Here is a 288,358-nt window from a genome sequence, read left to right on the forward strand (position 1 = left end):
TCATGGTTGACTACATTTTTGTGTGGTTGTGTGTGTGTGAGTGCACATCAGAATCCATACGCGTACATCCACATGCATGTAACATGTGAAGGATGATGCACCTTAAGCGAAACACTCATGTAGGTCAGTCTCTGTGCTTTACTGCCACTTCCTTTCCTTCAACATACAGTGTGTGTGTGTGTGTGTGTGTGTGTGTGTGTGTGTGTGTGTGTGTGTGTGTGTGTGTGTGTGTGTGTGTGTGTGTGTGTGTGTGTGTGTGTGTGTAGCCTCTGGTCATCCCTCAGTGTGTAGTGACATTGGCCTTGGAACTATTATCTGTATGCTGTTGGGCAAAGAAAAGGGAGGCTGATGTCAGGTGGGGTTCCCATTCGTGTCATCAGATATGTCGGACTGTCGGCCGTGCCTCTGGCCAGCATCACTCAAATACATGTGTGTGTGTGTGTGTGTGTGTGTGTGTGTGTGTGTGTGTGTGTGTGTGTGTGTGTGTGTGTGTGTGTGTGTGTGACTGTGTATACTCTGTGCAGCACTTAATTCATTTGATCTCATGTTGTTTCTCTTCCAGGGAGTGGTGGGAAGGAAGTCTGATTGAAGTCTAATGACACATGCTCACACACTCTCTCTCTCTCTTTCTCTCTTTCTCTCTTTCTCTCTCTCTCTCTCTCTCTCTCTCTCTCTCTCTCTCTCTCTCTCTCTCTCTCTCTCTCTCTCTCTCTCTCTCTCTCTCCCGACAAGTGCTGTAGGCTCTGATGTATTGATCCCAGCAGGGACCTTCACAACTTGTGTTAGCTCTGGCAAGTAAAGAGACCTGTCTGCCTCACAAACAATCACAGTGGAATAGAATAAACTTTTCCAGACACACACACTGCACACAAAAGAGCTTAGACACACATTTAGTACAAACCTCAGTATCTATCCAGATGCATAAGATCCATCATCTATCATTTTCTTTTGCATCAGGTGGGTCTTTCTCTCAGTACAAACATTGCATAATTTGATTTGTAGAATTATCACAACCAGTGACCGATCTCTGACTAAACTCTCTATTAACCTTAAATTAAAGCTTGTGACCATTAGTATACAGTCTGCAGGTAAGCCCTGATAGAGAACACTAGCAAGCAACTTTAATTGTCTTATGTCCTTCCATTCCCATTAAAGATCAAACACAGGGAAAGGTTGTGCACATAAAATAACTATCAAATGTCTTTAAACAGCTCCTGCAGTACAATTTCAATATTTTTCTTTAATTATAGATTATAGATATTTCCCTCATTGTGTTGGATTTTTCTGAGAGAAAAACGACTTTGAGTGCCTTTGACCCTCTAATAAGGAGCAAAGCCTTCTTTTTTGGAGTTCACACCTTTTCTCTCCTCTCTGTATGCTTTCCTCAGAACCTTTTTCTATTTTTTGTTCTATTTCACCTGTGTCTTTCCATCTCCACATATATCTCTCTTACCATTCCCCTCCTAATGCCTGTATCGATGGCTTGGCGCATCAGTGGAAGTGTATGGACGATTGCCCCCTGATTGATTTCTGTCATACAGCCTCTCAGCACTGGGAGGCTGTTCCCTGGAGATAAATGATTTCAGCACAGCAAAAGCAAATAAACCTCTTCTATCCATCACTCAGTTGTTTTCTGTATCACACCTCGACTCTGCCTTCTGCACCTCTCTGACACTGTCTGACTCCCTGCATCCTCTCTTCTCACCTTCCTATCTCTTCTTCAGTCCTTCCCATCTTCTTCAGTCCTTCCCATCTTCTTCTGTCTTCCCTGCTCAGATTTTCTTCCATCCACAAGTCCCTTTATTTGCTCCACTTGTGTGTCAGACTTCAACCTCTCTAAGGAAGCAGTTTATTCCAGTGTTATAGTTGAATTTGTAATCAACAGACAAGAAATCATGTCATTTATGATTTTTGGAAAAAACGCAAATGAATTTGAATATATGGCTGAAACCTTCAAGAGCGATGAAATCAGGGAACAAAAACTGATGAGCTCACGGATTGGAAATAATTAAAATAAATCATTACAGCTTGAGTTTTGACAATCATTTGATTTAAGCAGCATAAATTAAACACTATGTCCACTCAAATACTTTTCACAAAACATCAAAACTTATTCATGATGAGTTGTTTTGATTAATCTACTTTTTTATATATACAGTATATCGGGTGCTTTTCGGAAATCAAAACTAAATTAAGCATTTGGAATATGAAATCCCAAATGATCATTTGTTTTACCCTCTAAACATCTATGACTCTAGCTTAACATTAATCTTAATCAGGCACTGCACAATAAGACAAAAACATTCCTAAAATGTTAGCTTATTGTCTGTGCTTACCTGAAATGTAGTTTCCTGTCTACAGCTGATTTCAATACCAAAGTTTACCCAAATTTGAGGACTGCAGTTCTTATTTTGACTGGTCCTGCTTTGTTGCTTCATATCAATAATGATGTAGGTCCATGTTTTTATTTCTCTTAGACCATCCACTGGGTAAGATTGGATCACACTAAAGCACATGACGTCTTTGACAAACAAAATAAAGGGATGAAATATTAAGAACAAGCTTTTTCTAAAAAGCCTGAAACCATACATACACAGATTGTGACTATGATATTTCATACATAATAAACTGAATACATTTTAGACTCAATAATTAATGGACTCACCCCCTCTGATGCTATTACTACAATACCAAGGAATGTTGAGATTGTATGAGTGAGTGTTCAATCTACGCGGCCAAAAACAAAGTGGAAGAATTTGTTCCTCCCTTGAGCATCAGACTGATGTGTAGCACCATAGAGAATCAATCAAAGAAGAAAGAAAATGAGACGCTGGCTGTACCCTGTGTGATTTTCTGGGCATATGAGTCTATTTTCTGGTTGGGAGCTGATGAAAAATGGATTTTATTATCGTTCAAAAGCTCAGAGAAATGCTCTTTGGTCTGCAAAGTCAGTCTTATTTTATTGTCTGTGGAGCAGCTCCTGCAGCACTTTAGCACAACCTGTTAATTGTAATAAATAATGTGATAATGTGTTTATCAATAAAGAGATTATACTTTATTTTATTATATCTTCCAGGGCAAAGAGAGGTTGAAAGAATAGCCACTTAAGTTGACTAATTTAGAGTCTTGCCCAAGGACGTTCAGCGTGACAGATGTTGGTTTAGTCAGGAGTGTGGACCTGCAACAGCCGGCTGTACATCTCAGCTGTCGGACCTCAGCTGTGGGAAGAAGCTTGGTCGGTCAGATATTGATTGAACTGTCCCTGGCCTAGGAAGGAATTCTGGACAAAGATTTCAGCTGCCAAATGAGAATTCAGCATATTAAGAATGCAAGGGGCGTGTGTTCCCAAGCAGATTGTTGGTTTCGAGCTATATTTGCAAGGTTGGCATAATAGATAACGAGAATAAAGCATTTTCTTATCCCTCTCCCTATTTGCCCCTCTCTTCTCCCCCCTTTCTTTCTCTTTATGGAGCGTAATTAGTCCCTCACAAGGCAGCATGAAATTATGTGATTGACTGTTCATCCTAAACCAGCCACTGCTTTTATGCTAACATGTTCTCACCATTGTATATAAGGGAGGAACGTGTAAGATAGAGTCTGAATTTTAATGCAAACCTTTAAAAAATGGACTTACATTATCAACATAATGTGAATAGGTTACAGTGTTGTTATACTGTGTCCTGACGTCTTTGTTGCAAAGATATGAACTGTAATTAGCATGCTAACTGACTAGCTGTTTCTTGATAGATAAAATACTGCCCCCTTTTTCTTTTGAGCAGGCGACTCGGTATAACACGTTGCACATTTAGGGGTAAGTGTGCTTCTTCACTCACGCTTGTTTTGTTTTGTGTCCCTGTGGAGTGGAAATGCCTCTCATCCCTTCAAGCAGGTGTTACATTTTGCTTCTGAGAGTGACACTGTTTGGTGAAAGGAGTTTCCATTTCTAGCAGCACATGCATTTCCCTCTTGCTGTTCCTCATTCTTTCCGTCGATCGATTTTCTCCACTCATCCATCCCTAGAGTCATTAATGTGAATCTTAGTGTGTGTCTCTTATAAAGTCACGGTAATCCAAAACAGTACATCTAAAAATGTATGTAACACATGCCAAATCATGCATAATTCACCATATGTTTTAGAAGCACACTGGCAAGTTTTTTTCGTAAGGGATTACAAGTGGTGCTATGGCAAATTGGCGCAAGTCCCGAAAACAAAATGTGATACAATTCCCACTTGCTTTTATTCTCAGTACGAGTTGAATGTGTAAAAAAAGACATTTGTGGTATGGGAGGTGGATAAAAGAATGAAAGTTTTCGATGGTTCCAACATGAAAGAAAATTGGCCATTAATATCTGACATAGACCAGCAGTCCCCTGATTGTAACAAGGGGTATTTTGAACAACTTCCGAGTGGCTGTGCTGATGCAGGCTCAGTGACATTTTCCTCTTCATGTCCAATCCTCCTGATTACTAATCAAGATTCCTCTCCACATTTAAAAAAAAGTCTCCATTTCAAAGTTCTTTTAGCATTAGCCTCTGATGTCATTCATTAGTAATACTTGCAAATGATTTCCAACCCACCATAACCAGACTGCTCTCTTAAAATTCATCATCATGCAAATTAATGATCCTTCTTAAAATAAAACAGCAACTCTGGTCCATCTCTGCAGCACTCACTGACTGCAACAGGCTTATTATAAAATATACTGCAGATAAAGGCAAAAACTATCATTTTTCCCATAAGTTGTAGAGATGAATTAGTAGATTTCTCCCATAGACCTAATACTAATCTAACACAACCATCCATCCACTATTTTCCAACCCTCCTAATAGTTCTCCATTGGTAAATTGCCCATGATCCATCATCATGTATTAAACATCTGTGCATGTCTTCTTACATCTTGATCCTTAAGTGCACTTGTTTGCTAGTAGATAAAAATATATTCACCTTTTTAATGTGAATGTGAATGTCGCCTTTGGGCAAAAAATGGTTGATTTAATAGTAGCCTCTGACCAGGTGTTTTTTTTACGGGGAGAAATATAAAGTGTTTTTTAATCTGAATGCATCCAAGTGAGGAAGCAGCACAAAATGGTGCAGTCGAAGGGAATACAGACCACACATACAGTAGAGTGCTGCGTTAACAATACAAAAAACAGCTTTACTCTTCCACTGAGGGCTGGATGGTGATGAGAGAGGAACATATGGTCAATTCTGAAAGGTGGATTTAGACAAATTTACCCCACTTTAGGATAAGCATTGGTGTGACTTGAAATAGAAAAAACTGAAAAAAAAACTGACTGAGCATTTGTGCAATAGGGGAATACTTAAGCACACAGTTTGCCACAGTCCCGGTAATAAAAGCACACACTACCAGAGCATTTGTGTCTGCCATGAAAAATATACACAGTGTCCAGTGATAATTTATCTGTGATGTCAGCATCAACAAATAGACTGTTATCGGCAAACAATCACACAGGCATTATCACTTCACAGCAGAGCTCTCACTATCCCCTATCTCTGTTCCTCTGTCACACACATTCAGTCGTTATTCATCTGTGAAACACACACACACACACACACACACACACACACACACACACACACACACACACACACACACACACACACACACACACACACACACACACACACACACACACACACACACACACATGGTTGGGAAGGTTACTTTCAAACCTGCAATTGCTTACAGATTACTGAATGTGTCCTCATGACAGTAATAGTCTTGACTCTGGTGGTTTCAGTCATGTTCATGCGATTATGCTGAGGTTAAATGGTGCTTTCTTTCATTTTGAGTCCACCATTATCATCATCTGCAAGAGTGATCATGCATTTAGATACATCTTCATTCATTATGTATTTGCTTCATCATTAGCAGGATTGGTCCTTATCATCTCTTATTTATTTTCCTTTTCACTTGGCTCACTATCAGTGTCATTTTTTTCAGTTTCTATCATCAAATCTCTATCAATCCTGACCCTTTGTCTCCCGATCTCTCATCTGACCCCCTCTTACTCAGCTCTGCCAACATAATGGAGTGCGATTGCAGACTTTTCTCTTTCTCTGTGTCTCTTTTTCTTTCTTCAATCTGAGTCTCACTTTTTAGTTCTTATTCTCTCCCAGTAACTCGCTCCAAGTCTGTCCTTTGTAGCTATATCCGTGATGGAAAATGATGAGGGTACTACAGTACTTTTCTTCTGATGCTGGTTGAAGCAGTAAGTAAGGCAGCCTTTTTGGATGTTCATAGTAAAAAGTGTCTGCAATGACCTGCCCCTTAGATCCACAAACCAAAGTAGTCTGTAAATAACTTTAGATACAAGAAATTCAGGAAATCTAATGAGTCAAACAAGTTTTGACTTTCAAGAACAGTGCCAAATATTAAAAAAATACCTTTTTCTGTGCTGCTAATATCATCTTTGTCCTGTCTGTACACATCACATAAAGGCAAGTTGTGTATGAACATGAGAAATGTACTATAGCTATGCTGTGTTTTGGTTCATCCAGCTCCACGGGAGTTCATAAACAGTCAACCACAGCCCCAAGTGACCATTTCATTTTAACAATTCATGGGACTGACATTACATTCCTCGAAGAATCTGCAGCCAGACATCTCAAGTGCCTTGGCAGCGAACGCATTGTCCATTTTGTGACCTGGCTGCTGACATGTTACTGTCAGAAATAGTCCTTAGACATCTTAAATATTAAGGATAAAGAAATAATAACTGCCAACAGACTTCTGACAGCATCAATGCTGCATCGAAGATGGATGGTTGGAGTGATGAAAAGATTGACTGAAAGATGAAGAATCAAAAGATTGAGAAAGGCTGTTGTTGTCTTTGAAAGCTCTACAGCCTGAAAGGCTTCTAATCAATACAACCTTATCATGGTGTTATATCCTCTCACGTACTGGCAGGACTCTCTGTACTTGGCCTCTTTATCTCTGATTCCATCATGCTCTCTTTTTTACTTGATTTGTCTTCCTCTTTCTAAGTACCACATGCTCCAGAATTGTTTTTCTTTATTGAGAGGAAAAGCTAGGCAGAAACAGATCCAAACAGATCTGGAGAAATTTGGTCTGAGACAAGCAAGGATCATTTTACATTTGTGCGTATTTGCAGGGTTTAACCACAACACTGTCTTCTAGTGTTGTGCATCTTTCTCTTTAATGCTTTCTCTCTGAGCAGGTGGCTGTGAGAGTGCATGCTTATGAGAGTTTAAAATTGTATCCCCATGAACTCCACAAAAACAGAACACTACTTGAACTTGAGAGATGCTTTTCCCGTTTTACACTCGCCTCCAAGCCTCTACTCTATGTTAAGTGTCTCAGTCTGGAGCATCATCTGCAAAAGGCTCTTCGCAGTTGTTCCATTTTACCTGGAGTATTCCCAGCAGGCAGGGTTTAATGAAAACAGCATAGGACAGTATGTGCAGGAAAAAAAGCATGGTTGGTGAACCAAAAGGAATAGAATATTCCCTGAGAGGGAAGTGACATTCTTTAACTAAACGTTAAAAACGATGTTAATCTCTACATGTTGATGATTTTTGTTCTCTGTCTTTCTTTAGCGAGTAGTTTTAGCCTCCCCAAACCTCCTTTTTATTTTGGAGATTTTTACTTCTGCTTCCCTGCATGTCATCTATTATGTTGCCCATTTGCAGATATTTTGTTAAAACTAGAGACATAATTTTTCTCTGTGTGTGGTCACTCTGTTTTAAGTCACCATTGATTCTTCTCAAGTGTTTCCCACGATGAGAGGAAAAATGTAAAAGAAATGATGGAATGTTTAGTACAGCTTGGGCAAACACAATCCACATCATGCAAGGGGCTCTAAGTAATTTGTGCGTGAGTGTTCTCTGTGCAGTTTATTAGTTTGTGCAAATTGTGACCAAATGGGTGTTCAGCACTATTTAAAAAATGTTCATATAGACCAGATCTGATGGTGATAATGTCAGTAAACGGAAGGACAAATCTGGACTGCTGGTTACCAAACATGGCAGTTCAAATGCTGCACGGCCTTGAAGGGGACAGCTTTGAAATAGAGCTGGAACAGGAACACTTTTCGAGAACTACAAGCTCTGGACAGCGTCCCAGGGGCCTCATTAAGGACTGAATGGAGGAAGTGGGGCACTGCGACCAAACACACAGACACAACACACACATGCCATGTCTCTCTCTCTCTCTCTCTCTCTCTCTCTCTCTCTCTCTCTCTCTCTCTCTCTCTCTCTCTCTCTCTCTCTCTCTCTCTCTCTCTCTCTCTTGCCCACACACACTCATACAGACATGTAATAGGGGAGAGCCTTTGAGCATGACTGAGTGCAAAAGTAATTGGCAGTAAAGTGATGTGTCAGGACTGCTGTACACACCAAGTGCCACACAAACAAGTGCAGACAGATAAAAAGTAAAACAGTTTGATTGTGACACTTTAGAATTTTTTCACAGTAAATGTCAGAGACCTTAATCGAAACCCCATTTTTTTTGGTATGCTATGCTGCATCTTTGTTAATTCAGTCAATTCATTTTGTGTGTGTGTGTGTGTGTGTGTGTGTGTGTGTGTGTGTGTGTGTGTGTGTGTGTGTGTGTGTGTGTGTGTGTGTGTGTGTGTGTGTGTGTGTGTGTGTGTGTGTGTGTGTGTGTGTGTGTGTGTGTGTGTGTGTGTGTGTGTGTGTGTGTGTGTGTGTGTGTGTGTCTGTCTGTTTTGGGTCATTAGCTACAGCAGCTTTGGCTCATTGTGACTTTCAGAGCATCTCAAAAGTTGATCTCACGCTAAGTGTCATCAAGCCTCTCGTCTTTTCACACAGCTGGTGAGCATGAGTGTGTACTTTTCAATGTGTGTGTGCATATACTGAGAGAAGCCTGCCTTCCGACACACTACATTTAACTCTTCTACAGCTCAGTGACAGAGCTCCATATGGTGGCTCTCAGTTTCTACCTGACACACCCTTCACAATGTGTGATTTATCTCTCTTTAATAGGCAGGTCACCATACATACACACTCAAGAAAGACACACAACTAATTCATAATGCAGTAAAAAGGAAAAGTCACCATTTTCTATTCAGGTGCCGGCGATGGTGACTTTAAATAAAAAGACAAAAGACCTTGTGTATTGTATATCCATGACTGAAGTACACACCTGCTTTCTTGTGTTCTGTCAAAAGAGTAAAGTGATTAAATAAATGACACAGAGTTCTTTTGGCTCAGCAAGCTAAAGCATGAGTGTTCAGTACCATTTGCTCACCATGTCAAAGATTCAATCCAACCCACATATTCATCTGTTCTCCGTTGCATATAATCCCTCTCCTCTAATTTTTGTTTAGATACTTGCTGAAAAACAGATACTGTGGGCATGTCACTTGTTATTCTATTACATAAACTGTCACTAGAAACATGGTTCAAATATGTTTTAAAACATATTTTTATCATTAAATTATATTTAATTTTGTGATTAAAAAATGTGTTTGTTTAAACATGGTTACATGGATCATAGTCATTGTCACAAGAAATGTCCCATATTATCAAATAGTACATAGTTGTTAGGTATCTAAATACTGGATAAGTATATTTTTATATATTTTTTATGTTTTTAAGCAGGTATCAATGAAGGTAATTTAAAAGAATCCATTCAATAAAGTCAGAATGAAAATGATATATACGTTTCTTCACTGTGGCTTAATAGGTTAGCTGACATTTGACAGTTCAGTGCTGTTTTGTAATTTAATGGTGGAAGAGTGTAAGCTTAACAGTGTTTATTTTCAGTCTCTTAATTGATTTATCCAGCTTTACCGTAGATGGAGACTGACTGCAGAGACTTAGCTGCAACTGAGGAAAAAGCAGCTCAGAGGTACTTCATGCCTTGAAGCTCCTCTTATAGCATCCACTCATGTGGCATCCAATCAAATTTACTGTAAATCCAAATGCATGCTAATGTACATAATCGAGTTATTCCTGGCATACAGATCCAGTATGCACACTTTCCCACAGGTAAACTCCCAACTGTTTATAACATACAGCCGTTGTCTTGTAATGAGGCCAGATGGCGCAGTAGGAGGGTTTGTATTTTTCTCCTCCTCACCAGGGGTAAAAGCATTTACAGTACATCGTACTACCCCCTCGCAGGAGCAGCAGCAGCAGCAGCGTACTGTCAGATAGGCAGACAAGCAAAACAGCTTTTATGATCTTATCAAATGTACATATTATTCATAAAGTGCTCTAAGACATTCTCAATTGGCTGAAATATATAGACCTTTCTTCAAGGAAGACATTTTGACTTAAACCTTAAAATGTATAAAAACAACAAAGAACAACTACTCCTACACCCATTTCTATACTTGACCATTAAGCTTCCTTGATGTGCAGAAAGGAAAGTTGAAGCTTGTTATAACCCATTTTTAAAAATGCAGCGTGAAAGTTGATTGCAGGAGGCAGGTGTTGAATGCTTTGTTTCCATGTGTGCTATAAGGTTTTCATGTGCCAGATATCAGTTCCCTTAAGCTGTACTTGTGAATCAGCAGGACAACAGAGGGAATGAAAATTGCTCTGAATTGCTCCTTTTTTTTTCTTTTATTGGTATTCTCCGTTAAACCATATGGTGCGCTTGATGTTCGATTGAATTCTGTGGACTTTTACTGGCCTCGATTCCAAACTTAACTCTCCTTTTATCCTTCCACTCTACAGCCATCCTGCTGTCCCTTAGTGATAAACCACATCCCTAGTCTTCTAATTGGTAGGTATTCTCGGCCATTACCTGAGCGATGGTGGGGTGGAATCGATAAGAGGCACAATGCTAAATGATGCGTCCTGCTGCTTCACTCTCTCTTTAATTCTCGCCGTCTATTTCAGTCTTTGCCCATTTTACTCTCTCAATCACCCTCTCTGTTAAAAATCTCAGTATCCAAGGCAACAGCAATTCAATCTCAACAAGGAGTTGAAGGGAACTGTCTTTTAATTTGTCTTTATTACTGCAACGTTGTTCTTTTCTTCGTCATCTTTCCATATTTTCCACGCAAGCCATGTGAAACTGCAAGCAAGGTGTGCATGTCTCTCCGTGCTCCATCAGCTTCGTAATCAATGGAAATCTGTTTCTCAATCAATGATTGTAATTTACCCCCAGCACCCCCCACGTATTTAATTATGCATTATTCACTGTGTGTCACCGGATGACATAGTAGGGCCTGTTTGATGAACAGTCCTTTAATGGACTTTGATGACAGATGTGAATGAAGGGGACATCATGCCGCAGAAATAGAGAGAAGAAGCAAATGGAAATGAGAGAGCGTGGGGTCAGATAGCACATGGCTATTTAAAAAAATGAGGGTATTAATCTTCTAGTCAACTGAGATAAAAAAAAAACGGACAAAGAGGAAGAAACAAAGAAGGGAAAATTATGTCTGTGCCAGTTTCAGAGTTGCTCATCACTTCCAGTTTCTGATGAACCTTTTTTCGGTTTAAAATAAGCAAATGAATATCATAATCATCATAAAGATCATCTTCATCACCCTACATTCACTTAGAGGCAAATGCAAACACTCAGCGTAGCACCTCATTGTGGGTAAACATTTATCTGTCTTTCTTTGCAATGCAGCACTTTGCGTATACCATTTGAATAGGGGCACCTTCATTCCAAGCTGTGTGAATAGACTGCACTACTTGGACCATTGTCACGTCTGAGCTTCTGGAATATGCGCTTGCATACAGAGAAGAAAATGAATAAATTCCCTCGGGTAGAATTATGTAGGGGTAAAAATCTTATTTGACGCCTGCAGTGAGCAGTCCCGCCAGATTATTCTCCTAAGCGACGGCAGAAAAAGGTGACAATCAGTGATTTCTAGCGCGGGGCAGAACTGTATAAAGCTCTGTCATGGTCTAACAAATACCAATAAACAAACAATAGATGATGAATGAGAGCGAGGGAAAAGCAGATAAAGGGTATTTAAATTTAATTTTCTTTATGGTCAAAATATTTCAATGTGAAAAGATTCAACATCTTGAGACAACAGTTTGTAGTCTAAAAACATTATGTAATATAACATACCCTTTTGCTTTTTTTTAATCAATTCCCCCAAAAACATTTGAATGTCAGAAGAAAATAAATAGATGTGGACTCAATGTTGTGGACTGGAATAAGAAACGAAATGTAGTTATTCTGCTTTCTATTTACTTAACATGAGATTTTGTCAATCAATTTCCTGCTATGAAACCGCACCAATCTTTCATTACAGATTGTACTCCATATGCTGACAAAATAAACAAACCAGAGGTGAAAGAATATACATGTTCCCATGCTTTCCAAACAGCATGATAAATAGAGACCTTAATAGAACACAAGGAGGACTGTAAATTAAGCAGATGTATCCAATATGGGTATTGACTTTTTCCTACTAGCAGAATTACGTTTCAACCTTGCATAATATAAAATCTCTGCAAGCTAAGAATAGTTTCTCCTTCATTTGAAGCAGTTCAGCTGAAATTTCCGCTTGCATGTTGTTTTTTAATTAGGACATTCTCTGAATTTCAGCGGGTAATCTGTGAGTTTTCCTGAAAAGCTCTTACTGTTCTCCAGACCAATTAAAATGCTGCGTGCGAAATGGCCTCGAAGGGCCCGTAAGGTAGTCTAGCCTTGTGGTCGAAAGGCTTTCTGTCAAAACGTATCCGGCGAAGCTGAAGATATTTGCATATTATGCACGGAAACAGATTTAGTTATACTGATACTGAGCCTGTACTTCTGTGTTTAAGAGGGAGTGGGGGTGGTTAATCACAGCAGCAGGATTAACCGGCAATCACTCTATAGCACTTGTAACCTAGAAAAGCCCTTACCGTAATTTCAAAGCAATGTCACTTTTAGACAGAGGTACGCAGGGGATTTCTGTAGCAGAAGCCCTTCAGACTTTTTATTAGCATCAGTGTTGGGAACATGCTGACAGACTGTAATATTCAGTCATTAAAGCCTGTGTTAATTGAGCTCTAATCACCTTGTCAAAACTTAACAGTGGATACATGTGGAGCTGGGTGGTCAGTTGATGTAAACTAAATATTCTGCTCGAAACAGACAGCTGTATTTAGTCTATTAGGATTAAGATGTCATATTCAATTATTTAATATCGCATTACACTTCACATAACCTGATCAAAAAGGGTGCGCATCATGCAGTAGAGAAATTCTAATATTGAATTTCTAGTCTTATAAAGGATAGCTCACCATTTTGGCAAACTTACATATTTGCAGTATTTCCAAGAGTATGATCACATGGATGTCTTGTATCTACACCTTCAGTACAGAACTCCAGTTAGGGCATTTCTAGTTTAGCCTAGCAACACATTAAATATTTATAGTTCAAGAAACCATTCAGCATTTGCAGGACTACCAACGCCTTCAAAACTTGCTATATTAATGCTGTAATTGTTTTAGTTCAACTCGTACAGATAAGAGATGACAAATTGTGCATTCAGGGAGAGATATGCATTAGAGTGTTTTCCTGTTGGCCAAAAGTGAGGCACAGTGACATAGTCAGGTTAGCAGGTTTAGTACCATTGTGCATGTACAAACACCAATTACCCGTGCACACCAACATACATCTAAACATGCTTTATAGCTTGACATGCTGCACAGAGGTACTCGAAAACTCTTAACACTACACGTTTAGTTTCCCTTATTTCAAAAGTATTCTAATGTTGGATTTGTCTTCAATACCTTATCAGTTATTGCATCCTTAGCTTGATTTTAGAAATCCATAATCTAGAGTATTAGTGAAATAGATTTGAGTGTGTATGTGTAGAAAAGGTAAACAGGCGGGGACTGCCGTCTACACACAGCCAGGCTGATGGATGAAATGGCTTACAGAGGACACAAGCGCTGTGACATTGATGGACAGTCTGATATTGCCTCCCTAATCTTGCCTCCGCTCATTCTCACACACACACACACGCACACGCATATGCACACGCACACACACATAGCACACACACACACACACACACACACACACACACACACCTCTGTACCTTTTTTTTTTCTGTACCCTCTTATTTCTCCTTTCTTCCTTTATTTCTTTATATCTCTCGTCACGTCCTTATGGGTTCTATGATGTCTAATTTTCTGTGTGTTCTGACTGTTTTGCTTCTTCCTCACACTCTTTGCTCTGCCGCACCCTTCAACACTGCTTCTGCGCTCTCTGTCCTTCTTTGCCCTCACCAACATGCTCACAAACACACAAATTCCTATAATCATTTCACAAGATCAAACAGCCATTACTTTGAGTGAAGGACACATTTTCTAAAAAGAGCTAAATAACGTTAGCTGTTACTATATGATGCCTTTTCAACTCTATTCATTAAACATTATTGGAGAAATTGAGGGCGATATGTAATCTTGTCAAATATAATTTTTGGCGTGACACTTGAGTAATATCCTAGTTTTTGCAGTGATAGATAATCCATATTAGAGAGGGAAATATGACCTGTTTATCTAACAACCAAAAACAGTTTCCAAAACAATAATAATAAAGGAGTGGATGTTTATGTTCAGGGGATCTATTGTTTTTTGCTAGACCACACAACCTATTGAACAATGCCTCTACCTGCACCTCTTTTCTAGCCCTGTATGCAGTAAATTATGGCATGCCATCGGCGCTTCCCATCTGTTACCTTTTATTAATTACTGCAGTTTGTTTCATCTGTCTGTATGTAACATGAGGTTACCATCTGCTGCTATTTTTGTCTTTAGACTTCCTTTTATTAATGGACTCGCCCACTCCCATGTATTTGTTTCTCTCTAATTTTCATGGGACTTTGCATTGAGTTGTGTGTACAAATTAAGAGAGGGGAATGAAAGCAGTTGGATAGGAAACCCCCTCAGGGATTACTTCGTCAAGTGAGAAGAGAACAACGACTGAGTTATGTTAATTTGACTCATATGCTGTTTACCTTCGTCCTTGTATTAGATACAGGTTGCATAAGTCACCGATTTACAAAACCTCAGCCAAGAGTGCGAATCTAACCTGAGTCTGAAGGTCTAATGGCTGAATGAAGCCTCTGTCTGTCTCTCCTGCAGAGGGCCCAGTTTGCTCCAGCTTCCTATCTGCTGCCTGTCTGCCAGCTTGTCGCTATGCCAGCCGATTAACCTGCATGCTCTTACTGTCACTTGTCTCTTCATGCCAGGAAGGAATGCTTTCTCTCTTCCGAAGAAGAAGCATTATGTGATGGAATAGAATTAACACACAGCAAGGCCTAATCATTTTCACAGTTTACCTTTTCTCTCCTATCTTCTATACCACCCACACACAGTCTCTCACAACCTATTGTCCCTACTCTCTTACTACCTGGAATAGTGTTCTTTTTACCACAGTGATGTTTTTGTGTTTGTCTTTAGTTTCCCCTCTTACCTGCGACCTCATTCACTCTGACCTGGTTGTGCAGAAAAATGGAGTATTCTACCCAGCATGGGTTGTAGAAGTGGAAAATAGGAGGCACTCTGCGACCTAGCTACAGCCCGCTGTTTGATTACAGCAATCAATCGAGAGGCACAGAGAGATAGATCTAGAGAGTGTGTGTCCACGTGTACACAAGGGTAGTTGTGGGTCAGACAAGGCAGAACAGACAATCACAGAGGGCTCTCAAACACACTCTTCACTCCACTCTGGTGCTCATCTGAAGAACATGTGGGACGAATATCAAAGAGAACACCAGATTCTCTTGAAGAGGAAGTAAAAGACCAACAAGAACACATTGTATCCCTACAGGACCACAGTTAGATCCCCTGGCTTTGAAATGGGTCAGCCAGTGTGGGAGGTTTCAGTTTGAGGTTAACACGCTCACATGCTCCCTGCCGACCAATCATTGGTTCCCTCTGATGCATTACTTCCTCACTCCAATAACAGCTTAAATGTGGAACACAGGTCAGCCTTTCCATTCTTGAATTTAAATCATATCCACGTTTTGGTGGCCACTGGTTGTGAGATTTCATAGTGTACTGTGTGTATTTGTGCAAGTTTTTTTTGAAGAAAAAAGCATGAATAAATGAATGACTGATGTACACTTCAAAATGCTTTTTGAATAAAAAAATCCCAAATCATATCCTCCTCTCACATCTCTGCAACCACTGTTGCCAAAGTCCAGTTCACAGATCTGCATATCAATCCGGGTGTTACACAACACTCTCTTCAAGGGCTATCCTTAGATGTTTTGCATGAACGAACTCATTTGAATTGCACCAATCTGACCAAATGACTTTCTGAGGTGTAAAGATGCTTCTGAAGTTACAGAGGTGAGATGAGTTACGATTGTCCGTTAGCAATAGTTAGTCGAACTGGAAGCAGTAGCACAATCAAAATGACTCGATAATGATCTCGGGGACAGAGAGATTTATCCTGCCTTCCGTCACTGTAATGAGAAACTATAAGAACCACTCTGATTGGGCCCCCGGAAGAAGTGGCAGCAAATGTTGGACAATTGTTCCTAGAGACATTAAAATTCCCAGCGGGCACTTTGATAATGGCGGCACCGCTATATTAAACAGTAAGCACTTCCATAATTCCTGCACATTCCATCAGAAAGGTGTATACAGTTGCTAATGAGACAGGGGATTGGTTCTTCACATCAAACAGCTGGATCCACAGGGACACAGATTCAGACTCTAACCAGAAATGCAGATAGATGTGCCGGATTACCAATGATAATAAGCTTATTTAGCTGGATTATAAAGATAACTTCATCTGATTATATCTGTCAGTTTTTTTTGCAATGGACGATCATCTGCAAACTGAAGGAAAATGTGAACAGCCTTGTGTTTGTGCAGCTTGACAGGCAAATGGTGGAACACCTGCTTGTGATTATTCACATACCTCGAAACACTCTTGTAAGTTTTTTTGGAACAATATATTGATAAAATAACTTCAAAACTTTTAACTTGATTACCTAACCCAGAAAAGGTAATCGGCGTCAAACTGGACAATTGTGAGGCTGTGGTGGAGGGGAGGACCCTGAACAAACTGTTGTCCATCATGGATAACCCCACCCACCCTCTCCACCTGCAGCTGGACAGCCAGCGGAGCTCCTTCTCCAACAGATTGCTCAATCTCCGCTGTCACAAGGACAGGTACAGGAGAACATTCCTGCCCACTGCAATAACTCTGTACAATAATACCCCTCTGGCTGGCAGACAACTCACTGCTCCATAGCCTCTCTGTAAACTGGACTTAACATGCAGTCCTTCACACTGAACATTGTACATTTACACTATATTATTATTGCCTTTTTGTACATTTGTATATTTCATTTTCATCCATCCATCCATCCATCCATCCATCCATCCATCCATCTTCTCCCGCTTTTCCATCAGGGTTGTGGAGGTAACAGCTCCAGCAGAGAGCCCCAAACTTTCCTTTCCTTTGCCACATCAACCTAGCTCTGACTGGGGGATTCCAAGGTGCTCCCAGGCCAGCGAATAGATATAATCCCTCCACCTGGTCCTAGGTCTACCCCTCGGTCTCTTCCCAGCTGGACGTGCCTGGAACACCTCCCTAGGGAGGCGCCCTCCTCACTAGGTGCCCGAACCACCTCAACTGGCTCCTTTCAACGCAAAGGAGCAGCGGTTGTACTCCGAGTCCCTCCCGGATTACTGAACTTCTTGCCTTATCCCTAAGGGAGATGCCAGCCACCCTGCGGACAAATCCCATTTCGGCCGCTTGTATCCGCGATCTTGTTCTTTCGGTCATGACCCATCCTTCATGACCGTAGGTGAGGGTAGGAACGAAGATGGCCCGGTAGACAGAGAGCTTTGCCTTCTGGCTCAGCTCTCTTTTCGTCACAACGGTGCGGTAAAGCGACTGCAGTACCGCTCCCGCTGCCCCGACTCTCCGGCCCATCTCACGCTCCATTGTTCCCTCACTCGAGAACAAGACCCCGAGATACTTGAACTCCTTCACTTGGGGTAAGGCCTCATTCCCGAACTGGAGTGGACAGTCCATCGGTTTCCTGCTGAGAACCATGGCCTCAGATTTGGAGGTGCTGATCCGCATCCCAGCCGCTTCACACTCGGCTGCGAACTGATCCAGTGAGTACTGAAGGTCACAGACCGATGAAGCCATTAGGACCACATCATCTGCAAAAACAAGTGATACAATCCTTAGCCCACCCAACTGCAGACCCCCTCCCCCACGACTACGCCTCGAAATCCTGTCCATGAATATCGTAAACAGGATTGGTGACAAAGCACAGCCCTGGCGGAGGCCAACCCTCACTGGAAATCGGTCCGACGTGCTACCGAGGACCCGGACACAGCTCTCGCTTTGGGAGTACAGAGATCGGAGGGCCCTGAGTAGAGACCCCCTCACCCCATACTCCCGCAGCACCTCCCACAGTATCTCCCTGGGAACCCGGTCTTACGCCTTCTCCAAATCTACAAAGCACATGTAGACCGGATGAGCGTTCTCCCAGGCCCCCTCCAGGATCCTTGCGAGACTAAAAAGCTGGTCCGTCGTTCCACGACCAGGACGAAAACCGCATTGTTCCTCCTCAATCTGAGGTTTGACAATCGGCTGGACCCTCCTTTCCAGCACCTTAGAGTAAACTTTCCCGGGGAGGCTGAGTAATGTGATGCATCTGTAATTGGCACACACCCTCTGATCCCCCTTTTTTAAAAAGTCTGCCACTCCTTCAGTACTGTTTCCGACTTCCACGCAATGTTGATGAAACGTGTCAACTATGACAGTCCCTCAACACCCAGAGCCTTCAGCATTTCTGGGCGGATCTCATCCACACCCGGGGCTTTGCCACTGTGGAGCTGTTTAACTACCTCAGTGACTTCCCCCCCGTGAGATTGGAGTTGATCCCGCTTCATACTCCAGCTCAGCCTCTGACATAGAGGGCGGAGTTGTCAAGTTCAGGAGTTCCTCAAACTGTTCCTTCCACCGCCCTAACACCCTATCAGTTGAGGTCAACAGCGCCCCATCCTTACTGTACACAGCTCGGATGGTTTCCCTGCTTCCCCCTCCTGAGGTGTTGGACGGTTTTCCAGAACAACTTTGGTGCTGACCGAAAGTCCTTCTCCATGGCTTCTCCGAACTTCTCCCACACCCGCTGCTTTGCCCCGGCCACGGCTCAGGCTGCTGCCCTTCGAGCCTGTCGATACCTTGCAACTACGTCAGGAGTACCCAGGGATAACATATCCCGAAAGGCCTCCTTCTTCAGTCGGACGGCTTCCCTGACCACCGATGTCCACCAGGCACCTAAGACCTTGAGACCACAGCTCCCCACCGCAGCTTCGGCAATGGAGGCTTTGAACACCGCCCCCTCTGGTTCAATGTCCCCAGCCTCCTCAGGGATGCATGAAAAGCTCCACCGGAGGTGTGAGTTGAAGGCCTCCTGGACTTGGGATTCCTCCAGACGTTCCCAGTTCACCCGCACTACACATTTGGGCTTACCAGGTCTGTCCAGAGGCTTCCCCCGCCACTCGACCCAACTCACCGCCAGATGGTGATCTGTTGACAACTCCGCCCCTCTCTTCACCCGAGTGTCCAAAACATGCGGCCTCAGGTCCGATGATACGATAACAAAATCGATCATGGACCTTCTGCCTAGGGTGCTCTGGTACCACGTACACATATGAGCATCAATATGTTCGAACATGGTGTTTGTTATGGCCAATCCATGACTAGCACAGAAGTCCAGTAACAAACCACCACTCCGGTTCAGATCAGGGGGGCTGTTCCTCCCAATCATGCCCCTCCAAGTGTCTTCATCATTGCCCACGTGTGCGTTGAAGTCTCCCAGCAAGACTAAGGAGTCCCCTTCAGGAGCCCCATACAGGACTTCTTTCAGGGTCTCCAAGAAGGCCGAATACTCTGAACTGCTGTTTGGTGCATAAGCACACACAACAGTCAGAGTTTCCCCCCCATAACCCGCAGGCATAGGGAGGCGACCCTCTCGTCCACTGGGGTAAACTCCAACAAAGCAGCACTCAACCGGGGGCTTGTGAGTATCCCCACACCCACTCGGCGCATCACACCTTGGGCAACTCCGGAGAAGAATAGAGTCCAACACCTATCAAGAAGTAAGGTTCCAGAGCCGACGCTGTGCGTAGAAGTGAGCCCCACCAGATCCAACTAGCAACGCTCCAGCTCCCGCACGAGCTCCTGCTCCTTCCCACCCAGAGAGGTGATGTTCCATGTCCCCAAAGCCAGCTTCTGCTGCCCGGGTCTGGACCGTCGAGACACTCTGCTTTCACTGCCATCCTTCTGGCAGCGCACCCGACCCCATCGCTGTTTCCTGTAGGTGGTGGGCCCGCGGGACGGGAAAGCGGAGGTGTTGCCCATGTTGCTTTTTCGGGCTGTGCCCGGCCGGGCTCCATGGCAAGCCCAGCCACCAGACGCTTGCCGACGAGTCCTCCTTCTGGGCTTGGCTCCAGAAGGGGACCCCGGGCTTCCTCCGGGCTGGGTATCCTCACTTTCAAGTGTGTTTTTCATGAGTCCTTTTGAACCAATCTTAGTCAGGCCCCTTACCTGAGACCAATTTGTCATGGGAGACCCTACCAGGAGCACAAGGTTCCAGACAACACAGCCCCCGGTTTCATCTGGGCACACAAACCTCTCCACCACGATAACGTGCTGGTTCTCGGAAAGGATTTCATTTTCATTTATTTGTATTTTTACTTTATTTTTTAGTTCTAATTATTTGTATTTGTTTTGCTTCTCTTTGTATTTCACTGCTGCAATGCAAAACATTTTTCCCAGCTTGGGATAAATAAAGTACTTCTGATTCTGAAGTTTCTTAATTATGCCTAATATCAGTAAAAATGAAAGGTCCGTTCATATTTATAAAGTTGTTAGAAATGTTAGATTGCAGTTATTTTGAAACTATTTTGCTAGGGAATATATCGTCTTGTATCAAAGTCTGTTTATTTTATTTCTGCCATCGTCAGGTTACTGCTTGTCTATAAGGAGAAGTTACTAGTTCCAACCAAAACGAAATATACTGTATGGTATAGCATGTGAATCTTTGATACTTTACTTATACCCGATTAGTAAACTCAGTATTCATCGTATTCATATTATATTTAATTCATCATTCATTTTCTGTTTGCTTGAAGTCTTCTTTTGACACAATTATTAGTTGCATTCCCACACACATCCAGCATATGTGGTCGTGGTTGGGGTTGTCAGTGTGAACAAAGGAATTGATTTACATAAAAACCTTTGTGTCAATGTCTCTTGATCAGCAATCCGAAAGGGTGTCACAAAATGTAAATAATGTTGTTATTTATTAGATGTTTTTTCTACCATGAGCTGAGAGTTGGCACCAAAATACTCTGCACCAATAAATAGTTCTGTTCAGATCAATGGTGATATTGCCTCTGGACATTTCTTTGTAGCTGAGGCAGGAAATGCTTCACAGTTTTTTGCATGAATCCTATCTAGCATTGTGCAAATTCCAGAAAAGTTCAAGGTCTCAATTTAACATCAAAGACATCACCATTGTGCTCGTTTCAGACAAACATGAAAAGGCATTTGGCAGTTTAGCATTTCTTTCTTTCATTCCTAATCATATACTTTATTAGATACTTAGCGTCAACGAAAGTAAGTGGCCCTCATCACTCTGCTGTACCATCACCTCCACCATAGCTACCTTTGAACTAGCCAGATGCTCACATGAGACTCATTTGCATAAATGATTTTCAAACACCATAATAATATGCATAATTGATGCTCAAAGCCCCAACAACTGCAGCTTCCCAATGGAAGCAAGTGTAATAACACTGTATGCAAACATAAGAAGTACTTTTTATATATTTATGTATAGCTAAAAATAACTTGTGTACGTGGTTAAGTGCTTCATGACATACTCATTGTATATTGTGTTCTGTTCTACCTCCACCCTTCCTACTGTTTGTTTTGTTACCGCCACACACTTCCTTCCTACCAGTAGTTTGTTAGTTTCAGCTTCATGGACTAGATTTTATTTAGCAGAAGAAAATTGATTTAGATTCAGAGCAAGATGGCGCCGAGGATGGCTGCCGTGTCTCGAGCTCCTCAACAACTCCACATCTTAGTGTTTTTATTGTTTTACTTTGTTGGTTGTTTTTAACTTTTTTTGCAACATGCAAACCGCCCAAGCGAGCCCTATCATCCAATATGATAGAGAACAACTTTTACACATCAGGTCGCTGGTGGACAGCAATAATCCACGACGACCTGCAAACAATGGAGAGTCTCCGTGTTTACCTGCTGGAGCTCTACCTGTGGAGCGCAGGAGGAAGAGACCACGAGGTTCCCGGGCCGGGGTCCTGGTCAGGCTGAGGAAACGTGAAAACAGGCCTCCTCTACCGAGTTTACTTCTGGCAAATGTCCAATCCCTGGATAATAAGCTGGACGAACTCCGTAGCAGGGTGGCATTTCAACGGGACATTAAGACCTGTAATGTTTGTGTTCTGTTCTACCTCCACCCTTCCTACTGTTTGTTTTGTTACCGCCACACACTTCCTTCCTACCAGTAGTTTGTTAGTTTCAGCTTCATGGACTAGATTTTATTTAGCAGAAGAAAATTGATTTAGATTCAGAGCAAGATGGCGCCGAGGATGGCTGCCGTGTCTCGAGCTCCTCAACAACTCCACATCTTAGTGTTTTTATTGTTTTACTTTGTTGGTTGTTTTTAACTTTTTTTGCAACATGCAAACCGCCCAAGCGAGCCCTATCATCCAATATGATAGAGAACAACTTTTACACATCAGGTCGCTGGTGGACAGCAATAATCCACGACGACCTGCAAACAATGGAGAGTCTCCGTGTTTACCTGCTGGAGCTCTACCTGTGGAGCGCAGGAGGAAGAGACCACGAGGTTCCCGGGCCGGGGTCCTGGTCAGGCTGAGGAAACGTGAAAACAGGCCTCCTCTACCGAGTTTACTTCTGGCAAATGTCCAATCCCTGGATAATAAGCTGGACGAACTCCGTAGCAGGGTGGCATTTCAACGGGACATTAAGACCTGTAATGTTTTGGTTTTCACGGAGACTTGGCTCGACCCCACGATACCGGACGCCGCCATTGCTCCACACGGATTCTCCATTCATCGCCAGGACCGGACAATAAACTCAGGGAAGAGCAAGGGAGGAGGTGTCTGCTTCATGATCAACAACAACTGGTGCTCAGATGTGGAGATCATTTCTTCGGACTGTTCTCCCAGCCTAGAGCACATCATGATCGGATGCCGGCCTTTTTATCTGCCGAGGGAGTTCACATCTGTTGTTCTAACAGCAGTGTATGTTCCGCCGCACGCTGACAACAACACAGCGCTGGAGGAGCTGTATGGGATTATCGACAGGACAGAGACTTCTCGGCCAGAGGCCGCATTTATTGTGGCCGGGGATTTTAACAGAGCCAACATGAAGAAAGTCCTGCCGAAATACTATCAGCACGTCAGCTGCCCCACGCGCGGTGGAAATACACTGGACCATGTTTACACTCCTTTCCGGCATGGATATAAAGCCCTCCCCCGCCCCCCCTTCGGCAAGTCAGACCACATATCTCTTCTTCTGCTCCCTGTTTACCGGCAGAGACTGAAGAGGGACCGACCTGTGACAAGGACAGTGCAGCGTTGGTCCGAGCAGTCTGACTCTGCTCTCCGCCACTGCTTTGGCATCACGGAGTGGTGTGTGTTTGAGGAGGACGATATAAACACACACACTGACGCGGTCATTTGCTACATCGGCAAATGCATCGATGACGTCGTGCCGCGGATTACTGTACGGACATTCCCAAATGAGAAGCCCTGGATAAACGGCGAGGTCCGAGCTAAACTTAAAGCACGGGCCATCGCGCACAGCGGCGGTGATTTGGATGAGTACAGGAATTCCAGGTATGCACTCCGGAGAGCTATTAGCAGTGCGAAAAGACAATACAGGGACAAGGTGGAGTCGAACTACAAGGGCTCCAACGCCAGAAATATGTGGTCTGGACTAAAAACAATAACAGACTACAAAAGGACAACGAGTGGTGCTGAGGAAGTGTCTGCATCTCTCCCAGATGAACTGAACACATTTTATGCACGCTTTGAGAAGCCCCCGGCTGTGGAGGCACCAAAGGCCCAGGATCCCTGCTCACTGGTTTTAACCAGTGCAGATGTGTGTAGATCTCTGAAAAGAATCAACGCACACAGGGCTCCAGGACCTGATGGCATCCCTGGCCGTGCTCTCAAGGTGTGTGCAGTTCAGCTGGCAGATGTGTTCACAGACATTTTCAATAGGTCACTGCTCCAGTCTGTAGTCCCCACATGTTTTAAAGAGTCCATCATTGTCCCTGTCCCCAAAAAGACAAAACCCATCTGCCTCAATGACTACCGCCCAGTTGCACTCACCTCCATCATCATGAAGTGCTTTGAGCGGTTAGTCAAAACTTTTATCACCTCCTCCCTCCCTGACTCACTGGACCCCCTGCAGTTTGCCTACAGAGCAAACAGGTCCACGGATGATGCCATCTCCCTCACCCTCCACACTGCCCTCTCCCACCTGGACCAGAGGAACACTTATGTGAGAATGCTGTTCATTGACTACAGTTCAGCATTCAACACCATTGTGCCCTCCAAGCTCATCATTAAGCTCAGGGACCTTGGGCTCAACAGCGCCCTCTGTGACTGGATCATGAGCTTCCTGACGGGCAGATCCCAGGCAGTGCGGATGGGGAACATCACATCCTCCACCTTGACCCTCAACACCGGAGCCCCTCAGGGTTGTGTGCTCAGCCCTCTCCTCTACTCCCTGTTCACGCACGACTGCGTGGCCACACACAGCTCCAACACCATCATCAAGTTTGCTGACGACACGACCGTCATCGGCCTGATCACAGACGGCGACGAGACGGCGTACAGAGAGGAGGTCAGAGCCCTGACATCTTGGTGCCAGGACAACAACCTCCATCTCAACGTCAGCAAAACAAAGGAGCTGATTGTGGACTACAGGAAGAGGCAGAGAGAAGCACACACACCCATCACCATCGACGGGACTCCTGTGGAGAGAGTCAGCAGCTTCAGGTTCCTCGGGGTTAACATCAGTGAGGACCTGACATGGACACATCACACCAGGGTCATATCCAAGACGGCTCGACAGCGGCTCTTCTTCCTCCGCAGGCTGCGGAAGTTCAACATGGACTCCAGGATACTCTGCAACTTCTACAGGTGCACCATCGAGAGTATCCTGACTGGCTGCATCACAGCCTGGTATGGCAGTTGCACCGCCCTCAACCGTAAGACTCTACAGAGGGTGGTGAAAACTGCTCAGCACATCACCAGGACGGAGCTGCCATCCATGGAGGACCTCTACACCCAGCGGTGTAGGAAGAAGGCCGGTAGGATATTAAAGGACCCCCATCACCCCAGCAACAATCTGTTCTGTCTGCTGCCGTCTGGCAGACGGTACCGCAGCATCCGGACCAAGACCACCAGACTCAGAGACAGTTTTATACCACAGGCTATAAGACTACTGAACTCCTGAGCTGTGTGAATGTCTACTCACATCTGTTTATAGTACACACATACATATATATATATATATTATACACATCTGCCATACATATCTGTTTATAGTACACATATCTATATATTATACATATCTGTTTATAGTACACATATCTATATATTATACATATCTGCCATATACATCTGTTATACATAATATATGCATCTGTCCATACCTCCTCATTCAACAGTGTAAAGTGTTAAATACTCTCAATGTATTCCACATATGTATATATTTCACATCCTCAAATCTTTATTGTTGTTATTGTAAATATTCTTCTCTCTTTTTCACTATTTTATTTATCTTTTGCACCATGTATGTTGAGTTGTTGGAGGAGCACGCGACATAAGATTTTCATTGCCAACATATACGCTGTATCTGCTGTGCATATGACCAATAAAACCTTGAAACCTTGAAACCTTGAAACCTTGAAACATGTGAATAACATAACGTGAATAATATAATGTGAATAACATAATGTGAATACCATAATGTTTCCTTCTCAATATATCTCAAATTGGCACATGGCATCACTCTATTTATTACACTTCTCTCTGCTCATCATACTGCTTTCAACACTCTGTGCATTGTTACTTACTGCTTCATATCACATGTTCATTTTTTATCATGCTGTATTTGTGCGGGAGCTTTTTTATCCCTTTCACGTTCATGTAGTTTGTTTTTGTATACCGGCATGAATGACAGGCAGAAAAGAGGTCAGAATTCCTGACTATACTTAAAATTTTACTTTGTTTGATGATGTTTTAAAAGTTGCTGCAATGCAGGCCAGGAACTTATTCAAGGTTTCAAGGTTTTATTGGTCATATGAACAGCATATACAACGTATATGTTGGCAATGAAAATCTTATGTCCCATGCTCCTCCAACAACTCAACATACATGGTGCAAATAAGATAAATAAAATAGTGCAAAAAGAGAGAAGAATATTTACAATAACAACACTAAAGATTTGAGGATGTGAAATATATACACATGTGGAATACATTGAGAGTATTTAAATACTTTACACTGTTGAATGAGGAGGTATGGACAGATGCATATATTATGTATAACAGATGTATATGGCAGATATGTATAATATATAGATATGTGTACTATAAACAGATATGTATGGCAGATGTGTATAATATATATACTGTTTATATATATATTTGTGTGTACTATAAACAGATGTGAGTAGACATTCACAGAGCTCAGGAGTTCAGCAGTCTTATAGCCTGTGGTATAAAACTGTCTCTGAGTCTGGTGGTCTTGGTCCGGATGCTGCGGTACCGTCTGCCAGACGGCAGCAGACAGAACAGATTGTTGCTGGGGTGATGGGGGTCCTTTGATATCCTACCGGCCTTCTTCCTACACCGCTGGGTGTAGAGGTCCTCCATGGATGGCAGCTCCGTCCTGGTGATGTGCTGAGCAGTTTTCACCGCCCTCTGTAGAGTCTTACGGTTGAGGGCGGTGCAACTGCCATACCAGGCGGTGATGCAGCCAGTCAGGATACTCTCAATGGTGCACCTGTAGAAGTTGCAGAGTATCCTGGAGTCCATGTTGAACTTCCGCAGCCTGCGGAGGAAGAAGAGCCACTGTCGAGCTGTCTTGGATATGACCCTGGTGTGATGTGTCCATGTCAGGTCCTCACTGATGTTAACCCCGAGGAACCTGAAGCTGCTGACTCTCTCCACAGGAGTCCCGTCGATGGTGATGGGTGTGTGTGCCTCTCTCTGCCTCTTCCTGTAGTCCACAATCAGCTCCTTTGTTTTGTTGACGTTGAGATGGAGGTTGTTGTCCTGGCACCAAGATGTCAGGGCTCTGACCTCCTCTCTGGACGCCATCTCGTCGCCGTCTGTGATCAGGCCGATGACGGTCGTGTCGTCAGCAAACTTGATGATGGTGTTGGAGCTGTGTGTGGCCACGCAGTCGTGCGTGAACAGGGAGTAGAGGAGAGGGCTGAGCACACAACCCTGAGGGGCTCCGGTGTTGAGGGTCAAGGTGGAGGATGTGATGTTCCCCATCCGCACTGCCTGGGATCTGCCCATCAGGAAGCTCAGGATCCAGTCACAGAGGGCGCTGTTGAGCCCAAGGTCCCTGAGCTTAATGATGAGCTTGGAGGGCACAATGGTGTTGAATGCTGAACTGTAGTCAATGAACAGCATTCTCACATAAGTGTTCCTCTGGTCCAGGTGGGAGAGGGCAGTGTGGAGGGTGAGGGAGATGGCATCATCCGTGGACCTGTTTGCTCTGTAGGCAAACTGCAGGGGGTCCAGTGAGTCAGGGAGGGAGGAGGTGATAAAAGTTTTGACTAACCGCTCAAAGCACTCTTTAAAACATGTGGGGACTACAGACTGGAGCAGTGACCTATTGAAAATGTCTGTGAACACATCTGCCAGCTGAACTGCACACACCTTGAGAGCACGGCCAGGGATGCCATCAGGTCCAGGAGCCCTGTGTGTGTTGATCCTTTTCAGAGATCTACACACATCTGCACTGGTTAAAACCAGTGAGCAGGGATCCTGGGCCTTCTGTGCCTCCACAGCCGGGAGCCTCTCAAAGCGTGCATAAAATGTGTTCAGTTCATCTGGGAGAGACGCAGACACTTCCTCAGCAGCACTCGTTGTCCTTTTGTAGTCTGTTATTGTTTTTAGTCCAGACCACATGTTTCTGGCGTTGGAGCCCTTGTAGTTCGACTCCATCTTGTCCCTGTATTGTCTTTTCGCACTGCTAATAGCTCTCCGGAGTGCATACCTGGAATTCCTGTACTCATCCAAATCACCGCCGCTGTGCGCGATCGCCCGTGCTTTAAGTTTAGCTCGGACCTCGCCGTTTATCCAGGGCTTCTCATTTGGGAATGTCCGTACAGTAATCCGCGGCACGACGCCATCGATGCATTTGCCGATGTAGCAAATGACCGCGTCAGTGTGTATGTTGTGTAATGTCTTCATCCAAATGTGGATCCAAACAACATTACGCAGAAGTTAAAACAATTCCCTTCAGCTTGGCATGAGATATATTTGGATAGAAGCAGGTCTAGTAACATTGAAAAGCAGATCTAGGGGCTTCTCATAATAATTTAACATAATGTTCCAAGGGTTGTGAAGGAAACCCAATCCCAAACCTACTGAAACGTATCTAATAGCATGCAAGCTTGTGTTGTTGATTCAGTAGACTGTAATACTGTGTGTGTGTGTGTGTGTGTGTGTGTGTGTGTGTGTGTGTGTGTGTGTGTGTGTGTGTGTGTGTGTGTGTGTGTGTGTGTGTGTGTGTGTGTGTGTGTGTGTGTGTGTGTGTGTGTGTGTGTGTGTGTGTATGGTGCGGAGAGAAATTGCTTCAATTGGACCGCGCTTTTAGTGTCAGTGTTGAGCTAACGTCTTCCTCTAGAGATAAACCTGAATGTAGAAACACATAAGGAGCCTGAGCATACAAGTTTCATAGTTTGAACTGCATATTCATAAAACTTGCCAAACGTAAAGGGCACATGCAGTATTATGAGACCATAATGAGTGCAGAGGTGTACTAGAAGGTATGAGAGTTTAAAATATTAACTACACATGAATAATTACTTTAATGAAGAGGAAGTTAGGAAAGGTAGAAGAAGGAGAGCTATGATTCAGAAATCAGAAATAGATACTTTTTTTTAAAGGGACAATATCGCAGAGAATATAAAATTAAACATGTGGGACAAATATCAAACAATCAAAGATGTATTTGGAACAAAGCATTTGCCTACTGCTGTTAAGTCAATCATTTTCCCACTTATAACTTCAATTTCCTCTTTTCATTTCCAGACAGATTTGGGAAATGTATGGCATTAGACTTAGGGTAGATGGTGTCTTTATAACATGTCAATTTAGCATCGTTTTGACTCCTCCTAAACTTTTAAAACTTTTCCTAAACTTGCTGTGAAAATGTTTGAGTCTCCTGAGAGTGGTTTTTTAAACTTTGGAACAAGCGCACTTAAAATGTGAGCCGGGTGACGGCTGATGGAAGTGCCGCATCCTTCTGATTGGTGTCACACACTCAGGGTTTTTGTCTTTCCAACGGCAGTGTCACTGTGGCTATAGATAGGTTATTAGAAGTGAGACGCCTTACAGCCCTCTCTCCTCACCTGTCAGCACAGACACGCATGGCAAAACAGACTAAGAGTGATTTAGAGAAAGTGAGAAATGGAAAAATGGGGTTGCGGCAGATCAGGTGGCTGTCTCTCAAAGGTAAAGATAAAGGCAGATAGGCAGCAGGGACAGAGATGGAAAAGGGAGTAACTTTAAGCCAAATGAGAACACTGCCATATAATTGTGGCCATTACCGTCATTAGTCTTGTACTCGCTCACACTCGGCCTACACTCTTGCCAGCCTGCACAATGCCCCTAAAATAGCCTTGTGTTTTAAATTATTCATGGAGATAGAAATAGACAAATTGCAGCAGGACATTTCCCTTCCTTTTCACGAGCATATTGCTGCTTTATAACGTTGGAAAACATTGAAAAAGGAGCAGCCTTTTCCCAGGAACAATCACTTTATCAACACAAAATGTGCATTTAAAAGAAAGAAATGTTTTTATTTCACGTGTTGGGCTTTTATGAGAACCTCATTAGAATGCATACAATGTTTGAGAGGATACCCTCTACAGTGCCCACTCTTGATTTATTACAGGTTGCGGAGGTCAAGGCTCCCTACCTGGTTGGATGGTCTCTGGGAAATGGAGTGAAAAATGAATATGTGCTGGAGAGTGATGATAAAATGTAGGACTGTTGATACCCCACATTTTCCCAGTACTATTTAAATGTTTTATGCTTGTTTATTTCCTATAGATAGCCTCTCAACGGGGTCTTTAACACAGATGAGTATACCGCTACATGCAGTTCGCTGTCATTCAGTTTCCAAATAAGATAATTCAAGGCGAAAAATCCAGCTGTGATATCAAAGGTAACTCATTCAGGACATATTTCTTTATCACTGCAACAGCTGCCTAATGTAATCCTTACCCTTGCAACTGAACAAGTTCAAAAGGTTTGCTAGAAGTTCAATGAATGATTAAGTGAAGTTAAATTGGCTTAACAGGTTACTTCCGCCAATATAACAAGATAATGTGAAACAGTACTTTATATAGCTTATTTTCATGACTCAAGTCTTTTATAGCAAAATAATTGTCGAACTAATCATAGTTTTTTGTAATCTAGGTGAGTCTCTGTAAAATCCCCTTCAAATTGTTTATAAACTGTATAAATAAAATGTAGGACATCTTTAAAATCCTTCTGGCTAGTTTAACAGAACATATAAAGGAGTATAATGAAGGAAACAGGGCATAACATTCACTAAATCTGAAACAGTTCTGTGAAACTAGCTCAGAAGGGAGCTGATACAAAACTGAAATCTTAGATTGTTGTTTATAACTCAGTGTGGAGTATGTGATCTCCTGTTGCGAATGACTCAATGTTTTCTTTGCTGAAAACTGATTCCCTCCAGGACAATGCGAACATTTTGCATCTTCTTTTTTTTGTGTTAGTCGTATCATTCCTCAGGCTTCTGCAGCTCTTTGTCACAGACGTCTGAATTCACAAAGAATGGATCGCAGTTGCTGAAAGTACCATGAATTATGCATTACGTGCAATTTCTATTCACCAAAGACCTTCCACTAATGATATTAAAGCACCAACGTATAAGTGTTGCCGTTCTGCCAAAAAATACATTCTAAGGCAAGAGCTTGGGGCTTTAGCACCGATCCTTGTGAATTGGACTGTTTTTTCAATGAGGATTTTTTGCATAAAAAGGAGCCAATGTTGCACCAAATGTATGCATAAACACTAATTGAAATATGTGGAAATAGCAAAGGAGCACTGAGACGTTACTTGGTTGGCAACGCAGTTAGGGTTGCAGCTTATCCTCTGAGGGTGCTTTGAGAATTACACTTTTTCTTCAGGTTGAGCACCTCCAAAAGCCGTGCGCTCCTTTTGTGATTTTGCTGCTGGGTATTTTAATGCAAATTAGGGGTTTGGAGGCTCTAATTCAGGCAGGTTAGGCAGAAGATGAACCAATATTATCCTCTGTGCGCTTATTTCTGTACTAAGTGTTTGTTAGAAAATAGCATACGCTGCCCTTCCCCCAAGTGAGTCATTACAGCAGACCTTTTTAAAAGAGCAGGCTATGTATGTTTTTGTTTCTATTGTATTTTATTTATTGCCCCGGCTTGTGCTGTTACCGCAGAGTGCCTTTCAAAGAGCGCTCATTAAGAATGCAAATAATGCTTGCTTCACTTCAGCAGGAAGAGGCTGAGAGCATGATGAAGGGGAGGAAGAGAAGCGCCATATTCATTCGAAATAGAATGACGAGAGAGGAGAACGGAAGAGGAAAATTTGAAACAGACAAAGAAGAATCAAAATCATCCAGCATTGGAGAGGAGGCAAAACATTTAAATAAAGGGGAAATGGAGAAAAACGACAAAAAAAGAGAGTGGGGCAGAGATCCCCAAACAGACTTTAACACACCCTTGAAATTGTTCATTTGCAGACAAAATGTCTCTGAGGCAGAGCCCAGATATTGTGTTTGTGACAGTAGCACAAGTTTAAATGTGTGGTGTATTGGCCCATTTGTGAGTTGTTCGATAAGAGCTGCGGTTCACTCTTCTGCGTGGTACAGTATTTTCTCTTATACGTGCACTCTTATGATATTTACAGTGTTTATTAGTGTTGCGGCAGATGGCGATTCAATCCTCAGATACTGACTTCCTCATATCTTACCACATCAACCAGATCAAACTGACTGTGCATAGCAACACAGCAATTTGGGAGGCTATGAGTGTCACTGCAGTATTCAGTTTTTTCTTTTTAGATAATGGAGTAATGACAATTCTGCATACTTATTAAATCCCCTCTGCAAAAAATCCTTGTTATATAATGCATTCTCATGTGTGATTTAGTCGAAAATGGCCTCAGTCTTTTAAGGTATGATAAATATTGATAGAACTTCCTCTTGTAATTCTACACCTCTTCTGTGTACACTTTACCTCCTCCACTACTTAGACCCTTACCGTACATAGAGGGTTATTTACATGAAAGTGTTTCGATACCCAATCGACAATGTCAACCAATAGTTAAATGCTCTCAAACTTCCTTTTGTCTTATGTCAAGGAAGTGTATTCCAGTAGATTATTTTCTGACTGATTTTTTGTTTCTATTACATGTCAGCATTGTAGCATTATACGTTATATTATGTTTGCCAGTCTTTATCGGCCTATACACTGTTTTTCATCATGCTACTGAATTTGACAGGAAATCTGCTGGATTGGTTCACAGAAAAGGACCTTGTACTTGCACTTAACATTTCTCACAAGACAAGATAGTGGAATATGTAAAAGGCTAATGTAAAAACCCCTTGCAGCAGGTTTACATGATAGCAAAATAGAAAACCTTTGATAGAAAAGTCAACTTTGCAGCCGGTTTAATGGGACAGTGTGTGAATTAAAGAAAAAACAAAGCCAGTGCTGTTTACCATTAACCCTAATTATTTCATGGCATTGTTGTTAATCTCATCAGTCATAATACATTCCCTATGCTCCACCCTGTATGGACTATTTCATCTTCCTTTTTGAATGAGTACAAATGCAACATTTACTTTCACTGCCTTGTCATGCTAAATACATGGTAAATATAGGACCTCCATCTGTGCTGGAGTATTTGTGTGTATGTGCGTGCAGCTTACAGACTTAGGCAATTTATCAGAATGTCGTCAAGTACCAGATCAATGATGAGAACATTTAGAAAATGGAATGAGCTATTCCTTCAATGGGCTTCAACATGAAAATTGATTTTTTTTTTGTAGGCAACTACTGCTGATGATAATGATGTGTTCACTGCTTTTAAGAAGTACAGGGAGAGTGTGTGCATGGGTGTGTGCATGGTGTGTGTGTTTGTAGTGTGAGGGAGTCCATCGACTGCCTGCATAAGACTAAGTAAACCTGCCACTGGGATTCTCTGTCCTCTGAGTCATCTTCTTGCTTTCCTCTCCACAGCCCTGCAGAGAGCCGGGCCCTGAGTTCATCTCTAGTCCTGCACACCTGCTCGTATAACATCCTCCTTGACCCCAATATGCTGCCCTGAAGAAGCTATCAGTCGACCTGGGGAAGCGAGGTTGCAGTGATAATGGTAAGCTTTCGGATGTCACACCTGCAGGTTTGCTCGGGGCGACTTGATGAGCCATGCTGTTCTTGTTTCCATTTGTGTATTTCTCTTTTTTCCCTTTGTGTTTGTCTCCTTGCTTTTTCCTCATATTCCTTTTTCCTTCCAATATCCTTTCTTATTTCCTGCCTCTGTCTCTTACTTACTCTTTGCCACAACTTACCAATGAGGGAGAGGTGGAATCTTAGTGGTTATTTTCAGAGGCCCTTGAACTTCTTCATTTTCCTTTTCTGGGGTAGGCAATTAGTGAGGAGAGAAATGAAGCAACAGCTAAGCGTAACAGGAACACCATTCAACCAGCTGCCACTGCAGAGCTAGATATCAGTGTTTATGTAATTGGAACACCGTGCCTTTGTAATTGCCTTTCACAGAATAATACAAGGAAATTGGAAAACTGACTAAAATACATAGAGAAAGTAATAGCACTGTTTGGAATGATTATATGTGTGTGTTATGTACAGTGGAAAAAAAGTAGATGCATTTAGATGCCTCTGCCTGTTTGTTTATGCAGATGCAAAACACAGCGGGGCTCCATTTGGGCGCTCATAGCTTACAAGCATACTTCAAGCTTAGCTTTGCAGCGTACAAGCGAATATATAAATGGGTCAAAGAGCAGAGGATAGATGTGTAGAAATAAACAATACCACCTGAAGTTCTTGCCCTGTGATGTATCAGCCGCCTGTGCTTCGTCTCTGCTCTCCATAGCTGAAAGAGTTGCTGACTCCTTTGGCGTGCATTAGCATTCAGACACCCACCTCCTTATCTGCTGTCAAAAACAGCCACCTCTAACTTCCCCAGAGAAACACTTTGACCACACATCAATGATAAACCTCCTTATCATTGGCCTAAACAAGCTTGGCGCATGTCAAAACCATGGACAGCCGGAGCGGAAGCGGGAAAAAGGAGTGTGGCTTCTGCAGGGAGAGCGAAACCAACAAGCAGAGAAAAAGAGAGCTGGAGCACTGAGTGTGTCCGACATTTCTAGCACCGTATTTTGCTATGAGCAGAGACCTAGAGGGAATGGAATTGAAGAAGCCTCCGTTCCTGCTCTCAACACCCACACATTCCTCTAGCATTTGTTTGGGGCATCTTTGCATCGGCTTGCCTGAACCAATAAGGCACGCAGGGGGTTGAGGACTTGTCATCGAGTGGCTCTGAAACACGAAGCAAGAAAGGGAGACATAGAAACAGTGCGATACAAAGGGAAGAGAGTGAGAGAAGGAATAAGACAGAGACAGCTCAAGTGATGGCAGAACAATTGCAAGGGTCTAAGGGCTTTTCATGATGAAGCCCACATCTTGTGTCGCTGCAGGGGGCAGTATTTGGGCACCTTGTTACCACAGTGGAACACAATGCCTTTATGTGAGAGTAAACGCTCTTTTAATATCCCCTGTGTGACCACTGCAGTTTCACAGTATTTTCCTTCTTTCTTTGAGGACTACTATTTTAAAACTCTCTTTAAATGTTGCACCCATGCTTATAATCCAACAGTTTCAACTAAAATGCTCTATGTTAGCAATATACTGGTATCATTAGTCATCATCATTAGTATTGTATGAACTTGAGTACGAAGAAGACAGAAGAAGAAGACATACTTTTATTAATCCCTTACAGGGAAATTGCTTTTCTCTACTCTGTTGTGTTGACACACATTAAACACACAGAGGATATACATGCACAAACACAGAGGAAATACATGCACACACAACCACATGCAGAGGAGAGGTGGCAGAGCAGAGAGGCAGCCAGGTACCCGACACCAAGGGAGCAGATAGAGGTTAGGTGCCTTGCTCAAGGGCACCTCGGCAGTGGCCTAGGAGGAGAACTGGCACCTCTCCAGCTACCAGCTCACTCCATATTTTTTTTGGTCCGATCGGGACGTGAACCGGCGAACCTTCGGTCCCAAGACCAAGTCCCTACTGACTGAGCCACTGCCACCCCAATTGTTAAGAGAGAGATTTTCAAAAGGTTGACACTAACATATCCTATCTTTTAGTCTCTAGTGTAAGTCAAGCTTTGAAAAAACTGGATACTAAAGTTCCCATAATGCATGGCAAACACAAATACTATTTTTTAAAGGTGTTAAAGTTCCCCTCTTTCAAACTTCACACCCGCAGTTTGTAGCTGACTTCCTCTTATTCATGTGTAACTTGCCTAGACAACCCTGGTAATAGTCAGAAAAAAAAACTAAAACCATTATTAAACAGACTTAACATGCTGAGTAGTACAAACTGTGATGAGTAAACACATTTTGATGTGTACAATCAGCAGAATCCCCCTCCATGAACCAGACATTTTGTCCAAAAAAGATAAAGGAGCCATTCTCAGCCCTGGTCCTCTTGTTTCATTGCTGCAGAATTTTTTCGGTTTTGACCATACCATTAATAACTGCAAGCATACGCTGCATTTTCTGCATCGACCATAGGCTGATTAAACAGGATATGCTCAAACAACACTTCTGTGAGTCCCCAAGATCATTCATCAAAGCTGGACAACAAATTGGGTGGCTAGTGCTGTATGACCACAGCCATCTAAGATTTCAGCTTACAGTCGAAATTGAGTTAATGAATAATAACCTTGGAAGCTAGACTAATGAAGACAGAACAGAGCTTTCAGGACGCTTTGACTTACTAAATATAAATCCAATAATAAAGATATTGAGAAAGCTGAATTTATGTTGATGCTCCTTTACTTGTTTTTATTTCAGATGATGCTCAGTTGTCTGACTGTTAACATCCCAGCAAACTGCTGACCATGATCAATAGATGTAGCATGGGTTTGCCCCAGCTAATAAACCCTTAGCCTTTAAAGTTACAACCCTCTCTTCCTTTCATGTTTTGCCCTCCCTCCAGCTCTGCCTTTATATGTGTTGTATCAGCAAAGTAAATATGCTGGCGGTGATTGAGAGTTTAAAGGTCATCCACAGACCTTGCAAAGACGTGCTAGGGGTGTGGATAGAGGGCTAAATGTCATTCGCAGTACGGGCAGTGTAGCCAGTGCTTGGCCAGAGGCGAGGTCACAAGGTCTGATGAAAACAAATCCATCACTTTGCTGTCTGGGTAACAGGCCAGAGAGCTGAAGGGCTACAGGGGTGCAACGGGCTTTAGATTTTGGATGCAGAGAGAGATGGGAAGGGATAAAAGGAAGTTGTGTGTGTGTGTTTGGTGGAATGCTGAGCAAGGCTGTGCTGGCCAGTGAAGGCAGCAGACTGAGGATGTTTAAAGTCAGGGATGAAGAGGGATGGAGATTATCACAGCCTGGCCACACTCTTCTTCTTGTGATCAGGGTTGTCTTTGATCTATAATCTGGGATAACAAGGGAAAACACGACCAGAAAGCCTCTGTAACTCTGTTCCAACACACAACAAATTCACAAAAAACGTTGTGTTTGCACATTATAACTTCAAAACAGAGCATAAACAGCCAGAGATGCTGTAAGAATAATAACCAAATGTTTTTTTTCCACATTCTGTAATTCCACACACTTTTCACAATGGTCATTATCTTAAAATATGAGAACTGTTTTCTGGTCTGGGTCGAAAAGCCCTTTAAGAAACCTTTTACATAAACTAGGGTACTCACTGTTTAATTTGCACCTGAAAGCTGTTTAGATCTACTTGGACACGACAATGAACTCTAAATAATAACTCTAAAATAGTCTAAAAGCATCTCTAACACCTTGCTGAAGGGTGACAAAGAGAACTTCCCAATAGTGATCATCAAGGTATCACATTATCATTATTGAAGGAATATGGCTCATTCAATTTACATCTCTATGACCATTCCACCAGCTCCTTCGCCACTCTACATATTGCTAGATGAAGCAGAAATGCTCTGGAAATCATAATTACGAGATGTGTGTTGGTGTCAAATGAAGGCGAAAAGTGTTGTACAGCTCTTACAGGAAGCACATAAAGGAATATAATAAAAACGCTATCAAACGGGCATATAAAACATTGATTATGTTTAGCTCCTAACCTTTTCTTCCTTTAGTTTTACACCAGTACATTTGTGAATTAGATTAAGGGTCGATAAACCAAACTCATTTCTACCAATGAATAAAGAGTTTCTTAGATGTGACCTATAGACTTGCAAACACGGTATTACCACTAAATGCTTAGTCATTCTGGATAGAAAACAGCCTCTGTCTGATATCTGATTGGTCAAGAGTGCTGACTCCATCAAGTCCCAAGAAGTTTAGCCAGACAGTGTAATTGCTAATCGTTCGTGCTTGAGACACACCTAACAAGGCGTGCCAGGCCCTGCGCCTTGAGAACACGCCATTTTCTGAGGCTCTCTGACTACAGCGAAAGTGATATGCTGTCCCCTGATACCAGAATAATGTACATCATGCTGCAGCGTCTAATGGGCTAATGGGGTGAGTGTGGAAAAGAATGAAGAATAGCCTCCACTCAGACGGATAAAGAAAAAAGCCAGAGAGACTGAGGTAGTGCTGGTGAAAAAAAGATGAAAGTGAGTTGGAGAAAATTCGAAAGAAATAAATGGAGTGAGAGAGAAAGACAATGTGAGCGAGATGAAGTGACAAGGGTAAGAAAGAAGAAAAAAGGGATGTGAGATGTAATGCAGTAGTATGGACAGTGGTAACAAAGTGAGAGGGATGAGAAGAGGGATGGATAGCCAAACGTTAATTATAAAGATAGAAGTCGGGTGATGGAGACACAGAAAAAGAGAGATGGTGAAAGGGACTGAGATAGGGTGTGAGGAGAGATAGAAAATTCTGAAAGCGCTAAGAGGTTGAGCGGAAAAGCCATTTAGAGCTCTAATCAGATTGCTATTGAATGTGCAGGAATTAGACTTTGGCCCTGAAGCCATCTTGGCCACTACCAGACATACTCAGCATCCAACAACCGAGTACATTTGGATCGTTGTCAGCCAGACAACACAGTGGCTAAAAACACCCAAGAAACCAGTCGTGATTGTACGTCTTTATACATGTATGTGTGTGTGTGTGTGTGTGTGTGTGTGTGTGAGCAACTTCGTGAATTTAGAGGAACACACGTGGGGTTTTCAATCAAACCGATGCTGTATCTGTGTGTGCATGCCTGTCGGGCTCTATGTTTTTCTATGTGTGTGTGTGTTGTGCGATGACAACACTGCAGGGGAGATTAGCAGATTATTGAAATTAGTTTAGCGTATTTGTAATGCTTGTGTTGCAATAGAGATAAGATGTTAGCTGTGGAGTGCATTGTCATTAAATATGCAGGAAATAGCTGGAGTAACATGGAATTCAATTTGTTCCTTGCTCAGTGGTATTAATATAACAAAAGGAAATCTTGTACAGTAGCATTTTTGTAGTAGACTGAATAAAAGCAATTGGAATGAAGCCAAGCACACATCAATTAATTATGCATTCTGTAGTTATTTTAAATTAACAGATATGATGTTGCTAATGTTTTGTAACAGTAACTGTAAGTACTATTATTTGCTAGTACTTTGTCCTGTACTGACTTTGTGTTTTCTGTGGCCGACAATTTGTCTTTTCCCTCCCATCATGTCCTGTCTGTCTGAATCCCAGCCCAGGACAGGCCGCTCAGAAATGGGAATAGTTTTGGACACAAATCACTGTCAAGGCGAATTGCTGCAGTGCGCTGGATGAGCATCGTGGGTGATGAAGAAAGACAGAGGATAATGAGGAGATGGACACAGTGGGGAAGAAGGATGGACAGAGAGGATTATAGAGAACTGGGAAAGGGGTGCTGGCAACTGGGCTAGTAAGGAAAGGAAATGAACAGACATTAAGGAAAAAATGGACGAAAGATGGGAGTAGTGGCTGAGAAGAAAGAGAAAAAAAGAGAACATTTAACAGAAGGGAAAACAACAAATGACAAATATGCACAAGTGAGTAAGCAGATTTGTTGATTCTTGCTGGCAGAATCAACTTGTAGATTGACAGATAGACAGTTGGAGATGTTGACTCCCAGCTATACGCTTCTTTGTCTTCTCACTATTGCCATTGGATATTGACTGACTCTGTGTGTGTGTGTGTGTGTGTGTGTGTGTGTGTGTGTGTGTGTGTGTGTGTGTGTGTGTGTGTGTGTGTGTGTGTGTGTGTGTGTGTGTGTGTGTGTGTGTGTGTGTGTGTGTGTGTGTGTGTGTGTGTGTGTGTGTGTGTGTGTGTGTGTGTGTGTGTGTGACAGTGGAGGAGTGGATAGTGTGGAATGAGGAGGCGGTGTGCCGTTCCTCAGCATGTGAGTGAATGTGGGAACAGAAATACATCCAACTGATGAGATCTGCAGTACGTTCTCTCTCTTCCTCTCCTTCTCTCTTCCTCTATCTGTCTATAACCTGACTACTTTGATGTGCGAGGAACAAACTTCAGCTCCTTCCAAAGGCCCCAAACAGGGGAAGAAACCTTTTGAAGAGCGAAGGCAAACTTGCCTAATGGTGTGTGGGTGAGAGGAAAGCACAGATCTTGGCGATAAAAGCAAAATGATTTATATTCTGTAATAGAAATTCGTTGAAATCCATGTCATAATTGTCTAGCCCATCTGAAACCATTTCTAGTTTTATCATTATGCTTGAATGCAACAGTAAATGCCTCATAATGTATGTATGTGTGCTCTTACACCTCGCCACTCACACATTCTGACGCACAAAGATGCAGAAGGTTTGAACGAAGAGAGACAGCATTTGAATGTTTCAGCACTACACAGAAACAGTGTGAATATTTCAGCACATTGGTGAGAGAGATGGAGAAGAGACGATAAAGGAGCCGTGCCCCAATTTCAGAATACAAATAATTTTCAAATGGAGTTCAGCGTATGTAGTGCATTCACGTGGGTGAAAAATTATAATGGGATGTCAGTGATGTCATCCATGACATACTGTAACACCCTTCCCTGCAGATTCAACATTATAATCACATTGTGAGAAAAAATGTAAATATAGCATTGAACTCAAATGTGGAGAAATAATTATGCAGCACAATAACCTAAACTAAAAGTCAATGGCTTTAATGATTGGATGCGCCGAAATAAAATGAAATATCAGTCTTTATGAAATCTGCTGTCTTGTTTTTTCATCCAGTGTACTCTGTTAGTATCTTGGCTGTGAGTGACTCGTATAAAAAGGGCTATTTGTCTGAGACAGTGAAAGCAATTTACTTGATATTCATTGTCTCATTTCAAATCAAATGTTCTGGAATATAAATCCTGAACAAAAAAAACGTCACTATTCCTTCGGGAAATGTCATTGGATAAAACACAGCATTCGACATTCCCCCAAATGTGTTCTTATTATCAACAATGACTATACCTTCAAGGCTACCAAAATAAGAGATGTATTTTATTGATCTAATAAAGCTTTTTGGTATTTATGGAAACTTCGGTAACACTTTACTTGAATGGGTGTTCATAAGACTGACATAACATTGTCATAACCATGACTTGACACCTGTCTTAAACATTAATGAATACTTATGACAGTTGTCGTTAAGTGTCATTCGGTAAGTTATGTCACTTTTGATGCAAGGGTGACATTGCTTGAGATGTCAAACTTAAGAAAAACTTTTAGCTTAGATATCTTAACATTAAACCGTCATATATGGATGGTTTTGACACTCACTGTCACAAAACCATTACAATTGTGTCATAAATGTTGTCCTTTTCATTAAGATGTCGTTAATGTTGCGCTAAAATATCAAACTAAACATTTCTCTTAAGTTTGACTGTTACGTCTGCTATGACATGTTTATGGTTTATGGTTTTGTTGTTTTGGTTTATGTCAAGTTGTCATAACAAAGAAATCTCAAACAATGTCACCTTTGCATCAAAAGTGACATAACTTACCGAATGACACTTAATGACAACTGTCGTAAGTATTCATTAATGTTTATGACAGGTGTCAAGTCATGGTTATGACAATGTTATGTCAGTCTTACGAACACCCATTCAAGTAAAGTGTTACCGAAACTTCTATCTCATTGTTTAATACTATGACTCAGAAATAAACAATAGCTGCAACCACTAACCCGAATGCATCGAAGCTTCATGCAATCACAGACACAACTTCATAAACTTGACATTGATTTCCATCTGAAATTTAAAAAAAAACTGTTGTCTAAAGGATGGGAAAAACTTTTTGTGGACTGATTGCCAAACGGCGAGCTATAGAGCTGCCGATCACAGCTAATAAACTAGAAGGATGGCAGGGATGTCTCTCACTGGATGCCTCCTCTCCACATGGCTGGTTGTTAAATCTTTCCGTGATTTAGGTCAGTGTTCGGATCTCTCCCTCTGCAGTTTACATAAGATGATAACTTAAAGTTTCATGTAATGCAAGGTCACATATGTCCAAGTTCATTATATCATCATCCTGCACAGAGAACAAGTAAAGGTGCTTGTCCCTGCAGGGAGTGAGTGAACTCACCTCTAGTTCAGGTCAACTTTGAATGTTCTGTGTCCTTCTCCTGTCCCCTTTACCTCACCGGACATCTGCTTGGGGGCAGCAAGCCAAATAACACTGTACTGTCACTGAAGGTCCCTGGGCATTTGCAACTGACTCGTTTAGCTCACATTGTTCAAATCCATTGGCGTTACATTGACTGAAGATCCATAAACATTAAAGAGGGAGCATGAAAGAAATTCCTGAAAGGGCTTTCTCCATTGTATTCGTTTCGTTTCTACACATTTTCTTTTGATTGTGTAGATTGGTGCGTACTATAGGGGTATACAAAAATGTGTCAAATGAATTAACATATTTCTCTGGGAGCCTGATTTTGTCATTATACATTTGCTTGAATTCCTGAAGGGACTTTATTCATAAGCAAATACAGTCCAAATGTACTGGTACTTTACTGGAGTAAAGAGTACTAGAACCACCTGTACTGGTTATCTGTCAACTGAAATTATTTTTGCTTTATAGTTTTACGTCAATATCAATCCTAAGGACTTTTGCGTAAGATTTCTATTTCTTCTTTAACCACTGATTAAAACATATTCGTAGCCAATGCAGCAAGACAGGTGTCAGATTTTTTCTTCAGGACGTGGCTCATTAGCAAATGGGTTGTCAGCACCACACAGTTTGTCGACTCGAGTAAACTCTCTCAGTACAGCGAGGAAAGGATAAGTTCATTCATCTACATTCAAACATTGCATTTCAAAAGTTACCTTCTGTGCATTGAACTTATTCAAGAAATGTTATATATCTACAAAGCCCGAAACAAGTCTTTCAAGTCTAAGCCTTTGAAGTTTCATAAATAGGAGTCAAAACAAAAAAAGCTTCAACGTTTTTTGAATTAAAATAGAGGAGACCGGTCATGGAGACAGACTCTCAGTTATCAATGAACCAGCAAGGAACAAAGTTATTCCTTACTGTATATCTGACTTTAAAATATCTCTCTGCTCCATTTTTAAACTTCTCCTTGATTATAATCACACCCACTCGGTTATTATTTCTGGTTTGATTTTTCCTGCAGGTGTAGCCTAAAGGTTAGATGGGTGGTTGCACTTAGTGTGCCCATGAGCAAGGCATAGAGACACACATTTGCTCCAGAGATGCTGCTAGTAATGAGTTGTTGTTTTTGGAAACTCCCTGAGGTGATGATATGAATATAAAGTGTTGCTGTAAAGAGTACGCTTGAGGAGAAAAATTAAGATGAATTTCCTGGAAGAAAATGAATGTTGCTGATTATAAAGGGACAACACTTTCGCAGCTCTTCGCTGTTCTAGAGGGAGAGTTCACCCTCCAGTCTCAGGCTATCACTGGTGATTTGCGTACAATAATTTTAAACTCTCTCCGTCTTTTTTGCCTCTCTCTCCTTCTTGTTGAGAGCAGTGTCTAATTAATTAATAGCACGCGACTGTAAAATTGCTTCCACCCAGAGTTCTCTATTGTGTGTAATGCCAAGTCTCCGTAGCAATTATATTTTCTGGCGTATTTGTAGAGAAATGATTGAGCATTAGCCACATAGTTAACACATTCCTTTATGCTTTCTAATTCTCGCTGAAATTCATCTTCAGGCGTTTAATGTTGTGTATTATGTGAAGGGCTTATGTGCACATGTCAAGATTAAACCTCCAGTAATTGATTTTTTGCCAACACAACAATAAACAGATTATCACATTAAAAAGTTAATATTGTAAACATGTTGCCAATTGCAGAAGACAAGGCAGGCGTTACTATTCATTAGAAGACTTTGTGCACCTGATGATTGGGTTTAATTAGTGTCCTTCTTTTAGCTGTTTCAGTCCTACTCCTGGGACACATTTTTAGCTCTCTGCTAAACGTTACACTCTATTCGCCAGCTGAATGTGTGTCTTTGCTCTTGGTGCTGTAAATTGCAGTAGGTTAATCAGAGCATTTTGCTGAAAACAGCTGCTTGCTGTGGAAAGCTGAGATGAGAGCCATGGGGGTGAACCAAAACACTGCAGTTGCAGGTTGTAAAACAAAATCAATGAGTAGAAAAGACACTTGAGCTTTTTATACCTGAAGGGAACTGCAAATTCAGATAATCATTTTTGTGGGTTTCTCCCTATGAGCAACACCTTCAAATTACACTTAGTATTTGACACATGGTTTATAGAGTATATAATACTTAACACTGTCTTGACATATTTTTTGACTTCTTTAGCAATGATTGTCTTCCATGGGTTGATTATGCATTGTTACTGAAAGTACAAGTAATAATTACTTAAAGTTAGAGGCAATGAAGTATTAAAGTATCACATTTAATCATATCATATCATGTAGTAATCACTTTACACATATATGCATATCTCTTGTGTTTTACCAGACTATTTTGTCAGAGCAGAACCCTCCCCCTAAGCAGATCAGTGGATCTAGTTCACTGAGTGAAATGCTAATGTTATGGAAATGTATATTGGCCTTTGCCCGGGAGAAAATTAACCCCTATTGCCCAGGTGGTCAAAGACATATTCCTTTAGAGTGCTCAAAATTGACTAATGGAAAATACATTTTTGATGTATGATCATTGATTCATGTGAAAGGCCGACAACAAAGAGGCACTGCAAGTGATCTTGTCAACGCTCACCATGATTGAGTAAAAGCCACATAAAGGAAAGGAAAAGGGAATCAATCAGTGCATAAAGTTTATTCCAAATGTAGGTATGTATTTACATTGAGTCTGTAAAAATCTAGTACAGACGTTGAACTGGTGTGAGACATTTTCTACTTTTCCCCTAATCGTGGTGACATCTCGTCAGACAGCCATTTGGGAAGAATCCTCACATTTTTGAAACTAACCCTTATCCAGTGTCACTAAAATAAACTTTCTCTTGAGAGAATACTCTGGAAAAGATCGTCTCCCAAAAATGTCTCAATTGTGTGTTTTTGTGGCACTACAGTCTTAAAGTGTGCACTTAGATTTTGTTAATGGTCGTCCAGTCCCTCACTGACTTCAGACAGGCAGGCAGTGTTCAAACATAGACTTAAATGCAAATGAGTTTGTCCGTTAGTGGCACTGGCTTGTAATTGTGTGCTTTTATTCAAATCTACATCTCGGGAAAATCATTAGCTGAACAGTTTAGTTCTACCCACAATTACTAAATGCAGAGGTGAACAAGACACATGCAGTAATTACAGCTTGCATGTTTCTTGATGGCATGGATTGACTGAGGCAAAAGGCTAACTGCATTAACATAACAGCATCACTACACTCGGTTCACAGTAAGACAAAAAACAGGATCAGAACAAACTCATTAATTCATGAGACTAGCAGGGAATTTAATGGCCTACTTAATCAGTTTCCAACTCCATTTGAAGAAATATGTTGAAAAATGGAAATATTTGAGAGCAGTCAGAGTGAATAATAGTTCTCCATTTTACCTTAATAATTTACTGAGTACAGGTGTATGTTTAAGGACAAAGTATTGCAGTGTTTCTACAGGGATATCTAATCCAATATCTACTCTCAATCCAATATCTTCCTCTGTCCCGGAATCTCTCTTCTGCTCTCCTTCTTTACAGAGCACCTTGCATTAATTATAGAAAACCACAAGTCAAAGCGGCTCTCTGAATGAAAGAGAGCAGAACATACTTCCCTATTCAGATAAATAATAAAGCACCAGGCAACGTGTTTTATTGCTACAGACATCCTGTATTTTGCTATAAATCTTAATTTTGTGAACTAATAAATGCCAGTATTCAACCTTTAGTGAGCTTGGAAATATCACTGCTAATATAAATCTCAATATACAGTATGTAAAGACTGATAACCAGGTACAACACTGGTACTTAGAAAAGCTTAACACAATGAAGGCACTTTCTGTGTTTAAAACACATCTGCAGCTTTCCTGACACTTGATTTATCAACGATCAGCATAAATCCCTGCTGTTAACTTCCTGCAGCAGATGTTCACATTCAGCTCAGCAATTAGCTAACTTTGAACATGTGCATGTGTGAATGTCGCTCGTTTTGAGTGCTTTTATGACATAATACCATGGTTCTTTTGAATTCACTGAAGCTTAATATAATGAGGGACTGGTAGTATTAAAGAAGAGTGAGGTCAAATGTAAGCTTTTATTGTGTAATGATGTGTGAATGAAAAAAAACATTAGATTATGGTGCAATCATGTAAAATTAACACATTAACATGCAGGGGATTTATATTTTAAAAAAGCACGACCTGAAGTCTTGCTTACGTACCAGGAAATCATCATTTCTATTCAGTTTAATTCTCTGCCCCAAGATGGATGCTGCAAAATCAGGGTGAAACATCCATACTTTATATCTCTGTCACTGTATGCTATGAAGCTAAAGGTTCCCAGAGTGCACGGAGACACACATAAAATGTAACTCAATGGAGAATTCCATTTGGGACAAGACATTTCCTGGAGCCATAACCACTTGTTTCCCTAATGCAAAAAAGACACAGAGTACCTTTCAGCCAGGACAATCGCCCCCCACTGAAAAGCCACTGTGAAAATATAATTTTCAGGCAAACCTCAAGGTCATGCCTCTCACAGATGTCTGATATTCAAGCTTTTCTTATGAGTGCTTTCAGCTTGCCTTAAAATGCACACTGGTAAGAGCAAGACTAATCATTTACTCTTTATATATTCTCTTTTTCACAATGTCCTTCTGGATCCCTGATCATGCGGCAAACCCTGTGAAAATAAGAAGTGGAGGTACATTTAAAATCTTCCAGCAACCTTAGGGCAGTGCATTGATTAAGCTATACTTTTCCTACTTTGTGGCTCTCTCTCAACTGTGAGTGTACGAGTTTCAGATGAGATGTCACATGTGTAAAGGTCATGTCTCTCAGGTTACCTGACAGTTTGACAACAATCTTAGTTACATGCAAGTCCCTGCTGGGTCCTTTGCCTCTCATTCCCAATTTTATTCTTACACACTAATGGCTGTGTACCCACCGTGCAAAGTGCTGACCTAATCATCAGAAGCAATTTGGGGTTTATTGTCTTGCTCTTCACGATGTAGATTGGCCAGTATAGATCGACAAACCATGTGATAAATACACCGCTCTACCTCCTGAGCCTTAACCCAACACCTATGACTCCATTATATAGAATATAATATATCATCATAACATAGCATTCTGTGTCCGTCTTTCTGTTTTTGTGTATATGCATGGCTGTCTGTCTCTCTGCAATCTACAGCAGAGTTCCTATATATATCTTTTTGTGCATGTGTGTCTGCATAGTGTGAGTGGCAATGAGAGCCGTAGTGTCTCCAGAGGCCCTGCCAGCCAATAGCTTCCCTGTCAATGTGCTGCCTTATCTGATGATCCATGAGCGTGTGAAGCAGCAGTGAAAAAGAACCCATGGAGGGGAAATATCGCTTGATAATACCAGATCAGATGCTCTCTTTCATAACACATGACCTTGCAATTAATGGGTCATATAATGCTTGGAATGCATGAGGGAAACTTCAAGGAGAGACAGAGATTATATAAATTGGCTTGGCCAGATGTTTGTGTGAACTCGAAAGAAGAAAAAACTAAAGGGTAGAAGTGAATGATTAATTCTCTCACCGACTGCTGCGATTCCTTTGAGAATTGCTTGTACCTCATCATTACAGCCCCAGTGGAGTGTCTTTGATGCAAATGGCAGAAATGTGTTTGCACCCAGCAGCTAATAAAATGAAAAATACAGAGAAAGATAGTTGTAGCTGCTTTTGGTGTTAAATATTTAATTGAAACTGTGCACAACTTTCTTTCTAATAGCCATCTAGCAGAATCATGAAACACAAAGAACCTCTAACTAGACAGCAACATCCCATCATGCACTATGAGCAGCTGAATGAGATACTGACCAATAGGCTTTAGCTGTCAAGGGGCCTGTTAAGTCAATGATAGACTGACAGCAATTTAAACTAACAACACAGCTGAGCAACCAACGAAATATGTACAAAATATACATTTTGGAAATAAACTTAATTTCAAATGTTTTCAACACTTTTCACCTAAATTAACTTAGTGATTTCTCAAAAAGGTCAGCACCGGAAAACAGCGTATCATGATCGAATTGTTATTTGCTTTGAAAAAACGAATGCTTTTATGTGACAAAGAATTTAACTGAACAGGCACCAGATAAATGGAGCAGTCTGAATAAAATACAGTCCAGCAATACAGAGCTTGGCTTCTACCTGAACCATTTGTCATGATCCTGGTTTCGTGTCTGTCATGTCTTTGTGTTGTGTGTTTTATTTTGAAAGGTTTTCCCCTCTTGTGTCAGGTTAAGTTTCACTCCCTGTCTTTAGTTTCCCTCCTTCCCCTGATTGTGTCATTGTGTTCACCTGTTGCCCCTTGTTTGGTGATTAGCCTTGTGTGTTTAGTCTTGGTTCCCCTTTTGTCTCTTGTTCAGTCGTCGTCATTTCTTCCCTGATGTTGTACATGTTACCAGCCTGTGCCTGCCCGTCCGTCTGTCTGCTCCTGTTTCCAGTGTCCCTGCATCCCCTGGTTAGTGTTGGTGTGGTTATTTTTTGATTGAACATACAGCTTTATTTTAAATAAAGCTCACCTTTTGTTTGGACCCATACCTGCCTCCCGTTCATTTTACTGCACTTGGGTCCTGTTTTCTCAAACCCTGACACCATAATACTAATGGAAGATATAATAAGAACAAATTCATATGTTATACTCCAGCCCTGACATAATCAAATATGCATCCATACAGGTGAAACAAAATGAGAACCTGCTGCCCGTGAGTTTCAAAGTTGTTCTCAACTAAGCCATCATACCCTGCCACAGAGACGTCAAGCACCTCGCCTCGCAGTAATGAAATCATACTCACTAGCATTTATCACAACGTAACTAAGTTGATCACAGGAAGTCTTCGGATCAGCGTCAATGCACAAAGTCATCAGTTCAGTTGGCTGGTAGCTGTGTGCAGTATATTAGAGACATCCATTCACATTAGTACCCCACCCACTCATACCACATCACTCACACCCTCTCTGGGCTACTTCATATAGATAATGGATTCCTGTCTTACCGTGTGTGTGTGTGTGTGTTTGTCCACTGGAGAACAGGTTGTTCCCAAATGTCCTGCCTCTTTTTCTGGTTATTTAGATTGCTGTGTTAAGTGTTTTGATTTCATTTTCTGCATGTCCCTATAACTCCTCCTGTGGTCATGCAGTGTCTGACTCGCATGAACACACACACACACGCACACACACACAAATTCATGCAAGCACAGAAGCTACCATGAACAAAACATTTAATAAATATAGACATGCCTGAAAAATGACTGGCACAGTCTCCAGTCAGTTATATATGTATTTGATTTTACATAAGGAAACACAAGAGAAAACGATCTAAAGCAAAAACTGAAATGACCAGGGCCGTTGCTTTGAGCCAACCATGGCATTTTAGAGTACAGATTTGTCTGGATTTATTTCTATTAAGTCAAGTTCATTCTCAAAGGTAATGGGGTCCAACAAAGGATATAGCTGTGGAAGAGCTACAGTATATCAAGGAACCTTGATAAAGCAATCAATTGGAGTTCCAACTCTTAGTGATTACGGGCATCTGGTTAGCTTTGCATTTGTAATTCTTACACATTGTCTGACTTTTATACCATAATGCAACTTGATCGGTCTAAAATCGGATATTCTGGGTTGGTATGCTTGATGCGGCTAATGTAGCTTAATTTGAAAGAAGGTTTAGTAATCTCCCCACAGCTACACTAGACCTAATTTAATTGGCCAGCAAAGGCACACACTCACTTTCTAGGAATATGAAACAGTTATTTCAGGGTCTATAAAAACAAGATAAGGCTTGATGATGTTCAACACATTGTGTGGTGCAATGCTATTGAAATCCAACACTCAACTAAAAATCAATTCCTATACCAGAGGCATCTATTGTTGGACGGTGATACTCTGTGACACACAAATATAATTGAGTTTACTTCACAGGATGCCGGGGTTTACCCTTCAGGAGAGGCTGAAGAGCTCAGATATCTGTAAGTAGCTCGGTAGAGCTCCTGCTCCTTCGCATTAAAAGTAACCAGTTAAAGTGGTTGAGCACCTGATTGGGATGCCAGTAAGATGCCTCCATGTGAAGATATTCTGGGCACATCCAACTGATAGGAGACTGTGTGGCAGCCCTGGAACATGTTGGTGTGAATATGTATCCAATATGGCCTGGAAACACTTTAGGATCCCCTTTGAAGAGCAGTAGAATGTGGGTGGGGAATAGGGCATTAAGGATAAATTCATAGATTGATTTCAGTGCCACTTGATGTATTTATGTATGGATTTTCAAGGTGCTACAGTAGGTCTTCTTGTCCTGTATCAATTCTACAAGGTGTTGGTGTGTGGTGGTGAGACAATAAAATGTATAAACGTGAATCTATGCTTGCATGTTGAAGGCCTTTCTTACATGACAACACAAGCCAATAGGGACTCAACATGCCTTAGGTAATCATTACCTCTGCCATGTTAAATGTTATAGGTCAGAAGAAGGCAAGGGTCACTTTCCTGCATGGGGAATCGTACACAAATTGCTTCCTGTTGCATAAATAGTTTTCCCCTGTGTTTTCATGTATTGGACAATAGAGACTTATAGATCACATTAGGGACACCAGACTCGATTCCTATTTCTATCTTCCAAAATAACGTGTAGGAGAAAAAAAGGAGAAATCAAAGATGATGAAGTAGTTTTCGTGTGGAAAGTGCCTCAGGGTGCAAATGAGCTAAAATTCAATAACATAAGCTTTTACAGGCACCACAGGGGCTGGAGAAATTGTTCAGAATGTGACCTTTTTACACTTGGGCAGCGGTGCCTCCTAATTGAGTATAGAATATACCTAACAAGGCACCCAGCTCACTTAAAAATGACTCCCATTCCAACTGATCCTTCTGCTGCTGACCTTTTAGAGGTTTATTTTACGGTCCTGTGGACCACCAACATGTACGGTCGGTTAGGCAGAGTATTTATGTTGCATATAAGAGCAGCAAACGGCCTTGAGGGGCATCTTATGTGCTGAGAGTGACTCTTTTTCTTTTGCTCTTGCTTGTTGTGAGCTTTTGCTTCACTGGCTTTGGTAGTAAGCAATAGACAAGATATGAGGATCTTGTCAGAAAACAACAGAATAAAATGGATCCAATATTGTAGATTGAGAGAGGAGCAGAAAACAGAATGCTACAAAATGAAAAGGACCAGCTGCACTGTTGTTTTGGCTGCTGTTGATTTTACTCCTCAGGTGCTTGAAGCAAGAATGAGAGAGAGACACAAACCAAATAAAGAGAAACAGGACGATAAAGACGTTGAAAGAAATGGTAACAACGGTTTCAGAAAATGAGTTCCAAATCACAGCAAACTCAATCTTTTGCAGGAAGAAAAAAGCAGAGAAGTCGCAGATACAGAAAGAAGGGCAGAGGAAAGATACTAAGGGCCTGGATCTTTCAAAGGAGCACTGACCAAACACTCCACTCCAGCTGCCAGACAGAGACAACAAGGAAAGAAAGAAAGGTATAAAGTGGGGTTAATAAGCAAAAGGGCTAAAGAGTAAAACAGTTAGGGCTGTAAGAGCTGCGAAACACAACAACATTCAATCACCACTTTGTGCACTTCTTGAGAGATGTTTGAGATCAGCCAGAGATGGTACTCAGAAAACAGCCTGAGCTCCCTGCACAACAACTTGATGCTTTAAATGCTCCAGGGTAACCCGAAAAAGTATTTGATCTCCAAAACTGGCAGATATTCAAATGCTCAAAGCAACGTTGGATACAGAACAAAAAGGTTGGAACCCCAAAAACTAACATTTTGGCATTCGCTCTTGACGCCCACTTGTAGATTTCAATCCAAAACATATTTCAAGGTGGCCACTGAGACAAATCTAGGTGTATATTTTTCATATTTATTTTGCAAACCTGTTTGTTATCCATGGATTCTTCAAGTAATCTTTCAAAACTGATAACTATGCAACACCGACAGGCATAAGATACACTGATATCACCACACATTGAGCTATGCCATGCTAATTCTCCTGTGAATGCGTGGTGAGAAAGGTGTTTCTTGCTTCTACCCTTCCTTCCCCAATCCTTTCCTGTTCTCCGTTCTGCTCTTTTAAATGTCTTCTCTCTCATAGCTCGTACTGCATTGTGGCATTTGGTGTCAAATAAAAGATTACATACTGGACACTTTCCTACCGAATACCCAGAAGGCCCATGTGGTGTCTCTAACAGCACAGCATTGTGATACTCTTAGTGTGACAGCAGTAACCAAAACCACCTGATCAGTAAAATGAGCTGGGATCAAAAACAAGGCTAAGCCATCTAATGCCCTTGAGGAGTTATGGTATTAACAGATGAGGATTTTTGAAGTAATCTTCAAACCACGCACCCTGAATATTTATTCATAACTTTCAGTTTTGGCTCATTGGTTGACTCACTGAATATGCATATTTTCTTTGACTTTGTCTGTACTTGAGCCTATTTTTGGTTTGTTTGCCTGCACAATCTAGCACATCTCTCCGACTGTATGTTAAACTCTAAAAAATAAAACAAGGCATAGCTAATTGAGTATTCATGAGGCTAATTTAAACTGCATGGACATGCCTGAAAGAGAAGTGAGGCTGGGTGATGTAGAGGGAAGAGAAGGATCTCTCCAAAGGGTGAGTGATGACTAAAGGTGGAAAGCAAAGTGACATTTGTTTTCAGGTGTGTCATGCAAACAGGAGAGTGGGATCCGGAAAGGTCAGTGTCCTCTATTTTACCTCACATACAATTAAGAAAATGCACATACAACACACACAAGTGCTAATCAAGATGAATGAGATTTGCTCTTCAACAAGGACATGTCATTACACTAGAAAACATTTACATTATTGCTCCCACTGTTTAAACAGTGTAAAGTCACCATCATTTGTGTGTGTCTATGTGTGTGTTCTGCATGTGCTTGAAAGACACAATCTCAATGATTAAAAGGGATCATTGCACCTAAATGTCAACCAGTAACGGCTTTAATTGGCTAAATGAGTTTCTGAGGTGATGGATGTTGATAATTGTCTTGCTCCATTTGCTTGTTTCTCGTTCCAGCACACACGAGCATGTACAAATGAGGCGTACCGCACTCCAGAGATCAGATCTTTACTCTCAGGGGCAAACTTTACAAAGCATGAATTGTGGCCGTTGATAGCAACTTGAATTTGCACATCACTTGCAACTGCTGTGTAAAGACAAATGAAAATAAAAATGTTTAGCTACAGTTCATGACTAACCATGTACAGAAGCATTTTATAACTTGAGTCAAGAGAATCAACAGGACAGGGAGAAAGAAACCCTTTGTGGGATTAAATATGTCAGTCCTGTAAAATTAGCTTCAGTGATCACCTATCTCTATACATGTAAAGATGCTGATAGTGTAACAGTAACTGTGATTATATGCTCTGATCTTCTTTATTCAGATTGTTTTTCTAATGATGCTCATTTGCATAGAAAGTGGCCAATTTTGCGCCAAATGAATGCATATTACCTTCTTTAAATATGTGCAATTAGCACAGTAGCCTGGAGGGGCTTTTTTAGCTTGGCAGGACAGTTAGGAGTGCATTTAGGGGACCTTATTTTTGTCTTATGTGTGCAGGTTAAGCGGCAACAAAACCAATGCAATCCTTGTTTGAGTGTTTGGTATGGCTGGAGCCTTAAGGCAGACATAAACATGGATCTGAAGATGGAAAACTGTTTGTTTGTGTTGGTAAATTGGTTGTGATGTCAAAGAGAGACACACAATACTTGCTAATCCCTCTAAAGCGTTGTACAGGTTAATCTCATGTTGAACAATGTTTCTCTAGACAAGACGGTGTTGTCTTATCCTATCTGCATAATGTGTACGAGTGTGTGTGTTTCGGTATACGTCCTATTGTTTGTTTACACCTTGATGCGTTTGATGTTGTCCTGCAAAACCAATTTACTAACAGACCTCCTGTCTGCAGACCATAATCACACATGTTTACAGCCAGCAAATCATTATCTACACACCGCTAATACAGGCGTCTGTAGTTAGGAGACCATAACACAGGTAGTGTATGTACAGAGGACCCCAGGCGGCAACCCATTACCTTTGCAAACAAACAGCCGGGCCCTCTGTGTGGCTGCCTTAGACTGTGCAGTCCTCTGTGAAAAGCGTTCTATTATTCATTACAGCATGAATAATAAACAGGAATGTTGGCTAGATGGGACGATAGCGGAACTCTAATTTTATATAAATCATTGTTGTGAATTATTATTTGAATCCAATAGTAAAATTGACATGATTATATTGTTTAGTTTAAAAACAGTTAAGAGAAAAGTATTTACATTATTTACAGTAGATATTTGGAGAATGTTACTTCCTGATGGTAAAATTATTAGTTTGAATGTGATAATGTGAGACCTTTATTTTGATGAACAGGAAGTAATGTGTAATGCGTATTCGTTGTATGAAGGATTCCAGAGATGAAGTCGCAAGTCGCAACCTGCCTTAGTTTAAATAAATACTACTTCTTTGTAATACTGTAATAGTGCATTTGGAAGTAAAGTTCCGTTCAAAGAAAACGTTTGATCATCATTAGAAGCTTAAAACTACACAACAATCATAGCTATGAGACAAAAAAACACAAAGTCATTAAACAAAAACTCTTCAGATGCACTAGATTTCTGAAAAAGCAGGACACCAACCCTCATGATGCTGGTGTCCCCTCATTTATTAGTTGCAGCCCAGCTTAATTTCATATGTACGGCGACTTTCTTCACTATTTCTTATGTGTGTAATGCTTTCTTTGCCTTGCACCCGTCTAACGAATTGCACTTGCTGTATGCACATTAGACTCAACTCCGAATTTTCATGGTGTGAAAATCTATTATGCAATGTAACCATGTCTGAATAATAATGATTAACTTCCAATATTATCCAAGTTTTGGTGCAGCCAATGAGTGATGGCATGGCTTGAAGATTTAAAGTGTTAAGTAAAACAACTGTTCAAATGTGAGGCGGTTAAAGCAAAAATTCAATCCATAATTATCTGTTCAAATTCTAATTTAGTGAATATAACAGGTCATGCCGTGTTCAAAAGTGGGGGAGTTCCTAGAATGCATTATTCACCTGACTCGTTGCATGCCCTGCCTAATTGCAAATTATAATATTGTTTTCGTTGCTTACGCCAAAGGAAGAAAATTGGTGAGTCATACTGAATGGCAAATCATTTTAGTGTTGGTGGAAAATCTTTGATAAATGTGAGGTTATTTCTAACTTTCTGAAATGCAACTGTCTTACACTGCGTCATGTATAAACCTAGTGTGTGCCAGGAAGGCTTACGTATGCCTACAATATATGTATAATGTGTTTTAGTGGACAGGGAGCTTCACAGCCACTTAGGAATGAAATGGTGATGACAGTATGCTCTGGCAAGCAGCCTAGTACTCTGAAATGACACCAAGGGATTACTAATGAGACAAAGTATTAGAGTTTTGAATAATCCTCTCCAGTAGAATAACTTTAGCATCGTTTTGTGGTAAAGACTTTAACTTTTAAAACATGTAATACAATCCATTTGGATTGTTGAAATGTGTGTGCATCCTCACTGTTCTATGTAGGAAAACTTTTCATGACCAATAATCAATCTGATCAAAGTCTGAATCCTGCAAAAAGATTCAAAAATTGTAAAAAAATGTAATCCTGCTGGAGTTGTATCTCTTTATATGCCCTTATTTGGTAATCAACCTTTTCCAATAATGGAAATTAATACATATAAAGCAAACTGCCCCCTCTTCTTTACTACAAAGGAGAATAAAATAATATTTTTTTATGAAACGTAAAAACACATTAGGCTCCTATCACAAGTTACCGCTGGTGGTTTCAGTAATTTCCTCCGGAGTTAATTTCCTCTGGATTTGCTATATTAGTGCCTCAAGCTTTCTTAATGGACATTAAGACTTCATTGCCGCTTACAAATGAAATGCCATTGACATTCTGCCCTGGGAAGCTATAAAGCACTGTGGGATGAAAAAACTGCGGTATGACCATATGCTCGATCAAGCTGTGGACCACTGCTGTGTGACTGACAATGTGTGATTCTAATGAGGCACAGAGGAATACAAAGTGATCCAGAACACGATCAAACACTGAAGTTTTGTCATGAAGTTTAAGTGCTAATAGTCTGAATATTGACTGACTGTTTCATCAGTCTACCTATAGCTCCAGACTAAAGATGATGGGTGAAGGGTCTAGTATAGATAACTGAGAACCTGAGTAAAACAGTAAAAGTAAAAAACACCAGTAAAGCAAAGACCCGTCCAAAGCACCCTTATAAAAAAAAACACTGCAAAAAGACTTTTCTTGCCTTGGTTTGATATTTCAGAACACGGCAATTCCACTTGTATATATTGTAATAAATATATTATATATATTTATGGTTGCATATATTGAAATACAATGTGTACATTTTTACTGACAGATATCAAAACTTCAGAACATTATTCTGGAAATGTCTCCAATAGGATGTTTTTCCTATTTGGCATCAGATCCTCTATTTGGGAAACATTACCAAATGGCAGCAGGCATTTATCTGAACGGTGACATGCATTAGGCGAAGCAATTACTGATGCCATGGGAATTTTGTGCATCTTTAACATGGTGTTTCCAGCCAATCTGGGTTTGCGCGTAGCGGGGCTTTTAGCGCATTGATGCATTGCAGCTGCCAGCCGGTGGGTTGTGCGCGTGAAGAGGCTCTCTACCTGCAGTTTCTGTCATTATGGCGACACTCCACACCTCGTAGCACCGCAGAGCACTTTACCAACACAACAGGGTAAGAGCATCAGCATTATATAAACTGTGCCTACCACAGCAGAGAGAATAGAGTGTCAAGAGTCACAAAGGAGGAGAAAATGGGCTGATATACGGCAAGGAGAGAAGGGAGTCACAGAGGGCTTATGGTGACTTGTTGTTGATGCTCCATTGTTCACTCTCTCTCTCTCTGTCTCTCTCTCTCCCCCCACCCCCCTCTGTTTTTCTCTCTTAGAGATCTGTAGTTTCCCATATCATCCAGAGGCATGGGATTATGGGAGTCTACGCTACGTAGATACACTAAGCTACCAGGGGATAAGGTCAACGGGAGGCTAGACAAAAAAGAAAGTCTATCTTCCTTCCATACGACCTATTTAACCTTTATCCATTATTTTTTCTATATTTTACAACCTTTTGCTTTCATACAACCTTACCTGCACTCCCAACTGTGATATATAATATTTAAAAAAAGAAAAATATAAATGCAAACATAAATTGTTTCAGGATAGTGTAACTATTCAAAATCACTTAACATTTACTGTTACTAATATTATATCATCTTGAAACAGTTTAACTTATCTTCTCTCATCTTGCAAAGGTGAGTAACTGAATAATTACTTTTCAATTTGGAAAAGCTACATTCAGGGTTATACTTTAAGTTGAATGCTGCTGAAAAATAGGTGTCTTTTTTGAAAAACATTATTCAACAGTTGCAAGAATTTAATTTCCTTACAACACTGTATTCTTGTCCTTGTCTAGAACTTGTACAACATTTAGAAGCTTTGATTTTTACTAGAAAAAAAAAGGGCAAGTTCACATCTGCTTTATGTAGCTATAGTAACTCTCGTAAGCAATATGTCACGAGACAGCAAAAATAATTTGTAAAGAGGGACAACCAGTTAGATAGCATAACAAAGTACCGGGTCGGCACACACTTAAAAGGCCTGTTAGCTGGCCTTCGATTAACACAGAGTAGCTGGCTGATGTAGTAGGGAGGTGGACACTTCAAATGTCTTATTAAAGAAGGGGTTCACATTTAAGTTTTATTCTTGAAGATAGGTCTTGTGGCAAATTGTTTGAGGAAAGCCAGGGAAATGTTGAATACGTTTAGGGAGTTTTTAAATTTGAAAAGTTATGTCAACTGATTGAAATAATGTTATCACAGAAATGCAAACATGGCAAAAGGTTACATTTACTCATTCTAAATAAATAATATTTACTTTTTACTTTCTACCTTTTTTAGTATTTCTAGTATTTGTGTTCATTTTGTTTCAAATATTAAACGTGAAAAGTAACATAACGTCAATAGTGTTTGACATAACTTTTACTTGGTTTGTAGGATTACTATATTTTGTTTTAGAAATGTGAAAATGTTTTTGATTTAATATACATGAATCTTAATACTCCCTTCCTAATGTTCTAGTGGTCTATCACTATAGTAGTAACAGCCCTGGTATGTTTGTAATAGTATTTCTTGGTCAAAGAAGTAGCCTCACTAGTAGTCATAGGAACAGAAAAGCAGCACTTTACTCTTCTTTCATCCAGTGTTATCCACCTGCTCCTCTCCGCTTCCTTTTTGTCTCAGGCTGAATAATGCCGGGTGGAGGTGTGTGGTGGTGGTCTTCCCTGTGGAGCCGAGGCCGGGGTAGCAGCTGTCCCTATCAAGACTCTCCTCAGAGCTGTCATGGCCTGTCTGCTCCTCGGCTAATCACTTACTACAGGCCTGCAGCATGGGACCGCCGCTGCCAATACCGTCACCGACTGGGCCCAGAGACGCTTGCAGGATGAGCGTGATGTAGTTTCCTATGGTGATGAGTGTGTGTACAAGGTGGTGTATGTGGGGTTGGTTGTTGTGCAGGTGTGTTTTGCCAGCGGCTCAACGGGTGTGCAAATGCCTCTAGTAGTGCAACATGGGTCACGCATTAACACACACACACACAAACACCATCACCATTACCATGGCCCCTTTTTCCCACCTGCCAAAACACATTTGCGACACAAGGAGCTGTCCAACTGTGTGTAACAAGCAAATGGCACAGTGTGTCACATGCTCATATGAAAATGGCTATTTGCAATGACACACACTTCACTCTGGCATGTTCAGCTCAGATAGAAATACCCAAAAAAAAGCCTGGGGAAGTACATCCAGAGCCACAAAATTCAATTTCCATCCCCTCAGCAAACTTTCAAAATGCTTCCTATTTTTTGTCACTCTGACGATGTTCTGTTAGATGGTTATGTTGGCTCAGTCAAGCCCTGCGGTGAATATCACAACCAACTGTCAACAATGATGATTAATTATCAGTCACTCCAGCCATGCAACAAATTGGTAAATACATTTGCCTTCTGGGGTTGCAGAGGCCACTCAGAATTTGAATAGCCACAATCAGAAAAGAGATTGATAGGTCCAATCAGAGGAGTGTAGAATCCAGGGCAAAAGATAACAAACAAACAGAGGATTTAAAGAGAAGCTTCTAGCAAGAAAAACATAAAACCTGTTGGTGGAAGTTGGTAAAATTGTGTCAGTCAAATTGGAAACAGAGAGTACATTACTGTTGATGGGCCCTGAAACAATTGACCTATATATGGTTTCATTAAAGGAGCTATGTTAAAAAAATGGATACGTCTCAAATATAGAATAATATGATCCCTGAAACAAAGATGTTTTATGAATGCTTAAGACTGCTCCAAAATTAAGCTTTCTTTAAAACATTTCTCACAATATCTGACTCAACCGAGTCTGCTCAGTTGATCTTTACACTCAGCAAAGTTTGGCTATGTTAGCTTAGCTTACTCAAAAAAGGCAACAAAGCATGGTTTGGGGTCATAGCATTTCTTTAGTAAATGAACTTCCTTTCAGCCAAGACAGAATTATTAAAGTTGAATTCTGATGTTGTGATAAGGCCTGGGTCGCAGCCGACGAGCTCCAGGTCAGGGCAAGATAGAAAAATAATTTCTCGAAGATCCACTCATTGTGAACAGGGCATTGTCAAGTTTGAATATGAAAATCCTTCCCTGTAAGTTCAAGGTTGTCTGGCCAAGAGCTTAAGACATCCAATACAAGACCAAAAAATAAGTTAAACTCTTTGCATGTATAATAATGAGTGACATAAACACAAAGGCAGACAAAATGCTTAACATGTATAAAGAGACAGCCTGAATGAAGTCAAATAAACAATCATGGAGATGGACAGGCAAACAGGCTGAGATATGACTAAGAATCGAGACAGGAGGCGTGACGGAGCAGTGAGGCATGTAAAGGCAACTGGTGCCGCCGCGCTGCTCCTTGCCCCTGCGGCGCATGAAGCAAAATAAAGCTGGAAGGGGGGAGGGTGAGAACCGAGACGAGAGAAAGCTGGGTGTGATTGACTAGAGCAAACTAAGAAGACATGAAAGGAGAAGAGGAAGAGAAAAGACAAAGAAGAAGAGGGTGGATGGGGAGAAGAGAAAAACAAGCCCGCCAAAAATGTGAGAAATAAACAAAAGACTGTCAGTGACTTCATTTAATCCACTGGGTATGCTGTGTGTGTGTGTGTGTGTGTGTGTGTGTGTGTGTGTGTGTGTGTGTGTGTGTGTGTGTGTGTGTGTGTGTGTGTGTGTGTGTGTGTGTGTGTGTGTGTGTGTGTGTGTGTGTGTGTGTGTGTGTGTGTGTGTGTGTGTGTGTGTGTGTGTGTGTGTGTGTGTGTGCGCGCGCCTGCCTACCTGTATCTGTGATTGTTCCTGGTTAGTTTAAATGCGAGCCTTGCATCTGCGTGAGTGTGCGTGGGCTTTTATGCGACTGGTGTGTTGAGATATAGGCCCAACACATCTGCCACTGTGCCCTTGCCTTTCGTGTGCACCCTCTAACAAGCTGAACATTGATTAACAAAACCAGGAAGCACTTGTTGTCTGCAGTAAGAAGGCAGACACACTGCCATATATTGATAGTGTTTGCGTGTGTGCGTGTGTTAGTGTGTGCCAATAGCCCCTACCACCACTTGCTTTGGCTAGTTAGCACTACATCTTGGGAATATAAAAGCCAAGTGCTATCCAGTCATTGTAGCTGCTTTATTCAAGCCATTCAAGCAAGGCTCTTTTGGCATGGAGCTCAACCAGCAAATCCCTGTCATCCGTGTCTTTTAAACTCCTTTTAGCTCTATCACCATGTGATCATTTGACCTGTGTGATTTATGTGGCTGGTGCTGGTGTTCCCTGGTGGTGAAGCCATGGCTTAGTTATTTCTAACCAGCGGTCCTGGCACCTATCCCAAGCCTTCCGAGGAAGATTAATATGTAAAACATATTTACGACACAAATCTTACTGATGTGATAAAATACAACTCATCTTGGAGTTACACGACAAACTACAAACCGTCATGTTTTCATCCCATCACTGTGGCAAAACATCAGGACACTTAGGCACTGAAATTAAAAGCCAGTTAGTGGGTAAGATGTCCCTCTCGTTGATCTGAAAGGTTTTGCCTATAAATATAAAGCAGTGTTCACCGATTCAACTTCCAAAAGTTACAAAATGATCTGATAAGATTTGAGGAGAAAAGGGTTTAGGATCACAATGTTTGTTACAGTGACTACATACATACTTCAAATGAAGCCCTTACCTGATAAGTGTTGAGTGTCATTTTTCTAAAGAGATTCTTAAGGGCAATTAATCATATATCTTAAAACCACTGTGCAAGAATTGTTTGCTCTGTGTCATGAGCAAATATCATGGCCGCTGCTTTGACACATTGATCTCAGTGCTGGCAGCCTCTCCAGGATTGTTCACCGAAATATTCAGAATGTTGTGCACCGCTGTAATGTATCTCACTGACTGTACTGTGTGTAACAAGACAGGATTTAAAGTTGATGGACACAAACATCTCTTGAAAGTAAAGAGTTGTATAGTTTTACATTTTTTCACAATATTTTATGACATCTCAAAATGATCACTGCTTCTCATTCAGTCTTTAATCCAAGGAAAAGTTCACCTGATCACATCCTAACAATACCTAAACTCATTTACAGGTCCACTCATGCTCTCTTTTATGGTGGCTATCATAGAGTTCCTGATAGATAACATATGGTCAGATCACAGAATATAGATTTTTGAGTTGCATCATAAAATCCAATTGGAAGCTAATTGAAAGTCACCATTGCAAGACTCCTACGAGCTAGTAAGCTAAGATGGAGAAATGGAAGAAATAGAAAAGCCAGAAGGAATTTCAAGAAGTTGAAAGGATGGGATGGATGAAAGCAGACAGGAGGTGGAGTAGAAAATTGCACCTTGATGAGAATTGGCAAGCATTGGCAAATCATTGCTCTGAAGATTGCGCTAGCTCAGATGGGAGTAAAATTATTATAAATCTGCTTTAATCTTGTGAAATGTAGAAAAGCCTGCAAGAGCGTTTCGAAAGCTGCAATATGCAGCAATAGGTTTAAACAGACTGCACATGAAGTAGCCTGTTAGTTATGTGTTTGCTAGGGATGGTTTCATTGCTTCAAGGGAGAAATAGCAACACCTTGACTTCCCTCCAAAAGCAAGACTGATCTTTTATTGTCTTTCCCATTAGGGCCAGACAAAACTTCAAACAATGACAAAGACGAAGTTGACTGTGTTTGCATTTCAACCTGTGCACTGTTGTTGTTGTTTTTACAGTATTTTAGCCCAGTTCAACAACAAAAAAGTGCATAAATTAAGTAACTATAGGTCATGGAAACAGGTGGAAGCTGCTCTCATCACAATGTTCAGTACATCCACATCATTCAGAAAAGGGGTTGTCCTTTGCTAGGACTGCCCATCCTCCCCAAAAACCACATGTCTCTCCCACACAGCACCAGTAAAACAAGTGCGCCTCCTAGCGGTCAGTCCAACTTCCAAGTGACAGTTGACCTGCTGTTATAAAATCAAAGGTGTCACTTACGGTAGAAGACGTATTCTGTGTAGCTGGACCAGATCTTGTCCTCTGTGTGCTGGTTGACAAACGAGGCTGTGACTGACGAGTTGCAGGCCACCATTTGGAAACCACACTCCGACAGCATGTCAAAAGACCTCTCCAGGTGCTTGAACTTGAGGTAAAACCGGGATGTGTACCGTTCCGGTGTCCTGTCCGGGTCCCGGCTCTCGTTCAGGGTCTCCCCGAAAACTTCTTTGGCAAGGGCCACCCTCCCGCATATCATTATCCGAGGCACCCTCCGGAACTTAGCGTCAGTTTGACTCTCCCGTCCCATGGTGCAGGACCCCCGGTAACCCACCGTGATGAAACCGCTTTTTCTGTCCGCGGGGACGAGAGAGGGCGGCGGGCACTGCCTGTGGTCACTGCCCTGGGACCCGTCTTCATAGTCACTGTGGAAGTAGTCGTCCGGGCTTTGCTTTATATCTTCAGGGGTCAGGAGCTTCACTAAGTCGGGCAGCTGGAAGTACTCCGCTTCTTTCCTGAGCCTCCCTTTCTCCGGGAAGTGGTCCGGGAGGACGACTTGCTTATCACGGAGGTAGTCCAACACATAGCGGAATAAAAATCCGTCTCTGTCGATGAAATACCGGCCTTTAGGATCTCTCGCTAAGTCGTTACATGCATCTTTTTTGGAGGAGAAAAGCTTTCCGAGTAAAGAATTTGGGGTGCCCACCAAAGTTGAGTGACGTGTGTAATAAACCTGCCCCCCTACGTTTAATTCAACAACATCTGGGAAACTGTTCTGAACTGAAGCGGGCTCTTTAGGGTTAGTCCTACAGTTTCCACTCAGCGCCATCGTTTCCGTCATGAACAGAGCTGGCTACACCTAATTCTACAGCAAAAAAGCGACTGATCGAGATTGTAAAAGTTGCAAAACGGTGTCCTCGGTAATTCTGCGTTGATGCAGGCCCTCCAACTTCATCCCACTACAAACTGAATAAGCATTTTTCATCGATCCATGGTCATTATCACCTACCAGTCTCTAGCAGTTTTCGAAAATGGGGGGAAGATTGCAGTCCGGGGCGTTCCTCTGTGAATGTGAAATTAAAGGCTGAGATGGGTGACTTGGAGGAGGGAGGAATCAGTGCAGCGAGAGAGGAGAAATGTTACTGGGCAAATCAAAGCCTTGAACCAGTGGCTAATGTTAGACAATTACACGGGGTTGGGGGCCGGAGCAAGCTGTAAGAAGCTTGCCTTTTTGATAGTATTAGTATTTTCCAACAAAAGGATATCGTTCTGCACACATACAACCAGAAAAAATGCAGAGTAAACTGGGAAAACGAAAGTAAAAGTCCAAAAACTTATTTATGATATAGTCCAAACAGGAGAAGGTGGCGTCACTTTCTCCTCAACTTCCCTTGAACACCGGCAGTTCTTTCCGGGCTGTCGGAGGAAGCAGGATGCCTTTCAGTGGCTAGAAACTTCGCAGAGATTGCATGCAACCTTCGGGAGTCCTGTTGTTGTTTTCTGTAGCCTGTCACTGGAAATATGTCGCCCGATCCGAAGTCCCTTCCTCCAAAAAATAATATTCTAGATTTCTCTCCTTTTACGGTGCAGGGGAGAGGACCGACCCGCCGCCTCTCGCTGCTTTTACCGGGAGCTGTCCTCGGTGCTGAAACGAGCATCTCACCCCCCTCCTACTCACCCTCCCTCCCTTCCACACTCCCCTCCCCTACAGAGCTGGGTGGTGTCTTCATGGCTGCTCTCCCTTCTTGCACACACTCACACAAACACAAATGTGCACGTACAAACACACACATAGGCTACTAAAAGCGTATGGGGCAAATCCTGGCATCTGGGTGGGAAAAACGAATATGTTTGGAACCACTGAAATCAGTCATATTGTGCTATTCTCAGAAAAGCCCAATAATCATATGCAGCACCTCACACATTTGTTATCTATAAATGTGTATAATGTTACCTCCTTCTTCATTCAAAGGTTAAATGCATCTGTTTAAAACATCAGTTTTAGTCTTTCACAGCAATTCCAGTCCTCAGTTGTGGAACTGCTGAATCCATTATTGTGCCATTATTATAATAAACTAAACACTCACAATGCTGCAATTTGACCCATAGCTTGAATTCATTTGCATGATATTTAGTTTGCATATGTAAATACAGGACATTATTTGTTTGGCCACTGTAGAGATAGAGCGTATTTATCATAGTCAATCATTTTGATTGCAGCATGTTTATAGTTGTATTTCTAGGTTAAGACTTTTTAAATATTAAATCATCTTTAAAAAAAAAATACTGCCTTCAAGACCCAGATAGAGGGCTGTGTCTGGTAGTAAACTGTGACTGAATGTGACATTTCTAAAAAGATACGCAACAGCGCCTCCCTCTGTTTGCAACATGCCCACATTTAATGTTTCAGCACCATGGACAGATCCTCACACAGAGTCACATTGTTAACCAAATATACTTGTATGAAGATGTATATGAATTTTCTATTTACATTTTCAAAACAGTGAATAAAATTGATCTTTTCTGGATCTGGTTAAAGATCTTAGCCACAATTTGAGTTTATGAAAGTGGCCAGATGATCTTGATTTACAGGATTTGTGATAAATCAAAAACAAGACCGCTAGCAAAGTAAAAGTATAATCCGTAGTCACAAACACACACTACCTGCACCAGTGGCAGGGCCAAATCAGGGCTTGTATTAACTGTGCATAAGCAGAACCACTAAGGCAGTCATTGCATTATATAGGTACATGAATTGGTAGGAGTTAGTTGTTCTTTCTCAGAGACACTTGTGTAATATTGGACATCAGTTAAATCAACAAGCACTTCAACTCCTGTATATCCTCTCGAGCTGACCTGTCTGTATGCAGCCTAAATTATTAACAATTCTTAATCTCTGTCCCAACTTTCCAAGCCTTTTTTCACTTTATTCTCGCACTGTTCATTTGAAAAATCAAAATCCAATGCAATTCATAATAGTAAATGGTGAAGATACTAACGCCTGTATCTGTGTACAGTGTTATGCTTATTAACAGCTCAGTATGACACGGATACATAAACTATACAGCGTATTTTCAGAAGATATTAATAAATGGTGGTAAATATAGGCTGTCAGCCAGTATATTGATTGTATTTCTTAAATCAAATGTCAGTACAACTTGAGACACTTAACCTCTGAACTCCAAAGTCAATCCCTCCCATAACTATTTACATTTTCAGACAAATACAAAGATAAATGGAACAGGAGAGTGAGTTGTATGAAAGAAATTGAATGACAGAGAGAGAGAGTGAAAAAGAGGAAGTGAGCCTGACTAGGACCTGAGCAGTCACCTGGAAGTAGGCCATGCTTGTAGATGCCTCATAAATAAATGTAGCCACTGCACCGCTCCCTGCTGCTCTGCTATTTAAAGACCAGATAATTGACCACCTGTAAAGACCTAAACCTGTTTGGGTCAACACAATATTTATTTAAACTCCGATTTTTCCATCCCTAAAGAGCAGTTTAAATGGCATGAAAGCTTTAAAATACAAAACAAACAGCAAAACGCCCAACAGTCCCATCACCATAGCAGACAACACATTCCTCGATGGTTCCTGCATGCATTTTGAAATATATTAACATAGACTGAAAATATTCGCTGTTAAAATGTTATTTAAAAGGACATTTTGGATATCAGATTCCCATTTACTCAGTCAGTGAGACAAATCCCAGAGTTTAAAGCACATTTTTACATCAAACAGGCTGTTTTTTGTTTCTGTGCTGTATCAGATCTTTAAAAAACTAATTTCAATCCCATACTAGTCATTACCAAATAGATTATGAAATATTTACTCCACAAGCACATCGTCAACATTAATAATTTTAATATTTCCGAAAAGAAATGCAATATTTGAGACGTTTCTATTTTTTACATGAAAATAAATCCACCTCTTAATGCAAATAAAATCTTAAGCATTTCTCTTCCTTCACGAAGATCAACTCGCAAGGACATTCGTTTTCTTCTTGTGCAGTGCCGACAAAATTGTTAAAGGGAATTTTCGGGCCAGTCACAGATGGTTGAAATACACAGCATACAACTCCTACTTCTATCTTTGATTACAGCCACACTGAATGATGCCAGGCCTTGGATGGGAAATCTGCTCGTACAGCAGGCAGACATTCAAGGCATAAAATTGGTAGAGAGTGTTTACCAAAATTAGTTTCTATGTAAGTCTCAGCACTTCCCCAAACGTGGACATTTATTATTTAAGCTTAGTCAGCTATTTATAATTTTTTTAAAAGTTTCATCAGTGCTGCAACTTTGATGTCAGTTTTGAATTTTGTCGGTTTAAAATCAGTGAGAAACCACTCAACCAATCAGTGGAGAAAGGAGCACAGTGTACTGTTTTGTTTTGAACTTATAAGAACCTATTATATCACCTATTAAAAATCAAGATAGGACGTAGGAAGTCGCAAAAACCTCTGAAAAAGAAAGCACACAAAAAAACTATGTTACGGCAAGAAGGGACATTGCTCTGAATGAACCTGCCTTAAGAAAAAATACATACTGAACAGCATCAACACAATAATGCAAAATGATCAATTTAGAACAAGAATAAAAGCCTAATCACTGTGTCAGGAAATTATCTATTTGTTATGTTTACATAGGAAGCAGACGTTTTTCTTCAAAAGTACATTTGTCTTTTGAATAATTTATGTTGATATTTCATTTTCATGTGAGACAAAAATACCCTGCTGATGTTCAGCCCCCCTACTCTTAGCAGGCTGGTGACTAGACTTAAATGTTCTTAACAGGTATGCTCCAACATCCTCAGCTAATAATGCAATGAGTCATCCACCTAAATATGTCTTCAAAGACTGCTCTGCAAGGATTTCCGCTTATTTTAGAAGTCTGCTGATGAACTCATAATCATTAAGAAGCTCCTTTTCTCTGCAGTATTGATCTTCACACAGAAACTCCAAGTCCTTCTGGGTATTAGCAACAAGTCCAAATGTCCCAGATTTTGTATCAAAACAAGATATATTTAGCTGATTCAAGCAAACATAGAGCCTCTTACCAATTTCACCCAGATGTGCTACATGAGTCAGTCAGTTAAACTGAGGAAGAAGCTTTAGTTGGTACATTGTAATCCCAACAACTCAAATGTTTGCATCAGTTTATGATCTACACACATTTATTTTCAAAGATATTTCAAAACAGACAACATTTCATCAGACTGACCAATTATAGGAGTATTTGTTGTGAATGTGACTCTGATATTCTCTTGGGTACCGAGAAATCAAATTACAATATATCAGGATTTCTGCCGATTCAGCAGGTCAAAAAAATTGCTTTCTTTGTGCTTTGTGTCGCTTTGCTGGCCCTCAATCCTTTCCTCATCCACTCTACAGTATGCACAGGCCAAAGCAGCTTTCCATGCTAATCTAGGTCCACTGCTCTCCCCGGAGACAAGGCTATTTTACAGGAAGCCCACTAAACATTAAGGGCTTTGGCAGCGCGGCTGCAGGAGCCAGGAAAGTATGAGCCTGTAAGAAACCACAGAGAGACAGGAAGTTGGACGCCCTAGCTTGTCTTTTGGCCAGCAACACAGCAGCAAAGCTGTCAACCCACTCACTTGCACTGACTTGTCAGGTGTGTGTGTTGAACTGTGTACTGGTGAAAACATCAAGACAGAGGGTGTCTAATTGGAGCCAGGTCTGAGCAGAGCAGGGAAATGTTGAATGTATTTTGGATGACGCCAGCTGAGCTAGAAGTTTCTCCTGTGTTTATGTTTCACTTATAGTTTGTGGAGCTGACAGCAGATGCTTAATGTTGGTGCTAAATTAAGCTCTGTCCTTTTCAGTTATGTTTAATTGTTTGTGGCTGAGACAGAATTTATAACTTTAGATTTTCAGTGTTTGCTTTTAGGGCAGTAGCATGACAAGTTATACTTTTGCAACTTAGTTTTAAACAGTTTTGCATGTACAATGATGTTGTTCTTTAGACATACTGTGCATGCACAAGTTTCCCTTCCTTCCCTGTGAGACATTCACTTCAAACATAAACAAGGGTGTATGTCTTTTTTAGTTCTTAGCATGAATAATGTTACATCATTCATCATTCAACTAAGTAGATGTGTTAAATGAAAGACTATTTTATTCACTACTTGATACCAAAAAGAAACAATGAATCCATTAAACCTCTAAACCTTTTATTCTGACCAAGGCATGCAAAGGATGAATATGTTCAAGTCACTCCTCTGTCACAGGCACGACTGAAAGAGCAGAGAAAATTCTATTTAAAAGTATTTTTACACCATGCTTTTTTTCAGGAAAATAGCTGTGATATCAGTCTTGTGTGGGGGCATACAATACAAAGAGGGAGAAACAAGAAAATCATTATCTTCTTTGCAAATACATTTCATGACAACCAGCATTTATGTCTAAATGTCCAGCTCCAGCTTTTAAAAATGTCTGGGACTTTTAATGATAATATACATGAAAGGATTGTGTTAAAATGATTAAAATGCCCCTGGCAAATGGATGCAGCAATCAGTTGTTTTTTGTTGGTTTGATTTTTTGGCAAACAACTCCTCCTTTCTGCAAAATGTTTGTTAAAAGATATTGTGGGATTTAGAAATAGAAATCCCACAATTGAGGAGAATAGAAATCGTGCTGAAAAGTGATAATATCATACCCAACTTAATATTCCTCTGCACTGTTACTGTTACTGTTACAAGGGAAATAGTACATCTGCATTCAAAGAGATGATCAAACGTATACACAGTGTTAAAACCAGGAGGTTTTTTTTTCTATCTTACAGTACAGTAGCTGGAATTTGATTCAATTTGAACCATGTGGGATTTAGAAAGCAGTTGGCCAGGATCAAGTTGTGGGAGTAGTGGAAAGATGGGAGGGGGCGGATGATCTGACAGCTCCTCAGTAAGGGAAATAATCTCTGTTCTATTGCTTTAGAAAAATGCAATCCATTGAGTGAGAGTGTGTGTAAGTACTGACTCATCTCTCTCTCTCTCTCTGGATTGCATCAGACGCAGATGAGCTGTGATGAGCATGTATATAGTCATTCAGTCAGATACATGTTAGATCGGTTTACATTTGCAGTACTGTATTGTGGTGCATTCTTCAGTAAAATGTTGCATAACTTAATTAAAATATAACAAAGTGTACATACTTTTTAGTGTAGTTCTTTAGGATTCATTATACAGTTTGAAAACACATTCAAAATCAACTTGTTGGTGTGCTTCTTGCATTTAAGGTAACAATTGTTATAAAATTGTGTTTTGATTTGCTCATGGCTGATTCTTGATGTTCTGAGGTGCTGCATATTTTTCAATAGACCACATGAGCTGGAAGGATGTTGAAGTATCTGTTGTGTAAATTAAAGATATAAAGGGCGATGTGCTTTCAGTTTATCTCCCTTTCAATCCCAATTGTGGAAATGTGATTAATCTGTTTCTTTGTCTGGCAGTGACAGCTCTCTGTTTGTACTTGAAAATGAAAGGTCTAGACTACTTTATACTTATTATACATACATTTAGTTTCAAACCTTTTTTTTCAAATATCTAGTAGCCTCTCAGTTTGAAAGAAATGACACTCGATGCAGAATGATACCTGCCTTACAAAAGAAATTGACATTAAAAATCCTAGCACAAACCGATCACCTCACATTGACAGCCTCTTTCCAAGTAAAATAATAAATACTGAAAGCTAAACACTGACTAAGCAACTTCAGAAGAAATGTCTTTGCCAAGAAGAAAGTCAGACCATATCCGAACAGTCTCTCCATTGCTGAGGCCACTCCTTGACGGAGAACAACAAAGGTGAGTTCTCTGAGCCTAAAGGGATCTTAACCCTGTTGATTTGGAGAACCATGCAGATGAGATGTTGCTAAGCAGCGGGTCTCCCTTTGCCAGCCTAAAGGCCATGTGGGAACACTGTGGAGGGGCAGATAGCTGAGCTAGTTTACTGCCATAGTCAGCTCTCTTGTGGTGTGAGTTTCTGCCTTTGTGTGTGTGTGTGTGTGTGTGTGTGTGTGTGTGTGTGTGTGTGTGTGTGTGTGTGTGTGTGTGTGTGTGTGTGTGTGTGTGTGTGTGTGTGTGTGTGTGTGTGTGTGTGTGTGTGTGTGTGTGTGTGTGTGTGTGTGTGTGTGTGTCTGTGTCTCTGTGTCTCTGTGTCTGTGTCTCTCTCCCTCTGTCTCTCTTGCTCTCTTTCCCTCCCTCCAACATTTCCATGCTTTCCTCTGTGGGCTCTTGGGATGAAAGGGTTGTTTCCACAGGTCTTAAATGTGTGAAATATCTCTTGATGCATAAGGCCAAATCTCCAAAATCCCTTAGTACTGTAAACCCATTTAACGGTGTAGTATCCAGTTTGACCCTTCAGCTAATATCATCAGCAACTTACTGTAAAAGGTTCAACGGATCTTCTGAACTTTATAAAATTCAAATGTATCGCACAAGTAAAATGTATATTTGCTTTCACAATATCAGATTTTCACTACATGATTACCATGGCTAAAAAAATATTGTATTAATCCCAAATTCAATTATTCTTTAACCTTGTTTTTTTGTGTGTTTAATCTCTTATTTTCACAAATGAAATATACTATGTGGGGCATTTGGGAGAAAGAAAAAAGCAAGAAAGGCACTGGATTATTTGCACAATATTATTATAGGTGTATTTTGAACAGGATTTCAATACTTTATGTTTTAAGTATTAGGGTTTTCATCAGTTATCATAACTACCAGTTGAATTCAACACCCCTATACTCATTTTACATTTATACTCATAGAGTTTCTAAGCATAACCTTCCAGGTGGCGCATCCTTCTTCTACAGAATTGTCAAACTTACATACAATACATTGTAAAGTGAGCAATCTAATTGCATGAAGCTCTGCACAGAGTGAAATTAAAACATGTTGTCAGTATGAGAAAGTGACGGCGACAGATAGTGACTGGAGGATGTATAATTGAACGTTTGGTGGGTCTCTCTTCACTCCTGTCATCAGTCATTTCATCAGGAAAGCAACACTTCCTGAGGGGAGTCGCTCCAAACAAAGTTCGACATGGATTACAATTCTTGGCTACAGCTGTATTTGCATTTTGAAATAGTCCTCGCGTAATATGCATGTCAGGAGATGCTGTATAGTTACAGTTCTTGTCAACTTGAAATGACTGACAATCTCATTTATTGGGATAAATGGTTATTTTCACAGTTCTTCAGGTTTGTGGGGCTCAAGTCCTTTTTTTAAAAAATACATGCAGTTATTGGTGAGTCTTTCAAAATGGAAATTGCCAGTTCAGCGGGTTTGCAGAAAAAATAAAATTCAGGATTTGTGTTATCCTCACAGAACCAGACGGGCTACATGTTAAGATTCATCTTTTTGCCGTGATTTTAAACAGTAATACAATAAGAAATCAATCATCAAAGGATATTTTTTGATAATGCAAACATGCAACTGATCCTCGTGAAACTCTGTGAAATAAACGCATGGCTGTCATTTTCTCTCAACTCACGTCCATTTTAGAGAAGAACTCAGCTGAAGGCTATACCTGTTCTCAAAAGATTGTCAAATGGCATTCTGGGAAATATAATGCTAAATTGAAATAAAAGAGGCAGTTTGAGGGGAAGTGGGTTGGCTGACAAAAAAATAAAAATAAATTGCAACACTTCAGAAGTTCTAAGTTAAACTTCATAAACTAGTGATACAATACTGTTTGAGAGCATCAGAGGGAGGATTTTCTGGCACTCAGGGGCCGGACTGATGATCAGATTATGTAAATTGGCAATTCCTCCAAGAGTCCCAAAAGAGAGCCTGCCTCTTACTCTTGGACCCGCTCTTACCCCTGTCAAGTCATTAGTTTCAGTTAGACAAAGAGAGGAACGGATCAGATGGGGAGCTTTACAGTTAGATTGATGAAAGTGGCCTTTTGTCAGCCGTGTCGGATTGGATATTAATTTATATAATTAAGTCTGCATGAAAATGTGTTATTTATTTTCCAATAATAATAAGATGTATAGCAGTACTGAAGATGCACTTGTGGATTTCAATATGTTCTATCATTATTAGAAATCAATATGACACACTGACACCTTGTGAATATTGTTAGTTTAAAGATACAACATTGGCAACGTTTTTTATCCAAACAAATTGATCTTGATACCATCCTTGGTGCTTACATCAATCTTAATAGATAACTGCATCAACAACTTAAGATCTTAAATGAGATTTTAATTGTAAAATGTTGATTCTGCACTCTTGATGTGGTCTAAACAACAACCCCCAAGATGATGTCAAGGCAGAGAGAATATTGATTTTCTTTCATTTGATCTGCAATAACAAAATACTGCAGCATTGACTCACTGGGCCAAAGCCAATTTATGTCCAGCATGACATATCATGCAGGGAATATAATCAGCAAGGCCAAAACTTTAACAAAAGTTAAGGGAACTCGGAAGTGAAACTTGGCAGGGTGGCTGTTAGATTGGGAGAGCCAAGGCCATGCCACTGTTTTTAATATGAGACTTATTTTAGAAGCTTCTAAATCTGTTTTGACATGTAGAGCACTCGTGGGTTGACTTGTGCTGTCCCTGATGCCAGCCACAGGCTGATGAGAAAAAGAATGTCATAACTCCACAACACAGTCCGTCATAAGGCATCAATCTTGGATCAGGGCTTGCATTTCTGGATCAAAGCTTTAAACAAAATGACACATATATTGGTTCATGTATTCATTTGGTGAAAATATAAATTGTCTCCCATATTGAATCTAGTCAGCACTGATTGCGCATTTTCAATAAAGTTTTTTTTAACCTAATTTCTGTTTCAGTTTACAAAAGAGGCATGTCTCGTTAATAGTTTACGCTTGGACGCTTTGGTATTATAAGTATCACTTCAAGAATGACATGTATTTTCATATTGAGTTTTGTTATGTCAGTAACGCAAGTGGGTGGAAATTTCGTGTTGGAACAAACATACTTCATAAAGTCTTCAGCTGCTTATTAATATTTTAGTTCTCTTGTAGCTCTCTGAGAGAGTGAAAAGCTGCTTCAGAGATACTCTGCAAGTGTCAGATGCCTACTGATTCATGTGCTGCAGTCATATCGATAAAGGGGCAGGAAATTCAATTTGATGAAGTAATGTTCTGAGGAAATGTTTGCAATTATCTTTCTTACAAATAGAGATTTGTGGGTGTTCTGTATTGAATCACATGTTCAATATGTTGTGTCCAGAAGGGGAAAAAAAAAACATTGGCAGTTTTTCTTCAGAAGAACATAAAATAAGATAGTTTCCTTTTTCCTGAGAGGTTGAGAGAGAAATCTTAATTGAGGGTACAGTAGGTGGTTCGAGATGAGAGCTTGCTGCAGTAGAGGTAATTCAGTAGTTTTAATCCACTCATCCAGCCTGCCAGTGACACTAGGATTACAGCATGAGCCCCTTAAAAAAGAAACCAATTATGACAGCATATGGTAATACACTGCCCTTAATTCCATTACCCTCTCAGCACTTTTCAATTTTCTTTTATTAACTGGATTAATAAGAAAGACTTGTTCTTCAGTCAGTGTGGGGGGGGGGGGGGGAGACACCTTTCTGCTTCAAAAGTCATGGCTGTTTTCTTGTAGGAATTCCTGTTTTGTGCATTAAATTTATTTTGTTCATCATGTGGCAGAGAAATGATCCATGTCGGGCCTGTACAGCTTAAAGGCTTGTTAATAACATTTCTTTCTTCATTAGGTTGGTTGGTTTTGTTGTTATTTTTCACCATTCCCCACTTTTCTTGTGTCACAAGTTGCATTTGTCTGTCTTTCAGCATAATAAACCGTCTTAGAGCTATTTCAGAGCAAGTCATTTAACATAGAGAGTGGAATCTAGTTGCCAGCATTGCATTCCTCAGGAATCAACATTTGACAGATGCTCACAAAGTTTTTTGGCAAGAAAATGTCCATGACAACTGCTTTGTGTAGCACTGTCACAAAATACTTTTTTTTAAATATTGTTGCCCTGAGACCCATACTCAATCAAAATTTCTCTCAAATACGGAGGGGGCACACTATGTCTCTGTTGAATAATGACAAAATTTCCCTCCATGCGTTTACCTCTGCATTATTTTTCCCATTTCTCATTCTGTAAAACATTTTGTAACTCCAGGCTAGGAGCAGAGCCAAGTCTGTATAATTGTGTTCCTTTTCACACTGCACCAGTTAATCTATAGCTAAAAGTCAAACCTTTTATTGTTATGGATGCCAGAGGTGTTTTGGTTTCAATACTGAGGCAGAAACAATCTAGTTTTAATAAGCCATGGGTAAAGGACCCCAGGATTGTAGTATTCACAGAATTGACAGAAGGACATTGATATGAATTTCCTTTTACCGTATTACAAAAAATGAGTTTGGTCATTTTAAATTTACCATTTGTGTTTTCCATACGTAATCAAATGTATTTCTCTTTTAAAATATTAGGTTGATTACTTTTCCGTGGATCTAAGGACAAACCCACATCTGTGACTACTTGCATCTCATTCCCTCCTTTCCTTATTTCCCCTTAGCAGAGGTCATTAGCCTATTATTCAGCCTATTATTTCACATTATCTTTCATCATCGGAGGATTGAACCACCTCTGCAGCATGAGTGATTGTTCTGCTCCTCTGCATCCTGATGAAAGGGACTACCTTTGTTTTTGCCGGGAGCCCACAGCTTGTCCTGTTAAATCATCTCCTACTCGCTGTCTCTTTTTCTTACCATTATACTCTGGTTTTCTCGAACTATGGATCTGAACTCAATAGGGTATAATGTCTACCTATGCTTTGCAAAACAGGCAGTAATTAAACCAGATATCTTTGGGAATCTAACTTGTTTTTCTTCTCCTAAATTTGGATGTGCTTTGCATTCATTCTCTGCTTCAATTTTTCTAATTGTATGTATTGTTTTTTATAGATGCATAGCACAGCTAAACGTATACCACTGGTGCCGACTGAGAAGTACTCACCATTTAGTCCAGAATAAGGCAGCAATGTACTCACCACGTGTAAGGCCATAACATTCAAAAAGAAGAAGCATCTTTAATGAAACAACAAAATTTAACAAAATGAATGAAACCCTAAAGACAGTTGGGATGTAGGCTGTTTTATTTCTTAAAGCATTTTCAAGTATCTCGCACTATTGACCTTTTGATTTGTTTTGCTAACTTCTAACTTAACGTTTGAGGCAATATTCACCTCTATAAGTGACCCAGCTCTCCGTATATTTGTCTGTATGTGGCCCTTGGTGAAAAAAATTTGGAAATCCCTGATCTAGAATATAGCATTTCGTTTTATTTTCCTTCATTTCATAATTGAAAGAATTTCAGTCATGACGTTACACGCCCCGGTACAGTAGGTGGCGGCATGCATCTTTAAACATTAGTGTGCAGTCCGCCTTACAACCAAAAGAAGAAGAACCGTCTTCCTGTTGACGCTTGTCTTCCCGGAAGATTTACCTTTCTCCTGACACGTAGCAGCCTCAACCAAGTTGGCAGGGCTCTGTGTAGATTGGTCAAACAACAGAGGTACGTGTAATTGCATTGCTTTATAGCTTAAGAATGATGGATATGAACAAATAGTTGAACTGATTGTTTAAGGCTCCGCTTGACATTATGCACCAGATCTGCATACTTGGTCTCCGAAACTGTTGTGGCTAACACTAGCTTACCAACTAGCAGCAGAGTTAACGGTACGTTAGCCACCCAGAGTTATTGTTTATTTGGACATGGTTGTTGTAGTGGTTGTGATTGTTAAACCATGTGATAATGTAAACAGTCAATAGTAAAAAAAAAAAATGGTTTCATCATAGACTAAAACATACATTACATACATTTTTATATTGGGTTTGAGCGTGAAGTTGACTACGTAAGCTATTTACTCACAGTGGTATTTAATTAATACGGATATTACGTTACCGTTAACGCTATTCTAACTAACTGTCCTTTAGTAGTTAGCTTAATATGTGTATGTATAAATAGTGTTTGAAACTTTGTAAGAATCAACATCTTGTGTCACCTAAGTTAACCTAACATTTGTAAACGAAAGTTAAGCTAATAATTCTGGGAAGCATACGTTAAGCCAGGTTACATTTTCCTTTCTTACTGCTGTGTTGTCTTAGGTCATTTAACTCTTATATCGACACCATCGGTTTTTAGCATCTCACTGTAGAACAGCATACGTGACCTAGTTGATAATCTGTGTTCCTGTTTCTTCCCTTGTGTTTGCAACAAGGTGAGAGATGTCGGGGTTTGACAATTTCAACACAGACTTTTATCAGTCCAGCTACAGTGTAGATGACCAAAACCAGGCAGCCCATGGCTATAACAATGCTGAAGACCCATACAAGTAAGTGAAGAAAACCGCCATTACCTGATACTCCCTCAGCTGTTCACATCACATCCACAAGGGCAACGCAGTCTAATAGTTGATGTTCCATTTAACATGTTTTTGTGTGGCTGAATACCTCTCTGACATCTTTTGAATGTATTTGTGAATTGGATTTAAGATAAGTGCACATTTTCAGTGTTTGCTGGGATAAAATGTGTTTATACTGCCTTAGTAAAACCACATGTGTAAATAAGTTGCAAGGCATTTAATGTTATTTATGTCAAAGAGTACTGTTGATCATAATCATTCTGTTTTTCCCCAGGCCATACGCTGGTCAGTACGACTACTCCCAGCCCATGGGCTACGCTCCCCCAGGGGTGATGCAACCCCAGCAGCCTTATACAGGACAAATCTTCCAGCCCACACAGACCTACACTCCATCCCCGTCACAATCCATGTATAGTAGCAGCTTCGATGATGAGCCGCCACTGCTAGAAGGTTGGAAAACCATAATGTGTAGTGTCAATGACAGCAACCTGCCTTGGCTCTTTTATCTTGGATTTAGATAAGCAAAGTTTAGACCAGTGAACACTACACATATTACACTGTATGTTTTGTTAAATGTTCTTAAATGATGTGTTTGTTATTCTCACAGTTGATTGCTAGGTTTTTTTTTTGTGTTTATATTTAAGTGTCATTCAACAGTTGCAGAGTGATAATCTAGTAGCTGCAAGGGAGCTTTGATTGGAAGGAAGTGCTGACAAATCCAAGGCTGGCTATCTGACAAAGTGACTGCAAATTAGCAGAACTGACTTTTCCCAAATGTTGCATCATTATCCCTTGAGTAAAAACAAAAGTAAATACTTTTTATAGGCAGACATGTTGGTACTGAGTAACACTGACCTAGTGGCACCTCTCCAGCTGGCATCTCACTCCATTTGTTTTTTGGTCCAGTCGCAACTTTGGGCCCCAGTCCAAGCCCTTACAGACTAAGCAAATGCCACCCACAAGAGCTAAGATTGAAAAGGTTTTATTGTGCTTTGTGCAATAGCTACAGTGTAGTTGTTTTGCACTGAATATCTTAGGTCCCAGGCCCCCGCTAACAGTGCAGCTCACCATACAACAAGACATAAAATAAATAAGGGAGTAAAATAGTACAAGTGAAACAATGGTGCAATGAAAAATGCAGAAATAGTTCAACTACCTACATAACTCTTGTAAACTTATGTGGTTCCTACCTCCTATGTGTGATCATAGGTCCAGTCTCCAAAATGCCTGATGTGTGTTTCCTCCATCTTAGAATTAGGGATCAACTTTGACCATATCTGGCAGAAGACTCTGACGGTCCTCCATCCAATGAAGGTAGCAGATGGCAGCATCATGAACGAGACAGACCTGGCTGGCCCGATGGTCTTCTGTTTGGCTTTCGGAGCTACTCTTCTTCTGGTAAATAATTTGGTTAATGTTGGTGCATATACGTATACAGGGCTCGACAGTAACGGTTGCCAGTATTGGCTTTCAGAATATGAAACTTTTATTGCCAAATTCACACGATAAATACATTTTTGAAGCTTGTAAAGTGAAAATGACAAGCACCTGTTAACTCGCACTCCGCTACTATTCAGCGCCGCTATAATTTGCCGCTACACCCCGTTGCCGAGCAGCACTTATTGTTTAGGTGTCCTTTGATAAGCATGCAGTCGTACCATTAGCTATAACTAGCTAGATCTGATCGATATGGACATAAACGAGAGTGAAGTATAATCTGACGCGAGAGAGAGGGATCAGTGATTAGGATCAGCTGCTGCTGACGGAGAACATGCAGCTCCGCCCGATCACCTGCAGCTCTGCCGCAGTACGGACTGGTGAGCGGAGCAAAACACAGACACTTCAAGTTAGACCATACACATGTAGATATTTTATCTACTGCTCCAACAAAAGGAACTAGTTATGAATACATTTATTCTTTGTTGTCTGTCGGGTCACTCAGTACTGGATTAGCCAGCTGCATGACCGAGAGTTATTTATCAGCAAAGGCTAATTTATGGTTGTCCGTCAAAGGCTACGGAGAGCCACTGAGAGCCCTCTCCGTAGTCAGAAACCCTCCCGGAGACACTCTCCGTAGCGTTGCGTGCGCCGGCCAAAATTCCTAACTATACGTGTAGGAGACGGAGACTCGTGGAGACCGCAAGGGTTGTGATTAGTCGGTAGACGATAAGGTAACTGGTTGTTAACATTGTGAAGGCGAGCTTCCACGCTAGCAGTAAGCTGTGATCAGAGAGGGACAACTCATTCATTTTGCAAACAACATACGAGATAATTGACGATAAATATACCTGCATTTTAGATGTGATAAATACAATTGCCCGTTTCTTATGTCATTAACTGTAGGCTTTTTACACATCGCCAGTGCTGTAACAGAGATACCTGGCCATTGTTCACTGTGTGAAACGGAGCCGGAAAGTAAACAATCAACGACTTTAACTATAGACGTCGTGAGATTAGGTCATCTTGCGTAGCGAGGCCTACTGATCGGGCAGTGAATTGCATTGCGTATCCAACATTCCCGCAGAGAACTTCGAAAGGTTCATGAGCCTCTGCGTGACCACTGAGTCGGATTGACGGATAGCTACGGAGTAGTATAATGAGGCCTTAACGGCGCACTACATTACACCCGACTGCCACTGGAACATGCAAAGCAACGTCCTGCAAACCCCCATTTATGAACAGCACGCAAGCATACATCTGGCAGGTACTGAAGGAGGTAGTGTCAGAATGGAAAATGGAGAGGCCAGGAAACAAAATTCCAGTCACAACAGATATCTGCCCTTCCTGGAAGCAATGTGGACAAGTTCATTTTTCTGAAAATACAATGAATGTACAAGCTGACAGGCAAGTCCTAATGTCAAGCAGCTTATGTGATCAGTACCAAACCGTGACCTTAAAACCGAGGTACGTACCAAACCGAAATGTTTGTGAACCGGTACACCCTTGGCTACAACGTAGCGTTTCTTGAGGCAGATGTGATAGTCGATGAAGTGTAGACCCTGTCTGCTCCGCAGCAGGGTGCACCACAAGCAGGCTCCTGCGTGCTCCAGCTCCCGCAAGCAGGCTCCTGCACACTCCCGCTACTGCGCATGTTTACTACTGACGCTGCACCCATCATAACATGTTTTTAGAAACCGCCGGTAATGGGCCAAGTGCCGGGCAAAAACGAGTTTCAAATAAGAAAAAGTCACCGGAAGAGTTCAAGGAAAATAGTATGAGAAAAAGAGTGAGAGAAAGGAAAGGGAGCTAGCTTCAGAGGTGGGAGAAGCACTAAAGCGCCAGAGTGTAGGAATACTCTGTTACAAGTAAAGGTCCTGCAATCCAAATGTTACTAAAGTAAAAAGGTATGAGCATCAAAATGTACTTAAAGAAGCAAAAGTAAAAGTAGGCCTGGTATTTTGTATACCGGCAATTGAGGGTGGACAAGTTTGCTGATACCACTTAAGTTTCAAATAATTGTGTTAATTTCTGATTCTAATAAAGCATTTGAACATTCTTGTGTTACATTTCCATTATTAAGTTGATATAACTGTATAGTGTCTTAATTATTCAAAATATAAGGTGACTCAAAATGGCAACCGTTTTTTCAGTTTTGGCAACCAAAAGCCACTTTTAAAAGTTAGCGTTGAGCCCTGGTATCATCAGATATTGACATCCTGCACCTTTTGTTACAGCCACATACCTTTACACCTGTACAGCTGTCATCATGTCAGTGGGTGCATATCTATATCTGACTGTGTGATCTTTGTTTTCTTCAGACGGGTAAGATCCAGTTTGGCTACGTGTATGGTATCAGTGCAATCGGCTGCCTCGCCATGTACTGCCTACTGAACCTCATGAGTATGACGGGCGTCTCCTTCGGGTGTGTGGCCAGCGTGCTGGGTTACTGCCTCCTCCCCATGATCCTCCTCTCCACCTTTGGAGTCCTCCTCTCTTTACAGTGAGTACACAGGAAAAAAAAGTGTTTAAAACCTGTAAAATAAGCAAAGGCTTTTATTCGTCTATAGACCGCACTGCTAGACTTCATCTATTACCTGACACCAGGGATGTAACCGTACAAAGGAGTCTCTGTTTGGTGTGAGTTTTGAACAGTACAAAAAAAACAAATGCTTAAGAATGCGCTGCTCTCAATTTATTTTCCACAGAAAGGATGGCCGAAGTGTGGCAGTATTAGAGAAAGACACAATTGTGGTGTACTGTATTCATAATAAAAATAAGCAAACATGAAAGACATGTCTTACACTTTAGGATGAACAAGCTCAAAGTCAAAGTCCACTTTATTGTCAAAGTTTCCACACGTGTTATACATACAGAACATTGAAATACCATTTATAAACAAATATAAACAAGAACATATAACATAAAGAGATAAGAGCCTAGAAAGAAAAGGGGGGAGTAAAAGGGGGTGTACAAAGAAAACTAAGTAATATATACATATGTTAGACACAGTTTGACGGTAGTGCAAGTAGTTCTTTAGTGCAAAAAATACTTTGTGCAAAGTACATTTTCAGTAGCAGCGGAGAATAGAAAGTGACTGGTGCTGGATGAGGGACGGGTGTGTGACCGAGGGGGATTAATGTCCTGGTACATTTCCAACTTAAGAAAAAGGCAACAATTCTCAGTAGTTTATAAAACTAAAAAGAATCTCTCGATACAATAAAACAGTAAATACAAAATACTGTTAATTAATTCCTTTGGCTCGTCTCGGCAGATTTTGGTTAGGCCATCAAATGTACAATAGCGTGTTTGCTGTGGATGCTTCTATTCCCACACCCTACAACGGTGGAGCAACTCGGTCCACAGCTCTCTCTCTCTGTTGTAGCTGACTTGCAACCTGCAGGAGGGTCGTCCAGCTCTGCTTATCGTTCACACTGACCATAATGTGTGTGACTCCGCACACCAAACAACTTGTTATGCTAATCTCCGAACATGTTGCTAACGCCGACCGGCTACAGTTTCTGGACGGTAGTGTGCTGCATGCACCAGACTGAGACCTAGAATATCGCACAATTACAAAAACCTTTACAGCCCTGAAGACGTTTTAAGTTAGTATTGTAGGACTTCCAAGAAAGCTCAGCTTGACTATGTAACATATGTTGCATGTTTAATGGGATGTGTCTGAATTTAATCAAAAGAGCTTCATTTAAAACAGTACAAGGTAACTTTTTCCTTCTTGTCCTCTATAGGGGCATGCTGGGAATTATACTAACGGCAGCAATCATCGGCTGGTGCAGTCTCTCAGCTTCAAAGATCTTCATCTCGGCGTTGGCCATGGATGGGCAGCAGCTGCTGGTTGCTTACCCGTGTGCTCTCCTATACGGGGTCTTTGCACTCATTTCCGTGTTCTAAAAAAATCCATAAAATAACTGCTCCACACTTTCTGTAATTTCAGTCTAATTAGCGCCAGCGTAATTAGTGTAATTATTGGCCAATTACACTGTCATTGTAGAAAAGTGGGCGCCCCTTTCTAAAAACGGCACCAAGGTTTTTTTCCTTTAATAAGCCTCCACCTCTCACTACATTCCGACTTGACCATACGCGGGCTGTCCACTTTGTTCCATCACACGTCTTAAAGAAGAGGACTGTGAAATAAACCTGGTGAAGAATTGAAAAATAACTCTCCGATGGACCTTGGTAAGCCTTGAGTGGCTGCACAGTCCTATGATTCTAAGGACATGAATGGGAAGAAAGTGAGCAATTACTTCACACAATACAAACCCGAAGAGGACATTTCATTTCGACAAACGGGACAATTTTCACAAATTTTCTAGAACTGATAACTCTCCTGAAGAAAAACGATTTCTGTAAAAGCCGTTGTGAGCTGTTTCTGTAAAACCCCTTTTAGATTCTAAACCTGCAAGACAACGGGAACCAAATTTTCCTTCTGCATAAGGCTTCAGTAGCTCACTCTGCTTCTTCTGGAGGAAACGGGGGATATCTTCCTCTGTATCTTCTTTCCTCCATGATCGAGGATTCCATGTCATCATTCACTCATCACAGCATTGGTCTGATCATTGATGTTAAAACAGCAGATTTATTGGTTTATTATATTCTCTTGAGATTCATTCTAGTTCTGATGCTTTTCAACAAGACAGCTGTTTCAACAAAAGCATTCATTTCCAAGCAAACTGATTTGATTTAGATATTCAGACAAATACAATTCTGAGATACTGCACATTTCTAGGACCAGACATCTATAATTTTTTTAGTCACTTCACTTTGTATGCTTTGATGTGTCAGCTGTTGTTCATGTCTTGCACATTAAAGTTGTCTTTGAAAGTTATCTGCCTTGTGATTTTAAAAGATGCATTGTATTGTCAACTCAATAATTTAAGTAGTATAACCTTTATATCTTTTAAAGCTATTGGCTGAGTGGCAGGAGAATTGCAGGTTTGCACTGGAAAGCGTGGGTGTATTATAAATAATAACAGTTTTCAACAACCTGGGGAGAGTTTATTACAGCAGGCTTGTAGATCAAAGGGAGAAACCTGCACACTTTGATCCACTTTATTCGTCAATTTTTTCTTGCTTCTTAGGCTTGGACCTTATACAAGGTTTGAAACGAGGTTTGTAATAACATGAAAAGTGAGTACAGGCATTCTCCTTGGACATGTTGACTCCAGTGATGACTCACAATAACCACGCATCATCTCTCATGCTTCACCCCTAAGAACATTTCCGCTTTTTAGTCATCATCTTAAAGTCCTCCACCCCTCACACGTTTAGGTGATTAAGTGATTTTCTTAAGTATTGGCTCAGCTATTAGTGCCTAGTCATGTGTTTTTTTTTAACTTTCATTACTTTGTCAGTAGTTGTTATACAATTCCTTTACACCCAGTTGCATGTTGCACACTATATAGTCTATGTGTGCATATTGCAGGAGGTACATATTGGCAAGGGCACCTACAAAATTCTGAAACTTGGCAGCAAATCGATGGCAGGATTCCTCCTAATATGATAAAATAACACATAATTGTGGTCATTTGAAATGACAAGTTCATCAGTGAGACTACATGGCCTGAAGATCACTTAGATCAGGCAGAATATAAAACTATATGAGCTGGTGTGTGGAGGAGCTTGGCTAGCCTGCAGGAAAAGCAGCACATGACTTTGACTTGACTAAGGCTTCAGAATGCAGGCTCTCGCATAATCTAAACAGAAGGTTGACAAGAAGAAATATTGATGGTTATTGTTGGAACGCAGACCTCCTTTTTTTTTTTTCCTCTTTCTGGGTTTTCTTTGAACTAAAATACACAAGACCTATACACAGAAGGGCTCCTTAAATGGATGATAACCCACTTAGGAGGAATGAATAATTCAAAAATGAAAATGAAGTGCTTTTCCTATTCCAACAAACTCGACATCGATGATATGCACTTCGAGCAAATCTAATGGGAGCAGTCTGCTCTCACCGGCCGCTCTCTTATATGGCAAGTGTTTGAATATGCATCTACTGTATAATCTATCTTCTAAAACAATTCAAAAGGGAGGTAAAATCAACCTTGCATTGAGTAATCTTATGTATAAAAATGGTAATTTTCCAACTTGAATATGGATTTATTTGGTATTCCTCTAATAAGAACAATCCTTGTCTTCCAACTTCTTCTGCAACTTCTGCACACACACTGGAGTGTTTTCACGCTTTCATTTGTTCAGTTCTGTGTCTATTCAATGCTGAGTATCTCAGGAAAAACATAAGATGTTTTGGGTACGATAGAAGGGAGCAGGATGTTGACATTAACACATTTTTGTGTATGTACAGTATCCGGTTTCATCCAGTTTGCAGTTGAGTTTCAATATCTTGCATCTGGATTCCTTCAACAGTATCTCACATTTTCCCTTATGGGTCTAAAAAATTTAGGATGCAGTCATATTTTGTCCATTGCTCTGGTTATGTGCGTGTGTGGTAAAGTGCGATTCATTCCTTGTATATAAATAGTTTAAAGTTAGCAAAATTATTTAATTTATGATAAATGTTTAAATCATAATACACTGAAATTGTGATTGTGAAAGCATTTATTTCAGAGATTGTAGTTTTTGTTTGTTTTTTGTTTGTTTGTGTTTCTTTGTTTATTTCAGAGACTGTAGTTTATTATTAGCTGACAGGGTTCAGCATTACAAACGCACACATTTTGGGTAAACAATCTGTTATTTAAGCAGGTTTTTACATTACTGTTCAGGATCGGCTTCTTTTGTACCAACAAAAAATGTTTACCAGCAGAAAAGTTGTTTGACAGACAACAGTAAATGGTCCATGTAAATGTATGGGTTGTCCTTGGAGGACATTCTTTAGAACATAATGAGCAGGAAATGACTTACAGGAACTGTTTGTGTGCAGAGACATGATTTACATTTTTTCCCAAGAGTCAGTCCTTTTTTAGTCATTTTTAGTACATTCACATATATTTTAGACTAATATAGATGCACTGACTTGACCTAAGCACAATTTACAGATAACAAGAAATAGCATATTGCTACTTATTTGAAAAAAGATCCAATAAATAAGATTAGCAAACGTTTTAGCCTGTCAACCTGTCAATTTTATTAAATATTTTACTGTTTTATGATTTAAATTGGGCCAATATTGTTTCATAAATTGCTGAATATATTGCTGTGAGCCAGGCTTTAACAGCTGCAGCACCTCCTATCCACAATATTTGGGCAATATTACCACTGAAACTTGCTTTTTTTGGTTTTGTCACATATACTTCCATTTCTAACAGTCATTGACCAATTACATGCACTTTAATCAGCTTGAAGCCAAAAACATTAACTTCAAAATAGTTGACCATTTAAGATATTAAGTCCTTTTCCCATGTGGAGCATTTACTGAACTAAGAGTTATGGAAACCATGATGTGAGCCAGATGGCTGTTGAAATGGCAAATTGAGCACCAAGAGAGGAGTTGTGTCTTCTTGTTATTCATCACCTCCTGAAAAGTGTACACCCAAGCGCCTCCAGGTGTCAATGTTGAGTTACATACCGTCTCTCTTGGCCGACTGAAAATTGTTTATAGCTGTGTTCATTGGCTACAGTCTGACATTTACCCTGGAGGAATGACTACATCCCCAGGTCTTTTTAGAAACTTCCTCACAGTTATTTTCAGGAAATGTACAGCCCTCTATGGATCTGTGAGGAACTCCTGTCTACCAAAAGCAGCCCGTTATTCTTTTAACGGTTTTATGTCTATATTTCTTTGTTTGGTTGGCTCTTTTTTTATTGCTTGGTTTGTAGATCATGTTAATTTAATAATAACAAAGAATGACATTTAGTGGAACTATCGTACGTGCCTCAAGTATCCTGAATTTTAACGTGGCTGACCCGAATCAGTCCCTGATGTTGTCACTGTAAACACAGATTATTGGCAACATGAAACCTTTATTTTAACTAAGTAATGGAAACATTTAAATTACATTAATTGAAGATGTGCAATAAAAATTAAAACAAAACATTGCTTAATAGTTAAACTTATTTTTTTCAGTTTTACCGTAACTCCTGGTGAAAAAGTTCAATTAATATTACTCATCAGAGAATGTGATAAACATCCTCATCATCGCTACCAGCGGTTTAAGGAACATCTGACTGTTTGACTGCGCTAGTTGTCTCTGCGGAATATGGGCGCCCATACCATTGTTATCTAATGGAGGATAATCTTGCCTCCATCTGTCCGGCCTGAGCCACGGTCTGTTCTGCCCAGCAAGCTGGTCGGCTGACTGGTTAGTAGCAGCTAATGATGAGAGTGTCTCCTGCTCTGCTGGAAAGAAATGCATGGAGCGGCACAAGCTGTAGGGATGAAGGTGGAGAGAAGGGAAACAGACGGAAGTGGTACAAAATGCTAAATGATGAACAACGCAATCTAAATTCAAAGCTTCAAAACAGCGTGAAAAGAGATTTGCACAAATCTGCCATAAGCAGGTTATGACACTGCACTATTAGAAATGCAATTTCAAAACGTCATTATGCATTTATCACAATATAAATTGATGCCTAATGTGATAAGACTACGTCTGGTATGCAATTAAATTGGAAGTTGTATGATTAATATTTTACAACATTTGACATGTATTTTTAATGTGAGCTCATACAGCAGTCATGAAGTTAACATAATATAAAGTGACATCAATCTCTTGTTTAAGACAAGATACAACAAAATGCATTTACATTTACAGTGAAACAAAATGATGGTGCAGTATGGCACAGTTTTCTTTCCAGTTTTCCTATACCATCTTACTTCCCTTTTTTATTTACAAGATTCTCTGATCTTTAGATGAGTTAAAAATGTAAGTGCATGCATACTGTATAAGACTACTACCGATGGCATAAATAATATAAGCTGCACAAATCAATATTTGTTCAAGACAATTTATAGAATTTTTCCAGCAAGTTGTTTCATTTTTAAGCCTGATCATCTCCCTCCAAGAAGTCAAGAACAACATTAATGTGGCACTTAGTTTGAACAAAATTGGAAAACTGTTTGTCCTCATCATCTTGCTTTACTGCAATATTCTGTACGGATAAAAATGTACCACCCAAATGTGCAAAAATAAACTTAACCTTTTTGCAAAATGATTTCTGAGCATTAATGCATTTACTCAAATTCCACTATAATACAGTATGTGTGACTTTGATAACAATTTCATAAGATTGTCAGATTAGTTTTTTTAAGTGGTTAACGTAGAATCATTGTATTATTTTGTCAATTCAAGACAGGTTTTCTGTTTTTAAATGGTGGACAGAAGCTAATGTAGCTGGATAGCATAATCAATGTGGCCTATGTACGTGATGCGCTCCAAAAAGCCTCACAGCAATCTGACTGATTAGAATGTTATCTCCACTGAGAGAGCAGACGAACGACAGGTGGAAATGTAACGATTGGTATTCAGCAACGCAGCGCCGCCTTTTAATGCATCTGCAAATCCAACAGCACATGAATATTCACAGAGCAACTGTTAGCACAGCACTGAGTGTGATTTGCTCCTGCACTTCATTAGACTAATTGTCCCCGCTCATTGCACTGCGGCCTCTTCTAACAGTTGATTCAGAACTCAGTGAACCAACACAAACACTGCAAGGGACGATCAGCAGAGTCCAGCTGAAGAAACTTGTGTTTGTGTGTGTTAGTGTGTGTGAATGCATGCTCATGTGTATTCATGAGCAGGTATGTATGTAGTACTGTGCAAGCATTACATTTTATGTATGCACTTCTGTGTACATACAGTATGTTTGTGTGTCGTGGGAGGGATGCTCATAATAATAATGCTCATTGTGACAGGTCATTTATAAGATGAGATCATATCGCAGTGTGCAAAAACACATAGGCGTATAACCTAAACATGTTCATGGACATATACACACAAAGACGCACAAATGCACATATATTACATGTTAGCTCAGTGCTTTACCACATGCATACAAACCGAGCAATGTACACTGTGCAGACCCACAGTGAAGGATCTAAAATAAGCAGAGCAATTATGGTTGAGCCAACTTTGATTTTAGATCAGTATTGTCCAGTTGCCTGCATACTGCCATTTACTGTAGCCTGCCATCATGTTTCTCTAACTGCAGCTGTACTCTACATCCTTTCCACAGCTGGAAGTTTGAGAACAAAACCTTCCGTATGTATTGAGAAGAAAATGTCATGGCAATTAAACTTGTGAAATGGTAGTCAAGAAATGGTGCTCATCTTTAGTGTGAATGAATCACACTTTAGAACAAATAGTACCAGTATAGTCAGTGGATGTTGCTGTCTGAGGCCCAGGCAGTGTGACGTTTCATTACGGGAAAAACAAGGTGTGACTCATCATTTTATTAATGGCTGCATTTCGTTTAAGTGTTCCACGGCCCTGACAGTATGCATGACAACTCGACATGTAAAGATACGTTTTCAACAGAAGGAAACATTACTCAGCACTTCTTTTTTTTTTTTACCACGGTGGAGATAGAGTTAAGAAAGATAGTTACATTCAGGCCACAGCTTAAAGAATGCAGACCCCCGCCAAGGCTGTTACCAAAAATGAAAATGAATGTCTATCCGCCCCATGATTCAGATCTGCTCCAAAATGCTATGCGTGATTCCTTGGTGCATGATACACCCTTTCCCATACTATTTTTATTTTTAAATACAGGCCTGTGGATATTCCATTATTCAGAGGACTATGTTAAAAATAATTGGTGCAGGTAGCATTAAATATTGATTGAATTATTGCTGAATTTACCATAACTAATCAAACTAAACCACACCAGTGGTTGTTTAACATGTAATACTTTTTATTATTCTTTCAAATACATTGATTTAAAACCTCTATTTAGGATGTATTGCAGGGAAATAAATGTAACTAAATCTGAAATTATTCTCTGAAGAAAACCAAACTGAAAAGGCTTTTGCAAAATGACATATGACTAACATTACAGGTCTGGCTTAATAGAAATGATAAATAAACCGGGACAGATTTTGTGGTGGTTTTACACAATCCAAGGGACAACAGAAATGATATGACATTCTTATATCTGAGAAACCATTCACCTTGAAAGAAAAAAAATGAATTAGAAAACTTCCGCTATGCTGCCTAGAAGCATCTACTCCAACACAGATGCTCACTGAGCCAAACAGTGCCTGGTGGATGACAATGGAATATTTTAAGCACCATATTACATCACAACATTTTTCATAATATGTATTGTGTATGTAGTATTATGTTCTAGTTCAAGCCATAACAATTAAGCTTTTACATGATCCAAAAACAACAGTAGTTCTCCCATCATAACAGACCTTTTTTAGTTTTCTCTGTTCAGCCTCTCTGCCTGAACTAAATAATTACACTGTATACTTTGGTAGGGAAATGATGTTGACCTTCAGACGCGGCTACAAATAATAAAACACACATCTGTTCTTTCTGGGGGCGTTCTTATTCAGTATGCATGACATACGCATAATAATTCAAAGCATCAGCATACCGAAGCATTAGCGTCTGAGATGACATCATTCCATGTTTGTGCTTTCATTAGTAGAAATGTGACTCATCATTCATGTTCCATTCATGTGGTTTCCCCTAACTTTTATGCTACTTATGAGTCTTAATAATCAGAATTTGTGCTTTACAGAAAAATGCATATGTATATGTTGTGGTTAACCAAGCTTTACTTTATTTTTATACACCAACTGTTGGCCTTATTTATGCTGGTGTCTCTTTTTGCTTGTAGGACCTAACACAATAAAATATGAATTTATTTAATCATTTAGCCTATTTCTTAATTAATGAGAGCTTATTAATCTATTAATTGCATAGCTATTGCATCCTATATATAGTCCTTATAGTCAGGGCTGTGTTGCTCTATGCCTTATGTAACAGCCTGATCAGAATCTCTGATGTATGCACAAAGAGAATGAACAGGCTAAATAAATGTTCATGCTGAACTGAGTAATTACTGGTGCATACACACTCATACCTCTGACTTGTTTAAAAAGCATTCTTGAATATATTTTGAACATGCAATGCATCATAACAGAGGTATGACCCTGATATGAAATGCTGTATCTTGCATAGCACAAATCTAGCCTTAATAAAATGTGTTCCTCTATGTTTAATACGTAAGCATGCAAATGTTATGTTGCTCTGTAGAAAATGGAAACCACAATGTTCTGTTTTTTCCCTTGCATAAATGACTTTTGCCTTGGGGGAAGAGATTTTACCGTATTTTTTTTTTTGTCACAGCCTGCCCATCATATAGCAGGCAGTTTTATACTGCTCAGTGGGGTAAGGATAACATCATGATTATTTCAGGAGTCATCAGCTCAGCACTTAAAAGTAGCACATGCAGCAGCAGTAGTTGAAAACACTCCCTCTTTCCCTCCAGGATCCTGGAAGTAATTGGCAGCGTGTCGGAGAGCTGCAGAGGGATCTATGGACCTTATTGCAACTCAAAGGGAAGAGCTCAAGCAGAAGAAAGGAATCATGACAGGGCCTTGTATAACCTCGTGGCTTTAACTATTTATAAAATGGCCAGCTAAAAACATAGTGCTGGGTTTGACACTCTGGACCATGACAGGCTAGGACAAACCAGAGAGAAAAAAAACTGAAAATCAAGCATCTGCAGCAAAATGCACGAAAAAGGAAGATGGTTTAAAGTCAGCTGTTGTTGCAATGTCGAGCTTTCAACTGTTTAGAATCCAAATCATTTCTCTATTTTGTGTGCTACAATATTTACTTCCTGTTACCTTTGCTGGCACAAAGATTTATTTAGGTCATCAAAAGGGCAAGGAACAGGGTCTCCTAAGGGGAAGGGGGTAACATCTGCTGCAACTCCATTGTGTCCTTAGCCTGATAATACACTGACTATACAGTATTACGATTTAGCCTTATCTTTTTAGTCATTGAACAAGGGTCCTAAGTCCAGAGGGGTTGTTGGCATTTTATGTATTATGGGCCCCTGTGCACCTGGCAGTAACATGTCTCATATCCATACTGTTGTTTATTCCGTACATCCAAAATACCTGCACATCTACATTGGTTCCGCACAACAATCAAATAAACCACTGTTTCCTTAGTTTAATTCCAGATAGCTGTTAGTGAAACGCAAATAGCCTGTGTGGCCTATTTTTTTCTCTGTGGCAAGGTGGCATTAGGCATTTCAATATGAGAACCAATCAAAGTATGTTCTCTGACTGTAGTGGAAAAAGCTCGCTGTGACAGGAAGTTGGCATCCATATTTAGCAAAAGAGTTTGTAAATGGACCTTTTTTTTCCCATCTTTTTTTCTGACATATTACCGATGGTCAATTCTAGGATATCTAGGATATCTGCTCTCCATGTAATTATATTGAATGTAAGCTCATCACCACCTAATGGTTCCCTAATGATACAAATAAAAGCGTTCCAATCCGTGAGATTGAGACTGTGCAAGGTCACTTGGTCATATATTCATATAACCAGATAGTCAAGTTAATGTATACTACAACCAAATGATGCCTTATCCAACACACATTTCTGTGTGTTTAGTTTGAATGACATAGTAACATTTATAAATGAAATCCATAAATTCTGTACTTTCATCTTGAAGGGACGATCGTTTTATTTAGCTTTCTTCAAAATATGATCTATTCAGGAAGCTTACAATACACTTTAGTTATACATCAATACTTAACCACACCTCGAACATGTTACCCCCTAGAGACACACAATGTAAAGAATGCATGTGTTATGTGTGATTGTATTTACTTTCCAAATTGCAAACTAGCAAAACCTGCAAGCACAGACAAGTAGTATCCACAACGTTTAAGGTAATAATATATTTTATAGGGGAGCTCACATTTTAGTTGCACAACATAAGCATTAGCTTCAGAAAACAATGAGCATTGTGATGCTTCTAGGCTCACTATTGACATAATAAATGAACTAACAAGCAGTTCAGTTGTAAAGTAGATTTTGATTATCATAATACGTAAATGTAATTATCATAATCATTTGACTGTTTCTCTTGTTATCGCTGTCTCTCTCCTCACAGTACTGCACAGGCAGTGCCTCTCTCTGTCTTCAGCCATGCATGCATGATGCACAGCTTAATATCAGATGAGAGAATTTTGCTCTGATTGTTTGGGCGCTATTTACGCAGAGCAGGGAGCTACTGCCTCAAGAGGAGAGTAGGCTTTTACATGTGTCATGGCAGCAGGGTGACGGATAGAAAGCCCCATGATGTATTGTCACTGCACCATTGAAACATTGAGTGAACAGTGTATGTAGCACTCTTTTATAGGCTCGTTAATTGGGATTTCATAATGAAGTGAACATTTATGGAGCAAAGCCAGGGGTTGGGGTTCAGGGGCCTCATTACAAAAATAACTGTGAAAGTGGGAAATCCTATTTTAGCTCAGTAGAGCAGAATAACTTTGTGTATGATCGAGACATGTTTCCCGGATTAATTAAGGACAGATATTATTTTAGGATAGGGATTAAGCTTTTATATTGATTTTTCAAGGTAGGATTCTTGAATTAGGATACTATATAACCCCTCCTCAATTATAAAAACATGTATGTTCATTTTTACATGGCAATTAGAATAAAGATGGCGAACAATTGAACGATCGAAAGGCAATTAACCATTATGAAGACACTTTATTTGCCAAAACATGCTAAGGATGGCTTCTAAGCTGGAGTGTACATTGTAAATAGGTAAGACGTTAAAAAGTGCAAGGCCATTGGAAGTGAAGCTTAAACATTACAGTTAGAATTTTTTTAATTATGGTTAGCAGGAGGTCTAACATAGGATAAGCGAAGTCATGCTTTTAGAAATGTTTTTTGGTAATGGACTGATAAAAATTTTTCCAACTTAGGTTTACATAAGACAAACAGGATATTTTCTTTTTTGTAATGAGGCCCCTAGAGGTTATCTTAAGTGCATTGCTGCTACACTGATACATGATATACTCTGCTCTGGTATGCTAGTTCAGCTATAACACTGCTTCTGCTGCTGCTGCTGCTACTGAATACTTGTTGCATTTCAAAAGCAAGCTGGCCTGCCTGAAGATGTCACCTCAGAAAGGCTTTGTGAAGGAGATAGTCTAGCTCCTCCTCCCTCAACTTAGTTTGTCATTTCAGCTGTCAGCATCAAATCCCTTTTAAAGCAATGCTCTCCGGTTCTGTTGTAAGAAGTTTAGGGCCGCAGGGACAAAGGGGTTTATTCTTCAATGTGTATCAAAGGACGAAGGCTTTAATTCACCACGATGCTGTCAGGTTATTATTCTGATTGATATCTTGGCTTTGTGTCGCAGGTGCTTGTATAGGTGTCTTGGCAAAGTCTTGATGTCTTTGGCTCTAGTGCTGCTGCTATCCACCCATGTGCTGTGTTTATATTGGTATCAGTTATATAAATCATTCATTTGTTATATTTAATCAGGCAGTCTCATCCAGATTAAGGTCTCATTTCCAAAAGAGACACAAGAACAAGAAATACTTACAAAAACATGCATTAAAAAAAAGTGGGTTAGCTTATTCTTGTCATAGGTGAATTGTGAATACTGTTTTTTTTAATATTATGTGAATATAGGATTGTGTTGATGTCTGTTGAAGTTATTAGCTCATTAGCTTATTCCCTTTTTTGAAACTCTAAATTTCCAAACTTTTAATATATTAATATTATTTCTTTATATTATTTATTATTCACTTCTTATTCTGTTATTGTGACACTGTTTTCATCCTGTTTTGTAATTTGACAGTACAATTTTATGTATGTCAAACGTACACGCCACTCTTGATCGGCACGAAGTCCAGTGATACACTGTCATTTTGCAATCATTGGAAACCATAATGGCATTTCTAACATAGAAAATAATAGATAATCCAATTCACACTCCATGTGACATAACAATTCATAATAAGAGACTGTCCACTACACTGTGGTCTTGCCATACTGTGTTTTTGCCATACTGTATAGCAAATGGATTGTTTGCTGATATTATTCAGCCATTTTGTATAATGGCTTGAGTTAGGCAATGTATTTAATGTGTTGATTAAAACACAATTGTATTATGTGTGTGAATGTTTGCCGAGACTGACAAGGTCAGAGCCAAGGCAGCAAATATCAAGTCTATATATATTATTTTCTGAATTCAGATAATACATTCAAAACCTTCTCTCTGTTAATATTTGGACTAAGCACTACAATATCTTCTCTGTGCACTTAACTCTCAGATTAGAAGCACTCATCCTTTTATCTTGGGGCCAATTGTGCAACACATCCTTCATAATAACTGTGTACAACCTGGAGTAGGCATAGGAACATTCTCTCTCGCTGCATCCTAATGGCAGATTAAAACACTATGGGTCTAATTGATGCTAATCAACACAACTAATTACTCCCCCTAGATAAACAAGCTCCCCATTAGTGCAGAAATTGGTCAGGTAATGAAACCCTTGTTTTTTGGATGACTTATCAATGTCTTAAATGATAAAAGCGAAGAGACAGATCAAGATATAATAGACATTTAGCTTGGAGAAGGGATTTTTACTTGCATATGGGGTTCTATGCGTCTCCCAAATAGTTAGCTTTACAAAGAGCTTACTCACAATATAATCCATCATCAAAAATATTTCACATAAAGAAACTGTAAAATGCCTTCTCAAATCTGGGTGAATTGTCAATAGAGGATCTCAGATACCTCTTACACAAATATAGCAAAGTCCACTGTCATATCAGAAACATCGTTTTTTGTTTGTTGATATTGTGCAAAAATGACCTGACTTCTGGTGATGTGTGCTTAGGCAGGATGTATGATATAAAAGACTGTACCGTTAGCTGCTCATTTATAGTGTTGTCATTCAGGCAGGAAAGATTGCAGTGCTTCCATGGACATCACAATGAATGCCTACACAGTTATTTTATGGACAGAATGCATTTGTATGGAGAAAAAAAGAGTTAGGGGAGTAAATAATAGAAAGTACAAGTGTTTGATTTTTGAGGATGTTGTCAACATACACAAACACACTTACAACCGTTATTAGGTAAAGTCCTAGCTATTACATTGACTAATGGTGGTGAATACAAAACAAATACAATACAGCAGCCACATTTCCTCAACTTACAAAAACACAGACACACTGAACCAACAAAAGTATTTTAGGGACCATTTAGAAAGTCAAAGACCAATTTCAAAATGTGCACAGTAAAGTTAGGTCGAAATATATCTGATCATTTCATTTAATAAACAGCATCAGAGGAAAACAGTGTATAGGAAGTGGTGGTGTTAGTAGAAGAAGCAGTTGGTTCAATGATGGAAATTGTTGTGTAAAGTTTCAGTTGGGTGACTCACATCACATCATATCACCGTCAACCCAGAATAATGTTTTCGCATCTGGGTGCGGGTGCATGTGTGGGTCTCTTGCCTATTTATGTCACTCCCACAATCACCACCAACCCCTCCCTCCAGCATCAATCTCACTCACTCTTTGATGAATAATATATGAGATCTACACATTTATAATGAATCAGATCGAAAGAGAAGCAAGAAAAAAAGTGAAATACCCCAAAACCTAATTGACCTTTTATCATTACAAAAAAATGTAGTTGATTCATTAAGTTGCCTATCAAGTAATGCATAGCAATAAGTCCTTTTGCAACCCATTCCAATAAACATTGAATTAAAAAAATGTGACAAGAAGAGAAGGTGCTCATATTTAATGCATAAAAATGACACAAGGCTTCTCAAGGCTTTTCTCTCCCAACATTTGAATCGACTTCTGGCATGAAGGCTGACTCATTATTACCTCTTTAGATCCATACCCTGCATGACAACACCCACCTAATTTATTTCAATGAATCCTTAAAATGCACTGAACTCTTTCAACTGCCTCTCATTGATATCCTCAAATGTAACCATAGATAAGATGATTGTTATCGGTTGTCGAGGGGAGCATAGATTTTCTGTCCTACTCTAAACCCGGTTTAGCATTTTAGGCCATTATCATTTATTGTTAAGATGGATCACTGCAGGGATGGTAAAAAGAAATGTTAGCCTGTGATTATGGCCATAGAAATCATAATGGGAGCAAAGGAGAAAGTTGCACCAACGTAGTTTAAAGAGTGATAAAGTCCAAGAAGGGAGGAGGTCAGGCTAGAATAATTGATATTCAGAAAGGACTTTGACTCTGGGGAACACTATCTTTGCCCCATGTGAAATTAAAGGAAACTTGTTTTGACACATTCAAGGTAATTTACACAATTTAATGAAGTAACATTCCTCACTTATGTACGTACCTTAAGTTACATAACACATGTACTTATTTTCACCTAAAAATAATCTATTCCTAAGCCTAACCAAGTAGTTTTGTTTGTGTTCACAGCGTAAACCACATGTTAAAACTGTGACCATTTCACACAAACTGGTACGTAGCTGCCATTTTACGACTGATAATGGCAATTTTCAAACAAACTAAATAGTATTACAAACTGGGTCTGTCATTCTCATAACTTTTAGATGTAGGCAGTGGTAAAGTGGAGAATACACAAACTGTTAATACAAACCAACACAATTGCAGTAGAATGCAACTGAAGTTTGAAGTAAATTGATATTTTGATAAAAAAGATCAATATTTAAAGTACAATGATACTGCAGAGAAGAGCAGAAAACCTCACATTTAAGAAGTGTGTTGCCTCTGCCACCAGTAAATGTGTTTGTGAATGCTGGCTTGGTGTGTAGAGCGTTTGGAGTTTTTGCTAAGACTAGACAAGCGCCTCCAAATGCACACTATTTAACATTTAATTATTTCAGCATTATATTATAGAGCAAATTACTGCACATCAGTCTGATTCTGCTTACCATTTGTTAAATGTGTAATTTGTATCAAACTGGGTGCAGACGGGTTCGTACTCAGGTCCATTCACGTTTGTGTCCACATCAGCAAATGACTCCATTATGAGTATTTAAAAAAGAAGCCTCTCTCTTTCAGGGTTTTTGCTAACAGCCAGTGAGTGAGCTCTTGTGCATACACCTCTCCCTATCTTTATCTCAATGAACCATTCTGTTTCTGGTTCTTTTAAAGAGGTGGGCCGCATTTGGCAGCCAGGGCTTAATGATTCAGAGAGCGGAGACAAGCAACTCTGGCAAATGCAGTCGCTCAGATCCTCTGGTTGGAAACTGTTGTGATATTTTTGTCATTTCGCTGTGAAATCTATGAACTAGGTTGGTGATTCAATGACATCTGCCGGCTCTTCAGACAAAATCCTGTCGTTTCCAAATGTAACTATAAAAAATATTGAATACAATGATGGCGGTTTAAACCCGGGATACTGCTGCAGTTTCATCACTTGATTTGAAAACCCGGCTGAAACATCACATCGGCTAAAGCCTGGCCTGTGCATGTGTGTGTAGTACTGTGGGTGTGTGAGCCAGTGTGTGTTCCTTTGTGTGAACACAACTCTACACTAAGCCGTGTCCTCAGCGTTCAGTGTACACCAACCACTTAGCACATGATAGGTCGACCCCTAAAGGTCACAGCATGTATCCATGGTGACTGCTTTTCCAGTAGAAAACAAGCTGAGAGCAGAGCAGCAAACTGAACTAAATCAGTGCATGAAGCTTTGTGAGCAACGAAATAAACACAAACATATGCTCACACACTGCTCTCAGGTGGGCGTTGGAAACCAAGATGGAGAATGAGTCAAGGTAGAGAACAAGATGGAAGAAGTAAGGATGAGGGAAAGTGCTGTTTAACCTGCACATCCTGCTGGGATCCTCTATATTTTCTTCTCCTTTATCTTCACTAAGCTGCACAGAGTGGAGGGACTAGCAGATGTGTTCGCTTTATATCCACATGGTCTTTTATAGACTTTGGTAATTGAAAAGACATGTCAACTGGTCTCCAAAACACTCTCTTCAAAAATGAATTTACGACATCAGACCCTTTTATCAGACGGATAAATACTTTAAGACAACGAGACAAAGGAAGTGACACATTTTTAAGCTTGCTTTTGCAAAAAAAAGCACATTTTGTTGTCATGGTTACCCCAGTTATCACCAGTTATCAACATGTTAACACAAGACCCTGATCGCCTCACTGAATCTGGAACCCAATCAATCCCTTCTTATTCCCTGGAGGACTCTGTTTGTGCCATAATAAAAAAACGATATACAAGCTCACGCAGGAAACACTTTATCTTATGCCAACAAAATCATCCAACCACCAGGGCAAAACATTGCAGATTACTGTAGGTGATGGCCACAGTGTTTGGACAGACATTTTAGCAGATTGGATTCAACATTTGTATTCCTCCTCCTCCGTTAAACTACAGAATATGTAAACTGGTGCATCTGCTTCCAAAGGGCTCTCTAATAAAGATGTTCTTTTTAGCATCATTTTTTTTGGGAGCTGTTTTAAAAGGTTTGTCTTTATTTAGATGCAGTGGCTGTAGGACCTTTATAATCCACTTACATCGAACTGAGGATTTGTCACCCGATCCTGTTTCACTCTTTTTTCTCTTGCATAAAAGAAAAGGAGAGTGGGATCATTCTCTCTCTCAACCTCTCTGATTGCCAGGTGAATGAGCCATGCTGTTAAATAGAACATCCGTGAGCCATGGATCTGCTGTGAAAACAACAGCTGGCTTAACCCTAAAAACAAAATTATCAAATAACTAATGACGGCTGCACAAATGAGACAGCGTTGCCAAGACGTTCAACAGACCCACCTGCGTCGTATTCACAAGTGGGTATTTGAACTGATGAATGCAGCTCTTGTAATACAAAACTTGGCTTATTTAAGAACATCTCACATGCATGTTCATGGCTCCTTTATGTGCTGTTCTGACAGACATCTAATTATTCTCTACTAAATTTGATCTATTTTGAATGCCAGCTTGTTTATCATCAAACAGCCTCAGCTGGAATTACTTGTGCAATGCAAATAAGTTTGTTAAACTGAAAAAACAGAAAGATATTCTTTGTATGTACTTACTGTACTTCTATATTCGTTTTAATTTATGTTGTCCAAAAGGCTTAAACTTTTTTTCAAAACTGTAACCAAAAACTTAAACTTATACATTTTAAGTTTTTTCAAATACAATTTCCTAGGAAATATTCATCTAAATAACTTTGTAAAAAGGTCTTGAAAGCACATTAAAGAAAATGTATACAGTGGAGGAAATAAGTATCTGATTCCCTGCCAGTTTAGTTAGTTTACCCACTTAAAAAGAAATGAACAGTGTGTAATTTTTATGGTAGGTTTATTTTAACAGTGAGAGACAGAATATCAACAAAAATCCAGAAATGTACAAAAAAAAGATATAAATTGATATGCATTTAATTGGGGGAAATAAGTATTTGATCCCCTTGTGAAACATGCCTTTGGGGAAGGAGGTTATCAGCTGATATTTTACAATACATGGCCCCCTCCATCATCCCCTCGATGCGGTGAATCGCCCTGTCCCCTTAGCAGAGAAACCCCCCCAAAGCATAATGTTTCCACCTCCATGCTTGACGCTGGGGATGGTGTTCTTGGGGTCATGGGCAGCATTTCTCTTCCTTCAAACACAACATTTGGAATTGATGCCAAAGATCTTGATTTTGGTCTCATCTGACCACATCACCTTCTCATAAGCCTTCTCTGAATCATTCAGAGGATCATTGGCAGACTTCAGACGGCCTGTCCATGGGCCTTCTTGAGCAGGGGCGCTGCAGGATTTTAATCCATTACAGCATAGTGTGTTACCACTAGTTTTCTTGGTGACTGTGGTCCCAGCTGACTTGAGATCATTAAGTCCCTCCTGTGTAGTTCTTAGCTGACCCTTCACCTTTTTCATGATCATTGATGCCCCAAGAGGTGAGATCTTAGATCGTGGAGCCCCAGATTGGGGGCGATTGATGGCCATTTTGTGCCTCTTCCATTTTCTAATAATCAAACCAGTTGTCACTTTCTCACCAAGCTACTTGCTGGTTGTCTTGTAGCCTATTCCAACCTTGTGCTGGTCTACAATATTGTCCCTGATGTCCTTAGACATTAGTTCCACCATGATCACAAGACCTGTCTATAGTCTTGCCCTCGGTGGAGAGGTTGCAATCTGATTTATTGACTGTGGACAGGTGTCTTTTATCCAGGTAAAGAGTTGACATCAGGAGTACTTTCTTAAAACGAGAGGACTTATTTAACCGGTCCGTGGGAGCCATAATTCTTGTCGGTTATAAGGGGATCAAATACTTATTTCCCACAATTAAATGCAAATCAATTTATATGTTTTTGTAATGTACATTTCTGGATTTTCTTTTTTTATATTCTGTCTCTCACTGTTAAAAAAAACCTACCATTAAAATTACAGACTGTTCATTTCTTTGTGAACAGAGAAAGTGGGAAAACTAACTAAATTGACAGGGGATCAAATACTTACATGTACAGGCTGCACATGTACAGGCCATCTGAAGTCTGCCAATGATCCTCTGAATGATTCAGAGAAGGCTTATGAGAAGGTGATGTGGTCAGATGAGACAAAATCAAGATCTTTGGCATCAATTCCAAATGTTGTGTTTGAAGGAAGAGAAATGCTGCCCATGACCCCAAGAACACCATCCCCAGCGTCAAGCATGGAGGTGGAAACATTATGCTTTGGGGGGGTTTCTCTGTTAAGGGGACAGGGCGATTCACCGCATCGAGGGGATGATGGAGGGGGCCATGTATCGTAAAATATCGGCTGATAACCTCCTTCCCCAAAGGCATGTTTTGCAAAGGGATCAAATACTTATTTCCCACAATTAAATGCAAATCATTTTATATCTATTTTTTGTACATTTCTGGATTTTTGTTGATATTCTGTCTCTCACTGTTAAAATAAACCTACCATAAAAATTACACACTGTTCATTTCTTTGTAAGTGGGAAAACTAACTAAATTGGCAGGGGATCAAATACTTATTTCCTCCACTATATGTAATACAAAGTAATGAATATAGTGGCACCTCAGTGGCTTAGCCTCTATAATGAGACAATCCGATTACAAATCTAGAAAAAACGTAACTTTTCATGTGAGAGGGCAACCAGCAGATGTAGCTTTGGCTTGAGTTTCAAAGTGACAACGTGCAAAGTAATTAAAACGGACTATTGACACATCAAACATGATTTGTTTTGGTTTAGTGAACTGTCTAATGGGCCATTTGCCACATTGTCAAAGCCCAACTGTTTGCTTCAGTACAACACTCACTGATAAGCATGTTGAGACTGGTGAAAAAGACAGTAAACCTGAATGTCTTGAAGCAAAACCGGAAATCACTTACAGTAACTGTCTGCAAATTGAGATGCTTTTTTTCTCCACTGAACACATGAAAACACAAGCTGTGGTTGCGATTTGTGAAACAACTGCACGGCAGGTTTTTTTTGGTTTTTTTCACAATCCTGTTTCAGCTCAGCATACCTGTTCTCAGGAGCTTCTTTGGACAAAAAATATAAATAATTATGTTTTTTATGCTATACATGATTAGCTTGACTCTTTCTTATTTTTTTACTGTCTGAACAAAATGACAAGAACAAACAGTCTGCTACTTTCATCATGTATTCAAAACCAAGCCTTCTTCTATTTATCTTCAGTTTGTTATTGACTGTTATTAGTTTAGGCCTGAATGAAGGTCATATAGTCATAATATCTAGCCAAACTGTGAGAAGATTAGAATTAGCGCTTTCATCAGTATTTCAGTGAAATATCTAAAAACACGTGGTTGTTTTTATGTCAATGATGTCAGCTTATTGCAAAACCAGTTTATAATTTGGGACATCTACTTTAAAATAGATTGGAAGTTCATTAAATATGTGGGAGATCTCTGCATTTCATTTTATTCTCCAAGTCCATTAGAAAAAGACACGTTTAAAGTGCATTTTAGTATTTTATTGCTCTTTTAGACAGTTCACAGCTTAAAGAACAAAGAAGACGGAAAAGTATAACAACAGTTCCTGTATGATTAAAGTGGCTTTATTATTAGGGCTGTCCAGGGTTGGCTTGCCCTGATTATGTTGGAGTAAATACAGGCAAGTTTTCAGAGTTCACTAGAAGGACTACAGTGTTAAATAGGAACTCCACTAACTTTAAACATCAAAGTGTGTTTAATGGTCTTGGAGAGTATAGCTGCATATTTGAACAATTATGTTGTAAAGCCTTTGGGTCTCCAGAGGGAGTAGAGGAATCTAATGAATTACCCAAAGTTATTTCACCTGATGCAACATTTAAAAGGTTAAAAAAAGATTAAAGTATTTTTGAAGCTATAGCAGCTTTAGGCTACGTTAGCTGCTACTAGAATAATACACCTCAATCCCTGTCTGAATTTTGCATTGTGGGTATTTCAAAGTATGGACAAGGAAAGAATATGCTTGGACAAATAAACATTTCTGGTTTTGCTGCAACAATTTTGAACCTTTTTATTTTAACTCTCCAATGCGAGTCTAACAAAGGTTTTGGGGTGAAGTGCTTTTATAATTTGCCATTTTAATCATCTCAATAGAGTTTAACTGCTGAAGTGAATGTATTGCATTTTTTTCCTGAATTTACCACAACAACATCCTTTGGGGAAGCTACAGCCGCTGACTCAACACAACTCTTTTGAATGTACAGCAGCAAAAGCAGTCGACTGTTTTTCCCCTCCAGATGTTTATAATAGTACAGTAAGCATACCAGACTCATTCCTATCTTTTATGTGTTTACCTGCTCGCACAGTTACTGTCTCCTCCTCCAGTGGGTGGTTTTTTTCTAGGTGGCTTCAGGCTGCCAGAATTTACTGTTTCGTGTATGAAGAATACACAGATACTAACTTGTACAAGCACTTAAACATATGCCATTTCAGATTTAACATCAGATATACAGTAATACAAATTCAGTTTTCTGGAATAGATTCAGAAGAACTGTCTAATAGTCCATTTAATGAAACCCTTGAAAAGCTGGCTTCTTGCTATGATGAGTAGAAGGAGGGATTTTTCTAGTGTGAACGTCAGTAGAAATAGAATTCCCCTCTCTGTCACTAACCATGGCAAGCAGAGGGAAAACAATTTCATATTAATGGGACTGTCCCTCTGTTGAACCGTCAGTCTATTTGTTTCTTTTTGGTTGTACAGTATATCTGATTAAGAGTTACACCATCAGTGAATTCAATGGCCTGTTCAGAATGTATAGAGCACTTCCACTTCAGCCAACCTCAATCCAACTGGACGTCCCGATAAAAATGTGAAGAGCAACTTAACACCTCTTTTCAGTTATTTCTTATGAAAGAAGAACTATTAACAACCTACAAGTTTGATCAACTCATTTAACTTAATTTTCCTATTTTCTAATGATGTCAAGAGTACAATTAAAAAGGAAAATAGTAAATACGCGATAAATAATTGACAGGAAATACAACAATTTAACAGCGTATAATCCGTGGCTAACACATTTGAAACAGTACATAATTGTTAGACATTATTGCATATTTTAAATACCACTTAGACAAAGCACTATGTGTCCCACATACACTGTAGGTCAATCAGTTTCTGCGCAACATAACGCTGGCCCGGATACTCTCACACAGCAAGCACAAAATTTGTGATGATCGTCTTATACAAATCTTTATTGTGAGGAACTAAGAAAAGCAGATGACAATTTTTTTCACCGAGTTTTGGAGGAAAAAACTAAAAACTAAAAGTTGACAAATTCTGGCTGCAATGGTAAACCTGTTCACTCTGCAGCCACTTTGTTGTCAGCTAATGGGTGTTTTTAAGGCTGATCTCTTCTAAAACCCTATTTTGCCGCTATGAGATCAGATTTCCTTGTCATATATTGAATTCAAAGGTCACTATGATCAGTTGTCTTGTGTGTAGCTTTGCGCCTCGCTCTCTATGCAAAGCAGATACTAAGACTAAGATCTGAATCTTTTGACATAACTTTTATTGCAGGGAGACAAACATATACACATTACTAGAACATCTGTATTTTAGATATGAGTAGAGTTGTGCTGTCATATGACCATTGTTTTGGGCAAGAAACAACTTAATGCTCGCAAGGGATGTTAGACAAATTACCACTAAGATTGTGTTTAAAATAGTGTACTGCATGTAAAGTGAAGTTGGGTTATGTATTCATACATATCATTAATAAATATGTGTGATGCTTGATCTGTTTTAGGCATTTATAAGATTATATGAATATTCACAGTACCACTTAATGCTATGTAATAACACAGGGTGTGTTACCATTGTTGCACTCTGAGCTTTTGTGCCATAAAACTCTGTTCATAAGAGTTTTTCATATACAGTATGGTTCACGGTAGTTCCAGAGCTGTAGATTGACATGATGCAAAATGGCCACCAAAAACATAGTCCTTTGCTTTAAACTGCTATCTACACAACTGTGGGCCTGTCTGATGGTGATGGATGGCTTCTAAAAGAATGTGCTTTTGGCTCAAATAGACACTATAAATAAAACTGATTTATGGTAGTTGAAATCCTCAAAAGTACAAGTGAGCGTACAAAATTAAAGTAGATATCTGAATTGATATATGAAATGTGAAATAAGTGACAGTGCAAAAATAGTAAATGTCATAAAGTGACAGAGTGGCAATACAAATGGTTTCCTCCTGCTTTTATTATTGTATTGTTTTTACTTTCCCTACACTGCATGTTTTATAATAATTAAACAATATGCCCTGCATGAACAAAAGAAAATGAAACTGCTTGGGTGTTTTGGAAGAACAAGTGTGTGCTTTATCATGTATTCTAAGCCTTACTAAAGGTATCAATACCATTTTAATTCTGGAAAACTACCATGGGATACATTCATTCTGAAAAGCTTGATTAAAATTGAGTCAAATTATTATACTGTATGTCAAGGTGGAACTCTCTGTAGTTGCTCTCGACTTAATGTTTTTTGTGCAATTTGTACACAACTCCAGATCTACAAAGAGCAATAACTTGTTTTTGTTCTGTCTAGAAATCCTTCCTCACTGTGTCATCTTCATCCTTCCTCCTGTACATGTTTCCGACTCATTGTCTTACCCAGCTTTCCTCTGTTTCAGAGAAGAAATACCAAAGGGTGTGAACTGCCTGTTCTACTTTATAAAAAAAATAATTTCTTCCCGTCTGTACTTCCTTCCTTCCTCACCAAGCTTCCTCCTCCATCTCTGACATAACTCAGATGTGTTAGATAAGTTGTGCTCTGCAAATATTATTGATCCTTTTTTTAGGAGAAGAGTGTAACTGCTGAGACATGGTCTAGTTGCTTTTTACACGTTCTTTCTTTGACTACAGCCTTGACCTGGAAGTGGACATTAGTTACCCTGTTACATTTGGATTGTGTAGGTTAATGCACTGATATGTTATGGTGCTGTCACAACACTTGATAGCACTCAATACAATGTAGAATGCCAAATGTGAGGTTTTATTCAAAATGCTGCTTAAACCTTTTTTAAACCAAAGTTTAAACAAATTAAGGTCAAAAACAAATCACAAAATACATACTTCATAAACTCTACACAGATTAAGAAAGAAATAATAATACAAAAAACATGAATCTTAATCTTAAATGATATGAAAATCCCCAACTGTGTGTGATGATAGAGGGCAGTCGAATCAGCAAGTGTAAATGTTTGCAAAAATAAAGAAAAACAGTAATGTTAAGGGAGTAACCAAACTCAGCAAGTGAATGTAATGAATGTCAACACTGAAGACATAATCTTCACAATAATAATCTAGAATAACGACAGCAGCAACAACAGCTATAACGCTGCATAATATGATTTTAATTTGCTCTAGAGTGTCAAAATCAGACAAATTGACAATAGCTTGAGCCTTAATACTCATGCTGCATCCCAATTACAAAGCAGGGGGAAAGGCCTGTAGGCTCACCACTCTCCAGTCATTAGACTCGGTTTGTTACCCTGCAAGGATAGAGATTTTAGCAGAGAAGGGAGTGAAAACAAATCAGTTTCCAGACACTTTCACAATGGAAATGTCTGCTTTGTTTTACTCAAACTACCTTTATTGATATTTCAGTAAAAACACAAAAAATGTGGAAATGTGCCTCTTTGGATTAAGTTGAGGACCCTGGTTGCCTACACAGTATCAAAAGTTAGAATCCTACAGACCGACAAGAAAGATTTGAACATTTGTTACCCATGTGTCTCAATCCTATTTTACGTTAATAATATGATAAAAGACAGAAAATATCCAAGAAATAGTTTTAATCAATGCACATTCACACGAAGTTGTCTTTACAGCAGCATATTCAATGGAATAGTGTAATTTACTATGCATACAGAGTAAGGTGTATTACACAACCACGTTAACATACTTATCCATGAATTCCCAGTTGCACATACATGCAAAAGAAGCACAACGTATCCAGTGTTTTGTATCAGTTAATAGGATCAACTATTGCCACCCAGCATAAAAAACTCACAGTGTTCCCTGAGATGTTTTGAGAACAGTTTGGATTTCTCAGGCCCTTGGGAGCTCCTGCCTCTCTCTAGCCACACTAGCTCTTAATGAGACATCGACATGCACAGGACACACTCTGCTCCTTCTAATTAAATGACTTGCATGGAAGGCCACACCTGCCAACCCCCCCTCTTTCCTTTTCCTTCTTTTATTTTTTTGACCTGTTGGTTTGCATCTTCCCATCTTTGTTTCTGTTCTTGCGGCCGTCTGCACCGCCTGGACTGTCCACTTCCGTTACTCCCCTATTTTCTTCCTCTTTATCCTAAGATGACTCACTCTTTACTTAAATTACTTTTTGTTTTGGGTCACTGAGGTGTCATGAGGAATATGTATTTCCAATTGAAGACTTCTGGTGAAGGTGTTGTAATCAAGTAAGCACTTCACATGCATTAAAGGGATTTGGACTGTCCTAAAATATATATATTTTTAATTAATAACTTTTTTATTTGATTTTTAATAGGCTAACCATAACTAGAAAACAGTTGTAGGCTTGACGTTTCAGCACAGCTACTGTCTGTCAGCCTGCCCTTTGACTTATCACTGTAAAAATACTGCGCCTTGTTGAGAGTTGATAAACATCTGACCCTAGATATGAGAATCTGAAAGTGCTGAAGGTGGTTTTGTTTCAGGGTTTTTCTTGCCATGACAAGACAGTTTCACTCTGTCTGAGCTTCCTATTTTTGTTCAACAGCTCCCTGTTTTCTTATTGTCTCAGTTCAATGTCATTGTTATTCACGTTTCAAATTCGACCTAGAAAGAACTCTGGATGAATGACAATTACTGTATAATACAAGATGTCAAAACAAACCGGTTTAATATGACTCTGCTATCAACAATATACCTTCTGTGTCTAAGCATTGTCAGCAGTCTGGTAGATTGAGACTTTGCAGGCCCAAAAAAGGTTAAATTGTAATGAAATCAGGACTTCTTAGTTTTTATTATTATTTTTTTTAAAGAGTTACATTTACAGCTGAGGGAGTAACAATGAAATATGAAACCTTGGATTCTAATCGCCTAATAATTCACGCTCTCAAATGGAGAAAATAGACTGCCCTCTTCTTAGAATAGAACCTTATCTGATCCTTATCGCATATCTAAATAGGATATGTACCTTGGGAGCTAAAACTTAGTTTTTTATAATCAAAACATAAGTTACCACCCATTGCAGGGACCTAAGTCGCACCGTGCCTTGAGGTTAGCGGTGGGTTATACGCAGACACGTTTTGACAGATTCCCAAGCAGAGAGTTTCAGTGGGGATAGGGGCGTTCACCGGCAAGTGTCAAACCAACAGATGTGTCAAGCTACCACATACACACAGAAGCTGACAGGAAACTCAGCTAATCTACTTTATAATAAAAGCAAGAGCTCGCTTTTAAAAAGACAGAAACAAAAACAACAAAAACCAAGTTACACGGTAGGGTTTGAGAAAACTGATCAATGTCTCTTTAAGACATTTTCGACGGTGAATGTTAGCAGATACATGTGTATTTATCGTGTTAACCGTCGTGACAGTTAAAATGACACAGCTTTTATTTTGAAAGAATAATACGGAATTAACGTTTGTTTTCCCTTTAGCTTGACACGTTTCACTAACTGTCCGCCCTGCCCTGCCTGAGTTTGCAGTTGAGTGCGCCAGAGCAACACGACTGTATTATATAACTTTAATGTAGGCTACAGGGGTTTAATGGCGCAAGAGCAGAATATCGCGCCGCAGATCTGTGGATTCATTGCGGAAATATCCTGAAATCGAGTGCAAGTGAGCGATTGATCACTTTTTCCCTCCTACTGGCGACGTGCGTTAAAAGTTATCGACAGATCGGCGAAACGGCGCACTCGGTGGATCCCGTCAGCTCCAGCCAGGTCGGCGTCGTTGTGGACTTTATTTTAAAAATAGTTGGTATTGCGGACGATGTTTTCCTTCCGTGCGAGGAGAGGGGTGACAATGAATCCATTTGACATTTCACCACGCAACATTACTGCAAGGAAGGTGTTTTATTTGAGTGTGTGACTCTGGGGACATTGCGTTATTTCTCACATTTTTCCCAACTTGGACTGACAGGAGATGACCTAACTGGCGGAACACATCGTTCTTTCACAACAGGTACGGTCTGTTTATAATGCAACCACTTGGTTTACCTTTGGACAAATATCGAGAGAGGCAAAAGCTGGTTGTTTCCACTAACGTAGGCCGACGATGAGCGTCCCCACCGCTGCGTGGTAGGCGCACTGACAGCCCTGCACCGTGCGACCCACTGATATCACCACCATCGCTCGGAGCAAGCCTCTTATTTATGTGTAAGGAAGATAAATTGTTTCAAATTTTGGAGCTTATTTGGGTCTCCGGTTGTAGGGGTTCGATCAGTGCAATATCCTATCGCAGCCAACAGGTTGCAGTAATGCCGTAATGATGTGTTGTGCTCTTCGGTGGGAAAAGTACAGTAAGCTAAGCAAGTCAGGAAACTCCAAACTTTTTAAAAACTTTGAATTACCAAGGATTTTTTTTTACCTTCTTAAAAATGCGATACAACAACAATCTGAATTGAATCTCAAAATGATTTGATGTTAATGCAGTGGTGAAACATATGACGAAAACAACCTGTTTAATTCTCCACCATGGGAAATAGATACAAAATAAGAAATCATGTCACGTTTTTGTACAGATACCATTGAGAGTCCTACATGACCCTGCATGTCGTTGTACCTCACTTTAAACAACACAGAGCAGCAGTAGCTACTAGATTTTCCAAGGAAGAGCTGTAAACCGCGGCTCATATAGTACCATATAGGCTATCTTACAGTATGTGCTGTATGCAATCATGTCTTCTTGGAAGAATGTCACGACCGCTGCTAAAGCTGACAATCTGCTGCAATGCATGGATCTTAAACTCACAGGAAATGATCCAGTTGTTTTTATTGATTATGTAATTAAAAGGTAACAGTTTTTTATTTGACATCTATACTGCTTAGAAATGGCAGGCGAAGTTCAGAATGCTTTGAGCGATGAAGGACTGTTTGGTAATTTAGTCAGAGGCTTTGACTGTGAAAAACAGTGACTGCTTGCCTGGTTACTTCTTTTCTGCCCCTGCCGATATGGCAGCTATCGCTGTTAATGATCAACAGATAAAATAGTGAGCTTCAGAACTCTTTCATACAGGCTTCCATTGAAGAGGTTTCTACCACATTATTTGACTTAGATTAATTTAATTTGTATTACATTTTCAATTTTGTAAATTGGAGATTTGACTGAATGGTTGATTTACTCCCTTTTGCAAATTGAGATAGGCAGTCATTGGTGACACTGCAAATGCCCACAGGCCCATTGTGGGTTAATCCCTCTCGACAGATGTATGTTGTTGCACACATGCTTGGCTGTATCTGGGACTGTCAGTGGCACTGCCTGTTACACAACTTATGCCTGGGCATGTCTCCCACTACTTGATGCTTAAGTTGAGTGGAGGGCACAGTTCAAAGGAATAACATGACCATATAGTCCGTTATGTTATGCAATTGCCGTGGTATTCATTTTTTTTCTATACTGATTTTGCACAGTAAGGTTTATGCCATGTTTGCCTCTGCACTATTGCTACCGTGTGGGTGTCAGAAGAGGAGATGGCCTATTTGATATGGCTGCTTTCATTTTTGAGAACAATAAATAAGACTAGTGCTTTTAAATGCACTGCATTTTAAAAGCAGATGTTGTAATACATTACTGTCACAGACCCAGAAAAAATTGCTACTGGTTATGTATCATCTTATCTGCATCAACTCTGGTTTTATAGCCTAACCTTGCCTCTCATCTCTCTCACTCTGTGTGTGTTGTGCTCTCTTTCACTTTCCCTCACTATCTTGTCAGGATAAAGAAATGGATCAGGGTGGACTGAAGCGCAACGGTAATCAAGACGACAGCCTGACATTTGGGGAGACAGGAGCCGGAGTAAGCAGGGAAACGGGTGACACAGCTGGTTTACTGCTCCAGTCTGCAGGGCACCTGCTCGGCCCCAGGTCTATGCCCCAGCCCACAGTGGCCCCAAATGGACAAGGTGGAACCAAAGACCAAGGGGAACTTGGAGGCCTCTTTGATTCTCCTCAGCATCACATCCAGTGTGAGGGCTCAGACATGAAGGAGGGTAAGATCATCAGAATGCAGAAACAACAACAGGATAGCGATGTATTTAACATTGAGGACAACCTGCCGTCGTTGAAACAGAGTATATCCAATCTCAACAGTCCGGCCACCTCTGTCATCAGCACCTCAGTCTCCTCTATCCTGGGGAATCTCCCTCTGCCTGATCTTTTTCCCCAACACATCAAGCAGGAGGAACATTTTTCTATGGATAAAAACTTGGAAAATTACAGCTGTCACACAGGTGCTAGGCCTTGTGATTTGGATGGGAAAGGCAATCGCCTAATTGAGGATACTGAAATTTGGCAAGACCTGGACCTTCCTAATTCTCTGCCAGAAATTAGCGATTTTGAGTTGGATTCAGAAGTGGCACACTTGGATAACATCCTATATGACAGCAGGGCTGGAGGTGGTCCTGTCAGCGAGTTGCTAAAGGAAACAAAGCCTCTGGTGGGTAACAGAGTAAACTGCAACAATGTGAACGGCACGGTCCAGCAGCACCAGCCCATCCACCATCAGCAGCAACAGCAGCAGCAGCATCACCTTCTACAGCACCAGCAACACCAGCTCCACCATCAGCAGCAGCCTGCATCATTGCTCTCCAGCGTTATGATCAAGGAAGAGAAGGATCCTGACGGCTCTTTCATTCACATCCGTACTCCTGGTGTTGTGAAACAGGAGAAGCAGGATAATTCAGGGTTTTGCCAGTCGCAGTGTCTGCAGAGCAGCCTGAGCTCTCTCCATGGAGGAAGCTCCGTGTCTTCGCCTATGGGCGTGGGCGCAGGACATTCCTACCTCTACAGAGCCAACCCATCCTCCACACTGGGCCTACAAGACCAGGAGCCTTTTGGCATGTACCCAAACCTGCCTCTGGTGGGGGAGACCTGGGCCAGGGGGAACCGGTTTGGAGAATCGTCCGGGTTGCAGAGGGGTGAAGATGGACTCCCCTCCGCCGCAGCCTTGGCAAGTTTTTCTGTCAACTTCTCAAGGTAGGTCTCCCTGAATAACTTTATCCTTCTCTGTTTACTTTTGCATCTGTGGAGGTTTTGGTGTTTGCTCTCATTCAGGGAATGTTTGACTTTGTTTTTGTGTTCTCAGAAGTTATTTACTTGTCTGTAAAATTTGTTTAAGAATTTCAGTTGATGGTTATTCATACTGTACTGCAGTCATAGACTCAGACATTTCGGGTCTAGTCCCAGCTACTTTCTTTTCAGCACAGGTTTGGCACCTATTCTGACTCAAACATTATGTCAGAAAAATCTAAATGTCATAAGTTAATAAAAGAAGCTTTCGCAGTATTACTGTAAAGGCCAAACACATTGTATTGGACTATTAATGTCCATTTTTTGATGAAACTGGTTTGTTGATCACAGGCATTTGATTATCATATACAGGAATCATAAGCCGTTTAAGGTGGATCCCAGTTAAGAGACAAAGTGCGGATTATGTTCTCCTCAAAATCCCCCCAAATAATCTGTCTTCAGCAACCGCAGAAAATATCTGGTCCGTGTTCATGCTCCTGAAAATCAGATCAAGGTGGTGTATCAGTGCCCTTCAGTTCCCTGCAGGAAACCTTCAGTGTGCATTTGGGAAATGAAAGCAGTCGGTTCATTTCACAGCTTTTAGGCTGACTCCACTGGGATTCTAGCACAAAAGAAACATCACTTCAATAACCCCCGAAAAAGAGTACTCAAGTGTTGTTGTATGTTTGTCTGTGACATTTTATTTGTAAGGTAAGTGCTAACACCCCTGGGGTGGAAGGGCATCTGGCACTTATTGCCTCCAATAGGCAGACACAGCAGGGCACACATTCCTCCAATTCTCCACATCACATCATTTTAGGAATGCCGTGAAAATTAAAATACATTTGTCATGGTATTAGGAATACATGCTTTTATATTTACATACATATTGCCAGCAGATGCAGATAAGAGACAAGGGGATGAACTAGTTGCCAGGTTACAAGGAGGAAGGAGGGAAAATAAAGACTCTTGACTCAGGAAGAGTATAAATGTTTTATAATCTGTGGTGATTTCACAATATTGAGTTTCTTGCGGTTGCTTAAGATTTAATGTTGAAAAAATATATCTTTGCAAACAATTGTGAAATTGTTCACACACACACACAGCCACTCGTTGTTACTTGACCATGCTCCGCCTTCTTGGACTTTTCTAAATTGTGTTGTAAGACAGTGCTTGTTAAAGATGATATCACAGTTACGTAAATATGTCCTTCCTTAAGTAAATCGTTTATTGAGAAATTAGTTCTATGAGAAAATCATGTATACGCAGCAGTATTACAAAGAGAATTGTCTGATGGACACACTTCACTTCAGTTTGGATCTGATAACTGGCTGTGAGTAGCACTTTGAAAGTGAGAGATTCATTTATGAGCTTTGTGACCATGTCTTGAATGGGCATATCACAAGATCTGTTTGATTAATGCGAGGTAATACTGTGAAATAGCTATTTAGGTGTTTGGCTTAGGCTGATATGTAAACAAGTCAAAATGACCATGGGTGTGAGTTTCTGTTATCTCCCTGCTGTCACACTGAAGTGCTCCTGTGTTCCTCAGCTATTTATTAAAACTGTAGAAAAGTCTCCTTGCCATTGTTTATAGGTGTAAACTGTTTGGTTCTCTTGTATTTTTTTAATACATATAATAGATAAAAGTAGACTTGAGGGTGGCCACGAACACTGATGAAAAATCTTGTAGACACCCAAAGATGGCATCCTTATAAGCTCCTGTTTTTCTTTTGTCAGAAAGGAGAGTATTGTATTTTATGGCCCCTTTCTTTGGGCACTGAGCACTGACACACTGCAAGGGTAAAACTTTTTTTTTCAAGAAATATATACATATATAACAATATGGTAACACTGAAGTCTGGTTGAGGAATGATTTAAGGATATGATCACTTCTATTTAGTTGAATTGTGGCTTGAAAAACACTCTAATTGTCTGTTTGTTTCAAATGCAAGCTGTTTGGTTTGCTACACACACACTGCTGTTGTGCTTCACACTCTAAGTACATGGGGCATTAGTATTGTGCAAATGATTGATTAAAGCACAGGGGTTTAATACAATTCAACACAACAAACTAACACCAGAATACACTGCTGTGTTCCATATACTGTGTATTATAAGCTGAGAGAGTTATCATGTTGTGCAGTTCTGTTGCATTCCTATATGTAGGATGTTGAGTATATCCCAAAGATGGAATGAAAACCAAAAAAATGACTGACTCCCTGGATACCACGTGAGCATAGCAGTAGACTCTATGTACTGTATATTATTACTGTATGCTCTATGGGAATTCTCAGCGCAGTTGGAACATAATTTGGCTCGTTCCCGTTGCTTGGCTCAAGCCTCCCCTTATGTAAGTGATAATCAACTGGTCTAATGTTGTTGCCTCATGCCCAGGGTGAAATGAGGCCCTGAAAACATTGTTTATTTATGCCTCTTTCTGCTTGTGCTTCATTTCATTTTTCTTAGATGCTTCATCACATTTTTCTTATATAATAGTGCATTAACCTTTAACTGGACAGTACTTATCATTCTGTATATTGTAAGTATTCATATTTTCGTGTTAAAATATGTGAGTCATACTGACGCAAACTTCAAAGGGGTTAAAAAGTTTAATGAAACTCTGTTGCTATGCTGCATGCGTCACTGGGTGACAGAGCAAGACTGACTGGGTTTGTCTGTATGTCTGATTGTGCGTGTGTGCGTGCGTGTATGTGCACAGGGATGTTGGAAGGCCACGTGTACAAATCGCCTCTGGTGTGCTGGTGCCTCTCTCTGCTTGAACTGTCACTCAGTCTTTTCTTTTTTTTTTTTACCAACTCACCCCTGATGGCCCCTCTTGAGCTCTCCATATTTCACAGAGGCATGAAAAAACTGTATGTACACAAAGATGTCATGCAAATACACACACACACACACACACACACACACACACACACACACACACACACACACACACACACACACACACACACACACACACACACACACACACACACACACACACATACACACACACACAGTCTCTCACACAAACACACACTGAACTATCCTGTTTATTTTTGAAGTATGGAGACACTCTCCCATGTGTGTACCCATTTTACAGAAAATTGTGATTTTGTGTAAAATTAAATGTCAACTGCCATATGATAATTTGTTCTAATGCATAAAAATTACACCTATTGTGTTCTGCCTCTCCTCGATTTAGCTTAAAGACTTTTTGCTCCTCTTCAAATAAATATTCAGCTTTGTTCATGTCCACTTTGCAGTTATGTACACTGTTGCCCATAAAGTTGGAATAAAATATTCTTTACCTTTTCTCACAAATTGACTGTGACAATGTGAATAATTATTTATAGATAAAGTGTATACCTTCTCAACTTTATTGGCCAGTCTCTTCCAATCACATAACGGTGAAAATTAAACCACAATTAAAAGAGGGTGCCTGAAAACTAAATGATTCCAACTTTATGGGCTACAGTGTAGATGGTTAACACAGTCTGCCTGATGTTTCTTCTTCTGGTGTTTTGCATATTTAAAAAAAGCTCTGAGCATGTGAGTTACTTTAACATCAGCATAAACACAGCATATTAAAGAGGACAAAATAAGACTTAAAAAACCCTCCACAATATGCAATGTTCTAAAGTGTAAAAAATGTGCTCATAATTTACATTTGCTGGCCCCGACCGTGGTGCAACTGGCTGGGGCACCTGCGCCGTACGCCGGCGACCCGGGTTTGATTCCTGACCCGTGGTCCTTTCCGGATCCCACCCCGACTCTCTCTCCCACTTCCCCACTCTCCACTGTTCTATCTGATTAAAGGCAAAAAGCCCCCAAAAAATTACATTTGCTAAAAATAACGTATTTGAAAGACATTTTTATGGAAATGTTTACCAGTTGAGGTCACTGAGAAAAGCAACACAACTTGACTTGTAATACTGTATTTAGCTGCAACACATGGTCTTCCTGGATAGAAGCCTTCAACGAAGTAGACAATCTATTCACAGTTGTATAGACGGATCGGAGAGATCAAAAGAAGGGAGATGTTATGCAGCAAAAACAAAATTATGGGTCGCAGTGAGGTATTTCAGCACTTGTTAGGCATGTACCATAAATGAGAATAAGTGGTTTGATGATGATGGTAATTATTATGTTGCATTGGCTGATGATAATTGCCCCTTAGCTACATACATATCTTGGTTTTGAATGTTTTAGGCTGTCCATCTGCCTTAATTTATTACAGTTGCACTTTCTTTACCCGTCATAGCTTAAAACTGTGGTTGACAGATATTATTTAGGTTTTCACAGGATGTCTGCATTGTATGTTTTTGTTTCCAACTGCAGGTATTAATTGACTGAGGTAATAATGCCCTGAAGCAAAATTGGCTGAATGTATTAAATCAGTGTTACAGCATTTGAGAATATATAATTTCTGGAAATCAGAAAACGACATTCAAGGTCTGACAATTCAACATTAATGTTTTACATAGTTGTTTTGACCATCGATTTAAAAAAAACAAAACAAAAAACATACATGAGTTGCTATTAAATGTATTGTGATACTGTTGGTAAGACGAAACCCAAACATTATATATAAATTAAAAAATTAAAAAATGTTTTGTCTGCGATCAGAACAGTGAGACCTGCATTTGCATCTATCACAGTCCCTTTAGCGTTCAACCTCATAGCAGGTCTTTGTTGCAATCTAAATGTTTGCATGCAAAATATTGATTAAGTATCCATTCAGTGTTTAACAGAAATTAAACAGTATCACAAAATAATATTGTTATATTCTATATTTTCTTACACTCATAAGTGTTAACTGTCCTTGATCATTTCAAAACAGGCAGGTCAAATAAACTTAAGCCAATCTAGGTCAGACTCATGTCTGTTGACTCAATTTCCTGCATTTGTAATCTCCAAGATTATGCCCATCAACATTGTTTGTTTGAGTTCCTGTTGCTTAATAGGCTTACTGATAACCTTTGCTGTATAAGGCCACATTTCACTGCTCTTTGCTTTTCACTGTATCTTGCTGTTAAATTGCTTTCTGGATCACCCCCCCACCTAGTTTGTTCTCAAGCATTACATTCACGTGGAATACAAACATGTTGTTAATTGTTTGGATCGGTACTCTGTACTCGTTGTGGAAAGGTACCGTAATGCTATTACTGTATATCCTATAGGGAAGAAATCTTACTTTCAAGACTGCCTTTTCATGCTTTTTTCCCCCGAAGGTGTGTAACATCAGATTTTGACAGACATTGTCTCTGACTTGGTTGTCATTGTGGAACCGAGAAGTCAAAATGATTCCATATTAGTAATATATTTTTGCAGTCCGTATAAACCGCAGTTATATTTGCTTTGATCTTCAGCCAAGACTCGTTGTTCAACAAGATGCTCTTTCGTACAATCTATTTCGTCACTCTTATTCTTTCTGTCTGCCTTGGTCACCACGCCTGCTTCAGATCACTACTATAATGAGTCTTTATGATGTAGGCTTTGGTTGGGGTCATTTTAGTGCAGAGGGCCAAAGAAGGTTTAGGCCTCTTAGCTGCCAAGCTCCTTCTTTATGAAGGCTGTTTTGGTGGTTGCTGGTATGTTCACTCTGGTGTCAGGTGCCGGGAAAATATCCAAGGCCTATATAACAGACCACATGATGGTTTTAAACTCTGTCTGCAGTACACAGGTAGTCTTTTTATTCACTGATACAAAATGTAGTATTATGCACACAAAAGTCCTACGATATTAACTATGTTTTGCAAAGCTTTACAGAGAGGTGTTGAACCATATCAGGTACATTCTGAAGCTGGCTCATACAAGGTTGATTATACATACTGTCTACGTCAGGTCATCACTCAAGTCTATTCGTTGAATTGTCATTTATTTTTGTCATACTTTACCTTTTCTCTCAGCCTAGGGTCAACATACTAGATTTCTTTATCTTTAACTTTAAACCACATTCCTAGATCCTAAGCATATGGAATTTGCTCAGTTGTCATAGAGATAGTTCATCAAGTATGGAATTTAGGTCACATGATAGGTGGTTGGATGTGTTATCATACAGTATGCTTATTTCAAAAACACACGTTAAACAATGTTGGAACTTAAACATACTTTATTGATTTGGTGCAACATATTCCTTTCAGATCAACAGAGGAGACACTCTAAAGCTTTCAGTTCGGCCTGCATTATTTTTCTATTCCAATTGTTTAGTGTTCTTCAAAGTATCACTTTTTTTTCCCCTCTTTAAAGTGACCACAGTTGTCAGTTAGGGACATTAATGCTTAGATTCACTTAAATTCCATTTTGTTTCCACTCACACATCTGCTGTATGTAATGTATACACATTACACCCACATACTGTGCACTATGAACACACCAAATATGCAATCACATATATCTCATTGCCTATCATGTGAGGGCTGTGGATGGTTGGCGAAGTTAGCTCAAGGCGTTTCTTGGTGTAGATTATCAGTACTCAGAATAGTATGAGAGCCTTGGTAGATGACTCCAGCAGGATTCTTTCTAGAACCCATCCTTGTCCAATGAATTATTATGATGTCCATCGGCATTATGCTTTCAATGTTCATGGGAATGCATATCTGTCATAAACTTGATGGCCTGTGTACCAGTGTAACGTAAGCGTGCAACAATGGGACCATTAATGGAGCACATGATGAAGGCAAAAATAATGCTTGCTTGTGATGGTAGTTTATTACTTTTTCCACATGTGCTTTCTCAGCTATGTTTACGCAAATTGCAGTGAGCACACTTTCCTTGGATATTTCAGGAGTGAACATATAGCCCTACTGAACTAACTCACTGTACTTCATAAACAGAGGATTGTGCTTGTTATGTTTGGCAACAACTCTATCAGGAAACAGGAAGTGTGGTGTCTAGCAGCTAGATTGGCTCAGTCTGCTGACCCCTTTGCCCTGTTTGGATGAAGTGCCAATCCCGGTAAAATAATAAGTCATGATTTTTATTACGGATACTGTATTTGTATTATTATTTTGGTGATTTTTCTTGGAAATTGTGTCTGATTTGCTGGTCAAAAAAATCACAGACATATTTCGGTAACACTTTACTTGAATGGGTGTTCATAAGACTGACATAACATTGTCATAACCATGACATGACACCTGTCATAAACATTAATGAATACTTACGACAGTTGTCGTTAAGTGTCATTCAGTAAGTTATGTCACTTTTGATGCAAGGGTGACATTGTTTGAGTTGTCCTTGTTATGACAACTTGACATAAACCAAGACAACAAAACCATCAACATGTCATAGCAGACATCCAAATATGACGGTTTAATGTCGCGCTAAGATATCAAGTTTTTCTTAAGTTTGACTGTTACGTCTGCTATGACATGTTTATGACAGGTTTTGTTGTCTTGGTTTTTGTCAACTTGTCATAACAAGAACATCTCGAACAATGTCACCTTTGCATCAAAAGTGACATAACTTACCGAATGACACTTAACGACAACTGTCGTAAGTATTCATTAATGTTTAAGACAGGTGTCTTGTCATGGTTATGACAATGTTATGTCAGTCTTATGAACACCCATTCAAGTAAAGTGTTACCCATATTTCTCATGTGTTGTCATTTATCCCTTTTAGAAAGGATATTTTCTTTTGCTTTGAGGTCAGTGTGTTGTTAGCGTCACCTTTCCTTACAAATATTAATATTTAATACTGGAAACACGTGACATGTCGTTTTTGTTTTTTAAGGAAAGTTGGTGATCGGCAGAAATATAATTATTTTTTTGACATTTAAATAAATCAAAAAATAAATCACCAGACTAGACACCAGAATGAACGCTAAAAACTTAAAGAACACAAAAACAGTGTAACACCGCTCAGGGTTTTCCCCAGGAAATTGGTTAGTGTAAGTGGTTATATGCAGTTTGCCTCCACCACCAATCTCCACCCTCGTATCTTGCAAGCACAACATTTCCCCACATTCAAAGATACATTTGAGCATGAACTTAGAGCTTATCTTGTTATAAAAACATTTATAACAGGATTTCTTTGGTGCCTTGTTTTATTGCAAGTCCTGTAAAGTCTGATGTGTCATGACTGGTTTTCCGATCAATGAATAATGTTGGCGGAATTTTTCCACCTCCCTTGCTTTGTAGTGATTACTTGTTACTGTAAATACCCTCAGAGGAGTCGGTCAATGACCCATTCAGTGTTTTGCTGCACTTAAAGTACAGTGTCTGTGTCTTGTGTACTTCTAGAGTGTGAGAAATGTTGTTGTGTGCTTTCTGTCCTTTTTCCTTCCGAAGATTCTTGATTGGACCTGATAAAGGAACTGTTGTCTGTGTGGGACTGTGTTGATTTCCGAGGTTCAGGGATCACTGTTAGTAACTCTGTTGTGAGGATACTTTTAAAGGGAGTTCAATTCTCAGTTGCGGAACATTGTTTCTTGCTGCTACATAATGGTATAACTGGTAAAAATCCAGTGCGAATTTCCATCCAAACTTATATTTTAGGATCTCTCAGAAAAACAATTTCATGTAAATGTAAAGATTATATGAAGTATACATTGAATATAAGTCTGTACTAAAAGTGGCGTGAATATGTAAGATTTACTACTGGGTTATTTTTCTAGAGACAAGGGTTTGGAGTTTTCCTTTTACCTGATCAGTGTCAGCAGGGGGGCAGAGTAACCAGGGAGACTGTCAGCAGGAGGCCACAGGTTCAGACCCCTCTGGCAGTGAGCATCTGACCTGTTGGAAGTGTGAGCAACTCAATGTATCCCTCCAGTGCCAGAGCTTCTTCCCCTTTGATTTGCTAAGGGTAATTCAGTTATAGCTCATATACAATAACTCTGACCTGCCAGCTTTTGAAGCCTAGCAATTTTATTTGAGGATAAAGTTGCTTGTATTTGGAATTATAGATGCGCCTGAAATTGCCAGAAATACTCCCTCAATGACATTTAATCAAGGCTGTGGTAAGAAAGTGTTTTGTCCTTACAGAGTAAAAGAAAACCCAATAAAAACTGACCTGTGATCTTTAGTCCTTCATTGAAGAAAGAGTGGAAGATGAACCCGCCAATTTTCTTCACAACTTTGGCTATTGAATATAGGTATTTATTGCTCTAAAACTCCTTGTGGAGCACATAAAGTACTCATTTTAAGTTGTCACTTAATGATTATTTGACAGATTATTTGTTGATTTATTTAATCATATAGTTATTGAGCTGCTTATAAGAGCTTTTTCAGCTAGTGTAAGACGACACTTCACGTCCTTGAAGACTCAGGCAGTGTAGGCTGTCTTTTTCAGTTGTGAATGCTAATGTGAGTGTGGGTGGATTGGCATGATGCCAAGGTTATCTCAATAAAAAATGCTGGAGGAAAATAACACAAGTAATGTTTTATTTTGATTTGTATAATGTTTGACGGCAATGGATTTGATTGCATCAGAGGAGAGTTGCATCAGGTTTTTATTTTATTGCCATAGCATAGATATGCACCCACGTACTCACACAGGAAAAAAAATCCTCCATGTGCATTTGCAGTCCTGATTGCTGGCTATGTCATATTGTAGGTTGTCACCAGACAACGCAGAGGACCTTGTGCCATAGACTGGTCAATGATTTACTTGACCAAGGTTACTGTACATGTGGAGGCAAACATTCCCCCCCCCGAATCTGTTGTTCAGCACCCAAACCTTGTTTAGTCTTATGATCCCTGCTAGCCTGTTTGAGGTTAAACCTTCTTAATGGCCTCATTTTGCCTTGGTCAGACCACTTTTAATGAGATTCAGTGCAGGTCCAGTCTTTATAGCCCTAGGTGACCCACTTTTTGTTGAATGTTTGCTAAGCTACTGCTGCACACCTAAATCAAGCTCCATGCAAATACACTGCTATTTAAAGCTGATCGCTGGGTCTCTTCAGCTTTGTGGACCAGATAGTAAACTGTCAGAGTTGTCAACAATGCTAACAGCAGCTAAATATTACACAATGGCTTTACCAGACATTTTATTTCAATGTATAATACACTGAATTTTAAAGGAACATTAAGCATTTTAGGGCTGCTTACTCTTATTCAAACAGTGGTGGAAATGTACAATAATGTTTCCGTCAATCCTTTTGTTCAACTTAAAAGTAATCATATCTCAGGTCACCACTAAGGACTTGATTTATACAACTAAATGGCATTGCCCAGGCCATTGCTATAAACCCAGTAAGCATTTTGTAAAAGATTTAACAATGATTGTGACCAACATATAGGCTACATTTTATTTCATAGGAAAGATCTTTAGATGTTGTTTGCTGTCGAAGAAAATTCAAATTTCCCCCTGCTTTTAATACATCATGCTCCTAGACTATTGTACAGAACCATGTCCACTTGATCCTGCAGAATAGCAACAAAAAAACAAACAAATTAACACATTACAAGATCACAAAATGAAGACTGTATTTGATTGAAGAAGAACTAAACTGATTTCCTGGCAAATAAAGTATTCAAAGTTAAGTAAAGTAAGTAATGTACACAAGTCATGAGTCCATTGGAAGTTTTATCGTGGACATTTTGATGCTCCATTTGTCCAAATTGGTGATGTCATGCTGGTCTAGCAGTATCAACAGTGACTGAGGGAGAACAGGCGTAGACTGTGTTTATCATTCTGACAAAGCAAGCAGCTGCTTGACAGGCTGGTTTGTGGCCGTGTTTATTACTGACTGGTGTCTGTGCAGGACTCATGGGTCGAGCTGGAGGGGGTGATAAGGTGGAATTTGAACCATTTCTCTTTCTGTCCCTTTTTCTTCTGCCATTAGAGTTTTGGATCAGTTCAGTTTGAGCTGAATCCCAATGAGTCAGTTAAAGATACAGCAACAGTAGAGCTCTTATTATGGGCAATCTAATTTATTGATGTCATAACTCCTGAAAGATTTTCTTTTCCTTGAAATCTCTTGTGAAAAGTAGAAGGAAATCAACCCTGGCTCTTCTTTAAAACCTAGGGTCATTCATTTGTGTGGGAATATTGACCCACCTCTCAGCTACCATGCGCTAATTCTTTCAAATAGAATCCCCTCTATGTCTGGAGATGATCTATTTTCAGTGCGACTGCTGCTAAAGCAACATTTTTAAAGGCGCTTTAGCTTGTAATGATTATGCGTTGCTGTGAGTCACCGTGTGCCAATATCTGTCTTGCCACAGCAATTTTGGAACATTGAATATTTATATTGATGAATAAGTCACTGTTCAATAGTAATCTTCAAAACCTTTTGACGATGAATAGATAAGTCAAACCAAGTAGATAGATCGCTGTTAAAGTTAAAGTCCGTAGTTTGGTTGGTCCTACCAGTAGGTCTAAGTTTTCCCTTCCAGTGAAGTAAGCACAGTTCACGGTTCCAATGACTATAAAACCTGAATATATTTGGTAATGCCACAACATCATCTATTTGCCAACAGCAGGTTGAAATTTGCAAGGATCAGAAATTCAATATCTGGACGCATTGTTAAAGTAATAGTTTTGTTTATGATCAATTATCTGCCTTTCCAATTAGCCTGTACTTTTTGCTTTGTGTGTATTAGCACATATTAGCATGCTAACACTCTTAACTAAGATGATGAGCATTGTAATCATTATTACTGTTGAAAGTTAGCCTTGTTGACGTTCACATTTAGCTCACAAGCAAAGACTCTTAGTCTTGTTTATTGGTTGTCCGATATAAATATGGATTGTATCAATGTGTCAAATCCCCTGCTCCCAGCGTAGACTGAAGACTATTTAGCTTCTGTGCTTGTTAGTTTTTGTTTGTCACTAAGGGTTTCTTAGTGACAAACAAAAGTCTAAGACTGTGGCTGTTTCTTCCCTTTCCTTTAGACTCTCTTCCTTCTTTGATGCCTCCTTTCTAAATGTCTCTTCAAATATCTCTCTGCTTCATTGCCTTCATTCTCTCTGTCTCTCTCAGCTCAGCCCAGACGTTGCACTATAAATCCTCCATTGCTTGAGTCAACACTAGAAAGAAAGCACCCATCTCCCTGTCTTTATCAGTCTACCTTTCTTTGTTTAAAAAGTGGTCCAAACAGATTTAGTAACAAGAGTTTTAAGCTCTGCAGGTAGCCAGGACAGCAGCACTTCATTCACCACTCATACTTTTATTTCTGTCAAACACGCTGAACAGGCTCACTGATTGCAGGCATTAAATCAGTCGTTTGACATTTACTGCAGCAGTAAGGTTTGGAGAATTTACCTTCCTCACCCCCTTTGCTTTCTTCCGTTAATCATTTCACATGGAAATTCTGCACATGAGATATATACAGTGGGGCAAAAAAGTATTTAGTCAGCCACCAATTGTGCAAGTTCTCCCATTTAAAAAGATGAGAAAGGCCTGTAATTTTTGTCATAGGTACACTTCAACTATGAGAGACAGAATGAGAAAAAAAAATCCAGGAAATCACATTGTCTGATTTTTAATGAATTTATTGGTAAATTCCTCGGTAAAATAAGTATTTGGTCACCTACAAACAAGCAAGATTTCTGGCTCTCACAGACCTGTAACTTCTTCTTTAAGAGGCTCCTCTGCCCTCCACTTGTTACCTGTATTAATGGCACCTTTTTGAACTCGTTATCAGTATAAAAGACACCTGTCCACAACCTCAAACAGTCATACTCCAAACTCCACTATGGCCAAGACCAAAGAGCTGTCAAAGGAGACCAGAGACAAAATTGTAGACCTGCACCAGGCTGGGAAAACTGAATCTGCAATAGGTAAGCAGCTTGGTGTGAAGAAATCAACTGTGGGAGCAATTATTAGAAAATGGAAGACAAACAAGACCACTGCTAATCTCCCTCCATCTGGGGCTCCACGCAAGATCTCACCCCGTGGGGTCAAAATGATCACAAGAACGGTGAGCAAAAATCCCAGAACCACACGGGGGGACCTAGTGAATGACCTGCAGAGAGCTGGGACCAAAGTAACAGAGGCTACCATCAGTAACACACTACGCCGCCAGGGACTTAAATCCTGCAGTTCCAGACGTGTCCCCCTGCTTAAGCCAGTACATGTCCAGGCCCGTCTGAAGTTTGCTAGAGGGCATTTGGATGATCCAGAAGAGGATTGGGAGAATGTCATATGGTCAGATGAAACCAAAATAGAACTTTTTGGTAAAAACTCAGCTCGTCGTGTTTGGAGGAGAAATAATGCAGAGTTGCATCCAAAGAACACCATACCTACTGTGAAGCATGGGGGTGGAAACATCATGCTTTGGGGCTGTTTTTCTGCAAAGGGACCAGGACGACTGATCCGTGTAAAGGAAAGAATGAATGGGGCCATGTATCGTGAGATTTTGAGTGAAAACCTCCTTCCATCAGCAAGGGCACTAAAGATGAAGCGTGGCTGGGTCTTTCAGCATGACAATGATCCCAAACACACCGCCAGGGCAACGAAGGAGTGGCTTCGTAAGAAGCATTTCAAGGTCCTGGAGTGGCCTAGCCAGTCTCCAGATCTCAACCCCATAGAAAATCTTGGGAGGGAGTTGAAAGTCCGTGTTGCCCAGCGACAGCCCCAAAACATCACTGCTTTAGAGGAGATCTGCATGGAGGAATGGGCCAAAATACCAGCAACAGTGTGTGGAAACCTTGTGAAGACTTACAGAAAACGTTTGACCTCTGTCATTGCCAACAAAGGGTATATAACAAAGTATTGAGATGAACTTTTGTTATTGACCAAATACTTATTTTCCACAAAAATTTGAAAATTAATTCATTACAAATCCTACAACGTGATTTTCTGGATTTTTTTTCTCATTCTGTCTCTCATAGTTGAGGTATACCTATGATAAAAATTACAGGCCTCTCTCATCTTTTTAAATGGGAGAACTTGCACAATAGGTGGCTGACTAAATACTTTTTTGCCCCACTGTATATAAATACATAAATAAATACTGTATATATACGTATATAGTGTTCTTTATGATGATACACATCACATTATGGCATGTTTTATTGTAATTAAATGAATAATATGAAGTACTTTATCAAGAACTCAAGTGCACACATAACACAACGGGTTCAAGTAAAAATGATAGAGGAAGTGAATGACACAATTTTCCTGCTATAATCTCTAACTATATTAACATGCAGGCACACAAATACAGAGTAATTAGATTAGGCTGTAAGATAACCAGAATGGATCTGCCAAATTGTGTTCATGTGATTTTTAAAAACGTTACCAAAATCTAATATTTCATATTTATTGGTCCGATTTTGCTCCCAACACTGTAACTGTGAAAAAGAAGCTGTTATGTGATTATTAGGAATAAAAACAAACATAAGCTTGTTTGAAGTTGTGCCAGTCTACTGAAACAGGAAGAACACACATCATCGTGGCCTGCACTCATCCCGTTAGATCCTTCAATAGTGATTCACATTATTCAACACAGCAGTAGTGCGTGCATTTCTGTGTTTTTCTGAAATTCTCTCTCTCTCTCTCTCTCTCTCTCTCTCTCTCTCTCTCTCTCTCTCTCTCTCTCTCTCTCTCTCTCTCTCTCTCGCTCTCTCTCTTCTTTGCTCTCTTGCTACCTCTCCTTAGAATATCCTAGTTTGGACTGCAGCCCAGCACTGCCTTGTGTTGTTAAATCCTGGCACATTTCAGGCATTCAGCTGCTATACTGGCTCTGGTTATCTGGATAACCCATAGTTAGTAACCCCTTAGGAGTTCATATTCCCTAAGCTACAATGGGATACGTATAGAATGAGCATAATTTTGATTAACATGAACCGGGTAATTTTTTGATCTATAGTTTGGACAGAGCTGCTAATTTTATCCAGTGTTAAGGGGTTAGGTTCTACTTGAACTTGATTGCTTATAAAATGTTGCTGTGCATGCCAATATGATCTGCAAAAAGTGTACTGGACTCATGTGATTGTAATTCTGCGCAGATGCATGTCTGTTTACAGTGAACCTTAAGCTTACTGTTCAAGCAGCTTCCTGAACTCATAGGCTTATGTCTGATTTCCTCCCATCTTACTGCTTACATTATCCCATGTGGAAATTTGTAACGTGCAGAAAAAACAACTGGAGAAAATGTTTGGACATGGGTACACATTCACATAAAAGAGCATTCATAATCTGTATTTAATAATCTGTCATGACTGAAACAAATGTACAGAAAGCCCCTGTAACCATGGCTGGATCTCTTTGCTAAGAATCTGGTCACAGGCAATTTGCAGCTCCTCCATATCTGGTTTTTCATGTGCTTTTGCTTTGGCTTGAAAGCCAGCCAGAAGTGTTATGTCACAACTTTCACAGCTGTATTCCAGTAGACTGCAGCAGCAGCAAATGTTTTGAGGTCTGGCATGGGCCTGTCAAGAATACCTTGAATGCACCACACTCATTATCAAACAGCTCGGGGTCATTGGTGGCGCCCTTAGGCACAAAAGGTTACTTAAAAAATAAACCATAAGACCATAAATAAACACAAGTGGTAGTAGTTTCATTATGTAAAACATCCTGTAATGACTTATAGGCTGTCATCACAGTAACTCCTGTATACATGTCACTGGTTGTAGGTTAAGAGTTTGCCACCTAAAGATTACTCAGCTTATTTAATTGACATGTATGTTTTGGTTTTTGAATATTTAATCACATTTTATTGGACAAGGGGAGACTATAGGTTAACGACTCAAGTTGGTCAATGTGATGAAAGTGTAATTACCAAGTGCGTAACATACATACACAACATACATTTTATAGTCAGACATAAATAACCCAAGCTCACCATAACATCTCTTGCAGTGGGCTTCTTCACACAACTCCTGTTTTTCACACTGATAAGTTTTGGGATTTTTTTTAACTAAAGAAGAGTCCTCAGCAGAGCCTACAGGTGTTTATGTGAATGAGATCAGTGGGAAGAAGAAGGAGAAGGAGAAGGAGAAGGAGAAGAGAAGGAGAAATGCAGGTGCTCACTCAGTTGTAACACACAGTACAATACACACATGCATTGAGTTTTGGTGTTACATCGGTTTTACTGTAGCTGTTTCAAGAGAACAGATACTTCGGTACCAAGGGAAATGTGTTTTGATATTGTCCCTGCTATTAAACATTAGGTTTTAGCTGTTGTTTTATAATTCATGTACTTAAAAGATTCTTAGTTTCTGCTAAAGCATGCAATCCTCATTTACTCTGTAATGTGGCTTGCAAAACAATGTTTAAGTACGCTTAGGTCAGCTGTTTGAATCTCTTCCATGGTAAATAAAACAATGCTATGCTACTTAATTTCCTTCTCATGCTTACTGAAGCAATGCTTTAACGCCTTGCTTATATTGAGCCAGTTGTTTTTTAGCGCATGAGAAAAATACCGTTTGGCTGTTCTTTTCAGCATAGTACTTAACTTTATCACGGTTGGATATTGGAAACGAATCAATAACATAAAGAAACTACATTTTCCTATTTTATAACTCATGTGATTGTGAGTGTGGGATCATGGGACCTGTGTAGAAAACTGAGCTAATTAGATTGATGAAATATGCACAGTGATTTATGATGCTATCAAAGAATACAAACATATCTATAAAGTGGTTTTGACCTCTTGAAACGTGTATTTGGCCATGAAACAAGAATTCGTAAGTTAATATAGACTGTTTCAAACATACTATGTCTAACAGTATGACTTCCTGAAGTGATGACATTTTGGACAGAGGTGGATTTAAACTTCAACCTGATTGGTTAGTAACCCAAAAAACCATGAAGCGGTATTTGTAGATTTGGTTCAAAGACCCCTCGTCACAGAAAATGACAGACTTTTTGTTTAAAGAAATCTTTAGGGACCTAAATCTACGTTAGACAAGGTCCTACCATAAATATCATATGTATAATGATATGCATTTTCATATATCATTTGTACAGTATGTATAATCATTTCTATACATAGACAGAGAAGATTATATATTGTCTATATATACATACTTTATACATTCAGTGACCTGCCAGTGGTCACAGTTTGGTGACCTTTCTGAGTCCAACAAAGACAAATTCTTCCTTGCTCATTCTGTGACCAGTCTGGACGTAGATGAAAAAAAAAGATGAGCCAGACAAGTTTCACTGGAAATGGGCCGCGACCCATCTGGCCAAAGCCTCTCTCTTTATGTCTCTCAGTCTGCAGCTTTCTCTCTCTCCTCTCTCTCACTCTTTCCCTACCAAAATATTCCTGCATTTCCTGCTGCTGTCCAACTTTTCTCCTCTAATTTCAGTTTATTGGAGCCTGCATACGTTTATGAGAAACTACTGTGACCTTTTTGTTGGACTTTGTTCCGTGTTCCCTCAGTAGCAGATAGTCAACCAATATCTACTTATGCCAGGCTACGCTTTGTTTGTGTACCGTGCGTTCATGTTGTTTCAGAGCCCGCAATAATTGTTTTTCTGAAGTTGCAGACATAAGCTGCTCTCGCTGAAATTCCTGACACACTTACCATTTGCAACAGTGAGGTCACCAATTTCTTCTCAGAGTTTTTGACCACAAAGGAATGAAGGCGCACTTTCTCATGTGGTTGATTTCTACCGGTTAAAAGAAAACCAGTTGAAAGAAGAGTCAAGAAAGAGCAGTAGTGGTCAAGGAGGAGCAGTAAAAAAAAGAAAAAAGTATTTATTGTTGACATTGATGTTAAACTTAAAATGCTGAAAACGTTAAGTGTTCTGCAGACATCAACAGCAAATAATTATCATTTATTAACACTTATTATATAACATAGAGATATTCAATCATCAATTATACTAAACAAAATGTTTTACATCTTGAATGTTGCCAACAGTGTTTTGGAATTTTGCCTGATAAAGGATAAGTTGATCATCCAAATGGTGCTTTACATCACTTGAAGTCAATGCAATCATGATTCCAACTCCCCTCAGCAGAGTTTCACTTTTACAGATGTAGGCTTTGCTGCATTGTGTTTGAACATTAATGCTGCGCCTACTGAGCTGCTGCGTTCTCCACTCTTTTATTGCACATGAAATTAGTTAAACTCCTTCTGTAACAGTCAAAGTCTTCATTCAAAGGCCTGCTGTTCCCTCTCCTTCACATTTCCCTCCTCACTGGTAGATCAGCCTTTTATCCATTAATTACAGCTGACACTTTCCCTTTTTCTCAATCCGCTCTCCGCTTTACTCTCTTTATCTGTGCTCGCTGTTTTGTTGCTCTTTCTTCTCTCTCCCTCTCTCCTCTTCTTGCAACAAAATTGAAAATGTTGTTCGTCAGAATACATTAGCCTTCAGTCAGCTCTATTCTCTATGATTTTTTAAATAATTTAATCGGTTGAATATGTTTTATTATCCTTTTTCTGAAACCTCAACACAAGTTGTCAATAAAAGCAGTTGACTTTTAAAGCTGTTTATGATTGCGGATGTTACAGTTTAACCTCAGTTTTGGTATTTCTGTTTTGCAAAGTCAATAAGTCCACTTGAACATTTTATACATAATCCAAGCTTATCTGCTAAAAACGTGTAGTCAACAGTTATTTATCAAGATGCATACAAGCTTCTGGGTGTCTGCCGGCTGATGCTGGTGTAAAACATAACACCGGGAGTGAGACGGCTTCACCACACTTAGTCATGCTGTTCTCTCACTGCTGTTGCTATGGAGCTGAACTCCAGGGTTAAGTTTTTTACTATCATTATGAAAACATGCATTTTAAATTGAAGTGAGCAGTGAACCGCCCAATATAGAATAGCCTAGGGCTGAACGATTAATTGCATTTGCGATAATATCGCGATATGACAAAACGAGATTTTCCAACCGCAAGGCTGCGATTTAACTGGTCACGTGGTCTGGTCACGTGACTTGCGAGCCGAGCGGAGCCGAGCGAAGCCGATCAGGCATGGAAAGAAGCCAACGCTGCGCTTGAACCTGTTGCACAATGGCCTCAGGCTCGTCAGAAGAGTGCACGGCTGGAAGTTTGGTACCAAAGGGGCGGCACCTCAGTTGTGTGGAATTATTTTGGCTTTAAAAAGCAAGATGCTGCGTCAGGTATTGTGTAGAACGTGCCTCCACTGTTGCTACCTCACGAGGTTCACGATTGTAATCACGATTGATTTATTGCTTGTGTTTGTTGAAAAATACATGAGAGGAGGACCTTGAAAAAATAATCGCATATTAAATCGCAATTGCAATTTTGAGGAAAAAAATCGCAATTACATTATTTTCCAAAATCGTTGAGCCCTAAAATGGCCTATTGGATATTTTTTATATATGAGGAAAAGTTTTTGGCTACTTGTTGAGGCACCCTTATTGCTGTGGTTGGCTTCACATTGTGTTGTTACTGTAGTTTTTATCCACACAGGTTTGCAACTTTCCCCTATTTATTTTTATGCAGTTGCTTGTCTTTGCACTTATGATTCTGGACATTTTCTTTTATCCATTCATCCATTGGAATCCTCAAGGATTGTCTATTTAAATAAATAAAACTGAAATGCATTAAGTTTTTTGTGTAATAGTTGACTCGCCCTTAACATGTTGCTGTGTAAAAGTAGCTGATGATTGGATGACATGGCATCTTGCAGAGGCAACTACTTTTCAGAAATGTAGTTTTTCACTTTTGAGTTTTGATAGACAGGATTAATGGCATGGGACATATGTTAGGGTGGAGATAAGAGGAAATATTGATTTTTCAATCTCATTAACACGGATACTTGTAAATTGATCTGCACAGACTGATTACTAACTAAATATCAGAAGCCTGATCCAAACACCTCCATTTTATCAAAGGCAGCTCTGTATCAGACACTCGCAGTAACTCTTGAGTTATCGCAGTCTGTATAAGCTGAATTTTATAGGCTTTTATTTTTTAAATGAAAGGAAACATTTCATATAATTGTTTTATCTTAATGCTTTGCGACATATGACCTGATCTGACACACTTGATCAAGTTGGTAGTCAAAATCTCTGTGAGCGCAAATATTCAATGCAGCATTAAGATTATCTGATATTTAAAAAATATGTATCATATACCAAAATAAATAGTGCAATTTAAGAGAAGAGAAATGATTTGAACCTCCATCCTTCCTGTCAATTAAAGTACACTCAAATGGAAAATGAAATCAACCTCGTAATAACCTTGTCCAAACATTTCCTGGTTATAGGCAGAAAAGTGTAGTGTCTGTGTGTGGGTGTGTGTGTGTGTTCGGTTATGTGGAGAGAAATAATACAAACACGCTCCCAGTACCTCACCTCAGATTCACTGCTTTGTGGAGTCTATGCTTTATGTGTGGCTGCTCCATTAATGTTGATCCTTTGTGAAAAACACGTCTTTTACCACTAATTGTAGTGTTTACCTCCATTAAATCAATGTTGCAGATGACAATTTCACTGGTACCATGCAAGAAGGAGAACAATTGTGATTCACATGTAGCTTATTTTTCAACATTTTTTAACACTTCCTGTCCCAATTGTTTGTTTCTGAAAAATGTTGACATTGGCTCCAATTACGTTCTCAAAAAACCTCTCTTCACTGGCTTCTTCAAGTGAACCAACCTTTGAGAATCTAATAACAAACCAATAATGTTGTTATACCCTTCCAGCAAATATGCACTATTGTTCGCACTGTTTGCAAAGGCAGAAGTAATTTCCCCTTACATGCTGCAAGCTTGTTGTTAGTGCCATATATGTGGCTTTTTTGGATTACAATAATAGGAGCAGCGCCATCTGAACAACCTCTCCAGAGCTCTTATCTCGCTCTTAATCCCGCCCTGTTCTTTTTATATCAGTCAATGAGTTCACCTGAGTGAAAGTTAACATCAGGAGGATCCCGCTTTCCACCAAGCTTGGTGAAAGATCAGTGTTTAACTCAAGATCCACTGGTTACTTCTATCTCCGTGAATATGCCGCAGGTTCTTGTCTTGAGAGACGCGATCTCTATTGAGATTTACATTTTGATTGATGTTGTCATCACTCTTTTTTTCCTCTTCCTTTTCTTCTCCTTTCACTTGCTGCCTTTGACCAAGGTTGTAAAAGGAAGGGCTGTCTATGAAATCTTCAGTTGCGAAATCTTGGAGAAAATGTGTGCAATGTTATATCCCCCTCCTTTTGGAGTGATTTCTCTCACCTCACGTTGGCTTTTCACCTCTTATCCTCCTTTACTTCTTCTCCTCTCCATTCATTAAAATGCACAGATCACACCACATCTCTTTGCCTCGTATTTCACCTGAGGGAGGAATGGATAAAAGGCTTCATGTACAACGCACTCCTCTGGGTTAATGATTGGCCTCTTTCATCATATGCTTCTCCGTGTGTGTGTGTGTGTGTGTGTGTGTGTGTGTGTGTGTGTGTGTGTGTGTGTGTGTGTGTGTGTGTGTGTGTGTGTGTGTGTGTGTGTGTGTGTGTGTGTGTACATTTAAACTAGGAGAGCCAAAGTTTTGTGCCCTTATGGACTCGGGGTAAAAGTCTGCTTTGACTCTTTGATGTCTCCAACTGAAATGATGGCAGAAGAGTAAAGTTACATAGCTGCAATAGAACACATACCATTTTTATAAGTTTGCTGTTTTGAGAATAATTTATATAAGACTATTGGATTTGTGTGTATCTTAATTTTCTTTCTTTCTTCCTGTCAGGACTGTACAAAACATTTGGTTTGATTCTGGCCTCAAAAATCTCACTTAGGCCCCACTTTAACTTCCACAGCTGCTATAAACAAACATTGCTTCAGTTTTTACTGCTCAATATTTAACTGAGCTTGGTTGAAGTGCACATTTTAGCCAGGCTGGAGTGAAATCAAATACACATGCATGAATCGTTTGTATGCGTTGTTGTCCAAAACATTTTATAAGAGATCGGCAATTAATAGGTATGTGTTATTTGTTTTTTTGTGTATGCGCCACCCCGGACATGTCTCTGTTTCATTAGTGGTTTTATTTCTTCCACACAGCGTTGCCTGCAGGCTGGATGAGCTGCACTGTTTTGTTTTCACTTTGTTATGGTGCAACTGCTTAGCCACTCTGGCCCATATTACTGTCTGCTATAAATAAGTCTGTTAAAGATGAGACAACGGTAAAGAAAATTATCATGATTAGCCATGAAGACATTGAGTTGCCTGAAGGAAAGTAGACTCCTTCACAAGGATTCAATCAGTTCAGGATGTAGTTTTTCTTCTGAAAAGGAACAGAAATGAATAAATGAAAATGTAATGCTGTTTTTTTTATCTCGTACCAACCCAGTATTTTTAAATGGGTCTGGGTGAAAAAACTATCTCCACATTATTAGCACAGAGTTATTGTTTTTGATTTCAGTGATATTTTGTCTCTTACCTTTTTTCTTAATTTCTAAAATACAGTTCTTCACAATTGCTTTTGCTGGAGCCCAAATCACAGTAGTACATCTTATCACACTGATACGAAAAATATACACATACACTTTGATCTAGAATGCTCAAGAGACAGTACACCATGGAGTAGTGTCAGGGCAGCTACTCGCATGAACTAACAAGCCAAATATGTCCTGTATACCTTCCATGAATATACTGTATAAATACAGTGAGCCAGCACTTGAGAGCTGCCTGCATGAGCAGAACTGCATTTCAATTCCTTTAAAAAAACTATCAGAAAAGAAGTCTAGCTGAAAGGACGTACATTTTGCAAACTACAGTGCCACATGAGTGCTTTATTTTGGATAGCTGTCTATAAGCCTGTACTTTCAAGAAAAGAAGAATACATACATAGTCTAGACTTTGGTTTTGGAGAACACAATTTTATTTGTATTCTTCTCATTATGTGATAGCAGTTGAGTCATGGTTCTGATTCCATATCATCAGCTTTCTTAAAAGAAACAGAAATAAGAAACAAATTATATAAGGATAAAAGGGTTAGTCTGCCATAAACACAAGTCAGGGTTATTAAGTGTCATGGATTTTTGTTAGGTTTAAATAATGAAGCAATGTTAAGAACATTTCATGCATACCTTATTAAGCTGGATCTGCTTGATTACTGTACTTAACTCTAGGATATTCTAATGCATGTGATACTGCATTCTTATTCCACTCTGTGTAAATGCTTTGCCATCTTAGACAGACTTCTCCATTACAGGAAACTAGTTTGGCAATGTGATTACATTGCACATAGCATACAGTTCACCACTGCGATCCATTTCTAAGTGATACCACCGCTCTATGGTATTGCTCTGATGCAGGTATCATTAGCAAGTGGCTTAACACATCTTTGGTTGTTATTAATTTGGTACCTCTCATTTCAAGTCTGTTTAGGGATCACATGTACCGTATTTTCCGGACTACAAGGCGCACCTGAATATTAGCCGCACAAGCTAAAATTAGGGGAAAATCCTGTTTTGTTCATACATTAGCCGCACCGGACTATAAGCCGCAGGGTTCAAAGCTTGTGCAAAAAGTAGCGGCTTATAGTCCGGAAATTAAGGTACTCGTCTTGCTCTTGCTAATCTAGTCTCTTTTTCGCGCTAATTCGTACGGCACTACTTTGCCTGGCGGACGGACGTCCAACATACCACTCTATTCCCCCGTGACTGTGTGTCTGATCACATGCCCTTCCGCCAGGCAAAGTAGTGCCGTACAACAGCGGAACAAACCAAAACAAAACCTCTTACGATATCACAAAAATCATGAAAAATCCATAGAAAAGCCGCACCGGACTATAAAACGCAGGGTTCAAAGCTTGTGCAAAAAGTAGCGGCTTATAGTCCGGAAATTACGGTAAATGTAGCACATCATTAGTCAGCATAAGATGTCATTTCTCTCCTGTGCTAATGTTGCTGCTGTTGCTGTGGACATTTTCTCTGCATTCCTGCCTACTAGCTCAGCCTGCATGCCTTTCTTCCTGTAAGTGTGACCCATTTTCCATCATCACTCAGCCTGCTGGCAGCAGACCAACTAAACACAATGACTACAGTAGGGTTGGGCTTAGAGACACCTCTTTAAACGAAACCTGAACTCATCAAAATAATTAAGGCTACAGGCCTGTCCTCACATTGACCCCAATGGAAATATCATGAAGACCATTACCAGAACATAACTCAGCAGAGAGACAGTACAGGGGGAAAAGATCCATTTTAAAGCTACCACGCTGTAGTTGATGTTAGTGCCAGCTCTGCTCAGTGGTTGCTAGCGGGCAGTCATATAATGTCAATAGAATGAAAGAAGTCAATGGCGTCCATTCACTTGATGCTAGCAGGCAGAAATGTTAGCTAGTTGTCGCCTGTTTTTTCTCAGACACCAACACTGATTTTAATTAGCTTTATCAGGCCAGCTTTTACTGTATTTACGGTAAAGTGGGCTGACAACACAGCCCTCTTTCTCTGCTTTGTGAATTGTTAAAAGCTTCTATGTGTTTTTTGTCAAGTAAATGAACGCCTAACTGTGGAATGAGTTTTTGATGTTTTTCTTATCACCACTCTACAGCAAAACCACTCCTTTCCACTCCCTTTTTTTCTTTCTTAGCCTTGATGACAGAGCATTTTAAAACTGCTGTCTGTTTTGTTGTACTTCTTTGTCTTATGTGAGGATATATTTTTTAGCCCAACACTAGGCATTACGCTATTTACGTATGTATGGCCTTGAAAAATATTTATACAGCTGTGCTTAGTTTTCTCTTATGTAATTGCTGTCGGCTCACATGCCGCATGTCACTGCTGCTCGCAACACAAATAAAAGTGGCATTACAATAAAGCTGTATAACATTTGCTAACACAGCATTATTATTTTATTAGTAGATGCCTTTGTGGTAATACATTATGAATTGTTGAGAGAAGAAAGTGGCCTTTAAGTCATGCTGATGTGGGTGGGAAAAAGAAGGAATGAAGAAGAGTCGGCAAAAGAGTGGGTGAAAGGGGGAGGGAAGAGACTTTCTTGTGGGTAATTTGTGTGTGTGTCTGGGGGAGGGGGGGCAAACATTAAGGTGCTAAGTGAAAGCTAATTACGTAAGGGCACCAGGGGAAATGGGTGCTCTGTGCCCTCAGGCCCCGGCCATCTATCTGATTTAAGACGCACAATGTGTCAGCAGCAAATCGAATCTACAGGGAGCAATTGAAGGTTCCCTACACACACACACACACACACACACACACACACACACACACACACACACACACACACACACACACACACACACACACACACACACACACACACACACACACACACACACACACACACACACACACACACACACACACAGGCTTTTACTTTGGCAGCAACCAAAGCCTGGCAGAACCATCCTCCTAGGTTGTCGCAAATGTTGATCAGCTGTTTCTTTAAAGAAACACAGAAGTATACTATGCTTTCAATCAATAGTAAATACACCAGACCTTTTTTCTTGTTCAACAAAACATATTTTACATTTGATTCTTAGTAAGTAACACAACAGTTTTTTTATTCAGATTGCATTTGGATTTACCTGGACAGCAATTACACTGTCCTTACTGGGACATGAATACACTTACAATGACCCGTTTAATTGCGTGGATCATTTATATCTTGCTAATCTCCTGGATGAACACAATCTTATGGTGTTGTAGAACAGAGCTTAAATTGATATAACAAGGAAAGATTGTGCCATTACCCTTCATTTAGATCCCTGCGGTCCACACCATGTGGCCCAATTTCCTGTTAAGCTTCACATTCCAGTACAGCGTAGCTACGCTCCAGGGATTTAACATGTGACCTCATCTAGCCTAACCCGTACCCTTCTCAGAGAGAAACAGTAGAAGTTGTGTCCATCATGTATCTACTTTACACTGTCTTGCTGTACATCCTGTACATCAACGTTTTTTGAAAAGGCCCAACTGTCTGTTTTGTTAACACACTTTTCAGTTATCTCTTTTCTCTTATCTGTTCTGTAATGGGCTGCCCTGCTCTGTGCATACACACACACACACACACACACACACACACACACACACACACACACACACACACACACACACACACACACACACACACACACACACACACACACACACACACACCCCTGATGTCCTCAGCTCCCTCCATAAAGCTGCAGATTTGTGAAGAGATAAGCCTCCTGCTGGACTTTGCTGGGTGATGCTGCATCTGACAAAACAATAATAATGATTTCAAATCATAATTTATTGAATAATCACATTCACCTCTGTCATATTAAACTGGAAGATAACATCAGGCATGGTGTTGAACAATCCTCAAATATTCCCTACTGCTTTTCATAACCTTGTTTTATCACTTTTTAAAAACAATACACTTGTTATCATCTGTTTTGACAATGTAATCATGTATCACAATATCCTCAATATCCCCTGAACCTCACAACATGATTCTGCTGAAAGAAAATAAGCAGAGATATTGAATTATTGTGCAGCCTTGAGGCCAGGTCACTCACAGTACTGAAGCTTCATTTTCTCTTGTTCTTGTCTGCTTGCAGAAAGAGGCACATATTCGATCGTTTCAGCGGTTTATATACCTCTGTTATTTATTCATATGTTGAGTGGGACTCTTTTTCTAAAAGCATAGAGAATTGTCAATGGAAATGTGGCTAATGTTAGTAGGTAGAATTTAATCCATTTTCAAGGAATTTATTATTTTACTTTTGAACACAATACATCTTTATGTTCAAGCCTGATGACAAGAAGAGGCCAGAGCAGACTTGTTTTATTCAGAAGATAAATTAAATGTTCTCTGATTTACTGCCTGTCACAGTGGAAATTAATGTTAATGAGATGTCAAAATGACTGCTTCGCTAGTGATTCTTTATGAACATCTGTGGCTCTGTGTTATACAACTCAATAAGAAACAGACAGAGGGTTAGGGAGAATAAAATACCTTTATTGGGATGGCATAAAACTTAAATAACTGTCACTCTGTTCGTAACAGGAAGTTAAAGTGCTTGGCTGAACAAAAAACATGTTTTTATCCGATATGAGCTTTCACTTCTCCTGATTCACCTCACGCACTAACGTTCTCTTATCAAACAGCTGCTGGAAGAAAAGCAATAGACGCATTTGCAGCTTGTGATGAAAACCTTCCTTTCCATGTTGGCGTTTGGATTACAGGACTTTATTTCTATTTGTTTTTTAGGCAATTCTGTGCAACTTTGGATTGAATTTCAGCGGGCATAGTCGCATATAATTGAAGGCATTATTTTACTATTAAAAAAACATCAATTAACAATAAATTGTTGATAGCTTGAAAAGACACATATGAGTGTTAGAGCTGGGTGGTATGAAGAAAATCATCAATCCCAGTATTTTTTGGACCCAATTCATCGATCTCGAAATTGTGTTGTAGGATTGAGCAGTGATGCTTCGAAAGTGGCGAATAAAAGAACAGGTCAATTCAGAAAATTCCCAAGAGAAAATACATGTGTCTAGTTGAAAACAACTGAAACTGTCCAGGAAATGTTGGGGGTGGGAAGATTAAGCTGATGCAGTGCAATTATGTTAGAAGTGACAGCACTATGTAGGAGATGTAGACTCTCAGATGTGGGGATGGGTGGCTGGGTGAGTGGAGTTTAGTGGGAGAGAGAGAAAGAAGAAAAGAGGGAGCCATCACACAATCACATGATGATTTCTGAAACAAGGGTGGCTTTATAACTGTGCTTCTCTCTAGCAACCAAAGGCTCCACTCCAATTCTAAAACCAAATTAACACACACACACACACACGCATGCACGCACGCACACACACTCACACACACACACTCACACACACACACACACACACACACACACACACACATAACACGCACGCACGCACGCACGCACGCACACACACACAACGGACCACAAATGCACACATACAAGCTTCCTATTAGTGACGGACACAGAAAACACACACATACGCTTGTCTCTGGGTAGGTGAGTTGGATAATCCCATGACTCGCCTGACCTCCTCCGTACTTCCTGCCAGTAGTGGCACTGGATTGGCTGAGAGGCTCAGTGCGGGGAGGAGGCTGCAACAGCAGTAATACGAATATTATATAACCTTGGCAGATGAGGCGGGGTGAGGGAAAGAGGAAGAGGGGGAATGAGCAATGAGAGAGGATGAGAGAGAGGAAGCAAGTGTGGAAAGGCAGGAAGGTAATGTACAGTAATATTACACAATAAAGATGAAAAAGTCAGAGAACATTCTTTTTTTACATAATGGGTTGATGATGCATGCATTAGGGCTGAACAGGATTAACATATATTGCATTTATTTTGTACATTTACAATGGTGATTACAGACCGGCTTTAATCCTTGTTTGAATCACGTTATTAGCATCACAGCATATAACGTGTTTTTGTTAATTAGATATTTTGTGTTACATTTACAATCTTGTTTTAATAATGTTAATAATAATGGTTTTGAGATATTGTACTTAACCACAAAGGCTAGTGTTTGTGTTTTGTTTTGTCCTAGGACCACAACATTTGCTTTTACATTACAGTCCATCTATATAGGTCTCTAATTACTATACTATATGGCCATCGAAGAAACCCATTCATTATCAGAGAGTAGGCAGAGCATAGAGGATGTTCATCATGTGCCATTAAAAAAATGTAAGTATATATTTTGCAGAGACTAACATGACTTCATAACTATTCAGCTGACATGTTTAGATTTTACAATAAATTCTTATTTATATATTTAAAATCATCTAATGGTTTCAGATATAGTTCTGGGAACAGATACAATATTTGTTTACCAAAGTGATGTGTATATAAACATTTTTAAACAAGTTGCAAACCATGCTTATGCATATATTTGTTTTGCCTAATGTCTTCGCTAATGTTTGTTCTGTCAGTTTCCATGTTCCTGTCAAGTTTCAGCATTGGTAATAGTTTTATATTTTACATTGCGCTCCCACCAACCATCTCATACTTTCTGCTCCCACACATTGGCCCTAAAACGTTGATCAAACGGAAAAAACAATCTTCTCATTGGTTCCCACTGTAGTTACTGGTATACGGTTCCCCAGTGACACAGCAGTTCATCTCAGTTCACTTTTTGTCCATACTGCTTCAGGCCCTTTGTTTGTTGTGGGCTGTCATTAGCGCTTTTCCACTGCCTCGTCTAATTAACAAAATGTAATGCACGTGCGTAACTCGTCAAATGCTACAATTTTATTTTATTTTGATGTCAATTAAATTAAACCGTTGGCATGTTCATGTGATTTATTAAAAATCAACATCCTGGTTATTGAATTATCATAACACAACAATGGAGGTATTGTTTGATTCTGAACTGAGTCCTTGGCAAGAGCTGTTGACCTTTTTTTGTCAGATGTACAGATGTATCTATAAATATATGCATAGAGAGAGGATTGTGCATTCTTAACGAAGTCCTACAGGTACATGCTGTCTGTCACAGCAGGATTCACTTTCTTTTTTTCATTTTGCATTCTTATTGACATCTAATATTTCTGCATTGGCTTTCATTTTTGACACATACCATATGTACAGTAAGTACACAAGAGACGGGGAGTGATTGGTGGCCTCCCTCAGGGTAAACAGTTTCAAGCCTGCTCAGATTTTGTGACAACTTTACCTGGTGCTTCACTTGCAATTGACATCTAATTTTGTATTTATATATTTCTATTAAGTTCCTCCTGGAAGTATCGATGTGTTTGTGTTCGAACATAGCTACACTTCTGTTTTTGGCCTATACTGTTATGCACCACACTGTCCGTGCTACGTGCATTTGTTTGTGATGTGTACTTATACTGTATCAGCACACGAAACTGGGTGAGTGACCGAGTATAAGTGCACATGTTTATTGAGCTCTAGTCCAATATGGAGGCGTTCCTAATGAGGCTTGAATCTCCACTGCATGGCTCAGAGCCACACTTGTTGGCTCAGCGTAGGGAGGAGCATGTGAGTTAGAGCAGGAGTAGGGGGTTGTAAATGTTTAATGCAAACACCACCATGTGGTCATTTTACCAGCATGTTGAATCACGGTTGGAAAGAATAAGCTTTTACACGCATTTGTTTCTCTCCAAAGCAATATTAATTGCACCTCAATCAAAAAAGAAAAGGTGTTTCATACCATACATACTTTTTTTATATAGTGCAGTCTTAAGTAATGCAACTCTAATGATCTGAATATTAAAAGCAAACATATGCCTGCAGTACACATGCTTCACCTGGTTGGTTGGTGTCATGTGATCTCCTGCTTCACTGGCACTCTTTCTTTTTTTCCGGTGACTGAGCAATCCCAAGAGAGCCATCACAGGTCAAGCACTACCCGATAATTAGTGTTCACAGCATCTTCACTAGAATCCAGCCATTGCGGCTTTCAGTTGACAAGTAATGAGAGCGCCAGAAAGATGAGCACATAGCAGGACACCATACTCCTCATAAAAGGGCCTTTCTATAAATACCCTACTACCGCCAGATTGCAGATCCAAAGTTAAGACACATACATATTAAATCGCATCTGCCAAAATGTGCTGAGTGCCGGCGTTGCAGATACAGTCTAACAGTTGTGTGGTACATGTTAGGATAAGGGTGATCTGAGTTGGGTAAATTAAGTGTCAAACAATGTCATCATTGAAAAATTGTACAGTTATTTTGACAAATCTTACTAACAACAAACTTTGTCACAGTCATTTCCTGTGATGTTTACACTATGTAGAGGACCAACAAGATGAACATTTCTGTTGAGGTCATACAGTATTTAAAGGGACAGTATTGCAATGAGCCTAGACTTGCATTTTGCCAGGTATGTTGCTGAGTGATGTGTTTTATGTTTGAATGAAGATACAATTATTATTATAATTTTTTTATTTTTTACTATACAAGCTAAACCGTTTTCAGTTTGACTCAGTCTGTTTCAGCATCTCTGAAAATGCACAGATAATCATGACTGTGGGGTTCACATACCTGCTTTCAGACTGTGAACAAGCTGCCTGCTTCCTATTCCCACTTTGTTGAAGCCATCTGCAAAATAGAGTGATTGTATATTTTTCAAATGACTGCCAAAAGTTACCTGGCATGGCCTTCTGAATCCCGCAACACAACTTCAAACTGTCTGCATGCGATGGCTGGTTCAGCGTTAAGCTACTGCTAAACTTCTTAGCTGGATGACTGCCAGATCAACCACCTCTACTCCCCCTTGGGCATAGTCCAATTTACATAAGCAAGTGTCGTCTTTCCACTGACCATGAGCCTCTGGCTTGTGTGAATTTAGGTCCTGCTTGTTTGGGGAGAAAGGCTCCTGGTCTTTGAGGCTGACACTAACAAGTTCCTATATATATATTCTCTCCGCTTACTGTATGTCAGGCAAAAATGGCTCTGAAGCTTGCCATGGAGAGAAAATGGGTAGCAACAACACGTTTAGCATTATGATACAGCATCGGCATGCAAAGTCATTATCAAGCTTAGCAAGCCGAGCTTGATACATGATGCTCATAGACATGCCAATGTAATGTGTGCTGCCAAATCAAATAAGGGAGTGAATATTTAAGCCCTTCTAATGCTGTTAAATTCCTGTTATGGATTACACACCAGTGTCAGTCTAACTCTAATTTGGAGTCGGTTTGGCCGCAACACACCCCTTCAACATATGCACTTGCTGGCACTTCGCCTTCAATACACCCGACATATGGGTGATGGTGCCTGGTTAAGCTTCACACTGCAGTTCAGGTGTCTCAGTTACTTTAAGTGTAATTATAGACAGTTGGGGATAATTGCAACTGTGTGTGTGTGTGTGTGTGTGTGTGTGTGTGTGTGTGTGTGTGTGTGTGTGTGTGTATTTGGTGATTGGTGTATTAGTGCATGCAAGTATCTCTAGAGATGTAAACAAGCCTTCATTTACATTGTAACACAATTGGAGGCTTAGAGTGGGATTTAGAGCTTAGTTACTACCAAAAGAAGAGCTTTCACTAGTGATAGGCTTCATTGAGTTGTAGTTTTTCTGCTTACACGTGAAGAGCAAAATATAAGAAAACAATCAGCTAACACATTAAACAAACATCAACAAATCATTACCTAAGTTAGATTAAAGTCAGCGAGCTTCGTCTGACTACAACATCACCGTCAGTTAGAATAAAATGAATACTTTTAATAGTAACTCTGAACTTCCCAGGCTTGCCTCAATGTTATTTATTGCGGAGAAAAAGAATTCCAATTATTTGCCTGTTGGAAGTTTTTTTCTATTGTTCATCCCTCTACATTACAGCTAAATTCTGTAAGCATAGCCGCCATCGTTCTGACAATCAAGCCTTGTCCAGATCACCGAAGTAAAAGACATTGATCAGAACAAAAAACAGAAGCAGAGACGTTTCTCTTTTCAGTACACATATTTCACTTAGTTGACCAAATTTGTCCACAGGGATTTCATTTCTCCTAGCAACAGTTCCACATACCATTATAACGGTGGATAACTGTACAGCAGCCCACGGCAGCCTGCCTTGGATTTATCACAAATATTTTTGCTGCTCACTCATCTTTAAACATTTTTCTTTCTCTACGTATGCATTTCAGCTCTTCACCCAGAGCAGGAGAGACTGGCAATTCTGCGGTGTCGGGCCAATCCAAGCCCACTGGACAGACTCATAAGATCTGTTTGGTGTGTTCAGACGAGGCCTCAGGATGCCATTACGGGGTTGTTACCTGCGGCAGCTGCAAGGTGTTCTTCAAGAGAGCCGTCGAAGGTTTGTCTCACACACCTAACTACCTGCATTAACTCATTCAAGCACTCAGACATGTCTCATCGAAAAACTGATGACACATTTAAATTTGAATGATAGTATTTATACAAAACTTTTTTAGGAAAAATGTGTGAACAGCTATATAACTACGAAAACGATTGTAATTCCAACCTCTTTTGTTTTGAATGAGTTGCCACCTTTACACCAGGCTGTATTCAGATTTGCATAAAGATGATTGCGTATTTTTATTGCACAGTGGTCATGTGTCTCTTGTTGCAAAGTTCAGCATCCATTAACTTTGTACATTTTGTACAACTTTCATTCTTTTAATAATGGGTTGGTAGTTGTTGAGCTTTCTCAGACCCACATCATGTTCATGCCTGTCTGTGGGTTTGAGTCTTGGCCCTGACCTTGCATGTCACTGCCTCTTGTAACCTTTCCTTTGAGTCCGGTATCAAAACAGGGATGACTTCCAAGTGATTATAATTTAATAACATAAAATGAGATAGAAGCCTCTTTAAAAAATGTACTTTAATGATACCCATCAATTAACAAGCCTAATGGAGGATTAGTATTATAATGGCCTTGTAAGACAGCCATTCTCTTGCTTTGTTAGGCAACATTAAATATTGTGGTTCTTGTCTGAGGCAGTTTGGGCATCAGGACGCTTGTCTTGAATCTAATTCCCTTGACAAAATCCTGAGCAAGGAGGGGCAGGAATGCATCTGACAAACAGAAAGTAATTTATGTTTAAGTGTGTCTGCAATGCATTCCATCTCCCTCTACTTCTCTCTGCTTCTGTTTCTCCATTTCCTGTCTTTTTAATGATGCCTTTGAGGTGTGTCATTAATTTGAAATGTCTTTGTGAACAGTAAATGAACCACCCTTTATTTATTATTGACCCAGAACATCATATATTCATTATCTTTATCATTATTTGTCAGTTTCCTATACATCTGTAAGCAACACTGCTACTGAAATAATTGTAAATGATTATCTCATTCCTAATGTAAGGCGATGGAGTTAAAATAGACTTCTGCATCAGCTCAGGACAAAAACATGTATGGTAATTGATGGAAAGTTTGACGACATTTTTGCCTCCTGCATAGAATCCAACATTTATTTAAAGCTATTATTCTTCAATACAGTAACTGTATACACAATGACAAAGAGGAATAGTAGTGCAAGACTTACACTTGATGTGAGCTGGAAAATATGCTAAAGTTAATCTGTTGTGTTGTCTGGTTGTGACTGTTGTTTAACTTCTTTTTTTTGTCAGCTTTTTATTATGTTTTAGTGGTGTAAATGCCAAGTGCTCAAATTGTTTTGAGTTTAATTTTTGCAAAGAGCTGCCTACATTAGCACTGAGAAAGTTCATCTGTTATTTTTGTTTTTCTCTCCCTCTCCATTTTCCGGTCGTTGTCTCTATGGTGAAGGATGGAGAGCACGACAAAACACAGATGGTAAATAAATGCACTTTTAATAATATATAAATTAATAATAAATACAATTTTGATGACTATGCTGATTATGATAATGATGGTAATACTATTACCTCTGATTTATCCCTATAAATATCTACCTGTATTCGTTTAGCACTTAAATATGACCAATCTGCCTGGAAACATGCATAGCCTCTTCTGCCAGCTATCTGCTAATGCATGCAAATGTTCTGATTTTGTTATACAACTCGGCACAGATTTTCTATGCGTGATTTTGTGCTCTTCAATCTCTGCTTGGGATAGCGCACCTCATCATCCTCAAAGGTGGCGGATCCAATAATTGCAATCACACCCTGTCTCAAATTTGGTCTATTCTTTTGCACTTGACCCTCATTAACCTCCTGAGATCTGATGTCAAACATCACCTTTTTTTTTCTTCGCTTGTGCTTTTCATGTGTTTTATTTACTGTATTTGTTTAACTGTTTCTACATATTCTACTTTATTAAGGCCTGATCTAAAACAAGTGATTTATTTTCAGCTCATTGCTTTGTTAAGTATGTCATCTAAAATTGATTGGGTTGGATGTGCTAAAAGAAACATCCCAAAATAGTTGGCCATCTACACTTAAAAAGGTTTTTTAAAACAATGATTTTCATGGTAGCATAAAAACAAAAATAACGAAACTAAAATTCTTCTTTTTTTTATTGATGCATTTTGCGCAATTAACCTTTTTTTTGGGTTTAAATTAAAGTACTTGAATTACCTGCAGGTTTTTATACGAAGTGAGATGTTTCATTTATTTGTGTTCATAGTGAACTATGCATTTGTGTGAATCAACAGAGTGATCTTCACATGTGCTGGGTATAATTTCCCTTTATTTACAGATAGTCAGATTTAGTAACTAGATATAATTGCTGAACTGTAAGGAACAGGTCAGGTTAAAACTTTGCACCATTGTGAGCAAACACTCATAAGTTGCACGCCTGCATGCTAGTGTTGCCTACAAACCAAGCCAGAGAAATCACCAAGCAATGCTGGCGGGATCTGCGAGGCCCTGTTAGCAGATCAGGCTGGATAAGGGAGCGAGGATATCGGTGTGAATCAGTTGCTACTTTTGACACCACAGATGGCTGTTCACGCCATTGTTTGCATAGACTTCCTGTGATTTCAGTGAGGGCTGCATCTGGCCACCCACAAGCTGCTATCTTGTTGTCACACCAGCAACTGCAGATAAATTCCCCTTGTATGTGAAATATGATGAATAGTAGATTTCAAAGGTGACTGTTTTTCGTGAATTTGATAACTAGAAAAAAACACACTTTATATTGGCCGCTAAGTATAAAACAACACTGCTTTGTTACAGTACACCATACAGTACAGACACCTGTTTGCTTGATTTTGATTGCAGAACGTAATAAGTCCCTTTCTCCTCTAACACAGTGCGCTCCTGTTCTGAAGCATCATTAAGCTAAGCTAATCAACTGCTTGATGTCCCAGATTAAGTGTTTGCTGCTGCTCCAACACACATTCAGTCTGCTGTATTAGGCTTCACTTGTTTGTGAGCAAACAGGAGGATGGCAAAATAATGTTAAGCTTTGTATCAAACATGCAAATTATAAAGTCCAAGGCAAAGGTAACCACACAGGCCAGTGTGACAGAGGTCTGCAGGCACCCTTATACAAGGATATAAATAGCGGTTGCATTTTCCATAACCCTTGTAACATCGTTTAGAACTGTAATACTCAGCCTTCATCGAAATGATATGAGTCATACACCTGGAGACACAGAGATACATTCAGTTATTTAACATGTTTTAAAAACACTTTTTACCAGCATGTTTTCAAAGGTTTAACATGCATTTGTTTTTTGCCAAGGGTTGTTATGATGATACACACACAGTGTTGTTGTTGACAATTGACAAACTCAGGCTTTATGAACATAGCCGGTCACTATGGCTTGGCATAATTGCAGCTACCTGTGCTCTACACTGCAGGGATTCACTTAAATACCGATCTCTGTCTGAGTTTAGCATTTAAAACACCTAGCACTCTGGATAGCATGAATGTAAAAATCTACAAGAAAATGTTGACTGTTGATAGCCTAATTCATTTTCAGTCTGATTTTAGGTGAAATAAGGTCATAAATAATCGGCCTAAAGGTTTGAATGTCTTCTTTATAAGTCCCTCTCTTTCAATAGTTTTGTAATTTTTTTGATTGCTTAAATTGAAATAGTTTTTGGAGGTAACTTTTAAGTAGTTGTGTTTTATTTTCACCATGAAAAGATGCTGATCTGCCAATATTTTTCCTCACGTTTTTCTTCAAGTAAATAAACACAAATTATCACCAGCTTTCAAGAATGGCGGTGAATCTAGGCTGCATGGCAACCAGCTTGTGAGTTGTTGGTTCGATTGTTACTCTGCGTGGTCATTTAATGGCTACGGATCACATGACCTTTTCCGTAGACATACTGTACAGCTGAACACAATGTTAAAAACTGCTTTGACATCATTTAAACAAGGTTTATGGCTATTCTGAATACAGTGGTTGTACTATAGAATATGTATAGCACAATATTCTGGTCTACTGTCTAACTGTATATTGTTATTTACAATATATGAATATATTGACTTTCATACAATGGCGCCAGCTGTAATATTGAATGCCCTTTAGTTCAAAAGGCTGCATCAAACACATGATATTTCAAAGATCAGTAACAATGGTTATGGTCCCAAAGGAACTATGGGTAAGGTCCTGCTTCAGCAACATTATTTATTTTTTGCGTTCAAATAAAGCATTTCAGTATGTGTGCGATTTTTTGCGGGGTGGCAAAGGCAGAACAAGTGAAATATTTATTGTTTTATCAAGTATGTTGATGTCTACATCAATTTAAAATATAGTGCCAAGTTTCACGAGTATGAAAAGGCTCAATATTACAGTATTATATAATTATAGTAGTATTTCCACTCCTCACAGCATGTAGATTTGCTCTAATGAGAACGCTATTAAACCACAAGTGATTAATAAGCAGGCCTTCCACCTTATTTCTCCATATCTACAGTAATTGGCGATGGGGGAGCACAGTATATTTAGTCAGAAGGAGCATTTGCTCTTTATAAGAGGTGCTTTCAAAAATGTTCAGTGGGAGAATGCGACTCATTGATGCGCTTCGATATAGCTGTGTTTTTATAGCTGTGTTATTTTAGGTTGACACATATTTTAACTAAAAGGTCATTAGGTATAACAATTTGGTATCTAATAGTTAGAATTAGCAAGTTAACTATAACAAAAATACAAAGCTTGTTGTAAGACCAAGGTTCTTTCTAAATTGGTGCCTGTGGTAGGTTTTCCACAATACACAATCTCAGCAGCAGAAGTGACATTCTTTGTTGGGTTATTGACTCATAAAGAAGATCAGAGGTGATTGTAGTTAATCATAGCCGTTAGGTTTTGACAGTAAGACACTCATAGTTCAACTTAAACATATGACCTTGTCTTGCTTGGCATGATCCCATGCCACATCCCCTTGTTCATTTTGTGTATTAAATTAATTATGTCTCAATCTGTACTCAAAGAATGTGTTGATGCTGTAAAGATAAGATTCATGTGACACTCCTCAGGCTCTGCCACACAACTAATGTATGTGATAAAAGCAAGACCCTGTTGCACTGCGGCCCAGGCTAAATTCACTGAGCTGAAATGGTAACATCACGTAAAATAGATTTTCCAGGCTGGAAGTATACTGCAGCCACATCCTTTGGATGTATAAATTACATGAATACAAATAATAGTGCACATTGACAGTGTGTGAATCAAAGAGGCAATAATGGAGTTAAAAGAGCCCATGAATGTGGCTCAGCAATGGCACAATCAACAGCAGAATACATTACTAGGCTTCTGAAGACAACATTGAACTTCTTATCTAAGTGCTAAACCTGTATTACAACTCACATGTCTTAAGACTTTATATTCAAGATTTGCTGTATTAAAGCATGTAAATACTACCACACCAAATCTGTAAATATATAGAAATAGTCGCCGACAAAAACTCTGTAGTCCTGTTTTATTACCGTTTTATTAAAACTACAGTGCTCAGCTGTTTTTGTAAGTGACTGAGCCTTTTTCAAGTCATATATTTACCATATATACTATATTCAAGTATTTAGTAGTAACATATTGGCGTAAGGCTGAGAAATACAGATGAGGTGGAACTTGGCACATCGTTGGTTTGGATTTCTCAATCAAATTTGGTTTCCAACAATATTGCCGCATGCATGTAAATGATTTCTTGAAAAATAATTTATTTAGTCAATACAATCTTTTCTCATCCAATATCTATCGTTCCCTTCTTAATTTAAATGTAAATGAATGATTTCACTGTTTCAACATCCAGTTTGTTTTCCAGCACACTAATCCTGCACTAAACATAGAATTATTAAGAGAAGGAATCATGATCTGCAAACAAATGGGGACAATGTACACTTTGGTACATGGGCCATAATATAAATAGGGAAAATGTTGACCATATTTTTACATGCGGGAAAGAGCTCGCACATTCTTGGATTCTCCATGAAGTGCAGACTTGAGGAAGCGAAACTGTTAACACCAGAGGAATGTCACAGGCTTGTCAGGCTTACTATAGAATCAACAGGTGGTTAGTGTGGTCATAATACATACTGCTTAGGCTAATCCTTGTCAAACCTTCTTAAACAGCTAATATGTCTCTGTTTTTCCCTCTCTTATTCTTCTCCCTCTCATCTTCACAGGCCAGCACAACTACCTGTGTGCAGGGAGAAATGACTGCATCATTGATAAGATACGGAGGAAGAACTGTCCAGCTTGCCGCTTCAGGAAATGTCTTCAAGCCGGAATGAACTTGGAAGGTAAACAGTCAAACCCGTCTTTAAATCAGGCTTCATTATAACTGAGTTTTAAGTGGCAGTGCATCAGCAGTCATTTTGCTTTCACGATGTGAGGTATTTCCAACCAAAACAGATAAGGTTGTTAGCGTGTAGTTATGACAGGGATTTTCCACAAAAGGAGCATGGCCTAGCAACAACAGGGCAACATGGAGCTGTAGAGGACTGTTAGACTCCCACGTACCCACCTCAAAGCTGAGCATGAGGGAGAAATAAAAACTGAGACCTTAACCACATCATCCGACAACTGACACATAAATGAACGTCTGCTCCCATGATATTGCTTTGCTGGCTACAATGACATATCTGATAACGGTCCAGTGAGGTTTTATAAGGCGGGTAGTGTCCAGGCAAGACCCCACGAATGGAGTTTATTTGATAATATATGAGTATGAATACACTGCAGTACAAGTACAATCATCATGAACATTTTAACATTTGACAATTTGGAGTTATATTTGGAATATAATGTAAGAACGTTTAGAAATCACAGGTGACACAGAATCAGAACTTTGATTTATTTTTTACTTTGCCTGTGAAATTCCCCTTCATTGAGTGTCATGTGATCGGCTCTGCGACCCTGCTACACACCCTTTCCACTTCGACCTCCAGCATGTCTCGTTTTTACTCAAACCACCCAGACCTTAGTTTACAGACATTTCTATAAGTTTGAACTTGTCATGTCATTGCACCTGCTGCTTAAAACAATTTCTGAGAAAACAATCGTAATTATAATAATAATTAATTATGTAAAATCAATTATGCTCTGTGATTTTATCTCTAAAGGTTTCATGTGGAATACAACTGGTAAAGACAGAAGCCTAGATCATTTTTTAAAAGCAGTATGTTATTGTAAAACGACATGACATGAGGGAGATTTGGAAGAACCCGGTGAAATGCATGGGATTACAGAAGTTGAATGATCGAAGGAAGAAGGGAAACATAATCTCATACATGTTTTACTAACTGATTACCATGGTTGTGAACATGCAGTATATAATGGCTGATTAAAGCATTCCTGTGTGACTCATGCATTCACAGTGCGTACATCATTGAAACATACTGTCCCTTTATATCTTCCTATTTTACCTACCATATTGTCATTCCCCCTTATCTAAAAAGATCTCTGCCTCTGCCTTACCTTTTTTTTTGTTAATGCTGTTCCTCACAATTAGCTCTTATGTAATATTAGGTTCCTCAATGAATAATGTTACGGTATTATTACTTTATATGATTTTCAGGTCATATGAAATTAACTTTTGGGGTGATATAATGACAGGAATGAAAACAGATCTCCTGCAGATTTTGAAAATCCTTTTGGAAAGGTAATGGTTTCTGAGACTCTGGATTTGAGTGAATGAATGGCTTGTGGCATCAGTCACTCACCTGTGAACATGTGCAAGTGTATAAGCCATTGTCAATAGTTATGCTGTTCTGTACATGTGTGGCAGTGTGAGAGCTCCAGCTCCTCAAGAACATGCATCAATACAAAATGCCCTGTCAAGTCCAGCATTTACAGCCTAGGAACACCTACTGATCACTTATCCATTGAAGCAGAATCACGTGAAGTGATCCAGACCAAAGTTGAGGAGATGGAAAAACAATTAAAAACGTCCCCAAAAAAATATCTAGGAAGATTGACATGGGAAGGAAAAGGTGAAGAACAACAACTCAGAATTTGGGTATTAGGTTATTTCCGCTAATGCTTCCTTGGGGCATGAAACCACTGTCAGTGCGGAGTGAGATTACTTGTAGACAGTGCGTGGTTTGTCAGGCAGAGGTGAAAGTAGTTTGCTACTAGGGAGAGGACAGAAAGACAGGGAGAGGGATTTGATGGACGTCAGCACATCAGCAGACAGACTCCCAGAAAGGCTCTCAGTTGCTATAGAAACGCCAGGAGAGGAAATTAAAAATGGTAGAGAGTAGAAAAAAAATATGTTTTTCATGGTAACCTCTCAACCCCTGACATGTTTTTGCACATTTAGTGGGAGAACATTTCTAAAATGATGGCCAGATAGTCTACATCTGCAATACCACAGCAATTTGTTACTGAGAATTATTTTTGTATGTTCTTCTGAGAAAAGGAATGGTTTTTGTTTTCAGAGTTTATGGCTTATATCTGTACACAAACTGGCATGCTACAGTCTCTTGACCTTTCACTAGTTTGTTATAATTCATTGGGTTCAAAGTAAGTGCACAACACTTTAAACTTGTACAATGGTTATTTTATTACATGTGATGTTTAATAACTCATAAATAAAATGATCTATGGCAACAATTTAAAAGAGTATCCAATGTACACATTTGCCCCGTTTTCGTTTTATAACAAAGCAGCACTTTTGAAGACATCACTTTGGCCCTAGGAAATTGTGATCGACTTTTTTACTAAATGATGAATCAGCAACTTGAGAAAAAGACATGATAAAAGTGAAGACTCAAAATGAGTTTTGGTTGGGATATGAACATCTGCATCTCTCCTTGTTCTGTAGGCAGTCTGTACATTGTATAACAAACAGTACATGCCTGTCTGGAGGAAACACATGACTTTTCATCAAATTCACTTCAGTGGTGTCAATAATTTAAGTGTATTACACCATAACCAACATCTTGTTGCTTTGATCTTTAATTGTATTCTTCATTCGGTTGTTAATATCAGAAAACATTCACATGGAAATGTTGAAAGCATGCCCACCATTGGCGAAAAAGTTTTACTCTTTGCTCATTATTTGCTTTTATTCTCCTTTCTCCTCTTCTCCCTCGCCTGTGCCCCAGCGAGAAAAAACAAGAAGCTGATCAAGATGAAAGTGCAGCGGCCTCCTGGATCATCAGAGCCTATCAGCAACATGCTTGTTCCGGGCATCCCCAGACCCATACCTCAACTCGTGCCCACCATGCTCTCTGTGCTTAAAGCCATTGAGCCAGAGATAATTTACTCGGGCTATGACAGCACACTGCCTGACACCTCCACGCGGCTCATGACCACTCTCAACAGGCTTGGGGGACAGCAGGTCATCTCTGCAGTCAAGTGGGCCAAGTCACTGCCAGGTAACAAAAAGCTGCGTTGCCTTTGGTTTGGATCCATATCTGTGCCAACGAAAGTGTTCCCTGGGAGTTTTTCCATCTTGTTTTTGTGACTAATAGGCAGTGGGACAAGTCAGTGATGGAAAATGAAGTCTTTTGTCATTTTGAATAGATGCAGCTGTTAGAGGATATGGCATCAGGTTGAAAAGTAAATATTTGACTAAACATTTAGATCACCCAGGTGTAGCTTTTACTTTTGCCCTCCAGTAAACCGAGTATGTGCTTGTCAACATTGTTAGCATTCCTGAATGAGAGTAGTACACTAGTAGCCATAAGTCAACTGGCAAAAATAAAGTAAAATATGTGATGGTCTTTATTGAAGAAGCATAGGTTAAGTGAACTTTCTAGTGGACAAAACAGGTGTTAGGACATAACTCTAGCCACGTGTATAGCTTTGATGGGGCTTTTCAGATTTTAACAGATGTATCTTTTAGCGGATCAAGTGGATTGGAACAGTTAATTATAAGCAAATAAGGAGCCTTTGTGTAGCTGATTTAATCATGTTTAGGCCGGTTGCCAGTAACTTATCTCAATTGGTGCAATGGTGTTCAATCTGAATGTAGTTAATTTAAGACTGTACTGATATTATAACCCATGTGATTCCTCGTGGAAGTTGATCCAAAGAACCACAGCTACTATGTTATAAAAAGTGTGACCTCTGTAAGGACACGATCTGCAATACTGACAGAAGAGGCGTACAATGGTGGCTTACAAGATCATAATTCAGTTTAGAAACACCATCTCTTCAAAGTACTTTTTATGATAAGGTCATGGCTGAGGTTAACATTCTTTTAAATGCATAAAGATTATGTTGCTACAACCTGTAAAATTGTTATCGCTGTTGAAAAAAAATGTTTCTACGGCAAGCAACCATTTCCTATTTGTTCTTAAAGGAATTCAAATGACTGTATTTATAGTCAGTGTCAACTTTACTTATTAATTTTGCAAAACTCTGTGTGAGCATTATTGATTTTAATTGTCATCATACAGTAGATGCAGCTTATATGCTTCACTATTCTACTGTTGCCTCAAATAACTTAAATTCATGCTTTTGCTGCGTAGTTCCATTTCCACAGAATTGAAACACAAAGAGTTCAGAATGTTAACCCCCCATGATAGTTTCTAATCGTGAGAGGCACATGACTTGATAATCGCTACAAATATTTGCTTGGAATTTAATTTTTTCTGCTCACTATAATTTATGTGATTGGCCACACTAAACCTTAGGATCAGGTTTCTGAGATAACACTTCTAAATGCAATGTACTGTAACATAGGTTTTATTTTTGCTCTGTGTTCCTCTGTGTGACAGTATGGTAAAAGCCAAAATCTGGCACCATGCCACAGTGAAAGTGAGGGAAAGCTCTTACTGTAGGCTCTGGGGGCTTTCAAATCACAAAGCCTGTGTTTAAAACACGTGCAATGTGAAAGGGCTTTTCAGGTGATGCTTCACATTAATGGTTTTGAAATGTATGTAAAAGAGAGAACTGCAATTTAATTCCAATTTGAACATCCACTTAACTATACTATTTTGGTTTATTTAAGCTTAGTAACTGTGTTTGAATCAGGTATTGCGTTATTACATTTCCTGTTGTCCAATGTTTCTTTATCTCTTTTAGAATCAATATTTTGCTGTAAGTCTTTATAAAACAACATCTAAAAAGAAGCATATGCCATCACCCTGATAAATCCGCTAAAACACATTTTGCAGTATTTTGAAAGAAATGCAATATAGTAAATACTATTCTGTTGACCCTTGATGTTCAACAAATAACGTTTCTTGTGTCTTTCTAATCCACTTTATCTGACTTTTCAAGGCTTCCGCAACCTGCACCTGGATGACCAGATGACATTGCTGCAGTGCTCATGGCTCTTCCTCATGTCCTTCAGTCTTGGTTGGAGGTCGTATGAGCAGTGTAACGGTAGCATGCTCTGCTTTGCCCCTGATCTCGTCATCAACAAGTGCGTACCAAGGCCAGCTTTTGTGTATTCATGCAGTCTTTCCTTCAGCACAAAATATTACAGCCTATTTTGTGTTCGCTGACTTCAGGGTGTCTTGACTTCATCGCTTGGCTTAACAACTTGCCAATGACTCATTGAGTATACTGAAAATAAGTCGCTGAATGTTCAAATATTAAATCAAATTAAAAGAAGCTGCCTAATGGGACAATGTGTAGCCATCCTGCAACAGTGGAATTTAATGAAAACCGTGCTACTGGGGAACTTGAGGCTTATTTGCCAGGAGCTGATTGGGAAAGCCTAGCATTAACATTTAAAGTAGGGGGAAAAGGCTAGCCTGGTTCTCTCCAAAGACACGTGTTGCATCCTGTTGCTTTAATCCCTTAATTCTACATGTGGGGTTTTATAGGACGTGTAGACTTTAGGTATTTGTTGCTTGTTGACCCAGCTAAGTAGCTATCTACCCCCCGTTTCCACGATTTAAGCTAAGCTAATTGCATCCTGGTGGATTGATCTCTCAAAAAAAAAAAATGAATTTCCCAAAAATATATATTACTCTATGTTTTGAGTAGTGTATCTTACTGTAATGTTTTTTCTTTGATCCAAGCACAACATTTCAGTGATAAATTTAAATACATCTTGATTACTTTGGTCCGATCAATACCTGGCGGAGGGTTCTGGTCATGGATTTGGGTGTTAAGTAGTCTGATGAGACCAGTAGGAACTTAGAAGTGCAGGATTAATTTTATTTCCAAATAATGAACATTTTACAACTTGAAGTTGGCTGGCAAGATTGCTACAAAAACTGAAGGTGAACATCCGCTCTCTAAGGATGCATAAACTGCAAGAGGGGTAAAAATAGATACGAAGGGTGAATAAGTCGCCACCGGTAGCACTGCAGTTGGGCAGAATGAATAGACGCCTCTAAACCCAAGGCTATGTATGAGGAGTATGTGCTGTATTGATTTTAGATGTTGAAAGTAATACGTGCTGTGTGTGTTAGTGGAAGTGAGGTGAGAAAATCCATCAAGACTGATTTCACAGTCTGGTTTTCTCCTGCACGTTTGTGGCGCTTTCCTGCTGGGGCTGTTTATTTAGAATTTAATAACAGGATGAGTGGAAGAGCTTTAATTTTAATCTATACCTCTGTGTTTTTCTTCTTGTCTATCCCCCACTGTCTCCATCCGTTCCACACGTCTCCCTCATCTCGACATCCTCCCTTGCCCTTTCTTTCAATCTCCCTCCTTTCAGAGATCGCATGAAGCTGCCCTTCATGACCGACCAGTGCGAGCAGATGCTGAAAATCTGTAATGAGTTTGTCAGACTGCAGGTGTCCTATGACGAGTACCTGTGCATGAAGGTCCTGTTACTGCTTAGCACAGGTAATGAACACGCTTCTCATTGTAAATGACTTGTACTGTGATGCAGTGTTTTCAAACTTCAGGAACAAACTTAAGCACATATATTACAATTAAAAATCACTTTTTCCATTTTATCAACTAGGTTTTACTGCTGCAGCCTATTAGGCTCACTTTCTCACAGTAGGGTAGCATACTTAGTGGAATTCAGATGGGCTGCTTCGTAAATGCAAATTTGTGCTCATGCTTTAGCACTATCGTTGAGCGTGGATGAGTAAATACTGTATGTGTGGTAGATAGGATAGTTTTTAATAAATCAATCTCTAAATTCTGAAACCCTGTTATTTGAAATACACATTTTTTCTCTCTGTACTTAAATAACTACGAAGCACACATGAGGTTTTTCCTGTTGCATCATCAAAGGATTTTGGTCTACACTTGCAACCAATTTATGAAATTATTGTAGCTTTATGAGTAATGTAGCAAAACCATACAAAGCCATATTTAAATGTTTTGCCCTAGAAAGAAAATATGTTAAAAAGCAAGTGTCTTAAATCTGGATATTGACACTTACAGATTTCTGGCCTTTTACGTGTATGATCCTTTCTCAAGATGCTTTTTTCCCTACAGGGGGCTTTTGTAACAACTCATCACGCCACCCAGCTTTCTAAGCTATCCTGCAAACAGTTGCTTGGCAAAAGTACAGTCTGTTGATCTTCTGTAGTCACTGTCTCAGTTGAACATTTCTTAAAGTGTCCCACAGGTACTTCATCTCTTGGACAGCTCTTTTTGTTCTCCCATTGACAGAAAGCTGCCCTGTCTCGTAACTACACATTTACTTCAGTAGCTTGTCTTAAAATGTCAAAGATCACTAAATACACTCTGTAATGTAATCGGCCTACTATTCTTACTCTGGAGTTGGTGACCTTTACATTTTCAGCTTTTAAACTAAATCAAGTGTGTTCCTAAGTATGTTAATAACTGTGTTCTGATGAGTGGAGCATTCCTCCATCTGCACTTTAGAGGTGATTTTCTCGTTATGTCAGAGGAAATGACTATTCCACACTGAGCCCTGCTTGCATTCTCGTACCTGAGAGCTATTTCCATCTGTTCCCCTCTGGGACAGATATACTGTCTGTTGCTTTGAGCTGTTTTAATCATTTCTCATGCATGTGAGTAAAGATTAAAGTAACCTATGGGCCAATTTGAGTGTAAAGTTAAGTGTTGAATAACAACACATTCTTTTATTTTCTACTAAATAATCCAAAGCAGGATAGGTAGTGTACTTTGCCGATGCATTATTAGGAGGCCAGATAGCACTTGCACTGTGGTATCTCCCATTTGTATCTGATTATGTAAAACAGACAGCCTTTCACCCCGACCATGCCCTCTGTGGCTTTGCATAATCTATTTGCCAGTTACTGTGGCTTTGCGTGGGCCCAGTGAAAAACACCAGACTGACAAGGGGTTCGTGATGTGTTGACTTGACAACTGCTTTTTGATGTCCTTCAGCCGTGAAGAGCACAGTCCAAAGCATCAGTTTGTGTTCTTTAAAATGCAGAGTATGGGATTGTTATGAGGTGTACGTAAAGACGTGACCTGCTCCTCTCAGATTCTCATCCAGGCCAAATGAGTTAGGAAACTTTTAGCATAAAATATATGTTAAGTGTATAATTTCCACTTCCTACAGCATTCTGGTTCTGTGTTTAGTCAGCATCTCCCAAGGGTCCTGGTTGGGGTCCTACACAATACGTTTTAATGGAATATTAATATTTATGGCTGTTTGTTGCAGCACAGTACACAATAAAGAGAGGACTAAGACACATAGCAATATAGCTGCTGGATTTTCAGTTTGACACTGATGTAGGACACTGGAGCTCTAGCCACAAAAAAAACAATTGAATCATTTGTTCTTACAAGTCTCAGTCCTGATGCTGCCAGATAACTTAAACACTGATGTCTCTTGGTGTCTATGTCTGTGTTGTTTGTGTGTGTGCAGTACCGAAAGACGGCCTGAAGAGCCAGGCAGTGTTTGACGAGATCAGGATGACGTACATCAAGGAACTGGGGAAAGCTATCGTCAAAAGAGAGGAGAATGCAAGTCAGAACTGGCAGCGTTTCTACCAGCTAACTAAGCTACTGGACTCAATGCAGGAGGTCAGAGAAACACACACACATACACACACACACACACACACACACACACAGACTATTGTGTAGTGCTTGCCTTAGGTTTTTATTTGCGCTCTATATGGTTTGCTAACTATTATAGGCTGGAAAGCAGAAATGTAAAGCATTTTAGAATTCTACCATGGCTTCCTTTTAGGTCTCTTTTTTCATACCAGCCAGGCTTTTTATTTTTGCATCAATAACTGAGTTTCCTGCACCATGCTGGTTACTGTAAAACCCTGAAGAATAAACTCCCAGATCCCACTAAGTGCATTACTGTATGTTCCATTCAAATCTTTTACAAGCTCTCTATATCTATCGCTCTGTAAATCCTCTTTATTGCAGAGGTAAAGACCTACTGTATATAGAATCCGAGGCTAATTCCATGTTAATCCTGCAACACAATTTAATATCTAATAGACTCACTAATCTGTCTGTCTCCGCCCCTGTCGATGTCTCTTCCAGATGGTGGAGGGTCTTCTCCAGATCTGTTTCTACACCTTTGTGAATAAAACCCTCAGTGTGGAATTCCCGGAGATGCTGGCAGAGATCATCACCAACCAAATACCAAAATTTAAAGATGGGAGCGTCAAGCCTCTGCTGTTTCATCAGAAATGACTGCCTTAAACTGTGAAGCAATGCCTTAAATCCCGCCCTGACCACGAACCTCTAATGGGGCCCCAAGTTTTTGTCCCAGGCCCTAAGCCTTTGCTTGTCCTGCCTCTCCCAGCACTCGGATTTGAGTCCTCCGTTTTCCCAGGCCCCCCTTTAGGAATTCAGCCACGCCCCTCAAGGCCTCAGCCATTCAACCTTATATCGGAGCACAATACCTCACCTCCCACCGCCTCACGCCTCCCAATGTGGTCCCAGGTCGGGCCAAGCTACTGCAGGCAACCCTACCACCGACCTGAAGCCCTCCCTTTTGGCTAACTAAGAAGAAATTGTCATCCATGGGAAATATGTTGGCGCTGAATGTCTCATGGGCAGGATGCATTTTGGGAATCTATTTTTTATTTTATTTTTCCAACCCCTCCTCCGTCCATGGCCCTCTCCTCAGGTTTCTAATGCTGTTTCTTTTGGTTGCCGCCCGCCTCTTACCCTCTCCTGCCTCCGGTTTTTGTATTGTTGTTTTTTCTAATGACGAGCCAATACCTAGAAAAACATTTTCCGCCCTCAACATGACACCTCATATTGTGTCCAACTTGTCAGATTAGCAGCTTAATGAAGCTCCCTACGAGTTCATCTCTACAGTTCCTCTGCTCACCTACCCAGCTTGTCTCTGTTTGCCCTCCCAGCTCCATTGTGCAAAGAATGTAGTTAGTGTTCACTTGTTGTGGTTTCTACTAACTCTTGGCCATAAAGGAGATAAACATAAACACAGACAAATTAGAAGCATACTCTAACATGAGAAATATTTTTCTTCTGGACTAAAGGACATTAAGGACAAACTGTTTTCAGCTGTGAATCACTAATCATTACTGAAATCAGATTTGTATACCCGACCAATGAAAGAAGAAAACTGGAATATTATTATATATAATATTCATTTATTTTATGCAGACACGCATTTCTTACCACAAATGCATGCCATGCTTACAAATGCACAACATACAAAATGATTTGCAGACACACATTCACTTAGCAAAATGTTTACACAGGATGTATCTGAGAAGGGAAAATCAGTGCCTTTTAGCTTTTAAAGCTCGTCATAGCCATCCTCTCTAAACCACGTTTTTGTTTTTGCATAACAATCTACCTTGACAAATGTTCATATATTATTTCTGTTCTTGTTTTTCCACGCTGGCTATTTCTGATTTCTTTCCAAGCAGCTGTGTTCTGTGTTTTTAGTGTGGGCAGCTCTCATTGTTTTGGTCCTCAGATGAACCCCCCCCACCCCCCGCCTCCCGACATGGGCTCATTTAGGTACAAGTTAGAAATACGTAGAGCAGTATGAAATATTAAGGTTTTCAATTTTAGTGTCATAAGAAAGTTTGAGAATCACAGAAAATAGTCAGCGAAACTATGAACATAATAATCAGGTCCCTAAACACATTATGTGTGTCTTTTCTTCCCATTTACAGTATTTGAAAATGATTCTGCATCTCCCAATCAGTTTCACATAAAGTTCCAGTAAACAGAATATGTCAGCAAATGTAATGTTAAAGAATCATTTTAGTTCTTGACAAGGTTGTGAGAATCTGCAAACAAATTGGTGCTAAATGGACACCACTGGGATTAAACTAGGCATATCTGATGAATTGTAATATTTAGGGGCAGACTGACAATAGGTTTCAGGGGGTTCAATTAATTCAAATTTGCTTACAAACATTTGGAATTTATTCAGATGCAATCACACAGACAGTGGGGGGAAACTAAATTGCCTTTGAAGAAGAACACCCCAGGTGTCTGTCTTTTAATAAGGAGTCGTAAGGATTAAAGCTAGCCTGATTGGAAGTAAAATTGTCCTTTGTTTGCCGCCTGCATTAACACTGTGGTTGTTGTTTATTAAATGGTTTCATACAACTTTACTTTAAAATGTGGTTTTATGGACTTACCTGGCCAGACAGCCTGTTCCCACTATCAGAAATCACAGGAAGGTCAAGAAGGAAGGAGTTCATGGTGTGTGTTGTAACAGGATAACTAGACTGATTGGATTTTCAAAAAAAGGTATCATGAACTCAGTAATTACTAGACAGTTCTCAAACCTCAGAAGTGTATTAACTGATTTCATACGTTTTCCAGACATAAATTACTTTTTCATGTATTACTTCAGGTAAACAAAAAGCATATTATCATTGACAAAAGTATTGCATTTCACTCTAAATAGCATTTTAGATTAAACATTATCTTCAATCAGCTTCATCTCAAATTGTTTGCACAAACAGGAAGTGGGGTTATATTTTTTTTGTATATGAAATATAGAAAAATAATATATTAATAGAGACACCCATAATATATGGAACCTCTGTTCCCAGCACAGGATTTCACAAATATTTTTTGAAGACCATGCATTTTGATCCAAAGTGAATCAAAGCTCAGGATGAGTGACTACATCACTTGGGTGTGTTCCACTAGTGCCAAATGTTATATCAAATTTGTATATGTCTTTTCTGGAGATTTGAAGGCGTCAGTTCGGATACAACACATGTTTTTTTTTTACTTTGCTTGAGGAAGCTCATGAGATCTTCAGATGTTCAGTGTCACACCTACACCAGCTTAAACGTACTGATTGTTATCGTCCAAGTTAAGTGTATGATAGACTTTTTTTTGGAGATGCACAATATATTGTATTTTTGAAAATGCAAGGTCAACAGTAATATCTTCTACTGTTAAACACGTGGTGGTTTTGGCATTTGGTACATTTGTAATGTGAAAACATGTTCATACCAGCTTATGTGATGGCCAAAGCTAAAACTCATACACAGTGCAGTTAGCTGTTCATTGGCTTCAGCTGAAAGCTCAAATATAATGACCCCCCCCACCCCCCCCCACATATATTTTCCTCAATGTTTTTTAGCCTAAAATGTCAGCCGTATAGATTTTCAGCTGTTTACTCTGCATGGTACTCATCCCTCTGCTGCACATAAATCTGAATGGCGGTTAACAAACCAGGTAGCACGTTGCCATAGAGACCGCTGATTTGTGTGTTACTTCTGCTAACAGCACAGCAGACTCTGGAAGCATACACGCCACTATTCAATAAAAGCCATCATGTTTTTAATCAGCCGTTCTGCCAAAGGATGGTTGCTCACAGCAGGGTTGTTTCATGTACAGTGCAGGCTTTCAGCTTTACTCTCTTAACTCTCGTGGCCTTGTGCTGTGAAGAACATGGGCTTGTGCCGCTCACGTCAATGTGGATTATTCCGGGGAAGATGCATAAAGTATAACAGATGTTTCCAGGTGGTGGAGCTTCAGAAAAACAGCTTTAACATGTAGACCTAACCATAACCCTGCTCATCTCTAAATGGCCATAGGTGTATATAGCAGCGCCGACATATCCAGTGCAATGTAAACAGTGACCATTATTACAACATATTTTTACATAGACATTACCTCTATACTCCTATACATTGTTCTTTTACCTTTCACCTACATGTAAAGGCCTTGCGGAAGGGAGACAGAGAGCCATAGAAATATTTCAAATCAGGAAATAGATAAACGCTCACAAATATCAATGCTTTGGGAGATTGATCTAGTGTAAAAAAAATAAAGAAAGACAATATTTTCAATAGATCCACCTGATCCTCTTTGATAGGAATAATTTTACCCAATCCTTTTTGTACATTGAACAAGTCGAAAAAGTAAATATTTTTCTGTTTGTTGGTTTGTGTTTGATAAAGGTAGACGTGTTAAATACATTAGGAAGTGTTAAACATGTTTGTCTTGTGAAGTAAATGTAAATTCTACGAGTCAATGGGAAAGTCTATATGAATGCTCACTGTGTTTTAAAGTTGGAGGAGGTTTTTGCGTTATATAAGAGTGACCAAAGCAGAGGAGAAAAAAAAAAAAGATTTAACAAACTAGAAGTATTCAAGCAGTTACATTTTAAGTAGCACTTATTATTCAACTTCTAGTACTTCTTATTTTATTTCGAAGATATCTTTTGTAAAGCTCCAGCCTTTAAATCCCATGTATATTGCTGTGAGGATTTACAGGTCACTTTAAAATAGAAAAACGAAACAAAATTAAGTTTAATCTCGTGTGAAAGTAAATCTACCAGAGCCTGACGGAATTGCACTACCCTCATACTGGTTGATAAAGTCTATTTTGTATAAAATACATGCAAATATTATCTTTAAAGATTAAGGGCAGATCATGATTCACTGGTACATATGGCTATGGCTTTCATTGAAGTCTGTTTTGTTCGTATTTCAGTTATGTAAATGTATCCAATGTAAAAACAAACAAAAAATATAAAATGTTTGTTTAAAAAAACAATAGTTTGTTTTACTTCTGTATTACACCTCTTATGTAGTCAGTGTCAATATTTTCACCTATTTGATTAAATGTTGAATTAAGTTATCTGTGTTGTTCTTCGACATTGGATTTGCCATTGTGTTGGTAAACAAGTTGGATGACGTTTTTTGGTCATCACAGGTTGAGAGTGTGAGTCGGAAAAACTGATTTCTCTTTAGTTCAAACATCTTACACAATAAAGTTCCCAGTTTTTCAAAAGCTCAGCACCACTGTTTTATTTCTTTGAGATATCAGTTATTGAAAATGACTTGTAAATGTTGGTAAATATGCAAACTGAAGTGTAGAAAACTGATCATTTAAAGCAAACATCTTAGTACGGTAGGCAATAGAAAGTCAAAGTATTGTATCTCATAACAAAGTGTAACTATATTATGCCATAAAAAAAGTCATAAAGTAGTATAGTATATTGTACAAAATGGAATTTCAACGTATAATTTTAGTATAGAATGCCGTAAGAATGTAAAACATCTCCTAAATATACTAAAGTATCTCCTTAAAATTCATAGTGTTTCATAAAAGTTTAGTGAAATGCAAAAAATATTAGATTTGTACATAGAACAAAATAAAGAAAGTTATGGTATATAACATTGTAATCATAAAAGAAGTCGTAGTATGTTGAAAAAAGTCATAGTATAGTATGTTGAAAAGTTCATTAGAAAACGTATGGTATGTCAAAACGTCTAAACAGTCAACCATTCATTTTATGTTTGAAAAAAACACAGTATAGCATGTGGAAAATATAATTCAAAAGTTCATAGTATAGCATGTGGATTTAAAGATTGTGATTGTGAAGAATAGTGTTTCAAAATATATTTTAAAAATCAGTGTATACATAATAGTATAGTAGGTCAAAAAATAAATCATAGTATTCCATGTAATAAAATGCATAGTATAGTTTGTCATAGCACAGTGACAAAAACACAATGGCCTGAATTTCTGTGTTGAACTGCATGACAAATTGACTTTCCAGTCATAATCAAGTCATTGCTTTATTTTGGTAAAATCTTCACCGTTGTAGATCCTGGTCTAACTTCTGCAACGCCGCAACATGTGTGATTAAAGCTACAGTATAAAATCTCAGGCATATAATCCAAAAGAAACAGCAAAGACGACGGCTGTTGAACATTTATCTTTAATTCTGCACAATTTGTCAATTCACCAAAACATCTGAAGATAGACTTAAATGATACAAAAATCTGGGCAACAAAGATGGAATAAAGGAATTAAGTTAGTATGCTAAGAATACAAAATATAAAATGTCATACTTAAAAAATGATACCTTACCAAATGTTGTGTATTTATTTACACTGTCAATAAAACACTTCAAAATGAATACAGTTCAGGATTGAGCCTTTAAGAAACTCTCATAAATAGGAAGTTCAGATATGAACAAAGTAGTCTTATTTCACATTTAAGTTGCTTTTTTACTCTCCCATTTGATTTCCCTGTTAAAATGAATAAAGTGTCTTTAATATTGTTCTAAAATAACAAAGACAATGGTTTTTGAAACGTGTTGGTAAAGACATTCACTAAGTGGTTCAAGGAAAAAGTTTAGCTTTGACTGAACAATGTGTTTATTCATTCAGCCCCGAAGTAGACCAGCTTGCAATCTAAGCAGTGAAGAGAAATGTATTGTGTTCATTTATTTTCTAATGTTTGAACTTTTACCACATCTTTATTTAAGTTACTTGTAAATGACAACCTATCGTTTTCCAAATGTCTGCCAAATAATTCCAAATGTGAATGTTCATCCTCAGTTAATCACAGTTTTAGCATCATCGTTATAATTCTACATAAGAGATAATTTGGCTAATAATAAATAAATAGGATGAATTGTAAATAAGGTTGAACAAATGGGATACATTGTTTGGTACACGGGTGCTTTGTGAAGATAAAAATGCTCTGTGAATTAAAAAAATACATCCTTAAATATAACTTAAAACTACAGACTTGATCCATTTAGTTTAAATAATCTTAAATCACCAAAGCTTGGGAAGCAGAGCGAGGCTTCACAGCTGGGCTTGTTTAAACCAGCAGGACTCAGTTGTTACTCCTACGCTGCATGGTAAACCTATGATTTGCGTGTGGAGCTTGTTTGGAATGTTTCACATTTTTTGTGAGGGCTCTGCAAGAGGCATTTGGAATAAGGATGACCTTTAAGCAAACTGTTTTTGCGGCGACCTCATTCTGTGTTGATCTACCCTGGGGCTCCTGTCGCTGAACCGGAGCTCTGAAACATAAGCCAGGATGAGTCTTGTCCTGGATAATTGCCACAGCAAGTGCTTTCAAACACATTTACAGCCGTACAACCTATACCCAATCATTAGAAGCTTCTTTAAAAGCTTCGGACCCCCCAATGGAATAAGCAATCAACTAAACAGCGCACATTGAGGAATTTAACTGGCAAGTCCAAATTTATAGGCCAATTGCCTTTTTTTTATTGTTCCCTGTTATCAAAGGAAGATTTCTCTATTTCTGGCTAATACAAAAGAGGAGATTCTGGAGCAATGGCAGTGCAGTTCAAAGTAATAAAGCAAGGGCCAAAAAGCCTTTTAGCTCAAAAATATCACCTCTTTTATAAATGTATTATTTTCTCTTACTCCCCCCCCCCCCCCCCATCCCCATGCCACACACACACATTTTCTCTTGCACACATTCCAGGTTCATAACCACATTATCTTCACCAGGACTTGGAAGTTCTTCTTCACTAATCCAATAACAGCCGCAACCCCAGTGGGACTGATCTTTTTTTTTTTTCAGTGCAATTCATGGGTCTCTCCTTCAGTCCAGCTTCATTCAGTTGTCCAGTTTGAATTCCCAGTCTTGTCAAGACAAGAGAGGCCTCATCAACAATGGTCCCGTTCAGATTAATAAATGATCTAATAGAGTCTGTCCAGTCGTGTGCAGTCAAATCTAGTCCAATTTGTTTAATGCCAGTCCTTAATAGTCCAGTTCAAGTGTTTTTCTGGGCCATGGACTATAAAAACTCCACATAGTTTTCTGGTATCAATCCTGTTCGGCCCTCCAGTGTCCCTTCCAGCCAACCGGGCTCTCTGGAGCCATGAACTGGAGAGAGAGAAAGAAACATTGATATCATTATAACAGCTCATGATAAATAGGAAAATATTTAATATGTTGCACATAAACATGTGGGGGAACAGATGTGCAACAGTGCATGTGCAGATAGAGTGAGAGAGGGGAGGAATGGCAGTTCAAAGACGCCAATAACTAAGAACAGGGCAGTCATCAAATGCACATGTTCCTCATTATGTGAACGTTTCATATCTAAATATTTTGATCGGACATCTCCGGCAGCAAAATCACAAAGAACTAGCTGCTAATTAGTTAGCATGAAATATATCACTGGATGAGAGATGTCAAATCAAGACAGAGAAATGCTTTCATCAACTGTAGATGATGGTGAGAGGTAGCTAAGCAGTGAAACAATATTTTTGTAAAATTAGCCTAAACCAAACAACTAACTTATTATTTTCTATATTATTTGAAGCTTCTGTGAGTGATTGATGAGTCTATGGAGTCAATTAAATCATATTAAATCCTTAGGTAACCATATTTCAGTTTTACTTTGGTTTACTGGACTTCTGTTTACATTTTTGAATCATATATCCTATGTGACACAGCATTTCATATAATGGCCTTTTGGACTTAATAAGAGCTAATTTAGGTTTGAGGATGTATAACTGTCAAAACATTTCTGTTGACTAAAAGGGCAAAGCTTGGCATTAACTAATGAGGAGGAAGCAACATAAATGAGCTAATTGTGTTTTTGGTGTGCCATGTAGGTTGAGATGTTCTGATAAAGATCTACTACCCCAGAAAAACAACATATAAGAAAGATCTCTAGCTATGCATAGATATAACACAGGAAGTTATAACCACCACAAACTCAAAGCTGCAGAAATGCCACCACAGAGTGGCATCAAACAAAGACATCAAATGCTAAATGAGTCTGTGCAAACGGCTCTCATCTGTATTCGAGTTTTATGGATCTGTCAGATTGAAAAAAATAATCTTCCTTCAGCTGCATTAAATATGTGCTAATATTCTGTAAAACAACTATGATAAACACATTTTGGAAATCTTATTGTAACGGTACTCTTGTGAATGCAAAAAGCGATTTATGAGGCTGCAGTTTGAGATCCGTGTGGACAGCTGTCCTTGGATAGCCACTGCAGGGTTGAGATGCCTCTCTGGGGATAACATGTCCCCAAGGTCACATTTTGACCCAAATGGATCCGATGACACTGCATTGCATTACAATAACCCTCAATAGCCTTGACGCAGCAAACTCTATTTAGGGATCTGAGAGACCATGTATCAAATGGACAGACTAAAAAAGTGTATTCCTACCATTCCCGAGGGTGTGTGTCTGTTTCCCTACAGATTTTCCATCCAAGCCAACAACATACCATGGTAAAAGGTTCAGACATTTATGATTACAATAACAAGTAAACCCGCACAAGTCAATCAATCAAATGTTATTTATTTAGCTCAATATCTCAAATAACATTTGAGATATTTGTCTCAGGGGGCTTTACAGTTTGACATGCGACACCCTCGGTCCTTAGACCCTTGCAGTGTATCAGGAACATCCACGGAAAAAAATGGAAGGTCCCTAGAGAGAGCAACAGAGGAGGGATCCCTCGTCCAGGATGGAAAGACATCTCAAAGATATTTTTTGTACGGATTAAAATTACAACAGAAGTACGGCATAAGTAGTTTCATTTCCCTAAATGGCACAAAACTGGACTTCATCAGGTTATTCGGGCCAAAGAAAACTAAGGAGATAAATGTGATTTATAGGTTGGAGAGGCTGAAACTTGGCTAGAGTGGAGCTTGGGAATGTCTGTATTTAGTTTCCTATGCAGAGGGGAAAGGAAAGAAAAAAAGGAAGGAAGCCTATGGAAAATATAAATACATAAATATTAAAAAACATTTTGTTTGTGTCGTCTGTGTGTGTGTGTGTGTGTGTGTGTGTGTGTGTGTGTGTGTGTGTGTGTGTGTGTGTGTTTGCAGGTGTTAGTGTCATAAACATTTATTTTGCAAAAAAAACAAGCATATGACAAATTGAACCTTAAAAATGTAATTGTTGGCTACAAGCAAAAGGAATTGCATTACACTACACATAAGTCTGCTTGGCAACATCGAATATTCTCTAGTGTGGAGTCTACAATACGAGCAACTGCATAGCCAAGCTCATTTTAAAGCCAAGTGTTAGATAAAGACACACTACAAACAGAAACATATATTACACCCTATGGATTCAGCTCCCAGTTATTTACTACAAGTCGACTAAAAAGCTTCTTTGCACAGTGCATCTCCCTCCAACCTGACAACCACACTTAACTACAGGAAAAACCGTGAGAGAGAAATTTAAAAATGATTATTATTACTATTATGGTGTGGTTCAAATCCCTTTACTACTTTAAAACATGTTCAGCCCCCTGACCAGTTGTTTTGACAGTATTTCTTTCTTTTTTTATCATTGCCAACCCCAACACACATTCTTTCCTTTTTCCTCTCTGCTCACAAGCACCGAGCTTTACTCACCGTTTTCAAAGATGGTCCCAGCGATGAAGGACAGCTCGGAGTTATGCTCTGCTTTGCAGGCATACAGCGCTCGAGCCTTCCTGCCGGTTATACTGGAGACAATCAGAGTGAGACATTAAGTGATTGAGAGGGAAAAGCATCAGCTTTCAGTTTGAACAAAGGCCTACTTCAGACCCTCAAACTACACAACAGATAACTTTTTCCTAAGTGGGATACGTCCTAAATGGGTAGTTCACAAATATTTTCGAGTCAAACTTAAGTGATCTCTTTTACAGTATAGTCATGTAACTTTTACCAGGATCAAGGTTTTACCACACAATAAGATAACTGCCAGTTTACTTGAACCTTGAAACCGGTAACACAGTTTCTACTGTGGCTGTATGGTTATATTGATCCAACGAGGAGCATATCAGCTTTTCATTTCCCTGGTTTCATTTGAGAAGGTCAGAGGTCATGGTCCTCTATATGATGGCCTGTAGGAAGTCTTGTTCAAGGACGCTGCAGCAGCAAAGAGACTTACGTCAATGAGCAAGTGGGTAGGAAACTTTATATAGAATTGCCGCACTTTTAAAGTAAACTAGAATCGTTTCAAGAGAGATGGTGAATTTGAACCCTTTCTTCAGTAAATAATACCATATAATCAAATTGTACTTGATAGTATATAATTGTACTTGAGGGTATATAATAGTACTTGACAATTCTCATGCACTCCAAGTGCAAGTGGAGTGTGTTTGATGATAGTTATGTTTTCCTTTCCTTTCTCATATGAAGCCCTGAGAAAAAATTAAGAGACCACTGCAGCAGTATCAGTTTCTCTTGCTTTATTATTTATAGGTATGTCTTTGAGTTCAATTAAAACATTTTTTAAATTGTATTCTACAAACTACTGACAATTTTGTTCTGTGTTGGAATTCAACAGATACTGGAATGGCTGCCATACATGTACAAAGACTTAAGAAAAATGTGGAGTGGTCTCTTCATTTTGTCCGGAGCTGTATATATTGCACCCATTCACAATCCTTTGCTGCTGGGAATTTTATTTTTGCATCACTTCGATTAGTAGTGAAAAGCGTTGATTAAATTGTAACACACGTAATAGGGACTAACCTGACAGGAGAGGAGTCGCTGGAGGCGGAGGACGGCGGCTGCGGACTTGATGGGGCAGAGAACATCGGCCAGGAAGGAGAGCGTGGTGAGGTGGGACTGGGGGACATTGCACTGATGGACACATACACAGAAAAATGATATTTAAAACATTGACTACATTACACTGACTAAACATCAGCTTTGACCACTGTAAATATCTTAAACTATAGAGGTATTTTCCTTACCTGGTTGGTATGCTGCCACGACTCTTTGGGTTCAGCCTGGAAACACATGAAAAGAGGAAGATAAAGTAATCTATCTAAATGAATGAGCCACAAGGGTCAGTACTAAATGTTTATGACAGTGTAAAAACAAAGGAAAGCTATTTTCACTTACTAGACATTAATTTGGACATTATGTTTCACAAGATATTATGTTACTGAAGGGTTTTACCTTCTTACTTTTCTCTTAATGAGTCTACCCGTATTAGCTTTCCAGCACCCAAGGAGCAAATGACAAGTCAGCAGAGAGGACCTCCCACATAGTTTGGTTAGAACGAAACCCAAATAATTTAGCTGCAAGGAGAAACTGACTCCTTAAAAGCTCTCAATGGGTGATGTGAACGGCTTAATGTGCTCCAGCCCTGACTGAAATAACAACTTTAAATGAAGGCTAATAACCATTATTAGGAAAAAAAAAAACAGTGCATTCCTTTGAGCTTCCAGAGTCGAAACAAAGGAAGAATTCAGAGTACTGATCCTAACATGGCTTTGGTGCTTGGTCAATATATGAACTTATTGCATTTCACAGTCCATAATCATAGGGTACATGTTACATCAAATCAACAGGACCAACATGGTTATAGATAAAAAACATAAACATTGGTTTAATCCGTCTACTCAAATTACACATAGTTTTAGTGGGACTCTTTCCAAGAGATGTTAGGTAGAGTGTGTCTCTACAGTTATTGAATTGGACCCGCAAGCGCACGCGCACACGCACGCACACACGCACACACGTTGATGTTTCATTTTCTATTATCAGGAATGACACGCAATTAACTTTCCATCACATGCTGCACTTATGGATAAACAGTAATCCAGTGTGAGAAGGTGAAAGACTGAGAGGCTTCTTATAAAATAGACTGAGGAAAAGGTGTGGCGTTATAAAGACAAAAAGCACAGGAAAATACAATCATAGTCAACCAAATTACATTTATGCAAGAAGAGGGTTTTTTTTAGGTCATTTTCCATAATGTTTTTTTTTTTTTTGATTACACAGCTTACTCAGAAAAATCTGTCAGAAACAAGATGAGCAGAGCAATGCAGGAACAGATCACCCACCACTTATCCCGTCTGCTGTGCTACACGCCTTCCACAAATCCAGGTTTTTATTTGTTTTACACCAAATGCTGAAGGTGAATCAGGGCATTCGTTTTCTTTACTTTCACTCTGCATATCAGGGCCCTTTCAATAGCATGTCATTTCTTTTTTTAAAGAAATGTGGTAGCCATAGTTACAGTGCTCGTGCTAAGGCAAGATTTGCCATAATCATGGTTTGTTTGTGTTTGGGAATCATTTTACTTCAATAACCACCTTTAACGCTGGTTCATAACAAAAACAGGAGAAGTGATAAATGAAGATGCTCTAAGAAGTCCATCTGCTGATGCCAACAATGCACTCTAAAAGAGAATATTGGCTATAACTCTGCAGTGGAATCACATGTCTTGAAGTGACAAATATAGACAGAGTGATGGATGTGAGCTGGAAAGTTCAATCTTGACCTTGGAAACAGCAGTTGTCAAAATTAATTCAACACATTGGTCCTTCAGTGGCTGTTATGGAGCTTCTCAGCGTATCACACATAATAATGGATGTTTACACTGATTATTACACATGTTTGAAGACTAACATTATAAACTGAAATCTCATTTTAATCTGTTGGTGTGAAATCTCAAAAAGGATCCTGTTTAAAGTCAGATGGTACTCTGGTGTCTGAAATGGATTGTTACTAGGTTAATATAACTAGATAATTACGCAATCATATTCAATACATTTTAGCAATGTAGCTTGAGCTTGTAGCTGTTTTCACGTGTTGCGTTTCATTTCAACGACATTTGCTTTGCATTTTTAACAAAACAAATAAAAGATTGTGCTGTGTTCCCCATTTAAATGTTAAACTGTCAGTTTGAGTGACTGTCTTAAGCATTCATGTTCTCTCTCCATTTGTCACTCACTGATTGTCCGTCAGAGTTTTCTTCTTTCCTTTTTATTTATCTCCCTAATCTAACCCATTCTTATTCTCTCCCTCCCTTAAGCAGAGCTGTTGAACGAGACAAGGAGGGATGATTTCTTTCTGACAATCAAGATACTTTGATTGATTATATAAATCAATAATGTACTCTTGAATGAAGTTTCCTCTTTTCTGTGGTAAGGCTCACATAACTGCAGGCAAGGCAAAAGAGAAAGTGAATTTACTTGTTTGAAGTGATTACAGCCTCACTGTCAGATTCACAACACATATGAAAGCTTGTTTAATGAAACCAAACCCTCCTATCTCCCTACATACACTCCTTGCCAACAGGCCATTCCTTTAATGTGCTACAATACAACACAACACAACACTCTCCTCAAAGAAAACATGAAAAGTGTACACAAAAAAAGAAGAAGAAATCTACCGACATGTGGGACAATGTAAGCGATGATGAACGTTCTTGCAATCTAAACACTAAAAACAACTACCTCCCTTTAGAGAAAAACAATGTTCGCCACCAATATGACACCAAGAACTTGGTGTCTGCATTTCCTGATGACATAAATATATTTTTAAAAGTGATATATGTTGCCAAACTGCAAGAATGGCATGTGATTCCTCTTCAAGTCCTCAACTAGGCCAGTGTTCTCCAGTTGATCGTATCTCTTTTTAGAGTGACAAATGACACCTCTTTTTAAGGTCACGTAAACTTTTAAGGTTTACGACCATGGCAAGATCACTTTACATAGGAATGTGTCATCAACTGTGCAAAAGCCATTCAAAAACTCCAAAACAAACACACTGGTGCAAACAGCTCTGACATATTTTAATAGTGAGCATTGTGACTTTTAGTTTCTACGGTTGTCACAGAGGCTCCATTGAGCCCAACATTGTATCAATATTTATACAGTGAAAGCGATATGCTGTGTATTCTAGCAATACCAATGACAGAAAAGAGGTAAGACAAGTTAGGTTGGTTATTAAACACCGCTGCTGCTGTCATCTGAGTGTACTGTAGGTTAATCTATAGTGACATTAATACTTTTGGGGTTGATACCATTATGAAGCACTGACACCGACTCATCTTTGCAGCTGAACACTTTTACTTACTCTAAATTCCCAAAATACATTCCCACCATGGCAGAACAGCCAGGATTTTCTTTTGAATTTTTTTTACTCTTCCCTGCTTCACAGTTAATGCAAACTCACATTTGAATTTCTTGCACATACCTGTTAAACGCAGCAGATTCTGATTCGGAAATCTTCCTAAATGTTTAATGTAACCTCCATTTTGACAGCCAAAGTTTGACCATAACTTCAAAAGACAAAAGAAAGTTCTTATTCATTTTCCTGTATAATGAAAGCAACTCAAAATGCTGCATATTTTTAAAGTATTTCAGTCTTTCCACCATGCTAAAGCTTTTAATAGGAAAACTTTACTGGAAAATGTTGAATGTTGTAAAAGTTTCGGTATTTAGGAAAAAAGGGAAAGTGGAGAAATTGGGATCAATGATTGGCAAAAACAGCTGTTCTATAGTCTGCTTATTTATTACCATTTAAATGCTGATATTGCATTTTAAATCTCATTCAAACAGAACAAGTTGTTAAATGTGGCCAGAGTGTGAGTGTGCAGATTGTGATGATAGTGGGTGCACAGGAAATCATAACTGATAAATGATATTGACAGCGATGCAGACGGGAGGGCAAGCTGCTAAAGAATGCAAAGACCGGAACATTTTGGCTCGAGTAAGTCTACCCACAACTTTCTCTGATCTAAATGCCTCTGGCAAAATCAAAAATATCCAGTGTTATCAGGGTTGCAGCTTTTACATCTCTTTTTAAGTTGAATCCTCTATGAGTGACCTCCAGTGCTTACTGTCATATCTGAAGATCTACAGTAAGAGCGTGAGAGACATGTGTTTTGTCTGTGTTGTGTCATGTTATATGGTTACACTGTACACGACTACATGTGTATACGTTGTATATAGTTATCTATATCTATTTATTTTCTTCCCCATAGAAGGTTAAGAAGCTGTTCCATACGTTTGTTTGACCTATCCGTTATTTTACTTTATTCTCAAATGTCAAATAAAACAGGAAGAATAGATACAAATTCACAAAACCTTCTGCTTGCAAAGCAGGGACAGTAAGAGACTTTTTAGCCTTTAAGCTTTTACCTCTTAGTACAAGAGATCGAAGGTCAGGAACATGGGTTTCAGCCTTGATATCAATCACAGTATTCTAGTGTCGGTGTATAATGAACTCAGAGGATAGTCAGTAAACTTGTACTCACTCGTCCTACTGTAGCTCACTATCATCTTTCCCAAATTTGACTTTTTGTTTGACTTTTATTTTTGTTACATTTCCTCCAGCATTTCTACAAAGTGTCATGCAGATGTTATTTGCATGTGAGATACCTTAAACAGAAATGTTAAAAGAGGTGTGAGTCCTCCAGGAATTTCTAAGCCAAATACAGTTAAAGAACATGACAAGAGCACGCTGACCTGTAATCAAGGTGTCAAAACAAAAAAAAAGTGCATCTGTCGGTGGGGCTCCTTAACTTCCTTGTTAACCTCCGCCCTTTGTACCTCTCTCTTTTCTTGTATTTTCTAGGAAACCCGTGATGTCTGGTCCCGAGAGATTGAGAAAACATGGCAGGGCTCGGATTTGACTTAAGAACCAAAGCCAAACTCTGTCTGCTGATTGTTGAAATAATTAGACACATTTTTTTCTGTAAATGGGCTTAAAAGTATCAGATATTGAGCATCATTAGCAAGTACTGATCCTTTCCACATTAACAGTTTTTGTTGAAGGGATTGAAAATGAATAGCAATAAAAATAGTATTTTTACTTCTATTAAAATGTCTTGAAAATATATATAATAACAAAAAAAAAGGGCGAAGGAGAGATCCTGACTTTTAATCCTAGTTATGAAGCTTAATAAAAGATAAGGCAACGCCCATAACACATGACCTCAGTTTGACTTTCACTTGAACTCTAATGTCGACAAACAAAGGCTCTTTATCCTTGTCAGAAAATATGAAGAAAAAACCATACCTTGCACTCGACCAAATATTATGATTATTTATGAATGGTATGTGGCCATTTTCATCCCATTTCCACTGCTAAACATGGTTTCTTTCAAACTCATCTGTAAGGCTATTTATTTATTTGTTAAATCCACAAATGGCAGTTATTTTAAAAGAAAACATGTAAACTTTATAAAACAAAACGTGAACACTTTCCACACATTCCTTTTTTTGTAGCCCATGGTGGAAAGGAGCAGGGAGAAGAACATCTTAAAGCATTGTGTTTGTGTGTGTGAGCATTTGAAAACATGAGGTTAAACCTGTTTCTAATAATCTGTCATCATTTCCTCTTGAACTGTGAGTCAATTTAGATCGGATAAGAGCTTTTTTTTACCCCCAGTTAACCCATTTTCTTCATTTTAACTAGATGTTAGGTACATTATAGGAAGTTAAATGATGTACAGCCATTTAACCACATGCAAATAAATAACAAGTAAAATGATCCTGCTTTCATTGTTTAGTCAAACGTTTCAAGAACAACACTGGGCCATTATGTACAACAAAATATCAGTTGGAACCATTTTCATCTAGTTTGCTGATAAGATTTAAGACATTTGAGGACAAGAGCTTGGCTTATTATATCGACCAACATTATAACTACTATACTAAGAACACAGAGATCAAAATGATTATTATGGATTTGTTATTGTCCCTGACTTAAAGAGGACAAACATCATGTGGCACTGTACCTCTAAAAGGAAAACGAGGCAGAATCTATTCAATCTACCCCAATCAAATGTTGCAGCTCCTCCTATTAGTCAAACTGGATTATCACTGACTTTTTTAGAAGATTAGAGATAAACTTTTCTACTCTGTAATGTACGATGTTATCATTGCGGTTTGTTTTAGTCACTGAACAGCTCTATCTTTACAATTAAAATAAAATCCTCAGCTTTGTCTCTTCACACTGAGCTGATTTATTTTCAAACACTTTTTTATAAATTCACTCAAATAATATATATAGTCAAAATCCATCAGCAAGGAAAAGAAGGCTTTCCGTCTGAGAAATTGCACGAATTAAACGATAAATTGGATAGAGCAAAATAAATGAATGTACATCTGTTTTGCCTCTATCACACATGCATGCATACCGTTTATATATCATAGGGCCACAACTTACATAACACTTGACGGCACTCTTCTCAAAAAAAAAAGGCAGAGAGTAAGGATAAAGGGTTGTGAACATATCATTTCCTGGATCATAAGGTGCTCAACTCATAATGGAAAGTCCTTCTGAAATATGATTTCCTGTCTCCAGTTGCTTTTGATGCTCTTATATATCTCTGTCAGTTAAATATGACACGATTCTATCAGTGCTTTATCTGCTGCATCACGGTTAGGTGTAAACTGTATGCGAGGCAATTAAAGTGCTCCCATTTTCCCGATCCAGTTCAGACTTGACATAACACAAACCCCACTTTGAAAAGAACAATACGTTTTTAACTTATTCCACATTCGTTGAAACATTTAGAGGATAAAGCTGCTTATTACTAGGTTTATAGGAACATTTCACTAAATGTTGTAATTAGTGGTATAGCAGAGAATGAAATACAACAGAAAAGGGCTATTACGTCATTTATACTATTTAAGGACTAAGGTCACAGTAATCAAATATTGTTCGTACTAAACTCTGTAACTTGTTTGTTCTGTTTATTAATGTTTGGCTTTTGTAATTAGGGCTGATAAATTGCAAAATGAGGCCCAAGACAATTTCCCCCAGAGGAAAGATATAATAAAAATAGTGCAAGATTTAACTGCAGGTTTTACTACTCAAGGTGTGGGCTGTTATTCACATCTTAAAAATCAAATGATGAGCAATATCATGTACAAATAACTTGTTCTTTTTTATGTTAGGATGAATGGATCACAAAAAAATCCACATACTAGATGTAACATCAACTTTGTGGTTGATGTTCAAACAAATAACAGTGGCATAGAATTAACATCTCGAGGTGAGCATTTAAAGACAAGCTGGATGCAACAAACAATCTCTAATAGTGGAAAAGGAAGAGAGTGAGTGAGTGAGTGAGATGAGCAGTCGTCTTGGTGGCAGGCTGCACTTGAGGACCTGTCCCTCTTATGTCGGTAAATGAGATGATTGGTAGTTTGTATCTACTCTAGATCTCGTAAGTGTCAACACCAAAGATCCCATGATGTCGGTGCCTTTTGTTTGCTTGCTTGCACTCATGTCGCTGTGAATTCCATACGCAGGCGTGTGTTTATCCCTGTTACTAAACTCAGCATGTGTGTGTCCAGTGTTAATGTAATAGAGGTGCTTGGTCTGACCAGTCAAAATATTGGTTGGTCTTTGGTTTCAGTCATGTAAACTGAGGGCCAGACACTGAGACAGCCTGAGAGCGGGCACACTGGGTAAGAGATCCAAGACATACATGCCAGGTACTTGATCGTATTTCAAACTTATTTGAGTAGATTATGTATGCGCTGTATATGATTCAGGTATGTGCATGCATGTAAATGGAATTTCATGTTCATGTTTTTATTTCAGATTCCCCTAATTCAGGGGAAGTAGACATAGCCTCTATTGTTTGGGCAGTTCAGTTCCTTTCTAGGAATGTTTCCCAGATACTTTTGGGATTTAAACCGACAACTTGCCAGTCACAAGACTGCTTTGCTAAGCTTAATATGCTAACATGTGTATATGGGCTCATGTATTCCTGTGAATTTCTCGGTGTATGAAAAAAACTGATTCTTGAACCTTGTGACTCTATTTGTACCTGCATGTCTCTCTATATATAAATGGGTCCAACATCTCTGCCAACCCTACATGCATTACTTACAAACATCTGTGGAGCTGTAAAGCTTTTAGCTATTTTTGCTTTTCTGGGATTTTCTCTTGATGTTCCTTCTCAACGGGTTCCTTTCTTTTCATCGTTATAAGATTATTTATGCAAAGCACTTCGAGCTGCATTCTAGGAAAGAATTCTCTGAACAAATTTGCAGGATTTTTACAAGATCCCAAAACATTTAAAGCAGATGTTGAAGCCCAAAAACATCCCAAAGCATTTCCTCTAAGAATTACACACATTTCCACCACAGCTTACAGAAAACAAGACAGACAATGTTTCTGGCAGGAGAAAATGAAGAGAAAATGGGATGAACAGGAGGAGGTGCTGATTATCTCTGTCATTAATTACCCATAATTGGTTAAACTACACTGAATCTGCACTGCAGTTATTATTTGTTGGGTTGTGTGTGTGTAATTGCATGTACACATGGATATAGGTGCATAAGTGTGGTTGTGCTCACTAAACTAAAACGATTCATTTAGTAATAATCACTTACAGTGAGCTGGGTCTGATCTGCCGGGTGTCCTGCTCTCCGTCGTTGCTGGTCAGGCTGTGTCTCGGGGTGCGACCTTGGCTGCTGCTGCTGCTACTGCTGCTGCTGTTACAGTTTGCAGAGGAGGATATCGGCTGCTGCATCTCGCCGACTGTTGCATTGACAACACTGTTCTTCTTTTCACCTACAAAAACATAGAAAGGTTGTCAAACTCGTTGGTGTTTTTATTCAAAACATGTTGCTAAATTTTAAAGTAGCAACTTTATACTGGCGTGTCTACTTCATACAACTGTTAACCCCATCTGATTATAGGCTTACTGATTCAAATCCAATTTGTTTTCTCTTAGTCTACTACATAACCAAACATATTGGGAGCTAACTCAAATTAAACAAAAATAAAAAAATAGCATATATTTATTTATAATTGGGCATATTAGGTGGTCCAGCTCACCTTTAACAGAATGTGTCGGTGTGTGGAAGAGTGTGAGCGGCCTCTCGCTGCATGACGGGGCTTTGCTCTCCGTGCTTTTTCTCCTGGACAGGTTGAGCATGTTTGTCGGACATGCAGAAGTCGGCACGTCCCTGAATATCTGCATTAACAAAGTACAACACAAGAAACCATGTGAAAAAATGCCCCCAAAAAGTGTTTGTTGAACAAAGTAAACAAGTAGAGTACACCATGTTCTTGTCTCAATTTATGATGATTTGCCTGTTTCAATTGTGACATTTGAACGCAGCTTGCCTGCCAATCCTGGATCTAATAATAAGTGGATCTGAAGTATGTACAATTATTGCGTATATGTAGCAGGTGCGTTTTCAGATATAAATATCTGGATGCATTTCATGTTGTTTAAATGCACATTTACATACAAGTCAACTCCCCTGGCGAAGCCAAAGGATACATTTAAAACCTTAATCACGTGCGGTCGCTTTAGCTTACGTTATTCTTTGTACCTCTTCCATCTTACCTTCTCATGGTGCTCTATGAGGATCTCTACCACAATATTTTGGAACTTGATGTCCATGATGGCTGCCACCGTCTCCTCCTGTGGGCGGAGCAGAGTTGGCCCAAAAACCACGCCCAGATTGGCGATGGTCATCAGGTTCTGCTGGTGATGACTGGCCACACTGTTGGGGGGTGTTAGAAGAGAGTTAGCAAGTCGCATTTACAAATATCAGAACACCTGTCTTTATAGAACAATACAGTTCAATCCACATCTGCACAAATGGCCATCAAGTTGGGTCAGCACCCTATGTAAAAGAAAACTGATACGTAGCTACTTCCCAGACCTGCCATATAATATTGTGTTATTTGTTGGCGGTTGTTATGTGAAAGACGACTTAATTAATGATTATGTTTAATTTTAATTTGAGTAAAATAATCGTGTTTCCAGGATAATTGGAATAAACACAACAATTTGTTTAATTTTTTTTTAGGATTCTGCATGATTGGGCAAGTGAGAAGCTGGTTTACAGTACTAGTCTGAGGTGACATTATAATTGGGAAAACGGTCGATCCTTATTTTTTGAGCACTTTCTCAGACTGTATTATTTTTTCATACTGAGAGCTTGAGATGTGTTGACTCTGAATGAGCCATTCAACCTACAAGCCAGTGAGAATGATATTGAGCAGATGTGATGCAGTATGCCGTGGTAAAGATGTCTATTTCATCAGAACATCACATTTGCTCTCACCTACATGTTTTTAAATGTGGCTGATATCACATTTGCTGCACTTTACATGAAGCTACTGCTGTTGAGGAAAAGCCCCGTAAAGCCAGAGGGGTTAGATCAGGGTAAGGGGTGAAAATAAAATGCCAGTCAGCTGCATTAGAGGAATAATTACACATAATCCAACTGGGCATGCCTTGCTTTTTAGCTTATGGGCTGCAACAGCTTGTGGTTATGTAATCTACGGACAGACATCCTGTCGAGTAACAAATGTTCTTCTCCATAGAATTTACTGTTTTCTATGTACAGCGCTACATAATCATAAATTGATTTTAAGTTCTGGGAGAAAAAAACCCAGAAAGGAAACAACTGATTTGTTTAACACGCGTTAAACATTACAGTGCTTTTCAGCATCAGCTCTTCTGAGAGGTCCTCAAGCAACATTCAATTTGAATCAGCTCAATTGGTATGAATCATCATATTTTCTCCCAGTAAGCACTGACTTGGTAATATGGTAAAAAGCATATAAACCCCAAAATGTTACAACACAAGTGTAACTAACCCTAACAGCATCACGGCTTTATTCCAGCCTAAAGTCAGAACCTGCTTCAGACTGAAATAAAGTCATTTCATTCGAGTTCAACTAAAGTTAAATCAAGTTAATGTCTGACAGGGGTCAACTTTTCAACTGAATTTATACCCAGTTTATCCTTATCACAGGGATAAATATTTGAGGTGCAAATTTAATAAATAAGTGGTTACTTTGTGGATGTGAACATGGCAGCTTCTACGCTTCCTCGAATCCTCAGAAAGACCTGCACCTGAACATTTACCCTTTACTTACCTTCAAGGGATAAGTCGAAAAATAGCTTTAGCCTAATGGCAGCTTGAAGGACTTTCTATTTTGAGAGGACACTGTCTTAATGCCTGTGGTCAAGAGATTACACAGAGCCCTAATTCTTTTCTTCCATGGCAAACAACAACAATCATGATAGGAAGTATTACAGAGATGTAGAAAGAGAAGAGGGCATGAGATAAATATGTTAACAATACACAGCAACTGCTCAAATTAAATAATGCTGTTCCGGAGGTGCACAAGGTCTCCACTATATACAGCAGTGAGAGACTGCAGTTCATGTGCGATATCTCCACCTACTTGGAGAGATGTTTCATAAGCAGTTCCAGCATCTGTCTGTTCTTCTCGGGCAGCCGGTGTACCAGGGCATGGACCTCTGTAACTCGGGCCTCTTGGTTGTCCAACTCTGGAAGAAAAGAGACATATTTAGAGAGACTGTTCAAGAGATAGCGACTTAAGCTTCTGTAATTCCTCATATCCCACATGTAAAGATCAGAAAAAATAAATAGGTGTGTTTACTACTGAGATGCAACCAGTCTGTTTATTCTTGTGAAGGAAGGAAGATGGGTACTGCAACAAATGGTCATTTTTACAAAAAGACATTTGGAATATCTTGGTGTAGGCTAATATAGCTTACCAAATAAATTATGTAAAAAGGACTTTAATCCCACATCATGGTTTTCTCCAAGGTGAAAATTACTCGCATTCAGATGGTCGCCTCACAGAGGTCTCAAAGATATACGTAGTAAATATTTCAAAGACCATGTTTCTTATAAACCAATTGGACAGGGTACATAAAGGCAGACGGTATTTAGGGACAATCTTTTGTTTTAGCTGTTTCATTAAATGTGTAATACAAGCCTTATATTTTATGTTTGAATCTGAGTTTCACAAAAAAGCACTCTCTTAATATAGACTGGAAGTCCATTGTTCATTTTTTACAGACTCAGAGATTCAGAGAGTGATTGAGTCTGAAACAATTGGAGAGCTAGTCACTGAGCGTTTAGCAATGCTGCAAAAAGGCAAATCTGTGTGTCGTGGTGATAAGTCGACATTCAGGGCAAACAGATAGACTGGCAGGCAGAGAGACTTGTTGTTGATCTATGACAACAATAATTCATGGCTGCAGAGCAAATCGATTGAGAGATGACAGCCGACTAACACTAGATAAACCCTCGGGCCCTGGCTGTAAGCGCCAGGCAATACACTCGCAAATGGAAGAGCATCTCTCACACAGACACGTATACACATTTCGAACCAAAAGCTGGAAAGCTAAATACACAAAGCAACATTTAAGATGTACACTGAAAATAGACCACTTGTGGCCACTCACACACTAACACCCACACACTCTCTCAAACACCTAAACCATACACCTGTATGCACCACTGCATTAACGCATACCTTCAAAAAGATGTATAACCATGAAAACCATCACAAACGATATATCCCATTATGTATCCTCTTTACACACAGTATGCACACATTCTGCTATTCAAATCATGTTCCACTAATTGAACACTCAGTAATGTATTTATGAATCAGATTTACAGAACAAAACCCAGCAAATTCAATGCACAATTCAATTAAAAAAATGTCATCCTTGTTTTTCCAATCACACTAGTCTCTGGAATTACTTATGTCAAGAGAAAGTTGTTTGTAACAATGTGTATAATTTCAAAGGAAGCAAAAATGTGATTAAAGTTATAATTTTGGATAGACTTTTGGACATATTTACATGAAAACATTATAAACACACACACCGGAAGCTGCAATGAGTCAAAACAAAAGACATGCCTAACACGTAGGCTGTGACACGTGGGTAGGATGTGAGTCTGAAAGCAGTAACGATGGTGCTGAGTCACAAGTGATTACACCAAGAGGAACCAATTCATCACTGCAGCCTCCATCTCATAAAACACTATACAGAAGGGGACCTTATAAAACCACTTTTTCCCACCAACCTTGAATTACAGGCCTTCAGAAAAATTACTTTCACAGTCTTCCTTTTTTTTTGTCTGATAACATCCGGTTGGGGTGCATGTATCTGACTACAGTTACATGTGCGCAGAGAAACATGTAGTCACACACCCTTATTACATAAAAAATAAAAATAAAAAATCTGATATCCATATCAAATAAAATAAACTTCATACCTTGAAAAAATAACATAGATATATTTGTGTAAAAATAACAACACCTTTATTACAGTGTCTGTGTGTGAAGAAGTTTGGGTCTCCCTTCATCAAAACTCCATCTGTGCATCTATTAAACCTGAGATGAGGGGATTTTGATAATGCTTTTACAGTTTCAAAGCAAACATGTAGTACACCCACTTAAGTAAATGAAGCGTGCATTACATCAAGAAGCGTGCCACATCTGCTGACCGTCGGTTGACTCCAGCACAAACACCTGTTATACTTTTTTTTGTTCATTATTCATACATCATCTACATCTCCTGGTGTATGCATCACATGCAGCAAATTCTATATCGGTGCTTTAGCATCATGCTTGAATTCATACATTGGTGGGGTAGATAATACAAACACACTTTAAAACATCTACATGTACAGTTTGAAAAGGACACCTTCTTAAATGTTATATTGCTATTGTAACCCTTTTAAGAGCTGTGCCCTGTATATAGTGGATAAAAACTGAGCTTGAGATCATATGCCTGAAAATCTGAACAAAAGATCAATGCTCGTAGTTCATCTGGAGCATGACTGTTAAAGTAAAAATACTTCAAAGCGAAAAAGGTCAAACCCCTCCTACTTTGAAAGCAGGCATTTTCTTACAAGGACAATCACTCATCAGTATTCTTGTATTAACATGCATTTAAAAAAGTCTCTAAGTGGGCAATTTAATCCATCAATATTACAAAAGACACAGTTTCCATCAACAAAATAAAAACATCGCTCTAAGCAGCTGCAGGCAAACCAACAGTGATTGATAGGAATTCATGCACAAGCTTAGTAAATACTGAAAAGCAAGCATTTCATTTCAACCACTGGCATCAAACCTTTTACAGGTTTATGCTTCAGTATGAAAGTTTCATGTAATCTGTTTCTTGTGAAATTTACTGAGCCCGGGAGTGGCCATAGAGAGAAAACAATAAATAAAACGAGGCCACGCTTTACTCATTCATGCGCACGCTTTACTAATGTGTGCGCACGAGATGTAATTCGAGGTCTCGGTTTAGTTAAAACATGCAAATCTATCTATCTGCGGCCGGAGGAGATAGGACCGTATAAGGACCGTCAACCAACTACATATATTCAATCAAAACTTATTGTGTAGTCCAAACAGCAAGAATCCCTAAATGTGTGAAAGGACTTTGTTTGCACTACACGGTAAAGCAGTGAAGCTATTTCAAATATTTCAAAAATAAAGATTCACCAAAAGTCATATTTTACCAACCTTATTGGTGAAGTCCAAGAGAGGAGTCTGATAATGTGTCATGATTTTGGTTGCACTTCAAAGTAAAATGTTCTTTTCCTTCAAAACTACTGGTTTAGTGCCACCAGCAGGGCACTATTGATGTCTGAAATAAGTCTGGTTGCAATATGATATTGGTGCAAGGTTATTCAATAAAAAAAGTTTACAAGAAAAACATCTCCACGATCTTTAAAAAGTATATTTCCATAAAACTATTCATTAGTCTGAGTCACAATGCACCACTGATGTGTGAAAGGGGTTTGGTTGCACTACAATATTATGTAAGTGATTGAAAATATTTTGAAATATAAAAGCAAGAATTGATGAGTATATATTTGTGGCGTTGCAGTTTGTTAACGGTCCCTACAGTCTCTCCTCCGGCCGCAGATAGAAACAATGAATGAACTCGCGTGGAGGACGGAGCATATTGAACTGTTCTGATAGAAACTGCTCTGTAGCTCGTTTCTACCGTGCTATGGCTGTAAAGTCACATTGTTTGTATTTTTAAAACGTTATGTTCATGAGTTATTGATCCACAGAAGTTAGAATCTGTCAATATCTTTTTAACTTCACCAAACTTTCAACCCTTTCCTTTCTCATCACTCCCCAGCAGCTTTTTATTCTTTGATTTAATTAAAATGCGGACAATTGCTGACATTCACCTCTTCGTCACTTAAGCTACTGTATATCAGTCTTTTTTGCAAAAGCAGAGAAACTTTATCCAATGACACAGGATAATCAGGTTGATGCAGGAATGGCCTTTGTGGAACAATCTAAACATAACGAGAACATCAGAGGGAAAAACCATGGTTACATGGAGAGTGGTAAGGTACAGTAGGAGTGAGTCATTCAAGGTGAACAGGGAGCTAAGCGTAAAGCATAATCATGCTCTCCATTTACAGGCCTATCCACATGCCAATCCTAGCTAAAGGTCATGAGCTTTAGATAACGACCCAAAAGATGAGATTGTTTCTTTCAAGCATTTCGTTTAAAGACTGCTTGAGCTCAACCCTAGGATTTGTGGGAGGAATCCACAGGCTCGGAATTAACACGTACAGACCATGTGAAGCAAAATGCTCCTAAACTTTTTCAAAATGTCCACATCTCAAGTCATTAAACGGCTTCATAGAGAAGAGCAATGAATAATACTAATGGAAGTAACTGCAAACTATGAGACATTGTGAAAAGAAATTGGTTGTACTCTCAAAGGTGATGCAAATGCTTTTGGTAAGAGTGGAAAAAGAAACCTAAAGAGAGAGGTCAACATCCTGCATACATTCTCAGTTACATACTGCATCAAGTGGGGTGCATGGCAAATTACATTATGAAATTAGACTTGCAATGTTTTACATTGCATTAGCTTAGGTCAGAATGTTTCAATCCAGTACTGTGGAAACGTGGTCCAGCTTTAAGTATAATTTCAGAAGAAACTCAGAAAGGGGATGGAGTAAAAAGAAAGCACACAATAGGAGTAAAATGTAAGGAATGTGTTTTCTTGCTGGCACATACCCAGACAAGGTATCTGAAATAATTGTGGCACTATAAGCTCCCTCCTCTTTGTCTATATTTTCATGGTTCAAATCAGAAAGTGATCCAAATCTTGATTTAGGAGCCTAGGAACAACAAGTGAAGAATCAAATACATTTAAATGATGATTGGAGAGTTAAGGAATTATTATGAATTGTTTTTGAAAAGATTTGTATTCATCCTGACTAAGTTAACCACCCCCATCACGTGCTTTTAAGAAAAAAAATACAGCTGCTGTTTGACCTTACTAACCTCACAAAACACTAAGCACACCATTGAAACGGGATACTTAAAACCAGATAAGCATTGGATGGCAGTTAACCAAGACGAAACTAGAGGAAGATAAGATTTGCCAGCATGGTGGTTGGTGGAGCTGAAGGAGGATACTTTAAAGAGAGGAGGAGAAAGGGAAGAGCTGAAAGAGGAGGTTCAGCCGAGGACACGGTCCTCAAACACCCCGCTGCCTCTGCCTAATTCTGCTTTGGAAAAAATACAAAAGCCTACTCGCACACGCAAGCACACATTCTGCACAGTATGAACACACTAACTCATGACATGCAAATGTATAAACCTACACAGACAGCAGCCGATGAACAGCAGTGGAAAAACAGAGGGAGAAGTCGAAATGAAAGATATAAATCTATAAACTTCTATAAATAGGTGGCATGCACATGTTCTATTTTTTTAGTATCAAACTGGCTACTCTGATGCTCTTCACTGCCACGCTTTTTTTCCTTTGTCGTAATACACACGGTTTCACCCTTTACTCATTTTCTCTCCAGTTGGCCTCAATGTGGAGCCATTTCCTGGTAGTGTTGCCAAAGAAATAAGGTCATTTCCTGGAGTTCCTTCCCCTTCTTAGCTCAGCTTCTACAGGCTTACCGCCAAAGTAAGAAAACAGGTCACTGATGCATCCTGTAACGTAGCAGATAAGACTGGACTAAACTGAACTCAACTGCACCTGGGCTAACTAGAAAAGATCCATCTTCAAACAAATCAGTAAGGAGCAGACACAGCAACAACACAAAATTGGACCAGACCATACAAAGCCATATCAATAAGGTCTCAATAAACCAAACAAGATCAAACAAGGCAAGTAAAATCTTAAAATTCAAAACACATTCTGTTCTGAAGAGTCAATGTGTTTGTAGTCTGAATCAGTTAAAACTTGTAAGAGTTTATTGTTTCATTTCACTTTGTAGCTTAGGAGCCAAAAAAAGAAAAATCTAAAACACTGAAATGATTGTAGTGACTGTTTAGGCAATCCATCTTTAAGACAGCTGAGTGTTTTTAGAAAATGAAGGTATCCTAACCGACACATATCTGACACAGTGGAAGAAAATAATTTGCAACATTTTGCAACCTCAGTACACAAACTAGCATTCATCGTTTAATACGTTGTCATTTTTCCATCAGCTCCCCACGCTTATCCTTTTTATTAGGAATTGTAATCTTATAAATATTGTGTAACACAGCAGGTTGGTTCCACACTGAGTACCACGCAAAACAAAAAGCAGTGGGGGGCTGAGCTACAATAGCAAAAGGACAGACAGAGGCAACATGGTGGCCCAGTGGGTGCCCTCTTATCTCAGTAGGTGAATCATCTATTTGTAACTGGTTTGCAAGCAAGTCAGGACCTCTCTTATATGTAATATGAACTTTATATGTTCTCATTTCCTAAATAAAAATAAGGAGAGAGGCGATATTGCTTGACATTCATTGGGAGAGTATCACCAAAACTCCTCTAATCCATTTTTAAGCTATTCATAAACTGAACATGGGATCATCTTAAACCAATGACAAACTAGTAGCTATTTATGGATTCTCCCGTTGAGCTGTTTGTGGTTAGCTCTACAAGTGAACTGTATTATCTTATTGTATTTTTGTATTTATTTTACTGAAGCCGTCTTAGAATCTTTTTGCAGAGTTTTGCAGGATTAACTAGCAGTAATCAAACAACCTCAAACTGCAAGAGGGATTAGTTTATATTCTGCTGACTGAATTTACACATGAGTGGCAAATAAGACACATATAAGGAATTAAACTCACTGGCAGCTTTGATGAAGCTCCTCTGGTACTGGTACGTCATTAGAGGTCCGGGCAGCACTCTGGAAACATAGTTGCAGAATTTCAGTTGGGAAAATGTCATTTCAAATTAGTATTATTAATTCCTGGATAACAACACATCTGAGCATTTTCTCCTTCACGTCTTTTATCTCCATCATGCAAGGGTGCACAGCTGGACATCAGTTTATAATTGCTGGACAGTGCTACGATCTGGGGTTGCTGCAGTTGGTCTGGTTTAGGTTCAGCAACGTTATGTGCCCAAAGAATGAGGTCAGCTGACTACCTGAATATACCGAAGGACCAGCTTATTCCATCAATGGATTTTTTCTTCCCTGATGGCACGGGCATGTTCCAAGATGACAATGCCAGAATCCATTGGGCTCAAATTGTGAAAGAGTGTTTCAGGGAGCATGAGACATAATTTTCACACATGGATTGGCCACCACAGTGTGTGTGTGTGTGTGTGTGTGTGTGTGTGTGTGTGTGTGTGTGTGTGTGTGTCTGTGTGTGTGTCTGTGTGTGTGTGTGTGTGTGTGTGTGTGTGTGTGTGTGTGTGTGGCACAGTGTAGATTCAGTCAAGTATAGTAGATTGAGCTCAGCTTAAACACCATTACTCCTTTCTTAGTCTTGTGTGTTTCTCCTTCTACTTAGCTGCCTATTCCTGGCCTCTCTCAGTCCTGATCCTTCTCTCACGACCAATCGTTAAAATGAGAAGAAGTCATTTAACCATCAACCCAAAAATTATTTAACACGGTGAATTATGGCAAAAGTTCTATTATCTTTTTTATAAAAGGCAGAAACTGAAAGCAGCAATAAGCATGTATCGAAATACTGAATGAAAAGAGGAGAAAAGTGGTGCAATTTCTGAGGAATAAGTCAGAGTTGTGAATAAAGCGTCAATCCATTTACCACATTTTAGTTACCCTTAATACGAACCTAAGATAGTGCTTGATAGCACTTGTGATAGTCTTGATCTCCCACTCTTGGTTTTCTAGCTCCACGTCAGCACATGTCTTGGGATCTGATATGACAAACAAGACAAACATAGACGGATTAAATTAAAGAAGTGAAAAAATAGTTTATTTAGAAAATACTTGTGTTTGTGTATTTCTGAGTTTACCCATAGCAAGGCCCAGTAGTTTTTGTACTCTGGAGTTTACACCAACAATTCTGTACAAGCCCTGATCATCGATACCTGGAGGGGAGAAGATAGGTTACTGCCTGTTTTTAATGCATGAAATTCTGAAACAAACATAACATATAATTATAAGTTGATCATTTGAGTATTGTACACTTGATGCATTTACACTTGCTGAAGATAAAGCTAAGCTACGCCTTCTTGTTTCACATTAAGAACTGTATCTGAGAAAGGTATTTATAGAATCTGAATCTAAAAACTGTGTTTTAAGTAATCATACATTCCATGAAGGACCAGGGTAGGGCAAACAGCAAGCAGTGTTGCAGACAAACTTCTAAGCACGTGTACATTTGCCTTGAAAATTGATTCATCCACATTCACTTAAATATCCTTTTCATAAATGTCAGTCAGGGAAACAAAAATGTGGCAGCTTGGAGATGCCATCAAACTTACAATCTAAATGTAAATGTATCTGTTAAGCGGTAAAAAGCTCAAGTGTGTTCCATAACAGATGCTCCTAATGCAGTCGTTACAGGGAAAAGTGGGTGATATTGCACATGTGAAGCTTGATGGAGACCTTTCAGATAAAAAGTCTCTAAATACTACACAACTTACTTATGTCATATTACAAAACACTTATTTTTCTAATCATTTTTTCTTCACCAGATTTGTAAAATACTTCTCGTCTAATCATTTGAACCACTGTGGTAGGAAATAAAAAGATCATACAGTATCTGACTCTGAACTCACCCAGAGTGATTCATACCAAAGAAGCATGAAATACACAAAATAAAGAGAATAAAACTAAATCAGAGTTGACATTGTACCTCTAGTGTCTACTGCATAAATGAACTTTTTCATCACGTTGAACCCGATCACATCCAGCTGGGCCACTGACGGAGATGGAGACAAGCAGAATGAATACAGAAGAAGAATATTAGCTAAAAGATAAGCATTTTAAAATAAAAACAGTGGGGAAAAACCTCTATTTTAGAGATTGTTAATTAAAAAGTTCAGGTATTTTCAAAACAAAACATACACAGTGAATTAAATATTGATATTTGAATGCAGCATTCATGCAAATAAAATCTAAAAATAAATCTACCACTTTAGAAAGTAAGATGTGGTAGTCCTATATAATACCATAGCATTGGATTAAAGGTTCATTGATGCCAATTATAGCTACTTACTGCCTTCAGCCTGGTTGTCTCTGTTCAGATTGTATACCTGCAAATAAAAAACAAACCCACAGATATAACGTACGAATAACTTTAATGAAGGCATGATATGTTTGTACATCACATCTGTAGTCAACATTTCCCACGCACACCTGTCATACCAGTTGTGCCGCTCTCTTTTTCTGCACAATAGGCTTTGAACGTTTTTTAGGCAATGCTAATTATCCCAATTATAAGCAAACCTTGTCTCGGATGGATCAGGATATTGAGAATTGTAAACAAGTGTCACACTTATTTTGGGCTTTTTTTGTAATCTTCAAAACTTTAGTTCCCATGGTAACGGTGAGAATATTGTGTTAAAGCAAGACCACTGTATACAACTTAAAGATCTCCTATTATGCTATACAATATTTTGTAAGGCAATATCTATACAAAACTTGTCTGTGAAGTGTTTTCCTCAAAATACCAAACAGATCACCCGTTGTAGCATGCCTCATACCCCTCTATTTCAGCCCTGTTCCAGCAGTGCTGATTCTGTGACTGTCGCTTTAAATTTGAGCTGAGCTGAAGCTGGCCACGCCCCTTTGGAGTTCTCTCTCATCTGTGAAAGTTTCTCACCCCGAGAAGATACTCAGCTAAATGCTGCTGTGATTAGATGTCATATTATGTTCAAAACCACATCAAGCATTATTTCTGAAACACTTCTCAGTGTTTACCACTAGAACAGTGACATTATATTACATATACAACAACTGTAAGTCCCTCCTACAGACATCCTGCTGAATTCACAGACACACAGAGCTGCCTACTCGAGGGGATTCAGCTCCCGACCGTAAATTGCGGACGATAGGTTGGGACGTGTCACATGGGCGGGACGTTGCCAGGAGTTTAATGTAAAGCCAGCCCACATTTCAGTTATGACATCATTACTGAAGCAAATCTGGATCAGCTGGTTGTATCCCCGTTTTCAGAGATGTGGGTAAGGAGGACAAGAGAGAGGGTTGTATTTTTCTGAAACTTTGTGAGTCTACTTACACACCGGAGACACATTTATGTATAAAAGACATCAAAAAGTGAATTTTGCATAATAGGGGACCTTTAATACCCGCTTTTTATTAAAAAAAAAAACTAAAAGTAATGTGCACATACCAATGAGAATATTTAGAACTCATAAGTTTAAAAAACAATAAACAAATTGACTATGATATAGGATTAACAGTCATTATGGCCTGTGTATATAGGTTTGAACTTTTCCTTCTAGGTTGGTCTTTTACTTCTATTATGATTATCTTAAGTTTACATTATTATTACTATTATTGTATATATATATATATAAAATAGATAAAATAAACATATATATATATATGTTTATTTTATCTATTTTATAGGTTTTTATATTTTGCTGAATCGATTCATTAGTTTTTTGTCTTCCTTTATTTTTTCCAGAGGAATCATTATCTAATTTGTGTTTTTATTATAATACATTTTACCTCCTTGTGACACTAAAACATTATTCTATGTTGTCATGCTACATGTGTTCAAAAAAGGTATTAACATCTGATCTGAGGTGATTTCCTTGTTGGTTTTAATTGTTGATCCATGCCCTTTTGTGAAGCTGCAACTGTTGTATAAAAAGTGCTGTATAAAAATAAAGCCTTATTATTTTATGCTTCAGAGGTGTAATTTGATTGTGTTGTCAGTAGTGATCTTGTATTGCCTATCAAGGTGAAGGCAGACAGGGAAGAGGGAAGTCTTAACAACAACAACAACAAAGGGTGAACAAGCTCCTCAACATTTCTTGTTTTATTACGAATTTGCAGAGCTCAGAGACTGCTTGTCGGAGCTTGCGGTGGCTTTATTGATGGTGATTACCTTTGCACGTGAATGTAGACAAGAGAATGAAGAGGTGTTGGGGCATGAACATGAGTAACTAAATAGGAGTGTGGAAAGAACCACTAACAAACTTCCAACCTTAGGACAAAAACAACTGTATATTATGAAGGCACAAATGAAGAGAGGGGGGAAACTGGCTGTCAGTCAACTTTCCTATTAGAAACATAAACACCAGCATTATGCCCACATCAAGGGATATTGTATGTGAAGAGTAAACAACTCCACCAAAGATTGATTTTCCATTCCAAACTTAGACAAGTTGCTTAAAAACGCCTTATTTTACGAGATAAGGTCTGGAAAAAGTATTTTATTTGTTTTTTTTGTCCAATTAATCAAATAAAACCTGCTCAAAAGGCCAATTATTGTTTCTATTACAGCTTTCATCGAACAGCAATAGAGAAGGCCACTACATTGACATTGTTAAATGAGTTTACGTTTACAAGTTGTGGTGCCATTCCAGAAACAATGAGATGCTGTTATCTTTTAGAATGGCATTTAAGTGATTTTATCTCTGTTTTATTATTGTTGTTTGTCCTACTCTCTATGTTTTACAAGGTTTGTTTTAATGTTTTACTTCCTTCCTAATGTTTTTTGTTCATTTAATAGCCTTTTATTTTTTTATCTTCTGTTTCTCATGTAAAGCACTTTTTAACTTTGTTTGAAATGTGCTATTTAAATAAAGTGTATTATCATCATTATTGTTACATGCTGATGAATGTAATCATGTCATATACAAAGTGAAAGCTGCAGAAGTCAAAACTTAAGCCACACAATGTTCAATATTTGGGTTTTTGTTTTGCTTTTAAGAAATGTTCACCCTTGTTCCCTGTCTCTCTTTCTCTACCTTCTAACTGTCACTTAAGAACAAATTAGTAACCGTGGTAACCTACAGGTTCCCTCCCGTCCATGGCCTCCATCCACAACCTGCGGTCTTCCTCTGAGAGAGCTTGCATGGTTATTACTCCCGGCCTTTAAACACACAAACAAAAGCAAAACAGAGGCGTATCATTTCTCAGTAAAACTACATGATTGACAGCTTTTTTTACTATAAAAGGAAAAAAAGATACAAATTACTTAGCCGGACACTTCCCACTCATTCTACTAGGCAACTAAGAAATCCCCAAGATATACATGCAGACACAAACAATCACACAAACAGCCTCATTGGTCATGTCCATTCCTGTCTTGTAAAGATTTCCTATCATTCCTGTCACTGGCAGCACACTCACCTTCAGCTGTCACCACCGCAGCACTACAACCCCCCTCCCCAGGCACCAATCAATACACCGCCCTTCAATCATGACACAGATGCATGTACATAGACACATTTTGTACAGGGGTGTCAACACAAGCAAACATGTGCATAGAAAAACAAACGTTTACAAAATGAGCTAAAGCAAATGTATTGAGGAAGGCAACTCATTAATGATTATGTAAACAAACACACCATTCATAAATTACCGTACTTAATGGACACACTATCATCACACATCAATACATGCACATTATAAATGTAAGGAGTAATGCTAAACAAGTAGATGAGATAAATGAGAGGATAAGTGGATTAGATTGAGAAAGGATCAAGTTAAGGAGGAGTAGGGAGGGGGGAAAAGGAGGGTGGAGGAGGAGGAATGTAGGAAAAGGAGCACCAGGAGACCAAGCATGAGAGCTATAACAGCTACAATGTCTCGCCATTACATCCAAACTTACTGAGCACCTCCGTGTGTTGGTTAGCGGTAATTACACCACATAAAAAACACATAATGCCACTCACTAAACTGATGGCTGATCAGAGAAATGTAGCTGTTACTATTTACATGAAAACAGCATAAACTGGTGTCAAATTCCATGATGCCAACATGAATGTATTCAACAAAAATTAGCAGTCCTGACTGTTTAACTCTTCCCATGCTTGTTTGTGTGTTTTTCAAAAAGTTGTTGGATAGCTGGGAACAAATTCCCCTAAAAATTATTTTGTAATTTTCCGTCAGTTGTATTATTCTGGTTTTTTCATGCCCCAATATCATCCATAGAACTTGTGCAGATGAAAATTGTTACAAAAAACGGACTAATTAAGACAGAGTTTGTACCACTGAATTAAATTCAATGTCTTACTTTTATGAGAAGTTAAGTAAAATAATGTATATAAGGACCAGTTTGAGCTGGGTCAAAGGAAGATTGTGTAGAAAATGCATGGTTTGAACAGGCAACACATGAAGTAAAATCCCACTGTCACTGACCTGTCCACAGCCTCCACATCAAAACAGAACCTCTTTTCTATCGAGTCCGTCTTCCTTCTGGTGCACGATTTGAGGGTGAAGCTCTCCTCATCACCCTGATTAGAGTCAAACAAAACAAAACAAAACAAAACAATGAGATGAGGATTGGTCATTTTTGGACAACAGTCTGAGACAAAATTAATGTTTTGAAGTATTTTTTCCATTAATAAGGACTCACTAACAATCCTCTCCTGGAGAGCAACTGAATCTAAAGGCAGTTCCCAACTTGCTTAACTTCCCACTAGAAGCACATTGAGGTTTAGAACTAAAGCAATTGCAACACTGAGTACATCTCATCACAGACACTCAGCCCTTAAGCTTAAAGTACTAAAGCAAAACTACATCTGCCTTAATCTTTTCTTCATGTGAAAATCTTAAGGTTGAATCAGACATTTATGATGCAAGTGCATTGGCAGTTATTCAACATTTCTGGCACTAGAATTTAGTACACAGAGTAACGTTGATAAAACCCGATGGGCCCAGAATTGATGTTTTCATCTTGAATCTTGGATGCTTATATACGTTTTCGTTTTGCTGGGCCTGCAAAGCTTTCTGTGATGTTGAGTCTTTCTTATTTTTCTCCAGGTAATCACTCGGAATGTTCCGCAAGAACCCTCAAAAAACAGGCATGAACTTGCATGAGCTTTCGTTCATTCATTGAGTAGAAAGTGATAACAGACAGCACTTTGAGAAAAAATAGCTGAGTCACACTGCTTACTCAGAATATCAGTGGAGATGTTGCACTCTCAATTATTGAGACTGCTGCAGTAGGAGCAAATGTTTTCTCTCTCTGTGATAAAACTGATATTTCCCTGTATGACTGTACCCTGGTGTAAAATGGAAACATGCGTCAGAACCAAGGGGCACCTCCAGTGCTGAGCAGTGAAACACATACGAAAGTGCCAAAAACTGCAGTTCATCAAATGGCCGCGTGGCCTGGCTCCAAAACAGAGCAATTTACATAGACATGTTATAATGCCAATTTTTACAGCAGAAATAAACATGTTTACAGCGTGGTACAAAAATTGCTTTTGGTCTCTATAGCTAATTTCCGTATTCATGACAACTGTGAGGAGGGTGAATTTCTATATAACGCACCCGTTTTAATTATATTAAGGCTTAAAGTTATGCATAATTAAGGGAGACCGCAGGGTGTGCGGTTGAATTTTAGCGGAATAGCGCCGCGAGTAGCATACGGTAGCATGTAGCCTAGCTTGGAAGCCTTCACTAGCTTGGTAGCTTTCACGCTAGATGGGCGTGTTTCAGTAGCCACGCCCGCTTCAGCTCCAACCCTATGTCCATATTTGGATTTGCCGGGAGTGTGCGTGAGGTAGACTGAGAAGATGTCGACGGTGGGAGTCGCCCACTTTGAGCTTCATTAAAGCTCTGTCAGTGCCCGATCCGTTCAAGTACCACTGACTGCAGGCCGCAGCTCGGGGCGGTAACCAACCTGTGCGGCCTGCAGGCTTCAGCAATAAACTCTATATACAGACAGTTTCCGTGAACTACCAGCTGCTTCCGCTTAGGTAAACTAAACTGGCTGCCGTCAAGTACCGTAAAATAAAGACATGCGTGGTACAAATCGGGCAGGAAAACGTTGAATTTCCGCGTACGTCATTACGCGCATGTGCAGCTGGGGGGAAACAGATCGGGCACTGACAGGCTCTTCGCAAACCTATGAGTGACGTCACGGATAATACGTCCATTATTTATACAGTCTATGGTCAGAACGCGTGTTAAGGGACTGACGCAAAACTTGACATTTTTCTTTGATTATTTTAAACATTTCATAAATGTTCTGCTTGCAATTTGGAATGAAGCGTAGTGTAGTATATAGTGTATTGGGAATAATAAAAATACATCCACACACAGTGGAAGATACTGTGGAGATGTAATTGCCTCGCACCAGAGTGTGTGTGTGAGCCAATTGGAAAAACAGACAACATGATGAAGTCACACTCTTGTATCTTATTTTGTTTTATTTACATCTGTACATTTGGAGCATTTGAATGCCTATAGATAGATACTAGTAAATAATTTACGGCTAAAACTACCATCTTGATTTGTAATTTTACATTATCATAGCACCAGATGCAGTAGAGGAGACTTATTGCTGAAGTCTGTCTGTATTTAGTTTTTTCCAACTGCACCACTGTACATAGGGCCACGGCAACTCGGAATGTGCAGTATCCTGAAGTGCAATATCTCGCTGCCAATGATAGAAGTTATTGTGTCGTATCGTTAGTGTGTCCATTTGTTTTGTTTTGTATATATATATACATGTTGTGTGTGAGTGCACCGTCAGGATTGCTACTCAATTTCGTTGTACTCGTGTGCAAGGACAATAAAGGAATCTAATGTAATTTAATCTAATTTAGCTAAGGAATTTAGTCCCATGGCAACATTGAGTCCATAAAGCTACTCACCGTTTTCCCTCCTGATTTAGGGTCAAACAGGACTATGGTTATCCTCTTGGGCTCACGATGGTACGTACAGTAGTACTTCACCCAAGTAGATACAAATGAGCCTAATGGACAAGTGAAAGAAAAAGAGAGACAGGTTAACAGATAAAGAAAAAAACAGATTAACGTTTAAAGTGTTAAGAAAAAAAGGATGGAAAAGTGAAAAAATCTTTGTCAAGCTTGCATTAGTGCTAGATCAGTAACCATGGTAACCACACACAGTTGGAGCTGTTGTCACGACTCCGTCAGATGAGACTTGAATTCATCAACCATAGGTACATGATGTTTTTTTCATCCTGCTGCTCTGACAGAGTGTGTATTTATTTATGTATGTGTGTGAGCCAAACGAAATGCCCCTAACATGTGTATGTGTCTAAATACACACACACACCTACTCATTCATGTTTCCATGGTTCCGAGGCACTATAAATTGTTGCTGAATTGCGCACCCTTTGTGACGTGCACACAGAAGTGAGAGGATACGTACGCTTCTCTTGAACATACAGGTATCCCTCCATGGTGTGCTGGCTCACACTCTTGTGTTCGTGCGGATTCTCCTTCATCTTCCTCATGAGAATCTCCACCTCTGACCGCGTACTCTCAAAGCGGTTCCTCGTCTGTCCACACAAGCAAGGGGGGAACACATGCATTTCATTCAATGGCCTGATCAAAAGTCAGCTTAACATGCAAAAACAGGATCACTTTTAGCATTCTAAGGATTAAATAAAAAATGCTGTGAATAAAAGGGAAAGAAAAGGAATGGTCAATGCTACAACGCACTTTTATGTCCTCCAATTTTTCTTGTTTTTGGATGTCCTCTGAGTCTCAAGTATTGCAGTATTTTCAGAAAAGTTCTATCCTTAGCTCTTCCTTTATTTTCTTTATTAAGGTTCCTGTGACCTTGTGATATTTGTGTGTGAGTGTTTGTGTGTGCTAGAGAATGTGTGTGTGTGTGTGTGAGTGTGTGTGTGTGTGTGTGTGTGTGTGTGTGTGTGTGTGTGTGTGTGTGTGTGTGTGTGTGTGTGTGTGTGTGTGTGTGTGTGTGTGTGTGTGTGTGTGTGTGTGTGTGTGTGTGTGTGCATGTGTGTATCTTTACATTCTGTATGCTGATGGTGAGATCAGTCTTGAAGTGGTTGAAGTCCTTTGCCAGCTCATAGCCATGGTGATAGTAGGTGAAAAGACCTTGGAGGAACGCCAACAGCTGAGGGAGTCAAAAGCAGCAGGAACATTAAGCAGATGAAGGAGGCAGAGGAAGAGACATAGGTAAGGAGGAGAACAAAAAAAGGAAAGAACAACAAGGTAGATGAGGACAACAAAAATATTTCGGCCTATTCCAGTTCCACAAAACTGAGAATACATTTCCATTCAACTTAAAACGAAAGTGGTAAATTAGACCTTTGTTGTACACATTGTCCTTATTTGCTCTACAACTAGCAACTGAGATGACCTCAAGCAAGGCGCTAAAACCTCCTAACTGCAATAGTTTAACATCAAGGGACTGATGTAGTGAGCAGCTGCTGGGTGTGGATTTGTCAAAGTGAGTAAATGTAATGACACATGAGCAAGAGTGCAGAACAACTTCAGGAAAATAAATTGAAAAACAGAAATATAGCATGAAACAAATGTATGACTTACAGGCTCCACAAAGTCAAACATCTTCCTCTCTTGAACCTCCTGAACCTTGAAAACGTACTCCAGAGAAACCGCGTAGAAATGCTGCCGTACGGTGTCTACCTGGTTGTCCGCCTGCAACGGGGAATGTCATTAAGAACAATGGCTTTGATAAATATCACCGTTCAGAAAGAAAAGCAATGTGACACTTCTATCTTACCTCGTGTAGATGTGATTCTTTCTTCTTTGCTGAAAGGCTAAGGTGCTTCTCCAGCACTGCACAATACTTCTCTGTCTCTTTGTCATATTTTTTTCTCGCTTCCTGTAACAAAAAAACATTATCTTGAATGCAGACAGAATAAACAAGTGCATGTAAGCCAACTTAATAGCCCAAACATCTCTTTGATTGTTTATCATATTAACATGATCTCTATAAGTAGTATTGCCATCTGTAATCAACCAGAGTTTCTGCAGGTCGGAAGAAACAGTTGCAGATTTGCAGATGGAGAGGAATATTTTCCATTTCAGTGGGCCAGTATGAGATTATGTCTCCGGGGAGCACAGATGTTTTATAAACAACTGTCTGTTTTGTCAGAGCTGACTTCACTGACATAAGAGACACACAGTTAAATGATAATTAACCACTAGGGACAGATAGAGCAGGGTGTGTTATTCCTCAAAGTGTTGTCATTAAAAAATGTTTTAACAATAACTGAAAACTGTCCAAGAAGACCAAAAGACGCAAAAAGGAAAATGCCTGTCGTTTTCTTTTCCGACCATCTTCTAATGGTCACGGTAATCTCATTCGGGGCCAGTTGAAGGGGAAATATTGATATCATTAAAAAGAGGCAGCGAGAGAAAGCATGGGAGAGAAGTGGACACACAAACAGAGGAGAGGCAGAGCAGGGCGGGTCGTCCTTTCTCAAAGAGGCCCTGGGGTTTTATAAATGTGCATGTGTCCCTGTCAGTTAGCCTTTATTCATCCCAAATTCACATGACATGACCTTGCTGTAGCTTCAAGGTAAACCCTCAAATCCAAATAGCATGGAAAAATGGCCCATTAAGCTGCTTTTAGACAATCAAATATAGAGCTTACTTGCTTTTTTCCTTCGTGTATCGTTAAAACAAGGCATTTAAAGACATAACCCTTGACATTGACATTCTCGGATCAAACAATTTCTTCTAAAAAAATAATAGTCAAATAGATAATAATAAAAATAACTTTAAACAACTCTAATAATAATAATAATTAGTTGAAGCCCAAACATATTATTCTCATTATTCAATTAAGAATAAAAAGATGTGTAAGTGAAATTATAACGGCAGTTCAAATGTTTGGCAGCACTGTGTAATGGTATGTTTGGTTTGTTTTGCAGTATTTGATGAATTGCCTCAATCTTTCATGTATTTAATATGATGGGCCCAGCAGTGTTGCTGTCTGGTCATGTGTGGTGGTTGAAATTAGTTTGCCAAGGAAAGAAAGATCCCAGATCAAAACAAAAAAATAAAAACGGTTTTACGTTGCCAGGCCAGTTTGAACATCAGAAGAGTCCTCGGGCCAGAGGAGCAACAGACAGCAGCTGCAGAACGCATCAGAGATAGTAAACTTCCCTCTAAACAACAAGGCCTCTGTCTTCAGTCTGCCTCCTTTACTTTTTCATCTTCACTGTAGAAATCCACTGTTTAATGTTCCTCTTCTGTGTGTCTCTTCTTAACGGTTGCATGGGTTTGTCTGACCTAAAATACTTTTTCTTTAATGAAAAGTAGATTTTATTGCTTTCTTTTTAAAATCTGTAAAGCGGAAATGAAAACTAAAGGTGAGGCAGTCAATATACATATTTTTAACAATCATGTTTTTCTTTTACTAGCCAAATCATTGGTAAAACTTTGCAGGCTTTTAAATTGAGTTTACTTAAATTAGTTCCAGTGTCAGCCAGCAGGTGGCGATCTCCCCACAGTAAGATTGCTAAACTATGATTCTCATTTATTTTTTCCAGAACAGTACAATAAATACAACTCATGTTGTTTGTGTCTTTATACAGGATGATGCCCTGCCACCTCACAATATAGATTAATGACAGCTATAATCAAGTTGTACTCCACTGCACTCCAATTACTAGAAGGTCCCCCTTAAACATGAAGACAACATTAATACGTCTTAACAAACTTAAAAACATGCACTTTATTTGGGATTCATTTTTGGGTTTATAGCAGATTTAAAGTTTACCAAATGTTTATAAGAGTCAGAATCTGCTTGGCCTTGCATGGGGTAAAGTGTCTGACACTCTGATAACATCCGTTGGTCAAACTGTAAATGTTTTACCACTAGCAAGTTATTTTTTAAACCTGTATTCACAATAGTCTTGCAAACACACCAATTCATCAACAAATTGACCAATCAGATTATTATGATGATATTATGCAAGTTTGCTAACGCAGAGCAAAATAAATAGTACCGGAGAGCCATGAAATGTGTACTTATTTATTATACTCTAAACTCTATACTAGAAAAGATTCCATCACTACATAAATGGTGCACAAAATGTCCTTTTTCACAACGTTAACAAAGGTCAAACTTGTTTGCATCGGACCCATTATTTTATTGTATGTCCCCTTGTATGTATTTTTATTTTTTGTATTCTCGGCCGAGGCTATACCCTACTAACAAGTTTAATGAACATATTTATCTGACAGACAAACAGTCAAACATAGTGGAAAACAAATCTTTTTTTCAGGATCTACTTGGTGCAGGTATTAACAACCTTTAAAAAACACTGCAGCAGTAGCACAAAGATTGGCCTCACGTTACTAGCTCTACGTCCTTTAAAAGCACAAGGGTACCAATATTGTTTGTCTTTAAGGCAGTGTTTTCCTATGTATGCTTGCATTTGAGCTGAAACAACAACTTGTGCGATGCATTTTAGGGTCTCAAACTGAATAGGATTAAGGCATGGACCTGAGTGTACTTAAAATAAATATTTAAAATTTGATTCAATTCTCCTAAAATTCTTTTATTTTTCAGCTCCGTAGCTTCAGGACGAGGTGAAACTGTGCCAGGTGAAGATGATATCAGTTATTTTAGGGCTAAACTGGGATTAGTACATCTCTCATAGCGGCCTTACGGCACAGATAATGCTTACTTCATAATCCAGCCACCATGGACAATCAATTTCTGACCTGATATATTGGGATGGATTAGCAGGGTATATACTGATAGCATGTTAAATACTGCATGAATCAGGGGACCCCCCCCCCGTTGCTACTGATCTAGGTCTTTTGGCTAATGACTGCACATGGTGAGTGCACTATGATCTGCTGTAAGGAGATTTGAACATTGAAGCATGGCAAATTTAAAACATGGGGGCTGGGGATTACCTAAAATATACAGTATGGTACTTAATTTGAGAGTTGTAAAATTGGTTTGCTAAATACGCTGAAAAGAAAAAGAACATCATATTGATAAAGTAGACATTGAGTAAACAGTTTACCTGTTTACCTACTTGTTTTTTAATTTAATACTTCAATGCCCTTCTCTACAAAAGAACAATACACTTTATCTGTAACTGTAAGACAACACTGACTACTACTGTATGACTTCCGGGGGTCCTGCGGCTCTATGGGACCCCCCCTCCCCGTAATTTATGGTAGGATTATGCATTTCTCTAATCTCCTATCCAGGTCATGCAGAGATGGTTCAGACCTTGATTCATGGATAACTATAGCACCCTGAGACATGCTGTAAATATTATTTATATGTAGTCATGCTACTTCTTTATTTTACTACAAGCATTTCTTAACAGCATGTTCTTATATTATCCTTGTGCATCCGACTATGAGCTGGTCTCCAAACAAACAGTTCTTTTATCTGACAGCTTTTGACTAGTTATTATCTTACTGCTCCGGGAAAATAAGTTATGCATGGTCTTTCAGTTAGTTATAGTGAATACAAAAAATACAGTGTTCAATCATTTATAATCATTTAATAAAAGATCATTATAAAACCATAAGCAGCTTTTCTGTACCACAGTTTGTTGAACCTTCCTACTAACACTCAAGAAAATACTGTACTATCCTGTGTTAGGAAGGATCTCACTGTAACTTTTATTTACCTTCAGATATGCCATTTTAAAGATATGCTGTGATCAAATTATTTCAAGGAAAATGAAATAGAACAATAACTTTACACTTGGGTAATTAAACACTTAAAAAAGGATACAATAATGAAAACATGATAAACTGAAGTGACGTCAAAAAAGGTGATAGTGAGTTGCCAATATTATTATAATGTTTATGCATGGGTGTTTGATATGTCTGCCAGTGCCCCTCTAAGAACCTCAGAAGCAATACAAGGATTTTAATTGTATTGACTTATTTGTATTATTGGCAGATAATCAATACTGATTCCCATTAAACTGTATATGGAGCAGAAGCCATTTCCGAACCCCAGTCCTGTGGTTGTGCTTCGTCGCCGTCTTACCTTCGCTGCACTGATCTGTTCTTTCCTGAATCTCTCCAGAGGCATTATCAGCACATCGCTGGCATTCTCGATCTAAGGGCACACACAACAACATCACACACAAGCAAGTATACAAAACTTAGAACAGACATATCTCAGATATCAATGGTTACTCATCGCTTTCCATGTAACCAAAGCTTATACTGTATGTGAGTATTGTGTAATGCCAGACATTACATCCTTTGCTAAGAACGACAAAGGACAACTAAAAATAAGAAATCCTCCAATCCTCTGAAATGTCTCAGTTAACCAGATAAAAAAACTAAATATAAACTGTCTGAGTCAACCCTATCACCATCAAAAATGTGCTTAGTAATGACAAACAGTGCACAGTTCCAACTCCCTCTAACAACAGCCTATAATATTCCTAACAACTTGTGTTGTCACTCACCATGCGTGTTCTCTCATCCTCCAGGTTCTGCAGGACCGCTGCAAACTCCTGAAGAGACTTGGCTAAGGACAGACATGTTCGAAGAGAGAGAGATAAAAGAAAAAGATAATTAGGAAGAGAGAAAGTTTGCATTTCAAGCTGTCATCATGAGAGACACACAAACACGGGCTAACAGAAAGAGGATTGGAACGAGGCGCTGTTGGACTTCTCAGAAATGTTTCTGAACTGATGACACAGCAGAAGAATTCACTGGAAATTGAAACCACAATTTAGAGGGGTTTGTTTCTATGGTGCTTTCACAGCGAGCACAGCACTTGTTTCCTGGCCACATTGTAGTTTCCACTTCAATTGCCTCCATTCTGTCCAACACTTTACAGACACACAGTACTTAGAAACATTAAGGAAAATACAGACTGAGCATGTGCAGTTTGTGCACTGACATATACAAATCACATTCAGGCACATAAACAATGGAGCCAAAGTTTATTCTTTTATCCTCACATCACACATATTCCCTCACTCTGCTTTTCAACATAAGACTTCAAGATAAAGGATTTAGTTATTGGAAGTTAGATCCCCTAAAACGGAGCAGTACTTTAAAACTATGCAAGGAATGGATTTCAAATAAATGCAGTCAAACCTTCCAGTAGGCTAACACATAATACATCAAATGGAATAGTGAAGATGCAATACTGAGAGATAGATATAGACCCATGAAGTCTTTCTGTACTCTATTATTCCATTGCTTTGCAAAGGAACTTGTTAATGCTAGTATATTTTGTAATTGATATGTTGTAGATTAATTAGGAGTGGCATCATTACTGTATCAGAGAGGAGAAACTAGTTTTGACATGAGTATGACCATGAATATACTCAAATCAACAGTACTGTGGTGTAGCCCAGTTGAGCAGCAAGCTGTTCAGGAAAGATAGCCGGGTTTAGTTAAACAACAGTAGAGGGTGGGTCAGGCCTGTGAGAAGCTGCACAGACAGAGCCAGGCAGCAGGAGAGGGTGTGGTGAAACTAATATTACATCAGTACATAAACCGACATGTAAGGTTTAGGTCAGCATTAAGTTATAAAACTGGTTTGATAGCAACATTTGAATAAACGTAAACAGGATATGTAGGACAGGCTTAATCCAGAGCTATAACACATGTCACTTCAAGTAGGATACTTTATCCTGTTTTTACTAAGTAGGAAAAGGCAATTGCAATGATGACTGCATGTCGATGAAGCTTTTATTGTGGAGAAAAAAACATAACTGTACACTGTTAACTGGACTGTGATCTCACGTACACAACACAACAGTTGTGACTGATGCCACTGGAAAAATCTACTTATTGATTTTGGGCACATCAGATAACGACAACAGACAAATGACGGTGAAGAGTGAGGATTAGCATTCCAACTTAGAAAACCCTTTCAAAAAAAAGTTCAATGAAGACTACTAGAGATAACAAAACGGCAATGCAATGGCTGCAACATTCAAATAGTAGAGAAATAAGAAGTATTTATTTTAAAGACAATATACAATTAGTCTAAGGTACTGCTAAAAAGGTGAAATCTCTGCAGCAATGCAATACCTAATTTAAAATAGTGTTTTGAGAACCATTTAACCCTCTACATATTGCACTTAAGAAGAAATAAAAATGACAGTAGAAAAACATTTGATGATCTTTTCTGCCCTCGTGCTTATGTTACTGTCCTATTGCAGCGACAGCTATCTCTATATTTCTACAGGTTTGACTTTTGCTGGTACAGGAAATGTATTGAATTTCATATCAGCGAGCTCACCTATGCATATCTCATCATCAGTCTCGGCGTCTCCGATACACTGGAATTTAAACTCGTTGAGAGAGTCGGCAAACTTCCTCTTGGCTGTTGACAGACCTGAGAGAATGGAGAGAAGAGAAAAAAAGGAAGATAAGTTTACTGAGATTTTACTTAATTAGTGATCATTCTATAGACAGTACGAAAGTGAGTGGAAAGAGGTTCAATTCAAACAGGCGAATACTGAGTGGATCCCCAGAGGTGTAAGTGATGAAGGCTGACAGCTCCTATATCAGTGTGGAGGTTTTCGTTTCTGCACGTGTGTGTATGTGCTGAGAAGTGCAAAAAAGTTCCATTAAACTTAAGTCACATTAGCCGAGTGAGGCGGTGAAAAGCCTTGGACAGATGGATGCCTTTTAGATAATACATGAGGCGCTAAGAGCTCCTAGGAGACAGACGCTCAGAGCCAGTTTGGCTTCCCGTCCATATAAACTCTAGGCGGGGTCACCTTCACAACAATATTTCCTGTTGTCGGACTGACCTTATATACAGGAACAGAGAGAGAGGCACTACTAAAAACTCATAAGCAAGGAATTTAAAAATGATGACTCTAACTATTGAAGCTTTAGTTCCTTTCCTTTCATGGTCAGAGGAAAAAGAAAGGAGCAACAGTATGATGTGGACCACCCCAGTAGGGATCTCCCACTTTTCCAGAAAGGAGGAAATAAAAAAGTACACAAGCAAATGTGTATTCCAGAGGAGCTTTTATAAACTAATGATAAAAGTAGGGGGGCAGGGAGGCGGATAAATGAAGAGGGAAAGAAGAGAGGGTGGCTCAAAAGTCCCATGGAAAAACAGATGGGATTCGGGGAGAGGACAGTGAGTGTAGAGAGGGAAGAGCGACAGAGTGTAATGGACCATGTTCATGTAAATACCGCACCATACAGATGCCTGTGTGTGCCTGAGATGTCCTGCAGCTTGCCAATTGGTAAAATCAAACACAGACCGCGGAGCTCCTGTATGTGCTGCAAGTTAGACACACACATATACACAAACAAACACTCACACAAGCTGGCAAACACAAACCCGCAAACCCTTCTGTCTTGGGATTGTATTATAGGTGTTACATCTTTGTTATAACCTAGTCCCAGACAGTTTTTTAAATCTGACAAAGTTGAAAGTGGTGTCCTTGGTGGACATCAACATTAAAGACTTGTAGAAATCAGTCAAATAGCAACACTACCAGTTTTCGCTGACTTGTGCTATCGTTTCCCACTGTCAAGCAAAACAAATTGTATTAGGATGTAAGACAGCATTTGTTTTTTGTTTTTAAAGTATGATAGGTTGTACTGCTTCAAAGCTGTGGATGCACAAACAGCCGCTCTGAAGCCAAATGTTTCAACACCTGGGAAAGTCATCTGTGAGATACTAGCAGCAACTTTGAAACAGTTAAAACACTACTGTCATATAAGGACATTAAAGTACTGCACTTCTTAATAATTGCTGAGATTATTTTGTTACACAAAAATGTGTGCCTGTTCAGGCTCGGCAAATTGTTAGTAGTAGTTGTATAAAGATTGTGGGTCTTGTATTCTCAAAATTAGCCATTAGCAAATAAGGATGCAGTGACAATTAATGTAAAACAGTATTACAAGACATTGCAAACAGCATCAAACTTTTCAGGTGCTGTTGAAGTGCCTGTTCTCCATCACACCTTCTCCACTGACCTGGGTGGCCTGAGTGAGACTGGTGTCATGCTATGTGTCTGCTGAGCTAAACAAAACTATATCTCTTTCTACACTGCCCTCCTCACTATTGCTTCACTGCTCTCTATTTATTTGTAGCCTTCTACCCCTTCACACTCCTTTCTGCCACTGATAGTTCCTCTCAGCACCTTGTGAGTGAAACGTGCCTCATGTTATTCATTTCTTCACCCTACCTCCTGCCACACTCCACATGCTCTCCTTTATAAGCAACAAAAACAGCCGCAGGCCATGGAGTAGGAAAATAAAAGGACTTTAGATGCACTACACTGTCAGATGTGTATCAGGCAGCTGCTACTTCTTCTCTTTACCATTTCAGAGTTTTTGTTCTGCCAACAGCAGCAGGTTTTAGCAATTTTTTTTTGCTAGCTGCCTAAGAAAACTGGTTATATATCAATAAAAAACCTAATTTCTTTTGTTTTTTCTGTTTTGAGAAACACTAACGGTGTTGAATTATTGGTTGTGAAAAACTAAACAATTTTGATTAAACATTTTCTCCACTTTTGCAAATATGATACATGTATTATTGGTCTGGAAAACATTTATAACACATAGTAATCTTAGATATAATACAACAGAAAAAAATCTACATTGTATTCAAGGATGTAACTTGAAAGTGATGGGAACACACTCTCCTCATTAAGACCTGCACACATTAACCCTTTGAAAAAGACAGACTTGGGTATTGTCCATTCATACTTGAGCAGCTGAGTCATAGTGGACACCTTTTGTAACTTAATCAAAGGAAAATTTGAAATGTAGCATCAAGCTCAAAAATAATGTGGTTGTTTGAACTGTCGTACATTCAAATACAGCTTTTGCAGAGCATTAAATCATTGTGAAAACATTAGATGTTGCCTGCAGTATCCCCTCAACTGTAATACTGCTGGCAGACACCTTAAACCAGGCTGCATTATTTTACGTGTGCATTAAAGTACTGCACTCACGTTAGTTTATGCACCAGTAAAATGACCATCCAAAAGATGTATGTTTATTCTGAATAGAAGGTACTTTACTCCTTTCAGAGTGAAGTCATTAGGAGTAGCAGATGATTTCCTGTTTACGAGTCACAGTCGGATTGCGTTAAATGGGAGGGATGAACAGTGGGTGAACTTCAGTACTGTAAATACTATGGTGAATTTTTTGTGTCAGTGTCAAAGAACGGCAAAAAAACAAACATAAAATAATCAGTTACAGATAAAATAAACAAAATATTGTTTTGTTATTTATTGTGGCTTAGGGTTACATTAAATCGTAAGGTAACAATATTGGCAATATTATTTAATTGTTAATGTTTTATTATTATCCCCTTTTAAATTGATCAAGAACCAAGGTATTTACAACGCCAAAAGTACTCACTGTGTCTCTCCATTTGTGCTGGCACACTCAGTCAATAGTCCGATGTCTAAATTATGACTTTATTCTACTTTTGGAACACTGACTTCAGGTTGCATCACTTACAATAAATCTGCCATGAAAAACAAACTCTGCAGCATGCATTTGTGTTTAGCTTACTTGTCCATGGAGGATGGTTCAGTGTAAATGTTGGCAAATGTTGGGATGAGGTAAAGTAAAAATGTTTCTGGCTCATATATGAAGATACATCATGCATGTCATATTGCTCCCCGTAGCTATGTTCTCAGTATAAGCTGGCACCAGCACCACACTCTGACACATGCAAACTCACACATAAATTCATCTGTGCACAAGCACACATCAGCTCTCAGCCTCAGACTGTGATTCTAAATCCAAAACACATTTTTGGCCCTAATGATTCTGTAAGATTTCGCCATCACAAGTCAACTACAACAAAACAAAGAAAGCATTTCATGCCACAACAAGTACACTGTCCAGAACAGCTTTGTGTAAAAGATGTTCTCTTATAGATGTAATGAGTACTGAAGCCTTACCATTTATGGTATTGGAGATATTGTAATGCAGTAAATCACCAATTCAAACCCCAAGTTACAAGGTAGCTCACCAATGTGTATTTGAAAGTAACTTTAAAAAGTATATTCATTATCTCTCATGCCACTTTTGCCACTAGTGGTGAAGTATCTTATTTTTCTATATAAATAAACAGAAAATCATTTCTAATAACTACTGATATTGATAGCTAGATGCAACAAAGGAAAGATAAAACAAGCTCTTTTTTGAGAGTAGATTTTGATACCTGCTAGTACAGAAACAAACCAGTACATTTAAGTGACCTTAATGAGAGAAATTGGTAGAGAGATTAAAAGAAACGCACAGAAAACCATGTCGGTTGGTCTTTGCTAATGACGCCCATCTACAATGTAAATACTTTCATTAATGTGCACTGTCTGTGTAAATAAACCACCAAACTGAATTGAATTATAAGTTAAGTTTCCCCTGCTGCTACAGAAGGATTCCATCATTGGTATTGATGCGTAGGTCTTTTGTTATAGCGCTAAATATCAACATTGGTTGGAATTTCCAGCTGAGGGGGTGAAAAAAAAGACACAATGTTGGGTCTTCCAAAATATTAGATGCAGAGATGCTATGCTGTCCCTACTATTAATATTCTTGTGATAATGTGTGGCTCTCCATTTCTGTGCCCAGGCAGGAAGGTCATTTGAGAACAGTGACAGCTAAAAATAAATGGCCCTGTTGACACTTGCCTCTCTGTCCTCTTTCCCTTCTCTTTCACACTTTCACCCAACAGAATTCCCCCATTCTTCTCCCTTAAACCCTGTCCCATGCACATTACAGAGCCCAGCTGAGACACAAACAAACTGAATGATAATGTGGCCACATTGCAACAACAAAAAAGAGGAAATGTATGGGGTTTTTTTAATCTTTATTTTACAAGTCCCATGGTGATAAAATAAAAGAATGTGTTTTAACCCTGCTCAAGTAGCAGTACAAAATCACAACACCTGAAAGCACAACATATACAACATGTAGCAGTACAGGTTCAGGTAGTCAGCACCTGAGCATTCCTTCCTGGAGAATCATACAGATATTTCCTAAAGTGGGTTTGCTTGACATGTGTAGTAATACTGATGAGCGGGCATCCTGTCAGTCTTAAATAGGCCTGTCACATACTCGGCCTGCCGTTTAACAATGACATTTGAAGGACAGTGGTGTGGATGCTGCTGGAATGAGGCATCGTGCTCACAACAGCAAAGGGAAAACACAGAAGCATACACACACAGCAATGTAAGCTACACAAAAGGAATCTGTAATTAACCACAACCATGCAGCCCCACTGTACAACGACTGCTATGTGTATTAACTCACAACCACACATACATACACAGTCGAAAGAATGGGCCTGTGTGAAATCAACAGGATATCCAGCAGTAGCTGAAACTCTGCACTAGCTTTGTTCCACAGGCATGTGAATAGAAACCCTATTCATCAAGTGGGACAAACACTCACACACACCACACACATGCACAGTATTCATCTGTGGAGACAAAGCCAGATTTCAGTGTCCTCGTCTCATTCTTTACATGACCTAGCAGCCAAGCAAGGAGAGGAATGTGTGAGGCTGTATGACTGTAAATGCATACTATCCACAGTGGATTGGCATGTTCTTCTCACAAAATCTGGTGATTTAACTGGATGTTACTTCCTGTACTGGTTTTATCTAAATAACAATGGATGGACATAATTAAATGGTCCGAAAAAATGATCTGGTATAGAGTTTTAATTGTGACACTTTTGTGTTCATCTTAGTGATTAATGTCACAGTGCACATATTTTGTTTTGTTTGCAATTGTTCGAAAAAAATATATAAAAATGGCATATGATTGTAATTTACTTCCACATGTGGCTTCACACTAGTATAAAGATATCGCTGAGTGTCTAAAGATGTTAGCATGGTTCCAGCTACACTGTGTTTAAAGTTAGCAAAGGTCCAGCCTTGTGGGCGAGAAAAAAAATAATAAAGTTTTGTAGCTGCCCATGATTAAACACATATGCTCTGCACAAAACTCTGTCCTTTATGCAACAATTTGTAACTGCACAAGCAGATTCATTGTGTTTTCCCAAACAAGCTGATAGATTCTTAATGTAATGCCATGCTTACTACTTATTATACATTGGCTTTACATCTCGATTTTACACATGCATTTAAAAAAAATAGATTTCTCTATAATAAGATTTACAGTTTAGCCTGACGGATACTAGATATGGAGGATGCCCACATCAATAGTTTAGAAGTGTAAAAGAAGGGAAACAATGGTAAGTTTAGTTCAGTTTCTTTTATATTGTAAATATTCTTCTCTCTTTTTGCACTACTTTATTTATCTTTTGCACCATGCATGTTGAGTTGTTGGAGGAGCACGCGACATAAGATTTTCATTGCCAACATATACGCTGTATCTGCTGTGCATATGACAAATAAAACCTTGAAACCTTGAAACTGAAACCTTTTACTATAGTTCAAATTCACACAGTTGTTACTCTCATCTGCAGTCAAATGCTTTATTGTAGAGCCCAGATGTTATAACCCATCACTAGTAGACCAGGTGCATACAATACAATACAGTACAGTGCAGTACAGTACAGTACAGTAGAGTAGAGTACAGTACAGTACAGTACAGTATGATATATTTTGCTGCCAAATCTCTTCAGTTCACTCACAGGAAAATCATGTAAAAGTGACCTAAATATCTGAGAGCCAACAACCACACCCCTTGGCCAAAATTACTTTTATTTTATGTGTCAGAGACAGTGCAGCAGAGGGAGGGACCTACATAGAAAAGAAAAATATCTGATACCAGAAAGGCCTATCTATACTGTCAAACTCGAATATCATCACTATGGCAGCCTGATAGCTTTTTGCAAACAACTACCTAAATGAAACCTTGTGAATGTGAATCTAATGCAATCTGTTAAGCCTCCTTCTCTCCTCATCAATTAAGCAGGAGTTGCTTGAAGTCAACTTTATAAATAAAAAAAGTTTTTGCATCGTCTAATATCGTGCATGAATCTAGGGCACATGGCCGACCTTTCCTGTTGGATTGAGAACACAAGGTCACTTTGTCATTAAGCGGGGAGGAAACATTACATTCATGGCAACAATAAGCTGGCGAAGCAAGGAAAGTGTGAGAGAGAAAAGGCAAGGAAGTTGAGATGGCTTCTTTTAGGTGTTGCCATGGTGAGTGCAGGTTGGGGGGGAAAGTGTAGGTCAAAGGTCACCCTTCTTCTGTCCATTCTGCTCTGTCGGGTTTATTGGAAGCAGACTGTCCTTGTTGAAGCACAACATACTGTCTCATCACTCTTCGTGTGCCCTCAAGTGGTGCATGTATGGTGATTAAGGTCAAATCTGACCATGATTGTAGATCCTGTTACAGTCCCGCATTACAGGGTCACCACCCGCCTGTAATACGACCCACCAACACAGCTGGAGAACAGTAGAAAAAAAAGCTAGACGCTGTCCAGTGATATTATGTCTATATACCATAATACCTTGTCCTGCAGTTCCTGTAGGCTGTGTAATATGGGTTCATGTTAATAGGTAGATCACTAATCCCAGGAGAATTCAGCCTGTTCTGTCATTGGAATATGGTTCATGGTTAAATAGAAAAATGGCATGAAAGTGTTTATTCTAACTTTTTTTGGCACAAGAATAATCATTGAGTCCAACAGTGTTTCAACACTGTACATTTGAGTTGGATGCAACAGCGATAACGTCACTTCAGGGATCGAAAGGAAGAGTAAGAGATTGGGAGAAAGATGGGGAGCCAAAGAGGAAAACAGTGCTCAGGGTCCTATTTCTTGTCATCACCTTGCCTGAACAACAGATATGTCATCAGCACAAGCTGCTGCCATAATGTTTGAAACAACCTCCAGCCTGAGCCTGACACATCCCTTCACACTTGCAAGACATGCATACAATGCAAAGATCTTCTCATACACAAAGAATTGCATTTACATACAAGGGTAAAACAGATGCGTTTTTGTACAAACGTTCAATGTATATCACATAACTTATACTTAAGTAAGGTGTAAACATAAACATTTTATGACCTCTGGGAAAATTCAATGAACCCACCCCAAAAAAAGAAACAGGACATATTTATTTTGATACAGATTATCAACTTCAATTACTTTAAGTAAGAAGCTGGTGGCCACTGGCAACAAAGTGTAACTTTGATGAAAGACCTTCATTGGGGATTCTAGATATATATAAAATGAACAACATAAACGGTCTATGGCTAAATGTACATGTACTGGTAAGAATTTCCATTAATTTTAAATTGGATCCTTATTTTTACAGTATAGAAATCCAATAGAGGTTCAAGGTGACTTCAGATACAGAACAGCCTTTTATTTGCCTCATAGCTCCACTTCCTATTACCAGCACGGTGTCCATGCTTATGTGGCACAGGGTAAGCCAAAACCCGCTCTAGGACATCCACGTTAGCTGTTTTGAAAGACAAAATGTAAAAAAATGCACGCACACACAACTGTGCACACACTCACACAGACTTACATACCTCTCAATCACACACTAATTGCCGCCACTTGTATAAATATTCTTGCCGGTGGTTTTACTACAGGCTGAAACAGAGACCCCCCACCAACCACATGCTAGCCACTCACTGTCAGTTTTATTTTTAAACATACATAACCACAAAAGGCAGCAAAGAAGGAAATATTTGAGGCACAATTAAGTATTTTAATTTAACACTGGTTTAAAATATATTTCTGCATCTTTAAAAAGTAATTGAAACAATACCACTGTTGGTTTTCCAGTGTGTAAGTCATACGTGTTTCATTTGTTTGCTAGTAAACTCAATTAAGACAGAATGTTTGATTCAGGTTCATAAGCTTACAACCCACTACTTAAAAAATCAAAACATTGAATCGTATAAATCCTCAAACATATGTAACCTGCAATAAATACATGTTGTTTGTATGTTGAAGACCAAGAACAGATTACCAACATTTGTTTTTATATTTACAAGGTTAATGTTGTAACAACCTTTGTGTGTTTGCCAGCAGCTCTGTGGACCGTAAACAGTGCTAAGCTGGGAGTCATGACAGTGAATACACACACACACACACACACACACACACACACACACACACACACACACACACACACACACACACACACACACACACACACACACACACACACACACACACACACACACACACACACACACACACACACACACACACACACACACACACACACACAGGAACTCGCTTGCCCGCATTTGGAATTACTTATAAAAGCAAACATGGGCCAACACATGACACAGCACTGGGGTTGACAAAGCAGACCTGGCATTCACACACACTGGAAACACTTCCTTTGTGTATGCAGATGGCTTTAATCTCATCTGAATGTGTCAGTGCCGCGAATGAGGGGACAAGCGTGTGTGTGTGTGTGTGTGTGTGTAAGTGTGTGTATGTGTACTGTAATTAGTGAACCTTTTAATTTACCCTATAGAGAAGGTACAACCTTTCAAGGAGCTAAAGAATCTAAGGGCAACACAAACACACTTGCAGTACACACACACCCTACTTGCATCTTCATTCCTGTTTAATGAGTGTCAAACTGCCCATCCCAATAAGGAGTCCCATGGGTGGAAATTAAAGGAGGAGTAAAGAAAGAGAAAAGGCACCATAAAACCAGATAAAATCATCTCCTTTGTATCTCACAGAGAGTATGAAGTCAATGAAGCTCTGTGCTAGTTTATGATGGCTTTTCTTCACCGTGTAATAGTACTTTGCTCATCAGAAATTGACTGAATGGCGCTCGGAGGCCAACAAAGTGATTAACAATGGCTAAATGAAGCCTGGCAACAAAAAGCCAAACAATGACACACAGAGTCCCGACTAGAATGAACTGAGTTTCATAGGGTGGAGAGGGGGCAGGAAGAGTTGGGGGGAAACAGGGAGAGGAAAGAGAGTCATATAGTTTTAGTGAGGAACTGGAGGGGAGCTGAGCTGAGAAACAGCTGGAGCAGAAGAAGAAGAGGGGATGTGAACTCTTTCTGTCTGGGTTTCAGTCATCAGAGAGGAAAAAGAAGACAAATATATTTAAGGAGTGAAGGGTCTGGAGGATAGAAGAATGTGTTCATTTGTTGGATTTATGTTGTATGTCATAATTTTACCAACTTTTGTAGTGTCATGGAATTATGTAAATGACCAATGTTTTTTTTCTTCCAGTAGAGCTGCAAATAATGATTACTTTTAGCATTCATTAATCTGTTTACTATTCTTTCATCTTCCATTTCATATTTGCTTAATACATAACTCAAAAGATTGAATGTATTATCTCCATTTCAAATAGTTTCCAATCAATTAACCTTATTATTTCAGCGCCACGCCAAAACATGTATATTATATCTACCTCAATATGTAGTATTTTTCCTGCTCTGACAAAACTGTTAATTGTCCTTCACTAAGACATGAAACTTTGAACATCCCACAGCTTTTCGGAGTCTGTGGTTCAACTCATATTACTGATTATATAATTGCATAATTAGCTCTAATAGTTGAAAATGAGCTGTGTAGCTCTGGGAATAAAAAGAGAAACACTGTACATCATTGAGGCTTTCACTTTCTCCCTCCTCTTGTCCCAGGCCACATAGCTATCGTATCCTAGCAACATGCACAAAGAAGTCAGGCCACCACAAGGAGCAGGGAGTTCACTTTCTCTGTTTTTTGTAAGTCTCTCATACAGTATTTCTTCCTATGTCTACATCTGTCATCTTTATTTTTTCGATTTTTACGCTATGGTTATTTTTTGTGTTTGTCACTTTAATGCTCTTCCTTTACTTTCTCTCTGCAACCCTCTTTCAACCTTTCTCCCGCTCTGATTCTGGCACTGCCACGCCTGTTGCTGACACAGCAAACAGAGACAACCAGGGAGGTTTTCCTCTCTCTTTTTTTAAAGAGCGTCTGTGGGGTGAAATCATCCTGCGGACTGCCGGCTGCTGCTGGAAAAATCCACAGCAGGAATGTGGGACAATCTGACTTGGAATCCAAGCGGAGGACACAGGGCCAGAAAAGCCCTTTTCCGTCTAAAATTGACCTACTGATTAAATGGAAAACACCAAGTTTTCAGCCAGATTTATAACATTATTTGGGAATTGAGGAGGACACAGACACCACAAGTATCAATGTGTTCCTTTGAGCATTTTTCTATTAGTTTATGCATGACTCTGAGGTAGTTTGCAATAAGCCTTCCAAGAAAAAGAAAAGTATACTTTTAAACCATCAATTTATTTAAAAACAGCTTCAGATGAGGGACAACAGTGTAGTGATTTTAAGCTACATGCAACGTATTTAAATTTAAGTTTTTCTGTTTTCTAACAGAAACTCTTTTGACAAGTTTAAGAGTCTCACTTGTGAGGGTACATCGCTTTTCTTCATTTTTAAAATATCTTTGGGTTTAGGACTGTTGCACTGCACATGGGCAATTTCTCAATACATTATGACATTCAATGGATATGGATAATAAAAAAAAGGTTGCTTATTTGCTAATAAACAAATGATAGGATAGGATGACCATGACTTACAATGGTGCCCGGACCTCTTGAAAACAGGAAATGTAAGAGAATATATGACCTTTTCGTTACACAGAGCTGACAGCAAGATCGGAAAACATGGGATGCTAGAAACACACCCACACACACACTCTCATTGACAAGGTGAGAGACACAGAGTATGAATCTTGAGCCAGAGATTGACAGAGTAGTTTTCCTTCTGTTATGGCCTGCTATTGTTGTTCTTAGCTGCATTGGAAACTCTGTAGTCCCACTTGAGGTCATGGACTCATCGCTGGTACAGTACAAGACAAACTAAGTGTCATTCCAACACAAACAGTGGAAAAAGAACATTTAGCCTTTATCATTATGTCAAGAGGGTTGTGAATCAATCATATTGAAGCAACAACGATGAGGCAACTGTGTTTACACATTTTTCCATCAGCTCTGCCGGAAGAAATTCAGCGTTCTCAAATAATGAACTTCAACTGGTGACTTGTAGTTCAGCATCTAATGCAAATAGTTCAAGTCAATGTTAAAGCGGCAGTCATCAGTATAGAGCATTGTAGGGCACACAATAGATCGTACCAGTATGGCAAGCGTGGTGATAGTAGAAAGAGAAAAGAGAGGGTGGAAACCACACTAACCAGATTAGCGCCAGTCTCCAAATAGCCTTCGTCCGCTTCTTCCCCTACGCCCGACACAAACCTGACCTCTAGTTCAGACGACAACTCTTGACTTTTTGAGAGTCCATATGGGCTCATTTATACGAAGGTCGTGGTTTATTATAACCAATAGTGGGATGTATCAAATCGAAAAGTTACGCTGCATCTTTTTTGTATCCTGTTAACTAATGATACAGAATGTTGAGTATGCTGTGCACTTAAAAATGCAAGAATACAAACTAAAAAGTCATTTTTGAGTATGTGTGATGATGAAAATGATATTGAATGGCATCTTAACATTGGTGATTGGGCCTTTTTCCATAGATACATCTTCAGAAAATGTCTGCAGTACTTAGGTCATCTAACAATTCGAAAGGTTGGGGGTTTGATTGTACCGCCTGGGGTAAACATGTCAAGATAATTAACCAATCAGCTCCTGATGCATGTGTGTGATCCTGCCTCTGTATGAATGTGGGGGAAACCCACCTTGATCAAAAAAAATGCTATTACTTACTAATGTTGATGGCATCACGTTGATGCAGAATTGACTCTTCAATAGTCTAATGTATTACAACTAAAATAGCCATCATGTCTGCAATGCTCTCAAACACATAACTCGCAGAAAAGGCTATCCAGCAGATGCCAGCTCTACATAGTGGCAACTTGCCTTAATGAATGCCAACCTCATTTAAATCCTTGAATGAAATGCTAGAATTAGCTGCCAGTGCTGACTGTGCCAAAGACTTTTGAAAGAATGCTGCTCTTCTCCATCTAATATGCCACATGAGAGCAGTTCTTAATACAGATTCAGTGTGCAATCAACCAGTGAATAAATCAGCAGTCTCTAACAGGATTGGCTAAAATCCTCCCTGACCTCATTCCTTTAACTCTCAAGGAACGGAAGACAGGATTTAGAGAGAAGGCAAACTGAAGCTTTAAATGGGAAACAGAGGTTATCAACCTTTGACTTGAACATACAAATTGAATTTGAAAATTCATTTCAAATTGGTCTCATCTTGTCGCAGTGACAGGTAAATCCTTGGGAGTCTTGCGCAATTTTATTCTTTATTTAAATTCCTAAATATAATGGCTTGTAAAATAGTGAAGATTGGCAGTGAATTTAGGAATTTACAATGTGGCTTGTGGTCGTAAACGGCTGCTCTGAATCAGTAAACCTTCACACAGTATCAATGTGGCAAAGAAGAAAAATCCACAGGAAAACTAAAAATATGTTTCGAGCTTAGAACCAATAACCTTAACTTGAGCTCTAAGTTGTATTTTTACATTTCTTTTATCTGGGCATTTTTTTTACCAAAACTGCATTACAGTCACTGGTGATAGGTGCACAAATAAGGATTCCCTGTTGCTCAGAATCAGAATCAGAATCTTTGCTACATATGATAATTTACTAGATATTGTAGGGTTTAAAGATGTTTTGATCGGACTAAATCAGACATGGAAATGATCGACACACATGTACAGATATTTATATGGTCAGCACTTGTAGCTCTTTTTTTTTACTTAAAGTTTTCCCAGGTTTAAAGTCACCGCCCTCTTTATTTCCTTTGTCGTAGCGCTGGGAAGTTTGAAACAGGAATTGCCAAACAAGAACAGGAAGAGGAAGTAGGTTCTTCATCCAGACTGGTTTCCAGCCAGAAAAACTCAACCCAAACGCTGACATGGGAACATTCTGTTTTATTATAGCACAGGAAATGTCTCATGGACTCGGGTGTCAAAACGTTTATTGAGAATGACTGACCGATTGAACAATGTGAAACAAATAAAAAGATGAAATCCTTCAATTTTGAGGAGCAAGAAACATGCATGTTTAACGTTAAATAATTTCAATAATAAACAATGGAACAAGATTTCTGGGATCTGATATTTTTCAGATTCAGTGAACACATACCAGTCTAAATGACAACCACAAGGCAACCTTAAACTTGGCCCAGCACCAGTTAACCACTGAACAGAGAAGTCATTTCATTGTGTATCCAATGCCATCTGACATTAGCCAGCCAGCATAGCAAACCTGCCCCCAGCCCCCCTCTCCAAATCTAACTACCTTTTATGTGTTGTGGCAGAAGAGATTTGGCTGGAGGTGTTAGAGGTGTTTGGAAAAACTCAGCTTCAAACAGAATCCGGAAAGAAGGAATAAGAAATTGCACTTTGATCTAGATGTGAAGTCTAGCCTGCAAGTCTGCATTTTTAAACCCCCCTCTTTCTGTCTAATTCCCCCTCCCTCTTTCTCCTTATCCCTGGAGGCAGAGAAATATGTCTTTAATTAATATTCTGTGAGCTCCATGAATGAGCCTCGAAGTCATTCCCACCAACACCCAACCCCCAACCGACCCCCACTGTCACAGCACTGAAACCTCAAACTTTAGCAAACGAAACCGTATGCAGACCCAGCCCCTCCCTGCTGAAAGCGCTCTTTCCACTCCTCTTTAATTGTTAATCCTATAACTTACCATGCTTAACGTGCAGAATTTGACACGTTTAGCAATTATCTCCTAACATGCATCTGTGCTTGAGGGGGGAAAAAACTCAGGGGGAAATTTGCAAATGTGTGAATGTGCTGACTTTTGTGTGGCCATAGTTTCAAGGCAAACTGATGAGGCAAGTGTGTGTCTCAGCGTACACGTTTTCATGCTGGTGTGCTACGCATGCATGTGTGAGCAAGCTGTCTCTGACACCTGCTGCAGCCTTAGGCAAGCTGCTGCAGGGTTAATAAAGGCCGGGAGCCAAGTCACTACATAATGGTGGAGTAATGTTGCTTTAACATTATGGTGTTATGTTACTGAAATGATGAAAAATGGGGGATATTGGCACACATTTCCAAAGTTTCTTCTAGAATTAGATTTATGGTATTATGGTATTGGAGAAAAACATTAAAACCTTAGCCAATCCAGAAGAACGTGTGAATGAAGTATTGCTGTTTTCAGGAAATAACAGAGATGATTAGTGAACAATAACCATCTGACAAGAACTTCTGAGAAAGCATGGTGGCAGTTTAGGTTTCACAAACACCAAGAGTAAATCCGAGCCACTGCAGGATTTAAATGTTTACGAAGAGGTGCGAGCTAGCGGGTCAGGGGACAGAAGGTTTGGGAGATAAAGGGACAGTGAGCAAAGAAAGCTTGTCGAGCGGGCTTCCTAGCTACCACAGCATGAAACAACTTCTGTCATATGAATTTATAACAAGAACATTGCTCTTATATTAAAAACAATGAGTAAATGTGGTGTTGAAACACTGAGGGATAAAACTGAATGTACTTACAGCAAACGGAAACAGGGCTGTACTTCCTTCACAATTTTTGCTTTTGCTTTTGTACCCTTCATCATGTTTCACACATTGTTAGTCTAGTTCTGACTCTCTACTCCAGGGGTACCCAACCTTTTTTGAACCAAGATCTACTTTTAAAGTTGATAGTGTGTCGAGATCTACCAAGCCATATCGAAAGCCATAGCGTAGCCACAATTAATTGTGCACCTACATAATAACACAATTTTCTGACACAAAGATCAAGTTTTCACAATAATAATACATTTATTGAAGTAAATGTACGTCGTGCAAAGAATAAGCACAAGTAGGCCTAGGACTGGCCTGTAACAACACAACAACATACAACCCAATTAATACAATGCCTAATTTAAGTTGGAAAAGTGGTTCTCTACCTTAGTGGGACTTCTGGCACTGAGAGGAGGAAGCTAGTCTCTCATAGTCCGGACAGTAGGAGCTGAGTGCCAGCCGTAATCAGGCTGCAAGGTGGTCATCAGTTATGGTGGATCTGTATTTTGACTAAATGATTTTCATATGTGAAAAGGCAGACTCACACAAATATGTTGATCCAAAAAGTGCAGTCAAATTTGTTGCAGTTTGTCTGAGGTTGGGGTACTTCTCTTTCTGCATTAGATTCCAGAATTGGACATTTGTGTCAGGTGTAGCTCTTGATTTGAGCTCAATGTCATTATTTAGTGTGAGGATCTCATTCTCAATAGCACCGCTATCCAGGTTGAAGAGTGATGCCACTTTGGGCATTATACAATCCACATCTATATTTTCCCCAAATGGAAAACTGAGAAAACTGACAACAGGCTCAATGGATCATCATAACGTACACTCTCAAGCTACGCACAGTCTTTGCCCTGACGCTTAAGTTCTGTGTGCATGTGCGGAAAGTTCCGCAGATCACACTGTTGCAACCTGCTTGATAGCAGCTGTAACTTGCTTTTAAAGGTGTTCACGGAGCTGATCATGTTGATGATGTGTTTGTTCTTACCCTGCAGCTCTAGATTCAAGTTATTGAGCTTGTCAGTCAGATCGCTAAGAAAGGCTAAATCCAAGAGCCACTGACTGTCTTCTAGCTGTGCATATTTGAACGTTTCAGAAATTCTTTAATTGAAGAGGGGCAACTTGCTCTTACTAACGATTCCATAAAAACCTGAAAAATATCTGTGCCTCTTGTGTGCCCTTTCAAAGGCAAAATGGTCAGCAGCTCTTCTTTTATACTCACATTGTCGAAAACCATTCTAATGAACACACACATCTGAGCCACATCCACAGCATCAGTGGATTCATCGAATTGCAGAGAAAAACACTCACATGTGTCAATATCATTCCTCAATTGCTGTTCAACATCCTCCACCATTCCCTCGCATCGCTGTGTAACAGAATTTCTTGATAGCTGCACATCCTGAATAGCAGACACTCGCCATCCTTGAAAGATTTCTTTCCTTTTGCAAGAACACAACAGACACAATAAGAAGCTATGGTTGCAGCCTTACTCGTGGTATTGTGCTGGTAAAAATGGACTGTTGTGCTGCTAGCTGCCTTTTCAATTCCTTGACTTTTCGGGCAGCAGTGGTGATTTAGCTGGGACGTTTGTATCGTAGCTCTTGTGGACCGTCTTGAAATGCCACTCCAAATTCCCTTTCTTTGGTAAAGCCACATTTGCACTGCAGATAAGACAGATGGACTTGGCATTCGAATACACGAAAAAAGAATCCTCCTCCCACTCTGAATGAAAATGATAAGTTTTAGATTTTTTAGCTTCTGCCGCCATGGTAGTATCCACTCGCTCTAGTCAAGCTTTTCGCGCCCTTCCGAGTCCTTAGTTACAACCTAGCAACCATACCCTGCGCGCGCAGATAGAAAGAAGCGCTTGAGATTTTTTCTTTGATTATGCCTGATCTACCTTACTATAGCTGTACAAATCTACACACTGCTTCACGCGATCAGCAGTACATTGTGCCTATTTAAGACGTTTTAAGTTGGAAGTTTTAATGTAGGCCTATTTTACACAACAGTAGGAGGATAGCCTACTCACAACATTTTCTCGCGATCGACTGGAACTCAGCCCGCGATCGACTGGAACTCAGCCTGCGATCGACTGGTAGACCGCGATCGACTGGTTGGGCACCCCTGCTCTAGTCTGTATGTTCTATCACACTGTGTTCTCCTAGAAGAAGGGGCCAAATAGTGCAAAATCTTACTTTGAATACAGTGTAGGCAAATTAATTAAAAACAACTAGAAGCCAAAAAATGTACCAATGCATCGAAAACAGCCTTTAGCCAAAAGAAACCGCAATTACTGACGTCAATGTGTATTGAGTAAAACAAAAACCTAAATTTATGACAGAAATACAAGACTAAACAATGTATCTAAAACAGGAGCTCGATTCACTGAAACTCTTGTGTCTCTTGAGGATCACACCACCAACAAAATCATTACTAATTGGCTGGTCTTATACACACATCGGATCTGTTGCAGAAATCACAGCTGAACCCTCCATTTTTTCTTGCTCTCGGTCTTTCTCCCAGTAGGACACTAAAAGCGGCCCTAAAGGCACCATCACACGCTTTATTAGCATCCAACCACACACACAGCCTCATTTTCTTTTCATTGGCCATTACAAAGTGTACAGATAGCACAGATAAAGAGAGAGTACATGCTCTGTCCTCTGATTCTATTACAGTCTTTTGTTACTGTAGCTATTAAACCCTCTCTTCGCTCTGCCTCTGACTTCATTTACCCTATTTCTCTGTGTCTCTCTCTCTCTGTCAGGACAGATCACAGCAGCCTGGGGGATTTGCGGCCGAGTGGCTGCTGCTGGGTGGCTTGTGAGTTCAAGTCCTTCCTCTGAGGTCAGTGTGACACAGAGAGACAGAGAGAAACACAAAATATGATGGGATAGGGGATTTGAAACAGAGCAGGACAGCAAAAGAAACACTACGCTGCTAATGCATTCACACAGAATCTGGGAGGAACAAGCTATAAGTTAACCTTCATAGACATGATATACACTTTTTGCCTTGAGGCAGCGAAGATGTGCATTATGAATGCCATCCTTCTTTCTGTCGTTCTTGCAGGTTCATGACCCAAAAATGTCTATCTCGTCTCTATGAGATCACTGCAGAAAGGATTTGTATTATCTACTGCTTCATCCTGTCTGCCACAAATGCTATGAACCACATAAGAATGTCTACTGAAACGTTTACACTGATAAGAGATAGAATTAACAAATGCAGTTTTTTTTATCACACTGATCAATGGTTATTTCTTATTGGAATTGTAAAACTCCAGACTAAAAATACTCTCCCCATGTTCTGATAGGCACTTCCTTTTTGCAAAAAGCCTTGCAGACTTTTGTCACCTTTGTCTATACAAGGAAGTACACATGTACATATTGCGGCAGGACATAACACTTTGTCCTGTAGCAGCCTTAAACAAATAGTGTCCATTGTTAAGTTGAGCTGATTTTCTGAGTATAAGCTGCTGCAGATAACAAACCATTGTGAGAAACTAAACTTAACTGATACAAGCAAACAAGGGGTCTGAGACTATGCTAATGGTATACAAGCTATTACAGTTGTTTTGGCGTGCTAACATGGTGCAACCTTAGTATACTAAAGTGCAAACTTTGAAGATTTGGGTGGAAATAAAGCAATCAGCTGCTCTTATCTTATTTCTGCAATAGCCTGTAGTTCATTAAAATTGTATCCCAAAGAAAAACTCTACGAATTATACAGCTTAAGGGGGGCTACATCTCAAGGAAAGACTTCAAAACTGTCAAATCGAAGAAAGTAAGACAAAGAATTGGTTCAAAGAGAAGCTGAAGGGGAAATTCAACTCAATTTACACATTTGAATATGTTATCCATTTGGTTTATAGCAGTCTTATCATTAGCTTATTTAATGAAAAGCTGAATAGCTCCAATTAGCTGGAAATCAGATAAAGAGTTCAACATGTGATGGTCTGTTGACGGTTGGACTTTTGGGACCTACTACAGTATGCAAGACAAATGAGCTTTACATTATTGTGGTTTTGGTGTTGAAGTTGTGAGCCAGAAAATGTGCTTTCATCAACACATGATCCTTCACAATTCCTCTGAGAGCTTTGATTTCCACTGGATATCTCTCGGTATAAAGTCTTCAAGTTAAAATGTATTCTTTTTGCCAGCTGTGTGAAGCAGGAGTGATGTTAATGGTGATGGTTTAGTGTAATATTGCATTACAGTTCCCTGTACAAATTAAGATAAGCACAAATGACATAAATAAGAGACGGCAACATTCAAACAATGGTTTAATGATCATTTTTAAATAATGTAATTGTTTAGTTGATGCTGAGATGAACTGTGTATGTGTGATATCAAGAAATGTGCACTATTGGTGTCAAGCTTACATTTTTAAAGTTTTTTTTGTTTTGCTTTTGCTGTCTCCTCCTTTTCAATTTCTGCAATTTTTATCAAAGCCTTGCGCCCTCATTTCCCACTTCAAAAAGAAGCCACAACATAACAATTTACTTTGGGAAAGATTCTGTCAGTTTATATGAGGGTCTAAATTTAGAGAAGAAAGAACGTCCTTTGTGCCAACTCCCAGATATTCCATCTTGCTTGATGAGAAAAGTCATACATCATTCAAATTAAGAACAGACAAGTCAAACTGGCTTTCTGTGTAGGTACAACAGATGGCCATGATGCCACAATATCTAGAGAAAGAAACCTACCTTCTTTGCTCTGTCCCTTCGAGTGTGAGGCGGTTTACAGGGGTGGCAGGGGCAGTGGGTTAGACTTGTATATGTATTTAACCAAAGTGATTAAATAGTTTACAAAGCAGAATTCTTTTTAAAGATGTAACCCCCTAACTTTGCTCTTAAAGTGCACCTGATTAATGCCTTCAACTTAAAATTGTATATTTGTTTCTTCCTAGACGTACATGCCCTAGGATTACAAAACACTGTTAGTTCATCAGACGAGAGCATCATCCACTGCCACTAGCATCAACCACAGCCACCCCATAAACGGTCTGTAGTTGCTATAATTTCCCGCAGAGATGGACATAAATCCCTACCCCCTAAACTCAATCCCCTTCCACCTACACCAGCCGTAAACCCCCTGCTCTCTAGCGTTAATCTTAGCTTGCCCCTGTGACCCTGAGTCTCATCAGCGTCCCACTAACATCTGATCTCAACCAAAGGGCAGAGTAGGAAGATCCAAAATATCATTACAAAGTAAAATCCTGAGGAAGACAAAAAGAAAATCCTAAATGATAAAGAGTTTCCCTCATCCTGAGGGGGAAAAGCCAAAGCTACACATCAGGCCAAGTCAACAAATGTATCCCAGACAAAGAAACCAGACGCGTGAAAACAGACAGAATAGAGTGAGAACACACCTACAAGATTACCCCCACTAAGCCTGAGTTACGCCTGGCTTTGCACCAGGACACCTACCCCCCACACTACCCCTGCATGTGCGCGTGTATGTGGGTGAGTATGTGTACAGTAGTCATACAAAATGTGTGAGAGTGTGATAAAGAGCAAGGCATAAAGGGAAGACGGAGCGTTAACCTGGGGATTAAATAATCTTAGCAGGGGGTTATTTTTGGAGCAGGATGGGAGCTGAACGCAGACACGCACACCGTTAAATACACACACACACACACACACACACACACACACACACACAGACACACACACACACTTCCTTGCTCCCCATGCCAGTGGAGTGCGGTTTGTTTGGGTTGGCTTTGGGCAGCAATGTAGACGAGTCTTCTCCTCAGCCCTCTCTTGCACGTGCTCCGTCTCTTCCTTTCATGCACATAGACAGTTTAAATGTGTGCTGCAGACAGAAATATCAAAATGGGGTGAGCGTTAATAAGGGGAAAATGATGGCAGTGAGACATCATTTAAATACTGTAGGCCTTTATATAGGTTGTGACTGGAGGGCTGCCACTTTTAATCCCTCTACCAGCTTGAGAAATCTATGAGTTGGAAGTTGAGTAGTAGCCCGCTTTCTTTCCCCTACAACACTGCTTTTAGGGATCTAGTGTTGTAGATAGAAACAGTATAACTTACTGAAGTAGAACTGTTCATTTAAAGAGACGTACAATTCCCCAATTATGAAAATAAATTATGAAAAGATAAACTCAAACACAATTCAAATGTAAACCAGGTTGCTCTGCTATGCTTTATAGACTAAATATTTATTGAAAATGACTTCACAACTGGTCATTACCAATAGTCATATTGCATGTATGCTCACTTCGTAACAGGTTATTAATTTATAACTGCAGTTGTGTCCTAATGACAAATTGGAATTGTGCTGTGACTCTTTTTATTTGCCAAAGTTACAGAGATTGTGGGGCTACTAACAGTTTATGGTACAAACACGGTTCCTAATGGTGTTTTTTTTATTATTTTTTTATTTAGCGCATCTCTATTTAGGTTTTTACAACAAAACAAAAGTTGGTTCCATTACACTGATTTGAAACTTGACACTTGCAACGCTGCCTTCTTTGCATGTATTTGCACCACCTTTTTTTTGCATCACCTTTGAACATGACTGCTGCCTGTAAGCATTGTAAACCCAACTGTCTCACCATAAAAGAGGTCCCACTATAAGTCTTAGTTTACTTTCTCTCCTTTGTTTCCATCTATATGCCTTCACGTTTAAGACTGCTGACTCCCCACAACACCAAGACTGCATTGTCACTGCATTGTGTTCAATAATTCAATGCATCCAATCCTTGTTGAGAACAATTTTGCATCCATCCCTTAGCATGGATTTAATTTGGAAATGCACTTATCACATATGCATGTCTCAGAATCAGGACACATCTCATGATCTACCGACCGCTCGTATTTGTTCCAATCATATAATTTAACTAGTCTACTCTGTTTGCTTCGGATTGATGGCTGGTACGATTACTACATAGTGGGGATTTACTCATGTCTCGTCGTTAAAAAAATAACACAACCTCTGGCAAAACTAATCATAAGGCCTGGCCAGCAAGCGGTCATGCCTGCTATGGTACAAACTGAAACAATGGGAGTGATGGAGAGAGTTAAAGGCTCCTGCACTTCATTTAATATGCCTACACTCATTTGCCCTGACTTCTTCAATAATATCCAAGGAAGTTTTCTCTGAAAGCACTTATTTTAATGACAAGAAACTGAGCAACATCAGGGAGAGAAACAGGACGAGAGAGACTGTTGGAAAGAAGAATTGACAGGCATTTCCATGTCACATTGACAAAAAGGAAATGAGCACGGACAGGAGGTTGAGAAAAAGTTTAAAATGTGGAAATGTGTGTTTATTAGTAAAGTGGAAGGGAGAAAGAGCAGGAAGAGCAGGAGAAGGGCAAAGTAGAATCATTCTTTTGGAAGGTCTCCTTCAATGCCAGTCTGGCTGAACACAATAAGAGCGTTATCTGACGCTCTTTCATGACGTTTGAATACTGACAGCATATTAAGCTGTGATTTTGATATTACATTTTATATGGTAAACATTACCAGCTTCACACTATGCCTCAACGCCTTTATCAAAAATATCTATCGAGGGCTGGTGAAGGAAATTAGAGTTCGACTTCTCTAACGGAACAAGATCTCAAGCTGGAAAAGACAGCACAAAAAAAGGGAAAGATGTGATAGTGTTGCCAATAGGATCATACAAGATTTTGAGGATTTTACGAGGCTACTGAGGAGTAAGGATGTCATGATACCAGAAATATAGCTGACACCAATGACCAGGAAATTTCCCAACTGGATTCCAGTTCTGCGGCAAAAGAAAACATTGCCCATCCAAAAGAAAAATGTACAAGAGTATTAAACAATAGTCATTTTAACAAAAAGAGCTTGAATGCATTAAAAAATAACTCCGTTAATCAGCTGCCAACAGCTAATGTTTCCTATCTTTACTCCTGTTGATTTTACCATTGATTTGTAGTTCACAATGTAGTATCACCTATATCAATAAGAGGCTTTCATTCATTCCTTTTAAAAATCAAAAACAGTATTATCCCTCCAAACCAACAACAAACTGTTTTGACCTCAGACAGTGACCTCAAGACTTCCCAGTTCCCTTAGAAGTGGCTGGATACGAACACCACACTCGGTCTGACTTGTAACACTGGCTCTTCTCCCTTTGCTCTGACTCACTAGCTTTGAAGTGGAAGAAAATAGCTATTTTATCAACAACATGTGTCAGCATGTGTGAGAGTATGCCTTTTTGAAGCCACACCTGTTTAAATATCATAAAGTGTTCCATGGTAACATTTCTGGGCAACAATTTCTTCAAAGTTTTCTTTCTTGCTCAAGATGAGCAACTCAGAGCCACCACACCTATACTCCACCGCGGGCTGAGCGTTCCTAGTTCATTTTCACACACATCTTGAATTTGACACTGACAGCTCAACACTGAGGGCTAAGACGTTAATGATACCCTGGAGTTAAAGATTCACTTCATATAAATCTTCCTCTGACATCTCTTTTTTTCCTGTAGGGTAGCAGAGACCTGCATTTCATTGTCTTGGTATTCAATAATGAACCTTAGTCAGTAGTTTCCTGTTTGGGTAACCTTGCCATTATCACATTGAAACATATTTTTCTTTGACAACCAGCAAAGCATTCTGCAGTCATCCATGTCTTGTGACACTTTATGAAAAGTAACAACATCCAAAATCGAATAAAACATCCTGTCAGGTGTGTCACTGAAGATAAGGTGTATTGCCACCAAAACAATAATAAAAACAGTGGCTTTGTTAGCTTGGAACTAGAGAAAACACACAGTATGTACGTATGTAACCTTTGACCGTTCCTGGGGGCCTACTGGCAGTCAAATTAAAACACATCTGAAAACATTTCCTGAAGCTCTATTTCATTCCAGCTCTCAGTCAAATGAGTTCAGACTTGTCAAGACAATCAAAAGAATGGAAAAATGTCTTTTCCCTCCTAATTTGTATCATGTGCTCAGATGAACAGTTAATCATGATGTTTAAACAATATACATCCCTGATTTCTCCATTTCTAAACTTTCAGATTTTCTTTGAGTTAAACCCAAGCTTGACAATAACGTTTTTCTTACAAGAGGATGTAAGTTGAGTGTCAGGTAGAATAATTAAACAATAACCATCTATAACCATAATAAAAGCAGGATTTTAAGCAACTGTGAAATGAGAAGCTGTCTCTATTTTGACCAAAGTCCTGGTCTTATAAGAAGAAGAATAAGGCCAGCAGCTGCAGCAGTAACAGGAAACTAAAGTTCAAGTTGAGAACAATCTTTAATCAAGTTGGTTTTGATTGGATTACAAGAGACATTATCTCATCTCTATGGCAGACTGCTTCATTTATTTTCGGAAAATTAAACAGTTAGGACTGAGCCGTGCTTTTTCAATACATCACTGAAACTTCTTAAGAGGGTTTTTCTTACGTGCAGCTGCAAAAGCACAGGGTACAAACTGTCAGGTGGAACAAGGTGCAGCCAGGATTTTTCCTGTTTCAAGTTTCAAGTGACCTCAAATTACACACACAGTTTATTCCCCGACAATGACTCATCCATGGACCTTTTTTTGTTTTTTTCTCTCTTCTTCCTTATAATTTATAACCACATTAATATGTTTGAACAATTGATTTAGCAGGTATTTAATTTTCCTATGCACTCCATCGCTTCCCCTTAATGTCCCCCTGTAATCAAAGTGTGTTGTTGCGTCACACTGTTTGACCTTCACTGAACAGAATGATGCATGTGACTATAAAAGCTGTTTTCACATTTATCTGTTGAAGCGGGAAAGTTGTTCGGAGCTCGCCTTAAATGTTGGTTTGAGTCGTGTATATGTTTCTAACAAAGTAATTGAACCATTTGTTCAAAACCCAAACTATTTAAACACTTTTGAAGACACTTTTGAAAATGTGGATATTATCACCTAATGTGACAGAGTATTATGTTACCTATCCAATGCCGCAATCCCCAGCTTTTTTGAGCAATTATTGGCCAAGTTATGATGTTTTGAAAAAAGGGGTAAAAAAACTACAAAAAAATAGGATTTGGTTTTTGTCATTTTTGAAAAAAAATCCAAATTTTGAAAATGTGGATATTATCACCTAATGTGATATGCCTGGAGGGGGTCTTTAAAGAATGACCGCCTTGATTGGACAAGTTAGGATAATGATGAAGGAAACTTTTATTTTGAGGATTGAAAACAGTTCAACAAAAAAACATATATATTCTAAAAGGTTTTCATCGGCCAAAGTGTTTTTGCTGAAGAAATGTCACTGTACACGACAATACTCTCTCTTTTATAAAAAAAGATCAGCATTGGAGAAGTGGAGGTTGTCTATACCTTCTCTTTGAATAGAACTGTACTTTGTGGCTGAGCAGATACAGCACGAGTCATGTGTGTATTCATGTTCACACACCACACAGATGGGGATTGCAGTTCTGCAATTAACTTACTGCAAGTGTCAGAGGAGCATTTCCAACCCTCAGGGTGATGTAGCGGTTGTGCTGAACCTCAAAAGATTCAAATTTTAACACGTTGGTTTGAATCTCACTTCCTCTTTCACAGTTTTGTTTATTTTAATATGCGAAAATGTTGAAGTATAATTAATGTAATGCTCTAGCTTATTTATAACTACACCTTGAGAAAACAAATGCATTCCTCGTTAGTTCCTCTTTCAGTTCCTCTAAACACACATTCTTCTATCCAACCCAGTAAATCTCTTAGATCTACTTCTCTTGTTTCTCAAAAGATGTGCTTCACATTTAATATACAATCAAATGATTTGAAGATGGCGTGAAGACAGTATGAGAATAAATATGGGTGAGGGTTTGCATTTGTGAATGTTAGCAACAAAAATACCTGCTTTGAAAAAAAAAAGTGAAACTTCTTCTTGTTACATCTGCTTGTATATTCATGTTTAGGGCCTATAACGGAGAAAAATAAGTCCCATAATGTCATGATAGAAAACACAAAAGTAAGTGATACCATCGTGCATCTAGGGGCTGAGTCACTGTATCATTGTCGGGCAGTGTAACTGAATAAGCCCCCGAGCTAAAATATTTACCAGCTTCAGTCCAGCTGGAGTCCAGGGCCGATACTCCACATCAAAGATTCAGCTAATGAGATGAAGCGGCACACGGGCTGGAGATCTGCTTCTGTGGTGAGATTGTTAAGAGAAATGCAAGTTTTCGATCTGTGCACTATACTAATTACACATGCCATTTCTGCAACAACTCTGCCCGCTGAGAAATGCATTTTAAATACTCTCCATGACCCGATGTATGACCCTAATAGATTTTTAATGAGCTTATTAATTATAGAGGTATTCAGTAACATAGCTGTTCTTAAAGAATGCAAGTTTCCCCCCCTTAACCACAGTTACTCTGTAAATCTAAAAATAGCGCATATGCATAATGCAAAATGCTGATGTACTAGAACAAAAGAGCAAATCCCAATGTGCCCATGTGGAGTGATTTCCACACAGACACAAGTAGAACACAGAAAGTCCCGAGCCAGACATTCATCAAGTAAAAAAAGCCAAACACCTGCTGCTTTCTTAACTGTGGAGCTTTGCTGTGTTTGGTACATGTTTTATCCTTGCAAATTGAAAATCTTGTGGCTATCAAATGTAAGAGTCAGACCAACATTCAACACATAAAAAAAAAAAAAAGGACTATGAAAATAAATATTATTCAGGGCTCTAGTCTGCAGTCCCATCCTTTGCAGTAAACGAGCACTTACACCATAAAATCAGAATTACTGGTGAATCCACAGTTTTTAAAGGATAAATACACATTTTCTTTGATGCAATGATGTTAAAAGTCAGTGACCACATGTGTGCAGCTGTGTGTGTGTGTGTGTGTGTGTGTGTGTGTGTGTGTGTGAGACAGTCTGCCCTGACAAAGGCGGAGGCAACAATAGCTCCAGCGCTAGGCTGAGTCGTGCCCTAATTTCCTTCTCCTCCGCGCTACGTCACGGCTAGAGGAAGACCCCCAACCCCCACTGTGCTGTACTGCAGTGGCATCGTGCCACACACACACACACACACACAAACGAACGTGTACACTGAGCGCATACACCATGTTCTTATGAACCGCAATAAACTGGTATAATAAGGAACACACATGTTTCGGATGTGTGAATGTAGGTTTTCTGCTGCATGCAGAAAACCTACATTCACACATCCTCATTTTCTCTTTGTTTGTAGGAGGGATGTTTTCAGAGGAATGCCTTCAGACAGTGACACTCTGAATCGCAGTTCTCTTCCCGATTATTGCTCCTCCATCCTCCTTCCCCTCCTGTTTTGCGCTCCGCAACTCACATTGCTGGGTCCTCTATAGGCGGGTAGAAAATAAGGCCATGTCGGCTTTTGAACAGCATTGTGAAAACACCCCCACCTCTTTTTCTCTTTCTTTTGCCCCTTGGCACATACTCTTCCCTTTGCTCTGAACCTTTTTAAACTGAGGGTTCCCTCCCTCCATCAGCCATAATTGAGAATTAGTTATGGTGTGGTGTGCATTTGTGGGTGTGTGACCCTCATCTATCAGCACAGTTGACAGTTGAGCCATGAAGGACTGCTATTACCCTCCTTATTACCCACCAGCAGCACGGTGGGTGGCTGCAGGAGAACACAGACAGAAGATAGAGAGAAGAAGATCGAGAGTGATATGGATCGAACTGGCGCATGCTCCATCTCAGGGAATTCCCACTTCTCATAATGAGAGAAGTTTTACACAAAAGCTCTTACAGCCTGCAGCTTGTTTGTGAGGTTGCTAAGGGCAGTAAATGGTTCAATTTGAAACCAGAGTCAAAGTCTGAAAACAAAGCCATTATCAAGGCAGTGCTAATAGGTGGAGGGATGTTTTCAAGCAGTAACCGGCCGCACAGAGCAGAGCTGCACATGCTTTAACAAGGTGTGAGCTTTCAGAGTCAAGCCTTTAATATATGTACCGCAATTTATAGTGCGGGATAAGCAGTTAACTGTGTTATTTTAAAAAGTGATCTATATGACAAAATAACATGTCACGATTTTTACTGTAATAAGCGTGCACAACTGTGCCTCACAATCTGATTACTACATGTCTTAGTGGTAGAATGACTCGGACATTGCTCATTCCAGGAAGAAGTGCTGTCAGTGCAGTGGAGGATGACCTCATCGTGAAAAATGAGTCCATGAAAGCGGAATCCTGGGTCTCCAAGCTAGTGATATGCATTGACTGTGTATAGATACAGCTTTTAGCATTCTTTCATTACTAAAATAATGGGTTGTTCAATTGTTTTTTTCATAAATCAATGATCTACTGGAAGATCTGCGTGTCTGCTTTACTTTTGGTTAAATTGTAAAAGGGTTTTGAAGGTGGATTCTAGTATTTCTGTTCTTAAAACACACTTACCACATATTCAGATATTCTTGTTTTCAAAAACTTGCATTGTTTTACAGCATACAGCAGATATGGTGTGGTGTTTTACAAATTACACCAAGATATTTAGGTCAAATTAACTAGTGTTGATGAAATATAGAAAAAGAGGGGAATGCATCAAAACGACGGCACAGAATCCACCTCGGGCACATTGAACAGAAGACGTACAAAATGTTCTCCTGAGCCATGTGACGTGAACTTTGAAGAAACTCCACTGCTCTTTACACTTTCAGCTAATAAGATGGCAACATCATGTGTCAGTGTCACATACACACAGAGTGTCGTTTCCCCTCACAGCACCAGAGAGATTCAAGCCTGCAATTAGGGTTTGCTTGGCTGATTGAGCCGTGTCATGTTGGATGTGGAGCTGAGAGCCAATTTTTCTACAGGCTCCATAATAACCAGCTAGCTCTGCCCTTAAATGACATCTGGCAAACACACATATGCGAGTGTGCATCTATAGCAGCTCTAACGTGTGTGTGTGTGTGTGTGTGTGTGTGTGTGTGTGTGTGTGTGTGTGTGTGTGTGTGTGTGTGTGTGTGTGTGTGTGTGTGTGTGTGAGTGTGTGTGTGTCAACTTGTTGAATTGCTACATAAACCAAGTTGGCACCCACAAACAGGATGAAGCTGCTAGACATTTGCGATAGCTGTGTGAAACGTTCTCTATTCGTTACAAAACTGAGACAGTGAAACAGAAAAGCCTTAGGTTAGTTGATTCAGAAAAAATAAAAAGATAAATGAAATTCCTGAAAAAAATCTATATTCTTTATTAAACCAGTGCAAACATCCCAGAAAGTGGTCACTTCTATAAAACAATCATATTACAACTTAAGAGCAATGCCTTGGTATAAATCTATATAAATTATTATATAAAAAATTGACAGCCTCTTATATCTTTCCACCAGTCTATATAATCATCACATAGACATAGCAGCTACATACCAACAGGCTTTAATAAGTCCACACTAACACTGTAACACTATAAAAATCCTAAGTAGCAGGCTATAAATGTTTCACTTTCTCCTTCGGTGGTAACATTGATGTAGTCATTACCAAAAACACATGTGAAAGCTGTCAGGAAGTTTTGGGGCTCCTCCTCCTTCAGCAGCAATTAAAATCTGACAAAACACGAGGGGCTTCCCAGGACACTCACACATCCTCTCCATGCCTCAGGAACAGTAGAGGAGGGGTGTTGAAAGATGCAGCAGGTTGGATTTTACAGTGCAGCTGAACAGTCCTGTTAGAAAAGAGTTTTTGCAACTGATTCATCCAATGTGCCAGCAAAGGGCAACAACACTGTGTTGTACAGGTATAAAAAGATTAGCTGGGAACATCTGCTGATTTGCTCTTTGTTAGGCGTCATCCTGCTTACAATGGCACAGAACAAGCAAATGACTCTCACTCTCATCGCAACCGCAGAGAGTCAGGCCATGCTGTTTGATTTCTAGACCTCACCAATGGACAAAAGCTGAATTGTTTTTATAGCCACACATCAGCTGACCAAGCTCTGTGGGGACAGAAGACTGAGCTTGTTTCTTTCTTTTTTTATTTAAAAAAAGAAAGGTACAGCCGATAACACAGGGTGGAAAGTTCAGGCTAGGCAGCAGGCTGAACTTTCCAGGATTTTACTGTCAGTCTGCTTATACCTACAGTATCAGCAGTGCAGGTACAGTGTTGACCCAACCAAACACACCTTTTACACACAGTGTACTAGCAGCTGCCAGTGTTGTTACTGCAAGGGTGGAAAGAGTTGAGAATCTATGAATGACACAAATGTAATATCTATTCATCTGTCTCTTTTCAAGCCAAACCAAATGCATTAAAAATGTGTAAGCTTGACAGGATGGAAACAGTCTAGCTAACATTAAGACCAATAGTTAATCCACCAATGAAAACCTCTACATTTACATTGGTAACAATAATTTTAAAAAGCGTGTATCCATATTCAAATGCAATTACTCAGTCAAGCACATAAAACTTATACATTATTTGAAATATCTTGCTATACAATCCAGTCCGACACTACTATGAAACCCCGCAAGAAGAAAATCAAAGCCTAACCTAACAGCTGTTCATTCACATCGTTAAAAACTAAAAAAGCAAACTTGTTGTCACCTCTTCTAATAAATTATAACAACTAATTAACAACAACGGCACAGCCTGTGAGTAAAAAATACACTACACACTCTTATTCCTTCTAAAAGGCCTTATATTGAAAGCTGATGGGAACAAATGTGCTGACAGCTACAAGGCTCACTCAAATTCACCCGCCTTGCCTCTTAACTTCACTTCTTTATCAAGAACACACACACACACACACACACACACACACACACACACACACACACACACACACACACACACACACACACACACACACACACACACACACACACACACACTAAGCTTTTCATGTAATGCCAATGTAACTGAGATAAGACTTCCAGAACAATCTCTTTCCCAGACATACACCTAAAGGCATCTCAACTTTATCAAAGCCATTTCATCATTCTGACACAGCCACATGCACCAGAAAACATGGACTGCATCGATGAGTCTATTATAAGACACATTTCAACCTCCACTTACTTTTCAGAGCCTGGATCAGTGCCTTGCCATCTTTTATCAGCTCCTTGATGAACTTGTTGGTCTTGTCCAGCTCCAGTTCGTGGGATTTGAGTCTCTCCCTGAACTGGGGACTGTCCAGGTAGCAGTCACTGAACTCCAGAGCAGGTAGTCCCATCTTCTTCTCCAACACCACCAGCCTCGACACAACCTGAACGACCCGGCAATAAGCTCCGACGGGAGAAGGAAGAGCAAGAGGAGGAGGAGGAGGGAGGAAACCCTGAGCTACTACTGCTGCCTCTGTTGCTGGAAATGATGGAAAATCCAATTACAGCATGTAAACAACGGGGCGGAGAGGTATCCGACAGCAATGCCTACCTACATAACCTTGCTTTTCTTCTGTAAAGGCAAACACTCAACTTGCCACAAGCAAGGGTCCTCCTATTTCTTTCAGGGAGGCAGCTACAGCAGCAGTCCGACACGGCATCCAATTAAATGAAATAAAAAGTAGCAGAGTAAGTGTGTTGCAGTGGGGTTAAAAGCAAAAAAAAAGCACTTGCTCAGGTTAACCAGTGCTGCATTCCTCTCGACCAACTCATTGTGGACCGGACAGAGTCAACCCAGGGCGAGGAGGGCGGGAGGGAGACAGCAAAAAAAACAAAACTAGCCTCGTAAATGCGGTGTCTTCCCTGGGCGGTTTTAAATGCACTGCTTTCTCCACAGCCCCGCTCAACTGAGCGCTGCAGAGTGTAATCAACCTACCCGGACACGGATAATCCCTGATTGATGCCTCTTGCGGCCAATACAATAGCCGGATTGAAGAAATGACCCTTTAGGGGGCGGGAGTGCGGTTTGCTACTCCAAAACAGAAACAAAAAAAGCGAGGAGGACTCACTCTGTTTCTAAAAATGGTGTTCCTGGAAATAGTTGATGCTGCTGCAGACCATCAATGGCTCCATGGATTCTTCAAAGTTTTTCAACTTCTTATTCCGAAGGGTTCCCCAAATAAGAAATGAAGATTTATTTTATTTTGACCTCCATGTAAGCGCTTGTATTTATTGGATTTTTTATGTATATTTCCATAGAATCGACAACGGTATAACCACAAATCTCTGAGTGTGTACTTAAAGACACAGTGCTTTGTGCAAGCTAAATGATAACATTGGTATAATTAAGTTGACATTTCATTGTGCCAAGAAAGAAAGAAAGAAAGAAAGGGGCCAATCAAAATCAGATGCAATCATCATCTTGGTACAATGAATCTCACTAGGGGTCTACCCTAAGCAATTTGAAAATTCAGGAAATAATAATTGTTTGCATTCAAGAGGTCACCTGCCACTTTGACCTAATCAACTGGGGAAAAAACAGCATAAGAATCAGCACACCATATACAACCTTTAGCAATGTTAGTCCTTCTCACACAATTACTTTGGATACATACAATAATCTGAGAGGATCTGAGTGAATCAAGGAAGAAAGTTGGACTACATTTATTCGAAAATCAAGTAAACATAACCATTAACATTTGAGGATTGTGATCCCCAGTCAGTGGCAGCACAGTTAGAAAGAACAGAGCATGCAAGGCTTTTGAGTACTACATCTTCCCATCAATACACAATCTTTGCATGCATCGAGCCGGGAGCCTGGTTGGTGGGAGGAGACGCTGATGTCATTTTAGCCAAAACGGGGAATTTCTGTGCAGCAAAAAATCTGCCTTGGATTAAACCTGCTGTCACTCTCTGATGCCCTCTCTTGGCGTAAAGCTGCACTGAAACCTTTTCCTATTTGGTGTCTAACATTTATTTACTTTTTTCCCTTTAAAATGAGTTTGTTTTATATTTGAGCTAATGTAGCCTTTTAGGACAAATGCAATATTATGATGTATTGTTTTTATATTCTTGTTGCAGCCTTACTTGCCATAAAATATGGCATATTTTTGTTTAGGTGTTTTAATTAACATGCATGTTATTGATATATATAAAGTTTGTGGTTATTATGCTAAAACAGCTCAGATTTAGCTGTGCTACTTCCTCTTCCAAAGCACAGCACACCTGGTCCCTTACGACTTTATAATCATTCATCTAAAATAGAACACAAATGTTCCTTTGCCGTGTTGAAATAACATAACTTCTTGGGACTTGTGTATTGAAAACATGTTTCATAAGCCATCTTTTCTACAAATACAAATTGATGCTTTAAATAACATGTCAAATTAATGTTTAGCCATCACACACAATTAGTCTCTCTATGAGCTCATTTACCGTGGTGGATCTACATTACAGGAAATCTCGATTATAGGATAATCTAATGTTTCATAAATAGACTTCTCAATGAAAATGACTTGATTAAAAAAAGATTTTCCATTCATTAGTATCACTGAATGAATTAAAAGATGGTGTCTTTAATCATTAACTCTGCTAACATGGTTTATGGTCATCAACATGCTGTTAATTGGACTGTTCTTGCCCTTTTTTAATTTGATCCTCTGCATCATCCTCTCTCACAGGAAGCTTCCTGTTAGAGAACAATAACCAAATTATGGACAGCTAAAAATATGTTTGCACATTTCCATTTCCTCTTTAGAAACACGAAGAAAACCACAGCGGACAAGCCCAGTTCTTTAGCCCTTCCCAACTTTGATATCCTTCAACTTAAGTCACCTGAAAGTTAAGGGAAATGTCCGCATTATAGAACCACCTCACATTTATAATATCAATCTATATTCTATTTATGTTAAAGTGCACTCAAAAGCCAACATTAAAATACAGAAAAACAGCATGCCTGCACATTAAGATAAGATAAGAAGTACTTTATTAATCCCAAACTGGGAAATATTCAATCATGTTAAACATATTTTGCTTTACTAGAATTCCAAATATAGATCTGGAGTTTAAAAAAAGCTTGTGGGTCTGGTATAAATCATGAAGTTCCATTTTACCCCAACAAGGCGCCATTCACATCCTTCTTTCTCCTGCTCATATTCTCATTTCATTCACCCATATTTCTATATCACTCACATCCAGTATATCATTATTTTATCTCCCCTTTTCCTCCCACAGACGAGCAAGGTCAGAGTGAGATCCACTTTCAAATTCTTAGCCAGAAGTGCTTCCTCTATAGTGAGTCAGAGGATGTCCTTCAGCCCAAAGACAGCCAGAGGCAGTTGGCGCAGAAAAAAACAGGACACTGCTACTGAAATAAGTACAGTCGTTGTAAAGCAATTTGTCTCCCGATATAAAGAGTGCATACCGGAGCATAAGTGCAGATTGAGATCCACAGAAACCCAATTCAAATACCTTGTACTGTATGTCCAAACTTACTTGGCAATTAAAGCTGATTCTGGTTAATATTTTTAAAATCACATTTTATTATATGTAATGTAATAAGTATTATTACTTATTATAGGTCGAAGCGGTAAGTATCACCACGTGTTTTTAATAAGTATTGACATGCAATCATAAGGACAATGTCTTCCTGCAACAACATGCTTTCATGGATTTAGGTAACATTTTTGCTTTGATAGATTCTGGCCTGTGGCAAAAAGGTACATATGATAATAAAACGAAGAGCTTTATCAGTCCAAGGCTACTTTTCAGGCATCTGGCTTCAGTGAAGACATAAAGTAACATAGTGGTTGGCAGGATCGTGGCAGGTTAGACATACAGAGACATGAAGTCCACCTCAAACATATGATAGGCATTCTCTAGCCATCGTACATGAAACAGAAGTGGTGCATATTAAAAGTCTAAGGAACATTTACAACTTTACAATATTAAGTACTTTGAATAATTACTAATTGTATGTTCATTCATAGAATAAAACTACAACTGCAGGACAGAACTAACACAATTAACAATAAGCTATAAAATACATGTATTACATCAGACGTTATAACCCTTTCCCTCATTTCAACTTGGTTGAGTCCAATATAGATAACAGCAAAGCACAGTGATATCTCTCTGTGACATATTGGTGACTTAGTGCCGAGCAGGAAAGAGAATATCCAAACACACCTCAGCACATGCTGCACATTCAACAGCTTATATGTTTGAATTATCATTTAAATAATGTGTTGCTATGTCAGCATTGTGCGGGGGAAAGCAATGTCTACGTTTTAAGATTATATGAACTAAAGTGTCAGTGTCTGTGTATACAGTAACATTTAATTGTGTTTTTACTTAAATGTTGTGGGGGTGTCTTACAATCCAAGTGTGTTACAAATTGTGAAAAGGGAACTTTAATCAGATTTGTGTATTGTGATAGTTGACTTATTCTGCCATCTCCTGGTATTTTGAGGTAAAACAGCTACTGTATTTCCAAAAAGCCTAAGAAGCTTGTTGCTAAACAGTCGAGAGAAAGTATAAGCATTTCTCTTTGGCAGTTAAGTCACTCTTTAATTCCTGCACATTCTAAATCTTACAGCACTTACAACTTAGAAAGTATGATTGGTTTTGAAATGCAGATATGGAATGAATTATACAGAGAGAAGAAGTAACCATTTGAGATAGAGGCGAAACAACCACTATGAATAGTCTCTTTGTACATTATTACCAGTATCTCAATGGCTTTTTTTTATGAGGAGCTGTTGGCTCACTTCTGTTTGGGCCCCAGTAATGAAAAATGAATCTACGTAGCAGAGAGAAAGTTAAAGAAGAAAAAAAAAAACATATTCTGTCTTTATCTATGAAGTACTTAATCTGAATCCAACACCATCTTTCCCATTTATCTCATGCCTCTTACCTTACCAGCATGAATTTAGGGAAATTACCTTATCAGGGATTATTTATAATTTAATGTATTTTTATTTTTGATGACTACACATTTTAACATTGAACGAATGTGGTGCAAGTGTCATCCTGTAATGTGACCTAAGTATCCACCATACAGTCAGCACTGGGCTGAACATGTAAACCGAGACAGCAATGGTACTGGCATTCTGTAAGTTTTATTCTGGAAAGTGAAGTCATCCTCTTCGTGTTTTATAAATGTTTATATTGTCTTGCCCACCGGTGTCGCCAGGAGGAATCCGCTATAAGAATGTATCAATACTCAGTCAGACAGGCAGCTCTGATAATTTCCAGGCTCTGGTTGGAGCCCATGGCCCGGACACTTGCGTCACTTGTTCTCTCTCTCTTCTTGTGCGGTAATTTTAGTCCTGACGTTGGACTGTTAAAATGAGTCCTCTGACGTTGCAAAATGGGTGGTGAGTTGAGGAGAGGGATAGGGTACAAGTACAGGCATACATTCTTAATTTTCTGAAGTCTGGCCACTGCTCTGGGTGAAGAAAGAGGAAGACATTTAGGCACAAAAGGCAAAAAAAAAAAAAAAAAAGAGGAAAATAGGAGGACATGCTGGCTCATCAGGGACACTGTAACAGGACTTTCTCACAGGTAGGAGATTCATTGGATATAAGGAGTTTTCGCATGTGTTGGAATCTGGTTGGCTGGCAATCACCTCTGCTGATCCTGAACATATCGATATTTGATTTCAAAAGGAAAGCAAGTTGGTAGTAATTCTATTTGTTGATGATAAAACATTTAGTTTGTATACGTTTGTGCATTATAAAGGGTTGTCCACATATTAAAAAAAATACATATTGTCTCTCTTACCTGTATTGCTACCTATCAATCTAGATTAGTTTTGTGAGTTGCTGAGTGTTGAAGATATCAACCCCGAAAGATGTCTGCCTTCTCTTGAATATAAGGGAGACATATGGCCCTTGGCATGAGGTGCTCAAAGTTGTACAAAAACCCATTTGAAAACCTCAATGGCAATATATCTTTCCAGAAATCATGAGCCGTTTACTCAAGATATCAACAGACAATATTGTGAGCAGTTCAATGTAGGAACTACTTTCTTTCTAAAAACCAAACTACACCCGCAAATCATATCAGTGCTCAAAAAAATGCATGCCTACTAACCAAGTACATCCTGAGCTGTAATGTTAGCTAGCTCAGGTGAGCTACGGAGAGACTCACATCAAAGGCGCATGCAGGCTTCCTTCAGTTCAATCACATTCTTGGCATGTGTAGTTATGTAAAAACAGTTCCTGCATAAAACTCTTAACAATAAGGTCTGTTTACTATATTGATCATGATTTCTGCAAAAAATAAATTGCTGATCAGCTTTAATTTAAAAACCACCTAAACTCTGCATTATACACTAAAACATTCTAGACTGATATAAAGCACTACAGGTAGAGAAAATTCATTTTAATTTGGTACTTGCACTTTAAGGATCAAAGTTAGTCTTTATTCAGCATCCATTAACAAGACATTTAACGGCACAATTCACTAATCAACAACATTTCATTCGCAGCAGATCTTAGTTTCAGGGGGCGACAGTTGGGTTAAAGTAGTGCAATTTTCCCCGAACTCAAACATACACACAGGTTCAATTTATCCTCACACGTGTCCGCACTCTGACTCAGTCACCGGTTGAATGTTTGACGTCATTCCCACCAGCAGCTCTGTCCAAAGGTCCCTGTGGACACAAACTAACTTCTCATATCCCGTAACATGACTTTCTTCTCCGGGTCCTGCCTGTGAGTGGGTAGGCCTTACATTCCTCTTGTGGCTTTACACTGCTCTGTCTTTTCACTTTCCTTCTCCCTCTCTCCTTCTCCTCTTCCTCCATCTGTTCCTCATGCCTGTCTCAGACATTCCAGATGTGGGTTAGCCTGGCTCTATTGCAGTTATTCCCTACCTCTGGCAACAAACTATAACATCGACCATAGTTCCCTGCTTCCCTATTTTCCATTTGACAAGACAGACATTATGACAGCCCCTGCTTCTCTGTGATCCTAACGGGAATTGAGATAACATGGACACTGCGGTTGAAAACGGGCTTGATTGTTTTTTGGGTAAGCTTTTGAGAAGGCAGGCAGTCCAAGGGTAAGACAGGCAGGGCTTGCTTGATTCCTGTTCCTCAAGTGGAATCATCTCAAATATTTTGCTGCTGAAGATTTGTAGAAGAAAGGTTGCTATTATGTTTTACTTGCACATCCTTGATACACTATTACTGGCACTTGCAACATTTCCAGCAGGTAGTAAAAGTTACTGGAACATTTCCCTGCCCCTTGCTGTGTCCACGTGTCGTTTGTTTGTTTGTTGTTTGGCCTTGCACTGATATTAGTTGAGAGTTACATCACTGCCATCTGGAAATGATTTCCATGAAGAAAAAAAAACCTAAGTGATGTTCAGTCAGGAAACATGTTTGAACATGTAGCGGCTCTTCCTGGCCTGCATCCAGATCTCCTGCACAAGCTGGTTTCATCACTTCATGAAAAAAGAGTGCCTTATAAGGTTGGCAGAGAGAAACAGACACAGATACAGGGAGAATGTAAGAGAGGGAGGCGAGCATTTCCCATACTCACATCATGAAGGCGGCGTTGTACTCCTCCTGTTTTCTCTCCTGTCTCAGACAGAGTTCAGGTGACATGAACAGTGAAGTTGATGGATCTTCTTTGTCATTGCAGACACAGGGACATCACTCTGCTTCGTCCAAACCTCAAAATCTCAGTATGATGTCTGAGGGAAACGTCACAGTGCTGCCATTCGGACCTGTGTCTCTAGACCTGTCCAGGCAGGAGCAGCGGACACTGACCAGACTGTACAGCCGTAACGGAGGATATCACCTGAGGATTTTACCTGATGGATCTGTTAGCGGTGGCAGGCAAGAAAACGACCCCTATGGTGAGGCAGGAATCTTTTTCATCTATTTTGGATATGTGATTGGTTGTTGTGTATCAATCAGGAGTAATCTAAAAGAAATGAAGGAAAGTTTTTTAGCTTTAACTTTATAGAACGATTAAAAAGAAGCTGAACATATTCTGTACATGACTCTCAACCGTTTAGTATAAAGCTTTATCTTTCCTGATTATTACATTTGTTATAGTTGTTTATATAATGATTAACAAAAGAGCTAAACATAACAGGTTTTTTAGTGGAGGGATTATTACGGCTCAATAATAAAAGTAAATGACCTGCACTAACTGTTAAAGTCCTCTTGAGCAAGTATTTAATCACAGTACTTCTGGTTAAGCTACTCAGGAATCTGTAAACATAAGTATTTACCCTGTGTACACATTCAGAAGATTGGCCCTACTGTAGCCAGGGCAAATATTTATTTCAGGCTGAAAATGATGGTTACAATGTGTCAAAGTAAGTTTATCTTCAACTTTACCCTTGGAACGGACACAAAAATAGCAATGCAGTGGTGTTATGATGAACAGTTTCATATTTTTGTGTTTCAGACGTGCTGAGGCTGAAGGCTGTGAGCGTGGGAGTTGTGGTTATCAAGGGCGAGATAACAGGAAGGTATCTGGCTATGAACAAAAATGGACACCTCTACGGATCAGTGAGTTTTTAGATTTTGAAGTTTATCCCCCCCAAAAAGCACTGCCGTTATTAGGAACACTTATGGTTAAAACACTCTGAGATTCCCTTGGAATGAAGAGTGCATTACAAATTAAATATATTATTATTATTATTATTATTATCTTGTCAGTTTGAGATTACACTCACAAATTCACGAAAATGTTGTAATAGCCTGGGTGTAGTGTTATTTTCCCCAACTGCGAAACACTGGAAAATCACAGGGTGACTAAAGCATTTTGTGTCTATATAAATCACTGGGGGCAATAATTTATTATTGTTACAGATGACTAGCTATTAAGTTACTACAGATGTTTCTTGTAGGTTTCTATTATTCAGCACATAACATAACTTTTTCCTCGATAATGTTGCTATGTTTAAAGGCTGTGTATATATTCGCCTTTTAATAACAATTAACCAGAAGAATAAGAAGACTTGCAATAAATCAAACTGTCCTCTGTTCTTCTCTTTTCTCACCTCTTTGTATTGGCTTGCTTCAGCAAGCACTGAATGATGAGTGTTACTTCTTAGAGAAGTATGAAGAAAACAACTACAACACGTATTGCTCTCAGAAGTACAACTGGTATGTCGGGCTGAAGAGGAATGGCCAACCTAAAGCAGGATCGGACACCCACCAGGGTCAGAAGGCCATCTTTTTCCTGCCAAGGCCTGCGGGTAACATGTAAAGCAAGACGGCACCAGGAACCGCGGACACGCTCACTGAAGTCTTGAAATACACATTTTACACTGGGCAAAGTATCCCATTTTAAGGTCACTTAAAATCAGTACAATGGAGCAGTAAAGCCTGAGGCAAAAAAATAATAATGTTTTACAGTTAGTTCAAGCTCTACTTCCATGTTAATAACTTCCATGTTTGTTCATTCCTCTTGTTTATGCAGGGAATATAAGATTCCAGCTCATGTAAGCAGCTTATACTTTCTTTCTTTTTTTATGTTGCAGTTTTATGAGCTACTATCCATAATCATTTCCGCCTATAAGAACATACACCCTCTCTCAGTCTCTGCATACAAAAAACGTGTGCTAAATCAGTGCATGTCAGCCGTGATAGATGTGTGTTCACTTTGAACCTCGGTATGAAATACCACTGCGGGAAGATAGCAACAGGCTGCTTTTACACAGAAATAGTTTTACAATGGATCACGTCTGGCATGAAGTAAACCAACAGGGCAGTAAACATAAAAGGGCCGACCATCTGGCATTGAACTAAAACTAAGGAAAACAAAGTCTACACTGAATAAAATAATAATAGTAGTCTAACTATTCAGTAGGTTGGCTGAATTTGGAATGACTGAAAGTCTTAGTAGTCACTTTTTTTATTTTTGCTCAAGCCTGTTTTATAAACGCTTCTCAACAGGTCATTTGAACAGGGTCTTGAAAAGCGCATTAATGTTAATGAAAGGGTGAGTCATGCCAACATTGCATACAAGTCTTCAGCATCAGAAAACCTTTATTTGTCCCTCAGAGGGGAAATTTACAAGGCAGAAAACTTTGTTCCAGTTATCAACAGAGTTTTTTCTGATATGTTCCTGAAAAAGTCGCTCAAAAGAATAATGTTGTATTATATAAGGCAGAAAGGGACCCAATATTTGGCCATCCTGTTCTGGACTAGAAATGTCAAATTGTTTCTTTTCACTGAGCAAAATAACTCATCTATACAGTCTAACTATTATTTACGAAAGCAACTTTCTTTGTACACATTATACTGTGACATTATTTTAGGTTAAATTACTTGTGTGAATATTTATTTATAAAATTGTATCGCTAATACAATTACATTTTGCTGAGCATCGTAACAAACATTTTTGAAATAATTTATAAATACATAGTGATGTAGCAAAAGGTAATGTGAACACCTTTTACAAAGTAATACATATTGTATTAAATGTACTTATATTAATGAAATACATCATAATCCGTAAAATAAATAGTATGTATGTAACCATTGATTTCTGCTTAGAAGGTAGACATGTGAATAAATGTTAAAGTGTACATACATTTTTCAAACGGAACGTGTTATATGCTTTGTCCAATACACCTGTTGCTAATGAGCTTGCTGTATGTGTTTTTCCGTTTCTGGCATGACGTGAACATCTATGTTTTTATTCACAAATTACACTCTTACAGGTGTTACCAGTCAACCTCTCGACACAAACATTAGAAATGATCATGTTTGACCTCAAGATGGCAGCATTGCTTGAGGTTCAGTGGTGTTTCGCTAAGTCTGGCAAAGAGAAAGCTAATAGGTTTATTATCTTTACACACATAGGTCTGGCTAAATCCCAGTAAAAATAAATCATGAATGAAAATAAGTTAATCTAAGAAACCACATGGATGCTGCCTATAGCAGGTGTTTATCCAGTTGTGGGTACTGTATAGGTTATAGGTTAAGTAATTCTACATTTGTATAGGTGGGGAAAAAATCTTTAAGCAAAGTTGATCTTTCAGAAATAATAAGTAAGTTGTTTTTTGAAAACTTATTTTTCCCGAATGGAAGAATGTTTTCTACAACAAAAAGTTATTTTAATTCAACAAAAAGATGTGTTAAATGAACAAATACAGTGTGTGTATTATGCAAGACCTCCATTCACCCCGATCAAGTATTTTCACCACATTTTTGGAAGCAATGGCATTCTTCATCTAATCCATGCTTAATGTGTAACAGCTGAGACAGAACATGGCCTGAAACGCTGTTGCAGAAGCTGCTGTGCCAGGAAAAAGATCCTGGATGAAGCACTGGAACGTGGTTTAAGATGTTTGGGAAGACTGGAGCGGATTCTTTGCTCCAACAAGTTCCATATTGTTGTGGGATTTAAACTGTTTGGAAGTGAACATTACATCAGGCTTATTACTTTTCCATGTGTGTGACAAAGTGCTTTTTCAAATTGAATAATTATTCTACATTTTCCAAATTGAGAAATTACTTTTTGATGACCGTTTGTAAATGTCAGATCAGAGCTGGATTATATTTTTTTCCATGCCATGATTTATTTTTCTAAATATATCACATTGAATTCTTTGCTCATTTTATCGACATATCCATCTACTGATATTTACATCATTAGCTGTCAGTGAGATATCAGCAACACTTGACTAATTGCCTTGCAAACGTGTTGCTAAAATATTACAGTATGACTCTGTTGTACATTTCATAATATTATATTTGTATAAACATTGAGTAAAATAATGTTATTTTTACTCCACTTTATATAATATATTTCTGCAAATACTTCCACTCTGTGGTGGCGCTCTGCGTAATGACTATTTTATCTTTGATAGTTTTGTATATTTTTTCGGATAATATGTCTTAACTGTACTCAGGTAAAGATGTAACTACAGGACTTGTATTGATTTATTTTCACAGGGAATTTCTTCCATAACTTGTCTACTGTATTATTAGCCTGTAATATCATTCTTTAATAATAAACATAGTTTTTTATTTTCTCCAAGTGTTTCAAACTTAATTAATTGGAAGAACAAGAATCAAGTCATGAGTGATCAAATAAAACAAGCCAAAAAAGCAATATTTCGTCTTTCCCATAAGCATTTATACTACAATAAAACACACAAAAAATAACCTGTGACCTCTCCTTTTTCCACCAGGCTATCCTATATAACAGCGTGTGCACACACACACACACACACACACACACACACACACACACACACACACACACACACACACACACACACACACACACACACACACACACACACACACACACACACACACACACACACACACACACACACACACACACACACACACACACACACACACACCTTGTTGGCCATTGGCCTGCAGGGCTGTGCAGGGCAGGAAGGGAATCATTCACTGTAAACTGAACAAGGACTAGCTTCCTCTGGGAGTCCCCTAGCCTGACAGCAGCCAAGATCCCTGCAACACAAACCACTTTAGCAAACACACGTACACACAAGCACACGCACATACACAAAGATGAATGTGTACACACCCTGGATCTGGGACACATTCTCTCATCTGTTACTCCTCTCTCTTTCCTCAATTTCGTATTTTTTTACGTTCCCTTCCTGCCTGTCTCTCAATTTTCAGCCTCCTTTAACCTTCGTCTCTAACTGCTTCCCCTCATCATTTTCCCTTTGCATTCCTTCTCGCTCTCTTTTGTTCCCCTCTGCTAGTGTTTTTTTAGTGATACGTTTTAAACCTTATATTTTGTTCCTGCTTCTCTACTTCATCCCTCACTTCAGTCATTTCAGCAGAGATGATCCCTAACTTAATATCTCTTAAAGACCCTTAGTGGGGAACTCCTACTACTGCAGAAAGATTTCCAAAATGCAGTGTTCCCCCTAATTTTTTCTTAACAAACATTGGAATAAGATATATATTGCATGCTTCTTTAAAACATACACTGAGCCACTAAGCTACTAAGCCAAACATCCTTCCATATAGAGATGAACAGGGCAAAATCTAACCAAATAATGACCCATTTATTTGAATGAAGAAAGGGATGGAACCCCTGTGGTTGCTCTACTTTGACCCTCTGCACTCCTCCTTTTTCTCCCATCCTGTTCTGGTGGCCTCATCATGAAAACAGAGATGCTTTGTCAACGTTACTGTATGCATGCTATTCCCTTCACCTTTCTCTTACACACACGCACACACACACACACACACACACACACACACACACACACACACACACTCATCGACAGGAACGGAAACAGGGTATGCATATCCGTCAGCTGATTCAAGTGGAAATGCTGACACTGGTCTCCCCATCTGCTACTGCTCTCTGAGACGAGAGGGGAGCGAAGGGAGAGAAAGAAATAGGGAGAAAATAGGGGGACAGAGAAAGCGAGAGGGACCATTTTGACAACCCAGAGAATTGCCCGGATGCTTGTGGTTCACCCTACAGCAACTGTTTTCCTAATAGACAATTTGTGCTGGATAGACACATTCTGCAGGGGCTCCAAACATGCAGCCTTCCCTCAGAGTGAGAGCGAATGGCATTTGTCAACCAATAGACCCTTAAGGGTATATCCAGAGAAAACAGAAAAGGAAAACTGAAATGGCTGTCCCCAGGCTGATAGTAGAAGACGAAGAGCTATTACTGTAAAAGAAAAAGGATCCTGAGTGATTTATAAATGTATCTTTGGTGTGCTATGTATTTGACCATCTTCACATGGCCCTCATTTAGGTCGCCTCTCTGCTATTTCACAGTGGCGTAGGACTGGCTTGCTAGTGTGTAAGCTGAGAGTTGCTGCACTCCTTTGATGAAACAAAGCAAAACAAAACAATGAGCCAAAAGCGACTGAGTGAGTGTTCAGTTCAGCTTTAAGCCTCCAATATGTTTAAGGGTTGAGTTCATCAAAGCTGCCATATTGGATGGTTTATCCACTTACTGACAGCCAGCGGTGTGCTTGTAACTGAAGTACTGGGTATGCCAGGGGTGCGGTTAGGGTAATTTTAGTATTTCAGTCCTGAATGTTTTGATTAAAGTTTGTACAGGCAGGGTCTGCAGAAGGTCAGGATGAATATAAAGGAGCCAACACAATGAAAAAGGAATTGATCAGCACCACTTATCACTACTTCTTCTAGTATTGGGTATAAGCTCCTTTAATGTATTGTTTGACATTCAAACAAACAAGATAGAAGATTTGAGTAACGGTTTTAGAGATGCTTTTAAGGTGGATGCTATTTTTGGTCAGAGCCAGGCTAGCTGTTAGTCTTTATGCTAAGCCATGGTAATACCAGCTGGTTCTAACTTCATATTTATTCATTAAACATAAGATTATCCTCATCACATTTTTGGAAGAAAATAGTCACCCAAAAGACAATTGTACTAGTTCAGAGTCAGGGTTCTTATCTGTGATTAATTACTCAAATAATCAATTAAATAAAGGTTCTCTTGCTTGCTTTTTTTGTACACTTTTTGTACACATTAAACAGGCCTGATATTAAATATATTTGTTTGAGCTTTGCTTGGCAGTAACCTTTCTTACCAAAAAAGTAGTTAATAGCAACACTTAACCAAACAATAGTGGATATGAATAGTTGTTGTACAAAGTTAAAAATCAAGTTCATTTTCGGCGACAGGGTTGTGTGGAGAAGTGTTTTACAATGTGACCATGTACGAGTAATGGGTATACAGATGGCCTGTAGTCAGACTCCAACATTTTGGAAGGATCCTACAAATGTCTTAAAAACTGTGAGAGATGGGGGATAATAGATGGGGTGATTGTTTCTGTGTGTGTGTGTGTACCAGTACACACACACACACACACACACACACACACACACACACACACACACACACACACACAGATTTCACCAACGTGTCTCACACGTTTTGAGTGTGACTCTCTAAGTCACCTCTTGTGTTTCGCAAATATGGAAGAACTGTAATCCATTGTGTTAGTTGAGTAGGCACACACACACACACACACACACACACACACACACACACACACATGCACCCACACACACACACACACACACACACACACACACACACACACACACACACACACACACACACACACACACACACACACACACACACACACACACACACACACACACACACACACACCAGAAGTGGTTCTGTCTTCTCAGCTGTGATTTCTCACATACATAAATACACTCTCACACACAGACCAACTGCAGCGATGACGCCTGGGGTGGTCAAAAATATCCTGAATGGAATATTTAGCAGTGAAGTCACACCTCTTCCTTCTTCTCTTATCCTTTTCACATCCTGGGAATTTACACTACCAGCACACTGCGGCCAGACACCAAGGATAATTTTACACACTATGTGATTAAAGTCAGGATATTAGTTTTCATGACCCTGTGTGAACACCGTAGCACCGTTGACATCTCCCATATGACTCAGCATCCTATAGGAAACTGAGCTTTAGTTCATCCTGTTGAAAACATCTTTTATCAGTGTGTCTTTCAACGTATTTGTGACGTTTTTAAACTTCCTGATGACGTTCAGCCTGAAGGAAAGGACCTACTGCTCAATTGTACTGTATTGTTCAACAGTATTATTCACTTCTTTCCCATTATAACATCAAAATCCCACACAGCATCATGACATCCACTAAAAGGAAACCATAGTCTCAGTAGCACGGGACAGGATTCCAGAACAAAATTCGAAACATTATATAAAAATAATTCTTTACGCTGTCTTTTTTTTTAACATACATATACCACAACTATGGAAACATGTTTTATTCAGTGGATATTTGATATATTTTGATGTCTTCATGACCTGATTAGAATTGCACTTTTGTCATTTAAGTTACTTAGATCAAATCTTTCTTAAATCTCATTATCATTTATTTTGATATTCAGTCTTATCCTCCTACTTCTGGAAAATCAATCTTAAGAGAAGTGGTGTGAAATATAGAACACCTAAACAGCAGCAAAAGCCAACTCCTCTTCCTCTCATAAATTAAAAAATAAAGGCAAGACTGCGCTGACTGACGGCATTACATTATCCTCTTTTCATTTCCCTGGAAGTCGTCATGGAATAATTCTTATTCTGGCAGTGAATGCGTAAGCAAAGCTATTACACCCACTCACTCTCTGCGTCGCTGCCCAGTCTCCTTTCTGGGAAAGAAACGTCCAAGTTTAACCTCTTATCGTTTCCTCTTCCCTTTCCTCTTTCCTGTCATTCAGAACATGAAAAAAACGGAGTCCAACTGAAGGAAAAATAGATCCCCAAACAAACGTCGAGGCCTATTTATGGGAAATACTTTACATACCGCATATCCCAGATATCTCATACTTGTTTGGTTGTGGCCATGTCATTGCAGGATACTGTGGCTTCCTCTCTCTTTCTTTCTGGCTTACTCACAATCCCATATTATTCTGTTATCCCGCTTCCTTTCCTTTTCTGTTTTTAGGCAACATCCTTTTTTGTGTGCACAGACCAGAGTAGCTATAATTGTTCTCTCCTTTTTCAGAAAGAATGTCTAAAGCAAACCAGCCTTTTGAAGTGGCCCATTGTCTGCTGACCTCAGAAGGTGAGGAGGTGGTGGAGGGGGAATACGGGGCGGGAGTTTGAAATGCATGGACTAATGGAAAGGTGAGCAAATAGGACAGAAGAGGAAGTAGAGACAAATGACGATAGACGAGAAGAAGTGGTGTCAATTAAATGAGTCATGAGTCATCTTTCTACGCCAGCATTTACAACATGACCTCCATTTCAGTGACCACATTGTAATGCTGAAACAATAGAAAAATACTTCAATTGCTTTTGCTGGTTCAACCCTGTCTCCTAAGAATTCTGTTTATATCCTACTAAATGGGTTAGGAAACATTATTGCTCCATGGATTAGGTTCACTGGCGACGGTTTTACCCGTCCAGGATGTGCTACGTATCACGGAAAACTCACAGGGCGGTGTTCGGAATAGATGGTGGGCGTACAGGGGTCATGTCCTGTGGCCCAGAGTGTTGTTTAGACAAAACAGCAATTTGGTTGGGAAAAAGCTGATGGTGTTAAAAAAAACATTTAAATGCGTAAACTGTTTCAAATGATGCTGATATATTCACTAAAAAGCTTCATTATGATGTTGAGAGCCATAAACTGCTTGGGTTTGCTGTTGCACATTTTTGTAATGTGTTTTTAAAACCACAACACCTATATTCTTCTGCCAGGCAACATTCAGTTGCTATATGTTATTTTAGACCAACAAGAACATTGAAATCAAATTAAGGAACTAATCTATCACGTATAATTATTTTGTCAACTTTCAAATAAATGGAAGCTGTAAATAAATGACTATGTTAGATCAATAGAGGAGATGGATATAAGCTAAAAAGAACATGGTGCTGTCCTTTAAAGTACACAATCACAGCTGAATGCAACCATGCTCTTGTTTGAGCTGTGAGCTCCATCTGATCACAGTTCAAAGTGCTGCTCCTGGGCTCAGATGGACTGCAAGGCCAGCATGGTTTATGTTTGATTTATAAGGGATCTCTTCGAGCACACCCTCATCATTGTTTTACATCTTCATGCTGCCTTCCAGCATACCTGCGCCAGGGCTCAGGGTAGAGACAGGTCTTAAAGGGACAACAAGAGGGGGAATCTCTCTATTTTCAGTCCTTTAGTTATTTTCAGACTCCCTCGGTTTAGCTCCCCTCCCAGAGATATAGTCTGTATAGTTTTGCAAAAAATAAAGGCTAAGAGCTTTTCACTCAAAATAGCACGTCTGTGACTGTAACATTACAGAGGGCGAGTCATCTCTCCAAAAACAAAGAGTGACAAGGGCTGAGCTGGATTTCATTTGAAGCAGTTGAGAACATAGCTCAACTGCTTCAAGTGACTGCATATTGTTTCTAGATTAATTTCCCACCAACCCAAATTCAGTCAAAAATAGTAAAGAAAAAATAAATGTTTTCATAATGTCCTTGTTTTTCTGGGGTATCTTTCTTAATATTTTTTAACAGGTGACTCTTGTCTTGTTGATTTGTTTGAAAAATAGTGAATTATTATTAAAAGGTCTGCTTTAGAAAGGGCTATGTGGAGCCCCTGGGAACTACATTTGATCCAAACAAAAACCAATATACTGAAACACTTTCTTTTTACTTTATTTTATTTATGATGGAGATGTTATTGAGGACCCCTAAGCTCCCCAAAAATATGGTGAAATATATGTTCATGTAGTAGAGGGTTAACACATTTCTCAGATCTAAAATCAATAGGTTACCTGAGTTTCTTCTGATGAACTTGATTCAACTTTCACAAATAGTAGCACTCAGAACAAACACTTAAAAACACCGGATAAGAGATGGCCTTTATGTATATGTCTGTCTAACCTTACGCAGGTTTCCATTAAAAGGAAAACACATCTCCTTTCCGGAGATTTTAAATTGTTTTGGCTTTGTTCTCCAAATGTTTTGGCTTTTTTTATTTTTGAAAACATCCAATCCAAAACCTATTTTTCCACAGGGAAATATCTAGTTATTTTACTACTAAATGCTCAGCTGTCAACATCAGCATGGTTTTGTCCTTTTTGTGTGTGAGGTCGATTGTAATAAAAATTCTTGAAGCTTTTTTGTTGAAAAAGATTGCCTGCTGAGTCTGAAAACAATCCTGATGAGACTGAATTCACACAACATTCAGAACCAAAAACCAAAACAATGAGCTGAAAGAGGCTAAAATTATTCAACGAAGTGAAGGGAACGACAACGGCAGATGTTATTATTTAGTGTGTGTGTGTGTGTGTGTGTGTGTGTGTGTGTGTGTGTGTGTGTGTGTGTGTGTGTGTGTGTGTGTGTGTGTGTGTGTGTGTGTGTGTGTGTGTGTGTGTGTTAAAAACTTAGGTAGAGAAAGGCTTTAAGCAATCATTCAAAAAAAATATTCAAAGCAGCTTTACAGTCAGTCATTTCACCCATGTCTCATTTTCTCCTCCTCTTCTTTTCTCCATTTTTGTCTCTCTCCTTCAGAAACACAAACTATTTGTTACTCACACTTACACAAACACACTCTCTGCCATTGCCCAAGGCACACAGTGTACAGTTACTCACATCCCCAGGAAGCGGAGGTATGACATCACCTTATCATCTCCTGTGGACCCATGGGAGAGACTGAGAGTGGGGGGAGAGAGAAACATAGATAGGGGGAGAGAGAGATAGATGAAGACACAATAGAACAGAGTCCAAGGAAAGAGAAGAACACAGCAAGAAGATAAAGGGGAGGAAGGGGATAAATGGGAGGCAAAAAGACATGTTTGACTATATGTTGAAAGTGATAAAATGTCACAGCAAAATATAATGAATGGACTGTAAATTGAAACAGTTTGATGTCCATCACACACACACATGCACAACACTCAATTGATATGGCATGAGTTAGAAACAGCGACTTCTGTAAACAATCACTGCGGTCGGTGCAATAATCCTAGTTATGCATGCTCTGAAAAGAGGTCAGGTTGAGGAAATAAACAATGTGCTGGGTTTAATTACTTACACATGACCAAGAATGACTCATTATCAGGACTGACAGTGCAATGGGATCCAATGCTTCCTTCTTGGATAAGAAATGTTAATCATAAGGGGATGCATTATCTTAAGTGTGCTTTAACTGCAGAAGATATTCAGGCATCATGGTATTGCACTGAACCAAAAAATAGTTTTACTTTATATTTGTAGACAAATCAAAAAGAAATGTCATAAAATAAAAACAGCAAGAACAAAGCAGTTAGTATAAGTTAAACCAGATGTGCATTTGCTAAAACAAACAGTAAGTCTTCTTCCTAAAGTATATTCTCTAGTTAAATCCAAATTTACAGTTTAAAAACACTTTGGATTAATCAGAAACTCACCTTTCTGTTTTCAGTGCTGTATTCTTCCCCTCATTGCACAGCATCATGCTGTAATGTGCTCACTACTGCCCCCTGAGGCGAGAGGTCCATAAACACATACAGTCAGTGTTGATACCACCCACTCATACTGACAGTTGGTAATATCCGTAGACTGTATTTAGTGAAAACTGCAGGTGTTGTGGATGTTTTTCACCCTAAAGTTCAAAGACATTGAGGCCATTCCCTACTCGAAAACATTTACCACACATGGCTTTCTCCCGATCTAGATAAATGTCATATTTAATGCATGTATTTATTATGTTACTAACTTTTACCTAAATACAGTAAATACATTTAGTTTGTTCGATCACTTCGTCCACAGTCTAAGATGTAGGAGAAAGAATGCTATGGTTTACCTTCTTGAACAAATTCACAACAAATATAGGACAATGTGCTGCGTACAGTAATTGAAGCAAAATCATCAAAGGTGTACATCTCTACTCATATAAAGTACATAATGCGGCTCTTTTATGATTTATCCTACGATGTGACAGGACCGTTTAGCTGTAACGTATGCTATGCCTCAACTTAGTATGACATGTTGTTGCATTAACAAACAGTGAATTTCATTTCCATCTCTACACCGGACTGAAACAACAAGAACAGCATTGATCAGTCTTGTGTCTCTGACTCAAGGCCTAAAAAGATAAATTACTGGCAGACAGATAGCCCTTTACGTTGCCTTGAACTGGAAAAATACTTCTTTCCAGTAGGTTAAACTGTCCACACATGATTTAAAATTAGTATTTTTTTAAACTTGGATGGCCAGCATTTGCAAATGTCTTGGGTAGCAGAAAGAAAAAACATTTTTAGTGAAAGAAAAGAGCATCAAGCAAATACTTATACAATGTACGCTGCAAAGTATAGGTGTTACCTTTGACAATAGGCACGGACAGACTTTTCTTTAGCGATGGCACAGGTTAGAACATGAAAAGAAGAATGTACTAATGTTTGAAAATGCACCCTGAGATCAAGATGACCTATGGCATGCAGAGACAGACCTATTAAAAGGACCTATTAGTGCTAATAAAAGGTCACAGGTTTGATTCTGCGACAGCCAGCATGGAGCGCCGTTTGGCCTTTCAGGATGACAGGATGTGGTTGCTCTTGGTATGATCATCAGTAAGAAATACAAATGTAAATATGCCCAAAAAATGCAACAAAGGTCAACATAGAGTAAGATTAGGTTAATTTAAATATTAAAACAACCACACACCAGTGGTGGGCCGTCAGGGCCAGCAAGGCCTTCTCTGCTGGCCTAAACATCATCAGAATATAAATTTAATTTTTATATATTTTTTCCACAAATATGTATTAAATTATTCCCCATAGTCTATTCTCTTCATTTTATAGCGTTCGTCTTGGCTGCGCTGCTTCCAGCCTCAGAACGAGATTTGGAGGGCTGGCCTTTATGTTAGAGCTTTTATCCAATCATATTTCAGCCATAATGTGTTGCTAGGGTCAAAGAAATCTGCCCTTAGGCCTTCAGAATCAACAGTGCGGGCGGCTGTAGCTTAAAGTGAACGCAAACAAAACTGTGGCGTTAACCAATCCGATTTCGAGTTGGCGACAACGGGCCAGCTAGCAGGCGTACGCTAACGTTAGCACGTGCACATCTTCTGATTGGATACGCACTATTGAGAGGCAGAGCTAGGCAGTAGGCAGAGCCATACAGTCTATGGGCAAAGCTAGCAAACAGAACTAGAACTTGAGCGAGCTAATTTGTGTAGATTTCTACAAGCTATTTTTTTTTCAACCCACAATGGCTGAAGGAGGAGAAGAGATCAATTTGGTCGAAGATATAATTACAACGCCATTTTCAAAACGAACTTTTCAAGTAAAGCTACACATCTTGAAAAGGGAACGACCAACTCCAACGCTAGCGAGCCTAGCACAGCAGGGAAACTACGAGCGGTAGCCTACCCCTGGCTCACAGCCTCCGAGAGGCACTGCAAATTGTACTGCCGGGAATGCCTGTTATTTGCAACTGATCATTTGGTGTTTGGAGCCACACTGGATTTGCAAACTTGAGTTGTCTAACCAAGGCAGCAACGACACACCAAAGCACAGCTGGGCACTTGCAAGCACTGGTGCTTTTGAAAACCTTTGGAGACACCCGAGTGGATCTACAGCTCAACGAACAAGTGTGCAGGGAAACGGAGCTCCAAAACGAAAGGGTGAACAAAAATAGGGAAATATTGAAAGACTGATTGATTGTGTCCTGTTTTTGGGTAAACAGGAACTTTCATTTAGGGGACACGATGAAAGCGCCGAGTCCAGAAACAGAGGAAACTACGTGGAGCTTCTTTCTTTTCTTGCTGAGAACAACACAGATTTGCATTACCACCTGTACACAAACAACATGTTTACTGGGACGTCAGGCAAAATACAAAACGACCTGATTTATGCTATTGCTGAAGTGATGGGAGAAGAGATCAAAATGAAGATTAAAAAAGCACCCTTTGTCGCTGTTATGGTGGACGAGACGTCAGATGTGGGTAATGTAGCACAGCTGGCACTTGTCCTGCGTTATGTGACAGACACAGGTGTCAAGGAGCGGTTTGTCAGATAATCTGATTAATTAAGTTAACTGTAAATGCTGATGTATTGATTATAAAAGCTTCGGAAATATTAATATAACTCTGTTGTACTTGACTATGTTAAGGTGATGCAATGCCTGGTTATACTGCGTTTCTGTCTAAATGTATAGTTTCTAGAGCCATGGCGTCATAATGACGGCATTAAGAGGTGGAATAATTCAGGTAGGACTGTGTAGGACATCACTGAAGGCCTAGGTGTGAAATGCACGGCCCGCCACTGCCACACACTGCTTTCACATTTAGAACCTATGAGGTAAGGGCATCATTGAGATATAATCCCATAGTCCAGTTTTGATATTGACTGAGACGTGTCATCCTGTTAGTGAAAAAGCAGCACTCAAGCATCACAGCATGGCTTTGGTCTATAAATGGCTCCAGGTCTATTTATAGATCAATGGATGGATGTTACTCCCCTCAATGTCACCAAAGCCCAATGACACAAACAACACCTCTGTCATTGTGCTATGTTAGAAATCGAAGATAACACCTTCGAACATGTTAAAGCTGGCCGTTTGTAAAAAGACAAATAGTGAAGTACATGCCAAAAAATCACCAAACTATCTTTCCGTCCATCTATCTATCTTTCCATCTTTCCATCTATCCATCCATCTATCCATCTATCCATCTATCTATCTATCTATCTATCTATCTATCTATCTATCCATCTATCTATATAGGGGATAGGGTTAGGGTATCTATGCATCTATGCATCTATGCATCTATGCCAAGAAATCCTACTAAATCCTATACAAACCGGTCCTTTAAGCAAGCAGGAGAGTGCAGTATCTCATCGGTAGGAAGTTCTTTTGTCATGTTTGTGTGGGAGTGTGTGTCCACGCTCATACATGCATTTATGCGTTTGTGTGTGTGTGTGTGTGTGTGTGTGTGTGTGTGTGTGTGTGTGTGTGTGTGTGTGTGTGTGTGTGTGTGTGTGTGTGTGTGTGTGTGTGTGTTACTAAATATAGCTTTGTTTCCCTGGTAACACCTGAGGATCATACTAATGCCTTTAGCACATCAACTCCCATTCACATTTTTGTCAATGAAAAACAACCCATTCATCAAATGCTCACCTGCACCACCAAACAAAAAAATAAGTTCAAGTCTTTCTTCCTTGTGGTGTTTCTTTTTTTCACACAACAGGCATACACATAAACATACACACAACCTCCACCACCAAACATGCATTTGTGATCACATAAAGTCAGATACGCTCCGGAGGGGGTGTGTGGAAAGGAGATCCATTATTTGAGCTTCTGCCTGACGCTTTTGTGTGCAGCTCAGCAGCTGAAAGGGAGCGATCAGCCAACCATAACAATCTATAATGGCTTTTCTGCCTCATCCACAAGTCTAGAAGCGTGCCTCCGGTCGGGGCTATCCCCATGCGCCCCCCATCCCCCCCTCGCCGGCTCCAGTCGCCTCTACCTCCCTTGATGTTTGTGAGTGTGTGTGCGGGTAGATGGTGACTGTGTGTGTGTGTCGGTATGGAAATTCAGGGCCATGACTGTGACTGTGACAGCGGAAGACCCCATTCAAAAGGAGTGGAGTCAGCCAGTGCAACCGGGGGCCCCTGAGCCTGTCTGATCACGCAAGAACAGGGGGGCCGGGCCCCAGGATTGGCAAAGAGTTGGCCGGTTAGATGTTCTGAAAATCAGCATGGAGTTTGGGGCAGAAATTGTCCATGAAGCAGAATATAAGGTCAAGAGTTGAATTCTAAACTTACAGTATCATGTAGTAAATACTGCAAATAATTTCAAAGAAGGTGGTGGAAGATATTTTTTCCATCAACAGAAGCGTTAAAAACCAGAACGTAATGCGACACAAGGCATGCTGGGTATGACTAACAGGCCATCATTGTTTGTCTTCCCTCAAATGGAAAGCTTAAGGTAATGAATGTAATGACAACGTCAACGGTGACTATTTAAAAAGAAAAAATTGCTTTACGTTTTTTATGCTACTTTTGCTAATCTGTCGAAATTCAAGCAATTGGAAAATGGCTGTTTTCCTATTTTCCTATTTTTTTTGTTATCATACCTGCAGATTTATCCTCCATTCTGTTTCCTTATTTCTATCATTACTTCAATGTTGTGTGAATGTATCAGAACACAGTTTAGTTTTTTCTGATCAACATTCATAATGTTATCAGTTTCTCTTGTCAGATACTATAACCTGACATCATTTAGGGGTTTAAAAAAAGTGATTCCACTGCAACATTCTTCCATTTTTATCCTCTCTAGAGAAAAACATTGTGCAAGAAAACACATTTTCAAAATTATTCTGTTTAAACTCAAACACACGTTAGATTCGCAATGCTGTACAACTAACAGAATGCAGATTTTCATTTTTTATCAAAAAAGTATTAGCCCTGGAAACAAACTTTTATAGTGAGTTTAGAACATAAATTATGGAGGTGCACTTCCTTCCATATACCGCTGTTTGAGTGCTGGCAAAAACCACAAACCCACTTCCATAAAAGATTTACCTGAGAGCAAATGCCAAAATTCCTGCACTCTTAACGGCTGGACACACAGACACAGGCCTGTGGCTTTTTTAGGTATCACTCTGTGGTTTTTATGAGGAACTCAGGTTGTTTTCAGACCTGATGACCCAGCACGAGATGGATGCTTGGGTTATTGGTTTTAGGACTTTAACAAGTGCCTCTTGGACAAACATTGAGTTTATGGAAATTTTGATGTTATTTGCTAAAATATACTGTTGATTAATAAGTGAGTAAATTAGCTCTAATATGTTTAGTATAGATATTCCACATAAAGAGATCAATACTTAATAAATACAAATAGCTGAAATGAAAATCAAAGCGATAAAAACTAAAAAATATGACTAAGAGTAAGGACAAAAAGGTGACACTTCAATGAATAAATAAAAAGTGTTAATACTTTGATAACATACAGTAGATTACAGCACTGTGTTAATCAGTTTTAATTAAGAGACAAGAAATTGTTCCAGCGCCTCTCTCATCATTCTTAACTCCCAACACTTAATACCTCCATGTATTAACAGCCTTCTTTTACACAAGCATCCGTGTGCCGGCTCTGTGCGCCCTCCTTCCCCTGCTCTCTGCTGACCACTCCCAGGGGAACAGCATCCATTTTAGAGAGGAAAAGAGCAAAGGAAGAAAGGCAAAATGATGGAGGAGGAGAAAAGGGGAAGGAGGACTAAGAGAATTTAAGTTATATGTTGGGGTGGGTGAGCTGGAGAGCTGTAAAGGGGTCGAAAAAGTGAAAAAAGGCGGAGATGAAGGGAAGGGAGGAAAGGAGAGTAGACAGGGAAAAAGAGAGGGAAATCAAGTAGCCATCCGGTGATCATTTTACAGGCTGAGGGGAAGTGTTCCTGGAGAGGGGATGGAGCCAGACAAATGACTGAATGAGAGTGGGTGGCAACACTGGCCTATAACAGAGCTACTGGCCTTCATCAGTCCTACAGGTAGACATCAGTGTTAATAGAGGGGAAGATGTGACCAACCGACAAGGTACCAACAGAAATGTCACCAAATAGCTTTACTTGTTATCTAGCCTTCAAGTTGAGGAGAGGCTTAACACACAGAGAAAGATTGAAAGAGAGGGGGGGGGGGGGGGGGGATTTTCAACATTATATTATTCTGTAAAAAATGAATCAACCTTTGAAACCTCTTTTTTAATAGTTACAAAACATTCAGTGGAAAAGTGGGAGATTAATGCATCTACCAAAGTGCACAAGTTAGTAAAAAATCCATTCAATTGTTGACAAGATATCTAAGTCTCAATGAAAGTGGTAGACAGACAACCATTGCCTTAGAGCCATTTTGTTAGCTAGTCCTTGCTGTTGGGTATTACAATCAACATTCACATAGATGAATGCTGCTTATGCATTTCATTTCTATGTATAGTTAAGTTATTTGCCATGAAGGAAACAATTATCTTCACTGTCATTCCCTTAACTCTCTGTTTTTACATCATCACTGTGACTTCCCCCGTCACTCCCTGTAATAACTAGGCCACTCTGTATTACACATTATAAATGAATAGCCCCATGTGTTGACATGAGGTATCGAGCGTGTGGTGCACTTTGAGCACAAGACAAATCTAAGGGTCTGTTGGAGAATTTAATGTTGTAATACAAAAATGCCCGTGCCGATGTTACTGTAAGCAGAAAGGCAGATGGCAAGGGAAAGGATGTGAGTTTACATATGGAGAGTGAGAACAATATGAGACAGATGGTCATTTGTTGACTTATCTTTCACCGGGCACCTTTTGCACATTTACACTCTAGCCAGACGAGGCTGTCTAAAGACCTGGCTAACTTTTCTGGTGGTTTCTGCATGAAATTGGTTCCCCACAATTAAAAAAAAATCTATGTCCCACATTTTTTTTACCGCATCAACAGGTTTCATGGCCCCAAGGGAATTATAAATGTCAGGTTCTTCCGAATGAAGTCGATATCTTATACAGCTCTCCCCAAAAATTGCATGAAACCAAATGAGGTGTGATGATGATGAGAAAACTGAGCACCAGGTGTCCCTGTCTCTCCTCTGTCTGTCTCCCCCACTTAAAAAAAAAAAAAAAAAAACACTCCCCTCTCCCTTTCTCTGTCCCTCTCCCCCCACCTGGTCTGCTTGGCAGCCTTACAGTCCTGGGATGTGAGGCAGAGATGCTGGACAGCATTTGGTTTCAATGCTAACAGATACCATAAACTTCTGGTGAGAATCTAATAAGCAAAAGTGCTCTCTTCCTGTCCTGAAGCTCAGGAAGACAAAGTTATCCAGGAACATATCAGAAATTATTATTGCCTGGTACCTGTCTGTGTTTGTGGAAACTTTTGGGTTATGACTGAAGTTATGAGGGTTGTGAGGCCATGAAACTCTTTGAATGTAAAGTCTAAAATTGGATTTACAAGCTGAACAAGAGTATCCATTTGTGTCTCTGTTTGTTAGGATGCCAATTCTTGTTTGTATCTCTGGCTTTGCCTGCGCATGCATGTGTGTGTATGTGTGTGTTGAGGATGCCTGAAAGGCCCCTGGTATCCAGCAGAGGAATGCAGCAGTCTCTTGAAAAGTAGTTATCAGCTAATGAGAATTCCACTCGGAGCAGGAAGGAAGGGCTTAGAATGCGTGTCCCTCAGCGAATTGGGGCGAATGTTAATCACGATGCCTTTAAGTGCACGCGCACGTACACACACATGCCTGCATACATGCACACACACACGCGCGCACACACACACACACACACTGAAGTCTAGACCAAGTGGAGAGCTGCAGAGCCTGACACATGAATGGACAGGAGAGAGGGGGGAAGATGGGGCAGAGAGAAAGAGAGGATGTTTTTAAAAGCTCGGCTTGGTGTTGTCTTCGTGGTTGGAACTAATTGGTTTCAGATGAAAATCAGTGAGCACAAATACGAGAAGGCCCTAATGTTCTTTGCCTTGCACTCCATCTCCCTTTCACAAAACACCCTTCACCTCTCTGGCTTTCATTCACTTTCTCTTCCTCTTGGCATGTCGTCTTCCTGCCATCTTGGCCAGGCAATTAATCAAACTTCATCTTGTTTTAATGAAATGAATGCAATGTCGTGCAGGTCATGGCTCAGGACAATTGCATTTAAGTAAAACCGTCAGCTAAGAAAACCCTAAAATGTCTCCTCTGGTTATTCAAACAACATACTGACCACTTCACTTTCTAGCAGTGTTTTCTCCCCCTCACTCTCTCCTTCAATCTCTCCTTCAATCCATCTCTCTTTCTCTCTCCCTCCGTCTCGCCTTCACCCGTGTCGCCGTGAAGGACACCAAGCCTCTGGAGATCCCGTCCCTCAGGAAGAAAGCAAGCGTCCCCCTCCCTCCTACTGTTTTTTCATAACCTATTATTTATGTCTGACAGACCTCCTCCAGACAAATGGCTGCCATATGGAGAAAGAAATGCAAAGGAGAAAGAAAGAAAGCAAAAAAAAATCCTGTGCATCCTCTTTCTCTTCCTGGCCTGGCTAGATTCTCTTCAGGGATTTTGAAATTTCGATCAGTTGCTTCACGAGCTGTGTTAATATTTCCTGTCGGATATCTTGTCTCGTGCCTCACAAATGGCAGAACATACGTCTTAGCTGCCTGCTGTCTCATTGAGCCGATGGAGACATCAATCCTATCTTGTTGTAAAAAGATATACAGCGTATGTAGGCTGTAAACCACGACCACACCTACACCATCTCTGTGGTCCACAGGAACTTAGATCTCTGCCATATATACACGTGAAGCCTTTAGCATGACTCAATGATTTGTGAAAATACAGTTTGAAGGGATAGTTTGGATTGTTCTAAATAGTATAGTTCGTCATGGTAACATATTTTGAAAAAGTGTATGTTTGACAAAATGTTGGCATTGGACAACATTGCAAAACTACATTCAGCAGGTGAAATCAAGAAAATGAAAACAACAATGAGCCCTAATTTTTTCACTTTCGTGTTAAAACCAAAACAAAGCCAGTATTTTTGAATAAACATCAACATCGCAGCACCTGCACCGACAGAAAGGTGAGGAATAAGACCGTTTTGATTTGGTATTCATTAAGATCACAACAAAGCATGCACTTAAATGCTTAGATGAATCACATAAATGAAGCGAGTATAATAGCAGATGTTACTGCAAACAAACACTGATTTTCATTTTTATTTGCTTAACAGGTCAGAAAGTCCATCAATATCGTGCAACATTGTCATGAAATTATAACCTTTGTGCATGTGATGTAGCTCATTGTGCCTACTAATAGACATCCTGTCCGCTTAACTGTACTCTACCCCTTCATTCTTCTGCATTTGCCCTTCTGTTTCCTCCTCTGCTTTTTTAAAGTTTGTCCTTCTGAGGTTATTCTTCCTGTCTCTTCTTCACGGCTCTCTGGAGTCCCTCTTCCTGTCAGAATAAAAGTGTGTCTCATGTCTGGTCCCTGAGGGAGCAGCTGGCTGGCTAATCCCCGATGGGACCCTATCCTTCTCCTCCTCCTTCCTTTTTCTTCTCCCTCAAACTCTTGTGTAATAGCTCCGTTGTCCCTGTCAGACAAAACAGCACCTTTGTGGCCTCTCTATCCACCTCTCTAACCCTCTTTTCTCTCTCACGGTGAAGCAACATTTAAAGCAGGAATAGGGAAATTGTAAACAGCAGGTTTTCAGGCCTGGAGGCCGAGGCAGTGTCCGGCAGGGCTCAGAGTCCAGCAGAGCAGAGAAGCAGCCCTTTGTTGCTGGGGGATTAGTTAAGGAGGTGAGGGAAGGGTTGCCACCTCAAACACCATACCCCCACACCTCCACCTTTAATCACCACCACCAGTACAACACACCCACACACAGTGACAAAATTAAGAACATTTCCACTGACTGTATGTATGTCAGCTGAGCCTCGTGATGAAACTTTAAATGCGTTCCAGTTATAAAAAAAGAAGCATGATCTCAGTAAAGGCCTTAAACTCCACATTCACAGGCTGTGTTTGACCTAATATGTGCTAATCAGTATTAGTTGTTTCATTATGGCACTGTGGTAACTGTAACATTTACAATCATCTGGGGAAAGTGACCATCTGTGTTTAACATTGTGATTTAATAAGGAAGGCAACATTTTTCTCCATAATGAATAATGAATGAGCCATTACCTGCCGTCTGTCTCCAATCTCCCGCTCTCTGGTTTGTTTCCTTGTGTTGATTAGTTTCGCTTTCTACAGTTTCTTCTGGATGGACACTGCCACTGTGTACTCCAATCTGGCTTTTACCAACACATGAGAAGCTACATGTTAAATGACACCTTTTTTTAAACAAACTTAATTCAATATGTTGTTGAAAACACTGCAAATTTCTAAGCCAGTCAGAAGGATGGACTCAAATAGTGAACAAATGAATCAATGGCTGATATACCACTACACAGCTTGATGTCAAAACAGGGATGTTTAGATATACAGTATGTGTGCAGAGAAGCTAAAAGTTTGTTTTCGAAACATAAATCAGGGGCACTTCTTGTGGAGATGCACAAGAAACTTGATTGAACTAAGATTTTATCAAAGGCTTACCAGCAACATATGAAAGCCTTATATTTTAAATGTGTTAAGTGCATATCTGATACACTATCAGATAAACCAACAACAAACTGAATATCAAATAATGGCATAGACACCCTCACACACTGAAACATACTTTATCTCAAAAATGAGACATTGAGGCAACTGCTCCTGCATAAATGGCTGCTGGCACCAAATGCAAATCTAAAATCTAAAACAGAAGACATTTGTGATCTCTCAATGGTTGTAAAAACAATCACATTGTAATCTTTGAATATCTGGACTACATTGGGATTCTTTGGTGGATTGAAAGCATTTTGGAAAATAGATGCAGCTGGACAGCTTTGATTTGCAGCCATTAATTAAAACCACAGAAGGTGTCTGCCTTCGTGCCAGACCATCCGGCTGAGGCTTTAAATCTTTGCACTGCAGCGGATAGGTGTACAAAAGGGCAGTCCATCAGCATTGATCGTTGTTCCTTTTTGAACCATCAATCAATACCTCACTGTAAATCACAATTGGACATTTCCTGTCTTCTAAGAGAAATCAGCGGCATTTGGCTGAAAGGTGTGTGCCCTTAAAAAAAACCATGTGCAAACTGGTGGGATTGATCAAACAGCACAGCTGGGCTTGATGTGCGTCTGCCATGGAGAGAATGACAACCTCATGTTGAAGATTTAGCATCGAGCTGGAAATGCAAAGTGAGGCAGGTTAGTATCGCTCTTTGATGAGAGATATCAAATGGCTTTTGAGGGTTTGCCTCTCTTTGCCTTTTATGTTCCCCTCTCTCCATCACTCTCGTCTATCCGCTCTGTCTCACTCTTGGTTTTGCGTTGAACTTTCCATCCACAGCCTGCCTTTCCCTGTGTGTGTGCTTTGAACTCCTCAAACTGTTCTTTTGAAGGGCAGAGTCATAAAACGTCCTTTTATGCAGGCCCGGTCTCTTTGATGGGGTTGTCACTTTGTACAATGCTCCGCTCTAAGCCTCAGAAACTTCAGACAGGCATGGCCACACCTACACAGACGGACAAACAAACAGACAGACCGACTTAACCTAACATTTCTGCAAGGAATAAGGTTTTAGCTCAATTGAGACTCTGGCTTAAGGCATTCACATGTTAGAAAAAGGGGAGCTGAAAAGTATGCCTGTAACCACGATAAAGTAGCCTTACTTTGGTGCAGGAAAGACATACTGTATAACAACACAGTTTACCAACGGTCTTATCTGACGCAGAATCTATACAAAGCATTATGCAGGTAGACTGCTTATATTAAAATGGGATTTTTCCCAAGACATCATCTTAAGAATAAAAAAGCTGTTTTTCTTTTAATTCATAAGGTCGGCACTACGTTGGATTGTTAAGTTCAGGCTTTGAATTAAACTGGCTAAACGGTAAAATCCTTCAACTTGTTAGTAACAGAGTACAGAAATACGTGACAAGCCAAATTTATAACCCAAAGCCAGACTGCCTGTTTTGGAGTTGGGGCAGCCACTAGGCACCAAGCCACCACATATGTTTACTATTCGAGCCTCTGTTGTGGTGTCACACCCTGTGAATAATGCACATTCTCTCTTTTGTCACCTGTTTTTTTTTTTCTCCCTGCTCACTCTTTCCATGTGTTTTCTTGATTTACTTTATCTTTGATATTGGATGGTTTCTATTAAGAGGATACAAAATACAAAGACATTTTAGCAAGTTTATATATTATGTTACGGTATTGTACTCTATGGTATTATCGTGGTGATTTAAGCTCTGTAGCAGGCAGTGCCAGGTTTTTACATCAGGCCCAATTAACAATGGAGAGCAGTCTTGTCCCAGTTTCTGCTTCCTACAGCTGCTTCACGATAAAAGCCTCCTGTTGGTTCACTGGTGGAAAACCCATGAGGAAGCATCATGAAATGTTTATCAGGAGTAACTTAACACAGCTCTGACATAGCCAAAAGCAATAAGAAAACTTAAACAAGGCTGATAGCTGAACATGAAGAAGGTAGGGAACAGAGATTTGGTTAGAAACTACAAACAACACTGAGAGCTGAGCACAGACACACTTTCAGAAACAGAGCGTTCTCTCTGGTCGCCAGGGTAGCCACACATACTGTATGTTCTCATATGGTACTGTATGGTACTTCAATGACCCTTAATGTTCTTGAGGAAAAAGGCAAGACAAAACCACTTCCTCGGTAGCAGAGGGAAACATGCCTGCCACTGCACAAACTCATTTTGAATTTGTGGATCCTACTGATTGGTTCAAATATTTCTAAAGAGTATGGGATCTGAAAGGTACACACTTATTAAATGTACCACAACCTTATTTTGAGGCACCTCAAATATTGTTGCACAAAAGGAAACCAGACGTTCCATTTCTGTGCGATATTAAAAGAACAAGGATGTAGAAGGTCACAGGTGTATACAGTAGATGTATCCTGTCCTCGATCCTCCTTTCGGTTCCCAGTTGTCAAACTGTGGCCATTACAGTCTAGGTTAGGTTTCCAATAAGCATCCAACACTGAGACAATCTTTGTTCCATTGTGAGCCGCGAGCACTGAGAGGCTTTTGGGAAGCTGGAACCTGGCTGTTCCCAGGATCCCTTTCACCTGAGCAGGAGAACAACAGGGGGAAAGAGGGGTGACAAAGAAAGCGTCTGTTGGAGAGCAGGAATAATGTGAATACAAACATGCTTGCCGACACACACATGACAAGAATGTGGACACGCATACTATCAGACAAATATACATGCAAAGAAAACACAATCTAACACAACCTAAGAGGTAGCATACGGTGTTACATACACTACAGTTTGATGCAAATGGTCTATACAAAGAAATGTCCTCCCATCGTTGGATAAAGTGTTTGTGTGGTAATGTAGCACAGTGAACTGGTTTTTCGACATTCTACATGATGCGTTTCATTTCAGAAAGACTCGCATTTTTAGAGGGCTGGTTTTATACCAATTTTAGTCTTATTATTTTACATCTAATGGATACTGTCGGTCAGCTGCAACAAACACTCAAGCTTTGTGTTGGACACATCCATGCATCATTTCTGGCCACAATCCAAGTGGCACAAAAGATGATCCAATGGTGCCCAAAAGTGTATCTCTGGATAGCTCAAATGCTCCCAATTTGCATCTCAATAGCCACAATATCCTAATTATCCCTGGATGACCAATGAGAGGATGGTTTGGTCGAAAGAAAAATCCCTTGAAACATTTTGAGTCAAGGTTTAAATTACCACTTGACAACTCACTGGGTGTTTGAACATGAGAATGAGATGACAGGCATATCAAACTATTGTATTTGTACTATATGTCATTTTAGGAACACTGAGTACCTATTTAGCAGTTGTATAATGTATGCCCCCTGTTTCCTATGGGCAATTCTGAAATTAGAGGAAGAAAGTATATCAAACTTGAGGTTGACCCATAAAAAATTAACCTTTGTAGCTTCAGTATCAATGATGGTGATGTACAGTATTTCTGAAACAACATGCATTATACGTCAAGGTGTGCTTTAAAATGTATTGCTGTGCCATCAAAGGGAAATATTCCTGTGCCAGGAAGCAAGGTTTTAAAGAAGCAGAGCGTCTCTGGGATAGGCCCCCTCTAACTTCTGAAATATCCATCACCCTCACACTGAGAGTTCAGCAGAAGTGCTGTCAGGGTTGAATATGTGAAACAGATTTCTAGGACAAGATCTCTATACAAACATCATAAGACTGCTGTTAAACCGGTTTGATCATCAACCTGTTTTCTTGCTCCGCTTGTCTTCCGCTCTTTGGTCTGTGGAGTGTGTATTTGTGCGGCTTTTTTGTGTGTGTCTTCTAAAAGACATCTTAGAGTAGTAAATCACCCCGTCAGAATTGAGGGCTGTGAAAACATCCTGAGTGCACACTGAGACACACACACACTGGAATTGTCCATGTGAGATGAGTAATAATTCAGCTGGTGGAGAGAAGGTAGGAATATGTAAGACATCCAATGTACTGTTCTTTGAGAATATGACATTACCATGTTCATTAATGCATCATAGTCATTTTGGAGAGGAAAGGATGAGTCAAAATGTACATTGACAAACCACATCCAACATGATCATCAGTTTCAACAGCAAAACCTGTTAAGCCTTTTATCTTAGAAGATCTGTAAAGGTGCTGACACTATATTTCATGAGAAAATCTTGCCCAGGAACAAACTTTATCTGTGTTTTGTTTCCAGTTTCCTCACCTCTGACAAGCATTTTTCAGTTTCCCGTGTCAGTTACTGACAGTTGAAGTGTTGCTTGCTACACCAGAGAGCTAAATATAACCTAGAGACATCTGTGGTAAGAATGTTTTTGAAATCATGCAGATAAGCGTTTTGAAAAAATGTGGGATGTCAAAATGTGAACTTCTTGGTTATTGCAAGACGACTTCCACAGGAATGTAAAGTTTATTCAAGAGATGTGGTTTTATTTGAAGAAGCCTGAAGGGCCAGAAGTTTTAAATGATAATATTAAGTTTCTCTTCTTTATAATTATAGACTTGTAATTTGATTCATGATGGTCCAAAAAAGTCCCTTAGACATGGAGCATAACAAACGCATGGGAATGAGTTTAGGTGAGTAGTAACCAACTTTAGATGGTTAAATAAACTCTAGGTAATACCTTTAAAACATCAATGGTACATGAAATCCGAACACCCTGCTCGTCTTTGGTTTGAACTAATGTCCTTGTTCTATTTTTAAAATATCCAAGTCATATATTGTCCTGTAGCTGTCATTGTGAAATAAGAAAGTGCTTTGATAGCTGTCAGAGACCAATCAAGTCATGGGTCAATGGGTCACAGAGCAACAGGCTGTAAAGGCCACAGAGGAAGGCAGAGAAAAAGACACAGAAGAGAAAAAGCAGGAGGGCAAAGACAAATGCTTATCGCTTCAGTGCCCCCGTGTCGGCAGCATCATCTCCAATTGTCACCACCTTGAGTGACACACATCGGGGTTGAGGGTTCAGCAGGGGTGAGGAAGTGTGATGTAAGTGGGTGAGTGTGTGAGGAGCTGTAAACTTCCTTGGAAAGGAACAATAAAAGCAGTGATTGCAGGACAGGTTTTGAGCCTGTTTGACCAAATATAGTCACAGGAAGTAAACCCAGGAAGTAGTCAAGGCCCAACATTTTTTTTATCTCCCTGTGAAAAAAGACACAAAGAACAGATTTAAAAGCGAGACGCTTGCTTTAAGTCCTGTCCTAAAGTATGCTATGATTATAATTTAACCACAAACCCTTCTCCTCACTTCTAAGAAAGGCACACAACGTGGTGAAAAATTTAATTGCTGCTGTTTTTTTTTTTTTTGAGTGACTGAAGCACTGCATACATTCACTCAAGAGTACAGGAGCAACATAAAGAAGCAAAAATCTGCTGCCTCTAGATCGTTCTGTGAGCAGTCGTTTTGCAAGCTAATGTAAAACTGATTAGAACAAAAGAAAAAAGTGAGTTTTACTTTTATTGTTTTACTGTATTCTGGTGGATTAACATTTCATTTTGTTTCGCTAAGAAATTGCCATGCACCAATTAAGAATTTTAAAACAATTTGATCAAATAAATAATGAATATTTCATACCAAATAGTTTGGTAGTGACAGTTGATTGTAAAAGAATAAACATGTGGTAGCGTAAGGTTGTCTCTCAAAGCCTAAAACGTCTCAACTTAAATGTAGCTGGGAAGAGTTTTATGCCAAAATAAAAATAAAATGGCAAAAGTTGGAAAAAAACAAGCAGAGGTTTTGGTTTTATGTATGTTGCTTAAGAGACTGGAAATAATGAATTGGTGTCATTTTAAGGGACACTTGGCCACAACATAGAACAGGAAGGAAGCAAAGGAGTGTAAGACATCTTGTGGGCCTTTAATGCATTAGTATATTTGAACATACGAATGTACTTATGTGAAGCAACAACAAAATAAGAAAACTATAAATAATGAACTTAATCAGCATTTTCACACTTAATAAGCTTCACTGAAGGAAGAACAATAGATGAAGGTGAACGGGGGATGGTGCGTGAAGGTGGAAGTGTGTGTGAACAGAGGATAGGTAGGGGGCAAAGCAGTAGGTGGGTGGTGTGACCATTGTAAAAGGATAGACTACTGTTAATGGGGTGGGAGCTGCAGAGGAGATTGGAGGTGAAGAGAGGGAGTGACTGACACATGGATAGAGACGACTAGCAGGGGGTGGTAGGCAGAGAATAATGGTGGCAGGATGCGGGTGTGCTGCATTGAAGAGGGTGTGTGTGAGACTGTGTGTTTGCCACTGGAGGCTATGCAGTGTTCTCGGTGTTGTTTCAGGTGTCCATACACCCCCAGCCAACCAGCAGGCCCTGGAGGGAGGACTGGCAGCTCATTAGCCTGATCAAAGACTCTACTTCCCCCTCTGGTTTAACACACACACACACACACACACACACACACACACACACACACACACACACACACACACACACACACACACACACACACACACACACACACTTTGCTATGTTTACCTGGCTAATCCGAGTCTAATCTGCCTGATATGCAGGATGTGGGGATCAATTAAGGAAATGAAGGTGTAGTGATGAAGGGAGGGGTGGCGAGGCTGGAGAAAAAGAAGAGGTGAAGTCCAGAAAAAATGCCAAATTTTTAGGTAAATTATCCAGATGCTTAACCTTCTAAAAACGTGAGTGTCTGTTTTTCTTTTGAGTGTCAAAGAAACAAACTGACCTTTTTAAAAAACTCTTTAGGTTGATGTACGGTTACTTGGTAGTGATCATATTGGTGTCATTGTAGCCTCAGAATAACAAACAATTTACAAACTTTAAATTTTATGTTCTATTTCCAGATATTTCTGTAAGGTTCATTGGTTAAAAATACCTCTGTTACCTGTTTGTTAACCAGCATTCACTTGAGGAAGCAGGAAAATAGGAAATAGGAGGTGTTAAATGTTGAAAACTACGTTTTAATTAGTTTTCATTGACTCCGTTCCACACAAAAGCAGACCAATTCAGACTTTCTGTTTCTGTTTTAGTTTTCGTATGAAGGTATAAACCTCTTAACTAAAATCATCTTTCCTCTCTTACCTCTCTACTGCTAATGCAGGGATATTTCACCCATTTTGAGTCTTTGTCCTGCATCATGTGTTTTGAGAAACCTCATCCTGGCTAGAAATATATTAGGCGAAAACCGGATTTCTTCTATCTCCGTTAACCAGGTTTGTCTTAATCCTTATTCTTAAATGAGTTTTCTTATTTAGTTGTTTTAAGAATCAAGCAGACAGCTGAAGAAAACCAGATACATAAGTGCATGTGAACGCACCGAGTGACACAGCTCATCTGATGAAGAAAATGATATTTTGAAAACTACAATGAGCTGACTGTCAGGATATCATCATAATCACTGACTCAGCTCCTGATGCTGAGATGATTCATTGTCGTGAGAATAGCATCATGTAAAAATAGAACTTATAGTGAAGAGCTGCTGTTTATTTTCTGTTAATATTGAATAGGATCCTGATTCATATCCTGTATTGACTGGGCCTTAGTTTGGAAATTGACCAACGCATCATACATCATAATATAAAAGCCTGTGAGTCAAAGCATCCCTCTCGAGCCACATCCTCTCAGCTCAGGAGGAGATTGTATTAATCAGAGGGTAGAAAGCACACTCCCCACACTCACATCTGGATACAAATTCACAAAAAAACCTTACTCTGGCCATTTTAACCTTCACATGAACATATTAAACAGAATTCATTTAACAGCTTTAGATCATTCTGAGGACAACACTAAACTATTCCAACTTTATGAGAGGTCAATTTCAAATGTCACTATAAATCAAGAAGATAAGCGATTACTCAGCAAAAAAAATCTAATTAAGCAATGAAGGAAACTATAAGATCATACATTGTAAACATAGGGTTAATATCTAGGGTAAATGTATGAAGAAGAGATCTTTAAAAATGACAAGTTTTGGGGAACACCCTTATTAGCTCCCTTACCCAGCGTCCGATGCTGAGATTGTAACCATTCCGATAAATAATAAGCCAGAGACAGGACATGATTAGCTTAGCTTAGCATAAAGGCTAGAGAAGAATGTAAACAGCTAGCCTGGCTCTGACACATTATACCTCGTCACGTCAAATCGCTACACAAACAGTAAAGCAAAATCGACAAGTCGTGTGTTTGACTCCAAATGTGTCACATACTGTGACTTGGCAAAGTGACATAACTTCCTTAAGAGCCAGCTGTTTCCCATGCATCCAGCCCTTATGCTAAACTAAGCTAATTATGTATCTCTGCAAGATAGCTTACTGCCCAAAATCTTGAACTTTAAAACAATGTAGGATACTCAAAACATTATGCTGACAGATAAAAGCCTAGCATTACTCAATTTCCACAAATTCTAAAGCTTGCTTTATATGACCAGTTCACAGGTGACAGAATTAGAAAAGGCCTCCGTTTTTTTCACAGATGAAACTGATTTCCCTTGTCTGCCACCCACTTTATGTTGTTCACCAGACTGATAGCTAACAGGAAGTTGCTGTAGCTGTCTCAGGCTCTTCCCTTACCATCACCTCCTGTCCTTTCTCACATCACATCTCCTTCCTCTACCCGCTGATCATTTTTATACTTCTCTCATCTGATCCTCCTCTTCTTTGATCTCCTAACCCCTCTCATAGCCTGTTTTCTTCTTCTTTATTCGTCCTCTCGCCCTCTCCTCTCATTTACCTACATTTTTCCACTCACCCGATCCTCTTGTCTTTCCTCCTCTCCTCTAATCCTTTTCCTCTCTTCTTGTCCTCCTGTCCATCCTCTGAAAACTTAATTTAAGCTTGTCATCAGAGTGTCTGGGAGCTGAAGTTGGATACTGCTGAAGCTGCAGCATCATAACTTCTGGGGCGCTAAATAACCTGCAATCTGTCTTTATTGGTGGCTGTTTCTCATAAGGTATTATTGGTCACCCTTGTTTTCAGCTGAAGTATATAAAAAGCTAAGACAAATAGGCTGAAATTGGATTTGGTTCACCAACAATTTAAATAAAGCACACATTGTGGATATGGTGTGGATTTGAGTGATGTATTATCTGGCTCTGAGATATGCAGGCGTCTATATTTCTCTCATAGGATTTCTGTTCAGTTCCATTGAAAAATTCCTGAAAAAACGGCTCAGTTTTGACTTTGTAGCTATCGTCTGAACTAGAAGAACCCCGCCGAAGGGGAGGAAAGGAGAGCTCCGGTGGAAGTTGACCTTCGACCTTTCTTCAGAAGACTGACAGGACCCCGACTGCACTCCGACCTCCAGGGACCAACCAATCACTGAAGCGTGACCTGCCGTCAGGGGCGTGGCTACAAAGGCCCTTGCTTCTCTTCGCCATTTCTCACATTCTGGGCATTCCAAGTGTCGCTGTGAGCACATATCATCCCGGCACCCCGTGGGTGAACGCGCGTGCTCACACACACACACACACACACACACACACACACACACACACACACACACACACACACACACACACACACACACACACACACACACACACACACACACACACACACACACACACACACACACACACACACACACACACACACACACACACACACACAATGGTCGGTCACATTATCAGATTTGCTCAACACAATAACCATAGCCAAAAGAGTTCATGATAAAGATCTCTATAGACATTTGGAAAATAATAATAAACCATTTTGGCAAATTACTTATACTCTTAATATTAATATAGTGAGGTGGGGAGCGTCTGTCAGGGAACATGTAGCCCACACATTACATTTTAATTTTCAACCGGTTTCTCCTTTGATGTATTACTACTCACTCGGACATGCATCATAAGTATTTTTGAGTTTAATTTTAAGTTCAAAACTTAGCTTCTGTGTGTCTGTCTGCTTAGTTTGGCACATTTATGAGATTTAATGAGTGATGTGTATGTCTTGCGGCTGCCTGTCTTAAAACCTTCACCCCACATTGGTTGTTCCCTGCAATTTATGTATTGGTGCGTACGACTACTAACATATGATTGCGCAAGTGTACCAAGGATAGACCAACTGTGTATGTGTATTTGTGACATGTTATATTTGCCCTTCATGTGTGGTTCGACTTAGAGCGGAGCAGTCCGCATCCCATCCTGTGGTGTTGGGTAACATCATATTCTACACACACACACACACACACACACACACACACACACACACACACACACACACACACACACACACACACACACACACACACACACACACACACACACACACACACACACACACACACACACACACACACACACACACACACACACACACACACACACACACACACACACACACACACACACACACACCTATACACACCAACTCTCTAACACACACAGTCTCGACATTGACCCAGACAGAACCAAACCAGGCTACAAACTAATTACATGCCTGGAATTGGACATAATATCAACCAGCCGGTTGACTATGGAAACAGGGATGGAAGGCCAAGTTTAGGGTTGTGTGATCACGTGTGTGTGATTCTGCATGCAATTTAGGATGATGAAAGTTCATAGAAGTCTTTCTGTGTACACGTATTTATGTTCCTGTATAACAGGAGTAAATTATGAAGTCAGACAAAAGAGTAGATCAAAAAGTGTGTTACATGTCTTTTTCCAACCAGGGGAATCTGTTGCCAACAATGTTTTATATGATGATCCACTTTTCCAAAGATGCAATGTATTTTCTTCTATGTGTTGCGTAGTACAGTAGTTTCCAAAGTTTGCCAGAGGGAGTGTCAGAAAAATATGGATAGGATTAGGACGGCGTCTTTCCAATCCCTGAAGTCAGATCAGGTCCGAGTCAGAGGATGTCAAATCAAGGATCCTCAAGTGTCCCTTAGTCACCAGTACAATTATCTATATGGAGTTTATTGTCAAATGAATTTCACTCATGGCTGATCAATTGTATTTAAAGCTTTGTTTTCACCAAATAAAGTACATAGTTTTCATTCCACTTAAAAAAAAATCTTCTAGATACGGTTTATTTTGATATCATTATTTTGAAGGCCTATGCTCAATAAAACACTCTTGCTCTTAACAGAATGGAAAAAAGCTTCTGTTAAATGGCATTTGCCATTTAAGTTATCTGAAGTATCACCAACCCGGACCAGATGAAGCCACATTTCCTACAAAGGGTAGCCCTGAACAAAAAACATCAAAGTCCTATGGGCTCACTGCTGCTAACGGACCAGCCTTTCCAACAATGGGTGTGACTATATGGAGCCAAAAAACTAATTTCCTGATGCGTAACCATGTCAAATTACTGGTCGAGAGATCTCATTTCAAAATGTCAAATGCTCATGCAAAGGCTAGAGAAGACAAATGTGAAATACAGTAATGTAAGATCTGACTGTAGCAACAAAAAAGTTGCTTGGTTTGGGTTTAAAGTAGTTCTATTTTCATTATTGTGATGGCACAGATTTGTTTAAATGTGTTACTGATAAGACATCACAAGTTCACAGGTTAAAAAAAAAATCTGACAAAAAAATACCTTCGAAAACAAACCGTCAAAACATGGGGCATCTAACAAAAATGTAACTTTAAAAGCATATATGAAAATAATGAAATAAAGGTTTTCTTCTCTTTAACTTTTACTTTAAAGTACATCAAAAAAACCTATGGCAGATAAGTGATAGATAATAAATTGAAACTGGCGCATTTTGGATGGGCAAAAAAGGTTTTTATCGACAAATATTGTTTTAAAATAATGTAATAGCTATGATATAGTCACAGAACAACCTGTTTTTAAGGCAGCTGAGCCAGTGTAGCTCATGCGTTATTTTTCCTTTACAGGAATTTTTAGCTCTCTAATGGTTGTAAGTGAATTAGGGTTAATGCATCCTATTATGGTGCAACCAGGGCATGCCAAAGTCATCAAACTCCTTATTTTGATGGATGTGGACACACAGACTCATACAACCACTCATACATCTGCCCCTGCCTACCCCTCTTACCACACAACTCTCCGGACTCCAAAGCACACAAACACACCTCCTGACCAGGCGGGCAGCTAGGAAGGAAGTCAATATTTGTGGAGTTGAAGCTACCTGGACTTGAGGTTGGGATCCGCCTCTTACTGTAGGCAGACTATAGAATTTTCTACAATGCTGCTCTCAGCTTGCTCAGTTTGAGTGTTATTGTAGGTTAAAACCCATCATTACATTTGCTAATTATGTTATTTTTGGACATAACCCTACCCTACTGTTCAAAAGGAAAGAAAAACACCCTTACTGTAACATTACTCACAAACGCAAGTACTACCAGAAGCCATTTCAAATTAGATCAAGTACCCCCTTCTACACCTCTCATGTTCCAAATATGTGATTATAGATTAATTATTAAGGGATGTTCTTTGACTAAATTTAAAACAAACATAAAAATGGAAATTGGTTGTTGTTTTATAAAATTGAAACGTCAGTGTTTGGTACTTTGTGTGCATTTGTTCTGATGATACTTGGAGTTACAATGTGTCTATTAGTTGAATGTATGTATGTTTATCTTTTACCTTAAGTCGACGACTAGTATGTATACAATTTAATTAGCCTACTATTTTAACTGCTCTTTATTAACTATTTCAAGCATAACAATTTCCCTGTAGCTAATTATTTTCCCCTAACCCTATCCATTACGGTTTTAAGCATTTATAAACGACTTTGGGCTAATTATTTTAACCATTATTTTATAAGTTATCGATTTCAACTTCACAGTTGGTTTCATTTTCATGCAAAATTCCCTCTCAAATGCTATGGTTATGGTTATTGTAAATGTACAAAAGATCATCATACCATCAATTTTACCATATATAGCAATTGAATGCCTTTCCTTACACAAATGTTGATATTAAAATAGAACCTGGAGAAATGTTCCATACTTAATGCTTGGTTTTCATTTAAAACAAATCACACACCAATGATACATTACATGGTAGGCCTCTAACATCCTTTTGTAAATTTGCCTATCAAACATTCTGCTCCACAGCCGGAAAGAATTTCATCATGACTAAGCTGAGCTGTTTTGGTGTGTAGGAGAAGTCGCCCTTCTGAATACACCAGATGACCAATGCTTAGATCAATTAGGTAGAATATGACTTTGCAATGTTTTTCTGAACAACTAAAATATTTTCAAGAAGCAAGCACAGCAGACTTGAAACTCAGGGACAGAGCCCTTAAGGGAGATGTAGTTTTTTGTGGGTTTACAGCCGTTTTTTTAATCTTGTACTCAAATGTTTTTACTGCTACCATTGTCATGGATTCATTAAACCTTTTGCCAAAATGTCTTTTGACATTTTTATTAACTTTTATCAGCAAACGAATAATTGAGACAGCTGTTCCAGAAAGACATGATTTTAAAGTGTGCACTGAGTAACGATTCCTGTTTGTTGTTTAATTAATACCACAGACTATGTAATCTTTCCTAAATCATTAATGAGTATGTTTTGTTTTCTATTGGAGATTTTGTTTTATGTTAAGGAGGAAAGATGTGCAGACATGTTGACCTGGTGTGAAAAGCATTTCAAAATCTTTAGGCTGCTGCAACTGTAGCCCCACACAGCTGTTAATTGGTGAGAGATGTGTATTGTGTTGTCTCACAAGGGGGGGGGTGGGCAAAGTAAATGCTGGCTTACCTGCAACAGGAAGCTTTTGATGTAAGCTGTGAGCACTCTGTAGAGCTATCGCTGTGATTTGCATTAAAGCCCTGTCACACATACAGACACACAAATACACACATTCAGTGAATAATCAAAAGCCTTTCTCAAGAGATTGTGTCTTGGGAACAATCAGGAAATACAAGACAAATGAGAGTGTTATTGGCATTGTAATTTGATTTAGAAAGAAATATCTTTCTGTGGATTCTCAAGAAATTGAGGTAGGGATAACTGTTCAACTACACATTTTTTTCTAAGGATTTCAATGAAGAATGGGCTTAAAATAATTTAGGTTTTGTTTCGTTTTCACAGCGGAGGGAACATTTTTTCAACATTTAATATGTCACATTTCTGTGGAAGCAGATGGGGCTGTCCATTAGACATTTCAAGCTCACAGCAGTAGCCAGCAGATGTGACAGGAAGGAAGGCTGGGAGGGAAGACTCCGGAGAGAAATCTAGGCCCTCCCTTCCGTGCATGTATGCCTCGATGATCACACCGACAAGAAATCTACAATTCAACAAGCACTTCATGTGGGCCATGCCTGCAAGCCACACAGCTGCGCACAGAAATCTGCAAGTATCTACAGTATGTGTCTTTGTGCATAGTGTGTGTGTGTGTGTGTGTGTGTGTGTGTGTGTGTGTGTGTGTGTGTGTGTGTGTGTGTGTGTGTGTGTGTGTGTGTGTGTGTGTGTGTGTGTGTGTGTGTGTGTGTGTGTGTGTGTGTGTGTGTGTGTGTGTGTGTGCGTGTGAGAAAGAGAGAGAGTAAGAAATAATAAAAATGTGAGGAAAAGGAAAGACAGGCTGCCGTGTGAGATTTCCATATCTATTGGTGTATTACGAAAGCTCTTCAATAATACATTTTAAAGAGCTTATTTTAGTTATTTCTTGTTTATTGAGGAGATCCCTGCAGGCAGAAAGTAAAGCCATATTTTTTTGAGTGGTGTTATTTTAAACTTCACTAAAGTTATTATTGTTCCCTTATGCCAATATGCAGAAGTATTTATCCGATTCATAAAAACATCCTGTAGGCATGCACTATGATTCCTATTCCTGAAATATACAGTTTATCTGCATGAAAAGGTCATACATGTAAACCTACTCTTGATAAACCTCTTTATACTTCCATAATACATTATTAAAGGCACATAATAAAAAGCATTATTAAGTATTAATGGACTGGATGGTAAACGGACACTTATTTTTGTGTCTGATTCATCTCAATACAAATAAATTACATTTAATACTTCCCTGATAATTTTTCTCTGTTGGTACTCTTCTCCTAAACAATAATCCCAATTTGGAGGTGTAGTGGTTTCCATGGTGATGTATGCAAACGGGTAATAGGGCAATTGTTAACCTTTGACTGTTTAAATGCCCCAAACTGAGGGAGGGGAGGACGGTGAGGGTGGTGGTGGGGGGTTGTAGGGAGACACACACACACACACACACTGGGATGTCAGAGAGAAAGGAAATTCACACTCATTTCCTCCGTGTGGTTTCGGTACAAATCAACAACATCCTGTCCTTTTGTGAATCCTGCCTGCCCTCATGCTGGTTTGCGTTTCAGAGTAGGCGTTATAACCCCCCACCCTTCATCTCCCCTCCCCCTCCTCTGCTCTGTTTTTTACACTACCATAGAAGCTGTAGTCATACCTCACATTGTTGCAGAGGAAGGAAGGACACGTCCTTGTTCGCAATAGAGGGCTTTAGATAGAACAGAGACACAAGAGGAGCGGCCATTATTTAGCCTAATCGAGGCATGTGATCCGAAATAGCCTTTGGTATATCGATATCAAAAATAAGAGGATAAAAATAGAAAATAGCCTTCATGCTTTTATACATCAAACTCATTTGTTTCATACATGCTGCACTATTTTATTTATCTTATCTGCACCATGTATGTTGAGTTGTTGGAGGAGCACGCGACATAAGATTTTCATTGCCAACATATACGTTGTGCTGTGCATATGACCAATAAAGCCTTGAAACCTTGAAACATGCAGAGTGATGTATTTGCTTAGATGTTTTGTTTCCTGAAATGCAGGCCATGACTGCATCTTTATGTTTTTCATTAGGGCAGTTTGCCATCCATTCATCATAATTACTAGAATATTCTAGATTGAATTTGCCTGCATGCAAAAGGACATTAATTAATTGCAGATTTCACATCTTGCTCCCCTTCTCATCTATAGCACAAAACCACCATAATCGCGTCTCCTTTAATGTGTTGCAGGAAGCGAGAGCTGCATAGATAAATAAATTAACAGGCTAAAATAAAGCGAGTGGCACCACAGCCGATGAGCCGACGCTGTATGTAAATCAGGCCTGACATTGCCCTTGTGACCAAAAAAATAAGACCCACCTTCTCTCTCTCTCTCTCTCTCTCTCTCTCTCTCTCTCTCTCTCTCTCTCTCTCTCTCTCTCTCTCTCTCTCTCTCTCTCTCTCTCTCTCTCTCTCTCTCTCTCTCTCTCTCTCTCTCTCTCTCTCTCTCTCTCTCTCTCTCTCTCTCTCTCTCTCTCTCTCTCTCTCTCTCTCTCTCTCTCTCTCTCTCTCTAAATATATACATCTCTCTCTATATCTCTCTCTCTCTCTATCTCTCTCTCTCTCTCTCTCTCTCTCTATCTCTCTCACACACACACACGCCTCAATCGCCATTTCTTCCCATTCATAAAAATCTCGGCAGCACGCATGCGCAATGTCATTCGGAGTCCTCCCCATTCATAAAAATGTAACCTTCGCATTTCAGCCCTCCTGAGTCGCTCTGCCCTCCCATTCACAAAAAAAAGGGAAAAAAGCCGAGGCATCTGCGCAGTGCCGTCCCTTCCCTTTCCTCTACCCTCCCATTCATAAAAACTCACTTCCCTCCCCCTCAGTGGTTGCAACATCATATCCAAAGCTCTGCGTCCACAACCGCAGTCGCCTTTTACGCACCAGCGAGTGGAGAATAGTGCAGGAGATCCCGTCTCCTTTCGATTACCTTGCTCATATTACTTACTAACATTTGGACTTATCTTTCCTGTGGAGCTACTCACTCACTGGGACTGGACTATTGACTGCGCGCATACGTCGTGCGCAACGAAGAGATGAGAATTGTATCCTGAGACCACAGTGAGTGATAAACCCTGATGTTTTCTCATCGTTAAATATGTGTAACATGTTAGCGTAAAGCTGCATAAACAGTATTGAGCCTCCATTTGCTGGCTGCACGTAACTGTCCCTCTGTATCCAGTGACTTGTAGACATGAAAGCGCTCCTGCAAACTCTATTTTGCAACAAGCTGTTTCGCAGACCCTTGTTTGCACTTTGAGTCAATATTTAACAACCAATTTCGTATCAAATGCAACGTTGTAGGCACAGAGAGGTGAAACCGTGTAGCGATGAAGCGTAACTTGTTCGCTTTTTGGAAAGTACAGACGTATTTCAACATGTGACGCGTTGCTATTTGAAGCTTCATTTACAGCCATTGTCACGATTTTAGACAGCGTAACAGATCCATATTTCCAGCTCTGTCTAAATCTCCGTCCACTCTGAAGTCTATTTATGTCTCGGGCGTTTCGGTTGCGTCTCTCGGTCTCGCTGCAGCGGCGGTTGGCGCACCATTTCAGTTGTGTCAGGTGTTTTTGCCATAACCTTTTCATCCTTGTTGGCTTACTTCACAGAAAATATAAGTATGAGTCTTTTATCTGCCTATTTCGGTTGCCATAACGTCAGGGTAACGCATCAAGCTACGCATTTAAACATTGCTGATTTCACTATCCTTCAACATCAATCTGTCTGGTGGCACAGAGTGTACCATTGTCTTCATTGTTATACTTTCGTCCAGTTAAAGATATCTAAATTCAGGTGTAGACTAAGTGGGTACAGTGCCTATATAAACATGCTATTCGAGAATGCCGAGCGGCCGCCTCCGGTTTTTATGACTCAGTCCATTCACATATTAAAGGGAGGGACGGACACACGCGCGCAAACACGCACTTAAACACGCAATGTTCCGGCTTGGAGCTTATAATGGTCTAGATTTGACGATCACAAGCGCTTGTGTCAGTGCCAGCAATGTCGCAACAGGTTTCTCAACCAGGCTTTTGCAAATCTGAGGAAAAGGACAATAACATAAGCCGACGGTCAAGCAGAACTGTGTCGAGCATGACACATTTTTACATAAAATATATCCTCAATCAGCAGTAACAAACCGCACCACTACAGCGTTTAGGTCCTTGGTAAATTTCGGAGTGCCTTGATGGAATAAAATCTAAACCATAATGCATCTCAGGGTCTGAATGAGCTACGTTTGCAGGGTGGTTTTGTAATAAGCTAACTGCACCGCATATAAGGGTCTGCCGAAATGTTGGTTCAGCTGCATCGTTTGTCTTCAATCACCTTTTTTATTATATGTAGGCTATATGTGGTCTTTGTTTGTTGCCCGGCGTTCATCAATGAAATGAATGATGAAACCGATTTCATTCGGGCTCATCATGACTGGAGCGCATTGATTCATGCTTGCAACACCGATTGCAGCCAGCAGTTTTCATTCACAAAAACCTGCAGTTCATAAAATCCGATCCATTCAGAAATTGCAAGATTAGTGTGTTTCTCTGATTCAAATGTGTCTTTGCACATCTTTTAAGATGGATATTCTGCAACTGATACAGTTAGATGTACAATTATTTATTACTTTCGTAATAAGATGTTTTCAAATACCGATTTTTTTTTTGCCTCTTGTGTTAATTTTGACTTTGTTATAGTTCATTTTCTGGAAACCTTCTAATCTCTTTGCTCTGTCTTGTTTTGCATCTTTGAGTCTTTTGCATGCAAGCCCTGTTCTCTAGTGCTCCCTACTCTTTGGAACGGAGGCGATGAGAGCCCAACTTCTATTGTCCTAATGTCAAAGTTAGAATAGAGGAGGTTTGAAACCTTGTTGGTATTCAGTCTAAAGATCAAGATCGTTAGGAAACTCTAAATTTAGATTACTGCAGAGACCTGGCCCTGAAAGATATATCTGTTGAAAGACTGAAACGTTCAGGTTTAAAAGATTTAATAATCCTATTGGGTTAGCCAAGCTATCCTGTAAAATATGGAATTTTACATACTGTCGGAGGCGTTGATTTTAAAGCTAATGGTTCCTTCAGATAGTTACTGTAAGATTTGTTATGGTCATACAATACATTCTAAATCATGTGGAAAAAGTAGTTCAAATATGAAATAAAGTGGTGGTTAGTCATTATCAGAAGCAAAAGAAGCAGGACATTCAAATTATACCACATGTTGTACTTATATCATGTTTGATAACCTGAAACTTTTACTTCAATATACTTTAAAGGAATGCTATTTTTCCTGTCACCCTTTATTCAAAAATGACTTTGAGTATCAAAATGGTATAAGAGCAATAACTTAAACAGAACATGAAATTGGTTATAACTGTCTTTTTTGTTTCTGTCTTTATGCAGTTTTGCTAAATGCTGCTTTAGAGTGAAGACGTGCGAGGCACCAGCCTACACATGGAGTCCAGGGTTCCCCACCACATCCCCGGAGTGTCCTCCTCTCTCATATCCCAGCCCCTCCTGGACAGCAGAGTGCCATACGGCCGTCTTCAGCACCCTCTCACCATCTACCCAATCGACCAGATAAAGTCCTCGCATGTGGAAAACGACTACATCGACAGCCCGGCTGTTGTCTCCCAGCAGCCACCAAGCCAGAAGTCTGTGAACCGTAGAATCACCTGGCTTGGTCAGAATCAGGATGCTTTTCTTGGGGCAAACCACAACCACCATCACAATCATCAACACCAGCAAGGCAGGTGTGAGCCCCACTCCCACCAGGATACCACCACCCACCCTTGGATTTCCTTCAGTGGGAGGCCCAGCTCTATCAGCAGCAGCAGCAGCACCTCGTCTGATCAGAGGCTGCTGGACCACGCTGCGCCTACCCCAACAGTAGACCACCATCCAAACCTGCACCCCCACCAGGGCCCCGTCAACACAACCACAACCCAAACTCCAGGCTGCTTCCCTTCTGCTGAATCAAAAGTCCTGACCTCCTCTTCCTCTGCTTCCTCCTGCTCATCTTCCTCTAAATCACTGGACCTTAAGTCTGCAAAGATGCCTGCAGGAGGCGTGTGCACCAATGGAGGCCAGCAGGGTTTGGCGCTGATCCCTTCATCCCCGGCCGAGAAGAAGCACCTTGTTCTCTGCGAGCACTGCGGGAAGTGCCGATGCACGGAGTGTACGCTCCCCCGAACCCTACCCTCTTGCTGGGTCTGCAACCAGGAGTGCCTGTGCTCTGCTCAGAGTCTGGTGGATACAGCCACC

General features: G+C 39.5%; 6 protein-coding genes across 13 annotated transcripts in view; 4 read left to right on the top strand and 2 right to left on the bottom strand.

Annotated features, from left to right (window-relative positions):
• Window positions 1-62,784: 62,784 nt before the first annotated feature.
• Window positions 62,785-64,213, bottom strand: kctd16b (potassium channel tetramerization domain containing 16b). The gene has a single exon (XM_063896256.1). The coding sequence runs from the start codon at window positions 63,628-63,630 to the stop codon at window positions 62,785-62,787; it is 846 nt and encodes a 281-aa protein (XP_063752326.1). The 5' UTR covers window positions 63,631-64,213.
• An 11,982-nt stretch (window positions 64,214-76,195) lies between these two features.
• Window positions 76,196-83,464, top strand: yipf5 (Yip1 domain family, member 5). 2 transcript variants are annotated; one of them, XM_063895867.1, is made up of 6 exons: window positions 76,196-76,331; window positions 77,038-77,151; window positions 77,456-77,631; window positions 78,434-78,579; window positions 80,940-81,121; window positions 82,368-83,464. In XM_063895867.1, exons 2-6 carry the CDS (start codon window positions 77,045-77,047, stop codon window positions 82,528-82,530), a joined length of 774 nt encoding a protein of 257 aa, XP_063751937.1. In that variant the 5' UTR covers window positions 76,196-76,331; window positions 77,038-77,044; the 3' UTR covers window positions 82,531-83,464. The 2 variants fall into 2 exon arrangements, with proteins under 2 accessions (XP_063751937.1, XP_063751938.1); XM_063895868.1 differs by having other exon boundaries at window positions 76,274-76,495.
• Window positions 83,465-108,740: 25,276 nt separating this feature from the next.
• On the top strand, window positions 108,741-164,934 carry LOC134872116 (glucocorticoid receptor-like). 2 transcript variants are annotated; one of them, XM_063895266.1, is made up of 10 exons: window positions 108,741-109,208; window positions 110,961-112,219; window positions 144,663-144,832; window positions 146,266-146,292; window positions 151,036-151,152; window positions 153,961-154,233; window positions 156,086-156,230; window positions 157,479-157,609; window positions 159,585-159,742; window positions 160,220-164,934. In XM_063895266.1, the coding sequence occupies exons 2-10, from the start codon at window positions 110,970-110,972 to the stop codon at window positions 160,370-160,372; spliced, it is 2,424 nt and encodes an 807-aa protein (XP_063751336.1). In that variant the 5' UTR covers window positions 108,741-109,208; window positions 110,961-110,969; the 3' UTR covers window positions 160,373-164,934. The 2 variants fall into 2 exon arrangements, with proteins under 2 accessions (XP_063751336.1, XP_063751337.1); XM_063895267.1 differs by lacking the exon at window positions 146,266-146,292.
• A 911-nt stretch (window positions 164,935-165,845) lies between these two features.
• On the bottom strand, window positions 165,846-238,727 carry LOC134872117 (rho GTPase-activating protein 26-like). Of its 2 annotated transcripts, XM_063895269.1 has the most exons (25): window positions 238,377-238,727; window positions 238,023-238,304; window positions 206,851-206,946; window positions 205,055-205,116; window positions 204,625-204,696; window positions 200,368-200,469; window positions 200,172-200,282; window positions 199,633-199,737; window positions 199,024-199,153; window positions 198,501-198,601; window positions 196,036-196,130; window positions 194,686-194,764; window positions 191,915-191,951; window positions 191,552-191,617; window positions 190,707-190,781; window positions 190,523-190,607; window positions 189,569-189,627; window positions 182,858-182,963; window positions 180,999-181,158; window positions 180,482-180,620; window positions 180,034-180,214; window positions 171,634-171,669; window positions 171,410-171,520; window positions 170,303-170,394; window positions 165,846-167,797 (listed from the first exon to the last, which is right to left on the bottom strand). In XM_063895269.1, exons 2-25 carry the CDS (start codon window positions 238,174-238,176, stop codon window positions 167,709-167,711), a joined length of 2,343 nt encoding a protein of 780 aa, XP_063751339.1. In that variant the 5' UTR covers window positions 238,177-238,304; window positions 238,377-238,727; the 3' UTR covers window positions 165,846-167,708. The 2 variants fall into 2 exon arrangements, with proteins under 2 accessions (XP_063751339.1, XP_063751338.1); XM_063895268.1 differs by having other exon boundaries at window positions 238,023-238,727.
• Window positions 238,728-243,271: 4,544 nt separating this feature from the next.
• Window positions 243,272-248,442, top strand: LOC134872674 (putative fibroblast growth factor 1). 5 transcript variants are annotated; one of them, XM_063896070.1, is made up of 4 exons: window positions 243,272-243,388; window positions 245,476-245,692; window positions 246,253-246,356; window positions 246,874-248,442. In XM_063896070.1, the coding sequence occupies exons 1-4, from the start codon at window positions 243,347-243,349 to the stop codon at window positions 247,057-247,059; spliced, it is 549 nt and encodes a 182-aa protein (XP_063752140.1). In that variant the 5' UTR covers window positions 243,272-243,346; the 3' UTR covers window positions 247,060-248,442. The 5 variants fall into 5 exon arrangements, with proteins under 5 accessions (XP_063752140.1, XP_063752142.1, XP_063752141.1 ...); XM_063896072.1 differs by lacking the exon at window positions 243,272-243,388 and adding an exon at window positions 244,523-244,542; XM_063896071.1 differs by lacking the exon at window positions 243,272-243,388 and adding an exon at window positions 244,532-244,550.
• Window positions 248,443-284,943: 36,501 nt separating this feature from the next.
• Window positions 284,944-288,358, top strand: part of spry4 (sprouty homolog 4 (Drosophila)) — a 6,980-nt gene continuing 3,565 nt past the window's right edge. The window contains exons 1-2 of the mRNA XM_063895794.1: window positions 284,944-285,161; window positions 287,498-288,358. The exon at window positions 287,498-288,358 is cut by the window's right edge and continues 3,565 nt beyond it. Of these exons, the coding sequence (XP_063751864.1) occupies window positions 287,549-288,358 (810 nt within the window). The 5' untranslated portion in view covers window positions 284,944-285,161; window positions 287,498-287,548. The remainder of the gene's footprint in view (window positions 285,162-287,497) is intronic.

Source organism: Eleginops maclovinus, chromosome 11 (assembly GCF_036324505.1).
Source record: "Eleginops maclovinus isolate JMC-PN-2008 ecotype Puerto Natales chromosome 11, JC_Emac_rtc_rv5, whole genome shotgun sequence".
Classification (NCBI taxonomy): Eukaryota; Metazoa; Chordata; class Actinopteri; order Perciformes; family Eleginopidae; genus Eleginops; species Eleginops maclovinus.

Excerpts from the sequence above, each read along its gene's own strand:
- kctd16b (XM_063896256.1), bottom strand. The coding sequence starts at position 63,630 with ATGACGGAAACGATGGCGCTGAGTGGAAACTGTAGGACTAACCCTAAA.
- LOC134872674 (XM_063896068.1), top strand. The coding sequence starts at position 245,377 with ATGAAGGCGGCGTTGTACTCCTCCTGTTTTCTCTCCTGTCTCAGACAG. Across the intron at positions 245,693-246,252 it reads GCAAGAAAACGACCCCTATG|ACGTGCTGAGGCTGAAGGCT; the intron begins GTGAGGCAGGAA and ends TTTGTGTTTCAG. Across the intron at positions 246,357-246,873 it reads ATGGACACCTCTACGGATCA|CAAGCACTGAATGATGAGTG; the intron begins GTGAGTTTTTAG and ends GGCTTGCTTCAG.
- LOC134872117 (XM_063895269.1), bottom strand. The coding sequence starts at position 238,176 with ATGGGACTACCTGCTCTGGAGTTCAGTGACTGCTACCTGGACAGTCCC. Across the intron at positions 180,621-180,998 it reads TCATAGAGCACCATGAGAAG|ATATTCAGGGACGTGCCGAC; the intron begins GTAAGATGGAAG and ends TTGTTAATGCAG. Across the intron at positions 171,670-180,033 it reads CAGATCAGACCCAGCTCACT|GCTGAACCCAAAGAGTCGTG; the intron begins GTAAGTGATTAT and ends ATGTGTTTCCAG.
- yipf5 (XM_063895867.1), top strand. The coding sequence starts at position 77,045 with ATGTCGGGGTTTGACAATTTCAACACAGACTTTTATCAGTCCAGCTAC. Across the intron at positions 78,580-80,939 it reads TCGGAGCTACTCTTCTTCTG|ACGGGTAAGATCCAGTTTGG; the intron begins GTAAATAATTTG and ends TGTTTTCTTCAG. Across the intron at positions 81,122-82,367 it reads GGAGTCCTCCTCTCTTTACA|GGGCATGCTGGGAATTATAC; the intron begins GTGAGTACACAG and ends TGTCCTCTATAG.
- LOC134872116 (XM_063895266.1), top strand. The coding sequence starts at position 110,970 with ATGGATCAGGGTGGACTGAAGCGCAACGGTAATCAAGACGACAGCCTG. Across the intron at positions 157,610-159,584 it reads CCTGTTACTGCTTAGCACAG|TACCGAAAGACGGCCTGAAG; the intron begins GTAATGAACACG and ends GTGTGTGTGCAG. Across the intron at positions 159,743-160,219 it reads TACTGGACTCAATGCAGGAG|ATGGTGGAGGGTCTTCTCCA; the intron begins GTCAGAGAAACA and ends TGTCTCTTCCAG.